Source organism: Salvelinus fontinalis, chromosome 21 (genome assembly GCF_029448725.1).
Source record: "Salvelinus fontinalis isolate EN_2023a chromosome 21, ASM2944872v1, whole genome shotgun sequence".
NCBI lineage: Eukaryota > Metazoa > Chordata > Actinopteri > Salmoniformes > Salmonidae > Salvelinus > Salvelinus fontinalis.
Genome location: NC_074685.1, coordinates 41,646,364 through 41,922,697, shown reverse-complemented (window position 1 = coordinate 41,922,697; position 276,334 = coordinate 41,646,364). Strand labels below are relative to the sequence as shown.

Sequence of the window (276,334 nt, the reverse complement as noted above, 5' to 3'; positions counted from 1 at the left end):
ATAATTGGTTAATATTCAGAGAGAACATTCAACCTTTATTCACTATGAACATTCAAACGGCATTAAATAAATATTTCACACATAAATAGCTATATAATAACCAACAAATGTTTAGACAGAAAATTAACCATAGGGTTGTCTGTCAAATAACACACTGTGGTACTCCATAACATACTCTCAGCATGTTTAATGAAATTGGCCTGAGCACTGAGCTGCTCCAAATCGACAAGGAGCAAAGTGTTGTAACTGTGGTAGAGAACATGAGGTGACATCCCTGGAATGCCCGAGTAGGGTGAAAGAGACTGGGTTTGCCAAAATCAGGGCAGTTGAGAGAGTTTCCCTATGAGGAGGCTATCAAAAGGGTAGAAAGATTATCTCTGAAGGTCCCTTGTAGTGAATCACCAGCAGGACCCAGAAATTCTTAATGTAAAGAAAGTGGACTTTGTGTCTTCTATAGCGATCGTGTGAAACGGCACTGCACAAGTTGAAAAGAAGTCAAGAAAGATCTACATCATTGTTTCTGTACCTGAAATATTTAAATATCTCACATCTGAGGAGCTACCTTGATTACTTACATTTCAAGTTATTTAGCGAGTCAATTATCTTGTGTGATTTACAGTAGTGAGTCCATACATTTCTTTCATACTGAGGCCCCGTGGCAATCGAACCCACAACCCTGGCGTTGCAAGCGCCATGCTCTACCAACTGAGTCACACTGATTACAGGTGTGTTTAAGTTTTCAAATTACTGAAGGAGTGGGAATATATAATTTGAAAACTTAAATACCCTGCTTAGGCTCTGAATCCTCAGAGAGTGGGATGACACGAGACAGTGTGGCTCAGTTGGTAGAGCATGGCGCTTGCAATGCCAGGGTTGTGGGTTTGATTGCCATGGGGGTTCAGTATGAAAGAAATGTATGAAAATGTATGGGCTCACTACTGTAAATCACTCTGGATAAGAGCGTCTGCTAAATGACTTGAAATGTAAGTAATCCAGGTAGCTCCTCAGAGAGTGGGATCACATACATGTATATATATGCAATACCAGTCAAAAGTTTGGACACACCTACTCATTCAAGGGTTTTTCTTTATTTTTACTATTTTCTACAATGCAGAATAATAGTGAAGACATCAAAACTATGAAATAACACATGGAATCATGTAGTAACCAAAAAAGTGTAAAACAAATCAAAATACATTTTAGATTCTTCAAAGTAGCCACCCTTTGCCTTGATGATAGCTTTGCACACTCTTGGCATTCTCTCAACCAGCTTCATGAGGTAGTCACCTGGAATGTATTTCAATTAATAGGTGTGCCTTGTTAAAAGTTCATTTGTGGAATTTCTTTCCTTCTTAATGTGTTTGAGCCAATCAGTTGTGTTGTGACAAGGTAGGGGTGCTATACAGAAGATAGCCCTATTTGGTAAAAGACCAAGTCCATATTATGGCAAGAACAGCTCAAATAAGCAAAGAGAAATGACAGTCCATCATTACTTTAAGACATGAAGGTCAGTCAATCCAGAAAATTTTAAGAACGTTTAGTTTCTTCAAGTGCAATCACAAAAACCATCAAGCGCTATGATGAAACTGGCTCTCATGAGGAACGCCACAGGAAAGGAAGACCTAGAGTTACCTCTGCTGCAGAGGATAAGTTTATTAGAGTTGCCAGCCTCAGAGATTGCAGCCCAAATAAATGCTTCACAGAGTTCAAGTAACAGACACATCTCAACATCAACTGTTCAGAGGAGACTGCGTGAATCAGGCCTTCATGGTCGAATTGCTGCAAAGAAACCACTACTAAAGGATACCAATAAGAAGAAGAGACTTGCTTGGGCCAAGAAACACGAGCAATGGACATTAGACCGGTGGAAATCCAAATTTGAGACGTGAGATGTCTTTGTGAGACGTAGAGTAGGTGAACGGATGATCGCTGCATGTGTGGTTCCCACCGCGAAGCATGGAGGAGGTGCTTTACTGGTGACACTGTCTGTGATATATTAAGAATTGAAGGCACACTTAACCAGCATGGCTACCACAGCATTCTGCAGCGATATGCCATCCCATCTGGTTTGCACTTAGTGGGACTATCATTTGTTTTTCAACAGGACAATGACCCCAAACACACCTCCAGGCTGTGTAAGGGCTATTTGAAGGAGAGTGATGGAGTGCTGCATCAGATGACCTGGCTTCCACAATCACCAGACCTCAACCCAATTGAGATGGTTTGGGATGAGTTGGACTACAGATTGAAGGGAAAGCAGCCACAACAAGTGCTCAGCATATGTGGGAACTCCTTCAAGACAGTTGGAAAAGTATTCCTCATGAAGCTCATTGAGAGAATGCCAAGAACATGCAAAGCTGTCATCAAGGCAAAGGGTGGCTACTTTGAAGATTCTAAAATATAAAATAGATTTTGAATTGTTTTACACTTTTTTGGTTACTACATGATTCCATATGTGTTATTTCATAGTTTTGATGTCTTCACTTTTAGAAAATAGTAAAAATAAAGAAAAACCCTTGAATGAGTAGGTGTGTCCAAACTTTGACTGGTACTGTATATATATATATATATATATATATTTTTTTTTTTAAATCATTTTTTGTAGTTTATGTGGATTGATGTTATTTCTCCCTTCCCTCTAATGAAATTACTTTTCTTTGACAAATGTTTCACCCCTGTCCAGTTGGTGGCGGCAATACACCATTAAATGATGAAGTCTGTCGCAAAACCCCACCGAATGAGAAAAAGCTGCGCCAAATCTCTGATATATTTATGCAATTAGGGGGGGGTATATGGCCAATATACTATGGCTAAGGGCTGTTCTTATGCAGGACGCGACACGGATACAGCCTTTAGCCGTGGTGTATCGGCCGTATACCACAAACCCCCGAAGTGCCTTATTATATTATAAACTGGTTACTAATGTAATTAGAACAGTAAATAGTACTTTTTGTCAAAGTAAACTGTCTGATATACCATGGCTTTCAGCCAATCAGCATTCAGTGCTCGAATCCCCCAGTTTATAAAAAATGATTTTAGCACCTCAACTCCTTATGTGAACATTAGTGAATCTACACAGCACCTTGCTCAGATGTATCCCCTCAAACATGAGGTTACATGTGGCTCCTCTAATATTGGTTCTTGGAGAATTTAACTAAACATTTTCAGTCCTGTCTTACCCTAGTAATAACAAAAATGATAGGCTATGGTTATTTTACTCCACTTTGGTTGTCACCTTTCTTTTGACTGTTGGTCTGGGTCCTTGCATCCATAGACCTATATTTATGTCTATCCGTGCATTTAAGAGAATCTGTTTGGATTGCAAGATGATCTGTAAATCATTGATTCTGCACAGTCAGACTAATGTAGTTGATCTCAAAATTCAATATATGAATTTGAGAGTGGTAATTTATGCTACATTTTCCCAACAGCCCCATCCCTCAACTTCACAGCCAACCAGAGCAAAAGCATCCATTGAACTACAGGAATCATAGAGATAAATAGAGGACTCATCTTTGTATCTGTGCTACTATACTGTAGCGTCTGTGACAGGATAGGCAGCGCCGTTGAGACAATCTCTATTTTGAAGTGGTACATTTTCTTCTTCACGATTGGCTGATCCCTCCTGATGGACATGACTCTAACATGGTCACCAGGAGGGATCAGCCAATAAAGTTGTAAAGGTGTCAGCATGCTTCAGATAAACTGGCGCCTAGCCAAACTCGGCTAGCCGAACCGAACGAGTGTGCTCGCATACTGCCTTAAAAGAGTGTATCTTGAAAAACAAGAAAAAGCGGCAATAGTACTGTTTGTCCATTTTGAGACGCCATAGTCAGTATACACTTCCTCAAAATAGTCTCACCGAAGTCCTAAACTAACAAAAACGTCACAAAATGTCATCATAGTATATGCACAAACTCTCCCAAATTGTTTCGGCTGGGAAGCCTTCGGACGCCTTTAGTCCCACCCAGCTGACTACATTAAAATGGTGGAAGCCCTCAATGGTGCTGCCCATGCAAACACAGCCTTTTGGACACTAGAGGCATCTATCATTCTCTATGAGAGGAATATAAGCGGCAGAAAGGCCAATGGACTGAAACAAAACAAAAAATCGCATCGTTTTTTTCCAAATGTATTGAGTTTGATAACTACAGTACTGCTTTTTTGGCATTTATATTTTATTTCCAATAATTGTCTAGGTTGTTGTAAAATTGTTAGATTACTTGTTAGATATTACTGCACGGTCGGAACTAGAAGCACAAGCATTTCGCTACACTCGCATTAACATCTGCTAACCGTGTGTATGTGACCAATCAAATTTGATTTGGTTTCAGGGCAGCACACTTATTGTGAAGGATTTTTCAAATATTTGACCCGGAAGGGACAGTTTATGCTGCTGGCTTCACGTAGGTGAAAATGATTCCGACAACAACACTATCGCGTGTCAAACTAGTTAGCTAGATATTTGGTTGAAAAGTAATGATTGTGTAACACTGGCAGATAAATTTCAATCAAAACATCGTTAGATTGTCACATCTGCATAGACTGTGGTTGCTAGCAAAAGCACCGACAGGGCAAGTACACTGTACTACGCTCGCATCAACTCAACAACAGCGCCGTGGAGGACTAGCTCGCTGGCTTGCTAGCTACTGTTTCCTCCAGCGAAGTGGCTCCGATGGCGAAAAACACTCTTTCGTCGCGATTCAGGAAACTCGACATAGATGAATTTGATGAGAACAAATTCGTGGATGATCACGATGAGGCTGTCGACAATCAAGGACCCGACGGCTCGGAGATAGACAACCTCATCAGGCAATATCCTTTACGTTCATGCGCATGCCCCCCGTGTTAACTAGCAAGCTAGCACATTTAGCTATCAGCCTCGGCGATTTTGTTTTTCATTCAAAAATCCAAATGTTCAACATAGCTGATTTTGTGTTCGTACTGACAAATGTATCTTGCAAGTTAGCTTAGTTGATGTTGTGTAAATATGTCGTTTTAGGTTGTTGGCTAACTAGCCAATGGAGGATATCCCTGGCTGAACGGTCTTTAACTCTTGTCCAGACCAGGGCGCCCTCCAGAGCTATCTAAACCCGAGACTCTTGGATGTCCTAACTTTTTGTTAACTAGGTAGTTACGTCTAAACATAGTTGGCTATAACTAGCATGCAAAGTACAAGCAGTTGCTCCAGTATCGATGGGGGAATCACTGAGCCATTTGATTTGGGTGAGGCAGGAGTATCAGTGTCAGTAGGGTCAACATGGCCCCCTTAATAAGGGCCTTATTTCGAGTGAGACACATTCAGGTCCGGATTTGCTTAAATATATATACCCTCCCCCCACCACCTTGTCTGGTGGTATAGCTATCCATCTCTCTGCGTCCTCCTGCTCCATTTGAGGGGAATATGGTTGGTCTGGTCAGGTGAGATGGAACTGGCTGTGTGTGATGGACACCTCTATGCCTGCCTTTTACAAAGGCAGCCCAACTCTGATCTTTTGAGCAATCAGATCAGCTCTGAAAAAGATCTTACGAAAAACGAATTCCAGGAAAAATATAACAATTGAGCTGGCTGTGTAAATGCAGCCTAAGGAATTTGTATTTTATTATGCCAAGACAGCAGCTATTCTTCCAGGGGTACAGCAAAATTAAGGCAGTTTATACAATTTTAAAAACAGTGCAATACATTCAGATTTCACCACACACTGTGTGCCCTCAGGAAAGAGATCTCACATTGGATGCTGCCATCAAAACCCTCCCTGATATCGGTCTGTCTGTTGGTGGAAAAACATTTGCTTGTGGAGATGCATTGTGTTCCTGCCCCATAAACCTATTTAGGATATGGCAATAGGAAGTATTAAATTCCTTAACCGACTGAAGTGCACAGGCGACATGATGACAGCTTTTCACATTGCTCTCCGGAACCCTCCTCTCAACACTAAGAATCCAGCAATAAAGGTAATGGGCCAAGATGTGCATCAAATCTGAAATTGTACTCTTGCATCATGTAACTTTGCGGGAAGCTCCTTTTGTCAATATTGGCATTGGTCTAGAATACTAGTATTACAGAGTTAAGAACATACCGTAAGCTCACTCCACAGCTAGCTTGAAATGTTGTGGATGGAGCCATCCAATTGATACTTTTCCTTGTGGCTCAAACCATTGGAATGTTGTCAAGTAGGGCGGTCCCGAGTTCAAGCCAGGCATGAGGCGAATCAGGTGGAAGTGGTACTCACTAAGCAAGCAATGTGGCGTCCATAACATGGCAGGAGAGGCTTAGCAAGCATCCCAAAAATGTTGCCTCTCTCTCGTGGGAATCTGCAGTTGTAAATAACTTCCTTTAACATGCTCTCTCTCCCTTTCTCTCGCTGTCTTGCTCTGTCTTTCAGGAAAGGGCTCTGGCAATAGTGCTGAGAGTGTTGACGTCATTCAAGTCCAGCGATATCGAGCCAGCTGTCAAGTCGCTAGACAGAAGCGGGGTGGACCTGCTTATGAAGTACATATATAGAGGCTTCGAGAAGCCCTCTGACAATAGCAGTGCCATTCTCCTACAGTGGCACGAAAAGGTGTGAAAGCTCTCTGAACTTGTGATCTTTAAACTCTAAGCCACCTAATACAGGGATGGGCAACTGGTAGCACCCTCTTTGAAGGCACTCTGAACTTGAATTTTTATATAACTTTTTTTTTTAGGAAGGGGGGCAACTGTTGGAATAGTATAATACTCCAGGTGCAATTTTGGAGTTTAGTTGAATGACTGGCCCGGGGAGCCCCCATTGATTTTGTTAGTCAGTCTCACTCAGATATATTAAAAACAGTAAACATATCTCTCCACTGTATAGCAAAATGTGTAGAATTGCACGAAACTTGTTATGAAGTTTCTATAATTGTCTCTCCGCCCCATGGCAAACTGCTTTAAAACTGCAACACTTTCTCTCAGCTGTCAAGGGGGGGGGCTACTAAAACATTTCTCACTATGTGTGGGGGGGGGGGGGGTATGCACGTGGTTATGCAGACCCACAAGCAACTGTGGCCCCTCATGAATTCAGATGTGGCATCCACCCCCATAAAAGTTGCCCATCCCTGACCTAATTTAGCATGTGTGTATGATATTTGTTCATTTGTCTCTTCCCCTCGTTTTCTTCACTCAGGCTTTCGCAGTTGGGGGCTTAGGGTCAATCGTAAGAGTTCTGACCGCCCGAAAGACAGTTTGAGGGGACGTGCTTTATCACATGGAGCATCTCCTGCATGACCACTGACAAGAGGAGTGACTGCCTTCTGTATAAGGGAAAGTAGCTTATAATTACAATACATTTCTTCCTGAGAATAAAAACCCTTACACTACATAATTTAAAGACAAAAAAACAAACAAAGGGAACATTATTTTCTGTTAGAAAATATTTAGCTGCAACTAAGGAAATTGATACATGTTCATGTATAGGATTATCATTTTTACCTAATCACGAGGTTGTCGTTCTTTCACCATTGCATTTCTGTTCTAATATTCATAAGTATCCGCATGTTTCTTTGAGGGTGGGGGAAGGAAGAGTTTCCCTAATGACATGAACATGGCAGGTAAAAGGCTGTGCATCAACTGTTACTTGGTACCAACGGTACCTTTATACCAGTGTGTGTGTGTGTGTTGTGTGAGCTTGCGAGTATGTCCTTTGGCTCACATCAGTGTTGAATATTTAGATTTGTTTTTCTCATTGTCAGTTTTGTACAGACAAAAGTACATTTAATATAAAGAGATTGAGATTCAATTAATTGGTGGGTGGGGGATTTCATTGTAAAGTGCCTGCTGCAATAAAACTCATGGATCATCTTAACTGGGAACAAGTGTCCTTGTCATTTGCCCTCTAGTCTGTAGGTTGGTGGTGAATTTGGCTGTGGAACCTGTATTCCTGTTCAGATTGAACACAACGGTACGTGTGAATCTACAAACTAGTTCGAGAAACACCTCATCCAAATAGTATATTATTTTTTCGGGCTAGGGTATAAGTGAACTATCAATTTAAAAAGGCTGGACCTATCAGGAGGCAAGGTTGAATTTATATAAAAAAATAGGTAAAGCAGTGTTGGCGGCAGTAAAGGTCATTTTCAATTGAGCCGACATGCAGCGTTTACCGTGAATGTAGTCTCCGCTGACGCGGGAACATTGCCTTTAAATCACACTGAACTTCCGCAATATGGATTGAATAGAACCCCAAATCAAAAAAAAACTTTCATAGCTGCTTAACCAGAAATGTTAAGCTCCAAGTGACATCTCTTCATACAGGGTTTTAAACAAGTACACCTTACAGCCACCCAGAGAATGAACCAATGCCCCCACAAGCTAGGTATCTAATTGTAATAGACATAACAGGTAAATTATCTTTATACAACCATCACTGACGTCTACAACATATGTCCATAAACCCCGTCGATAATTATGCTTTCAGCAACAACTGAAGACCATCAAAAAAGGGACCATTGTAACACAGTAAAGACTTATTTTTTCCCTTTTTCCTTTTGATAGCAAGAAGAAATGGGCACAATTCATAGCATGCTAAGTGAGGGACATTGGTTTTGGTTAGAAAAATATCCCTGGAACACATTGGGGAAAAAATCTGTTAAAATTGGAGTGGTGTGTCAATTCATTCAGGGGCATTTTCTGCAAAATTGTTAATGTCTTCAGTCCAAAGGCATCTCTTGCCTACTGTATTGTTGATTGTGTGTGAAATAAATGTTTGAGTGATGCTTTTGTAACAGATCTTTTCTTTTGAGGAGTCAAAGCAATCACCTATATAAGATACATTTGAAACAATAAAGACAATATATCTCACAAATTAAAACAAAACAGTCAAACTTTTAATTTTCTTAAAGCATTCAAAAAAGCTTGCATGTTTTGGTATTTTAGTCAACTTATTTTTCCTTCATACTTAATAACATCAAATATAATTGGCAACAAATGGGACAGAACCGTTTAAAGGATATAAACAAAGAATGCCAAATAATGTTTAACTAGCATCTCTAGAAACCCTTAACTTATAAAGAAAGAGTATTCCGACCAATATATCACTTTGAAATCGTTCCCTCCCACAACAGTAGGAACCGGTAGAAAGAACACCCTTACTCTCAAAGTAACATTTTAGATTTAGGCCCAAGAAATTAATGTTCATACTTAAATATACTTTTGTTCCATATCATTGTGTTACTCATCTAGGGCTTATCCAAATGGTGCGAAACGTTCAAAGCATTGCAGATAGAAATGTATTGCACAGAATTGACATGACTTTCAAATAATAGATACGTAATTTATAGAATGGACATTCCTTTGTTTCTCAACATTTCACCCTATTTGGGGGTTCAACTACATGCCAACAGGGGAAAGAGGTCAGTCACATCCTGTCACAATTTACAAGTTTACCGGTATTATAACATAAATAAATGGTGTCTAGGGCTTTGTCATTATGCATAAATATCATATGTACTTTACATATACTGTACTATCCTCACTAGTAAGACCTATTTTGGGATGGGGATACACGGTAAAGGGGCAGCTTCACTTCAGTTTGCACAGGAAGCTTTGACACTTTTCTATAAGAATATGAGTGCTTTTTGTTCCCCTCTTGCTCCTAACTACAATGCACAATAACACACTACATGGAGGAGAGTAAAGTCACCACGAGATTACAACGGGCTGTAAACAAAGGCCCAAAGACAAAGCAGGAAAACATGTCCCAAAATGGTTTTACTGCATACAATTCACAGTGTATGATATGACACGGTCACAATGCGTCAACTTGCAACCTTTTTGAATCAGGTTTAGTTAAGTATGGGTGCTCCGTCTTTTCCTCTTCCCTTGAGGACTTCATCATGTTTGTAAATTCATTAATCAAGGATAGTCCAAGAAAACATGGGTGATATGCTCAACTGGACAGTAATTCTTCATGGCCTTCCCCTGAAAGCTCATCCGTCAACTTGTTTTGGCAGTGATAACTCTTATGGAAATTGGAGTGGTCCATAAAAATGGTGGCAATTAAAAATTGGACTGATGCCGCGGTCCATGATGTGCTTGAATAAAAAAAAAAATGGATAAAACCAAAAGGCAGTTTGAATGAAACAGTCCACAGAGGCTTTGTAGATGTACATTTCTATGAAAGTGGGTCCCCTAAGTGAAGAGAAGATGAGCTACGGTAGTGTAGCTCGTTGCACTAACTTGTGCTTCCCAGTGAGCTAGGATGCTAGTCTTGTGTGATCTGGATGATCATGCCCTGTGCTGCCATCCCAAACATGGACAGACATACATGCTCTAATGAATTAACACAGATAACATCATATATCACAACAATTAAGGTTTTTACAAAAAATATGGACAGTGTTCTTGTCCATTGTAATTGACAAAAACATCAAATATCTAAATGTGTATTACAATGATCGTAGGGTGGCATAGGGAATAATGGATTGGACGGTCTCTGACATGCCTTTTTACCGACAGCACGACAAATAAGATTAGGTCATAATTCAATACAGTAAAGTGCAAGGCTACTATTGTTTTTATCATCATTATTAACAAATAAACAAAATATTATTATAATTGCCATGGGGAGAAGTATTTCCCATGTTGAAATGGTCCACTTTTGTTTGTTTCTATGGGGAGAACCGTGTCAGTTTCCCCGACTCTCTCCATGTCCTTGGAATGTATGCTGGCTGAATTTGACCAAAACAACTGATGGGGGGAACAATGTGCAGTTCATTCATTAAAATTGCTGTGCCAACTGCATATATTTTTCACAGCTTCTACAATTAACAATTCGACATACGTACTAAAGACCAAACATCTCTCTGTATCACATACTGTTATTTTCAATTAAACATAAATATACATTTAAAATGGTGATTTCTTACTTTTGAAATTCATTTTTTCCTCTCAGTAAATACAAAAAACAAAATAATTTGGCTATTTTTGTTCATCACCACACACACGTACTTAAAACTGGTTGCCAGGAGTCAGTTTCAGCACTACCCGGTTCCATTGCTTCAAGCCCCCATCTATATAAGGAAATTAGATGACGCTTGCTGCCATGCAGGGCACTTGCTAGACGGCTAACGCTGGAACTGACCTGCAAACAGACTAACATGAACTCGACAGAGTAAACTCTGGACAAGAATACTGATCAGACATGCAAAGAAAGAGAAACAGCAGCATGAACTCTCTCCAGTAAACCATCATGCCTAAAACAGAGGAATGGGGGCTTAGTTATAATGAATGACACAGGGCCTCTCAAAGTCCTACATTTTCCAGAAACCATAGGTTTTTGAATCAGGAGGGGTGAATCTCAGAATCTACCCCCTTTACCTAATTTCCTTAATCCCCACTGGTCTGAAAGAACTGGTCAGGAGAAAGCCGGTTAAGGAGAGAATACGTAAGACTATAATTGCCATGGGATGCAACCCCCAAAACATATAGGCTACAGCATAGAGAGGCCTTTTCCATCCCTACAATGTCTCAAAAGATATGCAGCCAATGATATGCTGCCAATCAAGGTCAAAGCTAAATCTTTTAAAAGATCCACCCCAGAAGGAGTGTTACCCTGGTTCCTCAAGTGATATCTTTGAAAAGCAGAAGATTGGGAGAGATGTGTCTATTTATCTATTTTGATTGGCCTGTGAGGAGCTGGGCAGCTGTGTACCTGCGGGGTGCTTAAACATATACCCGCAGTAAACCCAGTCCGAAAACTTGCTCTGATACAAGGAGTAATAGACAGTGAAAATAGATTAGCGACCTCCTGCTTGCTCAGTCACTGCACTAAATGAGCGGATATGTTTGCAGATCATTCAGAGCCGCTGACATCGCCACCGTATGTTAGTACCTAGATGTTAGGAGCTGGTACCTAAACAGGTCAGAGCTGGTGCCTAGAGGGTAGGGGCAAGTGGTTGTTTCTGAACAGGGCTAAACTGTTCATGAGGGTCTGCATAGGCACTCTGTTACTTTACCCATCCAGGCCTCAGTTTTACAGAACAGACTACTGAAACGAAACAAAAAAAGCAACTTCCAGGCAATTACATTAGAATTAGATGTGTTAAAACCAGCAGATCTAGTTGGGTAAACAAATATGGAGGTTAGTCTCACTCTAAACCCTACATCCAGTAAACTTGGCCAACACATCTACCCATGCACAGAAGAGGAGACTTCCCTACAGCTTGCATTGAAGTTCATTTGTAGTTCAGATAGCTGGAAGCATCCATCTAGAACCCACTGCAGGCAGTGCTGTCGTAAAACTATGTTAATTTATTTTCTGTCTTTTTAAGTGTTATAAAGCCCTCGATAGCTTCATGTGTCCTCCTGTCACCCTCAGACTAAAATAGCTGCACCATGTGTTCATTTGAGTGCTTTTTTTTGAGTAACAACACGGTAGTACATGCTCATCTCATGTGGATATAAGTAGCTAGGTAACTTGTTCATGTTTGCATTGTACATAGTTGACTTCCACAAGTAGCTGTATGAATGTACTCAAAATAAGTATAGCCGATAGGGTAAAGTAGATAAGGTAGGGGAAATAAGGGGATCTTGGGTTAAAAAGAAACGGACACTATTGCAGTGTGTTCAACCAGTAACTTAATTACCTCTGAAAGATGAGGACTCTTGTGCGAATGTGTATAGCGGTGATCTGCGTGTCTGTGGTTGGTCTGTGTTTGTATAGTTGTGGTGACTAGCTGGGCAGCTGAAGGTTAGTAGTTCACGTCCAGCGTTCCGTCCCAAAAGAGGCTCCGCACATCCAACATGGCGGCCAGCTCCAGAACGTGCTTCTGCAGGAGGCTGCTCTCCACCGTGTCCTGTTTGGGTAGCTGAGGGTACGATTCCGGGAAGCTCCTGGACTCCTGCAAACGACAGAGAGAGAGAGAAGCGACATTACATTTAACCCCCTAATTACCATGAATAACTATGGGAGATGTAACTAAGTACCAAGGGCACAATAAAACTGATTTACCCGGAAGAGCTTGTGCAGTCTCAGTGTAGCCGAGCAAAACACAAAGCGGATCAGTAACAATCGGAGGAACTCATCACCGTAGAACTGTAGAAAGGCTTGGTCTGTGAAGGAGACAACCAACATTATGGTTGTGATATTTGCACTTAAAATCTTTAAAAAATTGCCAAAAAACACACCTATAGCTTGTGAGCGTGTGATCATCTGGCCGATGTCACGGTACACCTTGTGTAGAAACTCCTCAGCCTTCTCCCACAATCCTTGGCGCAGGCTGCTCAGGCCACACACTGACAGGAAGGCCAGAAGGGGGCAGTACAGGAAGAGTGTGAAGAGGCTGCCGCGCTGAGACTGGTCTGAGAGAAGGAGACCAGGTTGAGAGACATTCATAGAACAGTTTCTCAGAACACCCACAAAAACAATTTCTCATCTCACGTGGCTTATTCTGCACACATATTTCTAAACCAATCAATAAAATGAATTAAAATAATTGCAGAATCCAATGGAAAATAATCTGCCACATAAATAGGCCTAAATGAGTACAATGGCTGGTATCAAAAGGTCAACGCATTTGAGAATTAACTGACAAGCTCTAAGAGCTATTTTCTAGAATAGTTAAGAGTATGGCATAGTGTAATTGCCGACTTCAACATTGAAAGTAATTGACGGTTGCCTGTAACACGCTAATTAAGATGAGTACAGAGGTGTAAAAAAGCTATAATAAGTGACAAACTAACCTTGCATGCTCTTTGGATAGACTGTGGGAGATAGCAGGCACACCAGCGGCTGACCAAAGAGATTGGTGAAATTCTACATGGAGATACAAGGCATAGCGTTAGTAAGGATCACGCCAGACTGAATTCCCAAAAGGAATAGTCCACTTTTCCTTAAATGCATCTTAAAATTAGGGTGGGGGGGTGGTAGTGAGGAGTATTTCTGTCTGCAATAAAGCACTTTTGTGGGGATTGGCTGGGCCTGTGCTCCAAGGCCCACCCATGGCTGCACCCCTGCCCAGTCACGTGAAATCCATAGATTAGGGCCTAGTGATATTATTTCAATTGATTTATTTCCTTATATTTTTATTTCATTATTAATTAAGTCAGTTAAGAACAAATTCTTATTTACAATGATGGCCTACCCCGACCAAGCCCTAACCCGGACGACGCTGGGCCAATTGTGCGCCACCCTATGGGACTCCGAATCATGGCCGGTTGTGATACAGCCTGGAATCAAACCAGGTCTGTAGTGACGCCTCTAGCAGTGCCTTAGACCGCTGCGCCACTTGGGATCATGAACTGTAACTCAGTAAAAACGTTGAAATTGTTGCATGTTGCATTTATATTGTTGTTCAGTGAAATAATGATGAAAATCCAGGGAACTAACATCAATCAATAAGTTGAGTGTTTTAGCAATGTATGAAAAGCACCTCAGTTATCATTATCCTTCTCTTAACCCAAAAAAGGTGTAATTGTGATTCATATAATTCTCACCAACCTTATAGGCTGTGCTGTTGGAAGAGTCCACAATGACAAAAAGAGGCTTCCGGGTGAAAGGGAACAAGTCCCCAGGGTGAAGGCTAAGGCATACAGGAGTCAACAGTAATTGCATGTACACACACACACACGTTACAAACAATTTGGGCAAATATTGTAGAGTGTGTTAATAAATAAAGTGGGCTGTGCAAGAAGTTCTATGTAACTTTTTAAAGGCCAATACTGTACATGCATCTCATGTCTGCCAAAAAACATACTGAGGACAGTGGATTGCCAGAGCCTGTTCCTTACCAGTGCATCTCTTTTTGGGCTTGGTTCCTTTTCTGTACAGTCTCCCCATTCACCACATCACGGTTTGTGTTGGTGAGAACTCCTCCAAAGTCATATGGTCCTGATAAAAAAATCAATCACATGTTGGGAATTAATTATCAGATGAATTTCAGCTCCTGCTGCAAGAACGTGACCAGTGTGTGAACTAGTGAGTGTGTGTGTGTTTACAGAATTTAAGGGGGGGCTGGTGTACCCTCATAATCCAAGCGTCCGGTAGGGAAGACTCCAGTAGCTGAAAGATAGACGAGCAGCACACTGTTCGCTGGCAACTCCTACAAAACAACACCTAAAATCAGCCAATACCATCCAAAAATCATTAATGTTTTAAAATATACATTTTATTGATATTTTATACAATTCTGATGGGATTCCATTAGGATGTACTCTAGAACAGGATGTAGATTTCTTTCTGTTCAGCGTTTTCATTTCCATTGGGTAGGACTAGGGCTGTGGCGGTCATGAAATTTTGTTAACCGTCACGCGATCGGGTCTTTCTCACAGGTTACAAGTGAAGACCGACACATCGGGGAGACAGTTGGAGACTGACCTTAAAGGAGGCAGACAAGAAGGTGTAGAGCTGGCTGAACGTTGGCTTGTACAGCAGGTACTTGTGAGGGTTCTCTCTCTTGGCTGGCTTCTCGCTGGGTTCCTGTGAAGGAAGACATGGGGTAAGGGCCTGTGAAGGAAGAAACGGAGTAAGCAGCTGTTTACAGGACAGGTTTCATGTAGGGTTTCCGGCGCTGCCTTTCTCCCATATTACATTCGAGACTTTTACATTTGCAATATTCTGTCTATGTTGTTGTCCCCAACACAGTGTAAGATGCGTTTCCAGTATTCCCCCTCACCAATGTTCCAGGTTTAGAAGTTGTAGTAGCCAGGTTGACTGGTTCCCGCTCCAAAGCTTGGAGTATGCGGAACATATCGATGGTTAGCTCACTGAATTTTACCTGACAAACACAAATGATTATAGTTTAGAATGTGGATCCCCAGACTGGTCAAGAGGTTGTTTTAGAGCTGCGCTTTAGACTAGAATCTGTGTTCACACACCTGGTTGTTGCAGTTTCCAATGATTAGTGCATCTGCCAGGGTGAGCTGGCCAACTACCATTCCCTGTTCCAACTGAGGCACGCCCCCCTCCTGTAGCCGATTGGATGTGAAGACCACAGTATTTTCATCGTTCAGCACCACCACTGGGTCTGCCTGCTCACAGAAACAAAACATTCATAGCTTCACTTCAACTCCATTGTGCACACCATTCTAGTAATACTTCTGTGGTATGTAAAATCTTTCACACAAAATAATCACAGATTGACATAAATATACAATGATAATTTCAACCCCATAATCCTGAATTAATTAAAATTACAGTACTTCAGTAATGCTTGGTGGGAACCCATCTGATTTTTGCTGACTTGTGGAAGCCTCCTTTAAGTGTTGGTATATCCTTCATTCATAAGTTATGATGACATTTCCCCCTTACGTAGTAGGAAATTGGCAGTAGGCACAGAAAGGTAAAAGTCATCAAGAGATCGTGACGGGATACAGTAAGTTCATACCAATATCGTTAAAAATCTAAACCTTTGCTTATAACGACATAAGCCAAACCCATCCTCAAAGCTGATCATTTCTCTCATGACTGCAAAAGGTTACTCTGAGAATCTTTATGAAATGTCCATTAAAAGGGTCATTTTGGCAATGAAGCTCTTACTCTACTTCCCCAGAGTCAGATGAACTCGTGGATACCATTTTTATGTCTCTGCATGCAGTTTAAAGGAAGTTGCTAACTAGTGTTAGCGCAATGATTGGAAGTCTAGGGAAACTGCTAACATACACGCTAGTTAGCATTGGCTAACTGCCTTCATACTGGATGTAGACATAAAAATGTTATCCATGAGTTTTTCATCTGACTCCGGGGAAGTAGATGAAGGGCTTCATTGCCAAAATTCTGAAGTATCCCTTTCAAATCTTTAAGAGTCTAAGTACGTGGGGGTTCTACTAAGCGAACATATGGTCATACCAAGGATCATTTAGCTGTTTGATTTTAAATTTTAGAACTCCATAAGGTTATTATTATTATTTTTTTTTAAAGCTTACTGCTATTAGCCCATAGCAACGCATAACAGCTTCATGGAATAACAGATAGTCCCCCAAAAAATCTAAAGGAAGTTTGTTCTGAAGTGTCTGTTCTGTATCTGAGATATACACAAAAGATCAGGACTCTTACTTTTTTGACAAGGATTTAACCCCTTATTTTAAGCACTGAACTAGTTTCTCCATATACACTACCATTCAAAAAAGTTTGGGGTCACTTATACATTTTGTTGTCAATTAAAATAACATCAAATTGATCAGAAATACACTGTAGACATTGTTAATGTGGTGAATGACTACTGTAGCTGGAAACGGCAGATTTTTTAATGGAATATCTACATGGGTGTACAGAGGCCCATTATCAGCAACCATCACTCCTGTGCTCCAATGGCATGTTGTGTTAGCTAATCCAAGTTTATCCTTTTAAAAGGCTAATTAATCATTACAAAACCCTTTTGCGATTATGTTAGCACAGCAGAAAAGTGTTGTGCTCATTTTAGAAGCAATAAAACTGTCCTTCTTTAGACTAGTTGATTCTGGCCAATAAAAATAAAAGATTAAGATGGGCAAAAGAACACAGACACTGGACAGAGGAACTCTGCCTAGGCCAGCATCCCAGCGTCGCCTCTTCACTGTTGACGTTGAGACTGGTGTTTTTAAGGTACTATTTAATGAAACTGCCAGTTGAGGACTTGTGAGGTGTCTGTTTCTCAAACTAGACACTCTAATGTACTTGTCCTCTTGTTCAGTTGTGTACCGGGGCCTCCCACTCCTCTTTCTATTCTGGTTCTGTGAAGGGAGTAGTACACAGCGGTGTACGAGATCTTCAATTTCTCGCATGGAATAGCCTTAATTTCTCAGAATAAAAATAGACTGACGAGTTTCAGAAGAAAGTTCTTTGTTTCTGGCCATGTTGAGCCTGTAATCGAACCCACAAATGCTGATGCTCCAGATACTCAACTAGTCTAAAGAAGGACAGTTTTATTGCTTCTTTTATCAGAACAACACTTTCAACTGTGCTAACATAATTGCAAAAGGGTTTTCTAATGATCAATTAGTCTTTTAAAATTATTAACTTGGATTAGCTAACACAACGTGCCATTGGAACACAGGAGTGATGGCTGCTGATAATGGGCCTCGAGTGGTGTATATTTTCATTAATTTTTTAAACTGGTACCCGGCTCTCTTCAGACTATTCTTGTAAGCGTCCTAGAGCAAAACAACTGACATATACATGTCCGTGAGAGACTCGCCTTTCCACAGAGGGGTCATAGAGTGTAGCCCAAACTGTTTGGACGCTACAGACCGAAGTTGGCAGATCAGCTGTAGCGACTTCAGACGAGTCACGTGAGACTTGTGGAGGTCATGGCGCAAAATGGAGAACTATCGTGTTCGTTAGTCTCATCTTTCCATGAAGTTTGTAGATCAAACTGTTCGGACGCTATCAACGTTTTTGTGAGTAGACTGATTTTCGGGATGTCTCATGGTCTGACAAACCACTCCAGCTCTGCCACCTTTCACCGCATATGCGGAAGGGCGACATCAACAGATAAGGTGGATTGAGATGCAGCCAATGCAAATTTACTCTAGGGGGTTAACTGCCAATCATTAGTGAGTAAAACACTCCTGCAGTGTTTCTTTATATACAGTCAAGTTATTCTTTAGTATTTTATTAGGATCCCCATTAGCTGTTGCGAAAGCAGCAGCTACTCTTCCTGGGGTCCACACAAAACATGAAAGAACATTAATAGACAAGAACAGCTCAAGGACAGAACTAAATCAATTTTAAAAAGGCACACGTAGCCTAAATATCAATAATCACACAACCTATTCGGAATCTGACCTCCACAAAAGCTGCCACCTCTTGTAAGACCAGATTCCATTCTAACTGATCTTCTGTGTTGAATCGCTGGGTATAGTCCTCGATTTCCTCTGACAGCTCCTGCAGGAGGGGAGACCACTGTTATACACACTATACACAGCACACTAATGCATGCTAGTTAAATATGTGTATTTTTGTTAGAGTAAAAAATACAGGCTGAAACTTCTGCACTCCACTTTATATTAAACTCCAATAATAAAATACAACAAAAAGGCCTAAATAAATACAAATGAGATTGAGAACTTCCTCTGGTAATCGTTTGTTTATCCTCAGAATTTTTACCTTGACCAGCACCTTCACTAGGTCCATCTTGTTCAGAAGTAAACAGACGACTATGTAGCGGGCATAATACCGAAGCTTCTTCACTACCAACTCAGGCCTAACAGGAGGGGGAAGACAATGGAAGAAAGCAAAGTTGTGTTACAATCTTTCCCTGGCAAGCACAAACACACACAGACTAAAATGTTAATGTGTTTTGTTCCAGCAGCACTAAATAAATGTAGCTGTTGGAACATTCACAACAATTTTGTTAAAATGTGATTATGTAATTTGTCTCAGTCTACCATAAACACCTTCAACAAATATCATAACATTACATAAAAATGTACTTCTATCATTATCCCCATGTGGATTGTTGCTCCTTGTTGCTAGCTAAATCACTCACCCACCTTTCCCAGGTTTAGCTGGGATTTGAAAAATGTCATTAAAATATAAATAAAATGTTAGCAAGCCAGCTAACCCATTACTACGTTCACCAGCAAACAGATAATTATTAAGTGGCTAAAAATGTGCATTCAAGTGCTGTCGGAAATACAACTGTCCAACTCTAATATAGCCGAATGACGGTCCAAGTCGGAGTAACAAGTGGGAAACTCAGAATTTGAGTCTACAAGTTAACACGTTTCATCACTGACTTCTCACCTTTTCAACCTGAAGGTAATGAAACAAAGCCATTTACAGCCTTTATCATGTAGCTAGTTTGACAATGTAGCTAGTTTGACCACATTGCCAACATTAGCAAGCTAGCTAAGTTATTAACAACATTAGTTTGCTAGCTAAAATCTCATTGGTTGAAGAGTTGTTCAGACTTCAAAAGCACTTGAACATGTCGAAAAAAGTTGTGCGCTGAGGGTTAAATATATATATTTTTTATCACAGAAATTGAAAGTATATAAACTACCCGTTACTCATATGTATTTTTGCATTATTGTTAAGTTGTCTGACAGTCAGGGATACTTCACTCCAAATACAAAGGTATATGGTTTTATCCATACCATGTCTGTATTCAATTGACCCAGGTCGCTTTTAAAGTGCATAGTTCAGTTGTTTTGCTATGTAACAACAGCCTCTGGCTAGCATTAACCTCCTGGGACAAAACTTGAATAGAAGCCAGACGGGCATGTTCAGAGTGCTCGAACAAATGTCTTAAAAATCAATAAAATGCCATGCGTTGGCACTCACCTATCCTCTTTGTTGACCTGATAGTAGTAGGACCGCTGACGGATGGCCGAGTAGAATGAGAAGGCCTCATTCAGGTAACTTGTTTCTGAGGTACGAAGACTACAACACAAAAAGAGAAAATGGTGTGCCAAGAACTCTCTGTATTGAGTGTGACACTGGTACCCCGGGAGTTCCTAAATAAGTGTATTAAGAAACAAATTTGATCAACTTAAAACTCAATACACTTAAAGAACACTTTAGGAAACACAAATTCTGCATGTCAGCTTGGTTTTATATCGTTTAAAAAAATCCATGCACCTCACACCACCACATTGGATTACATGATACTTAGGTATTTATTTTGCCACCCGTTTTTTTATTTTGTTTTAGTCAGTCTTTCCAAAATGCAGTTATGCCAAACATATTAGTTTTAATCCCAAAAAAGTAAGTAATTTTAGTTGACAAGATTTTCCTCTTGTTTTTAGTCATTGTACCTTTTATATTGCTTAATTCACAGGTGCACACAAACAGTGCTAAATGTAGCAACTAAATAGCTACAAATGGCAGCAAATACTAAATGTTTCAGAATTATTTTCCCAAATTCACTTTTTGTGCACATCCGAATAATGGATTTAGAGTCGGGCCCACTCCTTGGTCCTAGATACTGGACCAACCTCTCCATGAAGTACAATCAATTGCTTGAACCAGGAATTGTTTTCACACAAGTTACTGGAGTTAAAGCACAGATCAGACCAGCAAAATGTTCCAGGACATGAATGATAAGGATATGTGACAGTCTGTGTGTGTGAGCGCGTGCAGTTGGAGGAACCTTACTAGTAGTGGTAGTACAGCTGGCCTATTTTGGACGCCACCTCCCCTATCTGCCATCTCTTCAGGCCATACCGATTGTCCAGGACCTGCCTGCTCCCAAGCAAGAACAGAAAAAAAGAAGCAATGCTGCGTTTAAAATGAACGTTTAAGCCAACAGATTTCTCCATCTCATCCACTAGGCTCAAACGTTGTTGATCTTTCTGGGGAAATGTGTGTCAGAGAGAACGGAGCCGTCAGTGATCAGCTGACCTGTGCTGCTGCTGAAACTTCCACAGCTTGGTGTAGACGTCAAAGGTGCGGCCGAAGTAGGACTGCCACTGCTTGTGTCCGTACTGAGGAAGATCTCTGCAAGAGACAAAAGGGTGAGGAGGATTGAGAAGAAGGAAAAGTAGAACAGTCTCACACCTTCTCTCCTGATTGGAGAAAGGGAAACCTTCCAGCCTTCAACCACATAGCAAATGATGACATTGTAATGTGATTACACCTCTTTATTAGAGCTTAGTGCCTTGGGGGCGGCCTTTACTACTACAAGTATGACAGTTAACGCTTTTTGCAGGTGTGCACATATCACCTTTATTATGTTTTTATTATTTGGGGGAATTCTATGCGACAGCTTTGTAATGACACATGGTTTTATCATTTCTAAGTGTACATCTGTCTGCCTCAGAGGCACTACCCACTGAGTGTCCCAGAGCTACACCTGAGTATATTATGATGCAACTGAATAACAATTCATAAAAATTACAACAAAATAGGGGAAGCAAAGAGGGATTTGGTCGAACTAAAATTTGAGCTGGGTAATCAACAGAGGAAACAGTAGTGCTGTCTTTGGAAGATAGTTTTAGTAACCATATTTTTTAATAGCGAAGTATACATATGCAAAACTTACATCCAGGTCACCCCTGAGCTGTCAAATCAACGCATTCACACAACAGCAAAGCAGAAAGGCTATGTTGAGACCCTCTGAAGGTCTACCTCAGAGACATTCTCTGGACATTGAGCTATTTTTTGCTTTCCTAATAGCCAACGTTGTGCCTGAGGAGTGGTGTGTGTGTGTGTGTGTGTGTGTGTGTGTGTGTGTGTGTGTGTGTGTGTGTGGGCTATGCTGCGTGCAGTAGTGAGTCAGAGGGGTGGGGATGTGATGGAATCGGATGAGGTCTGCCTGTCAGCTGGGGTGCAAGTCGGCCACTTTGCCTCTAATTTCCCGCTGAAGCTCCGGGCCTCGTTCTTATCATTGAAGCATTGCCATGACAACGTGTCTGGAGACTGAGGAGAGGAACGGGCAATGGTGGCTATGGCGGCAAAAGTGCAGCAGCAAATGCACGCATAGCCTGAAAACACCCAATACGATACTGGTCAACACTACACAGCCAAAATCCTTCCCTGCAACATCATTTTTGCCACAATTATCCATCTGACAAATTTCTCACCCAGACTGGCATACAGAATATGGAATGCAGATGCACTAAACACAACAGACAGACCAACGATACATTTCAAACTCTAGTCTTTGTACTCAAAAGGGGAGATGTATGGTGTGCACTTATTTTTGAAAACACACTGTGTTAAACGATACAGACTGCCTTCCTAAGATATTCAAAGGAGAATGGATAGAAGATTCATTCGTAAACATGACACAAAGAAAACGTGTGCTCCTATATACTGGTACGTAACACTGAGGCCTACTGATTGCTCAGTTTTCCCGCGTGTGATTATCTCTTACCCTACCGCCCTTCCTGGCTGTGGGAAACAATGTCATGACTGTTAAGTCAGGAATATGGGTCAAATAATCAAGCAGAATTCAACTTAGCCTAATTCCATCCACCATTAATTTCGTATCGCTATGAACAAGATTAATACCCAAAATACTTATTCCCAAGCAGAGTGAAGGGATGGAGAAGGAAATCCGCAAGATCGCTAAACCTGCTCTGTTGTTTCCGGTCAAACTAATAAGATACTGGATAACCAATACAAATGTGGGTGTCGTTGTGTAAAAAGGGGTGGGTCTTAAGTAAATTAAATGCTATTTATTTAATCATCCACTTAAAATGTTCTTACTCACTTTACATAAAGCTATTCCAATACCATGGAGCAGGGGCATTTTTAAACATCAGCACCAAGTGATTTATTTTGTGAAAATCTGTTCCAAAGTATTCCCATGCATAATATAGAGAATGTGATCGTATACTAATGTAAGCAAGGTTCGAAATTATTATGTTTTAGCAGGGTTTCTGAAAATTTGCCGCTTGACAACGTGACCCACAAGATTTTCATTTACCGGACTTCCATATGCATAGGGTGCTTAACGCATTAGGGCGTCCACCAAGGTGCTCAAAATCACATTTGGATTGTAATTCATTTTAACAGAATAGAAATGAAAATGTATTGAAAAGCAAAACATTGACTGTTGTGTCTTCATCCCTGCTATAAATCATAACTGAATATAATTTTACATTTAAAACATTTAGCCTAGAAGAACAAGTTGCCTACATATTAAACTAATGAAACAAACTCCAAAATATAACATTTGCGTAATACAATTAGCAAACGACCTGCCCTATGGGCTATTTGTATGAACATTTTAATAAATAAATAAAGCAGATGTTTTCAAATAGAATCTAGGCCCCTCTAGTTTAATTTAGCCTAGGCATGAACATTTAGATTAGGCCTAATAAAAAACTAAACGTGTATTTCTATGAACACCAGGGCCGGCTGGTCATGGCTAGAAGGGCCCCAGCTTTTGTCAAATTAACGTCAAATTTGACTTTTCGTAGCAGGTTAGGATAATTATATTAAAAAGGTTAAGAAAGGGGTTAGGTAAAAATGCAAAAAAAATAAAATCTACTTTTGACGTTCATTTGACAAAAGCTTGATCCCTCTAGCCATGACCGGGCCAGCCCGTCTCACTCCCGCTGCGATTCAGCACCACAGCAGTGGAATGAGGACACTAGACGGCCACAAAATGAAGAAATTGTATAACTGACATTGGACAACAAAATTCGATATGTAAATAAACAAAATTGGTTAAGGCTGGTTCATTGAAAGAAAACGTACTTTACAATGCTCCTGTGAAATGAGGCATTAGCCATGCATTCACGAAAGCATTTGTTTCCAAAGCTCAAATGATCTCACTCTTTGTACAGTTCTACTGATGTTAATAAATGTTATGTTTATTGTAATTTGAACTATAGTGGGGTTATGATTTGTGTGATATATATATATATATATATATACACATGTATAGCGTTGCAGTTCTTGACACAAACCGGTGCGCCTGGCACCTACTACCATACCCCGTTCAAAGGCACTTAAATATTTTGTCTTGCCCATTCACCCTCTGAATGGTACACATACACAATCCATGTCTCACTTGTCCCAAGGCTTTAAAAAAATCCTTCTTCAACCTGTCTCCTCCCCTTCATCTACACTGATTGAAGTAGATTTAACAAGTGACAACAAATAAGGGATCATAGCTTTCACCTGGATTCACCTGGTCAGTCTATGTCATGGAAAGAGAGTTCCTAATGTTTTGTACACTCCATGAACGTGGTTTATTGATAACAAGTATGTTTTCTAATATAGGCAGTTAGCTGCCTAGTGATTGCAACATTGTAACTCTCCAATGTGAATAGTTGGCAACGATCTTTCATTTCGAAGTGCTACTGAATAAGCTCAACTGAATAAGCTCCCAGTGGCGCATGATACAAGTCTAGCAATCCATTCCAAATCTTTATACTATACATGATACAGGCGGCATATGTTGATCTTGCCTAGGGGGCCAGCAGAACTGCTAGGACCGGGTCTGACGAACACATTCATTTGCTTCCAATTTACTTGCGTTTGCAGTTACTTGCGTTTGCTGTTGGGAAATTTAAACTGTCCAACTACTTGGAGCAGCTTGATGAACACTAGCTAGCCTTGTTACTTTGTCCTTAAAACCTGTTGGGGATGGGGGCGCTGTTTAGACTACTTATGCTAATTTGGCTAATTTTTTAAACGGCTTCTCACAAAATCCTTGATCGTACAATATGCATATTATTATTATTATTGGATAGAAAACAGTCTATAGTTTCTATAGGAGTTGAAATTTTGTCTCTAAGTGGAACAGAGCCCATTCTACAGCAATTTCCCTGACATGGAGTCAGATTTGAGAAATGTTGGCCACTCTTCTGAAGTCATTTAAAAGGGCACTGTCGTTGCTATGACTATACGGACACTTCTTACGTCTTCCCCTGGATGCCTTTACGTGATGACGATTCCAACGGGGTCGATTGCTCGTTCACAGGCCCTACAAATGAAAAAACCCTGAAGCTAGTCATTCTTTGGGAGCTGCGTCATGAGCCTAGAGGACACCGGCGCGCACCTGTTCCAAGCGTTAGTTTAGCCTGTTATATTTCTCCGGTCATCTTTTCACTCGTTTTAGGAGTTAAAAACATCATAAGGTAGTTAATTTAAGGCGTTTTATAGCAATTTATATCCGTTTAGTGCGATTTTGGGACATTTATTTTTGCAACGATGTGAAAAGTTGGGCACGCTTTTCAGTTCATCCCGAACGCAGTTGACATTTCCACATGGCAAGAGGACAGCTTTCCACCAAAAGACGATTTCTCCCAAGAAAGGATCCTTTGCCCAAGATACTGATGGAAGAACAGCTCAAGGTAGGACATTTTTATTATGATAAATCGTGTTTCTGTCGAAACATTTTAGTGGCTTAGGACGCCATGTTTTTTGACGTAGCTTCGCTTGGCGCAAACTGTATTGAAAAGTAAGGATAAATTAAAAAATGTAATAACGCAATTGTATTAAGAATTAAATTGTCTATCAATCCCTGTCCACCCTATATTTTTTAGTCACGTTTATGAGTATTTATGTATAAGAGTAGATCACTGTCTAAGTGGCGCAAGGACATTTTCTGACCAGCTGAGCTACATTTCACATTGTCTAACCATGATTTTGGTGGCTAAATATAAACATTTTCGATCAAACTCTATATGGATTGTGTAATATGATGTTACAGGAGTGTCATCTGAAGAATTCTGAGAAGGTTAGTGAAAAAATTAATATATTTTTGGCGATGTTGACGTTATCGCCCACTTTGGCTAGAATCAATGCTGGGCTGCTATGTGCTATGTGCTATGCTAATATAACGATTTATTGTGTTTTCGCTGTAAGACACTTAGAAAATCTGAAATATTGTCTGTATTCACAGGATCTGTGTCTTTCGATTCGTGTATGCTGTGTATTTTTACGAAATGTTTGATGATTAGTAGTTAGGTAAACACGTTGCTCATTGTAATTATTCTAGTCCATTTGTGATGGTGGGTGCAATTGTAAACTATGCCATCTACCTGAAATATGCACTTTTTTCTAACAAAACCTATCCCATACCATAAATATGTTATCAGACTGTCATCTAATGAGTTTTTTTGTTGGTTAGGGGCTATAAATATCTTAGTTTAGCCGAATTGGTGATGGCTACTGGTGTTGGTGGACAAATAAAAGATGGTGGATTATGCTAATGTGTTTTTAGGTAATAGATGTACATCTTTACATATTGTGTCTTCCCTGTAAAACATTTTAAAAATCGGAAATGTTGACTGGATTCACAAGATCTGTGTCTTTCATTAGCTGTATTGGACTTTAATGTGTGAAAGTTAAATATTTTAAAAAAATATTTTTTTTGAATTTCGCGGCACTGGTTTTTCAGTGGGGGGGGGGGGGTGCCGCTAGCGCCACGCTGATCCTAGACAGGTTAAGAAGGTGCGATTTTGAAGCCGTTCTTACTCTTATTTTGGAGAAAGAATCCACTCTAGGCAGGCACACTGGGAACAGGGATAACAAAACACAATCTTTGCCAATTTTGCCCAGTCAGGGTACATTTAGCTGAAGTCCCTTATGAGGACCTCAAGTCTTTTGCGTGAGTAAAAATATAAACACACACACCCCTAACACTAATTTCCAAGCAACTTGAGGATTTATTAGCTTATGAAGTATATTTGATTTTGAAATTGGAGCACATCGACTGGTATTTTGATCAATGAATAAAAAGCATTATTTTGCAATGGATACATTTATTTTTTTATCTAGGTCGATTTTGCCAGCAACAATTTTATTTATCGGTTTTTCATTTATTTTAGTTGGCCAAAAGCCGGTATTTACCGGCTAACGGAAACCCTGTGTTTTAAGCAAATAAATCTGTCTGGTCTTAGATTCAATATGCAGTCTACAAATGATTTGTAATTATGTTCCAGCCCTTTTTTTTTTCACTGTATTATTGACTATATGTTTGTTTTTACTCCATGTGTAACTATGTGTTGTTGTATGTGTCGAACTGCTTTGCTTTATCTTGGCCAGGTCGCAATTGTAAATGAGAACGTGTTCTCAATTTGCCTACCTGGTTAAATAAAGGTTAAATAAAATAAATAAAATAAATAAAAAAATGTTCCAGCCCCCTGACCATCTGCTCAAAATAATAACACACACAACGTGCGCACGCACACACAGCATTCGAACAGTATTCAGACCACTTGGCTTTTTCCACAGTTACATTACAGCCTTATTCTAAAATTGCTTAAATATTTCCCCCCCTACATCTACACACAACACCCCATAATGACAAAGCCAAAACATGATTTTAGAAATGTAAGCAAATTTATAAAAAATAAAGTGAAATATTAAATTTACATCAGTATTTCAGACTCTTTACTCAGTACTTTGTTGAAGCACCTTTGGCAGCGATTACAGCCTTGAGTCTTCTTGGATATGACACTACAAGCTTGGCACACCTGTCTTTGGGGAGTTTCTCCTATCCTCTGCAGATCCTCAAGCTCTGTCAGGTTGGATGGGGAGCGTCGCTGCACAGCTATTTTCATGTCTCTCTAGAGATGGACATTCAGAGACTTGTCCTGAAGCCACTCCTGCGTTGTCTTGGTTGTGTGCTTAGGGTCATTGTCCTGTTGGAAGGTGAACCATCACCCCAGTCCACAGTCCTGAGCGCTCTGGAGCAGGTTTTCATCAAGGATCTCTCCGTGCTTCTACACCTGCATTGCTTGCTGTTTGGGGTTTTAGGCTGGGTTTCTGTACAGCACTTTGAGATATCAGCTGATGTAAGAAGGGCTATATAAATAAATTTGATTTGTACTTTGCTCCGTTCATCTTTCCCTCCCAGTACCTGCAGGCTGAAAATGATCCCCACAGCATGATGCTGCCACCACCATGCTTCACTGTAGGGATGGTACCAGGTTTCCTCCAGACGTGATGCTTGGCATTCAGGCCAAAGAGTCCAATCTTGGTTTCATCAGACCAGAGAATTTTGTTTCTCATGATCTGAGAGTTCCTAAAGTACCTTTTGGCAATCTCCCAGCAGGCTGTCATGTGCCTTTTACTGGCTTCTGTCTGACCACTCTACCATAAAGGTCTGATTGGTGGAGTGTTGCAGAGATTGTTGTCCTTCTGGAAGGTTCTCCCATCTCCACAGAGGAACTCTAGAGCTTGGTCAGAGTGACCATCGGGTTCTTGGTCACTTCCCTAACCAAGGCCCTTCTCCCCCGATTGCTCAGTTTGGCCGGCGGCCAGCTCTAGGAAGAGTCTTGGTGGTTCCAAACTTCTTCCATTTAAGAATGATGGAGGCCACTGTGTTCTTGGGGACCTTCAATGCTGCAGAACATTTTTGGTACCCTTCCCCAGATCTGTGCCTTGACACAATCCTGTCTCGGAGCTCTAGGGACAATTCCTTCGACCTCATGGCTTGGTTTTTGCTCTGACATGCATTGTCAACTGTGGGACCTTATATAGACAGGTGTGTGCCTTTCCAAATCATGTCCAATAAATTGAATTGAGCACCAGTGGATTCCAATCAAGTTGAAAAAAAAAAATCAAGAATTATCAATGGAAACAGGATGCACCTGAGCTGAATTGAGTTAGCAAAGGGTCTGAATACTTATATATATAATGTATGTTTTCTTTTATTTTTAATACATTTTAGGAAAAAATTTCTAAAAACCTGTTTCACTTTGTCATTATGGGGTATTGTGTGTAGACTGAGGATAAAAATGAATGTAATCAATTTTAGAATAAGGCTGTAACGTAACAAAATGTGGAAAAGGGGAAGGGGTCTGAATACTTTCTTAATGCACTGTATTTACAAAGTATTTTCTATTGTGAATGGAAGGGTCCTTATTTACAATGTGTAAAAAGGCAAGCTTTGTTGCATTTGACATGTCTGCAGTTACCATATATAAAATGATACATCCCCTAGTTTATTCATAACAATTCCAATTATTTAATTGAAATCAGACACAGGGCACCAAACAAGCAAAGTCCCAAAGAAGAACTAGGACACTGATCCCAATCTTTGGTCTGATTCTAATAACCAAACCTCTGTAATTAGCGTGGAGGAACAGAGCACTGCAGCAGGGCTGGCTTTGGTTAATTCCAGGATGGGACCAAGCCTCCAGAGACAGGGTCACTGTGCCCCAGATTTCACACGCAGGCCTCGTCCAAAAAGCTACGCTGCCTGGACCCATCAGGATGATAAGAATCCTACCACAGGAGACTCATGAGGGGAGGACGGCTCATAATAATGGCTGGAATGGAATGAAACACATGGAAACCATGGGTTGGATGTGTTTGATACCGTTTCATTTATTCCATCCCAGCCATTACTACTCCCCAATGAATTAAGGTTCCACCAGCCACCTGTGAATCCTACCAATTACAAAAGGTTTCCAGGTACAGGGCTACAGGCATCACACTCCATGTGGAACCAAGTCTGGAGCGATAAAAGACAACAGCTGTCTTTGAGCCTGAGCTCGTCAGGGAGTTAATGTGATCAAAATAAAGAGACACCAAAGCTGGAGGGAAATTGCCACGCTCTACAGCAACACGAGTTCGTTTCTTTCTAAATCATTTGCAATCCTATACTGTAAACATACATACTGATCACATGGAGTGCAACATAAAATAATGTGATTTCTTTATTTTTTAAACATCCATGTCAACATTTAGGCCAATCAATTCCATTAGTTATCGTTCCATCCTCATCTCTTCGCATGAGTCATAGATTCTACTACACACACACACAAACCCTTGGAGCTGTTTCCCTGGTAACTCCCAAATTGTAAGGTGGAGGATGTTTGTCGTGTGTTAACAAATCGCCCAGTGTGACGGCTACTACAGGACCAGTGTGCAGAGTAGGGATGGGCATTTGACATTATTTCACTATTCAAATAATATCATTATATATTTTTTCGGATATCCGGATAGTCAAAATACACTGAGTGTACAAAACATTAGGAACACATTCCTAATATTGAGTTACACCCCATTTTGCCGCCAAAACAGCCTCAATTTGTCAGTGCATGGACTACAAGATGTCAAGTGTTCCACAGGGATGCTGGCCCATGTTGACTGCAATACCTCCCACAGTTGTGTCAAGTTGGCTGGATGTCTTTTTGGTGGTGGACCATTCTTGATACACACGGTTAAATGTTGAGTGTGAAAAACCGCCCAGCCAAACTGAGCAATCTGGGGAGAAGGGTCTTGGTCAGGGAGGTGACCAAGAACCCGATGGTCACTCTGAAAGAGCTCCAGAGTTCCTCTGAGGCGATGGGAGAACCTTCCAGAAGGACAACCAATCAGGCCTTTATGGTAGAGGGGCCAGACGGAAGCCACTCCTCAGTAAAAGGCACATGACAGCCTGCTTGGAGTTTGCCAAAAGGCACTTAAGGACTCTCAGACAATGAGAAACAACATTCTCTGGTCTGATGAAACCAAGATTGAACTCTTTGGCCTGAATGCCAAGCGTCACATCTGGAGGAAACCTGGCACCATCTCTACAGTAAAGCATGGTGGTGGTAGCATCTCGCTGTGGGGATGTTTTTCAGTGCCAGGGACTGGGAGACTAGTCAGGATCGAGGGAAAGATGAACGGAGCAAAGTAGAGAGAGATCATTGATGAAAACCTGCTCCAGAGCACTCAGGACCTCAGACTGGGGCGAAGGTTCACCACCCAACAGGACAACGACCCTAAACACACAGCCAAGACAACACAGGAAGTGGCTTCGGGACAAGTCTCAATGTCGTCGAGTGGACATTATTTTTCCAAAATGAATACTCTCCCAAGTAATCTAATACTAACGTCCGTTCAGATATTTTGAATAACAGTGCCCATCCCTAGTGCAGAGAGCTGATTGCACAGTGCAAGATGCTCCAGTCCTTTGGGGTCATTTGGGATTGGTGAAACCATGTTTTGTTGAGTGTTAAATCTTGTTTGTGTTGGCTTGAGCGGACAAGCACAGGCAATTATCATAAACACACCCCCGTAAAGCCCTCCCATGTCAACACAAAGGGCTTCTACGCAGGACAACGCTGATGCAGTGAGACCGATTTCACCAATGAGTCAGCCAAAACAGTCATGTTTGACAACATCATTGCGATGCATGTTTCTCAATTACTACCAGCCACAACACTTTTGTCTGACAACACCGTTGCAGTGAGTCGAGCTGCAATTAGAGTAGGCAGTGTTTCCCATCTCTTCTAGGGAAGCGTTTGTTTCAGAGTGGGATGCCAGTCACGCCACTTCAGTTTCTAGCCATACATCCCAGGGACGAGCAGAATGGAGAAGTAATGAAGCGACCAATTCCAAGCTCTCAGACAATCATTCAGGCACGCGCTGTTACTACTGTACACACTTGTTAGGGACAGAGGGATAAAGCGGGGGAGGGAGACAGAGAGAGAGCGAAGGGAGGCCTGCAGCTACTGACATACCCAGACTAAAAATAGACGAGAAATGACTGATTAACTCAAACACAACCCGTTGGCCACATGGGATACGCCGAACACATGGTCTGACATGAATATTTTTCCATTTTAATGTATGTGTGATTGCATGCGTGTATTCTGTGTATGTGATGTATTGAAAAGAAAACATCTTAACCCAACAGTAAGGTTTGGCAAAAGAGACAGAGCCACATTAGAAATGACATGGTTCCACTCTTTAAATTGGGCTTGATACAAAGAAATTGTGTAATACAGCTTAATATTTTTATTCACCTTAATTCTAAGAGTGTGGACCTTATTTTCAACACTGATCATTTCAGGTCTACGAGCCATTTACTTAATTTAACGTGTGCAGGTGAGGGATTGGCATTTGACTATTCAAATAATATCATGGCATGTTTTCGGATTGAATTGAATTGAAAAAAATGTTTTTAAATAAATATTGCCGACAAATCAAAACGAAGCAAATGCACATGGCAGAAGTAAATGGGACAGACTGCTTTAATCCGGGAGTTTTGGCTAACAGCAATTTGTGACAGATTTTAATGCGAATATTCTAAAATCTGCATTTCAAAAATATGTGCATTTTCTTACCAGAGGTGTGTTTCAATTAAACTGACCTGGTGCACATAAAAAGCACTCAGTCGTATAACGTTTACTTTATCGGGGAAAAAAAGAGTTGTGTTTCCATTTTATTTTTATCACTGTCAATGATTTTGGCACAAAAAGTCTGCCATAAACAGCAAATGTGCCCATGCTGATCTTGGTACGTGAGCTCCAGCCAACAACTTGCAGATACAATGCAGACGGTACATGACGAGATTATGGATAAGAGCAGGATAATTTTTACTTCTCAATTGGCAGCCAAGCACCGATCATCATTTCACCACCACCTCTATGGTTTGGAAAGGAGCACCAAGCTCATCACTGTGCACTTTCACCACCCTGTGAAGTTCATCATAACTTATTTTGTCTGTAGCCTAATAAACTGTCCAAGCTTTTCCAAGTCGCAGTGGGAGGACCACACAACATAACTTGCAGTAACACGATGCTTACTTCGCCGTGATGGTTATGTCAATCTTTGCACACAAAAGCATTTCCACCTCAATTGTAGCATAATCTATTTCCCCAACAAAAACATGATCCCACGTTGTCTACAGTTTTGGTTTGTCGACATTTGGAAAGTTTACCCACAAAATATCTGTTTCCATCAGGCCTGTCGTGACATTTTTTATCTGACGTACTTTACTCGCATAAAAGGTTGGATGGAAACCCTGTTATTGACAAGAGAAATATGATGTGTGTCATGATAGAACTAACTTTGAAACAAAAGGGTTTTCTGGTGAGTGTTTTGCATTGATCGGTGTCAGGTCTTGTGGAAACTCCATTAGGTACATGTCTGTAATTGCTACGTGGGAAATAACATACCGGTCTCGAGACAAGACTGTATGGCTAAATGAACAGAAGAAGCTCAAAGCACTGTTATAAAAACTACATTCAAAAGTTTATTGTTTTATTAAATTAAGAATTTTAAATATCATGGTATATCCTTGAAGGTAAAAATGTCACAAGGATAATTTACATTTAGAGCTTTTTCAATGTTATAGGCCTACCATTTAGAGCCTTTTCAATGTTAATATAGGCCTACCATTTAGAGCCTTTTCAATGTTAATATAGGCCTACCATTTAGAGCCTTTTCAATGTTAATATTGGCCTACCATTTAGAGTCTTTTCAATGTTAATATAGGCCTACCATTTAGAGCCTTTTCAATGTTAATATAGGCCTACCATTTAGAGCCTTTTCAATGTTAATATAGGCCTACCATTTAGAGCTTTTTCAATGTTAAAACACTCACTCAAGTAACCTAATACTAACGTCCGTTCGGTTATTGGATTGATCGATTAACAGTGCACAAACCTAGCGTATTTGTTATATATTTTATACCTTACTGCATTGAATGTCACATAACTGAAGAGTATTCCATTGAGAAGTAAACATTTAGAAACGACTCAACAGCCATAAATCAAAACACAAATACAGAAACCTCAAGAGACAGAGACTGACCTTAGACCATTGAAGAGTTGTTTGGACTTGTCCAGCAGGTAGCAGAAGTCTGTGACCGTCTTCCTTTCACCCAATGGGATGTCATCCTCAGCCCCAGCTCCAGTCATGTCACCTGCTTCTCTCCCCTGAAAAACCAAAGAGCATCTATGACTTGATAGAGGCCATAATACGCATGTTAAAACTAAAGAGCATTTTGTCATGTATCATTCTTTGTTGTAGATAATATTCATCTGACAAAATGGCTGTAAGCTAAAACTAAAATCAATTGGAATAATAGTTTTTCAATTGAAGCCTGCAAATGCCATGTCTGTGGAATACATATTGTTTGGAAGACTACAAAAAAATGTGGGAACTTGTGTCTTTTAGACAACTGTTGAAAAAGGTAAAACTAAACCATACCATTACGGTGAGTAACCTATTATGAGAGGTTTGGTCCTGGTTAAAATGAAGGTTGTGTGTGGGATGCCAGTGGGGCCAGAGGCTAAATAGGCACTGTTCATCTGCCAAGTCATGCAACTGAAGAGGGACAAATCAACATGCACACTGTCCCCCACACAGACACTGAAATATCCTCTGTCTGTCTGTGTGTGTGTGTGTGTGTGTGTGTGTGTGTGTGTGTGTGTGTGTGTGTGTGTGTGTGTGTGTGTGTGTGTGTGTGTGTGTGTGTGTGTGTGTGTGTGTGTGTGTGTGTGTGTGTGTGTGTGTGTGTGTGTGTGTGTGTGTGTGTGTGTGTGTGTGTGTGTGTGTGTGTGAGTGAGTGAGTGAGTGAGTGAGTGAGTGAGTGAGTGAGTGAGTGAGAGAGAGAGAGAGCCTTTTCTGCATCACCAGAAAACCCAAGGGCTCTACACTGTCCAACAATTCACTGTCAAGCTCTGGTGATCACACTCTGGCAACCAGCATGTAACCTGCTAACCAGCGCATGCATTCAAGGTGTATGTGTGTGTGTGTGTAAGATTGGGTAATACACGCACACTGAAATGTAGCGTGCAAGCATCTTTTCTGCATCACCCTATGACCAAAGGGCTCTACACTGTCCAACACTTAGGCTAACTGCTGTCAAAGCCAACCAGCTCAAGCATATTACTTCCCCTTTTGCCGAATAGGAGCAACCAATTATAAACAGTTTTACAGAAAAATATATAGATTTTTCGAAGAAAATATATAAAGCCACTAATTCATGAATTTGTGCGAGAATAAAAGACTTGCCAAACTCTAGACCACCTTTACTCCACACACAGACACACGCGTACAAAGCTCTCCCTCGCCCTTCATTTGGAAAATCTGAACATAATTCTATCCTACTGATTCCTGCTTACAAACAAAAACTAAAGCAGGAAGCACCAGTGACTCGGTCAATAAAACAGTGGTCAGATGAAGCAGATGTTAAGTTACAGGACTGTTTTGCTTGCACATACTGGAATATGTTCCGGGATTCTTCCGATGGCATTGAGGAGTACACCACATCTGTCATTGGCTTCATCAATAATGCATCGAAGACGTCGTCCCCACAGTGACCACACATACATACCCCAACCAGAAGCCATGGATTACAGGCAACATCTGCACTGAGCTAAATGGTAGAGCAGCCACTTTCAAGGAGCGGGACTCTAAAGCTTATAAGAAAGCTTATAAGAAATCCCGCTATGCCCTCCAACAAACCATCAAACAGGCAAAGCATCAATACAGGACTAAGATTGAATCATACTACACCGGCGCCGATCCTCGTCGGATGTCGCAGGGCTTGCAAACTATTACAGATTACAAAGGGAAGCACAGCCGCGAGCTGCCTAGTGACACGAGCCTATCAGACGAGCTAAATTACTTCTATGCTCGCGTCGAGGCAAGTAACACTGAAGCATGCATGAAAGCATCAGCTGTTCCGGATGACTGTATGATCACGCTCTCCGCAGCCGATGTGAGTAAGAACTTTAAACAGGTCAATATTCGCAAGGCCAGACGGATTACCAGAATGTGTACTCCAAACATGTGCTGACCAACTGGCAAGTGTCTTCACTGACATTTTCAACCTGTCCCTGACTGAGTCTGTAATACCAACATGTTTCAAACAGACCACCATAGTCCATGTGCCCAAGAACACGAAGGTAACCTGCCTAAATGACTACCGACCCATAGCACTCACATCTGTTGCCATGAAGTGCTTTGAAAGGCTGGTCAAGGAAATTTGCAACAGATCCACAGATGATGCAATCTCTATTGCACTCAACACCCTTTCCCACCTGGACAAAATGAACACCTATGTGAGAATGCTGTTCATTGACTACAGCTCAGCATTCAACACCATAGTGCCCTCAAAGCTCATCACTAAGATAAAAACCCTATGACTAAACACCTCCCTCTGCAACTGGATCCTGGACTTCCTGACAGACCGCCCCCAGGTGGTAAGGGTAGGTAACAACACATCCACCACGCTTATCCTCAACCGGGGGGCCCCTCCTGTACTCCCTGTTCACTCATGACTGCATGGCCAGGCACGACTCCATCATCATCTCCATCATCAAGTTTGCCAATGACAACAGTGGTAGGCCTGACCACCGACATCGACGAGACAGCCTATAGGGAGGAGGTCAGAGACCTGGCCGTGTGATGCCAGGACAACAACCTCTCCCTCAACGTGATCAAGACAAAGGAGATGATTGTGGACTACAGGAAAAGGAGGACCGAGCACACCCCCATTCTCATCGATGGGGCTGCAGTGGCGCAGATTGAGAGATTCAAGTTCCAAACTATCATGGTCCAAACACACTAAGACAGTCGTGAAGAGGGCACAACAAAACCTATTCCCCCTCACGAGCCTGAAAAGATTTGGCATGGGTCCTCAGATCCTCAAAAGGTTCTACAGCTGCACCATCGAGGGGATCCCGACTGGTTGCATCAGCCTGTTATGGCAACTGCTTGGCCTCCTCCACTACAGAGGGTAGTGCGTACGGCCCAGTACATCACTGGGGCCAAGCTTCCCGCCAGCTTCCCGCCATCCATACCAGGCGGTATACCAGGCGGTATACCAGGCGGTATACCAGGCGGTATACCAGGCGGTATACCAGGCGGTATACCAGGCGGTATACCAGGCGGTATACCAGGCGGTATACCAGGCGGTATACCAGGCGGTATACCAGGCGGTATACCAGGCGGTATACCAGGCGGTATACCAGGCGGTATACCAGGCGGTGTCAGGGGAAGGCCCTAAAAATTGTCAAAGATGCCAGCCACCCTAGTCATAGACTGTTCTCTCTGCTACTGCACAGCAAGCAGTACCGGAGCACCAAGTCTAGGTCCTGAAAGGCTTCTTAACAGCTTCTACACCCAAGCCATAAGACTCCTGAACAGCTGAAAGGGCTACCAAGACCCCTCTTTTATGCTGCTGCTACTCTGTTTATTATCTATGCAGTCACTTTAACTCTACCTACATGTACATATTACCTCAACTAACCGGTGCCCCCGCACATCGACTCTGTACTGGTACCCCCTGTATATAGCCTCACTACTATTATTTTACTGCTGTTGTTTAATTACTTGTTACTTTCATTTTCTACTTATCTATTTTTTTTATTTGACACATTTTCTTCTTAACTTCTTAAAGCATTGTTGGTTAAGGGCTTGTAAGTAAGCATTTCACTGTAAGGTCTACCTACACCTGTTGTATTCGGCCCAAGTGACAAATTCAATTTTATTTGACATCTAGCTACACCTCCTTGTTAAGGGAAGCGGTATCGATGGTATCACTAATGTAGCCTAGTACATTGTGGCAGCATTGAGAACTTAGCCCGTGTCTGGGGCAATCAAACATAATTTGTTTATCCACATATTAAAGCATGCGATGGTAGCATCATGTTATGGGTATGATTATCATTGCCAATAACTGGGTACAGGATCAAGAGGAGAGTTGATTGTCTTTATGGACCAGAATGAATTGACAACAAAAAGGGGCTGTATGCTTTCTAGGGGCACTGTATAGTCCAAAAAGTAGGTTCTATTTAAATTAATGACTCCCTCCCCAGACTGGAGCTGGAAGTAGTGGGAAAATCGTCACAATTTGCTTCATTGCCATCATTTCCTTTCAGTGGACATTTTGGACGCAATTGCATTTCAAATCCCCAGTGTATAACGTGGATCATATCATCATCCGGGTACAGAAATCATATGAAATGTACTCACCTCTCAGAACAGGACAGGCTTGTGTCAAGTCCGAATCCACTTGAAACAGTAGAGGTCGACCCTATAGGTGCCTATACGTCTTAAAATGAGACATTGTTTTGACATCAGTGAAGAGGTATTGATTAAAACGACAATCTGTGCACAAATTAAACGGCCACAGTGACAACGCACTGCCAGTTACTAGCTTGCTAAGCTATCGTAAATACACGATTTTATGTGGGTGATTTAATGTTGTGCAAAAAACTACATAGCTAGCTAAATAGCTAGCGGCTGGCAGCCTAGTGGTTGGAGCGTTGTAACCGAAAGGTTGCAAGATCGAATCCCCGAGCTGACAAGGTACAAATCTGTCGTTCTGTTCTTGAACAAGGCAGTTAACCCACTGTTCCTAGGCCGTCATTGAAAATAAGAATTTGTTCTTAACTGACTTGCCTAGTTAAATAAAGGTAAAAATGAAATTAATCAAATCAATAATGTAAAATAATGTACCTGTAAACTAGCTAACGTTAGATAGCTAGTTGGTAACGTTAAGGTTACTAACGTTAACTAGGTAGATTTGGAAGCGTGCATGAAAAAATGTGCCTTTCCACTACTTGGCAATGCAAACCCGTTATTGTATCTCGATTCTTTTGTCTATGCAATCATAGTTAGCTAGCTAATAGCGATGCATCAATCTAAGCAGCTTGCTAATGATGTGCAACCAATTTCACCCAGCTACTAGTTAGCTGCGTAAACAGCTGGGCAGTTGGATACGTAGCTACTGTAGCTAGCCAGCTAAAGAAAATATAGCTAGCTAGCCATTTCTCGACTACTCCAAATATACTAGCTATCGTTAGCTAGTTAGCTAAACTGGCTAACTACCTGACTCAGTCCTGATGTCTCCACCCTGTCGTCCTGAGAGCAACCGTATCCAGGTGTAAATGTATGAACCCTTTTAAGTCAGAGCCTCCAATGCAGTGCCGCACTGTCATTTACAGCTGTTTTACACTAGGAAAAAGAAACGGAACCGTGGTGCACCAAGCCGATGGCAGTCAAACTAACTGCGGGTGGTTGTATATGTGTGTGCTCAGACTGTGGAAGGAGGAGGGTGAATGGAGAAAAAGCGTCAACGTTCTGCACGAGGGGCACGTTCAGTCAGTCGTCTTTGCTACCTGGTTAAACGCCTGTCTGTAAGAGTTCCAGTCATTTCAATAAATGCCTTGATTTTGAAGTATGAACGTATACTTTCATGAGATACTTGAATTATTCAAACTGCCGAAGGTTATCATAATCAGAAACACAAGGATATAATATATTCCTTTAATTATGATAGCTTCAAATCATGTATGAAAGTAAATTATGACCAAAGTGCAACCACTGCAGGGCTAAAACCCCGACTTCAAGTCAACTGAAGTATGCTAACCACAATCCAAAGAGAGTTCGCACTGTTGCAGGTAGTTACGCCATCCCACTTCTGACATCCAATCGAATTGTATTTGTCACATGCTTCATAAACAACAGGTGTAGGCTAATAGTGAAATGTTGAATTACAGCCCCATCCCTACAAAGCAGAGAAAAATTGAAAAAATAATAGAAAAAGGACAACATGAGGAATAAATAACACTCAGAGTAACGATAACTTTGATTTAATATATATAGACACAAACATACATACACAAACAAGGAACCTGTACCGAGTCGATGTGCAGGTTTACGGGGTAATTGAGGTAGATACAGTATGTACAGACTGTTGAAGTCGGAAGTATACTTACACTTAGGTTGGAGTCATTAAAACTAGTTTTTCAACCACTCCACAAATTTCTTGTTTAACAAACTATAGTTTTGGCAAGTCGGTTAGGACATCTACTTTGTGCATGACAAGTCATGTTTCCAACAATTGTTTACAGACAGATTATTTCACTGTATCACAATTCCAGTGGGTCAGAAGTTTATGTACACTAAGTTGACTGTGCCTTTAAACAGCTTGGAAAATTCCAGAAAATGGTGTCATGGCTATAGAAGCTTCTGATAGGCTAATTGACATCATTTGAGTCAATTGGAGGTGTACCTGTGGATGTATTTCAAGGCCTACTTTCAAACTCAGTGTCTCTTTGCTTGACATCATGGGAAAATCAAAAGAAATCAGCCAAGACCTCAGAAAAAGAATTGTAGACCTCCACAGGTCTGGTTCATCCTTGGGAGCAATTTCCAAACACCTGAAGGTACTACGGTCATCTGTACAAACAATAGTACGCAAGTAGAAACACCATGGGACCATGCAGCCGTCATACCGCTCAGGAAGGAGACGCGTTCTGTCTCCTAGAGATGAACGTACTTTGGTGTAAAAAGTGCAAATCATCCCGGAACAGCAGCAAAAGACCTTGTGAAGATGCTGGAAGAAGCCGGTACAAAAGTATCTATATCCACATAATCTGAAAGGCCACTCAGCAAGGAAGAAGCCACTGCTCCAAAACCACCATAAAAAAAAAAGCCAGACTACGGTTTGCAACTGCACATGGGGACAAAGATCATACTTTTTGGAGAAATGTCCTCTAGTTTGATGAAACAAAAATTTAACTGTTTGGCCATAATGACCATTGTTATGTTTGGAGGAAAAGGGGGGAGACTTGCAAGGCGAAGAACACCATCCCAACCGTGAAGCACGGGGGTGGCAGCATCATGTTGTGGGGTTGCTTTGCTGCAGGAGGGACTGGTGCACTTCACAATATAGATGGCATCATGAGGCAGGAAAATTATGTGGATATATTGAAGCAACATCTCATCAGTCAGGAAGTTAAAGCTTGGTCGCTAATGGGTCTTCCAAATGGACAATGACCCCAAGCATACTTCCAAAGTTGTGGCAAAATGGCTTAAGGACAACAAAGTCAAGATATTGGAGTGGCCATCACAAAGCCCTGACCTCAATCCTCTAGAAAATGCATGGGTAGAACTGAAAAAGCATGTGGGAGCAAGGAGGCCTACAAACCTGACTCAGTTACACCAGCTCTGTCAGGAGGAATGGGCCAAAATGTACCCAACTTATTGTGGGAAGCTTATGGAAGGCTACCCAAAATGTTTGACCCAAGATACACTCAATTTGTATTTGGTAGCATTGCCTATGTAAACCTCTGACCCACTGAGAATGTGATGAAAGAAATAAAAGCTGAAATAAATCACTATTATGTTGACATTTCATATTCTTAAAATATAGTGGTGATCCTAACTGACCTAAAACAGGGACATTTTACTAGGATTAAATGTCAGGAATTGTGAAAAACTGAGTTTAAATGTATTTGACTTTGGTGCATGTAAAACTTCCGACTTCAACTGTATATGCATGGGTAAAGTGACTAGGAACCAGAATATTTAAATAATCAACAGTAGCAGCAGCATATGTGATGAGTTAAAAGAGCAAAAAAGGTCAATGTGTAGCTACAGTGCCATCAGAAAATATTCACACCCCTTGACTTTTTCCACAATTGGTTGTGTTACAGCCTGAATTTAAAATGGATTAGATTCAGATGTTTTTGTCACTTGCCTACACACAACTCATGTCAAAGTGGTATTATGTTGATCAAAATTGACAAACTAATAAAAAATGAAAAGCTTAAATGTCTTGAGTCAATTAGTGTATTCAGCCCATTTGTTATGGCAAGTCTAAAAAAGTTCAGGAGTAAAAATGTGCTTAACAAGTCACATAATAAGTTGCATGAACTCACTCTGTGTGCAATTATAGTGTTTAGCATGATTGTTGAATAACTACCTAATCTCTGTACCCCACACATACAATTATCTGTCAGGTCCCTCAGTTGAGCAGTGCATTTCAAGCACAGATTCAACCACAAAGACCAGGAAGGTTTTCCAATGCCTCAAAATGAAGGGCACCTATTGTGAGGTGGGTAAAAATCTAAATAAACAGACATTGAATATCCCTTTGAGCATGGTGAAGTTAATAATTACACTTTGGATGGTGTATCAATACACCCAGTCACTACAAAGAAACAGGTGTTTTTCTTAACTCAGTTGCCGGAGAGGAAGGAAACCTATCAGGGATTTCACCATGAGGCCAATGGTGCCTTTTAAACAGTTAGAGTTGAATGGCTGTGATGGGAGAAAAGTGAGGATGGATCAACAATGTAGTTACTCAACAATACTAACCTAAATGACAGAGTGAAAAGAATGAAGGCTGTACAGAATACACATATTCTAAAGCATGCATCCTGTTTGCCACAAGGCACTAAAGTAATACTGCAAAGAAATTGGCAAAGCAATTCACTTTTTGTCCTAAATACAAAGTGTTATGTTTGGGGCATATCCAAAACAACACAGTACCCCTCTCCATATTTTCAAGCATAGTGGTGGCTGCATCATGTTATGTGTATGCAGTGGCGACACGTCATTCAGGGCAGGTGGGGCAGAGCCCCACACCTTTAGGTAAAAACATATATTTTTTGCCTGTTTTTCTTGTTATTATGGCATTAATACGTGTCACATATAATTTTGCAAACAATGTAAAAAAATAATAAAATAAAATAAAAAAATCGGAGTTATTAAAGCTGCGTACAAACATGGTCTCATTTTTGCTTTCTTGAGTAAGGCAGCTCCAAAATGCAGGTGTTTCAGCCTAGCTCAGTGCTTTCTGTGGTGGTGGGGCTGGCCAGCAGAAAATATGGTGTGGCTTTGCTGGCATGCATCCCACCTTTTTTTTTGTGCCACATCAAGATTTACATGCTAAAATCACCATTGTGTGTATGCTTTTAATCGTTAAGGACTGGGGAGTTTTTCAGGATATATATATATATATTGTTTTTACAATAAGCACATACGAAAACCTAGAGGAAAACCTGGTTCAGTCTGTTTTCCACCAGACACGGGTAGATTAATGAATCTTTCAACAGGACAATAACCTAAAAAACAGGGCCAAATCTACAGTGCATTCGGAAAGTATTCAGACCCCTTGACTTTTTCCACATTTTATAGCGTTAAAGCCTTATTCTAAAATTGATGAAATAATTTTCTCTCTCATCAACCTACACACAATACCCCATAGTGACAAAGCGAAAACAGGTTTTTAGTAATGTTAGCAAATGTAGAATTTTTTAAAATCAGAAATACCTTATTTACACAAGTATTCAGGCCCTTTGCATGAGCCTCATTATTGAGCTCAGCTGCATCCTGTTTCCATTGATCATCCTTGAGATGTTTATACAATTTGATTGGAGTCCACCTGTGGTAAATTCAATTGATTGATTTGGAAAGGCACACACCTGTCTCTATAAGGTCCCACAGTTGGGTCCCACGTGCTTCTACACCTGCATTGCTTGCTGTTTGGGGTTTTAGGCTGGGTTTCTGTACAGCACTTTGAGATATCAGCTGATGTAAGAAGGGCTATATAAATACATTTGATAGTGCATGTCAGAGCAAAGCCTTGAGATTGAAGGAATTGTCCGTAGAGCGCGGAGACAGGATTGTATCGAGGCACAGATCTGGGGAAGGGTATCAAAACATTTCTGCACCATTGAAGGTCCCCAAGAATAGTGGCCTCCATTTTTAAATGGAAGAAGTTTGGAACCACTAAGACTCTTCCTAGAACTGGATGCCCAACCAAAGTGAGCAATCGGGGGAAAAGGGCCTTGGTCAGGGAGGTGACCAAGAACTCACTGTGGAGATGGGATAATCTTCCAGAAGGACAACAATCTCTGCAGCACTCCACCAATCAGGACTTTATGGTAGAGTGGCCAGACGGAAGCCACTCCTCAGTAAAAGGCATATGACAGCCCACTTGGAGTTAGCCAAAAGGCACCTAAAGGACTCTCAGACCATGAAAAACAAGGTTTCTTTGGCCTGAATGCCAAGTGTCACATCTGGAGAAAACCTGGCACCACTACAGTGAAGCTTCGGGGTGGCAGCATCATGCTGTGGGGAGGTTTTTTAGCGGCAGGGAATGGGAGACTAGTCAGGATCAAGGGAAAGTACGGAGCAAAGTATAGAGAGATCCTTGATGAAAACAGGCTCCATAGTGCTCAGGACCTCAGTCTGGGGTGAAAGTTCACCTTCCAACAGGACAACAACTCTAAGCACACAGCCAAGACAACGCAGGAGTGGCTTCGGGACAAGTCTCTGAATGTCCTTGAGTGGCTCAGCCAGAGCCCGGATTTGAACCCGATCAAACATCCGAGAAGAGACCTGAAAATAGCGGTGCAGCCACGCTCCCCATCCAACCTGACAGAGCTTGAGGATCTGCAGAGAAGAATGGGAGAAACTCCCCAAATACAGGTGTGCCAAGCTTGTAGCGTCATACACAAGAAGACTCAAGGCTGTAATCGCTGCCAAAAGGTGCTTCAACAAAGTACTGAGTAATACTTAAATGGGATATATATCTTTATTTTTTATACATTTGCCAACATTTCTAAAAAACAGTTATTGCTTTGTCATTATGGGGTATTGTGTGTATATCGATGAGAAAAAAAACGATTTAATCCATTTTAGAATAAGGCTGTAATGTAACAAAATGTGGAAAAGGTCAAGGGGTTTGAATACTTTCTGAATGCACTGTATTTGGTTAACTATTTAGCAGTGTTATTGCTTGGGGATAGAAGCTGTTCAGGGCAACTGTTTGTTCCAGACTTGGTGCATCGACACAGCTTGCCATACGGAAGCAGAAAGCAATGACAATTTCAGCATGTAAATCTGGGTGGGGCAAACTCAAAAGAAAATTGATGCATGCCAGCAAAGCCACTACACAACACTAAACAATACATTCATTGCACTATAGCGGTGACAAATGCTGCCCACACTGTTAGGACCTACATAAAGCTGTCCCAACAGCAGAGCTTTCTTTTCAGCACCACAGAGTGAATCCTTGTCTGGCAGCGAAACAGTTCATTCAGCCTCATTTACTGTCTTAAAAAAAAAAACATGGCTGACTTGCTTAAACAAATGTGGTTTCTACTAACAATTCAGATGTACAAACTATGGCATAAGGGGACGACGAGCGGATAAGAGACAATACGTATTTTCGATTGACAATGAGCGAGCTAGGACGGACATAGTCAATATAACTATTAGTTCAGCTCTTTTGAAATATACAGCGACACAATTCAGAACATGGGCCGTTCTTACAGTATTCTCCCTGTACACCAAGTCAGAACCGTAGGATAAATAAAGGGGGCATATAAGCAATGAATGCACTTACAATATTTTATGATTACATTTCTCTAAAACAGGCTATAGGCTACATGTGCACCACCAACCAAGTCAGAACAGTAGGCTAAGTTATGAGGGGGAAAGGGACCAAATTATTAGGGTGAGGCACATGGGTTACTAACAGCTTACTACACAACATACACTTAGTATTACTTTCTTAGCTACAGAATACATATCTCCCTGGCATATTACATCATTTATGCAGCAGCAAGACATTTTTGGACTCACTTCACTGGAACAGGAATGTGGCGCAGCGGTCATTCTGGTCAAATTTTGTCAAACTGTCATCAGTCTGGCATTCTCTGGACTTATGGTGCTTTCAAGACAACTGGGAACTTGATGGCAGGGATCTAGTGAGCTCCCTGCCCCAGTGATGTACTTGGCCATACGCACTACCCTCTAGTCCCTTGCAGTCAGATGCCAAGTAGTTGACATACCAAGCGGTGATGCAGCCAGTCAAGATGCTCTCAGTGGTGCAGCTGCAGAATTTGAGGATCTGAGGGCCCATGGCAAATATTTTCAGCCTCCAGAGATGGAAGGGGCGTTGTCGTGCCCTCTCCATGACCGTGTTGATGTGTCTGGACCATGATAGATCCTTAGTGATGTGGACACGGATTTCAGTTTCACTGCTTTAAAATCACCGGCCACAAAAAGCACCGCCTCTGGGTGTGCATTTTCTTGTTTGCTTATGGCAGGGGTGTCAAACTCATTCCACGGAGGGCCTAGTGTCTGCAGGTTTTTGGTTTTTCCTTTCAATAAAGCCCTAGACAACCAGGTGTGGGGAGTTCCTAACTAATTAGTGATGTTAATTCATCAATCAAGTACAAGGGAGGAGCGAAAACCCGCAGACACTCGGCCCTCCGTGGAATGAGTTTGACACCTGTGGCTTATGGCCTTATATAGCTTGTTGAGTGCGGTCTTAGTGACAGCATCGGTTTGGTGGTGGTAAATGGACAGCTACAAAAAAATAGATGAAAACTCTCATGGTAAATAATATGGTCTATCATGAGGTTTGGTAACACAAGCAAGCAAAAACAGAGACTTACTTAACATTAGAGATCATACACCACTTGGTTAACAAAGAGACAGACCCCCCATCTTACCTAAGGATGCTGACCAGTCTTGACAATGCATGGAAAAGCCAGCAGTATATTATCCATGTTCTTGTTCAGCCAAAACTCCATGAAACATAGAATATTAAAGTTCTTCAGGTCCCGTCGATAGAATAGTCTCAAACGGAGCTCATCCAGTTTGTTCTCTAGTGACTGGCGGTTTATTTGCACACCAACGTAGTCTAGTCAGGATGCCAGCTGGTCTGCCACAAATGCAGCAACCACCGTTGGATATTTGGATATTTGAACAAAATAAACAGGTACTTAAGTTAAAGGCTTTTTATTTTCAATTGGTAGGTTGATTGCGGTCTACAACAATAAAATACAACAAATCAGAAAAAAAATAGGAAAAATAATCAATACAATTATTTGAATGTACAAAAGCCTAATCGCCCACTCAGTCCCCAAGACTTATCCCCTCCCCAATCACCCTGATCTGGTTTAAAAAACAACAGCAGCATACTTAAGTTGCTGTCTTTGGTGGAAATTATATCTGTGAAGATAGTACGGCATGAGGATAAAACTGCTTTCTTCTATAGATTACAGCTGAGAGTCCATAGTATCAGATCTGACATGCCTTTAGCGTAATTGCAATATCGACCCAGTTGGAACGATAAAACACACACATCACTGAATTCCATTCAATAGTTAACATAGAATTCTGAGACAGTGCAATTCAAGGAATTCAATCCGTGACAGCATTTGATAATATCCCTATAAAGAAGCAGATTAGATGAATGACCGTTGAATGTGCACAAAGCTGCAAAACATATTCATACAAATACACTGTTGGCTACAATTACATTTAATAGGAACAGCGTGTCCCATTTACTCACATCAAATAGAATTTGAGGGAGTAGAAATTAAAATCAGGAGTATTGTGGTGAAGTATAAAGGTAGGGCTTCAATTGAAATGAAGGGCCAACAGTACTATTGAGTCAATTTATCCAATGCAACAATGTTAATCTACAAAAACAAATATGCATTTGGCAACATCAAATACCATCAAGGGAATGAGGCAGGACTGAGATGGGATATTTCAAGAAAGAAAATGTTCAATAAAACAAATAGAGAAATGCAAGTCCCGTTGGGAGAAGCTGGGGGGGGGGGGGGGGGGTAGTTGACAGTGGGGACAATAGCCCAGTCCCAAAACCACTAACCCTTTGCAGATGACAACAAACCAGATAGGTTTAAGAAATATAGATAGATCCCCTAAACATATTACAAGATTCAGTCCAGAAGCATCTATCACTTAGGTTTTTGCAGATCAAAAGTGATGAGACAGATGTAAAGTAAACAAATTAGTGACAGCTCAACCTTTCAATGAGGCTTAGGGGAGCTTACATCATGTTGCTTATACACATCTCATTCCTTCAGATCTGTAAACACTGAAGGGGTAAGAGCTATGGTTAGTTCTGGACCAGACCAAGGTGAAGCCATTCTATTGTCATTTCTTAGTTACACCTATCCACTTCCTTAAGACTGCAAACGGGAAATGGGAGAGGGAAAGAGGCAACGGGCTATTTTTGGGGTGAACAAAATGGCTCTTGTGATTAGAGGAAGTAAGGTGTTGTTGTTCTGGGAGGGATGACCCGCTCCGAGTCGGGCACGGCGCGGAACAGCTTGGGCTCCCGGGTGTTCACGTCTTTGAAGACCATGATGGAGGCAATGTTTCCACAGCGGTAACAGTAGTTGGGCGCAGACCACACTGTAACCAGCTTCTCGTCAAACATGAACTTGTAGCCCTCGTGGACCAGCTGGTGTGCACGGCAAATCAGCTTCAGATTATTGATGTGAACAAACTGAAATGGGTCAAACAGAACCACAGATGAGCTCAGTATTCAACATAGGAGGTCTCTCTTTCAAATTGAAAAAAAAAAAAAACACAAAAATGCACAAAAGGTGGGCAGCAGGGATCTTGATCCAGGGGCTTGTTTGTCTCTGCTGTAACCAAGAAGCTTGATCTTACAAGCTAGCCACTTAGCTAGCAAGTTAGAGAACCAAATGCATAACTGGAGCCCTGAACTGGATATAATTTATTTGGCACATCTTAGATAGTTAACTTATATTTATAAGCAGTGGCATAGCATGCAAACCCCTGGCATTTTTACTGTATTGAAAATCATACCTTTGGTATTTCAAAATATCCCGGTATACTGTATATACCACCCAAGCCTACCGTCTAGGTCTATGCATATCATCATTATAAGCTGTAGTAGTTAGCCCTCTACTCAGGACAACAATTTGATGCGTTTACCTCATTAGTGACCTTGGCGCCAAACAGCCAGCCAGCACCTCGCGGACTGATGGCCCAGGTGTCCACATCCTCTGGGTCCGACCACACCAGGTCACAGAAGGCCCCCTTGTGGGGAATCTCTTGGTTGCGCTCGATTGTGCGGATCTGGTCCAGGGTCTTGATGTCAGGTGAAAGACCCCCATGCACACAAAGGACCTGCTCGTCTATCAACTGTGGTAAGAAACTCTGTAAGTGATTGATTCATATGTGTGGGAAAATGTAAGATAGATGAAGCACATGCATTCAAAGAAGTGTGAACGGTCATGGTGATTGGACTTACAGCCGCTACTGTTAGCATGTCAAACACTTTAGTGCAGTATCGCCACGCATTTGCATTCCCATATTTAGTTTGGCACTCATCTGCAAAAAATAACAAGTTAAAATTCTAGAACACTTTACAAAATCTGGCAGCACTTATTATTTTTATTTTTACACTGAACGAAACTATAAACGCAACATGCAACAATTTCAAAACTAAGTTAAGTTACAGTTAAGTTACAGTTCCCATGTATGGGTTCCCTAGTGGCACAGAGGTCTAAGGCACTGCATATCAGCGCTAGAGGCATCACTGCAGACCCTGGTTCGATTCCAGGCTGTGTCACAACTGGCCGTGATTGGGAGTCCCATAGGGCGGCACACAATTTAACCAGCATTGTCCGGGTTAGGGTTTGGTTGGGGTAGGCCGTCATTGTAAATAAGAATTTGTTCTTAACTGACTTGCCTAGTTAAATAAAGAAATAAGAAAATTGAAATAAATGAATTAGACCCTAATCTATGGATTTCACATGACTGGGAATACTGATATGCATCTATTGGTCACAAATACCTTTAAAAAAAAGTTTGGGCTGGGATCAGAAAACCAGTCAGTATCTGGTGTGACCACCATTTGCCTCATACAGTGCAAAACATCTCCTTCGCATCGAGTTGATCAGGCTGTTGATTGTGGCCTGTGGAATGTTGTCCCACTCTTTTTCAATGGCTATGTGAAGTTGCTGGATATTGGCGGAAACTGACACACGCTGTGGTACAGATTGATCCAGATCATCCCAAACATGCTCAATGGGTGACATGTCGGGTGAGTACGCAGGCCATGGAAGAAATCCAAGAATTGCAGGGTTCGTACAGACAGTGGCAAATCAAATTCAAGTACTTTTTCAAGCACTAATATTTTCAAGGACAATCATTTTGTAATACTTAATGTTATAGAATTGTTTCTAGCCACCACCAGATGGCAGTATATCGCCAAAACCACATTAAAAAAAAACAACTACCGTAGTATTCATCACTACACCTCATAAGTTCTACTCAATAATACGCTGTTTCACTACTTATTTACTCAATACGTGAGTGGTAAGTCAGTACTGATTATTCTGTTATCTGAGTAGTGACGAATCTACATTTGCCCAGCATTTTAGCCATCGATGTGAGGTTTGGCGGCGCCCAATCAAATCAAATTTTAATAGTCAAATGCACCAAATACAACAGGTGTAGACCTTAGTGAAATGCTTACTTAAAAGCTCAATAATGCAGTTTAAAAAAACACAGATAAGAATAATACAAATTAAAAAAGGAACAAGTACTTAAAGAGCAGCAGTAAAATAACAATAGCGAGACTATATACAGGGTGGTGCCGGTACAGAGTCAATGTGCGGGGGCACTGGTTAGTTGAGGTAATATGTACATATAGGAAGAGTTAATAAAGTGACTATGCCTAGATGATAACAACAGAGATTAGCAGCGGTGTAAAAGAGGGGGAGAGGTGGGGCAATGCAAATAGTCTGGGTAGCCATTTGATTAGGTGTTCAGGAGTCTTATGGCTTAAGGGTAGAACCTGTTTAGAAGCCTCTTGGACCTAGACTTGGCGCTTCGGTACCGCTTACCGTGCGGTTGCAAAGAGAATAGCCTATGACTAGGGTGGCTGGAGTCTGACAATTTTTAGATCCTTCCTCGGACATTGCCTGGTATAGAGGTCCTGGATGGCAGAAAGCTTGGCCCCAGTTATGTACTGGGCCGTTCGCGCTACCCTCTGTAGTGCCTTGCGGTCGGAGGCCGGGCAGTTGCCATACCAGGCAGTGATGCAACCAGTCAGGATGCGCTTGATGGTGCAGCTGTAGAACCCTTTGAGGATCTCAGGACCCATGCCAAGTCATTTCAGTCTCCTGAGGGGGAATAGGTTTTGTTGTGCCCTCTTTCACAACTGTCTTGGTGTGCTTGGACCATGTTAGTTTTTTGGTGATGTGGACACCAAGGAACTTGAAGCTCTCAACCTGCTCCACTGCAGCCTCGTTGATGAGATGCTTGGTCCTCGTTTTTCCTGTCGTCCACAATCATCTCCTTTGTCTTGATCATGTTGAGGGAGAGGTTGTTGTCCTGGCACCACACGGCCAGGTCTCTGACCTCCTCCCTATAGGATGTCTCGTCGATGTCAGTGGTCAGGCCTACCACTGTTGTGTCATAGGCAAACTTAATGATGGTGTTGGAGTCGTGCCTGGCCATGCAGTCATGAGTGAACAGGGAGTACAGGAAGGGACTGAGCACACACCCCTGAGGGGCCCCCGTGTTGAGGATCAGTGTGGCGGATGTGTTGTTACCTACCCTTACCACCTGGGAGCAGCCCGTCAGGAAGTCCAGGATCCAGTTGCAGAGGGAAATGTTTAGTCCCAGGGTCCTTATTGATGAGCTTTGAGGGCACTATGGTGTTGAACGCTGAGCTGTAGTCAATGAATAGCATTCTCACATAGGTGTTCCTTTTGTCCAGGTGGGAAAGGGCAGTGTGGAGTGCATTAGAGATTGCATCATCTGTGGATCTGTTAGGGCGTAATGCAAATTGGAGTGGGTCTAGGGTTTCTGGGATGATGGTGTTGATGTGAGGCATGATCAGCCTTTCAAAGCACTTCATGGCTACAGACGTGAGTGCTACGGGTCGGTAGTCATTTAGGCAGGTTACCTTAGTGTTATTGGGCACAGGCACTACATGCTTAAAACATGTTGGTATTATGGACTCGGACAGGGAGAGATTAAAAATGTCAGTGAAGACACTTGCCAGTTGGTCAGCGCATGCTTGCAGTACACGTCCTGGCAATCCATCTGGACCTGCGGCCTTGTGAATGTTGACCTGTCTAAAGGTCTTACTCACACCGGCTGCAGAGTGCGTGATTACACAGTCTTCCGGAACAGCTGGTGCTCTCATGCATGTTTCAGTGTTATTTGCCTCGAAGCGAGCATAGCTCGTCTGGTAGGCTCGTGTCACTGGGCAGCTCTCGGCTGTGCTTCCCTTTGTAGTCTGTAATGGTTTGCAAGCCCTGCCACATTCGACGAGCGTCAGAGCTGGTGTAGTACGATTCGATCTTAGTCCTGTATTGACGCTTTGCCTGTTTGATGGTTTGTCAGAGGGCATAGCGGCATTTCTTATAAGCATCCCGCTTGAGTCCCGCTCCTTGAAAGCTCAGTGTGGATGTTGCCTGTAATCCATGGCTTCTGGTTGGGGTATGTACGTACGGTCACTGTGGGGACGACGTCATAGATGCACTTATTGATTAAGCCAATGACTGATGCGGTGTACTCCTCAATGCCATCAGAGGAATCCCAGAACATATTCCACTCTGTGCTAGCTCAACAGTCCTGTAGCTTAGCATCTGCTTCACCTGACCACTTTTTTTATTGATCTAGACTGGTGCTTCCCGCTTTAATTTTTGCTTGTGAGCAGGAATCAGGAGGATAGAATTATGGTCAGATTTGCCAAATGGAGGGCATGGGAGAGCTTTGAATGTGTGTCTGTGTGTGGAGTAAAGGTGGTCCAGAGTTTTTGTTCCCTCTGGTTGCACATTTAACATGCCGATAGAAATTTGGTAAAACGGATTTAAGTTTCCCTGCATTAAAGTCCCCGGCTACTAGGAGTGCCGCCTCTGGGTGCGCATTTTCTTGTTTGCTTATGGTGGAATACAGCTCATTCAATGTTGTCTTAGTGCCAGCCTCTGACTGTGGTGGTATGTAAACAGCTATGAAAAATAGATGAAAACGCTCTAGGTAGATCATGTGGTCTACAGCTGATCATGAGATACTCTACCTCAGGAGAGCAATAGCTCGAGACTTCCTTAAATATCGTGCATCAGCTGTTATTTACAAAAATACATAGCCTTCCGCCCCTTGTCTTACCAGACGCCGCTGTTCTATCCTGCCGTCACGGCGTATGTTGATGTCATTGTCATTCAGGCACGACTCTGTGAAGCTTAAGATATTGCTGTTTTGAATGTCCCGTTGGTAGCTTAATCTTGCGCGTAGGTCATCCGTTTTATTCTCCAAAGATTGCACATTTGCTAGCAGAATGGAAGGAAGTGGGGGTTTATTTGATTGCCTACGAATTCTCAGAAGATAGCCCGCCCCTTTTTCTCCACCTCCTCTTCATGCAAATCACGGGTATCTGGGCCTGTCCCCGAGAAAGGAGTATATAATTTGCGTCTGGAGCGTCAGACTCGAGACGATACCGGCAACATTATGTACAAAATAAGTATATATATATTTTTTTTAACAAAGCCTTTTGCCCGAATTAGAATTAGCAAAACCAATACATCTTTCTAATATTTTTCATAAATGTATTTGATCATTATCTGTTCTCATCATTTTAATACCAATTTTAATACCAACTCAAGTACCAACTTGAGAAAATATCTGAGTACTTGAATTTCAGAATGCCAAATTCACATACTTTAAGCACCTCAAGCTCCTTTTGCGAACCCTGGAATTGTGTACAGATCCTTGCGACATGGGACCGTGCATTATCATGATAAAACATGTGATGGCGGCGGTAGAATGGCATGACAATGGCCTCAGGATCTCGTAACCGTATGTCTGGGCATTCAAATTGGCATTGATCAAATGCAATTGTGTTTGTTGTCCGTTGCTTATGCCTGCCGCTGCCATAACCACAACGCCACCATGGGGCACTCTGTTCACAATGTTGACATCCGCAAACAGCTCGTCCACACGACACCATCTTCTGCCTGGTACAATTGAAACCGGGATTCATCCTGAAGAGCACACTTCTCCAGCGTGCCAGTGGCCATCGAAGGTGAGCATTTGCCCACTGAAGTCGATTACAACACCGAACCACAGTCAGGTCAAGACCCTGGTCTTAGAAGAGCACGCAGATGAGCTTCCCTGAGATGGTTTCTGACAGTTTGTGTAGAAATTCTTCCATTGTGCAAACCCACAGTTTTATCAGCTGTCTGGGTGGCTGGTCTCAGACGACCCCGCAAGTGAAGAAGCCAGATGTGGAGGTCCTGGGCTTGCGTGGTTACACGTGCTCTGCGGTCGTGAGGCCGCTTGAAAGTACTGCCAAATTCTCTAAAATTACATTGGAGGCGCTTTATATTAAAGAAAGTAACATTCAATTCTCTGGCAAAAGCTCTGGTGGACATTCCTGCAGTCAACATACCAATTGCACACTCCCTCAAAACATCTGTGGCATTGTGTTGTGAGACAAAACTGCACATTTTAAAGTGGCCTTTCATTGTCCACAACCCAAGCTGCACCCGTATAATGATCATCGTGTAATGATCATGCTGTTTAATCAGCTTCCTGAGATGCAATACCTGTCTGGTAGATTGTCTTGGCAAAGGAGAAATGCTCACTTTGATAGAAATAAGCTTTTTGGACATATGAAGAATTTCTGGAATCGTTTATTTTAGCTCATGAAATCAACACTTGACATGTTGCGTGTATATTTTTGTTCAGTATACTTTAATCTCAAGGTTAAATGGTAATTACACCATAATAACCTAGAAATTCAGCTACTTGTTTGCTTCTTGGTACCAGGTTAGTTACTAATTGTCCCAATAACTATGGCACGAGAACCTACATATGGTCTGTATACATATGGTCTTATGTGTTGTTAGAGTTGATGTGCCCCCAGCAATTAGGCATGTTGCTCACCGTAAAAGCCGTACACCTGTGTTATCTGCCTGCTTTCGTGATTTCCTCGTAGAAGCGTGATGCGGTCCGGCCACTTGGCTTTTAAGGCTAGCAGGTACGTGAATGTCTCCAAGCTGTAGTATCCCCTGTCCACAAAGTCTCCCTGGACAAAACAGACAGGCATTGACCAGGGTTCAGATCAATCGCAAGTCAGATCCAGCTTATGTTCTAAATTCCATTTTTGTTACAGCAGAGCATAACAATATAATACAACTTCACACTTACCATAAAAATGTAGTTTGTGTCTGGAACTTGTCCGCCAGTTCTGAAGAGTTCACATAGGTCATAAAACTGCAGACAGTGTTCAGAAAGATAATTTCACATTTACTATAAAAATGGGGATATTCAGAATGCACATACTAGATAGATTTGTTTGATCATTTAAAACAATACAACCACACATTGGGATAATGCATTTAAAATCATGGACGATGATTTTTAATGTAGAATCAAAACAAAAAAAGTAAGAGAACCAATTAATTTGGGGATGGTATCAAAAAGAACATTGGATAATACCTGGCCATGAATGTCTCCACAAACAGTGACTGGAGTAGATACTGGTTGAACATTTGATTCCTCGAGTAGCAAATCACATACATAGTCACATAATCTCTGAGAGGGATGAGACATGACAAAATTATTAGGCTGCATAATAAGGTTTGCACACGGGACCTGCTGCTATTTCTAAACGACCAATTTTCGAATATTTGGCCATATCAGCAGAAACCCTCTCTAAATGGGAGGCATCTTCACAGGTATCCAGGTTTCTCAACTCCACGATCACATCAATGGACCAGATGTACATATCGTGGAGTTGATCAACCCAGCTTATTCACATGTTATTTGTTCAACCTAGATTTGTAATGGTAGTTAGCTACAACTTCCCGGGCCCTGATTGATACGTCTAACATTAGCTAACCAATTTTGAAATAACGTTGTGGTTTCAGGTCACAACGTTACGTTTTCGAAAGACACCAATATTTGCTCTGTACTATACTAAGCTGGCTAGCTCACTATAAATGTATGTGCTGAAAGCTAATATCCTTCCTATATAGTCATCTGCTACAGAGTTAACGCGTTAGCCTGTTAGTTCACAAACCATGGCTAGCCCACGAACGTTAGCTACCGTTAACGTTAGTCATATGCATACCTAGTTCACAGGTCTAAATAGTTAGCAAGATATCTAATAGCAAGAATATACATATATTCTATCGTGATTATCCCAAGGTTTGACGTGTTCGGCTAACAGGCAAGCTACTGTACTGGCTAACGTTAGCTGCCTTCATTTAGCTGAAGAAGGAAATCATGCTAGCTTAGCCAGCCATATTGATGTCGCAATGTGATTGATATAGCCAGAGCGAATGTACTAACATATGGGTATTTGTTAAGTACACGAATAAAAAATAATATTCATGCTCACCTTTAAGTCGTTTTCTGGTAAATATTTGCACTGTCTTGCAATCTCAACATACTTATCCAAGTCTAACGGCGCCATTTTAAAAACAAGAACTTCAGACAAATAGGAAGTATATGCGCATCTCAAGCAATGGGCCAGGGTTCCGGTCTAAAGAACGGTTTCGACTGCTCCTACAGTTTTGCTTCGGCACTGCAGTTTAATTGACGCCCGGCCCAGAAATACAATTTCCAAAGACGGTCACATAGAGATGTCAGATTAGAAAATTCGTAATAAGACACTTTAGTCATCACCTGTGTGCACAAATCATCCATTGAATTATTCAAATAATTGTCGCTGAGGCCGACTTGTTTCCATCACTCACAACCGAAGATATTGTAATGAAACAGCAGGGAGCAGGTCTCGAACCCTCGACCTCCTAAACCCGAGGTCCGGCGCGCTATCGACTGTGCCGCAAAAGCATGCTCAAGCGGCAGAGTCGATTTCCGCGCTTATAAACCCAGGGTCGTTACACTACTCCCTCCTTTCAAAGAGCGCGTCCTCGCGCTAGCTTGCGACTTTACGTCTTACAGGAACGCGCTCACCGGCCAAGCACACGCACTGTCGTGGATGCGAGGTCCGATCACTTCCGACACCAATGTAATGAAACAGCAGGGAGCAGGTCTCGAACCCTCGACCTCCTAAGCCCGAGGTCCGGCGCGCTATCGACTGTGCCGCAAAAGCATGCTCAAGCGGCAGAGTCGATTTCCGCGCTTATAAACCCAGGGTCGTTACACTATTAACATTTTATTTTTATCCAATGTCTGCAATGTTTTTGGATGACATGACAACCTAGACGCTGCTCACGATGCTCCCTGTGCACTGAGTGCTAGTGCGCATGTGATGTTTGTCTATTTAAACAGAGAGGAAAAGAGAGCGAACTCTGCGAAAAATCGGTCTCCCACCAGCAAGTGGCGCTTTTGTTGTTTCGTCCACCAAGTAAGGAGTCAACGAGAGTGTTGAATTTGGTCAACACATTTTTTTAAATATCTTATATGCTACTTGAGGTTTATTTGATCGAATATACGTGCTTAACTTGTTACGATTGTACTGATATAAGTAGGACATTTTAAGAAAAAGCACTTTATATCGGAGTTCTCTCGAGATGGCTATGCATATTTATGAACTGGGGCTAGTAGCATATCATCTCTCTCCACTGAATAAAGGCGTTTGACGTCAACAACCCTTATCGCATATTCAAAATAAGATTACAATAATGAGATGTATCCACCAATCAAAATAAAAGAAAGGCAGGAGCTAGACAGCCGGCCTAGGGGCCAAGGGACAGTCTGTCATATCTGGTGTAATTCTCCTATCTTATCTGGTGTCCTGTGCGATCTGAAATTAAGTATGCTCCCTCTCTACCCCGTTGCACCCTCTACAACAGTGATCACCAACCCACTATTCAATCTCCAAGGATTTCCTAGTCGATCACCAAACATTTCTGTAAAAAAAAAAAACGCCTTGCGTTCTTATTTTTCGCGCTATTGGCAGTAGGTGCACTTGATTCAGCAGTCCTAGTGCCGGGAAGGCAAAGTGTTCCCAATTTTAACCATTTCATGTGTCTGAAGGTAGAACTCTGCCTACCTGGCAGACCCAGAGAGCAAATCAAGTGCACTTATACGCCTACGGCTACAACCAGCACTGCAGCTGCAAAGAGCTCCGAAAAGCTTGCTTTGATATTATTAGCGGCTTGTGTCTTTTTTAATATCGATGAATTGGTGCATGAAGCAGAAATAATGCAGTGCTACTCAGTGGTGTGTATTCATGGATGCCAAAGGAAGCCAGGCTTTCCCCAAAGATTCACCAACAAAATACATTTTCTTTCGTTTCTCTGTTTTCATGATTTTCCTTCCAATTCGCAAGAGGCTGAATGTATCTCACAAGAGAAAGCATCCTTGAATTGTTGCATGTCATTGTGTTGTTGTCCTCCGGTGTCTAGCTAGCTAAAATTGTCCCTTTCCTAAATTAGCCATGGATGGAGATAGGGATTTGGACTTGTGGTTTTACTTCATTCTCTGTACTGGCCGGTGATTCTAATCCAACCATAAATCCATACATTGTGCCCTTGGATTTAGAGGATGGAAGTTCAACATGTAGCTAGATTTAGAAGGCTACATATTCATTGATGCCAAGGGAAGCCAGACTTTCCCCAAAAAATGACCAAGAAAAAAGAAAAAACATGTAAAATATTTTCTTTCGTCTCTCTGTGTTTTCATAATTTTCCTTAAATTCGCAAGAGGCCGAATGTATTTTACCAGAGAAAGCATCAGAGCGAGCGAAACAGCGCCCGTCTGTCTCTGTACGTGTAGCCCATCTATCTGATGCACTCTGGTCATAAAGAGTATGGCATTGTTGCCACCCATAGCAGAGGGAGGGAGAGTGGAAGCCTCACCACTGTTCCCTCCCCTCACCCATGCTCCCTCCCCTCAGACTGACCATCAGATGCAGGCCATACTGCCCTTTCCCACTTGGACAAAAGGAACACCTATGTGAGAATGCTGTTCATTGACTACAGCTCAGCATTCAATACCATAGTGCCCACAAAGCTCATCAATAGGCTAAGGACCCTGGGACTAAACAACCCTGGGACTCCCTCTGCAACTGGATCCTGGACTTCCTGACGGGCTGCCCCCAGGTTGTAAGGGTAGGCAACAACACATTTGCCACGCTGATCCTCAACACTGGGGCCCCTCAGGGGTGCGTGCTTAGTCCCCTCCTGTACTCCCTGTTCACCCACGACTGCGTGGCCAAGCACGATTCCAACACCATCATTTAGTTTGCTGACGACACAACAGTGGTAGGCCTGATCACCGACAATGATGAGACAGCCTATAGGGAGGAGGTCAGAGACCTGGCCGTGTGGTGCCAGGACAACAACCTCTCTCTCAATGTGTGCATGACAAAGGAGCTGATTGTGGACTACAGGCAAAGGAGGGCCGAACAAGCCCCCATTAACATCGATGGGACTGAAGTGAAGCGGGTCGAGAGTTTCAAGTTCCTTGGTGTCCACATCACCAACAAACTATCATCGTCCAAACACACCAAGACAGTTGTGAAGAGGGCACGACAACACCTTTCCTCCTCAGGAGACTGAAAAGATTGGCTATGACTTGGGTGACTGGAGTCATAGCCCTTTGTTTTTACACTGCTGCTACTCGCTGTTTATTATCTATGCATAGTCACTTTACAAATGACCTCGACTAACCTGTACCCCCGTACATTGCCTCGGTACCAGTACCCCCTGTATATAGCCTTGTTATTTTTATGTACATTTATTGTGCTACTTTTTGATTGATTAGATTTGTTTTAAACTTTATTTTAATGACTCAAGATATTTCAGCTTTACATTTTTTATTCATTTGTAAACATTTCAAAAACCATAATTCCACTTTGACATTATGGGGTATTGTGTGAATGCCAGTGACCACATAAAAACAATTATATATTAAGTATATATATATTTATATATTGATTCAGGATGTAACACAACAAAATGTGGAAAAAGTCAGGGGGTGTGTAACGGCTGTCCTCCTCTTCAGACGAAGAGGAGGAGTAGGGATTGGACCAAAGTGCAGCGTGATATTTGGACATAATGACGTTTAAAGTACAGACGAAAACAGAAAACACTTCAACAAACTACAAAATAAGAAAACGAACGATGTAGACAGACCTGAACATGTAACTTACATAAAGACACGAAGAACTCACGAACAGGAACAGACTACATCAAACGAACGAACAAACCGAAACAGTCCCGCGTGGTGCAACATACACAGACACAGAAGACAACCACCCACAAACAAACAGTGTGAACAGCCTACCTTTATATGGTTCTCAATCAGAGGAAAAGTCAAACACCTGTCTCTGATTGAGAACCATATGAGGCTAATTACAAACCACCTAAACATAGAAACACAAAACATAGAATGCCCACCCCAACTCACGCCCTGACCAACTAAACACATACAAAAATAACAGAAAACAGGTCAGGAACGTGACAGAACCCCCCCCCCCTCAAGGTGCGAACTCCGGACGCACCACCAAAAGTCTAGGGGAGGGTCTGGGTGGGCATCTGTCCACGGTGGTGGCTCTGGGCGTGGTCCCCATCCCACCATAATAACTCCCTGCTTCTTTAGCCTCCTCCCAATGACCACCCTCCAAATTAACCCTACTGGATTAAGGGGCAGCACCGGAATGAGGGGCAGCACCGGAATGAGGGGCAACACCAGAATGAGAGGCAACACCAGAATGAGGGGCAACACCAGAATGACTGGCGGATCCTGGCTGGCTGGCTCTGGCGGATCCTGGCTGGATGACGGCTCTGGCTGGTCATGGCTGGATGACGGCTCTGGCTGGTCATGGCTGGATGACGGTTCTGGCTGGTCATGGCTGGATGACGGTTCTGGCTGGTCATGGCTGGATGACGGCTCTGGCTGGTCATGGCTGGATGACGGCTCTGGCTGGTCATGGCTGGATGACTGCTCTGGCTGGTCATGGCTGGATGACGGCTCTGGCTGGTCATGGCTGGATGACGGTTCTGGCTGGTCATGGCTGGATGACGGCTCTGGCTGGTCATGGCTGGATGACGGCTCTGGCTGGTCATGGCTGGATGACGGCTCTGGCTGGTCATGGCTGGATGACGGCTCTGGCTGGTCATGGCTGGATGACTGCTCTGGCTGGTCATGGCTGGATGACGGCTCTGGCTGGTCATGGCTGGATGACGGCTCTGGCTGGTCATGGCTGGATGACGGTTCTGGCTGGTCATGGCTGGATGACGGCTCTGGCTGGTCATGGCTGGATGACGGCTCTGGCTGGTCATGGCTGGATGACGGCTCTGGCTGGTCATGGCTGGATGACGGTTCTGGCTGGTCATGGCTCGCTGACGGCTCTGGCTGGTCATGGCTCGCTGACAGCTCTGGCTGGTCATGGCTCGCTGACGGCTCTGGCTGGTCATGGCTCGCTGACGGCTCTGGCTGATCCTGTCTGGCGGAAGGCTCTGGCTGATCCTGTCTGGCGGAAGGCTCTGGATGATCCTGTCTGGCGGAAGGCTCTGGCTGATCCTGTCTGGCGGAAGGCTCTGGATGATCCTGTCTGGCGGAAGGCTCTAGCGGCTCCTGTCTGGCGGACGGCTCTGAAGGCTCATGGCAGACGGGCGGCTTTGAAGGCTCAGTACAGGCGGGCAGTTCATGCGGCGCTTGGCAGATGGACAGTTCAGACGACGTTGGGCAGACAGACAGTTCAGACGGCGTTGGGCAGACGGGCAGTTCAGACGGCGTTGGGCAGACGGGCAGTTCAGGCGCCGTTGGGCAGACGGCAGACTCTGGCCGGCTGAGACGCACTGTAGGGCTGGTGCGTGGTGCCGGAACTGGAGGTACCGGGCTAAAGCTACGCACCTTCAGGCTAGTGCGGGGAACAACAACAGGGCACACTGGACTCTCAAAGCGTACTATAGGCCTGGTGCGTGGTACCGGCACTGGTGGTACCGGGCTGAGGGCACGCACATCAGGGCGAGTACGGGGAGAAGGAACAGTGCGTACAGGGCTCTGGAGACGCACAGGAGGCTTGATGCGTGGTGCCGGAACTGGAGGCACTGGGCTGGATACACGCACCACAGGGCTACTGCGTGGAGGAGGAACAGGGCTCTGGAGACGCACTGGAAGCCTGGTGCGTGGTGTAGGCACTGGTGGTATTGGGCTGGAGCGGGGAGGTGGCGCCGGAAATACCGGACCGTGCAGGCGTACTGGCTCCCTTGAGCACTGAGCCTGCCCAACCTTACCTGGTTGTATGCTCCCCGTCGCCCGACCAGTGCGGGGAGGTGGAATAACCCGCATCGGGCTATGTAGGCGAACCGGGGACACCATGCGTAAGGCTGGTGCCATGTAAGCCGGCCCGAGGAGACGTACTGGTGGCCAGATATGTAGGGCCGGCTTCATGACATCCGGCTCAATACTCAATCTAGCCCTGCCAGTGCGGGGAGGTGGAATAACCCGCACCGGGCTATGCACACGTACAGGAGACACCATGCGCTCTACTGCGTAACACGGTGTCTGCCCGTACTCTCGCTCTCCACGGTAAGTACAGGGAGTGGGCGCAGGTCTCCTACCTGACTTCGCCACTCTCCCTCTAAGCCCCCCCCCAAGACATTTTTGGGGTTTACTCACAGGCTTCCTACCGCGTCGTCGTGCTGCCTCCATTCGCCGGTATCCCTCCTCGCACTGTGCCAGAGAATCCCAGGCGGGCTCCGGCATTCGCCCTGGGTTGATCGCCCACCTGTCGATCTCCTCCCACGTAGTGTAGCCCAGATCCTTCTCCTGCTTCCGAGCTAGCTCCTCGAAATGCCGCCTCTCTGTTTTCGCTGCCTCCAGCTCAGCTTTGGGGCGGCGATATTCTCCTGGTTTAGCCCAGGGTCCTTCTCCATTCAATACTTCTTCCCAAGTCCACGAGTCCTGGTTCTTTGGCCGCTGCTGCTGGTTCCTCTCACGCTGCTTGCTCCATGGTTGGTGGGTGGTTCTGTAACGTTTTGCTGTTCGTGTATGTAGTCTGTTCCTGTTCGTGAGTTCTTCGTGTATTTATGTAAGTTCCATGTTCAGGTCTGTCTACGTCGTTTTGTTATTTTGATAATCCTTTCAAGTGTTTATCGTGTTTCGTCTTTTCTTTAATAAATTCGTTATGTCAAACTTTCATGCTGCGCTTTGGTCCAATCCCTACTCCTCCTCTTCGGACGAAGAGGAGGAGGACAACCGTTATAGGGTGTGAATACTTTCTGAAGGCACTGTAAATGTACGTCTTTGTACTTCAGGACATCAGCAAGCAATCATCCATATCATTACCACTGGGTTGTTCAGTTATGGTATGACCTTTCAGTCTGAAGTTATTCTTATGCTGCGTTCAGAACCAAGTGGGAAGTTGGAAATCACTAGTTGTGCAGTCCTAAATACCAGTTGGATGCATTCACGTGCTTTGAACTCGTTGAGAAAAGGCTGATTGGCTAATGGCCCACAAGCTGCATCAACCATAACATATAAGTACAGCTATCATGCTTGTAAACAAATTATAGTATTAAAAAAAACATTTTAATAGTTTATTTTTTATTTTTTAAATGTTGTTGGATTTAACTGCCCGAAAATGTAATTTCCTTAGTAGAGGACATCAGAGGTTAGCATGTGGGAGAAGTCAATGCTCAGCAATGATAGACAAGTTTCCCACTAGTAATTACCATTTGGAGGGGCGTTCAAGTGGACATTTCTCAGTCGTATGTTGTAAATACCACCTTCCCAGTAGATGAGCATGTATGAAGATTTTTTCCTTCCATCAGAGATTAGAATCTTAAAAAAACACAAACCCTGTGAATTTAGGAGCTGTCAACACATCACTGCTGGCTTGTTTATATGGCTTTGATGTGAGACAGAGAAACTATGTATGTAGGCTTAATGGGGATATAAACTCAGCAAAAAAAGAAACGTCCTCTCACTGTCAACTGCTTTTATTTTTAGCAAACTTAACATGTGTAAATATTTGTATGAACATAACAAGATTCAACAACTGAGAACTAAACTGAACAAGTTCCACAGACATGTGACTAACAGAAATTGAATAATGTTTCCCTGAACAAAGGGGGTATCAAAATCAAAAGTAACAGTCAGTATCTGGTGTGGCCACCAGCTGCATTAAGTACTGCAGTGCATCTCCTCCTCATGACTGCACCAGATTTGCCCATTCTTCCTGTGAGATGTTACCCCACTCTTCCACCAAGGCACCTGCGAGTTCCTGGACATTTCTGGGGGGAATGGCCATAGCCCTCACCCTCCGATCCAACAGGTCCCAGACATGCTCAATGGGATTGAGATCCGGGCTCTTCGCTGGCCATGGCAAAACACTGACATTCCTGTCTTGCAGGAAATCACGCACAGAATGAGCAGTGGTGGCATTGTCATGCTGGAGGGTCATGTCAGGATGAGCCTGCAGGAAGGGTACCACATGAGGGAGGATGTCTTCCTTTTAACGCACAGCGTTGAGATTGCCTGCAATGACAACAAGCTCAGTCCGATGATGCTATGACACACTGCCCCAGACCATGACAGACCTTCCACCTCCAAATCGATCCCGCTCCAGAGTATAGGCCTCGGTGTAACGCTCATTCCTTCGACGATAAACGCGAATCCGACCATCACCCCTGGTGAGACAAAACCGCGACTCGTCAGTGAAGAGCACTTTTTGCAAGTCCTGTCTGGTCCAGCGATGGTGAGTTTGTGCCCATCGGCGACGTTGTTGCCGGTGATGTCTGGTGAGGACCTGCCTTACAACAGGCCTACAAGCCCTCAGTCCAGCCTCTCTCAGCTTATTGTGGACAGTCTGAGCACTGATGGAGGGATTGTGCGTTCCTGGTGTAACTCGGGCAGTTGTTGTTGCCATCCTGTACCTGTACCTCAGGTGTGATGTTCGATGTACCGATCCTGTGCAGGTGTTGTTACACATGGTCTGCTACTGCGAGGACGATCAGCTGTCCGTCCTGTCTCCCTGTAGCGCTGTCTTAGGCGTCTCACAGTACAGACATTGCAATTTATTTCCCTGGCCATCTTTCTTTTGGTGTTTTTCAGAGTCAGTAGAAAGGCCTCTTTAGTGTCCTAAGTTTTCATAACTGTGACCTAAATTGCAAACCATCTGTAAGCTGTTAGTGTCTTAACGACCGTTCCACAGGTGCATGTTCATTAATTGTTTATGGTTCAATGAACAAGCATGGGAAACAGTGTTTAAACCCTTTACAATGAAGATCTGTGAAGTTATTTGGATTTTTACGAATTATCTTTGAAAGACAGGGTCCTGAAAAAGGGACGTTTATTTTTTTGCTGAGTTTACATGGACATGGCTACTGGCAAGAGGAGGGGGCAAACACAATGAGGGTAAAGGATGTCCACCATCCAATTACCTAATTTCTGTCTCTTAATTTCTCTGACTAATTTGTCTTCACAACAACTACATGTCTGCATTGAAGACAAAAGAGTTATGCTGTTTTAAAGATTCTAGCACTGTGCATCTCAATAGCAGGACTACAGTTTAAAAAAATATATATTTTATTTGGGCTGAAAAATCTAACCATGCATTTTATATTTAATATCAGGTAATGTTTTCATATACTTAACAAATTAATATGTTGCAGAAAAATAAAGTGCCTGACCACACATCAGTTTTTTTTATACAATAATAAATATATATATATATATATTATATTAATACATGAATAGGACATTTAGCCAGGACACCCTTCCAAGTGTCATGGATCTGACCATAGAACCTCATCATAGCATCTTTGCAGGTTATGCTGCTTTTTGACTGTAACACTAGTGCTTGACTTGGGCAGGATCTCACCAGAGCCGAGTACTTGCACCTCAAATGTTCTTCTGCTTGAGCTCCTGCTCCTCTTATTGAATATTAGCTCAAAAGTATTGTGGAGCTCCTACACCTAATTATAAACAGTATCTGCACCCAAAATGAGTATAGGCACCTATTTCAATCCAAGTCAAGCACTGTGTATACACCCTTGTGTTATACATGGGAAATTGTGTTTCCATAGTTATGGCTGACAGTGAGGACTTGTGAAGAGCAGAATCAACAACATCTGCATAATCAAAACAGTTGCTTTGTGAGGTGTTCAAATCAAATTTTATTGGTCACATACACTTAATTAGCAGTTGTTATTGCAGGTGTAGCGAAATGCTTGTGCTTCTAGCTCCGACAGTGCAGTAATATCTAACAAATTACACACCATATACGCAATACACACATCTAAGTAGGAATAAAATAAGACTATATACATATGGATGAGCGATGTCAGAGTGGAACGGACTAAGATACAGCAGAATAGTATAGAAAACAGTGTACACATGAGATGAGTGATGCAAGATAAGTAGACATTATTAAGTGAATGAGATACCGTAGAATAGTATAGAATACAGTATATACATATGAGTAATGCCAGATATGTAAACATTAATGTGACTAGTGTTCCATTCCTTAAAATGGCCAGTGATTTCTAGTCTATGCCTATAGGCAGCAGCCTCTAATGTGCTAGTGATGGCCGTTTAACAGTCTGATGGCCTTAAGATAGAAGCTGTTTTTCATTCTCTCGGTCCCAGTTTTGATGAACCTGTACTGACCTCACCTTCTGGATGATAGCGGGGTGAACAGGCAGTGGCTCGGGTGGTTGATGTCCTTGATGATCCTTTTGGCCTTCCTGTGACATCGGGTGCTGAAAAAGTCAATACTTTGTAGAGCCATCTTTTGCAGCAATTACGACTGCAAGTCTCTTGGGGTATCTCTCTATAAGCCTGGCACATCTAGCCACTGGGATTTTTTTCCCATTCTTCAAGGCAAAACTGCTCCAGCTCCTTCAAGTTGGATGGGTTCCACTGGTGTACTGCAATATTTAAATCATACCACAGATTCTCAATTGGATTCAGGTCTGGGCTTTGGCTAGGCCATTCCAAGACATTTAAATGTTTCCCCTTAAACCACTCGAGTGTTGCTTTAGCAGTATGCTTAGGGTCATTGTCCTGCTGGAAGTCTCAAATCTCTGGAAGACTGAAACAGGTTTCCCTCAAGAATTTCCCTGTATTTAGCGGCATCCATCATTCCTTCAATTTTGACCAGTTTCCCAGTCCATGCCGATGGAAAACATCCCCACAGCATGATGCTGCCACCACCATGCTTCACTGTGGGGATGGTGTTCTCGGAGTGATGAGAGGTGTTGGGTTTGCGCCAGACATAACGTTTTCCATGATGGCCAAAAAGCTCAATTTTAGTCTCATCTGACCAGAGTACCTTATTCCATATGTTTGGGGAGTCTCCCACATGCCTTTTGGCAAACACCAAACGTATTTGCTTATTTCTTTCTTTAAGCAATGGCTTTTTTCTGGCCTTTCTTCCGTAAAGCCCAGTTCTGTGGAATGTACGGCTTAAAGTGGTCCAATGGACAGATACTCCAATCTCCGCTGTGGCGCTTTGCAGCTCCTTCAGGGTTATCTTTGGTCTCTTTGTTGCCTCTCTGATTAATGCCCACCTTGACTGGTCTGTGTGTTTTGGTGGGCGGCCCTCTCTTGGCAGGTTTGTTGTGGTGCCATATTCTTTCAATTTTTTAAATAATGGATTTAATGGTGTTCCATGGGATGTTCAAAGTTTTGGATATTTTTTTTATAACCCAACCCTGATCTGTACTTCTCCACAACTTTGTCCCTGACCTGTTTGGAGAGCTCTTTGGTCTTCATGGTGCCGCTTGCTTGGTGGTGCCCCTTGTTTAGTGGTGTTGCAGACTCTGGGGCCTTTCAGAACAGGTGTATATATACTGAGATCATGTGACACTTAGATTGCACACAGGTGGACTTTATTTAACTAATTATGTGAATTCTGAAGGTAATTGGTTGCACCAGATCTTATTTAGGGGCTTCATAGCAACGGGGGTGAATACATATGCACACACCACTTTTCCGTTTAAATTATTATTATTATTTTTTAACATGTTTTTTTTTCTTCGTTTCACTTCACCAATTTAGACTATTTTGTGTATGTCCATTACATGAAATCTAAACAAATCCATTTAAATTACAGGTTGTAATGCAACAAAATAGGTAAAAAGCCAAGGGGGATGAATACTTTTGCAAGGCACTGCAGTCAATAAACCGCATTCTTACATATGTATTCCTCTTGTCCAGATGGGATAGGGCAGTGTGCAGAGTGATGGCAATTGCATCGTCTGTGGATCTATTGGGGCGGTAAGCAAATTGAAGTGGGTCTAGGGTGGCAGGTAAGGTAGAAGTGATATAATCCTTGACTAGTCTCTCAAAGCTCTTCATGATGACAGAGGTGAGTGCTACGGGGCAATAGTCATTAAGTTCAGTTATCTTTGCCTTCTTGGGTACCTCCTTCTTGGGTACAGGAACAATGGTGGCCATCTTGAAGCATTTGGGGACAGCAGACTGGAATAGGGAGAGATTGAATATGCCCATAAACACACCAGCCAGCTGCTCTGCGCATGCTCTGAGTACTCGACTAGGGGTGCCGTCTGGTCCGGCAGCCTTGCGAGGGTTAACACGTTTAAATGTTTTAGTCACGTCAGCCACAGAGAAGGAGAGCCCACAGTCCTTGGTAGCGGGCCGTGTCGGTGGCACTGTGTTAACCTCAAAGTGTGCGAAGAATGTGTTTAGCCTGTCCGGAAACAAGACGTCGGTCTCGGCAACGTTTTCCTTTTGTAGTCCGTGATTGTCTGTAGTCCCTGCCACATACGTCTCGTGTCTGAGTCGTTGAATTGCGACTCCACTTTATCTCTATACTGACGTTTAGCTTGTTTGATTGCCTTGCGGAGTGAATAACTACACTGTTTATATTCTGCCATATTACCAGTCACCTTGCCATGGTTAAATGCGGTGGTTCACGCTTTCAGTTTTGCGCGAATGCTACCATCTATCCACGGTTTCTGGTTAGGGTAGGTTTTAATAGTCACATTGGGAACTACATCTCATATACACTTCCTTAAAACCTCAGTCACCGTATCCGTGTATGCGTCTAGATTATTTTCGCAAGCTACCCGGAACATATCCCAGTCCACTTGATCAAAACAATCCTGAAGCATGGATTCCGATTGGTCAGACCAGCGTTGAATAGTACGAAGCACGGGCACTTCCTGTTTGAGTTTCTGCCTATAGGACGGAAGGAGCCAGATGGAGTCGAGTAGGACAGTCGATATGTTGATAGAACTTCGGCAGGCTAGTCTTCAGATTTGCTACGTTAAAATCCCCATCTACAATAAATGCAGCCTCAGCATATGTGGTTTCCAGTTTGCATAGAGTCCAGTGAAGTTCTTTGAGGGCCGTCGAGTTTTCGGCTTGAGGTGGGATGTAAACGGCATTGGCAATGACGGATGAGAATTCTCTTGGGAGATAATATGGTCGGCATTTAAATTGTGAGGTATTCTAGGTCGGGTGAACAAAATGACTTGAGTTCCTGTATGTTCCTAGAATTACACCAGGAGTCGATAATCATGAAACACACCCCTCTGCCCTTCTGCTTCCCGGAGAGATATTTATTCCTGTCTGCGTGATGTACTGAGAATCCTGCTGGCTCTACCGACTCCAACAGAGAATCCCGAGAAAGCCATGTTTCTGTGAAACAAAGTATATTACAGGCCCCGATGTCTCTCTGGAAAGAAATCATTGCTCTAAGCTCATCAACTTTGTTATACAAGGACTGAACATTAGCAAGTAATATACCCGGAAGTGGTGGGTGGTGTGCGCGCCTCCTAAGTCGAACCAGCAGGCCGCATCGAGTGCCTCTCCACCGACAATGTTTTGGGTCGGCCTCTGGAATTAGTTCAATTCCTCTGGGGAGAGTGAACAAAGGATCTGCTCCAAGGAAGTCGTAATCCTGGTCGTAATGTTGGTAGTTCTGGTGAGTTTCCACCGCTCTAATATCCAATAATTATTCCCGACTGTATGTAATGACACAAAACATTTCCTGAGTTAATAATGTAAAAATAATACTGCAAAGTTTCCTAAGAGCTAGATGCGATGCTGCCATCTGTCGCGCCATCTTTATCTTCAAGTTCACAGTTAGCCATTTAAGTAAATGCCAGCTGAAAAGTACCAGTGGCCTGGCTTTGGCCCCAAGTGAGAGCAGATCTGCCGGAGTCATGGCCTAGTGAGACACGGGGGCCAGCCCGCGTAGATGGAAACAGAAAAGTCTGAGCCTTTTGGGTAAAATACTCCCAATATGGAATTTTGTGTCTCCCAGACCAGAGAGAATTCCCAAGGGTTGAGCTCTATGGTGGAGAGCAGGGAGCATTCTCTGCTTCGCTTCAGAAGCAAGCCAGTAGACAGCAGTGTACAAGTATACATGGTGATATTGTTGTGTGGGGAGACACTTCAAACAATAAAATGTTCTCAATAACATACAATGGATTGCATATTTTTTTTCTCTCACCCATCTACACACAATACCCCATTATGACAAAGTGAAAAAATGTTTTTTACACATCTATTGAAAATGAAATACAGAAATATCAAATTTACATAAGTATTCACACTACTGAGTCAATTGACAGGTTTTGGCTTTCCATTTATATTTCGAGGTTGGACATTAGCATGTGAGGCACACCGATTGGTGTCACCTCGTTAGTCAGTATGTGTTACACCTGTGCTGGTTTGTCATCTCGTTAGTGGGAAGGTGTTTCAACCTGTGCTGGCCCAGGGGATATTTAAGAGTGGCTGGCCCACTGCTCTTGAGAGAGAGAGAGCCCTATTTGAGTTCTAGAAAAACAATCTTTTAGCTGCTCATCCCTGTTTCGTTTAGCTCCACTCTTTGGTTTGCTTCCTGTCCAAGTTTATTGTGGGTTTTTCTTTTGTTTTCCTCTATTTGGGCAAATTTAGTGGGCACTCATGGTGGGTGTCTATTAGGTCCCAGTTGTGGTTACTAGTCAACTTTCAGTGGGCACCCCCATGAGTTTCTTTCAGAACCCCTCCTAAAACCCCACCTGTTTTGTTTTGGCTGTTGTCAGTGACTCTTTGTTAGTTCCCCCTTCTGTTTTGAGAGTCAATTTTCTTATTTTTTTTGTTGGGGAATGTTAGATTCACCTATGGCAGCAATTGCAGCTGTGAGTCTTTCTGGGTAAATCTCTGAGCTTTGCACACATGGATTGTACAATATTGGCCTTTAATGTTTTTATATATATATATATATATATATTCTTAAAGCTCTGTCAAGTTGGATGTTGATCATTGCTAGACAGCTATTTTCAAGTATTGGCATAGATTTTCAAGACGATTTAAGTCAAAACTGTAACTAGGCCATTCACGCTTCGAACACACCGACAGTGTCATTGCGCAAAATAGTACGCAGCATCATCTGGATATGTATGCAACAAAAGTTTAACATTCACCATCTGCTACCATTTCTGTCAAGCCGTCTGCGCATACATTTTGACGCAAATGTTCAATAAATCTGACATGCACCACACCAAACGCACTGCAACTGCCTCTGCAATGCAATGCTGCAAGGCAAACACAGCATTTCATTGGAAATTAATGTAATTCTGATGTAGCAAAATGCAATGGCGCTGTCGGTGTGATCGAAGCGTCAGGGTCTCTAGGACGCAGGTGGTTGATGACGTGGCAGCGTGGTAGGCACAGCTTGTCCCATGAATTAATCATAAAAATTGAGGATTAGCTGATAACTGTGAAACATTCTGGATAAAATAGAGAATCTTGAACTATTTATTTATCAACATTTTGATATGCTCGAAAAAGAATCAGATACACTGAAGTGAACAAGAGAAGATCTTTCCTCGAGCTCTGCGAGCGAAACTGAAAGGAAGCAGGCATCTAAAATCGCAAATGTAACATTGGAGGGAGACGTTTTTAAAACTGTCTCCAGAAGATAGAGCATTTCTTACAAGCATGAGCGACCAGCAAAAACATTGATCTATCGACTGGGCTACTGGGGGAGGTTGAGACCTTAAAAACAGGAATCGATTATAGTAATAAAATTATGGAAGAAATATGAGCGGAAAATAAGATATTGGAAACTACCGTGGACTCCCTAAAATACATTACAGAGAGGCTACGGTATGATAATAAAACAATGAAAGCCAAATTACTTGATCTAAAGTGCAGAAGAATAATATTGTTATAATGGGAATAAAGGTGATGATGATGAAAACAGAGGAAAAAGTCAAGTATGTCTACTTCACCATCTGACCATTTTATTGGTAAACTACAAGGTAGTGTAAACACTGTTTTTTAACGATCCAATATGCAATATGGTACAGTTGTCATAATTAGGTTTTAGTCCAGAAAGGCTAGAAAAGTGATCAAGATCTTCAATGAGACTGTGCAGGGATCCAGATTGCGGACTTAAGAAAAAACGCAAGTCATCGGCATACATTGACACTGATTTTTTCTAACCCCTTGATATTCTTATTGGATCTAATTTTAATAGCTAGCATTTCAATTGCCATAAAATGATATGGAGACAACAGACAGCCTTGTTTTACCTCTCGTAAACGCTCAATACTTTCTGAGAAGTAACCATTATTTACCACTATTTTACATCTGGGGTTGCTGTACATAACTTTAACCCATTGTATAAGATATTCACTGAAATTAAAGTAATCCAGGCATTTATATATAAATTCTCGTCGTACTTTATCAAACGCCTTTTCAAAATCTGCAATGAAGACCAGGCCTGGTGTCTTTGATGTTTCATAATGTCCAATTGTTTCAAGTAATTGTCATATGTTATCTCCAGTATATCGTCCATGTAAAATACCTGTCTGATCAGGATGAACAATATCTAGTAAAACCTTTTTTATTCTATGTGCAATGCATTTCACCAGGATTTTCGCATCACAACATTGAATTGTAAGAGGCCTCCAGTTTTTTAAATGGATGGATCTTTATACTTACCACCTGGGTCCTGTTTTAGTAGTAATGAAATCAGACCTGGTTGAGTACCTGAAAGTCTACCATTTTTATATTGTAAAGTGGCTGTTCCACTGGATGTCATAAGGTGAACGCACCAATTTGTAAGTCGCTCTGGATAAGAGCGTCTGCTAAATGACTTAAATGTAAATGTTTATAGGAGTAATTAAAACATGCTAATAATGGATCTTTGAGTACATCAAAAAAATTCTGATATACCTCTACTGGTATACTATCAAGCCCTGGTGTTTTTCGAGACTGAAAAGATTTTATTGCCTCAAAAAGATCCTCTTCTGTAAGGTGGCCTTCACACAGGTATTTCTGTAAATGTGTTAATTTTACATTATTATTAAGGAAGAAATCCTTACAGTTAACATCATTAAGTGTAAATGGAGGAGACTGAAACAAAAACATATGCTTAAAATATTTTGCTTCCTCTTTCAAAATATAATTTTGTGAATCATGGATGACTCCATCATTTCTAACGAGTTTCTGTAAATCATTTTTGGTAGCATTTCTATGTTGAAGATCCAAGAGAAATTATGCATTTTTCCCAATTTTCCATCCAATTCGCTTTATTTTTGTAATACATTACACTTGATCGTTCTTGAATAAGTACCTTCATTTCTTTTTGTTTTTCCTCTAACCTATTTTGTGCCTCTATAGTATAGTTTCCTTTACCATCTACATGTGCTGTTACTTCCTCTATTTCCTTTATTTGTCTGATCTCTTTTGACCTAAACTGCTTTTATTTTAATGATGAGTATTGTATTGAATGGCCTCTAAAAGTACATTTAAAAGTGTTGCATACAATCTGCTGTACCTATGTTGGGCAAAAGAAAGTGAATTATGATTTATTTTGTCTTAGTTAAGAACAAATTGTCATCCAATAGGCTTTGATTAAATTTCTAATATCCCGTCCACGTGGAAATTCTGTTATATGGAGGCCAATTAGATGGTGGTCCGATCGCATTCACACTTTTATTTACTTTTGATGCCAGCAAGAATAAGACTAGGAAGTAATCAAGACGGCTAGCTCGATTAAACCTCCTCCATGTATATCTCACTAGGTCAGGGTTTTTCAGCCTCCATATATCCACTAATTCTAATGTATCCATGATCTCCTTAAGTGCTTGAGGGTGATAGTTTGTAGTGTGATTTCCTTTAAGATCCATTGAGGTACTTAAAACCGTACTATAATCTCGCACCATAATAACAGATTAATTCGTTACTGTCACGCCCTGACCTTAGAGATCATTTTTATGTCTCTATTTTGGTTTGGTCAGGGCGTGAGTTGGGGTGGGCATTCTATGTTCTGTGTTTCTATGATTTTCTATTTCTATGTTTTGGCCGGGTATGGTTCTCAATCAGGGACAGCTGTCTATCATTGTCTCTGATTGGGAACCATACTTAGGTAGCCTTTGTGGGCCTACCTAAGTATGTCTTTGTGGGAAGTTGACTTTGTTTAGGGCACTTTGCCTTTGAGCTTCACGGTTTGTTTTTGGAGTGTTATTTGTTTTGTTCTGCGTCATTTTTTCAATAAAAGAAAATGTACGCTGACCACGCTGCACCTTGGTCCTCCTCCTTCAACAGGCTTGACAGTAACGAATTAGGTACCAAGATGAGATCCTCAGAGCCCTTGTGAGACCATATGCTGACACGGCCTCCTCCACGTCTCCTGATGTACTGGCCTGTCTCCTGGTAGCGCCTCCATGCTCTGGACACTACGCTGACAGACACAGCAAACCTTTTTGCCACAGCTCGCATTGATGTGCCATCCTGGATGAACTGCACTACCTGAGCCACTTGTGTGGGTTGTAGACTCCGTCTCATGCTACCACTAGAGTGAGAGCACCGCCAGCATTCAAAAGTGACCAAAACATCAGCCAGGAAGCATAGGAACTGAGAAGTGGTCTGTGGTCACCACCTGCAGAATCACTCCTTTTTTGGGGGTGTCTTGCTAATTGCCTATAATTTCCACCTCCGGTTTGAACTCCTCTCCAAGGCAAACAATCAGCAGGCATGGACATATCGTACTGGAGCTCATGCAATCTTACATTTATTTTTATTTTTCTTGGACAGACAATTGCACACACCACAGTTTTGGTTGACTTATGGCTTCTCTCACACTATTCATTCAATCAGCAAGAAACAGCCTGTTATATTATTCTTGTTTGGATCGTATAGTATTTTTTCTTTCATAATGCATACTAGCTCCATATAAAATTAGCAAATACAAATGTACAATAACAATTAAATAGAACAAATACAAATTATCCATAGAAAACACATTCATTCACATACATGGGACAGACAATAACACACACCGCTGTATTAGTTGACTTATGGCTTCTTTCACACAACTACAACATAAAAGGATTTTTAAAAACCTACAAAAATGTTGAACCTTTTAGGTTTGGATGGTGCGTACATTTTGATAATAAACTAGCTAGCAGTGTACATAACAGGAAGAGAGCTAGCATAGCTAACAAGTTAGCATAAACCCAGTTAAAATAACCAAAATATACTTCACATTATGACAAACTACATGTCATTACATTGTACATTGTTCAGACAACAGCTTTGTGACAGTTTGTATGTAATTATATGAAAAGAAAGTGCCTTTAACTGGGAAAGGAGTGGAGAAGCAACAACCATAAATTCCATCAGCATTAAAATGTAAGAGGAAAAGATGGCGCCAGAGCAGAAGGCAGACGTGCCCCTAAACGATTGTGTTATTTCTCAGTTTATCTGCGTTGTTTGTAACTTATTTTTTTACTATTTTTGTACACAATGTTGCCGCTACCGTCTCTTATGAACGAAAATAACTTCCTAGACATCAGGACTGTGATTACTCACCACGGACTAGCAGAATCCTTTTTCTTCTTTCACGACTCTAACGAGCCCGAGGTGGAGGATATACAGCTCCCTCGGAAACAGGCCCGACCCCAGTGATCTGCGTGAAGAGGAGGCGGAGAAAGAGAGGCCGGAGGGCGGGCTGCCTTCTGAGGAGTCGGAGGCGATCAAATAAACCCCCACTTTCCTCAATTCTGCTCGCAAACATGCAATCTTTGGACAATAAAATGGACCAGTTACTGGGAAGATTAAACTACCAACGGGACATTAAAAACTGTAACACATTATGCTTCACGGAGTCGTGGCTGAATGACGACAATATCAACATACAGCTGGCTGGTTATACGATGTACCGGCAGGATAGAATAGCGATGTTTGGTAAGACACGGGGCGGCGGTCTATGTATTTTTGTAAACAACTGCTGGTGCACGATATCTAAGGAAGTCTCGAGCTATTGCTTGCATGAGGTAGAGTTTCTCATGATAAGCTGCAGACCACACTACCTACCTAGAGAGTTTTCATCTATATTCCTTACAGCTGTTTACATACCACCACAGTCAGAGGCTGGCACTAAGATAGCATTGAATGACCTGTATTCCACCATAAGAAACAAACAAAAAAAACACTCACCAGACTTCCTAGTAGCCATTGACTTTAATGCAGGGAAACTTAAATCAGTTTTACCAAATTTCTATCAGCATGTTAAATGTGCAACCAGAGAGAAAATAACTCTGGACCACCTATACTCCACACACAGAGATGCATACAAAGCTCTCCCTAGCCCTCCATTTGGCAAATCTGACCATAATTCCATCCTCCTGATTCCTGCTTACAAAAATTAAAGCAGGAAGCACCAGTGACTAGATCAATAAAAAAGTGGTCAGATGAAGCAGATGCTAAGCTACAGGACTGTTTTGCTAGCACAGACTGGAATATGTTCCGGGATTCCTCCAATAGTATTGAGGAGTACGCCACATCTGTCATTGGCTTCATCAATAAGTGCATCGATGATGTAATCCCCACAGTGACCGTACGTACATGCCCCAACCAGAAGCCATGGATTACAGGCAGTATCCGCACTGAACTAAAGGCTAGAGCCACCGCTTTCAAGGAGCAGGACTTTAACCCAGAAGCTTATAAGAAATCCTGCTATGCCCTACGACGGAACAATCAAACAGGCAAAGCGTCAATACAGGACTAATATTGAATCATACTACACCAAGGCCAATGCTCGTCGGATGTGGCAGGGCTTGCAAACCATTACAGACTATAAAGGGAAGCACAGCCGAGAGCTGCCCAGTGACGCGAGGCTACCAGACGATCTAAACTACTTCTATGCTCGCTTCGAGGCAAATAACACTGAAACATGCATGAGCGCACCAGCTACACCGGAAGACTGTGTGATCACGCTCTCCGCAGACGATGTGAGTAAGACCTTCAGACAGGTCAACATTCACAAGGCCGCAGGTCCAGATGGATTACCAGGACGTGTACTGCAAGCAAGCGCTGACCAACTAGCAAGTGTCTTCACTGACATTTTCAACCTCTCCCTGTCTGAGTCTGTAATACCAACATGTTTTAAGCAGACCATCATAGTGCCTGTGCCAAAGAACACTAAGGTAACCTGCCTAAATGACTACCGACCCGTAGCACTCACGTCTGTAGCAATGAAGTGCTTTGAAAGGCTGGTCATGGCTCACTTTAACACCATCATCCCAGAAACTCGAGACCCACTCCAATTTGCATACCACCCCAACAGATCCACAGATGATGAAGTCTCTATTGTACTCCACACTGCCCTTCCCCACCTGGACAAAAGGAACACCTATGTGAGAATGCTATTCATTGACTACAGCTCAGCGTTCAACACCATAGTGCCCCCAAAGCCCATCAATAAGCTAAGGACCCTGGGACTAAACACCAACAGTGGTAAATCTGATCACCGACAACAACGAGACAGCCAATAGGGAAGAGGTCAGAGACCTGGCCGTGTGGTGCCAGTCCAACAACCTCTCCCTCAACGTGATCAAGACAAAGGAGATGATTGTGGACTACAGGAAAAAGAGGACCGAGCACGCCCGCATTCTCCTCGACGGGGCTGCAGTGGAGCAGGTTGAGAGCTTCAAGTTCCTTGGTGTTCACATCACTAACAAACTAACATGGTCCAAGCCCACAATGACAGTTGTGAAGCGGGCACAACAAAACCTATTCCCCCTCAGGAGACTGAAAAGATTTGGCATGGGTCCTCAGATCCTCAAAAGGTTCTACAGCTGCACCATCGAGAGCATCCTGACTGGTTGCATCACTGCCTGGTATGGCAACTGCTCGGCCTCTGACCACAAGGCACTACAGAGGATAGTGCAAACGGCCCAGTACATCACTGGGGCCAAGCTTCCTGCCATCCAGAACCTTTATACCAGGCGGTGTCAGAGGAAGGCCCTAAAAATTGTCAAAGACTCCAGCCAACCTAGTCATAGACTGTTCCCTCTGCTACCACACAGCAAGCGGTACCAGAGCGCCAAGTCTAGGTCCAAGAGGCCACTAAACAGCGTGTACACCCAAGCAATAAGACTCCTGAACATCTAGTCAAATGGCTACCCAGACTATTTGCACTGACCACCCCTCCCCTCTCCACACCACTGCCACTCTCTGTTGTCATCTATGCATAGTCACTTTAATTAACTCTACCCACATGTACAAACTACCTCAACTAACCGGTGCCCCCACACATTGACTCTGTACCGGCACCCCCCTGTATATATTGTTATTTTTTACTGCTGCTTTTTAATTACGTGTTACTTCTATCTCTTATTCTTATTTTTTGAAACTGCACTGTTGGTTAGGGGCTCATAAGTAAGCATTTCACTGTATTCGGGGCATGTGACTAATAAAATTTGATTTGATAATGGTGTGCAAAAATAAAACAGCTAAAACAACATAGCATCAACCAACCACACGATGTCAGTCAAGTACCATAAATGAAACCTGTCAAAGACATTGAAACCTGAACTCAATAACATGAATTCAATACTGATGAAACAAATTTTGGCAAAATTCACAAATAAAACAGGATATATTTTCTTACTCTATTACATATACACTATTATAACCTGGGTGGTTTGAGCCGTGAATGCTGATTGGGGCCTTATTGCTTAAGTGTCTCCCGGGTGGCGCAGTGGTCTAGAGCACTGCATCGTAGTGCTAGCTCCGCCACCAGAGTCTCTGGGTTCACGCCCAGGCTCTGCCGCAGCCGGCCGCGACCGGGAGGTCCGTGGGGCGACGCACAATTGGCTTAGCGTCGTCCGGGTTAGGGAGGGTTTGGCCGGTAGGGATATGTGGATATTGTAAAGTGTATATTGTAAAGTGGTTGTTCCACTGGATATCATAAGGTGAATGCACCAATTTGTAAGTCGCTCTGGATAAGAGCGTCTGCTAAATGACTTAAATGTAAATGTAAATAGTCATTTACAACATTAACAATGACTACACTGGGAAATTGTGGCTATATTTAAAGTGTAAAACTGGTGTTACAGTCAAAAAGCAGCATAACCTATGATGGTGCTATGATGACGTTCTGTGGTCAGATCCATGGCACTTGTTGCAAGAAGGGTGTCCTGGCAACATTTCCAACTCAACCCATCATATAGGGTGTATGATACGTTTTAATTCATGCAAATATATATACACTACACTAAGTTTGGGGTCACTTAGAAATGTCCTTGTTTTTGAAAAAAAAGCAAAAGAAATTGCCCATTAAAATAACATCAAATTGATCAGAAATACAGTGTACAGACATTGTTAATGTTGTAAATTACTATTGTAGCTGGAAACGGCTGATTTTTAATGGAATATCTACATAGGCGTACAGAGGCACATTATCAGCAACCATCACTCCTGTGTTCCAATGGCACGTTGTGTTAGCTAATCCAAGTTTATCATTTTAAAATGCTAATTGATCATTAGAAAACCCTTCTGCAATTATGTTAGCACAGCTGAAAACTGTGGTTCTGATTAAAGAAGCAATAAAACTGGCCTTCTTTAGACTAGTTGAGTATCTGGAGCATCAGCATTTGTGGGTTCGATTACAGGCTCATGTAGATATTCAATAAAAAAATCAGCCGTTTCCAGCTACAATAGTCATTTACAACATTAACAATGACTACACTGTATTTCTCATCAAATTGATGTTATTTTAATGGACATAAATTGTGCTTTTCTTTCAAAAACAATGACATTTCTAAGTGACCCCAAACTTTTGAACGGTAGTGTATATACACACTGAACAAAGAAGTTTGGAACCACCAAGACCCTTCTTAGAGCTGGCCGCCCGGCCAAACTGAGCAATCGGAGAAGAAAGGCCTTGGTCAGGGAGGTGACCAAGAACCTGATGGAGAACCTTCCAGAAGGAAAACCATCTCTACACCACTCCATCAATCAGGCCTTTATGGTACAGTAAGTGGCCAGACGGAAGCCACTCCTCAGTAAAAGGCACGACAACCCGTATGGAGTTTGCCAAAAGGCAACTAAAGGACTCTCAGACCATGAGAAACAAGATTCTCTGGTTTGATGAAACCAAGATTGAACTCTTTGGCCTGAATGCCAAGTGTCACATCTGAAGGAAACCTGGCACCATCCCTACGGTGAAGCATGGTGGTGGCAGCATCATGCTGTGGGGAGGTTAATCAGCGGCAGGGACTGGGAGACTAGTCAGGATCGAGGGAAAGATGAACGAAGCAAAGTACAGAGTACAGACCTCAGACTGGGGCGAAGGTTCACCTTCCAACAGGACACCGACCATAAGCACACAGCCAAGACAACGCAGGAGTGGCCCAGCCAGAGCCCATAGCACTCTCTCTCTCACATTTATTATATGTCAATCACTACTACACAACATTATAAAAATTGGTAAAAGATGGGTGTCAACAGAAGTTGTGTAGTGTGGTCAGGCACATTTTTTCTGCAACATTAATTTGTTGAGTATATAAAAACGTTACCTGATATAATATATAAAAGGCGTAGTCAGATTTTTTAGGCCAAATAAAATGCCTTTTAAAAAAAAAACTGTAGTCCTGCTATTGAGATCCACCATGCTAGAACAGTATAACTTAACAGTATAACTCTTTTGTCTTCAATCCAGACATTCAGATATTGTGAAGACAAATTAGTCAGCCAAATTAAGAAAATGAAATTAGGTAATTGGCTGGTGGACATCCTGCTTGCCCTCTTCTCTTGTCAGTAACCATGTCCATGACTGTCACCACTGAGCCTACCTACAGTTTCTCCGTCTCCTACAAAGGCATATAAACAAGCCAGAAGTGATGTGCAGACAGCTCATAAAATCACAGGGTTTGTTGTTTTAAGATTCTCTAATCTCTTATGGAAGGATACACGTCACGTCCTCTCTCCTCGTCTCTTTCTCAAAACCCATTGGAGGTCAGAGGGTAGGGACCTATGTTTTCTCATCCAATTAGTTTTGAGCAGGGGACCTGAGGAGTATACAATGGAGACCTTCCCTAGGTCTCTGGTTTCATACAGGTAATTGCCAAAAATAAAGGAAACACTTGAGTAAATGAGGGATACAAAGCATTTTGAAAGCAGGTGCTTCCACACAGGTGTGGTTCCAGAGTTAAATAAGCAATTAACATCGCATCATGTTTAGGGTCATGTATAAAAATGCTGGGCAGGACATAATTTGTCCATTATTTTGGCTACTATGTCTAAGCCCCAATAGGATGACAATGCCCCCCATCCACAGGGCACAAATGGTCACTAAATGGTTTGATGACCATGAAAACGATGTAAACCATATGCAATGGCCATCTCATGTACCAAATCTCAACCCAATTTAACACTTGAGAGATTCTGGAGTGTTGCGTGAGATAGCGTTTTCCACCACCATCAACAAAAAAACAAATTATGGAATTTCATATGGCATCTCTCCAATAGGTCCAGACACGTGTAGAATATATGCCAACGTGCATTGAAACTGTTCTGGCCGAACACCCCAAATAAGACACTTTATGTTGGCGTTTCCTTTATTTTGGCATTTACCTGTACATACCACCTTAATGGATACGTGTGGCATACAGACACTAACTCAAAAGGTATTAGACATTGGCCCTCTCCTCAGGCTCCAGTTTGGCTAGTCAGAGCATCTAATGATAGTAATGAAGGTAGAGACTGGTTTTCTCTCATAATCAACCCGCTGCCTGTGGCTTGCCATCACAGACAGTCTATTCTCCGGCTCCATCCGCACGAGGACAGAGAAACTCAATGGGGCGTCTTGCTCCTCTTCCAGCAACTGCCGGGTGTCGAAGGCACTGGCAAACTGGTCCGTACGCTCCTGGTAGGTGAAATCCAGCTGTAGCCTTAGGTCCCTGGTGTCATTCCCTGCTGGCAGCTTAAAGGTGGCTTGGACAAAGACCACATACCAGCCTGCCACAGTCACCTGGATGTGGGTCTTGTTCTTGGTCAGGAACATGCTGCCCATCTCCTTCCCCTCCTCCTCCCACTCCAGCTCACCAAAGATCTGTTTGGTCTGTTTGGTGGGGTGAGAGGCTGTTGGGAACCAAACAATAGAGACAGCAAGGTCAACAAACGGAAGTTAAAAAAACACTAAAACAATCAAACGGTCTGGGTCAAACAACAACATCCAAGGTAAGTAGAAAAAGGTAAGTAAAGAAAATCTCTATTTATATTTTCCTTTTTTAGTTACTTATGAACTGACGCAGTAGGCCTATCAACAATGCAAAGTAATGGCTGGGTCACCTTTAAGGAACAAACTGGAATTGGAGGAGGGACTTCTGAGAAATTTCCCCAAGTCTGTGGGACATGGAAGATGGTTTTTGTTTACGTTTTTCACAACAACAAAAGACACAAACATGCTCACTCAAAATATATTGTTCTTCTAATGCCAATGAGGCTTCATCAAGCTTCCAAAGTATGGGTCATTCCCTAAACTTGAATACTGCAAACAGGTGCATTCACAAAATTTCACACATTCATCAATTGTCACACCCCCACAGTATGATGTAAATATACGCAAGCACGCACACACAAGCACTTCCTGCCTTAGTGTGGGGGTGCAGTTTCCTGTAACTCCAGGCTCAGTAATAAATGTTAAGTGTCAAGAGAGGAATGCTGTAGCATTATTTTAACAAGAAAATATCTGTGCCTTCAAACAAAATGATGGTTGTCTTTTTAAATGGATGGATATATGTCTAACTTTCATTTCCATCCACAGAATGAAGCTTACCATGAATTAGACCTCCACCAGCTCCTGACGGTGATTCAACCTGCTAAAATTAAAATCAGGAGAACCAATTTAACATCCTTTCATGTACTGTTACACCTCAAATAATATAACAATTATAACCGAAATAGGAAAACATGTTGATGGAATATATTGCACCAACAATTCTCAATGTTTTCCATTATTTATTTTAAGTGTAAAGTTTGAATCAAACTAATCTTTTGATTTTGCTGTGTTTTGGCAAATAGGCTGTATAGAACCCTAATTGTTTTAACAGATCTGTGCTCAAATACAGCTTTGTATGTCTTGAGTCTGACTCTGGGCTTTGAGATGTTAAAAATGGTTCTTATCTCAAAGCCCAGTCAGGCTTAAGACATGCAGTAACAAAGCTATTTTCTTTTCAGACTGAGCAAAAACAGTAAACTATCCATCACTAGAGAAGTAACTACATAGAGTAGATACTGTAAGATTTATAACCCACTGTCCTCTAATTGAAAATGAATTCAAATAAATATCCGTTCCATGCTGGAAGTATATGGTCTGTACAGCATTACTCAGCATATCATTTACCTTAGCAGAATAAATCCAGATCAAACACGCTGCATTGACAATCAATGCTGCAAGGACAACCCCGGCAAGTCGAAAGCCTGTGAGACAAGTGTCATGTGCCATCCCCTCCAGCCAGGCTCTTGCAGAACTGTTGATGTGACTGGAAATGAACCAGTTGTGATCAGGTCTCTGACTTTAAGCTGCTATAGGATTTCCTATTCTGTGTTGGGGATTCCAGTAAGAGAGAGAACTGACGCATGAGGGGGGCGTGTTGCAAGTGTGATCATGTCAAATGCATGGGGGGGGGGGGGGGTAACTAGTATTTTTTTAATAATAATGTATTATTTTTTGGACTTGCTCAATCTGATTGGGTGGGCCTGGCAGGGTCTGTGTCCACCCAGGCCTATGCCCCTGGTTGACTCCAATGCTTCCCACATCTAAGTTGGCTTGATGTCTTTTGGGTGGTGGACCATTGTTGATACACACAGGAAACTGTTCAGCGTGAAAAACCCAGCAGTGTTGCTGTTCTTCACACAAACCAGTGCACCTGGCACCTACTACCATCCCCCGTTCAAAGACACTTAAATATTTTATCTTGCCCAATCACCCCCTGAATGGTATACATACACAATCCATGTCTCAATTGTCTCAAGGCTTAAAAATCCTTCTTTAACCTGTCTCCTCCCCTTCATCTACACTGATTGAAGTGGATTCAACAAGTGAAATCAATAAGGGATCATAGCTTTCACCTGGTCAGTCTATGTCATGGAAAGAGCAGGTGTTCACAATGTTTTGTACACTCAGTGTAGACCATGCCTTCAGGGTTGTAAGTGGAAAAATATTCTGGTGAACAATATTTGTTAAAGTTGCCAATGTGGTTAACCCTCATCCCATCAACAGAATAAGGTCATGACATATCAGTGTCTAAATCTATGTATGACCTGATAGGTGTGGGCGTAAGCAAACACTTGTATTGTACATGTTATGGTTGGAAGACCGTCACAATGAAGTGACTCATATTGATCACAACAACCATGTCAACTTTCCCCTCTGGAGGGAATCTATAAAAAGTAACCCACCAACTAAGCCCTTTAAGTAACCCATCGTGGTTTTCCACTTGCTTTTTCCTTAAGTACTCTATAACAGTAGTGACGTCAATAAGCGCGTTCCTGTGATTATTATATTTTTTTAAACATGAATTTATAACATGCAGGAAGTTACTTAGTGGTTATGAGGCTCTAACCACACAAAACAGTAGATGGGTGGGCTTTGCCAGGAAATAAGATATTGGGGTGAAATGCATTTACACATACAGTGCCTTCGGAAAGTATTCAGACCCCTTGACTTTTTCCACATTTTGTTACGTTACAGCCTTATTCTAAAATGGATTAAGTTGTTTTTTCCCCTCATCAATCTACACAATAGCCCATAATGACAAGCAAAAACTGGTTTTGAGAAATGTTTGCTAATTTATTAAAAATTAAAAACTGAAATATGACATTTACATAAGTATTCAGACCCTTTATCCAGTACTATGTTGAAGCACCTTTGGCAGTGATTACAGCATTGAGTCTTCTTGAGTATGACACTACAAGCTTGGTACACCTGTATTTGGGGAGTTTCTCCCATTCTTATCTGCAGATCCTCTCAAGCTCTGTCAGGTTGGATGGGGAGCGTCGCTGCACAGCTATTTTCAGGTCTCTCCAGAGATGTTCGGTCAGGTTTCTATTCCAGGCTCTGGCTGGGCCACTTAAGGACATTCAGAGACCTGTCCTGAAGCCACTCCTGCGTTGTCTTGGCTGTGTGCTTAGGGTCGTTGTCCTATTGAAAGGTGAACCTTCGCCCTAGTCTGAGGTCCTGAGCGCTCTGGATAAGGTTTTCATCAAGGATCTCTGTACATCTTTGCCTTGATCCTGACTAGTTTCCCAGTCGCTGCCACTCTAAAACATCCCACAGCATGATGATGCTGCCACCACCATGCTTCAACGTAGGGATGGACGCTTGGCATTCAGGCCAAAGAGTTCAATCTTGGTTTCATCAGACAAGAGAATCTTGTTTCTCATTGTCTGAGAGGCTTTAGGTGCCTTTTGGTAAACTCCAAGCGGGCTGTCATGTGCCTTTTACTGAGGGGTGGCTTTCCCCAGATTTTCCCCAGATCTGTGCCTCGACACAATCCTGTCTCGGAGCTCTACGGACAATTCCTTCGACCTCATGGCTTGGTTTTTGCACTGTCAATTGTGGGACCTTGTATATACAGGTGTGTGCCTTTCCAAATCATGTCCAATCAATTGAATTTACCACAGGTGGACTCCAATGAAGTTGTAGAAACATCTCAAGGATGATCAATGAAAACAGGATAGACTTTAGTTCAATTTCCATTCTCATAGCAAAAGGTCTGAATAGTTATGTAAATAAGGTATATGTTTTTGTTAAATAAATGTGCAAACATTTCTAAAAACCTGTTTTCGCCTCGTCATTATACGGTATTGTGTGTAGATTCTGTAGACACACAAGGCTGTAACGTAACAAAATGTGTGAAAAGTCAAGGGGTCTGAATACTTTCCAAAGGCACTGTATAACACATAACCACTCAATGACTGAAAGAATACTATAGGCTACACCAAGACAGAAACAAGAGTTATAGAAAAATTTACAATGTTTATTAAAGTACAACACAGGTGAACCTGAATGTCCTCTAATAAAGAGGATTGTTATTAGCACTGGGCCTTCACAGCAAGCAGTGAAACATTTCTCATTAGCTAGGTTTCCATCCAATTGGCGACAGATTTTCATGCGAAAATTCTAAAATCCACAAAAACAATATGCGCATTTTCCCACCAGAGGTGTTTTCATCAAATTGACTTGTTGCAGATAAAAGGCTGTGTGTGATGACGGAGTACACATAATACCTTTTGTGGATATATTTCCATGTACCGAATAAAAAAAAAAGTTAAATGGGTTTCCATCACATTTTCAACTCTACTGATGGTTTTCTCACAAACATTTTGGCCTTATATAGAGAGTGTGTCCACCATATGCACGCTGTTGGCTAGAGCTCACATTTAGCCTACATGATGACATTATTATGGACAAAAGAGCAAAAAACATATATTTTTCAAATGGCAGCCAAGCATCGATGATCATGTCACCAGAAAAAGACCCTTGATATTTATTGGAAAGAAACATCAAGCTCATCACCTTGCACTTTCACCACCTTGTAAGGTTCATCATAACTTATTTCATCTGTAGCCTAATAAACTGCATGCTTTCCCAATGAGTCGTAGTGGGAGGGCCACACAACATGTAATCGTGTGACTCCAAGTTTACTTTTATATGATGGTTATTATATAAATATTTGAGCATTAAGGCGTTTTCACAGATGTTTCTCGCATAATTCATTTTACAGACACAAAAAGATCCCACTTTGTCTAGCGTATTTTGTTTTGGCGACATTTGTAACGTTTACAAAAACATTTTCCGTTTCCATCAGGCCTGTCATTATGTTTTTTTTCAAACATGTAATTTATGCTTAAAAAGGTTGGATGGAGACCTAGTTAATGAGTGAATGTGAATGATTCTCGGCTCTAATCCGAGTTGATTTAATAAAATAGAATGACACACCAAATGTTCCGTCCCTACAGCTCTGAATGGTTAGCCGAAACAAGACATTTTCAGGATCGTTAGCGAGCTGCAAGCCTGTGGAAGATTGTAGTATGTGGATCATGAAAAGAGTGCTGGGATTCAATCCAGAAAAATGCAGTTTCACATTTCCATCTTGATATGCTGTATACACAGTTGTTTCTGCTCGACATGATTTGTTGTGGCTTTATGGTGTTTCATTTGAAAGCTTTAAAACAGAAAATGTCTATTATAAGGGGATTGAAAAAACAGGACTATAATCAAGTACGATCACTTTTGGCCAAAAGGGCTTAATAGGTACAATTCTTTGCATTATCAGTATTGAACAGGTCATTCTTAAATTAGAAAAACTATTACTCACCAATTGAAAGTCATCAACATAAGAATATTTCTGTTCGTTATAGATGTTTTTTTTCGTCATGCATGTCAGCACAATCCAATCACAAACAACAGTCACCTTCAAAGAGTAGAAACTTGCAATTAATTAAATAAACAATCGTATGCAACGGACCATGTTCTAGTGATACCATCTATAAACCCTTTATAAAGGATAAGATTTTACCCATTTAACATATGTATACAGTTTCCATAACGACAACACATACAGCATGTGATAGAAGTACTATATTTACCAAGCCAAGGAGGGCAAGACCAGCACCAACATTCAGCAGTGTTGGCACTATGTTAAATTTTCCAGCCTGAAGCAAAGACATTTAACCAGTTTAACTAGAACACCAGGATTTTGTAACTACAACGCCATTTCATTCATTATTTTATGACATTAAAATAATCGTATCAAAGTTAAAATGGCTTAGATTGTTTCTGTGAAAGCTCACCTGACCAAAAACCATGACATCGAAACGTATTCCGAATCCTTTGATTAATGTCCTTGTCTCTTCATTGTTACCATTTTTGTAATATTTGGCAAATCTGTGGGAAAAGAAAAGCACAAAGAGTGTTGCCAAAAATCGTCTTAAAAAAACAAAAGGACATCAATATTTTATATTTACACTACCTATGGTTGTCATAATTTGGGGTCAGAGATAAATCTGATAAATCTATCTATTGATGTGGTTGTAATCTAAAAACAAAAGTTCAACATAACTTATTTCATCTGTAGCCTAATAAACTGCATGCTTTCCCAATGAGTCATAGTGGGAGGGCCACACAACATGTAATCGTGTGACTCCAAGTTCACTTTTATATGATGGTTATTATATAAATATTTGAGCATTAAGGCGTTTTCACAGATGTTTCTCGCATAATTCATTTTACAGACACAAAAAGATCCCACTTTGTCTAGCGTATTTTGTTTTGGCGACATTTGTAACGTTTACAAAAACATTTTCCGTTTCCATCAGGCCTGTCATCAGGCCTATACCTGAAGTTGTATCCAGGCGCCACATTGTTGACTGGGTCCTTGTTGTCCAGGCGACGGAAGGTGTACCTAGGCACACACCAGCTGCTTGGCATGTCCAGATCACATTCCCAGCGGATCTGGACACCCATAACCCCACCCTAGACAAAGACAATCAACGTAGATAAGGATGCAGTTTACATGGATTTTACAAATGAAAACCAGCCGAGACATAAAAGATGCTATGCTGCATGTTAGATTACTCGACATGAATCAAAATGCCATAAGATATATCATGACATTTTGACTAATATACACGGAGTATACCAAACATTAGGTACACCTTCCTAATACTGATTTGCAACCCCCCTTTTTTCCCTCAACATAGCCTCAATTCGTCGGGGCATGGACTCTACAAAAAGCATGTCGAAAGCATTCCGCAGGGATGTTGGCCCGTGTTGACTCCAATGCTTCCCACAGTTGTGCCAAGTTGGCTTGATGTCCTTTGGGTGGTGGACCATTCTTGATACACACGGGAAACTGTTGAGTGTGAAATACCCAGCACGGTTGCAGTTTTTTTTATACAAGCCAGTGCGCCAGGCACCTACTACCATACCCCATTCAAAGGCACTTCAATATTTTGTCTTGTCCATTCATCCTATGAATGGCACACATACACAATCCTCCTTCAATTGTCTCAAGGCTTAAAAACCTTTCTTTAACCTGTCTCCTCCTCTTCATCTACACCGATTGAAGCGGATATAACAAGTGACATCCATAAGGGATCATTGCTTTCACCTGGATTCACCTGGTCAGTCTATGTCATGGAAAGAGCAGGTGTTCACAATGTTTTGTACACTCAGTGTAGACCATGCCTTCAGGGTTGTAAGTGGAAAAATATTCTGGTGAACAATATTTGTCAAAGTTGCCAATGTGGTTAACCCTCATCCCATCAACAGAATAAGGTCATGACATATCAGTGTCTAAATCTATGTATGACCTGATAGGTGTGGGCGTAAGCAAACACTTGTATTGTACATGTTATGGGAAGCCGTTTTTTAGGCTGAAAGACAGTAAGTAACAATGTTCTTAAAGTTTTGTATACTCAGTGTATATCCCCATCTTACCAAATGTTAAATAACTTGGGAGTTTTTAAAAAGAAGCAGGCACTTACATGGACAGCCATGGTCTGAAAGTCCTCATTGGCCTCTGTGACCATGTCTTTGAGTCTGAAGATCGGGCAGTCTGGATCAGTGATGCGATTGAATACACATTGTTCCAAGTAGGTCTTGTTGACATAGGGCAAGATATTCCTTCTGCAGAACAGACAAAAATATCATAGTTATAGTGTTGCATGCAGTTGCCCTGACTGCAATTCCACATTGGACACAGTGATAAACAATGCAACAAATCTTGGTATCGCTTTATTTGGATAGTCCATCTGTAGATCCTCTACAGACTATCAGTAACATTTCAACTACACTATATATACAAAATTATGTGCACACCCCTTCAAATTAGTGGATTCGGCTATTTCAGCCACACTCTTTGATGACAGGTGTATAAAATCGAGTGCACAGCCATACAATCTCCGTTGGCAATAGAATTGCCTTACTGAAGAGCTAAGTGACTTTCAATGTGGCACAGTCATAGGATGCCACCTTTCCAACAAGTCAGTTCAGCAAATTTCTGCCCTGCTAGAGCTGTAAGTGCTGTTACTGTGAAGTGGAAATGTCTAGGAGCAACAAGGACTCAGCCTTGATGTGGTAGGCTACACAAGCTCACAGAACGGGACCGCCGAGTGCACGCAGCGCGTTCAAATCGTCTGTCCTCGATTGCAACACTCTCTACCAAACTGCGCCAGGAAGAACTGTCCGTAGGGAGCTTCATGAAGTGGGCTTCCATGGCCGAACAGCCGCACACAAGCGCAATGCCAAGCATCAGCTGGAGTGACGTAAAGCTCGCCACCATTGGACTCTGGCGCAGTGCAAACCATCTGGCAGTCCGACAGACAAATCTGGGTGTGGCGGATACCAGGAGAACGCTACCTGCCCCAATGCATAGTGGCAACTGTACAGTTGGGTGGAGGAGAAATTATGGTCTGTTTTTTTTTTTTTCATGGTTCAGGCTAGGCCCCTTAGTTCCAGTGAAGGGAATTCTTAACGCTACAGCATACAATGACATTCTTGACGATTCTGTGTTCCTACTTTGTGGCAACAGTTCGGGGAAGGCCCTTTCCCGTTTCAGCGTGCACATAGCGAGGTCCATACAGAAGTGGTTTGTCAAGATTGGTGTGGAAGAACTTGACTGGCCTGCACAGAGCCCTGGCCTCAACCCCATTGAAAACCTTTGGGATGAATTGGAACGTGTGGGGGACCAACTCCATATTCATGCCCAGGATTTTGGAATGAGATGTTTGACAAGCAGGTGTCCACATACTTTTGGTCATGTAGTGCATCTACTTATCCTAACCCTAAACTTAACCCTTATCCTAACTTTAACCCTCACACGTATTCTAAACCGAACCATAACCTTAGCAAGCAGTTGCTTATCCAGACTGTGCAAATAAAGTGTGACCCAAATCTTAAATTGAATTTAGCTCGTAACATATTTATCAAGTCACAAAAATTTTAAAACTTGACTTACTTATTGAAGTTGAATTTGGGGTACCGGATGCTGTTCTTTATAAGCACTGTGAAGTTCTCTGCATCTGCCAACATTGGAGGACTAAAGACAATTATATTGTGAAATTATTAAAACATTCTAGATGGATTATGTAAAATAAAAGCAAATACAACCTTTTCCACCTTGTTACTCAATAGTTCTTACTTGGGAGGTTCCTTATCTAACTCCAGCGGGCACCAAGCCAGAACCTCACATGTCTTATCCACAGCTGAGTACTTCACACATTTCCCAGTCTGAACACCTGAGGGGAGATAGTCACTTTAAAGGAGAACGTCAGTGAAAAACAATAATGTGACTCTCATTCTACAAGTAAGTGGTAGACTGTATTTAAATCTACACATTGAGAGCTTGGGACTATAAGGTTCTATCTGCAAAAATATGACTCTGAGATAATTGGCTTTACATTTCCAATGTTGTCAGCAATTTGTATAATGTATTCTTTTGAACTTAACATGAATTGGAGTATTTAGAGTACTATATACAGTTGAAGTCGGAAGTTTACATACACCTTAGCCAAATACTTTTAAATGCAGTTTTTCACAATTCCTGACATTTAATCCTAGTAAAAAAATCCCTGTCTTAGTCAGTTAGGATCACCACTTTATTTTAAGAATGTGAAATGTCAGAATAATAGTATAGAGAATGATTTATTTCAGCTTTTATTTCTTTCATCACATTCCCAGTGGGTCAGAAGTTTACATACACTCAATTAGTATTTGGTAGCATTGTCTTTAAATTGTTTAACTTGGGTCAAACGTTTCGGGTAGCCTTCCACAAGCTTCCCACAGTAAGTTGGGTGAATTTTGGCCCATTCCTCCTGACAGGTGGGTGGGATGACCTGAAATATTCTGCTTTTACAAAATGTGATGCTGTTTTCAAATGAAACACAATACCTTGCTCTTGTTAAAGCTTTTAGAATTGATTTGTTTTAAAACAAATCTTAAAACAAATCAATTCCAAAAGCTTTAACAAGAGCATGGTATTGTGTTTCATTTGAGTCAGGTTTGTAGGCCTCCTTGCTTGCACACGTTTTTCAGTTCTACCCACAAATTTTCTATGGGATTGAGGTCAGGGCTTTGTGAAGGTCACTCCAATGCCTTGACTTTGTTTTCCTTAGGCCATTTTGCCTTTGGAAGTATGCTTGGGGTCATTGTCCATTTGGAAGACCCATTTGCGACCAAGCTTTACCTTCCTGACTGAGGTCTTGAGATGTTGCTTCAATATATCCACATATGTTTGAAGGTAGGCCTTGAAATACATCCACAGGTACACCTCTAATTGACTCAAAATAATGTCAATTAGCCTATCAGAAGCTTCTAAAGCAATGACATCATTTTCTGTAATTTTCCAAGCTGTTTAAAGGCACAGTCAACTTAGTGTATGTACATTTCTGACCCACTGGAATTGTGATACAGTAAATTATAAGTTAAATATTCTGTCTGGCAACAACTTTTGGAAAAATTACTTGTGTCATGCACAAAGTAGATGTCCTAACCAGCTTGCCAACTATAGTTTGTTAACAAGAAATTTGTGGAGTGGTTGAAAAACGAGTTTTAATTACTCCAACCTAAGTGTATGTAAACTTTCGACTTTAACTGTAGGTAGAGAACATTGAACAGAACAAGGCTAGGTCCCCCCAAAATTGTTTTTATTAAAATGCAGATAGAACCTTATACAGTGCCTTCAGAAGGTATTCACACCCCTTTACTTTTTCCACATTTTGTTGTGTTACAGACTGAATTTAAAATTGATTAAATTGAGATTTGGCGTCACTGGCCTACACACAATACCCCATACTGGCAAAGTGGAATTATGTTTTTAGAAATGTAATTCAAAATGAAAAGCTGAAATATATTGAGTCAAAAAGTATTCAACCCCTTTGTTATGGCAAGTCTAAATAAGTCCAAGAGAAAATTTTGCATGGACTCTGTTTGCAATAATAGTGTTTAATAATGATTTTTGAATGACTATCTCATCTCGGTACCCCCACACATACAATTATCTGTAAGGTCCCTCAGTCGAGCAGTGAATTTCAAACACAGATTCAACCACAAAGACCAGGGAGGTTTTCCAATGCCTCGCAAAGAAGGGCACCTATTGGCGGGTAAAAAAAAAAGAGCATACATTGAATATCCCTTTGAGCATGGTGAAGGTATTAATTACCCTTTGTAAGGTGTATCAATACATCCAATCACTACAAAGATACAGGCGTCCTTCCTAACAGTTACAGAGTTTTATGGCTGTGATAGAAGAAAACTGGCACTAAAGTAAAACTGCAAAAAAATGTGGCAAAGAAATTCACTTTATGTTCTGAAAAGAAAGCATTATGTTTGGGGCAAATCTAACAACACATCAATGAGTACCACTCTTCATATTTTCAAGTATGGTGGTGGCTGCATCATGTTATGGGTATGCTTGTCATGGGCAAGGACGAGGAAGTTTTACTAAGCACAGGCTAAATCCTAGAAGAAAACCTGGTTCTGTCTGCTTTCTAACAGACACTGGGAGACAAATTCATTTCAGCAGGACAATAACTTAAAACAGTGTTTCCCCAACCCTGGTCCTCGAGTACCCCCATCAGTACACAGTTTTGTTGTAGCCCTAAAACACAAGGCCAACTGTACACTGGAGTTGCTTACCAAGACTACATTGAATGTGTGGCCTAGTTACAGTGTTGACTTAAATCAGCTTGAAAATGTATGACAATACTTGAAACTGGCTGTCGAAAAATGATCAACAGCCAACTTGACAGAGCTTAAAGAATGTGTGCAAAGCTCTTAGAGAGACTTACCCAGGAAGACTTACAGTTGTAATCACTGCCAAAGGTGATTCTAACATTTATTGACTCAGGGGTGTGAATACTTATGTAAATGAGATATTTCTGTATTTAATTTTCTATAAATTTGCAAAAACGACTAAAATATGTTCTCACTTTGTCATTATGGGGTATTGTGTGTAGATGGGTGATTTTTAAAGTTATTTAATCCATTTTGAATTCAAGCTGTAAAACAACAAAATGTGGAATAAGTCAAGGGGTATGAATACTTTCTGAAGGCACTGTAGTGCCAAGCTCTCAACATATGACATGGTCCTGTAATGATTATTGAATGCTAATGCTCAGTTGGTAGATCATGGCACTTGCAATGCCAGGGTTGTGGGTTCGATTCCCACGGGACCAGTATGAAAAAAGTATGAAAATGTATGCAGTCACTACTGTAAGTCGCTCTGGATAAGAGCGTCTGCTAAATGACTAAAATGTAAAATGTAATGCTACCATCTAGTAACAATACAAGGCCTTTTTCTTTTACAGAAAGCCTTATAATCTACATCTCAAACATAGAACAAGGATTAGATCATAATATATGATAACTCGGATATAGAAATGGATCAATGACGATTTCCCCAATGTCAAAATCTTAATATCCTTACCATTGCCTCGGGTATCATGTGAGCCAGCCTTGCAGTCCCTGTCTGAGGTGCAGTCAAAACCAGTTTTTGGGACCTGAACGCATGACAGCATGAGTGTAATTTTTTAAAGCTTAAAAATATATCTTAGACTTAGACGCTATACAGAACTTGAACCTCTATGAGTACCAAAAACGGGTCCCCTAAAAATGTTGTCCAGAAATGACCTCAATGGACAGAAAGGGGTACACGTCCCTACACCCAAGAACAGAAGCATGTTTTCCTAAAACAGGATGTGTGATTTAATGAGAGACAATATAAAGCTAATAATACATTGCTTATGTATATAAATCAAACAGTCAATTTTCGAATAAAAATTTGACGTAAAACATTTGCAAATACATTCTAATAGTGCATCTTCAACTTATCTATCATGCACATGACTCGAGGGCTGGACTTCATCCAATAGAAAGCATTAGTAATGGTGTCTTTTTGTAGGCACTAATGGAGGCTTACTCGTTGGCCAAAACCTATAGATTCTGACCGGTCAGATAGCGAACAACAATGACAAGAAGCTGGGGAATCGTAGGTGGCTCGTTTCAGCTCGTGGGTATCTTGTTATTAATACCATGTGTTGTTTTGAGGTGTTTTGATTTATGTCTAGACCCGGTGTCAGAACAAAATCAGTTGGACAGGCATTTGATTTCCAAAGGCGGGCCCGTTTCCATTTCACGGGACCTCCTATGTGTGCACACACTTTTTACATGAGTGTTATAGTAAAGCCCGTAGGCAGCTCATGAGTGTTATAGTAAAGCCTGTAGGCAGCTCATGAGTGTTATAGTAAAGCCTGTAGGCAGCTCATGAGTGTTATAGTAAAGCCCGTAGGCAGCTCATGAGTGTTATAGTAAAGCCTGTAGGCAGCTCATGAGTGTTATAGTAAAGCCTGTAGGCAGCTCATGAGTGTTATAGTAAAGCCTGTAGGCAGCTCATGAGTGTTATAGTAAAGCCTGTAGGCAGCTCATGAGTGTTATAGTAAAGCCTGTAGGCAGCTCATGAGTGTTATAGTAAAGCCTGTAGGCAGCTCATGAGTGTTATAGTAAAGCCTGTAGGCAGCTCATGAGTGTTATAGTAAAGCCCGTAGGCAGCGCATGAGTGTTATAGTAAAGCCTGTAGGCAGCTCATGAGTGTTATAGTAAAGCCCGTAGGCAGCTCATGAGTTTTGGGTAGATGGTAGAAGTGGTTGATGAGTTCGAATTAAGCAGCGTGTTGAGTAAATTTGGTGAAGACGAATGTTCTGAATGGACAACAGTAGTGTCGGAAACTGGAACAAAAAGTTAATTGTCTAAAATTGCAGTGGAGGATACGTGTTGTGGCGTACAGCAGGTCAGCCACCAGGGAGATACTTGTCGAGGCCTGGTGACAGACGGAGTCTACATCGAGGCGATGGCTCCCTCTGCTGGACGTGCCAGGTCTCGATGGGCTCTCCACCCAGGACTAATTGGGGCTGATTGTGGGTTGTGAGTAATCAAGGGCTGATTGCTCACCAGCTGGATGAGCCCCATAAAGCTGCCAGAAGGGCAGCACACGGGAGAAGGGACTGGGGGAAGAAAGGTTACTCCCGTATAGTTGGGGACGGTACGAGAGATAAAAGTAGGGAGCTCAGTTTTTGTTCCCCACAGGATACAGCAAGACCCGGAGCCCAGAAGACGGTATCCCGGAGAGGGTCTTATAGGGGAGACCTATTATTTTCTTTTGGTTTGTTATTCAAATAAACACCCTTGAAACCGAGCTAATCCTACTCTGTCCGTGTCTGATCTGTGTAAACGTCTTGACCAAACCCCCTGGTCTGCCACAAGTGGTGGAGAATGCGGGCATTCTGATAACGTGGTCAGATCAGGGTTGACGTTTACGCAGCATCAGCATGGACGAGTTGATAGCTCAGTTCGTCCGGGCCCAACAGGCGGAACAGCGGCTACAAAATGTCTGCCTCGTTGAGGAAATCAGGAAGCTACAAGGAGTGTCTACTGAATCACATCCAAACCAGTTTTTAATCAAGCTAACGGAAGACGACGACATCGAAACATACCTCTGTACATTTGAACGGACAGCACTATGGGAAGGATGGCCCCGTTCCTCTCTGGGAATGCCCAAAAGGCGTATTGGGACCTGAACGACGAACAGGCGGCTAACTACGACGGACTCAAATGGGAGATACTCAGCCTCTACGGGTACAGCCTGGCCCATCGGGCTCAACTGTTCCACAACTGGAGGTTCGTAGCCGACGCATCCTCCCGAGCCCAGATGAGTGACCTACTGCGCGTCACCAGGGCATGGCTCTTAACCGAGGTATCCACCCTCTCCATCCTAGACAAAGTGGTCCTGGATCGCTTCTTACAGGCGCTACCCCACGACATGAAGAGGGCAACGAGTCTATGCGCGCCCCAGACCTTGGAGGGCATCCTGGAAGCAGTAGAGATGCATCAGAACACTCAGGCCCTGCTGAGTGGGAGCTGGGCCGAGTCGGGTATGGAAGGACAGCCCCCCCGCTGTGTCCCCCGAACCGACAGTCGGCAGGGCCAAATGACCTTAAACCCGTGGAGGGTTTGCAGGGCCGACACGCCACCGACGACCCCAGGTAGATGGAGACCAAAGAAGGTGTTTTGAGTGTGGCGCCTGGGGGCACATTGCCTGGAATTGCCCGGCTTGAGAGAAGTCGATGCCATCAGCAAGCCCCGGACGCGAGGTGGGTCACGCAGTGAACTACGTCACCTCCTGTTGGGCGCACCACGAATCAACTGCACCCATGGTACCGGTGAAGGCATACCACTGCTGGCTTGCTTCTGAAGCTAAGCAGGGTTGGTCCTGGTCAGTCCCTGGATGGGAGACCAGATGCTGCTGGAAGTGGTGTTGGAGGGCCAGTAGGAGGCACTCTTTCCTCTGGTCTAAAAAATATCCCAATGCCCCAGTGTAGGGTGCCGTCTTTCGGATGGGACGTTAAACGGGTGTCCTGACTCTCTGAGGTCATTAAAGATCCCATGGCACTTATCGTAAGAGTAGGGGTGTTAACCCCGGTGTCCTGGCTAAATTCCCAATCTGGCCCTCAAACCATCATGGTCACCTAATAATCCCCAGTTTACAGTTTACAATTGGCTCATTCATCCCCCTCCTCTCCCCTGTAACTATTCCCCAGGTCGTTGCTGCAAATGAGAACGTGTTCTCAGTCAACTTACCTGGTAAAATAACGGTAAAATAAAAAAATTAAATTAAAAAAAGGTTGACGGACACAACACAGAAGCTCTATTAGACTCCAGAAGTATGGTTACGCTCGTAACCATGAGCCTGCTGAACCAGGGGACCGAACGTGGTATGGAGATGTCTATTTCCTGTGTTCACGGTGACACAAAGCGGTATTCAACCGTATGGACCAATATCATGACGCCACAAGGGAACTGCCAGATGATAGTGGGTGCCGTACCAGAGTTGCCAGTACCTCTCCTCCTAGTGGGACGAGATTGTCCGCTGTTCGCGGCCCTGTGGAGGCACGAGCTGAGGAAAAAGGTCAGAGCCGTCCGAAGACGAGAGCGAGGACGACCCATCATCGCCTGTCCGGCCCGAAAGCAAATGTTTCACCAACCTGTATCTACGGGTCCAGAGTCGGCGGGACGCCGGAACCCGAACCCCCTGGGGAACCACTGGAGAAGGAGCCCAGCCTCCTCTTCCTTGATTTCGAGGAGCCAGTCGAGACAGCCGCTGGGGGCCAACTGAGGGGACAATTCGGAGGTTCAGAGGATCCGAACTTGAAAGCCGCCGCAGCCCAAGTGATAGCGGTCGATGGACAGCTACTTCTGGGGGTGAGTGACTGGCGATACCCCCATTTCCAAATCAAGAATAACCTTTTGTATCAGGTGTCGCACCAACAGGGGGAACTTCGAGAGGTATTGTTGCTGCCCTGACGCTACGTGGGAACCGTTCTTCAGCTGGCCCTCACCCAACTGTTGGGGGCGCACCTGGGAATGGAGAAGACCCGGGAACGGACCGTCGCCCGGTTCCACTGGCCCGGGATGAGGAAGGCCATGGGAGACTATTGTTGCACCGGAGTGTCAAATCACTGCCCCAAAAGCACACTTCCGAAACCCGCTGGTCCCCCTACCGATCATCGGGGTGCCCTTTGTAACACCTCACCATGGACATAGTGGGACCCCTGGTAAAAAGAGCACGAGGTCACCGCTACATCCTGGTAATACTAGATTATGCCACCCGGTATCCCGAGGCCATTCCCCTACGGGTGGAGGTATCCAAGGGAATCGCCCGGGAACTGTTCTACCTCTTTAGCCGGGTGGACATCAGGAACGAGATCCTGACAGACCAAGGTACTGAGTTTATATCCTGCCTAATGAAAGATGTATGTACTCTCCTGCAGATCAGGCAGATCCAGACCTCCGTCTTTCACCCACAGACGGATGGGCTCGTCGAGCGGTTCAATAAAACGCTCAAACAAATGCTGTGGAAGGTCATTGAGCAGGACGGGAAGAACTGGGACCAGCTACTACCCTACCTAATGTTCTCAATCCGAGAAGTACCTCAGTCCTCCACTGGTTTTCCCCCTATCGAACTCCTCTACGGGAGGAGGCCACGCGGCCTACTGGACCTCGCCAAGGTGGTGTGGGAAGCCCAACCGACTCCCTTACGCAGCGTGGTAGAGCACGAGGAGATGATGAGGGAGCGGATGACAGCCACATGGCCAGTGGTAAGGGAACATATGGAGAAGGCCCAACGTGCCCAAGCCCAGGTCTACAATCGGGGAACCCAGCCCCGAGAATTCCAGGTGGGAGACAGGGTGTTGGCCTTAATCCCCACGGCCGAAAGTAAGTTCCTGGCAACATGGCACGGGCCATACAAGGTGATAGAGAAGCTGGGACCCGTCAATTACCACGTACGGCAGCCGGGGAGACAGAAACCCCAACAGCTTTACCACGTGAACCTGTTGAAGAAGTGGTACGAGAGGACAGCCTTGGCCGTGTTATGGTAGGGACCTAGGACGCCATTGGTACCAGTGGTGGTCCCGAGCAATAAGGACCCCGGCCCAGAAGCAGGCGCTCAGGGAGCTCGTTGATCGGAACACGGTGGTGTTCTCTGAGAAGCCAGGCCGCACGACCCTCAATGAACACCACATCGGTACCCGGCCCGGCGAAACGGCACGGAAGAGGCCATATCGGATTCGAGGCCCGAAGGAAGGCCGTGAAGCAGGAAGTGGAGGCTATGCTGAGGATGGGGGTCGTTGAAGAGTCTCACAGTGCATGGTACAGCCCCATGGTGTTGTTGCCCAAACTGGACGGTAGCCTGCGCTTCTGGCATGATTTCCGGGGTGTGAACGAAATCAGCTTGTTCGACGCCTACCCCATGCCTAGGTTGGACGAGCTCATCGAACGATTGGGAAAGGCCTGGTACATCAGCACCCTTGACCTGACCAAAGGATATTGTCAGGTACCATTGGCAGCCTCCTCCCGGGAGAAGACGGCGTTTTCGACACCAGACGGATTATATCAGTACTGGGTGCTCCCGTTCGGTCTCCACGGAGCCCCGCCCACATTCCAGCGCCTGATGGACCTGATTGGGGATCATATATCAGTTGTCATTTTCCTTGTGGGTTTTGTGGGATCTTGTTTTCTGTTTAGTGTCTGTGCCTGACAGAACTGTTTGCGTTCGTTTTTTTGTCTTTGTTATTTTGTTTTGGTGTCATCAATAAAAAGACTATGTACGCCTACCACGCTGCGCCCTTGGTCCACTCTTCCTTCTACAAATGAGAGCCGTAACTGTAACGGCTGTCGTTGGAATGAGACCAAAGCGCAGCGTGGAAAGTGTTCATGATTTAATGTATAAAAAATAAAAAAATAAACTCAAACGAAATGACAAAAGGTAAAAACGAAAGCGCACAGTTCTGTCAGGAAAAAAACTATACAGAAAACAACATCCCACAAACCCCAAACGGAAAATGACAACTTATATATGCTCCCCAATCAGAGACAACGATAGACAGCTGCCTCTGATTGGGAACCACACTAACATAGAAATAAGGAAACTAGAATGCCCACCCTAGTCACACCCTGACCAAACCAAAATAGAGAATAAAAACCTCTCTATGGCCAGGGCGTGACAGTAACACATACAAATTTGGGCTTCAGCCATTGTCCTTGAAAATATCCATTCTGGCTGCACACAGGCACAAGCACTCAGACATTCTCACTTCCCCAAAGTCATTGTACAACTTATCCTAGATCCCCAAAGTCAATTAGAAACTACATTCTAATAGCACATCTTTAACTTCTCTATCATGCACATGACTTGAGGGTTGGACTCCATCCAATAGAGAGCAATAGTAATGGCGTCTTTTTGTAGTCACTAACGAAGGCTTACTCAGCTATGGCTCATTGACCAAAGTATATAGACGAGTTGGCTGACAACATCATGATAATGATGGCACGCATCGATGTGGCCAGAAGGCGTGCATTGTAATGATTCTGAACGGTCACATAGCTAGCAGCAATAACAAGAAGCTGCCATGTGGGGAATCGTAGGTGGCTCGTTTCAGCTCATTGTATCTTGTTATTGATACCATGTCTTGTTTTGAGGCGTTTTGACTGACGTCATGTCTATGCTAATATGGCTAAAATTGGCTAGCTAGCTAACCAACAACTGTAATTAAGTATTTGAGAGACAACAAGTGCTCATTGTACAAATGTATTTAGGTTTTCAATAAACATTTGGACATGAAATATAGTTTACATGTTGTCGAAGATCTAAGCCAACCCTGTCTGCTTTGCCCCATAGTTGTGCACGTGTCGGTTTAGTTGCTAAACAACCAACCAGTCTATTGGGAAATGAATGGGTTTTTGTAGGATTTGGGGATAGACACCGAAAATAAGGTCTATGGTAAACACATGCTAGGAGATCTTATATGTTTTGTTCTATGAAATTATCTTAATCAGCTAACATCGCTTTTTGTGCTTATTTCGAAGCATTTAATCAAAATAAGCACAAAGCACATAAAGGCTTCACAATTCATAAAGGTCATGTTAACTGACTGATATTATCTCATAGAACAAAACATATAAGATCTACTAAGCCTGTGTTTACCATAGACCTTATTTTCTCTGTTTATCCCAAAACCCATTCTTTCCACATTAATTTCCTCCATAGGAACGACCAACAAACCTGAGGTAGAAAATGCAACAAAAAATAAATAAATTAGGACTACAAGCTGTCGAGCTCTATTACAAGACAATAAAACAATAGTGAGCAATGACTAGTTGCAATAAAATCCTTTAGGAATGCATACTGTTAGCCAAATAGAGTCCTTCGGTTATCCAAGTCACACACAAACATTTAGGCTTCAGCCATTGTCTTTGAAAATATCCATTCTGGCTGCACACAGGCACAAGCACTCAGACATTCTCACTTCCCCAAAGTCATTGTACAACTTATCTTCTTATGGCTGCAATCCCGTTAACGGGATCGATATGACAACAGCCAGTGAAAGTGCAGGGCGCCAAATTCAAACAGAAATCTCATAATTAAAATTCCTCAAACATACATGTATCTCATACCATTTTAAAGGTAATCTTGTTGTTAATCCCACCAAAGTGTCCGATTTCAAATAGGCTTTTCAGAGAAAGCACCACAAACGATTATATTAGGTCACCACCAACTCAAAGAAAAATTCTGCCATTTTTCCAGCCTGAGAGAAGTCACAAAAAGCACAAATAGAGATAAAATGAATCACTAACCTTTGATGATCTTCATCAGATGACACTCATAGGACTTCATATTACACAATGCATATATGTCTTGTTCGATTAAGTTAATATTTATATCCAAAAACCTCCGTTTACATTGGCGCCATTGTAACAGTATAACTTTAGTACGTCCCCTCGCCCCGACCCGGGCGCGAACCAGGGACCCTCTGCACACATCAACAACGGTTGCCCACGAAGCATCGTTACCCATCGCTCCACAAAGGCCGCGGCCCAGAGCAAGTGACGTAACTGATTGAAACGCTACTAGCGCGTACCCGCTAACTAGCTAGCCATTTCACATCCGTTACAACATGTTCAGAAATGCCTCCAAAATATCCTGAGAAATTGCAGAGAGCAACGTCAAATAACAAAAATACTCATTATAAACTTTGATGAAAGATACATGTTTTACATAGAATTAAAGATACACTTGTTCTTAATGCAACCGCTGTGTCAGATTTCAAAAAGTTTAACGGCAAAACACAATATTCAATAATCTGAAAACAGCATTCAGCCACAAAAGCAAGCCATACTGTTACCCGCCCAAATTGTGCAGTCAACAAAACTCATAAAAAGCATTATAAATCTTCACTTACCTTTGCTGATCTTCGTCAGAATGCACTCCCAGGACTCCCACTTCCAGAAAAAATGTTCATTTTTTCAGTAATGTCCATCATTTATGTCCAAATAGCTATTTTTGTCGCGTGTTTGGTATACAAATCCAACGTCAGGGAAGCGAGTTCACTAAAACCTGACGAAATGTCCAAAAGTTCCATAACAGTCCGCAGAAACATGTCAAACGATGTATTGAGTATTTAGAATGTTTTTAACATAAATCTTGAATAACGTTCCAACTGGAGAATTACATTGACTTCAGATGAGCGATGGAACGGAGCTCCATCTCATGTGAACACACATGGTCAAAGAATGGTCACCTCATGGCAGACCTGACTAATTCTCCTCTCATCCGGCCCCCCTTCACAGTAGAGTCATCAGACAAAGTTCTACAGACTGTTGACATCTAGTGGAAGCCGTTATAAGTGAAAATTCATCCATATCTCGCTGTGATTTCAATGGGAGCTTGGTTGAAAATCTACCAGCCTCAGAATTTCCACTTCCTGTTTGGATTTTTTCTCAGGTTTTTGCCTGCCATATGAGTTCTGTTATACTCACAGACATAATTCAAACAGTTTTAGAAACATCCAAGCTACTCAATACTGCCTCTGCAGCCATAAGAAGTTATCCTAGATGTTGTAATAAAATTGAAGTTTTAGATCAAAATGTAGAAAGTAGAGCCTTTCCCATTAACATATCTTCAGGTGGATGGGATATTCAGTATGTTAGATAGGCCGTCATTGTAAATAAGAATTTGTTCTTAACTGACTTGCCTAGTTAAATAAAGGTTACATTTTAAAAAATGTCTTACCTCTGGACAGTGCGACTGAGTTTGGTTCAGAGTGATGAGCATGTTCGTCAGCACAAAGAAAGAGCTCTCCTCCTGCCACAAATCAAAAAACTCAAATTACTTCTCTCAAACATACAATCATCAATGGGTTTGACCTATTCACATGGCTTTTGCGTGAAATAAAGTTAGTAGGACACAGTTGTTTCATCTCTGACACACATTCCATGTTTTAGTCTGAGCATATACCACTCCCGATGGATTTTCTATTTTAGTACAAGGTCACCCCAACTGACCCAAAAGCCAAAATGTGCACGAAGCTAAAGTGAAACAAGCAGGAACCATAAAACTCCACTGTGCCAGTGAAGTTGAGGTCACACCCACCATGGTGGGTGTCAGTCAGCCTGGCGTCAGGTGACTGGGGGAAGTAAAGGGTACCTTATTTGGTAGTGGTGATTACAATAGACCAGGCCTATACTTCATCTTCTATACATCTGGGTGATACCTGTGGTGGGATGACATAGTCTGCCACATCCCAGATTCGCAGGCCCAGGTCGGAAGTGTTGGTCAGGGCGATGCCCTTCACCTTGGTCGTGACAGAGCTGAGGACTGCATCCGTGTCCTGGTAGCCTTTGTTCAGCACACAGACATACCTGCATAGGTGTGCAAGGGGGGATGCAAAGAGGTGGTCAATGCATTATGGGCTTACCTTTATTCCCAGGTCCATGTGGCTTAAAAGTATAACATAGGGTGAATCACAGAGATATCGTTGTATATTTTTTATATAAAATATATGAAAATAAGTTAAATATTGCCCAAAAAATCTTGTGACAGCTGTGGCTATGATGGCAGTATAGGAAGGGGTACTGACGAAACCACTTTGTTTGATTAGTAAACATAAGTCAATATGAAATTGTTAGAATGTCATGTGGTCTTTATGCGACACTTACCCGATCACATATGCAATCACTAAAGCCTGCGTGATTCTGTTGAGGGTTCCAACCTTGAAGCTCCTAATTACAAGAATTTTCGGTGTTGAATATTCGAAAAAACATTGACATATGGACGCACAACATCCCATCGTTTTCATCATGTTTTCTGCCTCCGAAAAAAGGGATTAAAAACGCTATTTTGTATCCTCATAAATAAACGAGATAGCCCGACCGTTTTAAGGATATCTTCCCTGTATGTCACGGGTTTTCGAAAAAAAACAACAGGCAGTTTAACTTTCACGGTCCGTGCTACCCGGGATCCTTGCGACGTCCCGACCCCCAGTGAAGTTGAAATGTAAAATGATTGAGGGTTATGGTTAGGTAGCCTAAGGGTTAGGTAAGGGTTGTGGTTAGGGTAAGGGCTTAGTGTCGGGAAGTCCCAAGGATCGCGGATAGCACTAACCGAACTTTAACCCCACTCTAATTTCCCTGTCTTCCGCAAACGTTTAGATTGAAGCGGTTCCCTTTTTATTTCCCAATAATGAAACAAGCTACTTTGAGCTGACGCATCATTTTTCATATTTAGACCTACCATCTAGTATGGCAAATGTCAAATAAGTTCACAGAGCGGTAAAAGCAAAGATATTTCATTTGTTTCTTTTAATCCTCTCTGGGAAAAGTCCGACCTTCGGTACCCTTTGCCAAACTGTTGGTGGCGGTAGGCAGGGGCGCCCCTTTGGTTTCAGAAGTGGGGGGCACATAACCTGGCGGGGGGTCCTCCTACCGAATTTTTGGGGCCATCTAAAGCTAGTTTCCAGCCTTTTTACACAGGCTAATATGCCATCTCCATTTAGAACAAAAAGTAAGCAAAAATGCCCACAGTCATCAAGCTAGGTAGGAGATTATTATTAAATATGTTTTAGTGGTTAATAAGACTGAACTAGATCAAAGGTAATTCAATAATATGTGTTGCTGTGTTGTGTTGCACCTTTAACCAATAGCCTAACAAATTAACAACTCTTGAAAAAAATATAAATACTTTTGCATGTCTTTATTAAGATCAAATTTCAGCCAGACCGACCAGCCAGCCCGAGCTGCCTGCCGACCCAACCCCCACCAGTCTAGTCAATAACTCAACTCTCTCCCAACACAATTTCCTTCCCAGTTTACACCTTAAATATTGTTAATTCCCAAGGGAAAGGTTTGGAAACAAAAAAATAAGCAAAAACCCCCATACACCCAAAATATACATTATCACAAAGAAACATCAAATTCTCCATATAATTCATCTCATAATAGTACTGTAGAGACATTTTTAATTGCACACAATATTGCTGGGTCGCCCCATCCTGTCCCTAGGGGTCCACCACCCTGTAGCACCTCAACCCAACACACCTTACTCAGCTTTAGGATCTTAGTGAAACATTCAATATTGGTTTCGGGTGTGTTAGGCCAAGGCCAGAGTGTCAACCCACAGGACAGCAGACCCCCAAGGCCAAGAATGAGCAGCCAAGCCACTAGGTATTGCCTACATAGGTATCTCCCCCGATGAGGGCATGTTTTCAAGACTGACTTTTTATTCCATTTAAGGCAACCAGACCCTATGAAAGTTGAATGGTATAAATGTAATCTTGTAATAAATCAAATCTAGTAATAAATAACTTGACATTGTGGGAGGAAAACCAACCTTCCAACTAATGGCAATGCATTTCTTAGCGGCTATAAATAATTGGTTACACAGTTTCTTCAGATAATAGTCTCCAGTATCAACATTTCCAAGCAAACAGAAACAGGGAGAAGGGAGAATATGTAGACATGCTGAGATTAAATAACATACTCTTTGCCAGAATTCAGCCAGCCTTCACAAGAACATTAATATATGCAAATATGTTAAATGTTGTGTTTTACACCTCCAGTAGAGGAAGGACATTTCTGAGTGCATGTAATTCAGTTTTACTGACATATAGTATGTTCTATGGATGGCCTTAAACTACAGTGATTTATTTCTGAGATGATATGAACCTGACTGGTGTCGTGGCTTTACTTTAAGATTCATTTGAAGACTGTTATTTATCTAGTTACCTAACTATGTTTAGTTGTTACCCGATTAAATTAATCATGTAACAATTAACTCATTAGGATCTGGGGCACCATGAAAGCGGTTCTAGAGTTACCATCTCCCGAATTAAATCCTAAAAGGTCTTCACCTATCACATCCATAAACAGTCAACTTATTAATCATAACTGTCACGCCCTGGCCTTAGTATTCTTTGTTTTCTTTATTTTTTTAGTTAGGTCAGGGTGTGACATGGGTAATTTATGTGGGTTTTGTAGTGTCTAGGGTGGTTGTAAGGTTTAGGGGGTTTATTTAGAGTAGTTGGGTTTATGTTTAGTATAGTTGTCTAGCTGTGTCTATGGTTGAGTGTAGGTGTTTAGGAAAGTCTATGGTTGCCTGAATTGGGTCTCAATTAGAGACAGCTGGTTATTGTTGTCTCTGATTGGGAGCCATATTTAAGGTAACCATAGGCTTTAGCTGTTTGTGGGGAATTGTCTATGTCTAAACGTTAGTAGCTTGTGTGTGCACGTTCGTTTTGTAGCTTCACGGTCGTTTGTTGTTTTGTCAGTTTGTAAGTGTTTTGTTTTGTTTTTCCTTCTTCAAAATAAAAAGAAGATGTATTTTCCACGCGCTGCATGTTGGTCCTCACTCTCTCCAAAAGACTATCTTGACAGAATTCCCCACCAATGCGGGATCAAGCAGCGCGAAAAGCGGCAACAGGAGCAGCGCAAGGATTCATGGACATGAGAGGAAATTCTGGACCGGGAAGAACCAGGAGAATATAACCGCCCCAAAGCTGAGCTGGAGGCAGCGAAAGCAGAGAGGCAGCGATATGAGGAGCTAGCTCGGAGGCAGGAAAAGGATCTGGGCTACACTATGTGGGAGGAGATTGACAGGTGGGCGATCAACCCAGGGAGAGTGCCGGAGCCCGCCTGGGATTCTCTGGCGCAGTGCAAGGAGGGATACCGGCGTATGGAGGCAGCACGACGAAGCAGTAGGAAGCCTGTGAGAAAACCCCCAAAATTTCTTGGGGGGGGGGGGGGGGGCTTAAAGGGAGAGTGGCGAAGTCAGGTAGGAAACCTGCGCCTACTCCCTGTACTTACCGTGGAGAGCGAGAGTACGGGCAGACAACGTGTTACGCAGTAGAGCGCACGGTGTCTCCTGTACATGTGCATAGCCCGGTGCGGGTTATTCCACCTCCCCGCACTGGCAGGGCTAGATTGAGTATTGAGCCGGATGTCATGAAGCCAGCCCTACATATCTGGCCACCAGTGCGTCTCCTCGGGCCGGTTTACATGGCACCAGCCTTACGCATGGTGTCCCCGGTTCGCCTACATAGCCCGGTGCGGGTTATTCCACCTCCCCGCACTGGTCGGGCGATGGGGAGCATTCAACCAGGTAAGGTTGGGCAAGCTCAATGCTCAAGGGAGCCAATACGCCTGCACGGTCCGGTATTTCCGGCGCCACCTTCCCGCCCCAGTCCAGTTCCACCAGTGCCTACACCACGCACCAGGCTTCCAGTGTGTCTCCAGAGCCCTGTTCCTCCTCCACGCACTCGTCCTATGGTGCGTGTCTCCAGCCCGGTACCACCAATTCCGGCACCACGCACCAAGCCCCCTGTGCGTCTCCAGAGTCCTGTGCATCCTGTTGCTGCTCCCCACATTAGCCCTTAGATGCGTGTCCCCAGCCCGGTACCACCAGTTCCGGCACCACGCACTAGGCCTAATGTGCGTTCCCAGGGTCCAGTATGCCCTGTTCCTTCTCCCCGCACTAGCCTGAAGTTGCGTGTCCTTAGCCCGGTGCCTCCAGTTCCGGCACCACGCACTAGGCTTACAGTGCGCCTATTCCGGCCAGAGCCATCCGTCTCCCCAGCGCCGTCCGAGCCATCCGTCTCCCCAGCGCCGTCCGAGCCATCCGTCTCCCCAGCGCCGTCCGAGCCATCCGTCTCCCCAGCGCCGTCCGAGCCATCCGTCTCCCCAGCGCCGTCCGAGCCATCCGTCTCCCCAGCGCCGTCCGAGCCATCCGTCTCCCCAGCGCCGTCCGAGCCATCCGTCTCCCCAGCGCCGTCCGAGCCATCCGTCTCCCCAGCGCCGTCCGAGCCATCCGTCTCCCCAGCGCCGTCCGAGCCATCCGTCTCCCCAGCGCCGTCCGAGCCATCCGTCTGCCCAGCGCCGTCCGAGCCATCCGTCTGTCCCGAGCCGTCAGAGCCGTTAATCAGTCAGGAGCCGCTAGAGCCATTCGTCAGTCAGGATCTGCCAGAGCCGCCAACCAGACAGGATCTGCCAGAGCCGCCAACCAGACAGGATCTGCCAGAGCCGCCAACCAGACAGGATCTGCCAGAGCCGCCAACCAGACAGGATCTGCCAGAGCCGCCAACCAGACAGGATCTGCCAGAGCCGTCAGCCAGCCATGAGCCGTCCAGCCAAGATCCGCCAGAGCAGTCATCCAGCCAGGATCCGTCCCTCAGTCCGGAGCTGCCGTCCCTCAGTCCGGAGCTGCCCCTTATCCTGGTGCTGCCCCTTATCCTGGTGCTGCCCCTTAGTCCGGTGCTGCCCCTTAGTCCGGTGGGGTTGAGGGGGAGGGTGGCCATTTGGAGGAGGCTACGTAAGCGGGTAGTGACTATGGTGGGGTGGGGACCACGACCAGTACCGGAGCCGCCGCCGTGGAAGGACGCCCACCCAGACCCTCCCCTAGACTATGTGCTGGTGCGCCCGGAGTTCGCACCTTAAGGGGGGGGTTATGTCACGCCCTGGCCTTAGTATTCTTTGTTTTCTTTATTTTTTTTGTTAGGTCAGGGTGTGACATGGGTAATTTATGTGGGTTTTGTAGTGTCTAGGGTGGTTGTAAGGTTTAGGGGGTTTATTTAGAGTAGTTGGGTTTATGTCTAGTATAGTTGTCTAGCTGTTGAGTGTAGGTGTTTAGGAAAGTCTATGGTTGCCTGAATTGGGTCTCAGTTAGAGACAGTTGGTTATTGTTGTCTCTGATTGGGAGCCATATTTAAGGTAACCATAGGCTTTAGCTGTTTGTGGGGAATTGTCTATGTCTAAACGTTAGTAGCTTGTGTGTGCACTTTCGTTTTGTAGCTTCACGGTCGTTTGTTGTTTTGTTAGTTTGTAAGTGTTTCGTTTTTCCTTCTTCAAAATAAAAAGAAGATGTATTTTCCACGCGCTGCATGTTGGTCCTCACTCTCTCCAAAAGACGATCGTGACAATAACCTCGTATCATATCATCATTCTGAACAGTAGTAACCTCCTTGCTTCTGCAAAAACCAGAGCCTTATGATTCAGTACTGCACAAATTGGTTTAATTATTTATTTAAAAACTAAATAAAAATACACACTTTGCATCGGTTATTGACTAGAGACTTAATACGCTAAAACAGGTCCCTAGTGGAATGACAACAACATGGCTGCTTGTTAAAGAGATGGAGAGGGAGAGAGAGAGGGATAGAGACACTTAATTAACATTGTTACATTCAGAAACTACTCTCACTTACAGTAACCATATACTTTGCACACAAACCGCCGCCCACGCTTTTGAGTAAGAAATTATGAATGTATTTACGTGAAATGCCTGGGTTAGCCAGAGTTTCTCGATGAACAGGGCAGCCTTGGAAAGGGAGTTGGACCTTTTTTCGCAGCATGCTTGTAAGGCTCTGATTGTCCGAAATGGTTCAGACGAATCTTATATTGTTGTCCTTCTCTGTAGTTGTCCGTTATTAGGTGACTTGTCGTGTAGTCCTGAACAGAACTACAGAGTTAACTTTCCTTCCATTCGCTCTTGAAGATGCTTCTTTGAAGATAGGCTAGCCAGCCGTATAGATGGTTTCCCAGTGGGGTGATGAGAGTAGTGTAATGTGATGGTTTGAGAAGAGTAACAGAATGGTCCAACTTAAATTGGCTTTCGAAAATACTTTACTTAGGACAGCTAATCAGCCGTACTAGTAATTGTCCGGGAGGTGAGTTTATTGTCTCTACCCCGTGTTGAGATTCAAACCACAAGTTCAAACCACTTTAAACGTGCAGCTGCAGCTTCATGTCTTTCTGGTTTGGCATGTTAATTTCTTAACCCGTCATTTATACAGTTTGCAGGAAAGGGGTGGTTCCGGCAGGATGACATGCTCTCTGACCTCAGTCAGGTGTGGTCCCTACTTACTACTTACTGTGCCACAAACTCTCTCTTATGGCTTCTCAAATCACATCTGTCAATAAACAAAAACACCTTCATAATTGTTCATGTTACATGCACAATGCATTGTATTGAAATGTCATACCTGTAGTGGGTATACTTTCCAAGTTACAGTATTTCCTTTATAACATTTTTATCACAAAATAACAAACATGACATTAGTGTTCTATAGATCGCCTATGACCACTCCCCAACATTCTATGTTAGAAATATTGTTCCAGTATTCGCTTTTGAACGTGTTAGAGTTTCAGCGGGAAAAATGTAGTGAAACAAAGGACATTCTTTTGGTGAATATTGGAGAGGGAGACCTGAATCTTCTCTCCCTGATTTACAACAGGGCGTGAGCTGTTAACCCCATAGTCCCCCCCCCCCCACCCCCCCCCCCCCACTCTAGGGTGAGAGGGAGTCTGATTGAAGTTATACATTGCAAATCTGATCTGACCTATTTGGATTCTCGTGGACAGTCATGACACTGGACATTCAAACATATCAGTGTCCATTTATCATCAATAGCTTCTACTAGGTCTTCCTCACATCATTTTTGTTTTACATGTTTTGTGTCATCAGGAAAAGCCTCTCTCAACCATAGATACAGTTTAGAAATCAACTTTGGAGGCCTTAAAATAGCATCTGGCTTGTCCAGTGTTTGCTGCAGAGAGAATACAGTGTATTTGCAAAAATTCACCTCACCTTCATCACAGACTGCTCTTCCCTGACTGCCTGGCCCTGCTGAGACCCCTGTGATCCTCCTAAAATGAGGCATGAAAAATAATTATCAATGGTTCAATAATTGAAATGACCATTATTCCCAGATCCCAGACTGTATCTTTAAACTGCTGTACTGTAGCTACTGTAGGTATACCCATCAATTCAAGATGGAACTTTGTATCATTTACTGATATTATTAATATAGGCCTACTGCAAAATTCACATGAGCTCTGTAGACTGGTCTTCCCTGTCCCCATCTGACCCTGCTAAGACATTATGAGCATAGTATTGTGTACTGACTGCACTAGAGGGCTGCATTTCGCATCATTCACACACTCAGAATTTGCTGCTTCAACTTCAGTAGCTTTCTTCTCCTAGTTGAGAGTGAGCTCAGGTGTGCCTAGTACAGTATGTGTGGTCTCATTGAAATAGAGTAGGCTGCCTATATGGGCGGAGAATCAAGTGGCAGTTAACTTGAATATGAAATTAACTTAAATACCAATAGACTATTATTTATTTACAGATACTGTAGTAAACAACAAAGAAACGGAAGGTGTGCAATCAAGTGCAATCAAAAAATGTAATCATCATTGAAAAGGAAAAGATTCAGTGGTATAACGGCCACTGATTCAGAAGGGTTGTGTTAAATTCAGAAGACACATTTCAGTTGAATGCATTCAGTTGTACAACTGACTAGGTATCCCCCTTTCCCTTAGTATGGTGAGTGAGCGTAGTGCCTTTTCATTTTCAATAAATATTGATTGCCCATTTATTTCTCTGCATGCAAATCAACCCCTAAAAGGTAGGCTATATCCTATAGGACTATGCAAAATGTAGCAAATGTCGCTGTCATCATTTTTGCTGCATCCAGTTCAGTAGCCAGACTTGTAGATCAGGTGCGCATGTGGTCTCAATTAAATAGAGTAGGCCATAGCCTATGCATGAGCGGAGAAGCACGGGGCAGTTATCTTTCCAAGGAAATGTACTTCCTAAATAGGCCTATGATTAGGCTATAGTTCAATACATTGCCCAGAAATAGGCCTAAATATTGATCACCCATATTTCTCCGTCTGAAAATCTTCCCACTCCTAAAAGGTTGGCTATAAAAATAGCTCAAGAGAAAGTGCAAGTCTCTCCAACTCTGCTCTCTTCAAACTACATCTAGTATAGTGGCTGATATATTGTATTACTGGACTACAAGGGCCATGTGAGAATCTCTGGTAATTGAACCTATTACTTATTATTTTGCGCATATTACCTATAGGGTGCAAAATTGCTGGAACCATGGCTGGCAAGTGAGCTGCATCACATTGCAAATAACATTGCGGTACTGCGGTTGGGTTTGGAACCAGGGGTGGGAGTCAGACAGAAAGTCAACGGGTGAAGGCTGGAGCAGGATGAAGAAATCGTGTAAAGTTAGAACTGTTTATTACTGTGTCAGTGTGAAAAGTAGGGAATTAGCTAGGGAAACTGACAGATCAATAACGTAACATTGCCATACCGACTAATAAAACGCACATTGCACTGAAAAAACGTCAGACTATCAATGGTTTCATCGTTTGATTCAGGTCTAGTGTGATTGAGGCAAAAAGAATAGCTAACATTAGCCAACTTTTGACCAGCTCTCCAACGTTACATCAACTCGTGAAAGCTAGCGAAGTTCATTTACTTCTGAAACGGGACAAAACCAAGGCTACAAAACATTTCCATACAAATAACAGCTGTTAGTTAGTGATATGATGTGGCTATTATTACTATCTGACAGATAACTAGAGGCTAGAGCTGATCTGGCTGTGGTAGCTACTAGCTAGCGTAGCTTATTCATTCACCTCAGTTGAAATGGGATGAAACATTAGAGGGGATGAAACATTAGCTAACGTTACATGTCAGTTATAATACTAACTCAGCTCTGTGAATAAACACTAGTTTAGATTTTTTCTGTTAAGTTAAACAGCAGTTACCTTGCCAGCTTCATCAGTCAACTAAAGAGTAGCCAGTTTCTGCTCTGCTTGCTTTTACAACTTGGTGAAAAGTGCAACAGATACACTTTGAACTATGCTGAACTCTCCCGTGCTGCGAGAGTTGCAAATGCAATTTCTGAATGTGTGGGGACATGAAATGGTTTGTTGAGATCGGTGTGGAAGAACTTGACTGGCCTGCACAAGTATGACTTCATGAGGTTGGGAGAAGAAAAATACCAACTGTTGATTCCTTTCCTCTCTCCCATGACATACGAAATAATCCCTGCCAACTTTTCAGGATCGCCCACACACCATAACTTACAGGAAACCACATGAACTTTGATTGCATTCCACACAGGGAGAGAAAAGTAGTGTTACGCAATAGCTAACGAAGCACTATATTGCGTGCTAGCTAGGAAAGGACTGATGCGTTCCAGACTTCTCTAGTCATGGTATATTATTGTGGGAGAAGAGCCAGTGTGAGGAAGTTGCAGACAGATCCATATGAATGTAGAAAGCAAAGAATGGACACATCCTATAAGGGCACAAGGTGAGACCCAGATGCAGACACGGGAGGCAGATGGTTTGAATCTTGATATTTATTAAACAATCCAAAAGGTGTAGGCAAGAGAATGGTCGTGGACAGGCAAAAGGTCAAAACCAGTTCAGAGTCCAGGAGGTACAGAGTGGCAGGCAGGCTCGAGGTCAGGGCAGGCAGAATGGTCAGACAGGCGTGTACGGAGTCCAGAAAACAGGCAAGGGTCAAAAACCGGGAGGACTAGCAAATGAGAATAGAAGCAGGAGTACGGGAAAACCGCTGGTTGACTTGAAAAGCATACAAGACGAACTGGCACAGAGAGACAGGAACCACAGAGATATATATACATCACGGATAATAAACGAAACCTGGAGGGGGTGGAGACAATCACAAGACAGGTGAAACAGATCAGGGTGTGACACACCCAGTCAACTTTGAAACAGATGCTATATTGTTTGCTATTATTTTTTATTATTATTCATTCAATCAAAAACAGTAAAAGGTTCAAACTTTTGGTAAAAACAGCTTTTTGTCACGTCCTGACCATAGAAAGCCTTTATTTTCTATGGTAGAGTAGGTCAGGGCGTGACTAGGGGGGTTAGTCTAGTTTATATTTTCTATGTGGGGTTCTAGGTTTTTTTTCTATGTTGGGGTTTTTGGTATGATTCCCAATTAGAGGCAGCTGGCTATCGTTGTCTCTAATTGGGAATCATACTTAAGTAGCATTTTTTTCCACCTGTGGGTTATGGGATATTGTTTATGTTTAGTTGCCTGTTCACACTGCATTGTCGTCACGGTTCGTTTATTCTTTATTTGTTTTGTATTTGCTTAAGTTTCACTTTATTCATTAAAAGTATGCGGAACTCGAAGTACGCTGTGCCTTGGTGCGACCATCATTATTACGAACAACGTGACACTTTTAGAACATTAGAATAATAAAGAATGGATATAAATGCGTGGTACTAACAGGGAGTGTCTGAATTTCCATAGAGAATGTTTTATTTTGTTATTATGTTTCACTTTTATAATGTTACATGGTGCATAGTGGCTGAATAACAGATCAAGCTTGATTATTTCACAGAGGACCAGCTTCATTTGAATTCCACTGGACTGTCACTGGAGAATTCAGAAGAACAATCTCAAGATCATGGGCTTGAAGACCTGCGTCTTGCTGCCGTCCATTTTCTCGACCAGCCCTCCAGGTCCTCCAGGTCCTCCAGGGCTCTATCCATCTTGTCCTTGGGGACTTCCACACCCATGATCTTAGGTATCAACAGCTGAAACACAAAGACAGCCTTTTGTCATGTACAACCCAAATGTGTTGGATTCAGAAACATGATATTATGCCATGAAAAACCAGAAGGCATGAGATCAGACAACCTCCTCTCTCAAAATCTAAGATAACAAGATACTTGGACACTGAGATACAAAACAGCTCTGTATCAAATGCTTATAACATTGCTTGTTGCAATGCAGAAGAAGAGTGTGATGTCAATTTTCTAACCTGTGAAAATCGAAGAGCCACATTCAATCACACCTGCTTTGGCAATGTGTACGCTGCAATCTAACTACTGCCTGCGCACACACATCTAACATCGAAAACTGGAAGCATTTACCTGTTTAAAATAATACCATTATAATTTAACCTTTATTTAACTAGGCAAGTCAGTTAAGAACAAATTCTTATTTACAATGAGCCCAGACAAATCCGGACAACGCTGGGCCAATTGTGCGCCGCCCTATGGGACTCCCAATCACAGCCAGATGTGATGCAGCCTGGATTTGAACTAGGGACTGCAGTGACACCTCTTGCACTGAGATGCAGTGCCTTAGACCTCTGTGCCACTCAGGAGCAAGTTATTACCTGAATCAACTTGGTGCTTGACTATTTGACCACAGGAAAAAAGGTATGCTGAAGCTACTGAGTCAATATTGCTATCCTGGTTTACTGAATGAAGTCCAAAGTTCTTCATCAAAGTACAATGTGAAAACAACTCTACATTCGATCTTGTAGTAGCATCACCTACCCTGAGCCAATACATCTTGGAGCCATGCATACGTATTCCCATGTGCTGCCAGGACAGTTATTCATTGACACAGGCGTGCTTCTGCAGGTCAGCTGGATACCTCGTAGCGGGCCCCGGACTGGGGACCCTCGTAGCAGGCTCCGGACTGGAGGGCGCCTCTGGAAGCTCCAGACTGAAGGGCGCCTCTGGAAGCTCCGGACTGAAGGGCGCCTCTGGAAGCTCCGGACTGAAGGGCGCCTCTGGAAGCTCCGGACTGAAGGGCGCCTCTGGAAGCTCCGGACTGAAGGGCGCCTCTGGAAGCTCCGGACTGAAGGGCGCCTCTGGAAGATCCGGACTGAAGGTCGTCTCTGGAGGCTTCAGGCTGGAGGCCGACGCTGGAGGCTCCGGACTGGAGGGCGACACTGGAGGCTCCGGACTGGAGGGCGACGCTAGACTCACCAGGCTGGGGAAACACACAGGAGACCTGGTTCTGGGAACAGGCACATGACTCACCAGGCTCGGGAGACATACAGGAGGCCTCTTCCTTGGCCGAGGCACCGGATACAATGGGCTGTGGGGGAGCACTGGAGATCTGGTGCGTAGCCTTGGCACCACTCCTCCAGGCTGAAAGCCCACTCTAGCCCGGCACCTCCAGAGCGCAGGCACAGGTTGAATCGGGCTGTGGGGGAGCACTGGAGCTTAGCACTTGCACCGCTCCTCTTGGCTGCATGCCCCCCTTAGCCCGGCACGTGCAGGGAGCTGGAACAGGCCGCACTGGGTTCTCCTGGCGAACTGGGGAAACCGTGCCTAGAGCCGGCGCAGGACTCACCTGGCTGTGGAAGCGCACTGGAGGTCTGGAGCGCCAAGCTGGCACAAGACGTGCAGGGCTGGGGAGGCGCACAGGAGGCCTGGTGCGTGGGGCCGGCACAGTCTTCACCAGACGGCTAACACGCACCTCAGGACGAGTATGGAGAGCTGACTCAGGTGACATCAACTCAAGGACACGCTCTGTAGGGCGAATGTCGTGCCTCGTGCACCAACACAGTAGCTCTCTCATAGCTCTCTCCTCCAATCTCCCCATCAACTCCTTCACTGTCTCTGCTTTGCTTCCCTCGCTCACCTCCAATTTCACCCTGACTGGCTCTGGTTCCATCCTCGGCTCCGCCGACCGTCCCGTGTGCCCCCCCCAAACAATTATTGGGGCTGCCTCTCCTGGCCACGCTGCTTGGTCCTTTGGTGGTGGGTAGTTCTGTCTCGTTCGTCGTAAGGAGGAGACCAAGGCGCAGCGTGATATGAATACATCTTCTTTAATTAAAGGAAGAACACTGAACAAACTAACAAAGTAACAAAAACGAACGTGAAGCTAAATAGAACGAGTGCTGATACTCCACATAGACAACTACCCACCAAACCTAAATGGTAAATGGCTACCTAAATAGGATCCCCATAGATAAATAAAAACCCTAGACAAGACAAAAACACACATACCCACCCTCGTCACACCCTGACCTGACCAAAATGATACAGAAAATATAGAAAACTAAGGTCAGGGCGTGACATCATCATTAGAGTCCCATCATGCAGCCTTAGAATGTATTACAAATCTAAACATATAGCCCAACGTTTGTATCACAACTAAAGTTGCATGAATAACTCTATATGATGCATATAGGACCAGTTTCTTTGTTAACCGCTTAACATAGAATAGCCGCTTGTGCACACTAACTTTGAAATAGTTTGGAGAAAATATCCTTTCTATTTTATTAAGTTATGTTCAATTGTATTCTTCATACTATAAAATTATTTTAAAAGAAAGACACAGAATTCTAAGCAACTCTTGTCTGCTAAATGAACTAGTGTAGCCCACAGCCATATGGCATAGCCATATCAGGGCCTAACATTAGGAAAACTCAGAGTATGCTAGTCTGTTCTTCTGAAATAGACTACATTTTCTTCATATCATGTTTCTTTAGACCTGTCTAAAATAAATAATGCATTTATTGTGACGTTGTAGGCTACATTAAATGGATTTATTAGACGTTTTAAAATGTAGACATTCTGAAGGTCTGCATCAGGGGCTTGAAGGCTATGCGTGGAAGCCAGGAGATGCTAAAAGTATTTATGCTAATTACAGGTCAATTAAGGTGAGACCAGCAGTTATTTGCTTGACAACCACCTCCCACAAAATTTCCTGACCGCCACAGCCCTAAGTCCACCTGTAGTAAATTCAAAAAGATTGGACATGATTTGGAAAGGCACACACCTGTCTATATAAGGTACCACAGTTGACTGTGCATGTCAGAGCAAAAACCAAGCCATGAGGTCGAAGGAATTGTCCGTAGAGCTCCGAGACAGGATTGTGTCGAGGAACCGGGGAAGGGTACCAAAAAATGTCTGAAGTATTGAAGGTCTCTAAGAACAAAGTGGCCTCCATCATTCTTAAATGGAAGAAGTTTGGAACCACCAAGACTCTTCCTAGAGTTGGCCACCTGGCCAAGAAAGGCCTTGGTCAAGGAGGTGACCAAGAACCCGATGGTCACTCTGACAGAGCTCCAGAGTTCCTCTGTGGAGACAGGAGAACCTTCCAGAAGGACAACCATCTCTGCAGCACTCCACCAATCAGGCCTTTATGGTAGAGTGGCCAGATGGAAGCCACTCCTCAGTAAAAGGTACATGACAGCCCGCTTGGAGTTTGCCAAAAGGCACCTAAAGGACTCTCAGGCCATGAGAAAGAAGATTCTCTGGTCTGATGAAACCAAGATTCTCTGACCTGAATGCCAATCGTCACGTCTGGAGGAAACCTGGCACCATCCCTACGTTGAAGCATGGTGGTGGTAGCATCATGCTGTGGGGATGTTTTTCAGCCGCAGGGACTGGGAGACTAGTTTGGATCGAGGGAAAGATGAATGGAGCAAAGTCTAGATCCTTGATGAAAACCTGATCGAGAGCGCTCAGGACCTCAGATTGGGGCGAAGGTTCACCTTCCAACAGGACAACGACCCTAAGCACACAGCCAAGACAACGCAGGAGTGGCTTCAGGACAAGTTATGAATGTCCTTGATTGGCCCAGCTGGAGCCCGAACTTGAACCCAAACAAACATCCTTGGAGAGACCTGAAAATAGCTGTGCAGCGACACTCCCCATCCAACCTGACAGAGCTTGAGAGGATCTGCAGAGAAGAATAGGAGAAACTCCCCAAATACAGGTGTGCCAAGCTTGTTGCATCATACGCAAGAAGACTCGGGGCTGTAATCGCTGCCAAGAGTGCTTAAACAAAGTACTGAGTAAAGGGTCTGAATACTTATATAAATGTCATATTTCAGTTTTAAATGTTTATACATTTGCCAAAAATTCTAAACTTTATCTTTTTGTTTTGTCATTATGTGGTATTGTGTGTAAATTTATGAGGGGGGAAGAAAAGGAATACATTTTAGAATAAGGCTGTAACAACAAAATGTGGAAAAAGTGAAGGGGTCTGAATACTTTCTGAATGCACTGTAGTTACAACAATGGTTAAAATAAATTATAACGATTCGGTTACCCATTTACTTGTGCTTGCCAATGTCATACAGTCTGGCTGCTTGTTGGCTACATCTGCTGGTCAAATAGGGGAGCAACAGCCTGACAGTCCACACACCTGAAGCATATTATCGTCAGGCAGGCTAGTGATGTGACGATTGATACTTGAGCTCCGATTCAGATTTCAAAGCACTACTGATCTAACACAATGTACCGATTTGAAGCTTTGTTTGATCACGTGGTTTTAACCAATCAGTTTGCAGGATTAGACCAACCCATTGTATAAATGGCCATTATAAACTGGGTGGTTTGAGCCCTGAATGCTGATTGGCTGACAGCCGTGGTATATCAGACTGTATACCACGGGTATGACAAATCATGTATTTTTACTGCTCTAATTACGTTGGTAACTAGTTTATAATAGCAGTAAGGCACATTGCGTCGTGCTTGAGAACAGCCCTTAGCTGTGGTAAATTGGCCATATACCACACCCCCTCAGGCCTTATTGCTAAATATACCACGGCTAAAGGCTGTGGCACTCCGCATTGTGTCGTACTAAGAACAAACCTTAGCTGTGGTATATTGGCCATATACTGTCGTGTATTAATGTGACATACTGATATAGGACGTCACCACGTCATTAAAGGAATGGAGTTTGTTACACCGACAGTGATGGAGTAAAGACATCTTGAAGTTTACCTCTGAGTCTGGTTGATTCAATTCACTATCACATCCAAATTTAGCACAATTTGTAAGTATAGAATTGAACATATACCATGATTCAAATAATCAAAGCGTGATGATGAGTTGATTATTTGAATCAGTTGTGTAGTGCTAGGGCAAAAACCAAAATGTGCACCCAGCCTCAGGACTGAGTTTAGGAAACACTGTTCTACAGTGCGGATTATTTAACTGATAATGCCCTCGAAGCCGGTGTTTGGAGGAAATATTGGCACAGGTGTTGTTAGGCCCGAGATGAAGTCGGGGTCAGGCAAACCGTGCCGATATATCCTCCAAACACCGGCTTCGAGGGCATTATCAGTTTTATACAACGGGTTATCAACATATTCAAATAATGATTTACATATTTTCATTAAAAACATTTATTTAATGAATTCATTCATACTATTTCATCCTTCCACAAGATAAAGTCCCAGCACAAATCTAGGGTTGCTACCCAAACTGGCTGGTCGTTCGTTATATCGGTTCAGTTGCTAGACGTGACATACTGGCTGGCAATGTTCGTATCCCTTGCTTGCTAGCTAGCCAACTACGGATAAATTACAGTCACGTCAAGCAGTGCAGCCAGAATAACAGCAAAATAGCTGCATTTGCGTTTGTTTAAGCTGTTTTCTAGTGACATTTATTTTGACACATCCATAACAATGAGCTAATGATGCGCAATTTCGCCTGGTGTAGAAAATGTGCTCTCTTGTCAGGACACTGTTGTTCAGAGGAGCTAGCCAACAACACAGCTAACGCGATGACTTCAAGCTGAAGCTGGAAAGACAGCAAACTAGTGTTGATAATTCGTTTTACTTGAGACAGGAGACCAAGTGGAGACATAGGACGAGGTGGATAATTTTATAATAAGGCAGGTTTATTCAAGTGTAAAAATATTATGCAAAGCGTGCAGCACGGCTCCTTCTTTCTGATCCGTATGGGGTCATCAGGAAAAGAGGGAGTTTCCACAGTCGTACAGTTTTATATATAGACAACAAGCAAAGTAGGTTGATCTGCGAGTCTGGCCTTCCGATTGGTCGGTCTGGGTCTTGGGTAGTCCTGTACAGGCCTGGTGTCCACGTTCCATTGGTTCCTGAGGTAGTTCTTTGTCTGGAGCTCCAACCCTGAGTTGTGTGTGTCTGAGTGATTGTCATGGGGGAGGGGAGTTGTGGGAGTCGTGCATGTGTCCAATGAGTCCCGCATATATCCAATATAAAAGGGAGTGTGTATATTGTGTCAACCATAGCTAATGTTGAGAAGTTGTTAAAACAAGTTACCAATATCTAATACAATTCCTTACACTAGTTGCACTTTTTTTCTTTGACCTGTTTTCTATTGATAGTTCTTTGTATATATCCATTAAAATGATTCTGATTCAAGATTTCGACTGGCTGAGAAAAGCTGCCTGCCTGTTTGCTCATCCCGACTCTCGACATGTGCATTACTATGGGACAGCTGGAGATTAAATTTTAATATTGAAACAATGTTGCAAAAGTCGGAGAGACAGACAGCTAGGTTTATACAAATCTCCGCTGTTGAAAACGTAATGATAGTCTAAAAGAAATGTGAGATCATGTCTAGATGCTTTTTATCATGGAGATCAAGTTAATCAATTGCCTGGCTGAGCTGATGAGACAGTGGATTGCACAGTCAGATAGAACAGAGTAAATAGGCATTTAATTATTTAGTTAAAATTTTACCCCCTTTTCTCCCGAATTTTCGTGGTATCCAATTGCTAGTAATTACTATCTTGTCTCATCGCTACAACTCCCGTACGGGCTCGGGAGAGACGAAGGTCAAAAGCCATGCGTCCTCCGAAACACAACCCAACCAAGTGTAACGGATGTGAAATGGCTAGCTAGTTAGCGGTGGTGCGCGCTAATAGCGTTTCAATTGGTTACATCACTCGCTTTGAGACCTTGAAGTAGTGGTTCCCCATGCTTTTGTGGAGCGATGGGTAACGATGCTTCGTGGGTGACTGTTGTTGATGTGTGCAGAGGGTCCCTGGTTCGCACCCAGGTCGGGGCAAGGGGACGGTCTAAAGTTATACTGTTACACAAGCCGCACTGCTTCTTAACGTCCTAGATTTAGCCAGTGATAATTTATGGAATAGACACCGGGTGGAATGCATTTCTATCAGTGGATTCGTTTAGCTGCGACAGTGGATTCGTTTCTATCATTTATTTAATATCTCAATGTTCAAAGTTTAGCCGACTTCAACAACATGCACTCAATTAGTATTTTGTAGCATTGCCTTTAAATTGTTTAACTTGGGTCCAACGTTTCGGGTAGCCTTCCACAAGCTTCCCACAATAAGTTGGGTGAATTTTGGGCCATTCCTCCTGACAGAGCTGGTGTAACAGTCAGGTTTGTAGGCCTCCTTGCTCGCACATGCTTTTTCAGTTCTGCCCTCAAATTTCCTATAGGATTGAAGTCAGGGCTTTGTTATGGCCACTCCAATACCTTGACTTTGTTGTCCGTAAGCCATTTTGCCACAACTTTGGAAGTGTGCTTGGGGTCATTGTCCATTTGGAAGACCCATTTGCGACCAAGCTTTAACTTCCTGATTAACGTCTTGACATGTTGCTTCAATATATCCATATAATTTTCCAGCCTCATGATGCCATCTATTTTGTGAAGTGCACCAGTCCCTCCTGCAGCAAAGCACCCCCACAACATGATGCTGCCACCCCCGTGCTTCACGTCGGGATGGTGGTTTTTGGCTTGCAAGCCTCCCTCTTTTTCCTCCAAACATAATGATGGTCATTATGGCCAAACAGTTCTATTTTTGTTTCATCAGACCAGAGGACACTGGGATTCTCTGCCTCTAAACCTATTACAGGAGCTGAGTCACTGGCTTACTGGTGCTTTTTCATGCCGTCCCTAGGAGGGGTGCGTCACTTGAGTGGGTTGAGTCACTGACGTGATCTTCCTGTCTGGGTTGTGCCGTGGCGGAGCTCTTTGTGGGCTATACTCGGCCTTGTCTCAGGATGGTAAGTTGGTGGTTTAAGATTTCCCTCTAGTGGTGTGGGGGCTGTGCTTTGGCAAAGTGGTTGGGGTTATATCCTTCCTGTTTGGCCCTGTACGGGGGTATCATTGGATGGGGTCACAGTGTCTCCTGACCCCTCCTGTCTCAGCCTCCAGTATTTTTGCTGCAGTAGTTTATGTGTCGGGGGGCTAGGGTCAGTTTGTTATATCTGGAGTACTTCTCCTGTCTTATCTGGTGTCCTGTGTGAATTTAAGTATGCTCTCTCTAATTCTCTCTTTCTCTCGGAGGACCTGAGCCCTAGGACCATGCCTCAGGACTACCTGGCATGATGACTCCTTGCTGTCCCCAGTCCACCTGGCCGTGATGCTGCTCCAGTTTCAACTGTTCTGCCTGCGGCTATGGAACCCTGACCTGTTCACCGGACGTGCTACCTGTCCCAGACCTGCTGTTTTCAAATCTCTAGAGACCGCAGGAGTGGTAGAGATACTCTTAATGATCGGCTATGAAAAGTAAACTGACATTTACTCCTGAGGTGCTGACTTGCTGCACCCTCGACAACTACTGTGATTATTATTATTTGACCATGCTGGTCATTTATGAGCATTTGAACATCTTGGCCATGTTCTGTTATAATCTCCACCCGGCACAGCCAGAAGAGGACTGGCCACCCCTCATAGCCTGGTTCCTCTCTCTAGGTTTCTTCCTAGGTTTTGGCCTTTCTAGGGAGTTTTTCCTAGCCACCGTGCTTCTACACCTGCATTGCTTGCTGTTTGGGGTTTTAGGCTGGGTTTCTGTACAGCACTTTGAGATATCAGCTGATGTACGAAGGGCTATATAAATAAATTTGATTTGGACATTTCTCCAAAAAGTATGATCTTTGTCCCCATGTGCAGTTGCAAACCGTAGTGTTATTTTATGGCGGTTTTGGAGCAGTGGCTTCTTCCTTGCTGACCGGCCTTTCAGGTTAAGTCGATATAGGACTCGTTTTACTGTGAATATAGATACTTTTGTACCTGTTTTGTATCAGCATCTTCACAAGGTCCTTTGCTGATGTTCTGGGAATGATTTGCACTTTTCGCATCAAAGTACGTTCATTTCTAGGAGACAAAACACGTCTCCTTCCTAAGCGGTATGATGGCTGCGTGGTTACATGGTGTTTATACTTGCGTACTATTGTTTGTACAGGTGAACGTGGTACCTTCAGGCGTTTGAAATTGCTCCAAAGGATGAACCAGACTTGTGAAGGTCTACAATAATTTTTCTGAGGTCTTGGCTGATTTCTTTTGATTTTCCTATGATGCCAATCAAAGAGGCACTGAGTTTGAAGGTAGGCCTTGAAATACATCCACAGGTACATCTCCAATTGACTCAAATTATGTCAATTAGCCCATCAGAAGGTTCTAAAGCCATGACATAATTTTCTGGAATTTTCCAAGCTGTTTAAAGGCACAGTCAACTTAGTGTATGTAAACTTCTGACCCAGTGGAATTGTGATACAGTGAATTATAAGTGAAATAATCTGTCTGTAAACAATTGTTGGAAAAATGATTTGTGCTATGCACCAAGTAGATGTCCTAACCGACTTGTCAAAACTATAGTTTGTCAACAAGAAATTTGTGGAGTGGTTGAAAAACAAGTTTTAATGACTCCAACCTAAGTGTATGTAAACTTCCGACTTCAACTGTACATATTGAACTTCCATCCTCTCAGGCCAGGGCACAACATGGAATGAATTAATGATTGGATCAGAATCACAGCTATAATCATTGGCTAGTACAGAGAATTAAGTCAATCCACAAGTCCAAATCCCTATCAATGGCTAATTTAGGAAAGGGACAATTTCAGCTAGCTAGCCACTGGTGGACAACAACACAACAAGATGCAACAATTGAAGTTGTTTCTGTCAATTATGTATGCTCTCAATGCAATTTGAGAGGAGTGACACCAAATCCAAACTGGCTTCCCTTGACACTTTTTTTTTCGGTGTGCCAGGACCATTCACAGTTGAGCTTGCTCAGTTTAGCTCAACACTAATTGGCTATTACTTCATACTTTTTTTTATCAAGGAAGGACAAACGCTTGCTGGCTTCCCTTGCATTCAATGCTACGGGCGGCAACTATGTCATACTTTTTATGACCAGACAGCATCAGATAGATTGCCTACACATACAGAGACAGAGCGGTGCTGTTTTGCTCGCTTGGATGCATTCTCTGGTGAGATACATTCAGCCTCTGGTGAATTGAATGAAAATTATGAAACAGAGTGTGACGTTCCTGACCTTGTTTTCCTTTTGTATAGTTGTTGTTTAGTGGGTCAGGACGTGAGCTGGGTGGGCAGTCTGTGTTTGTTCTATGTTAAGTGTCAGGTTTAATTGACCTTGTATGGCTCTCAATCAGAGGCAGGTGTTTTCTATGTTTTCCTTTGATTGAGAACCATATATAGGGATGTTGTTTCAGTGTTTGTTGTGGGTGGTTGTCGCTGTGTCTGTGTTTATTGCACCACACGGTACTGTCTCGTCTCGTTCGTTCTTTCCTGTTCATGCATGCTTCGTTATATGTAGTTTGCATGTTCAGGTCAGTCTACGTTGTTTGTTTGTTATTTTGTAAATATTCAAGTATAGTTCGTGTCAGTGTTCGTCGTGTCTAATAAATTCATTATGTCTACATACCTCGCTGCACATTGGTCATCTGATCCCTCTCTCCTCTCCTCGTCCGAGGAGGAGGAGGAGGAAGAGCTAGAGATTCATTACACAGAGAGATGAAAGACATTTTTTACATGTTTTTTTCTTGGTACATTTATTGGGGAAAACATTTATTGGGCATCCATGAATACAAGCCTTGGTATAAAAGGAATGATCAACTCGGGGCTCTATGAATTCTCTGTAAAATATTGCAACTCTGTGGAAGGTTAGTTCCACTCCGCTAGCGCTTGGAAAACACCTTCCACGTAATTCATTATTTTCCATAGAACGCATAGCCCGTCGTTGATTATCCCTTACATAATTTGTTTTGCTGATACTCATACTGGACCATATAGCCTACTGGTTTGGGATACTTTCACCCCTAATTTAGAATGTTTCTGCTTATAATTTCCGCCATTTGGTAGGCTATATTATAATTTCCGAAATTTGGTTGTCCATTTCTTTGTCAACTATATTTAGATACATGCAGCTTCTCTTCTGTCATTACTTGTTGCCCTAGAAGACTAAATAAAGTAGTGCTCACCAGAATAATGTCTTACAACGATAGAATGAACCCATTAGCTAGTAATCTAGTTAACACCGGTAAAGTTGTCTGTTTCATTTAGGGACTGGGGAGAAAACGCAATTACTCCCAAACTGGAAAACAATTCCTGTGCAAAACATTTTTATGTAATGTTTGGCCGGTTTTAAGGAAATGAAGAGCTGAGAAAATGATTAAACACGTTTCATGACTTCAGTTCATCTTGGGTGCATATTTTATGTGGTTGAAATAATGTCTGCTTCAGTGGAGGATCCTCAGAGGAGGAAGGGGAGGACCATCTTCCTCAGTGAATTTCATTCCTCAATGAAGTTATCCTTTTTCGATGAAACTATACTAAATATAATCACGTCACCAAATAATTTGTTGAAACACACTATTTTGCAATGAAGGTCTACAGTAGCCTCAACAGCACTCTGCAGGGTAGCACCATGGTGTAGCCGGAGGACAGCTACTGTAGCTTCTGTCCTCCTCTGGGTACATTGCCTTCAATAAAAAACCTAGGAGGCTCATGGTTCTCACACCTTTCCATAGACTTAAACAGTAATTATGACAACTTCTGGAGGATGTCGTCCAACCTATCAGAGCTCTTGCAGCATGATCTGACATGTTGTCCACCCCAAAAAAAGATCAGAGAGTGAATCTAGTACTGAAATCCTAAGCTGCCGCAGTGCATAAAATGTGGTGAGTAGTTGACTCAAAGAGAGTGAAAGACGAGTTGAACAGTTTTGAACAAATTAATTTCTTCGAAAATGAAGGAAAAGCAAGAGCGAGAGATATTTGGAATTTTTTTTTCAGTTTCACTTACTTAGCCTACTCAAACACCCTGCTCAAACATAGGGAATCTATGTTAGCTAGCTGGCTACGACTATCCAACACAACACTTGAACTCTTCCAAGTCAAGGTAAGCTTTTGGTTTTACGAATTTATTGCCACCGGGGCCTGCCGGTGTAAGTGCTAAACTGCTTACTGACTGTACACTGTAATGTTGCTGCATGATTGTAGCGGGTTTACTAACTAACACGTTAGTTCTATTAGCTATGATTACTATGACGTTACTTTAGCTAATATTGTGACAACGATGTAGGCTGTGTGTAGCGGTTATGATATGGTTTGGATTTTTTTTTTTTTGCCTGGTCACGTACAACTGATGTGATGTGAATTGAAGTCCACAAGCGAAGGGACAATGTGAGAGGAGAGTGCATAGATGCGAGAAGGAATACAACGTGGCTGCTATGAAAGCGAACTGTGTTTATGTATCTACTTCCGGCGTCGACAGAGATGGCCGCCTCGCTTCGCGTTCCTAGGAAACTATGCAGTATTTTGTTTTTTTACGTGTTATTTCTTACATTGGTACCCCAGGTAATCTTAGGTTTCATTACATACAGTCGGGAGGAACTACTGAATATAAGAGCAACGTCAACTCACTATCATTACGACCAGGAATATGACTATCCCGAAGCGGATCCTGTGTTTTGCCTTCCACCCAGTACAATGGATCGGATCCCAGCCGGCGACCCTAAACAACGACGCCGTAAAAAGGGGCAAACGAAGCGGTCTTCTGGTCAGGCTTCGGAGACGAGCACATCGCGCTCCACTCCCTAGCATACTACTCGCCAATGTCCAGTCTCTTGACAACAAGGTTGATGAAATCCGAGCAAGGGTAGCATTCCAGAGAGACATCAGAGACTGTAACGTTCTTTGCTTCACGGAAACATGGCACGACCAATCTGATTCCATGCTTCAAGACTGCTTCAATCACGTGGATTGGGATATGTTCTGCATTGCGTCCAACAACAACATTGACGAATACGCTGATTCGGTGAGCGAGTTCATTAGAAAGTGCATCGGCGACGTAATACCCACAGCAACGATTAAAACATTCCCAAACCAGAAACCGTGGATTGATGGCAGCATTCGCATGAAACTGAAAGCGCGAACCACTGCTTTTAACCAGGGCAAGGTGACCGGAAACATGACCGAATACAAACAGTGTAGCTATTCCCTCTGCAAGGCAATCAAACAAGCTAAGTGCCAGTATAGAGACAAAGTAGAGTCGCAATTCAACAGCTCAGACACAAGAGGTATGTGGTAGGGTCTACAGTCAATCACTGATTACAAAAAGAAAACCAGCCCCATCGCGGACCAGGATGTCTTGCTCCCAGACAGACTAAATAACTTTTTTGCTCGCTTTGAGGACAATACAGTGCCACTGACACGGCCCGCTACCAAAACCTGCGAGCTCTCCTTCACTGCAGCCGAGGTGAGTAAAACATTTAAACGTGTTAACCCTCGCAAGGCTGCAGGCACAGACGGCATTCCCAGCCGCGTCCTCAGAGCATGCGCAGACCAGCTGGCTGGTGTGTTTACTGACATATTCAATCAATCCTTATCCCAGTCTGCTGTTCCCACATGCTTCAAGAGGGCCACCATTGTTCCTGTTCCCAAGAAAGCTAAGGTAACTGAGCTAAACGACTACCGCCCCGTAGCACTCACTTCCGTCATCATTAAGTGCTTTGAGAGACTAGTCAAGGACCATATCACCTCCACCCTACCTGACACCCTAGACCCACTCCAATTTGCTTACCGACCCAATAGGTCCACAGACGACGGAATCGCAACAACACTGCACACTGCCCTAACCCATCTGGACAAGAGGAATACCTATGTGAGAATGCTGTTCATCGACTACAGCTCAGCATTTAACACCATAGTACCCTCCAAACTCGTCATCAAGCTCGAGACCCTGGGTCTCGACCCCGCCCTCTGCAACTGGGTACTGGAATTCCTGACGGGCCGCCCCGAGTTGGTGAGGGTAGGTAACAACATCACCCCGCTGATCCTCAACACTGGGGCCCCACAAGGGTGTGTTCTGAGCCCTCTCCTGTACTCCCTGTTCACCCACGACTGCGTGGCCATGCACGCCTCCAACTCAATCATCAAGTTTGCGGACGACACTACAATGGTAGGCTTGATTACCAACAACGACGAGACGGCCTACAGGGAGGAGATGAGGGCCCTCGGAGTGTGGTGTCAGGAAAATAACCTCACGCTCAACATCATCAAAACAAAGGAGATGATTGTGGACTTCAGGAAACAGCAGAGGGAGCACACCCCTATCCACATCGACGGGACAGTAGTGGAGAGGGTAGTAAGTTTTAAGTTCCTCGGTGTACACATCACGGACAAACTGAATTGGTCCACCCACACAGACAGTGTTGTGAAGAAGGCACAGCAGCGCCTCTTCAACCTCAGGAGGCTGAAGAAATTTGGTTTGTCACCAAAAGCACTCACAAACTTCTACAGATGCACAATCGAGAGCATCCTGTCGGGCTGTATCACCGCCTGGTACGGCAACTGCTCCGCCCACAATCGTAAGGCTCTCCAGATGGTACAGCCACTTTAATAATGGGAATTGATGGAAATGTATGGAAAAATGTATCACTAGCCACTTTAAACAATGCCACTTAATATAATGTTTACATACCCTACATTACTCATCTCATATGTATATGTATATACTGTACTCTATATCATCTACTGCATCTTGCCTTATGTAATACATGTATCACTAGCCACTTTAAACTATGCCACTTTATGTTTATATACCCTACATTACTCATCTTATATGTATATACTGTACTCTATACCATCTACTGCATCTTGCCTATGCCGTTCTGTACCATCACTCATTCATATATCTTTATGTACATATTCTTTATCCCTTTACACTTGTGTGTATAAGGTAGTAGTTGTGGAATTGTTAGGTTAGATTACTCGTTGGTTATTACTGCATTGTCGGAACTAGAAGCACAAGCATTTTGCTACACTCGCATTAACATCTGCTAACCATGTGTGTGACAAATAAAATTTGATTCGATTTAATGTGTGATCAGGGGTGTATTCATTCCGACGATTCTGTTAAAAAACGTTTCTTAAAACGGAAGCAAACAGAACAAAACGGGGATAAACATACCTGAATTTGTCCAATAGAAACCCTACATCTATTGGACTTATGATTACACCCTATATCAATCAGCTAGATGCAGGGAAGAGTGTGCAAGGCACTATTGAATGTGTCCCTGTCTGTCCATGTGTCACCTCAAAATTCTCTCTCGAACTGTGTGCACCTACCTTGTAAACTTTTATTCATAGGCTAGGTTGTAGCAACCTCATGATGGGTATAGGGAAGATTTGAGTATCATGTAGTAGCTTAAACCTATTGATGTTACATTGAACAGGAAGAATGGAATATGAATGCCAGTCATCCAACATGCTGTAATTGAAATAAGGCCATGCTCATTAGGGGGAAAAAATGGTCCTCAGTCTTAAACAGCACTGTCTGCTACTGGTCTGCTTGCATAACAGTGTCAAAGATAGCACCTTTAAAAAAATCGGAATTGGGCTGCCCATAGTAATGACCATCAAGAAGAGGTATATCATTGGTAAGGATATTTTTGTAGCTGTTAAGTTGTATGTTTTTTTCTCTCCAGTGGAAACTAACTTCTAAGGCTTGTTTAGACAAGCAGCCCAATTCTGATATTGTTTTCATTAATTGTTCTTTTGACCAATCAGGTCAGCTCTGAAAAAGATCAAAAAAATCATTTCACATCAGGTCAAAAGACCAATTAGTGGGCAAAAATATCAGAATTGGGCTGCCGGTGTAAATGCAGCCTAACATCCCCTCCCACCATGCCAGTGATAAAGCAAGGGGAAGGGGACTCTTGTGTGGTCTACTAAATAAAAAAACTTGTCAGTTGGGGAAATATTTTGAGGTCCTCAAAATAAAAGTTGTGGTCTATTACATATGGAAAAACAAAGCAAACTGTTAAAAACAAAAAGATGAAGGTAATCAACATAAAATACCTTGGGTTTACAATTACCGTAATGTATTTCTTTTTTTAAATTATTTTACATTCTGCTTATTCTCCAATCTTCATGTCATTAATTACAATTTAAATGCTTTATTAGCACCCTTTTAAGAGTATTTATTTGACATGGGATGGTCCCAATTCTAAGGCCACGTTGGTTGCTTCAGATAAATACCTTGTTATAAAGGGCCTTGATCTAGCCAATTCCTCAATCATAATCTCAGTAGTTAAGCAGATAATTACGCTACAGTTTGTGTACATCTGAGATGCAACATTTTGTATCAAATGTGAATTAAATCCAGTATTGGAAGAAGACATGATCAACATGGAGGTAGATGTTAGCCATTGCAGCACAGGTGACTGTGTCGTTTTATATCCTCACCCTGTAGGCACAGGTTATATTACTACAATTTAGTCATCTAATTCCCTCCGCACTTAAGCTACAGTAGCCTACCTTCAATAGCTTTTTTCTTAATTTGGCCAGTTTTACCCATAAGAGAATAGATCCACCAACTATTACCCCCCACTGTTGGCCATAATAAAAAAATTGCAGGAATAATAGCGCTTGGTTAAAGATCACAGAAGGTAGGTGGCACTATAATTGAGGAGGACGTGCTTGTGGTAATGGTTGGAGCGGAATTAATGGAATGGTATCAAATACATCAAACACATGGTTTCCATGTGTTTGACGCCATTACATTTGCTCCGTTCCAGACATTATTATGAGCCGTCCTCCCCTCAGCAGCCTCCTGTGCAACAGATCTAGGTTCAGATTGCTCTATCCACAATTCTAGAGGGAGTCGGCCCCTTTAACAGTGGTGAGGCGCAACTTCTACCAAGCCTTGTCACACACTATGTGCTGTAATCAACTCTTCTATCGTTGTAATGGCACACTTTAATCAGAGAATTGACTTATACATGAGCAACTACAGTCGTGGCCATAAGTTTTGAGAATGACACAAATATACATTTTCACAATTTGCATATACTCCAGAATGTTATGAAGAGTGATCAGTTGAATTGCAATTAATTGCAAAGTCCCTCTTTGCCATGCAAACGAACTGAATCCCCAGAAAACATTTCCACTGCATTTCAGCCCTGCCACAAAAGGACCAGCTGACACGTCAGTGATTCTCTCGTTAACACAGGTGTGAGTGTTGACAAGGACAAGGCTGGAGATCACTCTCTCATGCTGATTGAGTTTGAATAACAGACTGGAAGCTTCAAAAGGAGGGTGGTGCTTGGAATCATTGATCTTCCTCTGTCAACCATGGTTACCTGCAAGGACACATATGCTGTCATCATTGCTTTGTACAAAAAGGGCTTCACAGACAAGGATATTGCTGCCAGTAAGATTGTACCTAAATCAACCATTTATCGGATCATCAAGAACTTCAAGGAGAGCGTTTCAATTGTTGTGAAGAAGGCTTCAGGGTGCCCAAGAAAGTCCAGCAAGAACCAGGACCATCTCCTAAAGTTAATTCAGCTGCGGGATCGGGGCACCACCAGTACCACCATCTGCATGCACAGTGAGGTGAAGACTTTTGGATGATGGCCTGTAGTCAAGAAGGGCAGCAATGAAGCCACTTCTCTCCAGGAAAAACATCAGGGACAGACTGATATTCTGCAAAAGGTACAGGGATTGGACTGCTGAGGACTGGGGTAAAGTCATTTTCTCTGATGAATCCCCTTTCCGATTGTTTAGGGTACCCAGAAAAAAGCTTGTCCCGAGAAGACAAGGTGAGCGCTACCATCAGTCCTGTGTCATGCCAACAGTAAAGCATCCTGAGACCATTCATGTGTGGGGTTGCTTCTCAGCCAAGGGAGTGGGCTCACTCACAATTTTGCCTAAGAACACAGCCATGAATAAAGAATGGTACCAACACATCCTCCGAGAGCAACTTCTCCCAACCATCCAGGAACAGTTTGGTGACGAACAATGCCTTTTCCAGCATGATGGAGCACCTTTTCATAAGGCAAAAGTGATAACTAAGTGGCTCGGTGAACAAAACAACAATATTTTAGGTCCATGGCCAGGAAACCCCCCAGATCTTAATCCCATTGAGATCTTGTGGTCAATCCTCAAGAGGCGGGTAGACAAACAAAAACCCACAAATTCTGACAAACTCCAAGCATTGATTATGCAAGAATGGGCTGCCATCAGTCAGGATGTGGCCCAGAAGTTAATTGACAGCATGCCAGGGCGGATTGCAGAGGTCTTGAAAAAGAGGGGTCAACAATGCAAATATTGACTCTTTGCATCAACTTCATGTAATTGTCAATAAAAGCCTTTGACTTATGAAATGCTTGTAACTATACTTCAGTATTCCATAGTAACATCTGACAAAAATATCTAAAGACACTGAGGCAGCAAACTTTGTGGAAATTAATATTTGTGTCATTCTCAAAAGTTTTGGCCACATGTATGTGTCTAAAATATCTGGCCTATGACACAGCTTGACCAACAAAGTGCCAGGGTAATACAACACCAGCAAATAAAACGAGTGTAATTTCAGGTATGCATACGGATAAAATAATTAAACAAATGCTTAGTGGTTTACTTAGCACATTCACAAAGAGTGAGTAACAGTCTATTACTGCAATACATGAACTGTTAAATAGTCATATACACACATTTATTTGAATACATACATAAAATGACTATTGAGCTACATTTCCTCTAGGAAACTAAGACTGTATCCATAAAGATATTTGAAAGAGGCGTTGATTGTACAGAGAACATGAAACACATGGTAGACTGTCTGTCCGTTCACAAATAAAACTGTCACTTGTAACATGTTATGAAAGTGTGCTGACTGGTAGAGAACCTTTGCATCCAGATTTTGTGTGTGCAGTGGTAGCCTGAATCAGCAACCTAGAACTCAGTTATGCCATGATAGTTCTGCAGTGGTTTTCTACATAGGTTCCGACCACCGTGCTCCCTCACTTGTTTCTCTGTGGCCAGATACCACTTCTTCACCTTGGTGTTCTCCATCACGTCGTAAAAGGCCTCCAGGTTCTCCATGGATCGGAGGACTCCATACACCGCCTTCAGGAAGAAAGAGGTTATCAGTAGTGTAAATAATGAAGTCAAGAGTTGGGTGTCTTGAAAAAAGCTTAAAATAAAATGTATTATTATTCAATTGAGGTCCCTTGTCAACATGTGTAATCAATTTAACACGTCAATATAAATTGTACCCAACTGAAATGGAATTTCCTTTCAAACTGTCACAACAACCTACATATCTTACCAGATCAGCGAGGTTGGGTTTGTCACCACCCATGAATTTCCTCTTCCTCCCAATAGCTGTTATCCACTCATTCACAGCCATGTACAAATCTTCCCTGACATCATCCTGTAACTTGTACCTATGTGGGGGCAGGAACAGTGGGGAAGACCAGGCACAAACTCACATTGACAAGCATATAGAAGAGAATGAAATTGAAAACATTCCATTTAAAATCTAGTAATTTGCAATGATTGACAGCGATCTGAAACTCACCAGATTTTCAGGACCTTGGAGGCCCAGAACATATAGAAGGCCCCTCCATACTTGGCAAAAGGAACAGAACCAAAGTTGCCCTCACGCACTATGTGGTCATAGGTGGCTAAGGCCTCAGCGGGAGTCCTGTACACATTAGGCTTTATTCGATTCACGAGCCAGTCATCGGCCCACTGACGCCATCGTACCTCCTCCCTGGAAAAAAGAACAGACAGATTTTCCCAGTCCAAAAACGACCTCTAGCTAGCCCATACCCCCTATGAAGTTATGTAGATCTGAAAGAACTGGAATCAATTTGGAGGGTAGCTCCACCCTACCCTGTGAAAGGTGACATTTTTCAGCCGTATTGCTTATACCTGTCAGTTTACAGATGTACTCTAGTGCATGTAGAAAATATTGAACAAATCACAACAATCAAATTCTTAGATCAAAACAACATAGAGCTAACTTACTTTCTGGCATTTTTAGATGTGTATACCTCAGTGATCTTAATCTCATTCAACATCACCCAGTATTTGTTAGTGTACTCCAGAACTTCATTCCCCCAGGCATTGGTAGACGGGAGTCTCGGAAAGTACTTTACAACCTCTGACATCGTTCTTTCTCTGCAAAGTCAAAGAGAACAGAGGTATCGAAATAAGTGATATTGTAGGGTTAAAATGCAATAGGTCATTCTGCTTTTTATGAAATTACATTATTTACTTACTTGTCAATCATGCACGTCTTCATTGCACTGATAATGACAGATGAGTTGTTCAGTTGCTGTTTGACAAGCAATTAGAGATGGTTTTATTAAACTAAATTTAAAAAAAAATAGAGTACTTGCTTGAAACACTTTTTCTTCAAGTTTGAGATCTACTCGGCTTACCACAATTTCTTTCCCCTCCACCATAAGAATGGGCACCTTTTGGTACTCCGACGACCATTTGATCTCCGTGTGCATGACAGGGTTGACTTCCACAACCTTATATGGAAGACCATAGTAGTCGAGGAATGCCCGCACTTTGCTGCAGTATGGACAGGTCTTGTACTGGTATAAGGTAAACGTTAAGTCGGTGGCAAACGTCAGGTCGGAGCCCTGGTTTGTGGGGATGCGATATTGGCGATTGGGGAGCTGTGGGTAAATATATGATTGCATACAGTGTTTGTCCTCATATCATTATTTCTGATCCGTTGCAGCAAAACATGAGACATACTTTCAAAAGCCCAGTGCAACTACATCTAGTTTTGTGGACATCCGTGGAAAAGCTGAAGACCGTTAGAGAGAGCGACAGATACATCGTTATAAAGAATGCATGAGCCACAATGAATGCGGTTAAACAATGAATGACGTGACATTGAAGAGATAAAAGTATTAAGCATAAATGGTTGAAATCCTTACATTGGGCAATTCATCCTCTGCAAAATGCTGTTGAAATGAGAATTTTATGGTTTGATACAAGCCGACTCCCCCTCCGAACAAAAAAGCGAACCCAAAGACGCGCCTGTTGGTTGCGCGCAGGGGGAGAGTGGAGATGAGTTTGGGTCCAAACGTGGTGCCGCCTGTGCCATATGCCCTGGCACTGCACCTCGACGGGAAATGAGATAGTGCAACTGCTAGGCTGATTTTGGCTACCGGAACCCGCAAAACATACCAGCCGGTCCGACAAAAAATGTTGCAACGCGAGGCTGACATTTTTGGTTTACACAACCTTCTCCCACAATGCATCTGGTCTGGCCAAAAACAGCTAAAACGTTCGTGATCGTACACACGTGGTTATGACGTTATATCACCGGCCACGTTCCATACCGCCTGCAATGTAGTCGTGCTGCGCAACTTATTATGTGTTTCCTGTCATGTTAAACTCTACTTGCCTTTGAAGAAATCTGATACTGATCTGATCTGATTGGTCCCAGACCTCCACAAATGTGAGTCTAGTGTTTGACAGAGACGGCTAAATAAGATTTTACGTTCTGCGCAAGGGGAGTAGCCTACAATATAGGCTGTTTGGAACGCAACCACCATTTTTGCGCTACAAATGTCAGAAGAACGTTGTTTCAGATAATGCAAAAACGTATATTTGTCATCTACAAGTAATTAAAATGTTCGAGTCTGGAGTATGACAGCTATTTTTGACATCAGATGAATAACCTTATCAAAAGATATTGGGGTGGCAGGTAGCCTAGTGGTTAGAGCGTTGTACCAGTAACTGAAAGGTTGCGAGATCGAATCCCTACACATATGTCGTTCTGCCCCTGAACAAGGCAGTTAACCCACTGTAAATAAGATATTTTTTCTTAACTGACTTGCCTAGTTAAACAAAGGTAAAATAAAACGTTTAAACAAGGTTAATACATCCACACACAGGGCCAGCACAAACATGTGCATCTACCAAGGGGTACTTTTATATCATTGACATCTCAAACAGCCTGGTTTACCTCAATTGAATTGCACCCTAGGGCCGGGATTCAATCCGATCAGCAGTAAACCTGCGTTAAATCACGCTTGTCATGTAAAGGTAATTTCAGGTTGAGCAAACATATGCAACGTTTACCTTGAATGCAGTCTCCCTGAATGCGGTAACATTACCTTTAAAAGTTTCATAGCCAACAATGCCCGATCTGATCTACTATAGACAAAGACAAAGGAGAAACACAATATAACCACTCCAACTTTATTTTTTATTCATCTGAGATGAAAGGAATAAAATCTAGAACTGATGGTGCTATTGAAATAAAATCAAACTGTGTGAGCCATATGCACATTTTGACCATAGGTTTCACTTGACACCTCTGTAATATGATATATTGTTAAGGGCATGATATAACAGATATGAAGTCAAAAAATCTGACTGTAGCTTATGAAAAATAAGTTGACAGTCATGATTAGCTGGGAATTGACTACCTTACCTATAGAGGAGTTTGTGTCAGATGACATGACTGCTTATGAGATATTTAGGCCTATATTTTATAGGTCTAATATTAATATCACTATTATTATGAAGAGGCATATCTCTTCTGGAGACTTAGAACAGAGATGTCAAGTAAGTGTTACCTACATTTTCTTCAGATGCTCTACAATTTACAACTGAATAGTGAAAACATTTTTAACTTTTGTAATATGTTCATTTAGTGCTAAAGAGCTGATGCTGCAGCCTAAAAGACCTACATAAATCAACCCATCCTCCCTTTGGTGCTATGTAACTCTGCCCATTGATTGAATATTAGAGATTCCAACATCAATAAACTTACTACGAAGTGAGATTTCTAACAGTATAATATATTTTCAGTTTCTATAGGCCTTGCCCATTCTGGCCTCCCATTTGAAAATAAGCTCCCACCATAATTGTGAAAGAACAGTATAAATATAGTTGAACCAGGCATACAAATACAGAATCACATGAAAAAGGCTTTTAAGACAATGTACATGAAAAAGTGAATTCATTAATTTGATATCTAATGGTTCAGAAGAAAAATTCCATGTCTGAACATGTTGGGCCTTCATGTGAAATGTAAAAATTATAATACCGCTAGTCAGGGGCGCAACTTTGGTTTTAGAAGTAGGGGGGACACAATTTTTCAAATAAATGTTTTAAAAGTTATCCAGTCGGATAAACACTCCAAACAGCCTACCCGACCGTTTGGAGGCGTCTGCATGGTCCTAAAGCACACAGTTGCATCGTTTTGTATCACATTCCAATGACAAAACTGGGGGCATGAAAGTTGCGTCCCTGCCACTAGTGATTAATCAATGAACAGTCAGTCTGGTTTGGAACGTTGTATTTTTTCTAATGACATTTAGATCAACTGACATCAAGTTTTGGACGGGGAAATGAGTGTAAACAAAGCAATGGATATTATCCGTTTTAAGATATATTCAAAAGAGAGGATTGTCAAAGTTGGACGTGTGAGGACAGATACTTGGTGCATGCTGTATGTTTCCATATCATGGCATTGGTTTCTTGAATTAATGTTGCGTGAACATGCTAGTGTTTGGAGACCAAGTGTACCACTACATCACTTGACTACCTTTGTATCCAAAACATGTGCAAATGTTAGGCCAAATATGTTTTACATGGCAACTAACTGTATTGAAATGAGTTACAGTTTTTCCTAAATGTGTTAAATCAAAATATATGAAATTAGACTTTGTAGTTGAGGACATTGTATCCATATACTCCATACTGTTCAGAAATCAAATTCCAATGCAAATATGACCCATGATGAGATTAATTACAATTTATACATGACAGACAGAAAAATAAAATCATGTTTTTTCAAATCCACCGTCAAACTTTCCTTAAAATGTAAGAACATAGGGTTTTGGGAATCTATCAAAATATGCCCAACAGTAGTCCTCCCTGGTTTGTTTCTCATTTGGCGTCTTCACGGGTTATATACAGGTAACTGACAAAATAAAGGAAACACCAACATTTGTCTTAAAGGCCCAGTGCACTCTAAAACATGATTGACCTGTATTATACACATATATTTCCATACTATGAGGTTGGAATAATACTGTGAAATTGTGAAAATAATGCCCATTCAGTGTAAGAGCTTTTTGAAAAAAACGCCAGAAATGTCAGCTTGTTTTGGTGGGATGAAGTTTTGGCCTTCCATGGTAACATCACCATGCAGTAAATGAGTTACCGAAATTAGAAATAGTTCCTGAAATGATTTTATATTGAGATAAAAACAGCTGCACTGGAGAAATCCCAAAATGTGGTGTTTTGTTGATTGTGGTGGAAAACGCTGTCTCAGGTACCGCTCCAGAATCTCCCATAAGTGTTCAATTGGGTTGAGATCTGGTGACCGAGACAGCCATGGCATATGACTTAGATTGTTTTCATGCCCATCAAACCATTGTGACCACTCGTGTGTGTGTGTGGCTGGGGGCATTGTCGTCCTGGAAGAGTCCACTCCAATCAGTATAGAAATTATTCACCATAGGTTGAAGGTGATCACTCAGAATGGCTGTGTATATCTTTTTGCCGTTTACTTTTCCCTCTAAGGGGTTGAGAGGACCTAAGCCATGTCAGGAAAATGCACCCCACACCATAAGAGCAATCAGAACTCTAATTTACTCAAGTGCTTTCTTTATTTTGGCAGTTACCTGTATGTAAAGAATTGGGAACCAAGCCTAGATGTACAGATTAAATCATAGGAGTGTTTATAATCATATAGCATAAAAACAGACAGACCGAAACAAAGATGGGACAGACAACTCCAAATATCTACAACGAAAAACTAAATAAAGTCCTTCACCATGCCACAGGATCTAGGAAGACTTCTGCCGGGGTCATCGTCATGGTTACAGTCCACGGTTACGCTCTCAATCAGTATGAGATGTAGAGGCCTCCACAGACATAGCAAACTTCACTGCGCAATAACAACTGTCCACAGATCAGTGCTGCATGGGATAAAACTAACCACCTTCCACATCTCATGGCATCATCCATTTTGAATTTCTGTGTCAGAAATCGCTGAGAGGACCAAGGAATCTGAGAAGGATCATGATGGTCATAATGGAGTTCTCTGATGACGCTGTGTTAGAAACTCAGCTTATATAATGGAAGGCCTCTCACTAGACCCAATAGAACAGACTAAGGGGAGAGAAAGACAATAATAACCTAGGTTTTGTTTACAAAGAGGCAAACATCTCCCCAGTGTTATGAACCTTATTATAAACACATTCACGCACAAACGTCCTTTCATATACACTCACGCACTCTAGCATGCTCACACTCAGACAAGGACAAGCACGCACACCAAAGAGCAAAACAAACCAATAAGAGAACACAAATCCATTATACAAATGATGCTTATCATGTGCAACACAAATAAAACACACACCAACTCCGTGCACCATATCTCAACTTCCTAATAGTGTCGCATAACAAGGTTCTGTCCAGAAAGGCTGGCCGAGAGGCAAAAAATTGTTGCTCTGCTCTACAGTAAATCGATGCACACAATTGACCCTTGTGGTGAGAAGATAGTAAACAATGGTTCCTATGAAGTTGCCTTTTTGTTTGTATAGCGGTGTTGCTCCCCTGACGTCGACCTCGGCTGATCGTTGTCTACCTCGCCGTTTCCATTGGGTCTTCTTTGAAATTCTCACACTGCTCCATCACTTTCCTGAAACAGAGGAAGGGAGGCGTCAGCATTTATTTAATTCACCCGGTTTGGGCTCCATTCTAATTCAAGTCAATAGATAAATTCTTCAATTTATTAACTACATTTCAATTCATTGGACTTTGGGACTGTGAAGAGACTTCTGGTGGCATGTCTTGTGGTGTTATCCATGGGTGTCTGAGCTGTGTGCTAGTAGTTTAAACAGACAGCTCAGTGCATTCAACATGTCAATACCTCTCACAAATACAAATAGTGATGAAGTCAATCTCTCCTCTACTTTGAGCCAAGAGAGATTATCATGCATATTATTCATGTTTGCTCTCTGTGTACATCCAAGGGCCAGCCGTGCTGTCCTGTTCTGAGCCAATTGCAATTTTTTTAAGTCCCTCTGTGGCACCTGACCACACGACTGAACAGTAGTCCAGGTGCAACAAAACTAGGGCCCGTAGGACCTGCCTTGTTGATAGTGCTGTTAAGAAGGCAGAGCAGCGCTTCATTATGGACAGATTTCTCCCCATTTTAGCTACTGTTGTATCAATAGGTTTTGACCATGGCACCTCAACTTCCTCAATTTCCACATTATTTATTACAAGATTTAGTTGATGTTCACGGTTTAGTAAATGATTTGTCCCAAATACAATGCTTTTAGTTTTTGAAATATTTATGACTAAATTATTCCTTGCCACGCATTCTGAAATGAACTACAGCTCTTTGTTAAGTGTTGCAGTCATTTCAGTTGCTGTAGTAGCTGACGTGTATAGTGCTGAGTCATCCGCACACATAGACGCATGTGGTTAGTAAAGATTGAAAAAAGGGGCCTGCCTAGACAGCTGCCCTGGGGAATTCCTGATTCTATCTGGATTATGTTAGAGAGGCTTCCATTAAAGAACACCCTCTGTATTCTGTTAGACAGGTAACTCTTTATCCACAATATAGCAGGGAGTGTAAAGCACTAACACATACGTTTTTCCAGCAGCAGACTATGATCGATAATGTCAAAAGCCGCACTTAAGTCTAACAAAACAGCCCCCACAATCTTTTTATCATACATGTCTCTCAGCCAATCATCAGTCATTTGTGTAAGCGCTGTCCTTGTTGAATGTCCTTCCCTATAAGCGTGCCAAAAGTCTGTCAATTTGTTTACTGTAAAATAGCATTGTATCTGGTCAAACACAATTTCCCCCAAAACTTTACTAAGGGTTGGTAACAGGCTGATTGGTCATCTAGTTGAGCCAATAAAGGGGGCTTTACTATTCTTATGTAGCGGAGTGACTTTTGCTTCCCTCCAGGCCTAATAGCACACACTTTCCAGTAGGCTTAAATTGAAGACATGGCAAATAGTGTCAATATCATCAGCTATTATCCTCAGAAATGTTCGATCCAAGTTATCAGACCCTCTTTTCACCTCTTCCACACTTACTTTATGGAATTTAAAATGACAATTCTTGTCTTTCATAATTTGGTTATATATACTTGGATGTGTAATGTCAGCGTTTGTTGCTGGCATGTCATGCCTAAATTTGCTAATCTTGCCAATGAAAAAAATCATTAAAGTAGTTAGCAATATCAGTGGGTTTTGTAATGAATGAAGCATCTGATTCAATGAATGACGGAGCCGAGTTCGCCTTTTTCCCCAAAATTGAATTGAAGGTGCTCCAAAGCTTTTTACTATCATTCTCTGTCATGTATCTTTGTTTCATAGAGTAGTTTCTTCTTTTTATTCAGTTTAATGACATGATTTCTCAATTTGCAGAATGTTTGTCAATCGGTTGTGCAGCCAGACTTATTTGCCATTCCCTTTGCCTCATCCCTCTCAACCATACAATTTTATAAATTCTACACCAATCCAAGGGAATTTAAGTTTTAACAGTCATTTTCTTAATGGGTACGTGCTTATTAGTAACTGGGATAAGCAATTTCATAAATGTGTCAAGTGTAATGTCTGTTTGCTCCTCATTACACACCACGGACCAACAAATATTCTTTCCATCAACAACATAGGAATCACTACAAAAAAATGTATGGCCTCTTATACTATATTAGGCCCAGCCTTTGGAACTTTGGTGTTCCTAGATATGGCCACTATATTGTGATCACTACATTCGATGGATCTGGATACTGCTTTCAAGCACATTTCTGCAGCGTTAGTAAAGAAGTGATCAATACGTGATGATTTCATTCCTATGCTGTTTGTAACTATCCTGGTAGGTTGATTGATAACCTTAACCAGGTTGCAGGCACTGGTTACACTTTGAAGCTTTTTCTTGAGTGGGCAGCCTGATGAAAGCCAGTCAATATCTAAATCACATACCGCTCTGTTGACATCACATACGTTATCCAGATACTGACTGTTAGCACTTGGTGGTCTATAGCAGCTTCCCACCAGAATGGGCTTTAGGTGAGGCAGATGAACCTGTAGCATATTACTTCAACAGTATTTGACTTGAGATCCTCTCTAATCTTTACAGGAATGTGGTTCTGAATATAAACAGCAACACCTCCACCACTGGCATTTCTGTCTTTTCTATAAATGTTATAACCTTGTAGTGCTACCACTGTATTAAAGGTATTGTCTAAGTGAGTTTCAGAGATAGTCAGAATATGAATGTCATCTGTTACTAGCAAGTTATTAATTTCATGAACCTTGTTCCTTAAGCTGCATATATTAACGTGGGCTATTTTGAGCACTTTTCTGGGATGATTGCTTATTTTCATTGCTTTACTGATCAATTCAAAGGTTGGGTGGGTTAATAGGTGAGGTCATACCGCGCCATGTCCTTGGTCTCTTCGTGTGATGTCTGGAGCTCCAGCACCTTCTCCAAGAGCACAATCCCTCCTTCCTTGACCAGCAGAGGGCAGTACTTACTCGCTGAGGGATGAGAGGAAGAAAATAAGTGAGAATAATTTTTTACTAGAAAGCTGAGATCTTTCCCTGATGAGCGACAAAGTGTGGGTAGTGGGCAGTATTCCCTTCAAAAACAATTACTCCAAAAGTGAATCCACAATTATGCTATTAATAATGCATCAATAAACATTAAAGAAATAACTGACCTCGGAGGTCTCAAATTGATACAATGTGGCAAAGACTGAGCCCAACGCTGACACCAATAAGCGAGTTTACCTGGCAACTTGCTGGTGTCAAAAGCGGGATTCGTCTTTGTATTGATACTCACGGTAGACTGACACCAGGTTGAAGAGTGCCCACGTGGCCCAATGCTGACTGACTGGGGCGATGCTCTGGGGCAGCAGGCGCAGGATAGGCTCAAAGGATCTGAAAAGAAAAGGGGAGGGAGTGTTAATTCAGAAAATATGAGTTAATTCAAGTGTTCATTCGGAAAACGTATACATGAAAAGTGAAATGCATTTGCATGTCTAAAAGGTTGCTTTGCAAGTTCAGCTATAGTTAAATCTTTCCCTGACAATCTACTTCTATAATTTTATGAGGATATATCCAATTGTAGTTGGGATCATTTGTAACTGTCTCCAGAGACTCATCTCCATTGAGTTCTTTGTTTACCTGTAGTTGATATTCCGGCGGGAGGTGACATCCCAGCTCTGGATAGCAGCCATCATCTTGTCCATGACCGTGTCCCTCAGCGGCTCCTCCATTCCCCATGCCTCTGGCCCATCAAACACGATGTGGGACAGCACCCCACACGCGTTATAGGACACCTCGATCCCATCCGCCTTGCTGTCCAGCAGGTCACTGTCACCACAGAACAGTCAGGAAAGCAGAATCCAGCTTTATTTATCCAGGTTAGTCTCAATGAGATAAAATCTCTATTGCAAGACAGATCTGGGACCGTATGTATCAAGCGTCTCAGAGTAGAATTGCTGATCTAGGATCAGGTCCCCCCTGTCCATGTAATCTTATTCACTGTGATCCAAAAGGCAAAACCGATCCTAAATCAGCACTCCAGCTCTGAGAAGCTTGATACAATAGGCCCCTGGTCCAAGATTGCAGCAGGATCAGTCAATACTGCATTTAACCATTCAATACAGACAATGGACATTCTCTTACCTGAAGACAGAGATGAACTGTGGGGTGAGGAGTTGTGGCCGCAGAGCCCTCACTTCTGCCACATTACCCAGCAGCCCCAGCATGTTACGGTGGAGTTCCTGCTTGTCTGGAAACTCCTGAGAGGCAGTGGAGGACAAAAAGGTGATACACAAGCAAGGTACTGCATGATGGGAGAAGGAATTGTATTTATTTAATTTCAGATGGAGTACATTGATTGTATATTTTAACAAATCACTTGGTGGTTATGAAAAGGTGAGATGCCCTAGCTAACCTTCAGGCAGTCCAGGAAGAGGCTCATGCCCCTACAGTTGAGGAACATCTGACAGTTGTCTGGAGTCTCGTCAGTGATGTTCCACAGTGCGCTCCAGGAGAACTCCATAACCTGGTCACACTGTAGAAAGAGAAACAAAATGAAGTTGGCATATGTTTTTATCCAAAGTGATCTCTAGGTAGACTCATCAGTCAGCCAGGCAATGCCATTCCAGACAGTACACTTGAATTGGCTTAACACATGCAATGTTTTCTTAAGGGTTGCATGTCAAAATACCATTAGGTCTGGAATGAGCTAAGAGCTATGACTCATGACAATATGATTGTGATGTGGCTCAATCCAGTTTGCAGGTTCTGCGAGGTCATTTCAGATGAGATGTAGGAAGGAGTCTGCACTTGTGGAATGGTAGGGGTGTTAAAGAAACAAAACATTACTCACCATCCTGTCCTGTAGCTTTTTCTGTATTAGATTCAACATTGTCTGAAGAAAAAAAAGAAATAACCCAAGAGATGACTTCACAAAACACATCAATGACCTGTGTGTGTGTGTGTGTGTGTGTGTGTGTGTGTGTGTGTGTGTGTGTGTGTGTGTGAATGTACGAATGCGTCAGGGTTTCCGTTAGCCGGTAATAGCCAGCTTTTGGCAGATACATTTTTGTTTTAATAAATAAAATTGCCGCTGGCCAATTGTCCGGGAGAAGAAAAAATCCCATTGCGAAATGCTGCTTTTTGACCTCTTCAATGATGGAAATACCAGTCGATGTAGTGGAATTAGATTGCCGTATGTGTGCAGTATACTCATTATGTATCTTATTTATCACACGCATACAGATACAGAGCCTTTGAGCAGAAAATCTGTCAGGCAGCACGAGAGCTGCTGCTACACCATCTCAAACAGCAAACATAGGCAAAGGAAAACAGGCTTCATCTGTGTGTCACATACCACTTTGCAATGAGCCAAAGGCACAAGCCTAGTCATATTAGCAACCCATGCTAGTTGTTGCATATTAGATCTCTCCTCTTTTTAAATTTCAAACTGACATTTTCATCGTTGTCACATGAACCCGTGTTTCACCGCTAATTGCATCATGGAACAAACATTCGCGTGTAGCCTACTGCCTTATGCACATTGCTGCGCTTAGAATGTGAAGAATTAATAGTTAATCAACATTTTAAGCTAAACATTCTGATCTGTTGCATCAGACTTTTATGTGGCCTAGGCCTACTGGTTGTATGAATTTGGGATATATCTTCTCACAACGGTCCCAGACTTTGTTTGGAATAGGCTATTTCTTTCTCGGTAAACTAGCCAATAGAATAGGTTAACTTTTCTGCTATGGGGGATGGTAGATTGACATAGGCTAGTGATTTTGCTGTTCGTTACTCATCTTGTTGGCCGAGGATAAGTAAATGTGGATAGTTAATCTAACATCTTCAAAGTGCACATCACAATTCGGTAAGGACCGCACAACGTTGCTCACTCGACTTGCATGTTCTGTTAATATGAATTACCATGATATAAATGTGATTTCTGTCATTCTGAGCACTGTGGGTGGACGCCCTAATCAGGTTACTCATCCAGTGCATATGGGTCCGGTAAATTAAAATGCTGCCGGTCAATGTCCGGCGCCACATTTTCCTTACAGAAACCCTGGAATGTGTGTAAGTGACAAGTGTACCAATTTGTGTATAAGGTTATGGCTATCAATGTGAGTCTTCCCCATCTTGACAAAGCCCATCTTGTGTGCAATGTACAAGTGTGTGTTTGTTCGATTGTTTACCTATATTAAACAAAATAGCAGTCTCTCCTACCTTGACGAAGCCCATCTTGCCCACAGCTTCCTTGTGATGGTTGTCCACTTGGCAGACCAGGGCATTGCAGAGGTGCACGGCGATGCGCTGGATGGACTCGTCCTGCCGGGCCGGCTCCAGGATCTTCAGCAGCAGCAGGTTGACCCGGCCGTACTGGAACTCCAGCTCCTCGGGGATGCTGAAGTTACACAGTGTCAGGCAGCAGTTCCTCTGAACCTGGGGGGAGAAAAGGGGGAGGTGAGAGACGAGGGGGGGAGAGGAAATGTGAGTGAGGAATATGGTATAAACAAGGGAAGAGGAAAACGGGAATGTGAGTGAGGAATATGGTTTAATCTAGGGGTGTGCCGATCTGGCCATAATCGTAGTCGTAAAGTGACAGTTGATAGATCAGATGATACTCGTGATCTGAAAAAGTTTTTAAAACACCTAAATAGAGATGAGTAAAGTTTTAAATGCCAAAATAGAAGTTACAACTGTAGATTATAGTCTCCCTTCACTTATATAGATCAAGAAAGCTGCAGATCAGGATCCGCAGATGTGTGTGTGTGTGTTCTCAACTTGCAGCGGGGAGACAAGTGCTGTCACCAAGAACGAGCATCATGTTTTTTTTCCTACAGTCACTCTACTTGTAAGACATTATACACATTGATAGCTTGCTAGCAAAGGTCCTCGCCATTTTGTTTAGTAGCAGACTAGCAGCAGGCAATACTCACCTAAATGTTGCGGACCAATAGATGAAGGAGAAGTGACAGGTGAAATTATGAAGCGAGTGAACGGCGATACAGCTTCGCTCTATCCAATCGTAGCAGCAGAATCAAGCTACAGCCCACCCATTTCTTTACGGACAGCAGAACTATCCAGTTGAATTACTGAGAGCATGTAGCCCCTTCCAAGTGCTTGCACTTGTTTGAGTTTCATAAGAAAGATGCGTGCTGGCAGCTTTTTTTTCTCCCCAATTTTGTGGTATCCAATTGTTAGTTACAGTCTTGTCCCATTGCTGCAAATACCGTACGGACTCGGGAGAGGCGAAGGTCGAGAGCCGTGCGTCCTCCGAAACACATCCCAGCCAAGCCGCACTGCTTCTTGACACCATGCCCGCTTAACCCGGAAGCCAGCCACACTAATGTGTCAGAGGAAACACTGTACACCTGGCGATCGTGTTAGCGTGCATTGCGCCCGGCCCGATAGAGATGGCAGCTTGGCTTCAAGTCCCTAGGAAACTGCAGTATTTAGTTTTTATGTATTATTTCTTACAATATTAGCCCAGAAAACCTTAAATGTTATTACATACAGCCGGGAAGAACTATTGGATATCAGAGGGACGTCAACTTACCAGCACAGCCAGCACTACGACCAGAATACGACTTTCCCAAAGCGGATCCTTTGTCTGCACCTCCCAGGGCATTTGAACTGATTCCAGAAGCAGACCCAAAACAACGTTTTGGAGGGGCCGGAGAAGGGGAAGGGGCCGGAGCGGTCTTCTAGTGAGGCTTCGGATGCACGCACACCACCCACTGCTTCCGAGTATATTACTCACTAATGCCCAGTCCCTAGTTAACAAAGTTTATGAAATTAAGGCAAGAGTTGCTTTCCAAAGAGTAACATACTTAGTTTCACGGAACATGGCTAGCTGGGGACATGCTGTCAGCAAAACAAAAGAGATGATCGTGGACTTCAGGAAACAGCAGAGGGAGCACCCCCCCCCATCCACACCAAAGGGACAGCAGTGGAGAAAGTGGAAAGTTTTAAGTTCCTCGGTGTACATATCCCAGACAAACTGAAATGGTCCACGCACACAGACAGTGTGGTGAAGAAGGCTGAAACCTCAGGAGGCTGAAAAAATGTAGCTTGTCACCGAAAACCCTCCCTAACATTCACAGCATCCTGTCGGGCTGTATCACCGCCTGGTACGGCAACTGCACCGCCCACAACCGCAGGGATCTCCAGAGGGTGGTGCGGTCTGCACGACGCATCACCGGGGGCAAACTACCTGCCCTCCAGGACACCTACAACACCCGATGTCACAGGAAGGCCAAAAAGATCATCAAGGACAACAACCACCCGAGCCACTGCCTGTTCACCCCTCTTCCATCCAGGTGCATCAGAGCTAGGACAGAGAGATTGAAAAACAGCTTCCATCTCAAGGCCCATCAGATTGTTAACCAGCCACCACTAGCACAGAGAGTTGGCTGCCTACTTAGACTTGATATCATTGGCCACTTTAATAAATGGAATGTTTACATATCTTGCATACTCATCTCATGTATATACTGTCTTAGCCGCTCTGTCACTGCTCATACACATATTTTATACTTATATTTTATACTTATATATTCTCCTCCCATTTCTTTACTAGATTGTGTGTATTAGGTTTTGTTGTGGAATTTGTTAGATATTACCTGTTAGATACTGCTGCACTGTCGCTACACTCGCAACATCTAACAACCATGTGTATGTGACCAATAAAATTTGATTTGATAGAGCGCGATGGGACAAGCCATCCCTGCATGCCAAACCCTGCCCTAACCCCGACGACGCTGGGCCAATTGTGCGCCGCCCCATGGGTCTCCCGCTTGCGGCCGGCTGCGACAGAGCATGGACTCGAACCAGGATCTCTAGATGGCACCCGGAGAAGAAGGCTAACGTTTAACGTGTTCCTAACCAATTGTGTTTTTTTGGTTTGTTTCTTTGCTTTGTTTGTAACAATTGTTTTACTTATTTTGTACATAATGTTGCTGCTACCGTCTCTTACCACCGAAAATAACTTATGGACATCAGAACTACGATTACTCACCACGAACTGGCAGAATCCTTTTTATCCTTTAACGAGTCTGACGTAAATGACATACAGCTTTCCCGGGAACAGGCCCAGAACCTCATCATTTGCATGAAGAAAAGGCGGAGAAAAAGGGGCCAGAGGGCAGGCTGCCTTCTGAAAAATTGTAGGAGATCGAATAAACCCCCACTGCCTTCCATTTGAGTAGCAAACATGCAATCTTTGGAAACAAAAATCGATGACCTACGCAGGAGATTAAACTACCAACGGGACATTCAAAACTGTAATATCTTATGTTTCACGGAATCGTGGCATAACGATGACATTTTCAACATAGAGTTGGCTGGTTATACGCTGTATCGGCAGGATAGAACAGCAGCGTCTTGTAAGACAATGGGCGGCGGACTATGTACAGTTGAAGTCGGAAGTCATTAAAACTCGTTTTTCAACCACTCCACAAATGTCTTGTTAACCAAATATAGGTTTGGCAAGTCGGTTAGGACATCTACTTTGTACCTGACAAGTAATTTTTCCAAAAATTGTTTAAAGACAGATTTTTTTCACATATAATTCATTGACATCATGGGAAATTCAAAAGAAATCAGCCAAGACCTCATAAAAAAAATATTGTAGACCTCCACAAGTCTGGTTCATCCTTGGGAGCAAACAATAGTTTGTACAGAGTATAAACACCATGGGACCACGCAGCCGTCATACCGCTCAGGAAGGAGACGCATTCTGTCTCCTCGAGATGAACGTACTTTGGTGCGAAAAGTACAAATCAATCTCAGAACAGCAGCAAAGGACCTTGTGAAGATGCTGGAGGAAACAGATACAAAAGTATCTATATCCACAGTAAAACGAGTCCTACATTGACATAACCTGAAAGGCCACTCAGCAAGGAAGAAGCCACTGCTCCAAAACCGCCATAAAAAAAGCCCGACTACGGTTTGCAACTGCATACGGGGACAAAGATCATACTTTTTAAAGAAATGTCTTCTGCTCTGATGAAACAAAAATACAACTGTTTGGCCATAATGACCATCGTTATGTTTGGAGGAAAAAAGGGGAGGCTTGCAAGCCGAAGAACACCATCCCAACCGTGAAGCACGGGGGTGGCGATATCATGAGGAAGGAAAATTATGTGGATATATTGACGCAACATCTCACGACATCAGTCAGGAAATGAAAGCTTGGTCGCTAATGGGTCTTCCAAATGGACAATGACCCCAAGCAAAGTTGTGGCAAAATGGCTTAAGGACAACAAAGTCAAGGTATTGGAGTGGCCATTACAAAGCCCTGACCTCAATCCTAAGGAACATTTGTGGGCAGAACTGAAAAAGCGTGCGCGAGCAAGGAGGCCTACAAACCTGACTCAGTTACACCAGCTCTGTCAGGAAGAATGGGCCAAAATTCACCCAACTTATTGTGGGAAGCTTGGGGAAGGCTACCCGAAACGTTGGACCCAAGTTAAACAATCTAAAGGCAATGCTACCAAATACAAATTGAGTGTATGTAAACCTCTGACCCACTGGGAATGTGATGAAAGAAATAAAAGCTGAAATAAATCACTCTACTATTATTCTGACATTTCACATTCTTAAAATAAAGTGGTGATCATAACTGACCTAAGACAGGGAGTTTTTACTAGGATTGAATGTCAGGAATTGTAAAAAAACGAGTTTAAATGTATTTGGATAAGGTATATGTAAACTTCCGACTTAAACTGTATATTTGTAAATAACAACTAGTGCACGATATCTAAGGAAGTCTCAAGGTTTTGCTCGCCTAAGGTAGAGTATCTCATGATTTATTTCACCTTTATTTAACCAGGTAGGCACATTGAGAACACTTTCTCATTTACAATTGCGACCTGGCCAAGATAAAGCAAAGCAGTTCGACACATACAACAACACATAGTTACACATGGAGTAAAACAAACATACAGTCAATAATACAGTGAAAAATAAGTCTATATACAATATGAGCAAGTGAGGTGAGATAAGGGAGGTGAAGGCAAACAAAATATATATATAAATAAATAAAAATATAAAAAGGCCATGGTGGCGAAGTAAATACAATATAGTAAAAAAAAAAAAAAAAGTAGAGATAATGGGGTGCAAAGGAGCAAAATAAATAAATAAATAAATACAGTAGGTAAAGAGGTAGTTGTTTGGGCTAAATTATAGATGGGCTATGTACAGGTGCAGTAATCTATGAGCTGCTCTGACAGCTGGTGCTTAAAGCTAGTGAGGGAGATAAGTGTTTCCAGTTTCAGAGATTTTTGTAGTTCGTTCCAGTCATTGGCAGCAGAGAACTGGAAGGAGAGGCGGCCAAAGGAAGAATTGGTTTTGGGGGTTACCAGAGAGATATACCTGCTGGAGCGCGTGCTACAGGTAGGTGCTGCTATGGTGACCAGCGAGCTGAGATAAGGGGGGACTTTACCTAGCAGGGTCTTGTAGATGACCTGGAGCCAGTGGATTTGGCGACGAGTATGAAGCGAGGGCCAGCCACGAGAGTGTACAGGTCGCAGTGGTGGGTAGTATATGGGGCTTTGGTGACAAAACGGATGGCACTGTGATAGACTGCATCCAATTTATTGAGTAGGGTTTTGGAGGCTATTTTGTAAATGACATCACCGAAGTCGAGGATTGGTAGGATGGTCAGTTTTACAAGGGTATGTTTGGCAGCATGAGTGAAGGATGCTTTGTTGCGGAATAGGAAGCCAATTCTAGATTTAACTTTGGATTGGAGATGTTTGATGTGAGTCTGGAAGGAGAGTTTACAGTCTAACCAGACACCTAGGTATTTGTAGTTGTCCACATATTCTAAGTCAGAGCCGTCCAGAGTAGTGATGTTGGACAGGCGGGCAGGTGCAGGCAGCGATCGGTTGAAGAGCATGCATTTAGTTTTACTTGTATTTAAGAGCAAATGGAGGCCACGGAAGGAGAGTTGTATGGCATTGAAGCTCGCCTGGAGGGTTGTTAACACAGTGTCAAAAGAAGGGCCAGAAGTATACAGAATAGTGTCGTCTGCGTAGAGATGGATCAGAGAATCACCAGCAGCAAGAGCAACATCATTGATGTATACAGAGAAGAGAGTCGGTCCAAGAATTGAACCCTGTGGCACCCCCATAGAGACTGCCAGAGGCCCGGACAACAGACCCTCCGATTTGACACACTGAACTCGATCAGAGAAGTAGTTGGTGAACCAGGCGAGGCAATCAGAGAAACCAAGGCTGTCGAGTCTGCCGATGAGGATGTGGTGATTGACAGAGTCAAAAGCCTTGGCCAGGTCAATGAATACGGCTGCACAGTATTGTTTCCTATCGATGGCGGTTAAGATATCGTTTATGACCTTGAACGTGGCTGAGGTGCACCCATGACCAGCTCTGAAACCAGATTGCATAGCGGAGAAGGTATGGTGGGATTCGAAATGGTCGGTAATCTGTTTGTTGACTTGGCTTTCGAAGACCATAGAAGGGCAGGGTAGGATAGATATAGGTCTGTAGCTGTTAGGGTCAAGAGTGTCCCCCCCCTTTGAAGAGGGGGATAACCGCAGCTGCTTTCCAATCTTTGGGAATCTCAGACGACACGAAAGAGAGGTTGAAAAGGCTAGTAATAGGGGTGGCAACAATTTCAGCAGATAGTTTTAGAAAGAAAGGGTCCAGATTATCTAGCCCGGCTGATTTGTAAAGGTCCAGATTTTGCAGCTCTTTCAGAACATCAGCTGACTGTATTTGGGAGAAAGAGAAATGGGGAAGGCTTGGGCGAGTAGCAGAGGGGAGGGCAGTGCTGTTGACCGGGGTAGGGGTAGCCAGGTGGAAAGCATTGCCAGCCGTAAAAAAATGCTTATTGAAATTCTCAATTATAGTGGATTTGTCGGTGGTGACAGTGTTTCCTATCTTCAGTGCAGTTGGAAGCTGGGAGGAGGTGTTCTTATTCTCCATGGACTTTACAGTGTCCCAGAACTTTTTTGAATTTGTGTTGCAGGAAGCAAATTTCTACTTGAAAAAGCTAGCCTTGGCTTTTCTAACTGCCTGTGTATATTGGTTTCTAGCTTCCCTGAAAAGTTGCATATCACGGGGGCTGTTCGATGCTAATGCAGAACGCCATAGGATGTTTTTCTGTTGGTTAAGGGCAGTCAGGTCAGGAGAGAACCAAGGGCTATATCTGTTCCTGGTTCTAAATTTCTTGAATGGGGCATGCTTATTCAAGATGGTGAGGAAGGCATTTAAAAAAAATATCCAGGCATCCTCTACTGACGGGATGAGATCAATATCCTTCCAGGATACCTCGGCCAGGTCGATCAGAAAGGCCTGCTCGCTGAAGTGTTTCAGGGAGCGTTTGACAGTGATGAGTGGAGGTCGTTTGACCGCTGACCCATTACGGATGCAGGCAATGAGGCAGTGATCGCTGAGATCTTGGTTGAAAACAGCAGAGGTGTATTTGGAGGGCAAGTTGGTTAGGATGATATCTATGAGGGTGCCCGTGTTTACGGAATTGGGGTGGTACCTGGTAGGTTCATTGATAATTTGTGTGAGATTGAGGGCATCAAGCTTAGATTGTAGGATGGCTGGGGTGTTAAGCATGTTCCAATTTAGGTCGCCTAGCAGCACGAGCTCTGAAGATAGATGGGGGGCAATCAGTTCACATATGGTGTCCAGAGCACAGCTGGGGGCAGAGGGTGGTCTATAGCAGGCGGCAACGGTGAGAGACTTGTTTTTAGAGAGGTGGATTTTTAAAAGTAGAAGTTCAAATTGTTTGGGAACAGACCTGGATAGTAAAACAGAACTCTGCAGGCAATCTTTGCAGTAGATTGCAACACCGCCCCCTTTGGCCGTTCTATCTTGTCTGAAAATCTTGTAGTTGGGGATGAAAATGTCAGAATTTTTGGTGGTCTTTCTAAGCCAGGATTCAGACACGGCTAAAACATCCGGGTTGGCAGAGTGTGCTAAAGCAGTGAACAAAACAAACTTAGGGAGGAGGCTTCTAATGTTAACATGCATGAAACTAAGGCTATTACGGTTACAGAAGTCATCAAAAGAGAGCGCCTGGGGAGAGACTTATTTTCTAGGTACAAGAGACTTCTAAACAGCTTCTACCCCCAAGCCATAAGACTCCTGAACATCAAATCAAGTGGCTACCCAGACTATTTGCACTGCCCCCCCCTTTTACACCGCTGCTACTCTCTGTTGTTATCATCTATGCATAGTCGCTTTAATAACTATACCTACATGTACATATTACCTCGACTAACCGGTGCCCCCGCACATCCACTCTGTACCGGTACTGCTGCTCTTTAATTACTTGTTACTTTTATTTATTTATATTTTTTAAATTTTAAACTGCATTGTTGGTTAGGGGCTCGTAAGTAAGCATTTCACTGAAAGGTCTTCCTTCACCTGTTGTATTTGGCGCATGTGACTAATAAAATTTGATTTGATTTAGTGGCACAGCTAGCACTGCGACGATGCAGTGGCTTAGACCACTGCGCCACCCGGGAGGCGCCTGGCAGCTGAAAATAACTTATTTTCCAATCACAGATAATAACAAAAAAATACTCTGATCATAATCGTATCCAGAAAATTCCCCAAATCCTTTTTACAATAGTCCTTTTGCCCGAGTACTCTGTACACCCCTATGATTAAACTCCTTCAGCCCTAATTCATACCAATCCAGTTCTTTTAAATTTGTGAAGGGAATTAACTTTGCAGTTTCACTGAGGGGAGAGACTTGACTTTACCGTGACCTCCTGGTACTGCTCCATGCCGTTGAGCACCACCTGGATGACCTGCCGGCGTAGCCTCATGCTCTGGTCGCTGCGGTACTCAGTGTTGGTCAGGTAGAAGAGGGCCGCGCTGCCCGTCACCTGGACGCTCTTTTCGTACTTATGACACTTCAGTGCAGCAATCACCAGCTGGGGGGGATCACAACAAAACAGCCAGGGGATAAACTAATAATGAACCCTTGAAAGGTAACTCAGTCAAATAAATGAAAGTACAGCTAGCTGTTTTTCAAACTTTATTGGTGTCAGAGGTGGGATCTTACAGTATCAAAATGAAAGAGACTTAACTAAAGTAACTTTCCACTTTGATGTCAATCACCCTTTCTAAAGCATTCAAGGTTAAATTTTCAGACACTTTCATTTAAATCAAAAAGGTCCCAAACCTGCAGTGCCCGCAGTAGCTGGCTGCAGTGCTGTATCCTGGCGATGTCAAACAGCTGGTTGATTGCACGGTGGGCCAACTCCGGGCGGAACTCTGTGTAGGCCTCGATGGCATTCAGGACCTGGTCTTCATTCTTGGAGCCTGTGACCTAAACAGGGACACAATAGACGTGAAGCATTAAGCACCACGACAACAACACATACACACACGAGAGACATGAAAGCTACTGGGCGTGCAGGTTTTTGGTCTAACCCTATAATAACACAAGCCCAAGACCTTAATTAGTTGATTCATTTGATGTTAGTGATGGGCTGGGGCAAAAGCCTGCATGGCCAGTAGCTCTCCAGGTCTAACTTCACCTTGTACGCAGGGATGTGCGTCACATTACAAAGAGTGGTGTTATAGAGCCCCAGAAACTGCAGAGGTCTCTTCAGCTCCTGGAAAGGGTAGATGCTGCTCTTGCAGGGCTCAATGCTGAAAGAGACAGAAAGACAGAGAGAGAAAGAGAACACGAGTCTGTCATATTTACATAACATGGGAAAAGTACACATATTTTTAGAAAGAGAGATTACATCAACCAGCCCTACTATTTACATGACATAGTTTTAGCAAGCAAGTCAGAACGTATATCATACACAAAGTCTTCATAAGGACTTTATAGATGCTTCACAAATTATGTCACACAAGTGGCTCACCTTGGACGTCCCATGGCCTCCTCGAGGTGTGGGACTGTGCAGTTGTCCAGCATGATGTGGCCTGAGATGTCCAACGACACCAGGTTGACCAGGCCCTGCACAATGGCCGTCAGGATCTTACGGGTCATTTTGAACTTGGAGGTGCGCTCTCGGGAGATATCCAGGTGCCTGGGGAACACAAAGAGTGAAGGGTACAGACCATTTTATAAGACTACTGCACAAAGAGTGATGTTGACTTAATTTAGAGAATTCAAGTTGACAAGTTGAGTTATTAACTGAGTTATTAACAGATCAACAGTTCTTGATCAATTATTACTCAAAACGGTACATCTGTAATTATCACCTAGGCATGGTCTACTGGACTGAAAACAATTACACACACAGTATCGGGCAGCATATCTTTAACTCTCAAGTTCCTAAATCAAGCAAATTCTGATGGTTATTCCAGAAACAAGGGCCCCGAAATAGAAACCAGTTTATTTTACCCAGTTACTGTACCAAGATTAAACCCTGCCCCTCACAGCTCACCTGAGGTGTCCCAGCTCCACCACTGTGTTGACCAGCTCTTCTGACAGGTCCACATTGTAGAGCACCAGCGAGGCCAGCCTCTCCTTCCACTGGGCCAGGAAGGTAGCCCTGGGCAGCTGCACCCCGGACAGGTCCAGAGAGGTGAGGGCCGGCAGGGGCTTGAGCAGGGCCTCGGGGTCCACCTCCTCAGGCAGACCCCCCAGGTTGAGCAGCCGCAGCCGGTTGAAGCCCTGGAAGCTGAAGTCTGTGTCCAGCGCCTGTCTGGAGGCAGGCCGCTGCTGCTCCTCCTCTTCCTCGTCATCCTCGTTGCACGCCAGCGGTGCGCCACCCTTGCGGTAGAAGATGTGGCTGCAGCCAAACAGGCTGAGGGAGACTAGGGTCTGGCGGAAGCTAGCCAGAGTCTTTAGGCTGCGTGCTGATAGGCTGTTGCAGTAGGTGAGGTGAAGCTCTATCAAGTCCTGGGGGAATCGTCAGTTCAGATCAAACAGGTTGAATGTCAGTTTCATTGTTTAGCCTATGTGGTACTGACCTTGTATTTAGCGGATATTCTTGTGTGTTTTCTTAATCTGACCTAGTATTGAGTCTGTAGTCTTTTTAAGTGATGCTATTCTGGACTTACTATTTCTTAACCTTTGATACTGAACGTCGCTGAGGAAGAGCTTGCTAATCAGCATTTCACTGCACTGTTTACATCTGCTGTATGCTGTGCACGTGACAAATAAACTCTGATTTGTTTCCCCGAATTGGTCATGCAGAAAGGCAAGTGATCCGTTTGATAACACTTTACCTAAAGCCTGCAGGTATAATACTTTAACAGATAATAACTTAATAATAATTTACGTGCCTTTATAATGCCATATAATTAAGCAATAAGGCCCAAGGGGGTGTGGTATATGGCCAATATACCACAGCCAAGGGCTGTTCTTACGTACGACACAACGAGAAGTGCTAGGACACAGCCATATATTACAAACATCGGAGGTGCCTTATTGCTATTATAAACTGGTTACCAATGTAATTAGACCAGTAAAAATAAATGTTTTCTAATACCGATGGTATATGGTCTGATATACCATGGCTTTCAGCCAATCAGCATTCAGGGCTCGAACCACCCAGTTTATAACATTATCTGACTCAAAATGGCTGTTTCGTCAGGATCCTTCTTATGAGATGATAAGGCAGGTTTATACATGCTCTTGACAAGTCTTATAATACATTATAACTACATCATAATTCCTTATACCATTGGACTTGTGTGTATTCAGAAAAATACATTTGTATGGATTGTGCCTTCAATTGTTGAAGGCTCCAGTCATTTGACAGAAAAGTGTTCCAGACATTAAAAGGATACAGGCTGGTTTCCGGGAGCTATAGACATAGTCGTAGACACAGCCGTAAAATGAAAGCCTGTTTATGGGAGAGTATTAAAGGAGGAATGTAAGAGCCCTCTATCTCCTCCCCCCAGGGCCAGTGTGCATGACTAGATGGAACACATCCACATAGACACACCGAACAGCTTCAATACCGGTGAAGGGCCAATTGACCTTTTATAAGTACCTGTGAGTATGTGTGTGTGTGCAAGTGAGACACACACACACACACACACACACAGCATTTAGCCTAGGCAGTGTGTGTGTGCCTTCTAAAAGGGTAAGTGAATAGCCCATATATGGCTTGAATACATGGCCATAACCTCTACCACTATATCCCCCTCCAAGATCTGAAAGCCGCGGTTTGGTTTCATAATAATAATTCTTATTGGCGGTATATACTAATATGCCTATACAGAATAACGGGGGCAATTGGAAAATGTACTAACTTACGGTGCCTTCTGAAAGTATTCAGACGCCTTGACCTTTTCCAGTTTGTTACGTTACAGCCTTATTCTAAAATGTATTAAAAAAAGAAAATTCTCTCAGCAACCTACACACAATACCCCATAATGACAAAGCAAAAACAGGTTCAGACATTTTTGCTAATTTATAAAAATATTATTAAAAACAGAAGTACCTTATTTACATAAGTATTCCGACCCTTTGCTATGAGACTCAAAATAGAGCTCAGGTGCCTCCTGTTTCTATTGATCATCCTTAAGATGTTTCTACAACTTGGAGTCCACCTGTGGTAAATTCAATTGATTGTACATGATTTGGAAAGGCACACACCTGTCTATAAAAGGTCCCACAGTTGATAGTGCATGTTAAAGCTAAAACCAAGCCACGAGGTCGAAGGAATTATCCGTAGTGCTCCGAGACAGGATTGTGTCGAGGCACAGATCTGGGAAAGGGTACCAAAACATTTCTGCAGCATTGAAGGTCCCCAAGAATATAGTGGCCTCCATCATTCTTAAATGGAATAAGTTTGGAACCACCAAAACTCTTCCTAAAATTGTCCGTCCGGCCAAACTGAGCAATCGGGGAGAAGAGCCTTGGTCAGGAATGTGACCAAGAACGCGATTGTCACTCTGACATAGCTCTAGAGTTCCTCTGTGGAGATGGGAGAACCTTCCAGAAGGACAATCCATCTTTGCAGCACTCCACCAATCAGGCCTTTATGGTAGAGTGGCCAGACGGAAGCCACTCCTCAGTAAAAAGGCACACGACAGCTCGCTTGGAGTTTGCCAAAAGGCCCCTAAAGAACCTCAGACCATGAGAAACAAGATTCTCTGGTCTGATGAAATCAAGAATAAACTCATTGGACTGAATGCCAAGCGTCACGTCTGGAGGAAACTTGGCACCATCCCTACGGTGAAGCATGGCAGCGTCATGCTGTGGGGATGTTTTTCAGCAGCAGGGACTGGGAAACTAGTCAGGATTGAGAGAAAGTTGAACAGAGCAAAGTACAGAGAGATCCTTGATGAAAACCTGATCCAGAGCGCTCAGGACTTCAGACTGGGGCAAAGGTCCACCTTCCAACAGGACAATGACCCTAAGCACACAACCAAGACACTGCAAGAGTGGCTTCGGGACAAGTCTCTGAATGTCCTTGAGTGGCCCAGCCAGAGCCCGGACTTGAACCCGACCGAAAATCTCTGGAGAGATCTGAAAAGAGCTGTGCAGCGACACTCCCCATCCAACCTGACAGAGCTTGAGAGGATCTGCAGAGAAGAATGGGCCAAACTAACCAAATACAGGTGTGCCAAGCTTGTAGCATCATACCCACCTGCCAAAGGTGCTTCAAGTACTGAGTAAAGGGGTCTGAATACTTATGTAAAATGTGATATTTCCATTTTTATATTTAATGAATTAGCAAAAATGTCTAAAAAACAGTTTTTGCTTTGTCATTATGGGGTATTGTGTGTAGATTGATGAGGAAAAAACGATTTAATACATTTTAGAATAAGGCTTTAACGTAACAAAATGTGGAAAAACGGTCTGAATACTTTCCTAAGGCACTGATTGGAGCTAAGTTATGTGATGCATTCCTCTGGTATGGTATATGAGGCAGACACCTGTGGTATCAATGATTAATTCTGGCCATACAGTAGCATGTTAAGTGACACGAACAAGCATGAGGCGGTTTGTGACCCAAGATCTGTCCCTTGCCCATCCCCTCATAGTTATGTTACTATCAACTTATGCAGTGTTAACTCACTAGTCCATTAGTCTATGTTAACACCTGTAGCTGAACTACCCAATAAAGTCCACGGTGATGCCTGCATGTCAAGGAATTAGCCTACAGAGTTGGGAGGGTGTGATGACACCTGAACAAGGTGACAGTTGTTGGTGTCCTTCACCAAGGTCTTCCTGGCCATTACAGAGGATGGATAGGCCTTCACATAAAATGTTATTACTATGTATACTGGAGTAAAAAAATTAACTCAACATGGAAAGTGTTGGGCCCATGTTTCATGAGCTGAAATAAAAGATCGCAAAGACATTTGTTCCATACGCACAAAAAGCTTATTTCTCTCAAATTGTGCACAAATTTGTTAACATCCCTGTTAATGAGGATTTCTCCTTTGCCAAGATAATCCATCCACCTGACAGGTGTGGCATATCAAGAAGCTGATTAAACCACATGGTCATTACACAGGCGCACCTTGTGCTGGGGGCAATAAAAGCCCACTCTAAAATGTGCAGTTTTGTCAAACAACACAATGACACATATGTCTCATGTTGATGGAGAGTGCAATTCACATACTGACTGCAGGAATGTCCACCAGAGCTGTTGCCAGATAATTTAATGTTCATTTCTCTACCATAAGCTGCCTTAACGTAGTTGCAAAATGCATCATACAGGTATGATTTCTGTATTTTGAAAGTTACATACCTTGAACTTGATTTCTGACAAGTACAACATTTTGGGACTATGTCAACAATGGACTAATGAAACAAATACTAAAAAATAGTTTTCCTTTATTTATACTTTGTGTCAGTGCATCGATGTGGTTTTGGTCCTGATTTGAAAGGAGGTATTGTCCTGAATAGAGAGGAGGTATCATCATGGCTTATATCTATAGAGGTTAGCTTGGGCCTAAGGTGCTTAGAGAAACGATTCCAACACCTTCCATGTTGTTTGTGGGACTTTATGTCCTCCAGAAGAAAAAACTGCCGCCCACCTATTTCTTGCAGGATAAAACACAAGCAAGGCAGCAGGGGCACTCATGAGACTTCAAGTGATGGTGAAAATATTAATAAATACCATCAGTGCCCCTGCTGCCTTCTTGCTTGTGTTTTTCCTGCAAGAAATAGGTGGGCCGGCAGTTTTATTATTGTATTATTATTGATATTGTATTAAATTACTAGAGGGGCATAAACCCTCAAAGTTCCAGAAGGTTCAAGTCCATTTTAGTATTCTAATTCCTAATTCTAGGGGCTATACAGCACAAAGAGATCTGGGATCAGACCATCTCCACTATGTCCCACCTGTTTCCCAATGGCCTCCAGGTCCCTGTCCCGCACAAGGTCCTCCCTCAGCTGCACCCTGGTGAGCCTGGTGCTGCGCGGGTCCGAGAACAGCTGGAAGAAGCCGTCCTGCGGCTCAAAGTTACTGTCCGAATGTACCAGCTCCATGTATCTGTGAAGATGGATACATAAAACAGCAGAGAAATCATTATTTAAGACATAAGATCAAATTGATAATTTGTCAGAACATAAACTATGGTTGGCATTTTCATTACAAGTAGATTTTTTTGCAAGATCCAAATCCAAGCTCACCGCTAATAAAGTGATTGATCACAAAATCATCCTTTACACCTCATAAAACAATAGCAGCATAACATGAGGTAAACCAACAAGAAAACCATTGTGCGAAAAATTGTGTTTAAACTACCCTGCTTACTTATTTACAAGCCACATGCTTAATTGGCCATTAGGATTAGGACCTGTCCCAAATCCCAATTATACGTACGTGTTGACCAGCTTGTCACAGATCTCGCTGGGCAGGAAGACATCTGAGCGCAGGCAGAGCTTGTTCCCGTCTCCCAGGTAGCACATGGTCCTCCTCAGGTTCCTCAGGCAAAAGGCCGTGGACAGCGCCATGAGGCTGTCGGGGTTGTCCCCTGCTTTGGCCGCCATGTCGGATGGTGCTTCTCCCTTCCCCTCTGTTTGACAACAGGGCAAATCGGGTGGCCTCAGGAAGTGGGTGCTGGGAAGCTCTCAAAGGGTAGGCATCGGGATACACAAGGTGGTCACAGAAGAGGCAGAGTGCTCAAAACCTCCCTAGTTTAGGGTTTAGGCATACAAGAAGCTGCTGGAGACAAAGTTATTATCATGAGTCATTAGGCTACTTGACATTGCTTTGATACACATCTACAATTATACTTCATATTTAGGGAAATGGCAATAGTATAATATGTCATTGCAGTTTGTCAGCTACGTGGCCAAACTAACTGTATTTAGGACTATAAATCAAAATGGTAAAACATGTAATGACAGGCTTCACCTCCATGACAGGAATTTGATGTCAATCAATTAGCAAAGAATGTTTGCGGAAGCAAGCTTAAATATTTATCTAACTAGTTTAGCGGCTTCTGAAACATTAGTTAGCTATTTGATTTAATTTAATTAGTTAGCTAACTTGCTACTAACGTTAAACACAACGACAAATTGATAAAGTACAAATGATTGTGAACTAGCCGCTAACTAACTGTTGTTTTTGAGATAACTAATTAGCTAGCCACGTTAGGTAGCTAGCTGAGTTATTACGAATTCCAGATACGCTTTTTGGTGGTTAACTAGAGGTAGCTAGATCAAAAGTGTAAAGTAGTAATGTATATTTACAGGGGAACTGTATGTATTATACATGTAAAGTGTAACCTGCAATCATGACAAATAGTTATTGTGCTAACTAACTACTGTAGCTACATCAAATCCATTGCTAGCTAGCTAAGCTAACGCTAGCACGTAGTTACTGTAGCTAGCCTGCTGGCGAATATATGTTTGGTGATCTAGCTAGCTATATACACGATTTGTCAACACTGCTCATTTGCACGGTTTATCGGACACTATCATACCTTAGCTTTGCACACGGATAGTTCATTGGTTGATTGAATTAATTTATATTTTTTGAATCATTTATGTTCTCTTCTGTTTTTCGTGTTGGCCCGTGTCAACAAAACAACCTCCCTTTCCGGTTCATGTGTTGCAATTAATTGCTTCATGGGAACGGGAAGGTAATGAGAAACACAATTCTCCTTGCATTTTATGAAAGTAGCTAGCTATATGTTGTTGCATGGTCATTGTTCGTTAAATCCTCTCAACATTTGGGATAGGGAGGGTATTTATCTAACTGGTGAGTTATAATGAACTTGTAACCAGATCTGGCATTGAACACAAAATATGTGATAGCTAGTGCAAAAAGCATAGCACATAGCTAGTGCAAAGATTAGTTATAATTATTATTTACATAAAATAATGCAAAGTAGTAAAATGACATAAATTATTATGCATACATTTGGTGACGGGGCATAACAAAAAAATATAGCAGAGATCATCCAACACTGGAAAGGTGATATGCTTGTGAAGTTTACAGTGTGAGTACAATCAGAAATAGCATTTCAGTCCAACTATGATAACTGTGACTTCAAGAAAATAAACTTCGAGTATTTTTTTACATATGTAATTGGAGCAAATGAATAAGCCATGTAACAGCACATACTCATTTGAGTAGTTTTTACTAAATGTTGTATGTTTCCCCATCGGACTATTTTTCTTGTGGCACACAGGTCTAGCTTTTGGATTCTTCCAACATGTCGAGCTCGTACCGAAGCAGGTGAGGTGTAGATTTGATTTATGAATGGACAGTGGGCCATAATAACACATTCGAGGAAATGTCATGTACGTTTGTGGTTTTTGGCAATCTCTTGTGGTGCGTTCTCTGTAGCTAAGTGTTCGTGTATTATGTGGTAGACTCCAAAAGCTCTGTAGGCTCACTTTAGCCAACTAGTTAGCTAACGTTAGCCCGATGTCTCGACGAAATGGGAAGACATCTGGTATCAATATCGATGAAGTGCTCGCTTCTCTGTACTGTACTACACTGCAGACAATATCATCCCCCCCATACCCTGCTTGAATGAAATAATTGTTTCGTATCTAGCTAACTATCTACTGTATGTGGATAAGAAACATTTTTGCTCAAGCGTAGACACAACTATCATGTTTGTCTATTTCGACTAACTATTAATAGTTAGAATAAAAACTCGATACATTTAAACTTAAGGAACACTAAAGGGCCATTTATTTCGAGGTTTTCAATGAACTAGGTAGTGGCTAACGTTAAACTGTTGAGGAAGGACTGGGCTAAGAGAATGCAGAACTTGTACTACCTAATTCCTCAAATGCAATTATGCAACTTAGGTTACTAACATACCCACATTCTTCACTGATCAAGTTATGAGACCACTTTAGACTAGAGACAGTCAAACCTGTGTGTTGTATTCAACTTAATGTCAGCTATTGATAATCCACAAGACAAGGAGAAATACAGACTAGCCTAATCAAGGTACAATGTTGGTATGTTGCATTACATTTGACCTATACAATGCAAATGCTGACAGGACATCCCTTTCAATTCTTGTAAGACAGGGGCAGTTCAAGCAGGACACACTCATTTACTTGATTTGAATCTATTTAGTGGCCTGCTATTTGTGGCTAAATAAAACTTCATATGCCTACTATGGTAACCTATTTTCTGTGATGGCTGAAATGTTGTCAAACTCAGGCTAGTAATTATAAAGCTTCCCTTGCTTTTAGGCTACTATTCACTTTTTTGCTTTTGAACTTTCTTGTTCCAGGAAAATAATGGATCCAATGTTATGATAATAGATCCAATGTTATGAAGGGCAACCCACTTTAGGGTTTAATTGTGACAGCAAAGCACTTTTGCCAAGTATTGAAGTTAGTGATCTGAGGTCAGGACTGGTGTCTCGTGAGGGCTGTTGCTTGATAATAAACAAATTAACTGTATTCCTCTTTGAATAGCGCCGAGCAACTTTGCTGATTGTCTGCAGTTTTAGAGGGAGCCATGACAAACAGGATGTAGCCGTCCAGGAAAAAGATAAATAGCTATTACAGGAGAAAGGCATACTAGATTGAAATCATAGCTTTTGCTTTGGTTCTCTTCAGTAGGTTAGAACAAAATCAGAACATCACATATATAGCTAGGCTAAGTAGGATGGACACAACTCTCTGATGTTGTATAGCCAACCCTGTCAGTTCTACATGCACCTCTTTCTATAAGCTAACACTGAGCGTTCAGCTTTAGCCAACGCCCTGCTGTATAGCCTAAGCACTGCTGTATAGCCTAAGCCTTTAATACTTTTGGGCTAAATCACAACAATCAATAAACCCCAATCTATTTTGATTTCTTCTGGGAGAATCAATGCTTATTTTCCTGTTAGTGGTAGTGTGGCCAAGGCTTTCGACTCTGTCAATCACCACATTCTTATTGGCAGACTCGACAGCCTTGGTTTCTCAAATGATTGCCTCGCCTGGTTCACCAACTACTTCTCTGATAGAGTTCAGTGTGTCAAATCGGAGGGCCTGTTTTCCGGACCTCTGGTAGTCTCTATGGGGGTGCCACAGGGTTCAATCCTCGGGCCGACTCTTTTCTCTGTATACATCAATGATGTTGCTCTTGCTGCTGGTGATTCTTTGATACACTTCTACGTAGACGACACCATTCTGTATACTTCTGGCCCCTCTTTGGACACTGTGTTAACTAACCTCCAGACAAGCTTCAATGCCATACAACTCTCCTTCCATGGCCTCCAACTGCTCTTAAATGCAAGTAAAACTAAATGCATGCTATTCAACCGATCACTGCCCGCACCTACTCGCGCGTCCAACATCACTACTCTGGACGGCTCCGACTTAGAATACGTGGACAACTACAAATACCTAGGTGTCTGGTTAGACTGTAAACTCTCCTTCCAGACTCACATTAAGCATCTCCAATCCAAAATTAAATCTAGAATCGGCTTCCTATATCGCAACAAAGCATCCTTCACTCATGCTGCCAAACATACCCTCGTAAAACTGACCATCCTACCGATCCTCGACTTCGGTGATGTAATCTATAAAATAGCCTCCAACACTCTACTCAACAAACTGGATGCAGTCTATCACAGTGCCATCCGTTTTGTCACCAAAGCCCCATACACTACCCACCATTGCGACCTGTACGCTCTCGTTGGTTGGCCCTCGCTTCACACTCATAGCCAAACCCACTCACTGGCTACAGGTTATCTACAAGTCTCTGCTAGGTAAAGCCCCGCCTTATCTCAGCTCACTGGTCACCATAGCAGCACCCACTCGTAGCACGCGCTCCAGCAGGTATATCTCGCTGGTCACCCCCAAAGCCAATTCCTCCTTTGGTCGTCTTTCCTTCCAGTCCTCTGCTGCCAATGACTGGAACGAACTGCAAAAATCTCTGAAGCTGGAAACACATCTCCCTCACTAGCTTTAAGCACCAGCTGTCAGAGCAGCTCACAGATCATCTATAATTTAGCCCAAACAACTACCTCTTCCCCTACTGTATTTATTTATTTTGCTTCTTTGCACCCCATTATTTATATTTCTACTTTGCACATTCTTCCACTGCAAATCTACAATTCCAGTGTTTTACTTGCTATATTGTATTTACCTCGCCACCATGGCCTTTTTTTTTGCCTTTACCTCCCTTATCTCACCTCATTTGCTCACATTGTATATAGACTTATTTTTGTACTGTATTATTGACTGTATGTTTTGTTTATTCCATGTGTAACTCTGTGTTGTTGTATGTGTCGAATTGCTATGCTATATCTTGGCCAGGTCGCAGTTGCAAATGTGAACTTGTTCTCAACTAGCCTACCTGGTTAAATAAAGGTAAAATAAAAAATATATTTTAAATTTTTTAGCCCAACCACCACACCAATGGGTCCTGTGATTTGGCTTGATTGTCAGCTGATCATGACAGGAGGACAGACAGTCCGCATTGATCATGAGTTCACATAGGTATCACTGTACCCATGCAGTCCAGCTGTCAGGAGGATGTTTGCACGTATAAGCTAGTGGCGGTACTGTATATTTAATGAGTAATTCAAGTGTTACAAACCATTAAAGGGGCATTCTGCCAAAGTCCCTCCATTTAATATGCTTTTTTGTACCATAAGAACAGTTGGAGCAGGTTGTATTGGTAAATTTGCATTTCAAAGACTGTTACCTTAGCAGCTGTTTGAGGTGGAAGTTGGACAAATCAATTATGTTGTACTGGGGGTCTATGGCTATTGGTACCAAGTTACTGGGGAGTGGCAATTGGTCAGAACCCCCTCCTTTTCTAGCCACATTAATGGCCACATGAATGACGCCCCAGGGAATGTATAAGGTAAACACATGGAACTGTGCAGCCCTGTGTAGATTGCATCTTTCCTTCTTCTCATAGATAAATAATCATATGAGTCTACCCACCTACAACACCCTCTCCTGTTTGTCGGTCTGCTGCATGTGCATAATCTGAATGAGGCATTATGGGAATGTGTCCCTCCTTATTCTTCATGGGAGACATTAAGCCATGTCTGTATATTTTAAGATTTACATGAATGCAGCACACAGTATGCTTCTTACACCACAGCCTATATTGATGTTATTTTTCCCTTTCTTGTACAATTAAAGGATCCAGGAATTCAAGGTGGCCTTGAGTGAAGAGAAGCTAGACTTGAATGCACTCCGGGAACTTTGCTTCAGCGGTGAGAAAAAACTTTGCTTTAATCTCTAGAATGTCATTTTTTTCATGTGTTTTTACTAAGTTTTTGTTATTATGTCTCCTTATTTCACTTTATCTTGTCCTGTATTCATCTTTTTTTTGTCATTCCTCCTTCTCTCCTCCACCCTCCTATCTCTCTCTCAGGTATCCCATTTGAAGGAGGCATCCGTGCACTTTGCTGGAAAGTGAGTTGCTCCACCCCTTTTAATAGACATCTACAGTATGTAGCATTAGTATTAGTTTCAGCCTGTTTTTCTAATCTTATCTGTGAGTGATTGGGATTCTTATTTCGGATGACTTGCTTCCATGTTTCCAGGTCCTTCTTAACTACCTGCCTCTGGACCAGACGATGTGGGACTCCTTTCTCAAAAAGCAGAGGTAAAAACGTCTCCAGTACTGGTGGACATCAATTATTTATCAACAGGATGAAATTAATTGAAATGTTCAGAGTAAGAAATATGTGCACTTGCAAGACCGGTTTGAAATAGTGCTGTGCGATATGGCCCAAAACTCATATTTGTACTTTTTTCAAACTTATGGAAGATTCACGATATACAGTGATTTCGGACAGTGTTCAGACCCCTTCCCTTTTCCCACATTTTGTTACGTTACAGCCTTATTCTTAAATGGATTAAATAAATACAAATCCTCACCAATCTACACAAAATACCCCATAATGACAAAGCGAAAACCTTAATAAAAAATAAAAAACATTTTTCCAATTTATAAAAAATTCAACAGAAATAGCTTATTTACATAAGTGTTCAGACTCTTTGCTATGAGACTTGAAATTGAGCTCAGGTGCATCCTGTTTCCATTGATCATCCTTGAGATGTTTTTACAACTTGATTGGATTCCACCTGTGGTAAATTCAATTGATTGGACATGATTTGGAAAGGCACACACCTGTTTATATAAGGTCCCACAGTTGACAGTGCATGTCAGAGCAAAAACCAAGCCACGAGGTCGAAGGAAATGCCCGGAGATCTCTGAGACAGGATTGTATCCAGGCACAGATCTGGGTAAGGGTACCAAGAAGGTCCCTAAGAACACAGCATTAAAAGCGAACTGAGCAATCGGGGGAGAAGGGCCTTGGTCAGGGAGGTGACCAAGAACCCGATGGTCACTTTGACAGAGCATCAGAGTTCCTCTGTGAAGATGGGAGAACCTTCCAGAAAGACAGCACTCTGCAGCACTCCACCAATTAGGCCTTTATGGTAGAGTGGCCAGATTGGCCACTCCTCAGTAAAAGGCAAACCAAGTTTGAACTCTTTGGCCTGAATGCAAAGTGTCACGTCTGGAGGAAACTTGGCACCATCCCTACGGTGAAGCATGGGGGTGGCAGCATCATGCTTTGGGGATGTTTTTCAGCGGCAGGGACTGGGAGATTAGTCGGGATCAAGGGAAAGATGAATGGAGCTAAGTACAGAGAGATCCTTGATGAAAATCTGCTCCAGAGCACTCAGGACCTCAAACTGGGGTCAAAGGTTCACCTTCCAACAGGACAACAACACTAAGCACACTGCCAAGACAATGTTGGAGTGGCTTCGGGACAAGTCTCTAAATGTCCTTGAGTGGCCCAGCCAGAGCCCGGACTTGAACCCGATCGAACATATCTGGAGAGACCGGAAAATACTTGTGCAGCAACACTCCCCATCCAACCTGACAGAGCTTGAGAGGATCTGCAGAGAAGAATGGGACAAACTCCCCAAATACAGGTGTGTTAAGCTTTTGGCGTCGTACAAATCAAATTGTATTGGTCACATATACATGGTTAGTAGATGTTAATGTGAGTGTAGCGAAATGCTTGTGCTTCTAGTTCCGACCGTGCAGTAATATCTAACAAGTAATCTAACAATTTCATAACAACTACCTCATACACACAAGTGTAAAGGAATTAATAAGAATATGTACATATAAATATATGGATGAGAGATGGCCGTGCGGCATTGGCAAGGTGCAGTAGATGGTATAGAGTACAGTATATACATATGAGATGAGTAATGTAGGGTATGTAAACATTATATAAAGTGGCATTGTTTAAAGTGACTAGTGATACATTTATTACATCCAATTTTTAAATATTAAAGTGGCTAGAGATTTGAGTAAGTTTGTTGGCAGCAGCCACTCAATGTTAGTGATGGCTGTTTAACAGTCTGATGGCCTTGAGATAGAAGCTGTTTTTCAGTCTCTCGGTCCCTGCTTTGATGCACCTGTACTGACCTCGCCTTCTGGATGATAGCGGGGTGAACAGGCAGTGGCTCGGGTGGTTGTTGTCCTTGATGATCCTTTTGGCCTTCCTGTGACATTGGGTGCTGTAGGTGTCCTGGAGGGCAGGTAGTTGGCCCCCAGTGATGCGTTGTGCAGACCTCACTACCCTCTGGAGAGCCTTACGGTTGTGGGCGGTGCAGTTGCCGTACCAGGTGGTGATACAGCCCGACAGGATGCTCTCGATTGTGCATCTGTAAAATTTTGTGAGTGTTTTTGGTGACAAGCCGAATTTCTTCAGTCTCCTGAGGTTGAAGAGGCGCTGCTGCGCCTTCTTCACCACGCTGTCTGTGTGGGTGGACCATTTCAGTTTGTCCGTGATGTGTACGCAGAGGAACTTAAAACTTTCCACCTTCCCCACTACTGTCCCGTCGATGTGGATAGGAGGTTGCTCCTCTGCTGTTTCCTGAAGTCCACGATCATCTCCTTTGTTTTGTTAACTTTGAGTGTGGGGTTATTTTCCTGACACCACACTCCGGGGGCCCTCACCTCCTCCCTATAGGCCTTCTCGTCGTTGTTGGTAATCAAGCCTACCACTGTTGTGTTGTGTGCAAACTTGATGATTTGAGTTGGAGGCGTGCATGGCCACACAGTCATGGGTGAACAGGGAGTACAGGAGAGGGCTGAGAACGCACGCTTGTGGGGCCCCAGCGTTCAGGATCAGCGGGGTGGAGATGTTGTGGGGGTGGCCCGTCAAAGTCCAGGACCCAGTTGCACAGGGCGGGGTCGAGACCCAGGGTCTTGAGCTTAATGATGAGTTTGGAGGGTACCCAAGAAGATTTGAGGCTGTAATCGCAGGCATAGGTGCTTCAACAAAATACTGAGTAAATGGGTCTGAATACTTATGTGAATGTCATATTTCAGTTTATTTGTTATAAATTTGCAACAATTCTAAAAAACTGTGTTTGCTTTGTCCTCATGGTATTGTGTGTAGATTTATGAGGGGGAAAAACAATTTAGTCCATTTTAGAGTAAGGCTGTAACGTAACAAAATGTGGAAAAAGTCAAGGGGTCTGAATATTTTCTGAATGTATCTCAATTTACTTTTTTTCTCCTAATAAGCTTTGTTGTACAATTTAAGGTCAAATACACTGCATTTAAAACAGTCAGCAATAATCTAATGAATTCAGAGCTTGGTAAATTATACCTAGGCTGAATATATTATATATATATTGCTAGCCTGTTCACTTTGTTCAGATGTTGAAATCCAGTGGCCTTCCTTAATTCTCAGAATGAGAACAAGTTGCAAATTCCTTATAATTGTTTTATGCTTATTGCACATGTATAAAACACAGACTAAACAGCTAGCATAACAATCTTTATTCGACTAAAATGCTGCTAGCGATACATGGTACCGTAATGCGCACGCTCATCAAACTGAGCATACATTTTCCAGAATGAATGTTCATTGGTACATCAATTTTAGTAGTTTCTGGTCTAAATTTGAGTCGTTGAAACATAAACAGGTGTGGTTCGAAAGGTTAAATTCTCCTCTATTATAGTAAAATAATGTCTCCAAATGTTTTGGTGTCCATATGACTGATTTCTGTTGAACCAAACCTAAAATGCAAATAGCGTGTTGAAACGCTTTGTCAGAGAGGTGATCTCTCACCTTTGTTGAGTGTAAGGGGAGGGGATGGATGAAAGAGGCAAAACGAGAGGTTTCACTCTCGCAAAAATCTATCGCCTGCCTTCCCACCTTTGGAACAACGATTACCATTGTTAGGGCGGAGACATGAGCATCCCGTCATTATATAAAGATCTCTGGTGTAAATGGGTAGGTGCACAGAAGGAGTGAACGAGACAAGACCAAAAAGACAAAATAAGAACAAGCGGTCATAAACGCTCATAAAACGAAAAATATGAAACTTGATTCAGGCATTTGGAAAATCTAATTAATTCGATATATCTCCCAGCCCTAGTCTGAATGGTTAAAGAGAAAATGAAACCATCTCTAGATGTAGTGACTTTTGACTCAGTCCTTTGAGGCCTTTTTATATAGAGCATGAAAACCTGAACTGATCAAGACTGAGCCACTTTGTATATCCTTCCATCTCATCCTTTTAATCAATGACAGAATTATACCTTGGTAACTAACCAATTATTGGTCAAGTATATCCCCCCTGTCTCGCTGGAGTTTACTTTGGGAATCTTTTTTTAGATTTTACCAAGCATTCCTAGACACCAGCTGATTCATAATGGAACCTGGCCTATTAAAATATCATACTAGAACACAACACACCCGGCTCAGGACAGCTATATCGGGTCAGCTCTGGACAGGGGATACGGTGGTGGAGATTCTGCTTCTTCTATTGGCTCCCTCCTCACTGAATTATTGAAATCCTTTGACTGTTTGATTGAGCCTGCCTGGAATGCTTTGAATGGCCCCGTCCCGAAACGGCCCCAAGTCAATTCAGAATTCTGTTGGTATAAGAAATATGGCAGCATGTCCATGGTGATGTCATTTTGGTGAGTCTAGTAAATTTCACTAAGTCTAATTGTCGGTCAAATTGAACTCCTGAAATGAAACGATTAGGATTAGCTGACCTCCGATAGTCCCTGACTCTTGCGTTAATCCACAGGCGTCGAGATACAAAATTTTTAGAACCGTATTTAATTCTGTGCCCACAGGGAGGGTTATTCCCAGTTCCTGAAGGAGATGATTATCCAGCCCGGCATCGCTAAGGCCAACCTGGGCCTCTCCAGAGAGGACGTGACCATGGAGGACCACGTGAGTCCCTCCTCTCCCTCCTTCTTTACCCCCCCAAAATAGACCAATTTCCTACTCTGATACGCACCGCTTGGTTGTCTCGGCTAATACGCAGGAACTTTCACCGAATTTTCCCATACATTATTTTACATTTTTTCTTTCTGACTTTCTTTCAATCTCTCAGCCTCTCAACCCCAGCCCAGAGAGCAAGTGGAACAACTACTTCAGAGACAACGAGGTGCTGCTGCAGATTGATAAAGATGTCAGGTAGGTAGCTTGGCAACAAGCTAGGCACTTCTTTAGCTGACTGTGAAGTGAATATTTCCTTGTATTATAAGTAACTCGTCCTCCAGAGCAGGGGCGAGCATTAATGAATAGTCTATTAATGTATTCCAGTAGCCTGTCATGGAATACCATCTCTAAATAGGCAGAAGGTCAGCAGCAGTGGCTCTCTTTCATGGAAGGAAGTCTTCTATTCCACAAAGGAACAAAGAGGATTATAACTATTAAGTGCTAACTAACTAATGTATTTCTGTAATGGCAGGCGTCTGTACCCAGACATGGCCTTCTTCCAGTGGCCCACAGACTACCCCTGCCAGCTGATCCTGGACCCCCAGAATGACTATGAGACCCTCAGGTGCCGTGTGGAACAGACCACCCTCAAGGCCCAGACCGTGGACCGCAACCGCAGCGGGGTCACCAACGTGAGTCTGACCATCAGAGAGAGTGTGTGTATGTGTCTGTTTCATTTGGCAGGTAGCCTAGCAGTTGAGCGTTGGTGCACTAACCGAAAGGTTACTGGTTCGAATCACCGAGCCGACTAGTTTAAATATCTGTCGACGTGCCCTTGAGCAAGGCACTTTACCCTAATAGCTCCGGTAAATCGCTCTGGAAAAGAGCGTCAGCTAAATGACTAAAATGCAAAATGTGACGAGGAATACCTGTGTAAGAATGCTGTTTATCGACTACAGCTCAGCCTTCAACACCATAGTGCCCTCCGAGCGCATCACTAAACTCAGGGCCCTGTGTCTGAAACCCGCCCTGTGCAGCGGTGTCCTAGATTTCCTGACGGGCCGACCCCTGGTGGTGAAGGTAAGCAACAACACCTCTGCTACGCTGATCCTCAAAACACTGATCCCCTCCTGTACTCCCTGTTCACCCACGACTGCGTGACCACGCACGCCTCCAACTGAATCATCAAGTTTGCTGACGACACAACGGTGTTAGACCTGATTACCAACAACGACGAGACAGCCTACAGGGAAGAGGGGATTGCCCTGGCAGAGTGTTGCCAGGAAAATAACCTCCCTCAACGTCAACAAAACGAAGAAGCTGATCCTGGACTACAAGAGACAACAGAGAGAGCACATCCACATCGACACGCCCCCATCCACATCGATGGTGCCCCAGTGGAGAGGGTCAAAAGCTTCAAGTTCCTCGGTGTGCACATCACTGAGGACCTGAAATGGTCAGATCACACCGACAGTGAAGAAATTCGGCTTTGCTCCTTAGACCCTCGGGAATTTTTACAGATGCACAATTGAGAGCATCCTGTCAGGCTGTATCACCGCCTGGTAGAGCAATTGCACCGTCCGCAACCGCAGGGCTCTCCAGAGGCTGGTGCAGTCAGCCCAACGCGTAACCTGGTGCACACTGCCTGCCCTCCAGGACATCTTCAGCACCCGGTGTCACAGGAAGGCCAAGAAGATCATCTAAGGACCTCAGCCACCCGCGCCACAGCCTGTCCACCCCGCTGACATCTAGAAGGTGGAGACAGTACTGGTGCATCAAAGCTGGGACCGAAAGACCGATAAACAGCTTTTATCTCAAAGCCATCAGACTGTTAAACAGTCACCGCTAGACTGCCTCCGTCCAGTACCTTGCCCTCTGCCGGTAGCATACCACCGGGTACTCTACCCTGCATCTTAGGGACTGCTGCCCTTTGTACATATAGTCATTGAACACTGGTCACTTTAATAATGTTTACATACTATTTATACAGTATATCTACTGCTATTCAAAATATTTGATCATTAAAAAAAATGTATTATTGTGCTTGTTTGCATTGATTAATAGGAACTAGGAACATATGCATTACACTGCAACTGACATAACACCTGCTAAACTGTATATGCATCCAAGAATATTTGATTTGTCAATGCTTCCACTCCCATAGGCGGCAGGGTGACCTTGTTTAGGTAACAATAGGGAAAACACTATTCAGTTGGCAGTAGTGCTGATTCTACTACCCTGTGTTATGTTCATTCCCCCACCCTACTTGTCTGCTTTAAGCAATGCGGTCACGATGTACAAGCAGTGGTGAGTATGCAAGGTCTCGGCAAGTTTGGCAAGGGGGATACTACAAAGCAGGATCAATGAGTTGGCCAGCTAACTTGCCTAAATATTCTGAAATTATTTTATTTATTTTTTAAATTTGAGTTTGAAATGGGCATGGTGTAATTAACTCGAACAACACAAAACACATCTAAGTTTAGCTTTCTTAATGAACTAGAAAATCAATAGTTATTTCTGGTTGTTTATTGAAGTTAGCTGGCTAGCTCATTGATTCTGCTTTGTAGTATACCCCTCTGATATTGGCTTGATAACCCTATTTGACTTATGGGTGTATTCGGCGTGTGTCCATTTACATTCTATAACAATTAACTAGAATTTGAATTACAATCTTTATGGATTCCCCTCGCCAATGCGTTTCTTCCAAGGCGAGAGCTGTCATGCTGCTTTGATAACTGTTGCTTGTGGATAAGCAATATGGTAGAAATGTTGTCCATATACCCATCTAATCGGTTCAGATCTACACAAGCGCCTGCCTCGGGTGGTAGTGGTTGTTTTTGGACTGGGCCTAACCCCCCCCCCCCCCCCTCTCTCCTACCCATTCTCCCCTCTCCTCTCTACACACCCTTTCCCCTCTTTACCTCCCCCCTCTTCAGGTGAGCTCCCCGGGCAAGGCCCTCAACCTGTACCCTTCCAACGAGTACGAGGTGCTGCCCAATGGCTGCGAGGCCCACTGGGAGGTGGTGGAGCGCATCCTGTTCATCTACGCTAAGCTCAATCCGGGCATCGCCTACGTGCAGGGCATGAACGAGGTGGTGGGACCCCTCTACTATACCTTCGCTACTGACCCCAACGACAAGTGGAGAGGTGGGTGGAGGTGTCTTGGGAGCAGAGTAGAAGATGCCTCTGTAGTGTAGATGGACTAATAAAGTACTATTCTGTTGTATTAATGGCAAATATCAGCTCTATTTGCTGCAACTTCTCTCTGATAGTCCCATTGCACTAGTCTCTGCATCAGAGTGCTAATCTTATGTGATGGAATGGGTGTTCTGTGATGGAATGGGTGTTCTGTGATGGAATGGGTGTTCTGTGATGGATTGGGTGTTCTGTGATGGAATGGATCAAGCTGATTCAGCACTGCCAGCTAGAGGACAAATGAGGGACCCCCCCCTTCTTCCCGATCACTTCTAATTGTCAGATATTTATTGCTTGACCTCCATTTAGAAGTATTTTATTGTCTGTCATATATAGACAGACAGACACAATTGACACTAGTTAGGGCACGATTGACTGATTGATTGACTGGTTTACTAATTGACCGTCCAACCAATCAGAGCACGCTGAGGCAGACACCTTCTTTTGTTTCACCAACCTGATGTCGGAGAACCGGGACATGTTCATCAAGAGTCTGGACGACTCACAGTGCGGCATCACCTACAAGATGGAGAGCGTCTACTCCATGCTCAAGGAGAAGGACATGGAGCTCTACATTAAACTGGTGAGCGAGGGACTCCTGGGCCCAGTCCCAAAGCCATCCCTATGCACTTTCCCTGGGCCCCTGTTGAGTCGTCTTCACGGCTCTGAAAGGATACAAGTTCATTGGGATATGGGGGGGAGTGGTATAGGGGGGTTAACACATTTGATCTGTTTACCTATTAATTTTCCCCATTCAACTCCTAATCAAAACCAACACTTCATTTGATGAATTCATTTAGGGGTATAATCTTATGATGTTTGTAGTTATTATGGAGGCTAGTTCAATCTTTCAACCCCCTAACTCCCTTCTTTTTAACAGCAGGAGCAGAACATCAAGCCTCAGTACTTCACCTTCCGCTGGCTGACCCTGCTGCTGTCTCAGGAGTTCCTCCTGCCCGACGTCATCCGCATCTGGGACACGCTCTTTTCCGACCAGGACCGCTTCAACTTCCTCATCCTGGTCTGCTGCGCCATGCTCGTGTGAGTTCCCGTATGTCCTCCCTAGCCACGAACCACAGCCCTCTGGGCTGGAACACCCCTAACCCCAGATTGACCCCAGCCCCAATTCCCCAAGTCTGTTGAATTGAACATGGACAAGAATGCAAGAATGCAATTCACTTGAATTTGGGTGGAATTGGATAGGATTAGGGTGGAATTGGATACTAGTAAGATACGTGTCTGCATCTTACCATATGATATGCATTGTTTGTTATTTCTGTTCTGATTAGCATGCCTGTCCTGTGTGGTTTCAGACTGATTCGAGATCAGTTGCTGGCGGGAGACTTCACGATCAACATGAGACTGCTGCAGGTAAGACCATCTGAAAGTATCTATTCAAATACAGTGGGGCCAAATTAGGTAATGTTTTAGGCGACTAAGGTGGTTTTACTTGACGTTTTAGCTGATTGTCTCTGGTCTTCTTCAGGACTACCCCATCTCAGATGTTCACACCATCCTGGCCAAGGCCAAGGAGCTTCAGGACGGGTCATAGCCACCCCTACCTCCCTTCTCCCTCCCTTGGTTGGGGAGGGGAGGATGCACCATTAAACTGATAACCCTGGGCACAACAAAGGAGGGAGAGGAAGACACCTGGCGCCGGGTTGGTGCAAGGTTGGTAGGAGAAACCAAACTCAGTACTTAGGCTTGTCGTTTCACTCTCACAGCCTGACAGTTTTTCCACTGGGAGTGTGTGTGGCCTCAAGCTATTTATTTTTGCACTGAACACTTGAAAAAAAGTGTACAAATCTACATATATGAAGCAGAGAAATACAGTAACGATTACAACAGAAGCATCATTATAAAGTCTGCCAGGGCTAATATAACACTCCTTGGGGTTTTTTCAGGGTGTTTCTTTTTAGTGGGTTGGGAATAACTTTTTTTTTTACTGTCTTAAGTGAAGTTTTTTTTTTTATCATTAAGATGAAATATAATACTACCTTGTAAAGACTAACCACAACAACAACAAAAAATGTTGCCACAGGGTTTGCTTTAAAGTATAGATTGTTATGACATTGGGCCTCAACGCAAGCATCCTCTCTCCGTTTTCATGACCGTGCTCAGATATTTACTCTACACACATGAGCTACACGTCTGGACAGTTTATAGCTGGTTGTAACCTGATTTTGTGTCTATGGAATCGCTAATATTAATGTATGTTTGCTGTCAAACCAATGGGATGTGAAACTTGTTTTATAATTTTTTGGGTGTGTCATGAAGCAGAAGCTCTTATCCAGAGCGACTTACAGGTGCAATTAGGGTTAAGTGCCTTGCTCAAGGGCACATCGGCAGAGTTATCACATTCTGAATTCGAACCAGCGACCTTTTGGTTACTGTCCTAACGCTCTTAACCACTAGGCTACTTGCCGTCCAACCCACTAACCTAACTGAAATTGATACATTGATGACGATGATAAGGTTGCTTTTGACGTGAGGGCATCACTAAGCAAACAAATCAATTCAATTGGGCATTCATTTTTTAATAATATATTTTGACCTATCTCTGTTCGCATTGAGTGGCCAGAATAAACCAGGATACATTAAACATGAATGACATCTGGTAAATGAAGCATAACACATTTTGCTCTGCATATTGTAAGATTATTACAGAGAACAAATGATTGACAATAGTAGCTGAGTATTTATCATGGATAAATGACTGACATTGAAAGGCTATGATGATAACATTTATGTATTCACATAATGGAGTTGACAGATAAGATTTTTTTTATTTTTTTTAACGCTAACACTTACCACAAAGCTAAGACACCCTTGAAATGTATTTACCTTTTCAAACAGTAGGACCTGCATAATAATGTGATACTTTAAAGTACACAGATAATGACTTGCTTTGTTTTCATCAATATTGTGAGAATGATACAACAGTTACCTTTTTACTGTTTGCGTTTCAGTTTTATTAGCATTCCCTAGAAATTCCAAGTATCACCATCCCTTTCAGTGGCAAGATGGTATCAGTCTACATTCTAACACTATTTCAGTGCCAAGATGGTATCAGTCTATATTCTTTTCTTCTTTTTTTTTTTTACATATTTTTCTCCACAATTTCATGGTCTCCAATTGTCTCATAGCTGCAACTCCCGTACAGTCTCGGGAGAGGCGAAGGTCGAGAGCCGTGCGTCCCCCGAAACACAACCCAACCAACTGCTTCTTGACACAATGCTCACTTAACCCAGAAGCCATCAGCACCAATGTGTCGGAGAAAATACTGTACACCTGGCGACCGTGCACTGCGCCCGGCCCGCCAAAGGAGTCGCTAGTGCGCGATGGGACAAGGACATCCCTGCAGGCCAAACCCTCCCCTAACCCGGACGACGCTGGGCCAATTGTGAGCCACCCCATGGGTCTCCCAGGACGCTGCCGGCTGCGACAGAGCCTGGACTCAAACCCAGAATCTCTAGTGGCAAAGCTACTGTTGCACTGCGATGCAGTGTCTTAGACCACTGCTCCACTCGCGAGGCTTCAGTCTACATTCTAACACTATTTCAGTAGCAAGATTGTATTAGTCTACATTCTAACACTATTTCAGTAGCAAGATGGTATTAGTCTACATTCTAACACTATTTCAGTAACAAGATGGTATTAGTCTACATTCTAACACTATTTCAGTAACAAGATGGTATTAGTCTACATTCTAACACTATTTCAGTAACAAGATGGTATTAGTCTACATTCTAACACTATTTCAGTAGCAAGATGGTATAAGTCTACATTCTAACACTATTTCAGTAACAAGATGGTATTAGTCTACATTCTAACACTATTTCAGTAACAAGATGGTATTAGTCTACATTCTAACACTATTTCAGTAGCAAGATGGTATAAGTCTACATTCTAACACTATTTCAGTAACAAGATGGTATTAGTCTACATTCTAACACTATTTCAGTAACAAGATGGTATTAGTCTACATTCTAACACTATTTCAGTAACAAGATGGTATTAGTCTACATTCTAACACTATTTCAGTAACAAGATGGTATCTTCCTACTGAAAAATTGCTTAGACAGGAATTGGTACAAATTGACAGTCTGTGACTAGCAATGGTTCAATGTGGCTTTATTGTACTAAAGTGAGGTAGTAAGAGATACTGTGCTGAGTATTTTGACACACTCTGAATGAAACGGGAACACTCCTACTTCAAACGACTTGGCTTGGTCGATCAGTGTGTCTATAATCATGTCTTGATTTTAAAGGCCCAGTGCAGTCAAAAACTTGATATGCCTGTGTTTTATATATATTTCCACACCGAGGTTGGATTCATACTGACATTGTGAAAATTATGATAATGCCCTTTTAGTGTAAGCTGTTTGAAAATACTTCCTGAAATTTCAGCTTGTTTAGGTGGGAGGGAGTTTTGGCCTTCCATGGTGACATCACCATGTGGTGAATTGATTAATAGACCAATAAGAAAGATTTCCAAACCTCTCTGCCAATAACAACTCGTTTTCAGTTCCCCCTCCCTATTCAGAACACTCCCTGACAGTCTTAGCCAAATTCTTGCTTGAGAAATTGCCCTTTGCTAAGAAGCAATTTTTTTCTTTTTGACCATTTTAATTGAAAACAATCACAGTAAGGTACTTAATTGTTACCTAGAAATTATTTGATAGTGATGTGGGGGGGGAAACAAAAAAAACAGCTGCATTGAACCTTTAATAAATGTATATAAACAGTGAAAATCCCCCCTTGAAGGTTCAGTAATGACAAAGAAGGAAAATCTTGTCTTCCTGTGATACACAAACGTTTGTTGTCAATGATGAATGGTTTATGGTTCTCTAACATTTTCTCATTCTTGTCTTGCTCTATCACAATTTTTTTCCTTTCCTTTTTTTCATTTTCCATTTTTACGTGGCTCTTGCCTTTCTCCCACCTCTTCCTCCCCTCCTTGCCCTGTGATTTTGAGGGCTTGTCCAGGATAGGGCTAGCAGCAAGACAGTAGGCCCCGTGCCACAGTCAGCCTGCCAACCGCCATACACTGCCATTCTCCCTCTTATCATATCGCTCTGTTTCTCATCCAGCAGACATTCAATTTTTGGACCACAAACTATCTGTTTTACAGCTATATTGAGACTGTTTTAGAAAGCAGCTCACTGCCTCTGGTCTCTCATCTCTGCCAACCATTTGACGGTAGACAGCAAATCCTATGTGGCAAAAAGCTACTATAATTGTGGACTTGAGAATAACAGGGCTAGATAGGGAGAATGCATAGTCATCATGAAATATAAGAATATATTTTGTAATCCTGCATGTCGATGGCTTTTTCTGTAACATTTTTCCTCCGTTGAATTTAACATGGCTGAACAGTCTTTTGTTGTCTGTTTGTTACTCGCACCACATTGTCCTTGGTGTCAGATGAATCTTTGTCATGCCACTTCTACACAGGGCAACAATGTAAATTGTCCAGCGTGTTGTGCTCTGATTTGACATATCCTTCATTGTCTTAAAATGTGGAAGGACAACAATGCATTGTTGCCAGTGGCGATTATATAAATCTGTAAAGTGATTACATCAGGAATTTGACAATGCTACGTGTAGCCATATTCTCTAAGGGTTCTTCTTTGTGTATTTTCAGGCCCTTTTATAATAAATGCCAAGTGCGCAACAAGTACAGTTTTTACTTTACACCCTTTCCCCGTGTTGCTTTCCCTCATTTCTCCCATTCTTCTCTCTTCCTCTTTCTGTCCATCTCTCTCCCTTCCTCCCTTCTGTCCAACTCTCTCTTTCCACTCTCACGTTCTCCACCCCCTCAGTGCTGTGGTTTAATGTAGCCCCAGCAGTGTGGGGTTATTAGTAACACATGGGGGTGTTTCCTCCATCCATATTGGTTTTGTAAGGTGAGGTCACCAATGGCTCTGCATCTGATGAAAAGGGAGCGGAGCACGCTGGCAGAAGAAACATGTGGGGGCGTGAAGCAGTGTAAGAGGGGAGAGAATGGGACGCAGGCTCTTCGCTGCAGAGCTCTGAAGTCTGTAGGCTAGGCCAGGAAGAAAAACAATATTTTGAAAAGTATTAAAAGATTTATGAGGTTTATATTGGCTACACCCACCACAAAGATGGTGTCATTGTTTAGCAGACAAGTGGGTTAAGTAAAGCAGAACAATAGTAGTCCCACCATTTTCAAAGTTGATTTTGATTTGCTTTCGCAAAATAAAATAAAGGCATGTGAACTTGGTTCATCTGGTTCTTGGTAATGGGCATCATAGTGAATTTGTAGACAACTGACAGGTCAGAAAGTTCAGCTTCTCTCGTGGTAACTCTCTAAAATCCTTTACATGAGAGACGTGCTACCAGTCAAACGGTTTCCGGTGGAAAACTGTAGAAACAGTATTTTTGTTTACAGTCATGATGATTCTGATTGGTTGACTGACTGGGAACAAAATGGTCGCTCCTCTCATCCAACAACCATATTTATCAGAGTGCATTGTGGGTAGTTGGTGACCGTGGTGAGTAGCAGCATGGGGTTGTAGCATGTGTCCACTTGCCTGGCACAGCAAGGTTTCTGATACAAACTGCTTCCTCTCACCCCTTCTGTTTAATATCTTGTGAAATAGGAGGGAAAAGAGAGGTGTCATGTTTAGATCGATTGTCTGTGCTTTAAGGGCTCTTAGCCAAGGGAGACTTAATCCCAACTGCATCTTCCCTGGTGAATTTGAGGGACTGGCTGAGTTCCAAAGCTTCTAAATCACTTCCTTTCCATGTGATGTCTCCTCCCTCTCCTTAAAGGAAAATTCCACCACGAAACTATATTTTGGTATTTGTTTCATTAGTCCATTTTTGATATAGTCCTAAAAATGTTTTGCATGTCAGCAATCAAGTTTTCAAGATGTATAACTTTCAATATACAGAAATACAGCTGGTATGATAAAAAAAAGGCATCACACCGGCTGTATTTTAAAAGTTATATATATTGACAACTTGATTGCTGACATGCAAAACATGCTAGCGCCTTGCCCTAGCTCCGACCTCGTGTTCACAGAGCTGAAAGGACAAAACCATGAATTCCAATTTAATTCACTCAATTCAGGTCATAAATTGACCTCAAACCCCTAGTAAGGAGTGCTCTACAAATCTGTAAAGGTGTAGCAGTACTTTTTGTTGTTGCTTTTTTCACTCATCTCATGTGCCTGAACAACAAATGCAAGAAAGCATGATTTGTCTTTTTTGTTTACATTTTGCTGTATTTTTTTTGGGGGGGGGGGATTTTGGATCCCCATTAGCTTTTGCAGAGGCAGCAGCTATTCATCCTGGGTCCACAAAAAACATGACAAGTAACAAAACACTGATAGACAAGGACAGTCACACAAGGGTGGGATGGTGAGAAAGCGAGTCAGAATTAATGTGTAGCAGATAAATAACTTTTCTCCTAACTTATTATATATTTGTGTGGCGGGAAACACCAGTCTCTGGTTATTTACATCAATCTTTACTCTGTCTCTTTCTAATGATTATCTTATTGCTACAATGTAACATTTGTATTGCTACCATGTTAAAAAATATTAACCATGGCCAGCATTGGTCTAAGGGATGTTGTAAACTGAAGTAGCTTTTTCGAGCTGGGATAGGAAGCGTCCACATCTGATAAGTTATTTTTCATGTGTACTCTGCTCTATGTATTTCATGTGTACTCTGCTCTATGTTTTTCATGTGTACTCTGCTCTATGTTTTTTCATCTGAAACAGTTGAACTCTTTATGAACCGTGTGTGTTTGTTCGTATGCATAAGTGTATGCTGTGTGTGTATGCGTGTCTGTCTGTATGACACTCTTCTCTTGTTTTTTTGCATGACTACGTTTTTGTATTGGTATATACAGTATCTTAGTATTGGAGTTCTATACTGTTTTTTACAGTGTTTGCAACTGCACAATAAATATTTCAATGGTGGTTTAAATCAAATAATTGTGAGATTCTGTCAATTGTATTGGACGTTTTCACTATTTATGTTCTGCTTTTGACCTGTCTTGAAAAAGTATTACTTTGAATTAAATTAATCACGGTTACATTTGTAATGATGATTCAAATACTTAGGCTATTTCGTATAAATATCTGAACCTTGATGATGGGACTATGGTTGAATGATTGGTAAAAATATGGTTCATTCAACATATGGTTGAATGATTGTTAAAAATATACAATGAGTTCCAGAATTTAGAAATCTTGCCCCATAGTGGTACAGCATCACTGGATATTATACTTGGCTTGGGTACGGAGCTTTCAGCAGCTTGTTTCCATGGAAACCCCTCCCTTAATTGCACAATAGGACCACTTGGTGCCCATGATTATTTTTCCTCTGTAAGCGATGATAGGTTGTTGTCAACGTTTTATAGTAGGCCCATGTTGAATTTGTCAATATTACAAAATATCAGTCTTATGTTTGATTTGGGAAAGCCGAAATCGTAGCGGATTACGAGGAGTCTTGTCGCATCTGCCAGACCAGGCATCACGGGAATATTCTGTATATTCTACCTGTCTCTCACACGAGCTAAACACCAAGGGCTTTAAAGAGAGGAATATAACTATTTATAATTTCCGTAAAATAAATGTTAGTTATTTGACAAACATAGGGCCAGTGTGTGGCTCAGTATTGTATTTGACTAAATAGCCTACATTTTTATCTACGATACATTTGCACACCAGTCTAGGCTATCATATGTTGTCACGAAGGCCTCATACTAGGCTATGTGATCACATTTGTTTTTAATGCCGGCTTTGAGCTTTTGGTGACAGCTACAGTAGACTACAGCAGGCACCCAATATAGATTATATTCATGTCTGTAATGTAGCTATTTCAGATTGAGGTCAAATCTGCCCTGGCTGGCTGCGCACGCAGAATTCAGCGCGAGTGGGTCGTGAGGTTTGTCCGTATTCCCTCTGTTCTTCATCTCATCGACAACCGGCTGGCGGGGAGAGATCGACTGATTATTCTGCCCGACGGGACTACACCAAGGAACAACACTTGGACAATTTTGAGAATGAATGGTTTTATGCCTGCTTCGGGGCTCAGAAATGACAATCCACTCCGGCGCAGGGTATGCTGCGAAATTGAGGAAAATCCCAAGACACAGGCATCCCAGCCTCGTCAATAACAGCTCGTGGGTACCGAAGCATTCCAATTTCGTTTGCTAACGTGCGTTGTGGATGCCAGTGATTTTTGTCGTTTATTTGTACATGTCCACCTTTCTCGTTCTGTATTTTAATGCGTCTGCTTGGCTGAGACAGGACTCGCTTCTCACCATGCTATTTATGGGGTTAGTATTTTTTTCACAACGGAACAGCCAACACCTCAGAGGCATATGAAGGAGGGATATGACACGGATTCCACACACCCCGAAGGAGCCTGCTCAGAGAAGAATATGAAAAAGCAAGACATTGGAGAGACCATCCATTTTGTGTCAGGAGAATATTTTGATGAAGGAGACACTGGGATAATTATAGAAACGGGAGCCTCTGGATATACATATATCGACATGGGGAGCACCCAGCTCTGAAAATACATGTTGGGCTTATTAATTGTATTATTATAATGACTATAGGCTAATGGTTGGATCATATCCAATACAAAATCATAAAATGTGATGGCATCTTGTCGAGAAAAATGCAATAGGAAAACATGACCCAGAAATCGGGATCGCCCTGTCATCCATCTGTGCCTTCAGCATCATGTTATGAGGTGGAGTGGCTGCGAGAGAATATCAATTGAATTGTACATGGATATCGCTGATTTATAGCCCTATGCCGTTTTTTTATTCATATTTCAGAATGTAACTGACTTTTACATATTTCTTTCAAGGCAAACATTGAATTATTGTGTCTATCGGGATCGTATCCATTCCACCTGGTCTTCAAGTGTCAAATGAAATTAATATCTAAATGAGAATTTAAAGGGAGCAACCTCGATATAATCGAGATTTATTTTTCGAACCAAGCAAACATCCCGTTGCACACAGATAGGGGGGCAGGTACCAGAAAAGTCGCTGGTTCGAATCCCCGAGGCGACTAGGTGAAACATCTGTCGGTGTGCCCTTGAGCAAGGCACGTAACCTTAATTCGTCCTGTAAGTGGCTCTAAGTAATAGCGTCAGATACATTACTAAAATGTAACTATAGATACAGCATATAACTGTCATATGAATATATGGCCTATCCATGCATGAAGTGATGATGGCCGTTTGTTTTTTATTCTAAATTGTCCCACTGTGATCTATTTTTCTATTTTCTCAATGTTATTTGTCCAAGCTCCGCCACAAATTCCTGGACAAAAAATCGGACCGCGGGTTTATCACCCTGAATAGAAACCATATGTGGCCCACTTGATTTGAAACAAGTGTCTTTTCCATTACTGAGGATATTTTTCTTAACTTTCAAGTGCGAGAAGCTTTTTTAATGCTTAAAGTCTGATTTTTAGTGAGTGCCATCAACAGAGGTGGAATTGATAACACACCTGGACACCGCTGTTGTACTCCGAGGATATTGCACTGTACAAGCCACGAGCATTAGGCTACTACAGTCACGGGGAATTCGACACGTTTCAAGTGCGCCGTCAGTGGGTTTTTGGCTGTTTCGCTCGAAATGGGGAGAGTTTTATTGTAGGAGTGCCTCACGACGCGTCGAGATTTGCCAGGAAAAAGAAAAGGAAGGGGATATGAATCCAAGAAGAAGATGATGATGATGATGCTGGATACACAGGTAACAAAATACTTATAGTTTGCTTTAAATTATTTTTGGCAAAGGTGAAGTAATTCGTTTTTTTTCATCTGTTGCTCTAGTTGAAATTCTAGGCTACCCGGACAGACATTTAAAGAGACAAAGCCTGATCGCTATATATAAGCCCTATTTATTTACTTTCTCACGGTAAATGCAAAAACAGCATTCAGAATAAAAACTAAGATAAACAACCTGCTAGGACGCAGTTGCTAGAATGGTTTGGAATGAATTACCATAATAATGCACTATTCAAATAACTTCCCCATGCAGGGGATCATCATTGTATGGTCTTTACAAAAGAGATTAGGGCCTGGCACACGGCCATGTCTTTTGTACATCTGTCATGGCATGCAGAACGAGGGCAGTGCGGGGGACATGGGATGGTGTAGTGCACAGCACTGCCCACCCGCCTTCGTCAACATGATGGGTCAGAAAAGCTTGTTATAAAATAGCCTAGAGTACTGTGTGTGTGTGTGTGTGTGTGTGTGTGTGTGTGTGTGTGTGTGTGTGTGTGAGAGAGAGAGAATGTGTTTGTGTTAGAGAGAGTGTTTGTGTGTTCCACATACTGAATCCTGAAAAACATTTAATCCTGAGATGCTCTAAAATGTTGATGTGGCGTTTTTCTGTGCTTTAGCAGAATTCATCCTGTAAATGGCAGTCACAGCATGTTAACAAAGCCAATGAGGGAGGTTGTGAGGGTATTAAGGAAGTTATCCTCCACCACTTTTTCTCTACACTAAAAAATACAAATAAAATAAAATGTTTTGTCACATACACCGGATATATGCAGTTTTACAGCCATAGTAGTATGGCGCCCCTGGAACAAATTAGGGTTAAGTGCCTTTCTCAAGGACACCGACAGACTTTTCACCTTGTCGGCTCGGGTATTTGAACAAGCAACCTTTCGGTTACTGGCTCAATCTGCCACCAAAGAGTCACTAGAAAGGACCACCAAGCCAAGACCCTCTGCTATTGAAATGACTCCCTGGTATTTAACCTTAATTTAACTAGGCAAGTCAGTTAAGAACAAAGTCTTATTTACAATGACGGCCTACCCCGGCCAAACCCGGACAATACTGGGCCAATTGTGTCCCGCCCTATGGGACTCCCAATCACGTCCGGTTGTGATACAGCCTGGAATCGAACCAGGGTGTAACAGTCCTGACCTATTTATGTTAGTTTTTATGTGTTTATGGTCAGGGCATGTGTTTTGGGTGGGCAGTCTATGTTATCTGTTTCTATGTTGGTTTCGGTTTGCCTGGTATGGCTCTTGATTAGAGGCAGGTGGTTTGCATTTTCCTCTAATCAAGAGTCATATTTAGGTAGGGCATTCTCACTGTTTGTTTGTGGGTGATTGTCCCCTGTGATGTCTTCGTTGTGTTCTATGTTATTCACTATCGGGGCTGTTTGGCTGTTCGTATGTTTCGATGTCCGTTCCTGTTCGTGAGTTTACGTTTGTCATGTGAGTTTATGTTCAGGTTCCGTTCTACGTCGTTTTGTTATTTTGTAAGTTTTGAAAGTGTTTTGTTTTGTTTCGTGTTACCATCTTCATCGTTGTAAATAAATAAAGATGGCATATTTCCCTGACTCCGCATTTTGGTCCGAAGATCCTTCTCTCCTCACCTCATCTGAGGATGAGGAGAGCGACAGCTATAACAGAATCACCCACCAACAAAATGTGACCAAGCGGTATGGGAGAAATCGACGGAGCAATAAGGACTTTTGGACTTGGGAGGAGATTTTGGACGGTAGAGGACCTTGGGCTCAACCAGGGGAATATCGCCGTCCAAAGGAGGAATTGGAAGCAGCGAAGGCGGAGCGGCGCTGGTATGAGGAGGCAGCTAGGAGACGTGGATGGAAGCCGGAGATTCAAGCTCGTAACCGGAATTATGAGGGGACACGTCTTGCACGGAAGCCCGAAAAGCCCGTGAGTAACTCCCAAAAATTTCTTGGGGGGGGGCTAAAGGGTAGTGGGCCAAGGGCAGGTAGGAGACCTGCGCCCACTTCCCAGGCTAACCGTGGAGAGCGGGAGTACGGGCAGACACCGTGTTACGCAGTAGAGCGCACGGTGTCTCCTGTACGTGTGCATAGGCCGGTGCGGGTTATTCCACCTCCCCGCACTGGTAGGGCTAGATTGGGCATTGAGCCAGGTGTCATGAGGCCGGCTCAACGCGTCTGGTCTCCAGTGCGTCTCCTCGGGCCGGCATACATGGCACCTGCCTTACGCATGGTTTCCCCGGTTCGCCTGCATAGCCCAGTGCGGGCTATTCCACCTCGCCGCACTGGCAGGGCGACCGGGAGCATTCAACCAGGTAAGGTTGGGCAGGCTCAATGCTCAAGAGAGCCAGTACGCCTGCACGGTCCGGTATTTCCGGCGCCACCTCCCCGCCCCAGCCTAGTACCTACAGTGCCTAAACTACGCACTAGGCTACCAGTGCATTTCCAGAGCCCTGTTCCTCCTCCACGCACTCTCCCTATAGTGCGTGTATCCAGTTCGGTGCCTCCAGTTCCGGCCCCACGCACTAAGCCACCTGTGCGTCTCCTAAGTCCTGTACACACTGTCACTTCTCCCCGTACTAGTCCTGAGGTGCGTGCCCTCAGCCAGGTGCCACCAGTGCCGGTACCACGCACCAGGTATAGAGTACGCTTTGAGAGTTCAGTGTGCCCTGTCCCTGCTCCACGCACTAGTAGGAGGGTGCTTATCATTAGCCCGGTGCCTCCAGTTCCGGAACCACGCACCAGGTCTACAGTGTGCCATATCCGGCCTGAGCCATCCGTCTCCCCAGCGCCATCTGAGCCATCCGTCTCCCCAGCGCCATCTGAGCCATCCGTCTCCCCAGCGCCATCTGAGCCATCCGTCTCCCCAGCGCCATCTGAGCCATCCGTCTGCCAGGAGCCTGCAAAGCCGCCCGTCTGCCATGAGCCTGCAAAGCCGCCCGTCTGCCATGAGCCTACAGAGCCATCCGCCAGACAGGAGCCGCTAGAGCCGTCAGCCAGACAGGAGCCGCTAGAGCCGCCCGCCAGACAGGATCTGCCAGAGCCGCCAACCAGACAGGATCTGCCAGAGCCGCCAACCAGACAGGATCTGCCAGAGCCGCCAATCAGACAGGATCTGCCAGAGCCGCCAATCAGACAGGATCTGCCAGAGCCGTCAGCGAGCCATGAGCAGCCAGAGCCGTCAGAGAGCCATGAGCAGCCAGAGCCGTCAGAGAGCCATGAGCAGCCAGAGCCGTCAGTGAGCCATGAGCAGCCAGAGCCGTCAGAGAGCCATGAGCAGCCAGAGCCGTCAGAGCGCCATGAGCGTCGAGAGCCGTCAGCCTGCCATGAGCGTCGAGAGCCGTCAGCCTGCCATGAGCGTAGAGAGCCGTCAGTCTGCCATGAGCGTCGAGAGCCGTCAGCCTGCATGGACCTGCCAGAGCCGTCCAAACAGGACCTGCCAGAGTCCTTCAGCCGGGATCTGCCCCTTGTCCCGGTGCTGCCCCTTGTCCCGGTGCTGCCCCTTGTCCCGGTGCTGCCCCTTGTCCCGGTGCTGCCCCTTGTCCCGGTGCTGCCCCTTGTCCCGGTGCTGCCCCTTGTTCCGGTGCTGCCCCTTGTCCCGGTGCTGCCCCTTGTCCCGGTGCTGCCCCTTGTCCCGGTGCTGCCCCTTGTCCCGGTGCTGCCCCTTGTCCCGGTGCTGCCCCTTGTCCCGGTGCTGCCCCTTGTCCCGGTGCTGCCCCTTATTCCAGTGATGGTCCTTATCCTGGTGCTGCCCCTTGTTCTGGTGCTGCCCCTTGTCCCGGTGCTACCCCTTGTCCCGGTGCTGCCCCTTGTCCCGGTGTTAGCTGTTTATTTAGGGGAAGGTAGTGTTAGGGTGGTCAGTAGAAGGGGTAGAATGAAGAGGGGAGTGACTATGGTGGTGCGGGGACAGCGTCCTGAACCGGAACCACCACCGTGGTCAACTGCCCACCCGGACCCTCCCCTGGACTTTGTGCTGGTGCGCCCGGCGTTCGCACCTTGGGGGGGGGGGTACTGTAACAGTCCTGACCTATTTATGTTAGTTTTTATGTGTTTATGGTCAGGGCATGTGTTTTGGGTGGGCAGTCTATGTTATCTGTTTCTATGTTGGTTTCGGTTTGCCTGGTATGGCTCTTGATTAGAGGCAGGTGGTTTGCATTTTCCTCTAATCAAGAGTCATATTTAGGTAGGGCATTCTCACTGTTTGTTTGTGGGTGATTGTCCCCTGTGATGTCTTCGTTGTGTTCTATGTTATTCACTATCGGGGCTGTTTGGCTGTTCGTATGTTTCGATGTCCGTTCCTGTTCGTGAGTTTACGTTTGTCATGTGAGTTTATGTTCAGGTTCCGTTCTACGTCGTTTTGTTATTTTGTAAGTTTTGAAAGTGTTTTGTTTTGTTTCGTGTTACCATCTTCATCGTTGTAAATAAATAAAGATGGCATATTTCCCTGACTCCGCATTTTGGTCCGAAGATCCTTCTCTCCTCACCTCATCTGAGGATGAGGAGAGCGACAGCTATAACACAGGGTCTGTAGTGACACCTCTAGCACTGAGATGCAGTGCCTTAGACCGGTGCACCACTCGGGAGCCCCTAATATGATGGAATGCCACAAAACATTTACAAGAAGGAATCAATCCAAAGGCAACACGTGTAGGAGAGGAAGTCGCGTAAGCGCATTGGACCCAACCTCATCATCCTCTCACTCTCCATCCGTGTCATATGACCTGTTGGCCACAAAGTAATACTGTTACATTTCTCCTCCTAAGGCATTCGAAATCCATTGATATTCTGGCCCTGGAGGCCCCGTTTGTTGCACGTGTTTGGGGAAGGTCCGAAGGGGTGAGCACTGGGGGGCCGTGGGGGGCCGTCGTTGGTTTGTTTGTTGGTCTGACTCTGGGGGTCGCAGAAGGAGTGGGTGGTTGTGCTGTTCCCTTGGGCCTTGCCTCTACTGCAAAGTTCTCCAACTCCAGGCCTGGAGCGGCACTACCACACCAGTTCCACGAGTTTGGTGATATTAAACTGTGTACAACATATACCTACAATGTAGTTGCACTACCAACCTATGTAATTACTGTATTATCAAGTAAATACAAGGTTTTGGTCCATAATATAAAGTAGAAAACACATCTTTTCATAAAATATTTTGTTACTGTGATTTTTGTCAGCGTATCTGTTTTTGGTTTGTTACTGCTTACTGTTTGAACTCTTCCGGGTGTTTGTCTCTCTCTCTGTTTCACCTAGTTACAGTGTATCCCTTTATGACTTATTTATTCATCTTAATGCATTATACATTGGTCCGATTACCTTGGAGCTCCTCAAATGTATTTTACCCAGATCTTCCTTTCACTATTACCTGGAGGACTTGTATTTCATGGCCACAAGACATTAGCGGGTGCAGCACTGCAACATTGGATAACCAGCCTGGTCTCATAGACTAGATGTAAATCCTGTATGTTACGTTTGGTATGGTTACTAAGACAGGTGGTTAATTAAGTAGGGTGGTTGGATGGGTGGGCGTATAACGCAAATTTCTAGCGATCATGAGGTTGCAAGTTTGAATGTCATCACGGACAACTTTAGCATTTTAGAAACTTTTCAACTACTTAGTGCTTTTTAGCTACTTTGAAACTACCTAGCAAGTTAGCTAACCCTTCCCCTAACCCTTTAATCTAACTCCTAAACTTAACACTAAGCTTAACCCTGACCCCTAAACCTTAGCTTAGCTAACGCTAGAATTCATACCATATCGTACGTTTTGCATCAGAATAATACGTAATGCTCTGAGACCAGGCTGGATATTCCCACATCGTGATGCCTCAGTATGGTAAAGTACACGTCTCCATAGCTATACCCTTACCTTTAACTTGTGCTGCTAATGTTAGGCTAACTTAGTGTGGGAACTGGGAAGCAGTTTCCGTTTAGGTCTCATTCTCTGGCAGTCTGAATGGGAACGAAAGGGCTGAAGAGAGTTGTAGGTGTGAGATTGTGAAGTCTCGCTGGACTTGAGCCAGAGCTAGGTCAATAAATAACAGATAAGAGGGTAGAGTGACAGATGCTGCGTTGGAATGTATCCGGAAGGGATCGATAGATAGACACTTTGTACATTTTCAGAAACTTTATGTCCTCGATTAGCTACACTTCCAATCTCTGTTTCTCTCTGTTCCTTTAGTCTTTAAAGCTACACTCTGCAAGCCTCCTATGACAACAAAAACATGAATGCAGTAGTAGGTCTTCGTTTTTAAACATGACTCAATAAGACAGCTGTACTAATCTGATTATGAAGCTATTTAGAAGTCATATTTTTCCAAATCAAGGGGTGTAGGCTATTTCATTAGTTAAAATTAGTGGAAATCTTACAGACCGTGGCTCTTTCTGCTTTCCTTCTCTTTCATACGATTTGTCTGATTGGAGATCAGTCTTATTGTGCGGCCAAGCACACCCATTCACCCCAGCCAGATCAGTCTCTCTCTGTGCAACCAAAGTATTGCTGTGTGTGTGCGTGCATGTGTGGATGCATGCGTGTGTGTGCGCGTGCGTGTGTGTTACAGGAAGCACTGTAGGACCCCCCACTTATAATGTGTTTGTAATTTGACACAGGAACTGGAGATTGACACTGCTGTCTGTGACCCTTAGTAAACTTTTGGTTATGAGAATGAGTGTTCTCGAAAACAGATATATGTGTTTGTATTTGTGAGTGTGTGTGCACGCATGTTGCCTAGTACTAGTACGTCTGACTTCAGGAATGGCAGCCTATGTACAGTATAGTGTGACCATAAACTTCAGAGTAGCCCCTATAAAACAGATCACACACTCTGTGTCCTCTGCTGCCCCCTTTGCGAGAGCGTTGCTATGCTAACAGGTTAGACAGCCAAGCCTGTGGACCTAAGCCCCCGTTGGCAGACAGCCCAGCTCGGACCACTGGGGGAAAATGGGGAGTCCTCCAATTCACTTAGCCAGGACTGTACTCACTGCCTTCAAAAATGAGTGCATTGTAGGAGAAGACTTGAAAAGGATGGCTGTATGAAATTCTTATGCATTCGTAGGGTTTCACAAATGTGGTTTTTAGTTTGTATGCTATGTGACCATCAACTTAAATAGCTCCTAAGCATAATTTACATAAGTTAACTATCTACATATCTTCTATTGCTTGGGTTAACATGAGGAAGTAGGTGCTTCAGGTTTTGGTGTGAGTTGGACGATACATTGGAACCAGCTGAGATAGAGTTGTGTGACCTGGTATGTCCAGTAGATGTCTCTGTCACTCCGGTGAATTGTTGCCCGACCCAACTGTTTACAGCTGTGGTTCTCAAACCTCTCCTCTGTAACCCCCAGACGTTTCATATCTTTGTTGTAGCCTTGAACTAGCTCACCCATTCACATTCAGGGTTGATGATTAGTTGGTAAGTTGACTCAGGTGTGCTAACTCTGGAATAGATCAAATACATGGAACGACTGGGGGTCCCTGAGGAGAGGTTTGAGAACCACTGGTTTACACTGTGAGCTGTTTTTTTCCAGATGTTTCTGCTCGCTGTGCTGGTACTTGTATGCAGGGAGTTCTTTTGAAAGCTCAGGAGAAGAATGTTATATAAAGGCTGAAAAAAGTTGCATGTGTTCACAGGACATGAAACCTCTGCTTTGTGAAATGAAAGCAGAGGTACATGAGCAATGGGAAAATAATCATCATGAATACGGTTAATGAACTTCACGGCTTTTCACAGTATCATGCTGATTTGGTGAATGTGATATTGCGAATTGTCAGTGAGTTCATTCTATTTGTACATTGTGTACATTTATGCATTCCTTGCAATGGCCACAGAGAACACATTTCCAAACAAATTTCCGAATAAGGATGGGATAACTATCAATTAACCAAACAGTCCAAATAGTACACCCAATATGGCCACCAAACCACACATCACGGAACATGGATTTGAATTGCAATGTATTTTATACCCATTGTAATTCTATGGCGTCAGCTCCTCTAGGAATAGGGCCTGACAGTCATCCGTGCTTTATGGGAAGTCACATGACACACTGCCCTCATCAATCATCATCAACAACTCCCCCAACCAACCAATACAGGGGATGATGTCACAAAGGGCCAGCCAGCCACCTTCCCATAATCCCCCTCCCCTCTCCCTCATTATAATGAACTCAAGGTCAACAATATGAATATGATCTAATTACCAGCAGTGCAGCTGATGAGCAACCACGAACCATGAGCAACACTTGCGGTTCATTGCAGTGCAATGGCCGCACAAAAATGTTACAATCAACCGTTAACATGGTTTCTCGTAGCTGCGCGTGGTCTACTTGTCGAGACCTTTGTTCATGTTTTTTTTTTTTTTCCTCCATTACGCTCATCGGCAGACAAAGGAGTGCAATCATGAAGAACGTGAGGGCGGATAAACGCCACTTCCTTTGGCAAGGAGACAATACGAGGAGTTGAATGGAGTCTCTCTCTCTGTTTGGCTCTGGCCTCTGGTCACCAGCCTAAGGTCACGCTGTCACAATGTGAGGGGACACTAGTTGTTGTTTCTGCCTGGGTGTTAGTGTGTATGACCGCGAGGGGCCGAAGGTGTTGTGCCATCATCATGTAGGCTAGTAGTGAGAGCTGCCTGAAGCTTAAATGTGTTGTCGTTTTGTAGCAGTCCGTGGAGTTATCGTAGAGAAGCCTGAAACTGCGGAAAGGAAATAATATGTTAAAAGTCTAGTTTTAGCCTAGTCAATGTGTTTGATTGGTTTGGTGTGTTTTGATTGGGTGCGTTTGATTGGTTTGGCTTGAACGTGTTGTACAGAGTAGTTATGTCACTGGTGACGTCTATACACTCACAAATATATATTATTATGCACACCCCCCTCACTCTCACTGATTAACCTTCAATATCAATTACAGAACAAGCAAACATACACTCTCTCTGTCTCTCTCTCTCTCTCTCTCTCTCTCTCTCACTCTCTCCCTTTCTCTGTCTCTCTATTTCTTTCTCTCTCTCTGTCTCACTTGCTTTCTCTCACTCACTCACAAACGTTTGCCTGCAGACAGTACTTAGTATAATCTCTTTTGTGTTCACACAGTAAAGAACTTGAAGTCGTCAGCCACTCAGCCTTGTTAAAATACTCCAAACCAGAAGGTGGCAGTAGCGTTGTTTGGCAATGCATGTCCTTCTGTGTTGCTTAGTTAATGGTCTAGAACCCAATGTTAGCTTGCTAGCTGCGCTAATGTTGCTTTTTTGTGGACAGCCCTTGTTGATACTAGCCAGATGGCCACAGCTAACTACCTAGCAAGATTACGAAGAAACAATTTAATTCACTCTCCATAATCCCATACTGCCAGTGCAAGTCCATAGCCAAATGTTTAGCTAGCTAGCTAACTTGAGCATATTCGCTAGCTAGCACAGCAAACTAATTCATTGTGATTGAATTATAATGTCAATACTAGCTACGGTGGTTAGCTAGCTTGGAGGAAGTATTTAGTATTGTGTCTGTGCACTTAGCTAGCTACAATCTCATAGCCTACATTTCATATGAAATATGACTGGCTCATGATATTTAACCATGTATTTACAGAGAAAATGCCCCATTTATTTTTGTTGTCACTCCTGTTGGCCTCCCCACGTGGGAGTTTCTGCTCTCTGATTGTCTCAAAGTCAAGTTATTGGCCACTGACGAGCATTGCGATTCTACAATTGCAAATGCCAGGTTCGTCGCTACCGGGTCAGCACACAGCGGGTACCGCTTTTGTTCTAGCTAGAGAAGAACCATTTTTGGTTGCAGGTAGAACCCTTTTAGTTCAAGGTAGAACCATTTCTACAGAAGGGCTCTACCTGGAACCCAAAAGGGTTCTCCTATGGGAACAGCTGAAGAACCCTTTTTTTCTAAGTGTAGTCAGTACTTCATTTGTTGTGACTATACCTGCAGTGTTAGATCCCACTGCTGACACCAACTGTTGTGTTATTAGCTGTATGGATGAGGCAAAGAGATGTGAGTTAAGAGCATGTTTACTGACAAGATAATGTAGCAACTACTATTTGCATTACTATCCATGATAGTCTATTTTATAGTATTGGAATGCATCTCTCTGCACCTCATTCCATTTTCTCACTTTGTTCCTTCCTTCTGAAAAGGCCTTATGTAGTGCTGGGTGAGGCTTCTCCCCCAGCGTTTTCAGCTCATTTGTGCCTCTGTCCCTTGGTTGCTAATTGAATGATAGGCTGCACCTGGTTTACACCCCCCTCACAGACGGTAGGCAATGCCCAAAAGAACACAGGTCATTTGCCACCAACAATAGTGTCACGACCGAGGCTCTGTTTGTGTGCGTGTCTGCAGTGCTGTAGTCTTGATTGGCTGTGCATGGTGTTCCTGGACGCACCAGATGTACCTTGTCTTTATTAGAAAAAAACACATTTCATTCTCTGCTACATCAAAAGCATCAGCTGTTGATGCTTTATTCTGGTCTGGTAGAAAGCAGATACTATTAATGCCTTGGACTATTTATATCTGTGCCTTCAGTAACTTATAGCGGTGACATCATTCTTTTCTTCCCTCGTTGCTATAGAAGCGGTGGGGCATGCTTTGCTTCAGTGTGATAATGGTGGTAGATCAGACTCTGGGCCCCTCTGGCCATGGGGTCGATTGGTTATGCCTGGCTGCACCAATCAAACTGTACAATGCTATAATTGTATATAAAGTTTGTGTGTTTTTGTGTATGTGTTCAACATTGATACACATTTTATGTGCAAATTATAGCATTGTACATATGCTTGGATTTAAGGTTGGAGTAATGAGTGAGTGAAACTGGACCAATAAAGACGTGTGGAAAGTTTACATGCATTGTTCCCCTCAATTGTATCTGGCAGGGTAAACACTGGTTTAAAACTTGCTCCTGTTTTCTGTGCTAACCCCATAAATGACATCAACCACTCTCGCCATGTTTCCCCTCTACCATGCTTCCCTTGCTGAGGGCTCAAGGAAGCACATCCTTTATGACTGTGTACAGCATGGACAGTGTGTGCTGTACAGTACAGGGATAGGGTGTGGAAGCATCCGTCCTGAATTAAGGGTGATGAGAGCCAAATGGAGGAACATTCATGGAGGGGTTGACCAGGTGGGAAGACTTGCAGACTATGAAAGGCCAAGGGAGGATGATCATGATATCATACGTCATAAAGGACATAAAGCACCAACCTCCAACCTCCCACTCAACCTTTTATCAGAGCTAACATTTCAGCTTCTGGCGCCAGACCCTGTGACTTCTCCTCAATGCGCTTGTAATGAAACCCGACAATGGATCTGTCAGCGGTTAGCTGAGAAAAGGTAAACAGATGGGAGTAAAGGTTGGTGGAACAGGGAGGATATATGCTGTTGATGTCCAAAGCCCACCCTGTTTCACTATGGTACACGAAGTCTCAGAGACAAAGAGCATGTACATTGAGTTATGAAACAGTAATAGCCACAATTCATCGAAACACGTGTCGCTATAAAGAGAGAGATTGGTCCTGATAGATGCATCATCTTGCACTGCAAATCAGTGAGACTGTGCCAGACCTGCCCAGAAGTCACTTAGGGCAAGTTCGAGTCAAGTCTTTGAGCACGAACCAGAGTCACGAACCAGAGTCAACCAGAGTTGAACCAAGTGGCACAGTGCTCTAAGGCACTGCATCTCAGTGGTAGAGGCATCACTACAGACCCTGGTTTGATTCCAGGCTGTATTTCAACTGGCAGGGATTGGGAGTCCAATAGAGCGGCATCACAATTGGCCCAACGTCCTCCGGGTTAGTGTTTGGCTGGGGTAGGCCATCATTGTAAATAAGAATTTGTTCTTAACTGACTTGCCTAGTTAAATAAAGGTGAAATAAATGAAGGTTCATGTCTTTGAGCACGATTCAGAGTAAAGTCTCAAGCATTTGAGGATGAGTCAGACTCAAGTCTCTCAAGTCATCCTATGTCTCTCAAGTCATTGACCATGACTCTGGGACAAGTCTCAAGTCATTGAGCACGACTCTGAGTTGAGTCTCAAGTCATTGAGCCAGAAGTCAAGTCTAAAGTCTTTGAATAAGTCAGTCAAGTCTTGAATCTTAAAGGACGATCATAGTCTCATAATCTGTTGTTGCTGCAAGACACGTCTGTGGGTTGTCGCAGTTCTGTGTGTGTCTGTTCTGCCTCTATAACAACCCCTGACCTGACTCCTGACCTTTGGCCTCCCCTGTGCTGGGGTGGCTTGTTAGACTGTTCTGGAGACAGTGGGGATCAGGACATCAGATGGCTGAGAAGCTTCTTGGCTGTGAGCCCATCTCCATCCCTCTGACAGACAGTTGTTTTCCACTCTGCCAGTCAGATGCGCCGCTCGTTAATTGTTGAAAGCCTCTCAACGGGGATAAGCTTTTGTGCTCAGGCGGCTGGGAGGACCCCCGAGGGGTCTTCCCTGAGACAAAACACATGAATGCGTGTCATATAGGCCTAGTCAGACGCGGTAGTATTTATTACATGATGAAGAGTTGACATGAGACATGAAAATGCCTGTAGCTAGAAAGTCAAAGTCAACGTTCTAACAAAACAATTATGTGAATAGGAAAGCTGTAATTACGGGGGCTGCCAATGAGGCCTCAATAAATATCTCTCTGCCTATTGTGTCTTAAGGAGGGGGGGCAGGGAATGGTCACTGTGTTGCCATGGCAGCTGGTCAGTCGCTGCACCTGGCCAGTCAGGGACAGTATGTGAACAAAGGAGGTGGTGTGTGTAGCCTAGCGCTTGTTTTGCCACATCGTCGAATCCCGGTTTAGCTGCTCTTTGACACAGCAACCATTTTCTCCTTCCAGTTGAGTAGACGCAGGTCAAACACACACACCTCTCTGTCTCCTGTCGTCTGTCAGAGAGAGGAAGGAGGCTGCTCCATCCCTACATCTGGGCTTCCCTGGAGGAAGCTGCTATCTCACTGTGATGATATACTTTTGGATTAAGTTGTGAAGCATATAGCATATCCTCATGCACTTAAATGTGATCCTCTGTGGAGTGTTGACATGATACATGTCTGTATGGATGGGGGAAGATGTGGCCAGCACACTCAGGAAGTGAAATGCAGATAGAAACATATGATGATGGAGATGTGCCTGACCACCATCATCACACCTCCGTAGGTGTAGGTGGAGCCATGTTCTTATTTTCTACCGAAGGGGTATCAGGCAAAGAGCTGGAGATAAATATGGAACCGAGCATATGACCCACAGGAAGTGGAGTTGACTTATCATCCAGTGACCAGACCCCAGATCCTCCACACTTCCTGTCACATGACATGGGATCCCAAACACTTTGGTCTTCCTAGCCCGTGGTACTTATTTTTACTGTAGATTCATGTAATATGCCAGAATCTTACTTGGACTATAGGTTATAGAGGTTTAAAGAACATTCCCTAACATTTGTTCCGGGTTCTCCTTGATGCTCCGGGAACATTTGCTTTTTGTCCAGTGAGCACTCCCTCCTTGTCAGGCTCAACATGTTCAAGACATGAGAGGTGGCTACCTGCCTGAAAGGTTTTGGAGAATTACCAACATTTTGTAAAGCAGGATGAGACATTTACCGTTTTGGACGTGTCCATCTTGGAGGAGTGCCTTGGTGTCTTGGCCGGCAGTCAGAACTCACACGGGCAGCGTTGGTAGTGCGCATGAGTGCTCGGCTGTCTCCATAACGACGAAAGCTCTGCGGCGTCGGCTGAGTTTTGCTTCTGCATCTTAATATGGGTTCTGCTGCTGCTTCCTAACATACCTGGTGCACAGATTCAGTCTTACCCCCAAGCTCTTGGTTTGTAATTAGTTTGTCTGCGTTCTCATCCATCCTTTGTTTGAGTGCACTTTATTTACTGTCAGTTTATGCATTTCCCCTCCATCTTCTCTCTTTTGTCCACCCATTTCTGTTTCTGTCCATAAACTCTCTATATATCCACTTCATTCTTTGACCTTTTCACCTCAGCTATCCATTTAGGTTGCTCTAATCATCATAATTTATTTTTTATTTATTTATTTTATTTTACCGTTATTTTACCAGGTAAGTTGACTGAGAACACGTTCTCATTTGCAGCAACGACCTGGGGAATAGTTACAGGGGAGAGGAGGGGGATGAATGAGCCAATTGTAAACTGGGGATTATTAGGTGACCATGATGGTTTGAGGGCCAGATTGGGAATTTAGCCAGGACACCGGGGTTAACACCCCTACTCTTACGATAAGTGCCATGGGATCTTTAATGACCTCAGAGAGTCAGGACACCCGTTTAACGTCCCATCCGAAAGACGGCACCCTACACAGGGCAGTGTCCCCAATCACTGCCCTGGGGCATTGGGATATTTTTTAGACCAGAGGAAAGAGTGCCTCCTACTGGCCCTCCAACACCACTTCCAGCAGCATCTGGTCTCCCATCCAGGGCCTGACCAGGACCAACCCTGCTTAGCTTCAGAAGCAAGCCAGTAGTGGTATGCAGGGTGGTATGCTGCTGGCATACCACCCTGCATAATTGCTATCTATCCCTTGATCCCCATGCTCCTTGGCACTGGCTCTCTGAAGTCAAGCCTTGTTTGCCTTCGTACTGCCACCTCACGCTCTGATGAAAGGTGAAATAACACAATCCTGACAACCGGCTTTGCGTCAAATTTGATAGCTATCACCCAGCGAGGGAATTTGACATTTGTTATGTGATAAGAAAGCGCGTCTGGTCTCTGTGTGATTCCACATTTCCCCCGAGGCGGGATATCACACTGATAATCATTAGAAGTGTCTGGCAGAGGCACATTTTCAAACGAGCAAAGCGTTTAGATGGAGTAAGCCTCCTATATTACAGTCATGTATCATGTTCCGGTCAATCTGTGAGTCATAGCTAGAATAGCACTGTAGAGCGAGTTCCCATCCCGTACGTATTCCGCACTGGACGTCCTGGATGCACATCCCAGATCAACCCCCATATTTCGTTCTACCCCGGATGATCCCCCCATATTTCGTTCTACCCCGGATGATCCCCCCATATTTCGTTCTACCCCGGATGATCCCCCCATATTTCGTTCTACACCAGACTGTTGTTGTGTCCCAGTTATGCTTTTGTGTAGAATTAACATTCATCACAAACTTACAGAACATTTTTAAGAGCAGGTGAAATGTGTCTCCATGTACTTAGGGGTGAATTTCCGAGGCACCTTGTCCTGTGTAATTATACTTTAACAGTGACTTCCGAATTCAGTGGCTGATGTGGTGTTTTATGGTTCCGGCATGCCATCAGGTAACCTTACACATGAGAGAGACGCATAGAACAGGAAAAACAGCCGTGTTAGAGTGCTCTTTTTGTGCTATGTGCAGTGGAAAGAGACTGCTGACTGTATATTCCACGCTCATGCATACATTTCCCAATGCAGTGCTCTTAAACTGGTCAGCCATGGCCCTCAGCACTGTAGGCACACACACACACACCTACACACATACATGATTTGTCCGTTGTGTTGTAGATGTTTATGTTAGATGATCACACACACAAAGCATCACTACTGACCTTGGCAACAGAGGTCCCTTGGAAAAGAAAGCACGTAGAAGCTTGTTTTCTTCCCTCTCTGGTACTCAATCATTAATAGTCCTCTCTCTCTCTCTCGCCCCTGGCTCATACACACACACACACACACGCACGCACGCACGCTCTCTCTCGCTCTCTCGCTCTCTCGCTCTCTCTCTCTCTCCAGTAACACTCCATAGCCTTCTATCAGCAGCTGTTCAGAGAGGAGAGCGAGGGAGTGGTGAGTACCTGCTCGCTGATTCGCCTCCTACACCCCAGCACTCCTTTAAGGTTTACAATGCGTGAGTGTCTCAAAGTAGTGGACAGGTGTGCTCTAACGTGTAGCAGCATGTCATAAGGATCTTACAGCGACTTTAAGACCAAGGAAAAGAGAAGGAGAGAGTGACGGAGGAGGTGGAGACAAGGAGAGAGAGAGAAGGAGACCAGGAGAGAGAGAGACGGGATAGAGAAAGAGACAAGGAGAGAGAGACAGAGGAGACAAGGAGAGAGAGACGGGAAGGAGAAAGAGACAAGGAGAGAGAAGGAGAACGAGAAAAAGACAAGAAGAGAGAGACGGAGAAGGAGACAAGGAGAGAGAGAGAAGGGAAGGAGAAAGGGACAAGGAGAGATAGACAGGAAAGAGAAAGTCTGAGTAGAAAGAAGAGGCGTCTACTTATGACACTTTTTCCCCTTCGTTCATTTTGGAAAACAACAAGTGAGAAAAATAGATAAAGGAAAGTGCAGCAGAAGACTCATAAGGAGAGATACCTTTGGTTCAGCTTCAGCCCTCTAGTAGGGTCTGAGAGCTGGAGGACCACAGCCCCAGCCAGGGGCGCCCTGCCACCCAAGCCCAAGCCAAGACTGTCCCTGGGGCAGCATGGGGTCCAAGTCCCCCTTCAGCCTCCACCGAGCCCTGGTCCAGCCCATGATGATGTGTATGCTGGATGTTCCTCTCATACTGGACCACCTGGTAGGTGTCTGGTGTGGAGACTGAGAGGGGATCACTGACTGCAGGTGTCTGGTGTGGAGACTGAGGGGATCACTGACTGCAGGTGTCTGGTGTGGAGACTGAGGGGATCACTGACTGCAGGTGTCTGGTGTGGAGACTGAGAGGGGATCACTGACTGCAGGTGTCTGGTGTGGAGACTGAGGGGATCACTGACTGCAGGTGTCTGGTGTGGAGACTGAGAGGGGATCACTGACTGCAGGTGTCTGGTGTGGAGACTGAGGGGATCACTGACTGCAGGTGTCTGGTGTGGAGACTGAGAGGGGATCACTGACTGCAGGTGTCTGGTGTGGAGACTGAGAGGGGATCACTGACTGCAGGTGTCTGGTGTGGAGACTGAGAGGGGATCACTGACTGCAGGTGTCTGGTGTGGAGACTGAGGGGATCACTGACTGCAGGTGTCTGGTGTGGAGACTGAGGGGATCACTGACTGCAGGTGTCTGGTGTGGAGACTGAGGGGATCACTGACTGCAGGTGTCTGGTGTGGAGACTGAGGGGATCACTGACTGCAGGTGTCTGGTGTGGAGACTGAGGGGATCACTGACTGCAGGTGTCTGGTGTGGAAACTGAGAGGGGATCACTGACTGCAGGTGTCTGGTGTGGAGACTGAGAGGGGATCACTGACTGCAGGTGTCTGGTGTGGAGACTGAGGGGATCACTGACTGCAGGTGTCTGGTGTGGAGACTGAGGGGATCACTGACTGCAGGTGTCTGGTGTGGAAACTGAGAGGGGATCACTGACTGCAGGTGTCTGGTGTGGAGACTGAGAGGGGATCACTGACTGCAGGTGTCTGGTGTGGAGACTGAGAGGGGATCACTGACTGCAGGTGTCTGGTATGGAGACTGAGAGGGGATCACTGACTGCAGGTGTCTGGTGTGGAGACTGAGAGGGGATCACTGACTGCAGGTGTCTGGTGTGGAGACTGAGAGCTAGGACAGTGGTAGTGTGGGAATCTGTTGTGACTGCTTACAATATGCTTGTGTAATATGCTACAGTTCACCTTTGAATTGAACGCATATGCAAACTGATATGCACTCTATAGTGTGCACGTTATCTGGACAGTGGCGTGAGGATTTTTTACTAATGTACTATTTCTCTGATCCTAGGTCAGTTTCCTGTTATGTGGTAGGATCTGTAAGTTAACACCGGTTGGTGGGTAGGATGTGGGGAGGAGACAGCCTATCAGGTCAGGTCACTCTTTTAGGCTTTGGTCAGCATGGTTTTGCCATGGGAACAGATCAGGGTGCACACTCAGGCAGGTCCTAAGTTAAGTACTTTATTCTTATTGGCCAGGAGAAAGAATGTAGCTGTACAGTTGAAGTCGGAAGTTTACATACACTTAGGTTGGAGTCATTAAAACTCCTTTTTCAACCACTCTACAAATTTCTTGTTAACAAACTAGTTTTGGAAAGTCGGTTAGGACATCTACTTTGTGCATGACACAAGTAATTGTTCCAACAATTGTTTACAGACAGATTATTTCACTTGTAATTCACTGTATCACAATTCCAGTAGGTCAGAAGTTTACATAGACTAAGTTGACTGTGCTTTTAAACAGCTTAGAAAATTCCAGAAAATGATGTCATGGCTTTAGAAGCTTCTGATAGGCTAATTGACATAATTTGAGTCAATTGGAGGTGTACCTGTGGATGTATTTCAAGGCCTATCTTCAAACTCAGTGCCTCTTTGCTTGACATCATGGGAAAATCAAAAGAAATCAGCCAAGATATCAGGGAAAAAATTGGAGACCTCCACAAGTCTGGTTCATATTTGGGAGCAATTTCCAAATGCCTGAAGGTACCACGTTCATCTGTACAAACAATAGTACGCAAGTATAAACAGCATGGGACCATGCAGCCGTCATACCGCTCAGGAAGGAGACGTGTTCTGTCACCTAGAAATGAACGTACTTTGGTGCGAAAAGTGAAAATCAATCCCAGAACAACAGCAAAGGACCTTGTGAAGATGCTGGAGGAAACATGTACAAAATGATCATACTAAAACGAGTCCTATATCGACATGAAAGGCCGCTCAGCAAGGAAGAAGCCACTGCTCCAAAACCGCCATAAAAAAGCCAGACTACGGTTTGCAACTGCACATTGGGACATAGATCGTACTTTTTGGAGAAATGTCCTCTGGTCTGATGAAATAGAACTGTTTGGCCATAATGACCTTCATTATGTTTGGAGGAAAAAGGGGGAGGCTTGTAAGCCGAAGAACACTATCCCAACCGTGAAGCACGGGGGTTGCAACATCATGTTGTGGGGTTACTTTGCTGCAGGAGGGACTGGTGCACTTCACAAAATAGATGGCATCATGAGGTAGGAAAATTATGTGGATATATTGAAGCAACATATCAAGACATCAGTCAGGAAGATAAAGCTTGGTCGCAAATGGGTCTTCCAAATGGACAATGACCCCAAGCATACTTCCATAGTTGTAGCAAAATGGCTTAAGGACAACAAAGTCAGGGTATTGGAGTGGCCATCACAAAGCCCTGACCTCAACCCATAGAAAATTTGTGGGCAGAACTGAAAAAGCTTGTGTGAGCAAGGAGGCCGACAAACCTGACTCAGTTACACCAGCTCTGTCAGGAGGAATGGGCCAAAATTCACCCAACTTATTGTAGGAAGCTTGTGGAAGGCTACCTGAAACGTTTGACCCAGGTCAAACAATTTAAAGGCAATGCTACCAAATACGAATTGAGTGTATGTAAAGTTCTGACCCACAGGGAATGTGATGAAAGAAATAAAACCTGAAATAAATCATTCTCTCTACTATTATTCTGACATTTCACATTCATAAAATATAGTGGTGATCACAACTGACCTAAAACAGGGAATTTTTACTAGGATTAAATGTCAGGAATTATGAAATACTGAGTTTAAATGTATTTGGCTGAGGTGTATGTAAACTTCCGACTTCAACTGTATTTATGTGTGCACTGATGCTATTATTAACATGGCACAGGGCAACAGCCTTTCATGGATGCTCATAGAATCAGGATTGAGTAGCATTGTAGCAAGCAAGCAAGCAACACAATACAAAACATGATCTAGTGTCACTTTGATATAATGATCTGCAAACGAAAGTGTCCATTTTACTGTGTAAAACGTGTCACCATGCCAAGTTATTTTCGGAACGTTTGAAGTAGGTTCAGAGGTGTCTGCGTGTTTGGTAACTTCTGTGCATGTGAATCCTTTGCGGTCAACTTTAGACATGTTCTGTGTGTGCTGGTTTGTGTGATGTGTGTTTGTTTTTATGGCACACATCAGGGGTCATGTATGATTGATGTAAGGTAGTTCTGGAAAGAGAAGGCGCTATTAGTGAGTGACAACACTAAGTAGCAAAATTAGGATAATTTCCCATCTTTCCACGGACACCAGCCAACCAGCTTTGACTGAATTTGTTTCTCCTTGCCCTGTAAGTGGACAGATCACATTAGAAGTATATGAATCGTGCCATGTCATGACGTGCTTTGACCACCTATTGAGATGTGCCTTTTGTTAAGTAAATCAGTTGTTAAATGAGGTGAAAAGGAGACTGGAGTGCCACTTTAATGGTTTCATGACATTGTTATTTCTGTATTTTGAAAGTTACATATCTTGAAAACTTGAGCGCTGACAAAGTAAGCATTTTGGGACTGGTATTTCTATTTTGACATAAGTTTGGTAAATCACCAGATCATTTCCCATCTTACTAGGCAAATTTTCCAGTGGTTACTTTTATTTCCTCAGACAACCAGGCTTTTGCCAAAACTCCTCTTCATTTCCCAATCCACAAGCCCACCCGGCCCGGCTATAGTACCAGCCAGGCTCTGTTCCTGGATGTGGTGTACCAGAGATAAGAGGTGGAAATTGGGAGTCTGTATCGTTGTCAGCCCCCTTGGAGTTCTTATCAGCTCCAGTGTCATTACTCTGTAGTCTCTGTAATCTCCAGTATCTTCTCTGCTCCACCTTTCTAATGACAACTTATTTACACTTCTCAACCAGGAGGGGGAGAAGGAGAGGGGGTGAAGGAGAAGGAGAGGGGGAAAAGGGAGGGGGAGGAGGAGGGGATGTCGACCATATCTGTAATGATGACCTCTGCTCTGCTGTACAGTAGGTTGGGGGAGAGAGAATAAGAGAGAGAGAAAAAGAGAGTTACATGTTTTATCCCCAAGCATTACTTTGTGAGCGTCTTTCAAAGTGTTGAACTTGTCATACTATTTTTATGACACTGAATATCCACAGTATCTCATTTTTAAGATGTGAAAGATATTGATGACCTCTGCTGTGTGAGTGAGTTGAGAGCGTGAGAGAGTGAGAGAGAGAGGGAGAGAGCGTGAGAGAGAGAGGGAGAGAGTGTGAGAGAGAGTGAGAGAGAGTGAGAGAGAACATGGATGGTTCGGTCACCTACAATAGTGGGTATGGGAATGGTTTATTCTAGTGTATCCTGGATGCTTTGCATTTCAGAGCTGGTGAACTATGCCTGGTTTCAAATATATTTACCAGTGTAGTAATTATAAAGATGAGGTGAGGTGACACTGGGAGAAATGCTCTTCCATTTCCATCTCCTCCATTACACTCTTAGAAAGAAAAGGTGCTATCTAGAACCTAAACGGGTTCTTTGGCTGTCCTCATAGGAGAACCCTTTGAATAACCCTTTATGGTTGCAGGTAGAACCGTTTTGTCTTCCAAGTAGAACCCTTTTGGGTTCCATGTAGAACTCTTTCCACAGATGGCTCTACGTGGAACCCCAACGGGTCCTACCTAGAACCAAAAAGGGTTATATGTATACAAATGTGCCTGTACTCTTTGGGACGATTTCCCGGATGAAAATGAAGAATATTTTTTAGTCCAGGAATTGGCTTATTCTGTGTAAGCATGCTATTTTCAAATTAATTTCTCTCATCTAGACAGAAAAACATGTTTGATGAGCAAAAAATAAGAGGAAATCTCTGCAGTGCTTCACCCATTGGTGATGACAGAGGTTGATAGCTCCCACACCATTATATAAAGTGCTTGAGAATCATAAAAACTACAGAACAAATGCACTGCAGTAGCACACAAGCTATTTCCGCTACAATAAAAATGTAATATTCTGGGATCACAAAAAAGCCAGGCCAACTAATAAAATGGCATCCTATAATTATTTTCTGAACCTCACCTGCAGGTTACCGTGGATACTGACAAAGCATCTAATTATAGCCCATAGTAAGCCTCCACAAAGCAACAGGGAAGAGCCTCTATGCCCTGTCATTGGAGTTACATAACGACAGGAGCCAGGCCTGAGTACCACACCAGTGTTACACCATAATCATGACTACTATATCACCCCCCGTTGTTGTGCTACAGGGACTGTTTGCTAACAGTGTGTGAACGACCTTGGGGTCCCATCTCTTTCCCACCCAGTAAATGACAACCATGTCTTCTTTGGTTAGTAGTCGACTCTGTGGCCTGCATCTGGGTTTATCTTCCCTTTGCATGTTTTCCCTTGTTTTTGCATGTTTTCCCTTTTTATTTTATTTTTGCCCAGGAATTCCTGTTGTGTTTGAGTGGAACTCTGCATATGTGGTAAAAGGGCTAGCCAATCGGAGTGCATGTTGTTTTAATTTGACCAGTCTTGTTTGACACAAGGCCCACTAAGGGATGGATGGGAAGAGTCTAGTTAGTGAACAAATCACATTTTATTTGTCACATGCTTCGTAAAAAATAGGTGTCGACCAACAGTGAATTACAGAGAAAAATAAAATAGAGAAATAATAGAAAACTAATAACACATAATAATACAAGTAATAATAAATACACATTGAGTAACAATAACTTGGCTATATACACAATGTACCAGTACAGTATCGATGTGCAGGGGTATGAGGTAATGGAGGTAGATATGTACATGTAGTGGCAAGAAAAAGTATGTGAACCGTTTGGAATTACCTGTACATCTGCATAAATTGGACATCAAATTTATAGACAACAATAGACACAGTCTGCTTAAACTAATAACACACAAACAATTCTACGTTTTCATGTCTTTTATTGAACACAGTCTGTAAACATTCACCGTGCACGGTGGAAAAAGTATGTGAACCCTTGGTTTTAATAACTGGTTGACCCTACTTTTGCAGCAATAACCTCAACCAAATGATTTCTGTAGTTGAGGATCAGACCTGCACAACAGTCAGGATGAATTTTGGACCATTTCTCTTTACAAAACAGTTTCAGTTCAGCAATATTCTTGGGATGTCTGGTGTGAACCGCTCGAGGTCATGCCACAGCATCTCAATCGGGTTGAGGTCAGGACTTTGACTGGGCCACTCCAGAAGGCGTATTTTCTTCTGTTCTTCTGTTCTGTTTTGGGTCGTTGTCCTGTTGCATCACCCAACTTCTGTTGAGCTTCAATTGGCAGACTGATAGCCTTACATTCTCCTGCAAAATGTCTTGATAAACTTGGAAATACATTTTTCCTTCGATGATAGCAAACTTTCCATAACCTGAGGCAGCAAAGCAGCTCCAACCCATGATAATCCATTCACCATACTTTACAGTTGGGATGAGGTTTTGATGTTGGTGTGCTGTGACTTTTTTTCTCCACACATAGTGTTGTGTGTTCCTTCCAAACAAATCAACTTTAGTTTCATCTGTCCACAGAATATTTTGCAAGTAGCGCTGTGGAACATCCAGATGCTCTTTGCGAACTTCAGACATGCAGCAATGTTTTTTTTGGACAGCAGTGGCTTCTTCCGTGGTGTCCACCCATGAACACCATTCTTGTTTAGTGTTTTACGCATCATAGACTCGTCAACAGAGATGTTTGCATGTTCCAGAGATTTCTGTAAGTCTTTAGCTGACACTCTAAGATTCTTCTTAACCTCATTGAGCATTCTGCGCTGTGCTCTTGTAGTCATCTTTGCAGGATGGCCACTCCTAGGGAGAGTACCAACAGTGCTGAACTTTCTCCATTTATAGACAATTTGTCTTACCGTGGCCTGGTGAACATCAAGGCTTTAAGAGATACTTTTGTAACATTTTCTAGCTTTATGCAAGTCAACAATTCTTAATTTAGGGTCTTCTGAGATCTCTTTTGATCAAGGCATTGCACATCCGGCAATGCTTCTTGTGAAAAGCAAACTCAAATTTTGTGAGTGTTTTTTATAGGGCAGGGCAGCTCTAACCAACATCTCCAATCTCGTCTCAAGGATTATACTCCAGGTTAGCTGACTCCTGACTCCAATTAGATTTTGGAGGTCATTAGCCTAGGGGTTCACATACTTTTTCCAACCTACACTGTGAATGTTTAAATGATGTATTCAATATAGACAAGAAAAATACAATAATTTGTGTTTTATTAGTTTGAGCACAGTATGTTTGTCTATTGTTGTTAGTTAGATGAAGATCAGATCAAATTTTATGACCAATTTATGAAGAAATCCAGATAATTCTAAAGGGTTCATATACTTTTTCTTGCCATTGTATAACTAGGAATAGAGTGACTAGGCAACAGGATAGATAATAAACAGTAGCAGCAGCGTATGTGATGAGTCAAAAAACAGTTTGTTTTGGTTAACTATTTAACTAACTACATATTTAGCATCCTTATGGCTCGGGGGTAGAAGCTGTTCAGGGTCCTGTTGGTTCCAGACTTAGTGCATTGGTACTGCTTACCGTGTGGTTGCAGAGAGAACAGTTTATGACTTGGGTAGCTGGAGTCTTTGACAATTTGTAGGGCCTTCCTTTGACATGCCTGGTATAGAGGTCCTGGATGGCAAGGAGCTCGGCCCCAGCAAAGTACTGGCCATACGCACTACCCTCTGTAACGCCTTGCGGTCTGATGCCAAGCAGTTGCCATACCAAGCGGTGATGCAGCCAGTCAAGATACTCTCAATGGTGCAGCTGTAGAAATATTTGAGGATTTGAGGGCCCATGACAAATCTTTTCAGCTTCCTGAGGGGGAAGAGGTGTTGTCATGCCCTCTTCACGACTGTGTTGGTGGACCATGATAGATCCTTAGTGATGTGGACACCGAGGAACTTGAAGCTCTCGACCCGCTCCACTACAGCCCCGTCGATATGAATGTGGGCGTGGTGACCCGTCCGTTTCCTGTAGTCGACAATCCGCTCCTTTGTCTGGCTGACGTTGAAGGAGAGGTTGTCCTTACACCACACTGCCAGGTCTCTGACCTCCTCCCTATAGGCTGTCTGACCATTGTCGGTGATCAGGCCTACCACGTCATGTCGTAAATAAACTTAATGATGGTGTTGGAATTGTGCGAGGCCATGCAGTCGTGAGTGAACAGGGAGTACAGGAGGGGACCCCAACCTGGGGACAGCCCGTCAGGAAGTCCAGGAAGTGTTCAGTCCCAGGGTCCTTAGCTTAGTGATGAGTTTGGATGGCACAATGGTGTTAAATGCTGAGCTGTAGCCGATGAACAGCATTCTCACATATGTGTTCCTCTTGTCCTGGTGGGAGAGGGCAGTGTGGAGTGCAATAGCGATTGCATAATACTGTACATTTATTGGGGCAGTATGCGAATTGGAGTGGGTTTAGGGTGTCTGGGATGATAGTGTTGATGTGTGTAATAACCAGCCTTTCAAAGCATTTCATGGCTACAGACATGAGTGCTACGGGGCGATAGTAATTTAGACAGGTTACCTTTGCGTTCTTGGGCACAGGGACTATGGTGGTCTGCTTGAAACATGTAGGTATTACAGACTGGGTCAGAGAGAGGTTAAAAATGGCAGTGAAGACACTTGCCAGCTGGTTAGCGCATGCTCCGAGTATTTGTCCTGGTAATCCGTGGACGAATGTTTACCTGTTTAAAGGTCTTACCCACATCGGCTACAGAGCACGATCACATAGTCGTCAAGAACAGCTAGTGCTCTAATGCATGGTTCAGTGTTGCTCCCTCGAAGCAAGAGAAGGTATTTAGTGCATCTGGTAGGCTCGCGTCATTTACATTTGTCATTTAGCAGACACTCTTATCCTGAGGGACTTACAATCGTGAGTGCATACATGTTTTATATGGGCCCCCGTGGGAATTGAACCCACAACCCTAGCATTGCAAGCGCCATGCTCTACGAACTAAGCCACATGGGACGTTGTCACTGGGCAGCTCGCGGGTGGGTTTTCCTTTGTAATCCGTGATAGTTTGCAAGCATTTCCACATCCGACAAGCGTCAGAGTCGACATGCTAGGATTCGATCTTAGTCCTTCATTGACACGTTGGCTGTTTTAATGGCTCGTCAGAGGGTGTAGCCGGATTTATTCGTGTCCTGCTACTTGAAAGCGGTAGCTCTAGCCTTTAGCTCGGATGTTGCCAGTAATCCGTGGCTTCTGGTTGGGATATGTACGTGTGGGGACGACGTCGTTGATGCACTTATTAATGAAGCCAGTGACTGATGTGGTAAACACCTCGATGCCATTGGATGAATCCTGGAACATATTCCAGTCTGTGCTAGCGAAACAGTCCTGTAGCTTAGCATCCGCTTCATCAGACCACTTCTATATTGGGCACGTTACCGGTACTTCCTGTTTGACTTTTTGCCTGTAAGCAGGAATCAGGATGGTTTTATAAATACATTTGATATGGTCAGATTTGCAAAATGGAGGGTGATGGTTTGTATGCATTTGTAACAAAGACACTGAGAGTCGAGAAGCAGGTGGTGCGTTTAATAAACCAACGAACATGGAACGAGACAACATCGTAGTGGCGTCTTAACATAGATACAGAAACAATACTGACTGGGGGAAAAAACCTAAGGGAGTGCCAGATATAGGGTAATGGAGTCCAGGTGTGCCTCATGATGAAGTGCAGGTGTGCGTAATGATGGATGCCAGGACCGGTGGTTAGTATACCGGTGACGTTGAACGCCGGAGGGTAGGAGCGGGAGTAGACGTGACAGTACCACCCCCGACGCACGGCTCTAGCCACAGCGGCAAAGGTTAAAATCAACGATGATGTTGGGATCCAGAATGTCCTCCACTGGAACCCAACACCGCGTCTCTGGGCCATATCCCTCCCAGTCCACCAGGTATTGGAGCCGACCCCCACAACATTGGGAGTCCAGTAGGGATCTGACAGCATAGGCTGGACCCCCCTTGATGTCCAAGGGGGGTGGAGGGGTGTCGTGGTGGACAGCATCAGCTAGGGGACCAGGAACCACTGGCCCGAGAAGGGAGACATGAAAAGAAGGTGAGATACAGTAGTCACTTCCATATTGGGCGCTTCACCGGTACTTCCTGTTTGAGTTTTTGCTTGTAAGCAGGAATCAGGAGGATAGAGTTATGGTCAGATTTGCAAAATAGAGGGCAATGTAGAGCTTTGTATGCATTTGTAACGAAGACGCTGAGAGTCGAAGCAGGTGGTACGTTTAATAAACCAACAAACATGGAATGAGACAACATCGTAGTCTTAACATAGACACAGACGCAATATTGTCTGGGACAAGAACCTAAGGGAGTGCCAGATATAAGGGAGGTAATGGAGTGCTCCCTCTACTTGATGTTGTACCCCATGACACCCCTCCGGGATATCAAGGGGGGTCCGGCCTATGCGGTCAGACATGAAAAGAAGGTGAGATACGGTAGTCACTGGGAAGCTGTAACCTGTACGTCACCTCGTTGATCCTCCGGAGAACCTTGAAAGGCCCCACAAACTGGGGGATCAGCTTCTTGCAGGGCAGGCGGAGTGGGAGGTTCCTGGTAGAGAGCCAGACACGATCCCCAGAATGGAACACAGGGGTCGCACTGCGGTGGCGGTCTGCCTGCTCCTTTTGACGGTGGACGGCGCACTGAAGTCTCACCTTAGCATTGCTCAAAAAATTCTTCTGCGCGCCTGAACCACTCATCAACCACAGGAGCGTCGGTCTGGTCCGGGGTCCATGGAGCCAGGGCTGGCTGAAAACCCAGAACATACTGGAAGGGGTCAGACCAGTGGAGGAGTGACGTAGCGAATTCTGGGCGTACTCCGCCCATGGAAGGAATCGGGCCCACACTCCCTGCCGGTCCTGACAGTGACTCCTCAGGGACCTCCCCAGCCTCTGGTTCTTCCCCTGCCCGGAAGTGAGGCTGACTGTGACCCCGAGCTTCTCCATAAAGGTTCTCCATACCCGTGATGTGAATTGGGGGCCACGGTAGGAGACGATGTCCTCCGGAAGGCCATAATGCCAGAAGACCTGCTGGAATAGTACCTCAGTGACCTGGAGAGCAATAGGGAGACCAGAGAGAGGGATAAAACTACAGGATTTGGAAAATCTATCCACAACCACCAAAATGGCAGTGAAACCGACAGAGGGGAGCTCAGTAAGAGCGTACGAAGTGCCGGCTCATTCCATCCGCTGAATGCTGCTACTGTCCGGAAGGTGGGTGTGTACTCGGCAGCCTTCAGGTCCCCCTGCCCTCCGGGGGCTGATCGAAGATACATTTCAACAGAGCCATGAACCCCTCATATGAATCTAGGTCCTCCTCTCCTCTCTCCAAGACAGCAGTGGCACATTCCAATGTCCGCCCCGTCAGCAGAGAAATAACCGTGGCAACCTTGGACCTCTCGGTGGTGGGGGCTCCCACCTGGTGCGCAAAGTAAAGGGAGCACTGAAGTAGGAAGCCACGGCATTTAGATGGGGTGCCTTCATATTTATCCAGGAGGGATAAACGGGCATCACTGACCTGAGCTTGTTGCTGAATGGGCTGTTGTGCTGGGTCGACTGGTTGTAGAGTATCCTCTGCTAGTTGACGGCAACACCTCCCGGGTATGCTCAAGATGTTGCACACTGCGAAGAACCTCTTCCATAGCTGTCTCCAGTTGTGCCAGCTGGTCGGGGTGTTGACGAAGAAGGTATCCCTGCTCGTCGACTGTCTGGGAGATATTCTGTTTTCCTGCTGCTTCCATTGTTTGAGTAAGTATTCTGTAACAAAGACACTGAGAGTCGAGAAGCAGGTGGTATGTTTAATTAACCAACAAACACGGAACGAGACACCATCATAGTGGTGTCTTAACATAGACACAGAAACAATACTGACTGGGGAAAGAACCTAAGGGAGTGCCACATATAGGGTAATAAGTGAGGTAATGGAGTCCAGGTGTGCCTCATGATGAAGTGCAGGTGCATGTAATGATTGGTGCCAGGTGTGTGTAATAATGGATGCCAGTACCAGTGGTTAGTATACCGGTAGTATACCGGTCGAATGCCGGAGGGGATGAGCGGGAGTAGACGTCACAGCATTTCTGTGTGTGGAGGTGATCTAGAGTTGTTTTGCCTCTAGTTGCACAGGTGACATGCTGGAAGAAATTAGGTAAAACGGATTTAAGTTTCCCTGCATGATAAAATCACTGGCAACTAGGAGCGCCGCCTATGGATGAGCATCTTCTTGTTTGATTATGGCACTATACAGCTCGTTGAGGTCAGTCTTAGTGCCAGCATCGGTTTATGGGGATAAATAGACAACTAGGAAAAATATAGATGAAAACTCTCTTGGTAAAAAATATGGTCCACAGCTTATTCTAACTCAGGGAAGCACAACCTCGACACTTCCTTAATATTAGAGGTCACGGACCAGCTATTGTTAACAAAGCTTACCTGAAGTTGCCATTCTGTCCTGCCGATGTTTAGAAAAACCAGAGATGTACATTATATTATCCATGTCCTTGTTCAACCACAACTCAGAGGAACATAAGTTATTACAGTTCTTCAGTCTCAAATGGAGCTCGTCCAGTTTTTTTTCAACCAGCTGTTTGAGGAACTGGCTCTCACTACGTAACAGGTGATACCCGGTTCCTGGGGAGCTACCCTTTTGAATGTTTTCACTTCAACCTCAGATGTTACTAACCTGATTCAGTTTATCAACCAGCTAATTATTAGCCTCGCATCAAATATGCGTCTCAGATAGCTGCTGTTGTGTTTGGCTTTGAGTTTGAAATAAGATCCACGGAGACCATGGAATGTTTTAAAAATGTATTTTTGCATATCAGGTCCGGGTGGGAAATCCCCGGGTACATTTCGGGAACAGGACCTCTAACTTCCATCATCAATCATTTATTATCATCGTTCAGATTATTCCAATTTAATCATAAAGTGTTTGATTTGAAATACATTTGATTGAATGATTGATTGAGTACTAGGCCATTTGTGACTTGAGGGCTGTTAGCAAGTTTGGCTATTAACGCCTATCAGCGCCATTCATTTACAGAGCGCAGTTTTGTAGTGGTTACCGTGACTCAACAGTCACATGGAATTTGACCGATGACCGCTGGTGCAGCGTTAATAGGGTTAGCATTACATTCCTACACACACACGTGAGCACTCACTCACACACACGCTCAAACACAAAATATATACATACTATTACATGTTTCATTACAATAACACATTCACATTTCTGCAAAGATACCCTTACATTTATATTTTAGTTATCCAGTCAGCTTAAGATAGCTAGGTGAAACAACCACATCTCAGTTAAATCTTATACTCACTTCAAAACCCACTAATGACCTTAGTTTTTCACTGAAAACAGCAGCACCCCAACATTGTCCCTAGTCAGCCCCAAACCCTAAACCCCCACCCCTCTCTGCTCTCCATTCTCCCTCTTCACATTCCTCAGCCTCCCTGACTTTGTTTTCAGCCTGCGTTTACTGGCAGTGACTCGGGCGGCTCAGCCCACACATAACGCAAAACAGATGTAGAAAGTGGAGCAACCAAAAGGTTGTTGAGGATATGTGTGGGGGCAGCTCAGACTGCCATGTTCTGTACTCAACAAAACAAATGAGTTAGTTTCTGTCTCATTCAAGTATTTCACATTCACAGCTTAATCTTTAAACTGTGAAAGACATATGGTTTTTCAAACATTGCCTTTAATAATAATAACAATAACTTTATATGAATAGCGCTTTCCAATACAGGTGACAAAGTGCTTATCATCGTAAAATAATAGAATACAAGTACTAACTAACTAAGAAACAAAGACTGGAGGAAGGAGAATGAAAAAATATGAAATATGCATCAATGCTTTAATGTAATAGAATATATGTCAGTGTTTCTATCATGGATGACAGTAAGGAGGCAGGTTATAAGGTAGGTAGGCTTAATAGATTTAATACAAATGATAATGAACAGAAGGTTAGGCAACACATACATACAGGATAGCTACAGGATATCTATAGCTAGGCCTATATTAAAAACAGAAAAAGGGTAAAATAGCCTAATATTGCTCTCATGGTATGGATACAGATCATAGAAATACTTTGGACTCCCGAGTGGCGCAGCGGTCTAAGGTACTGCATTGCAGTGCTAGAGGCTTCACTACAGACCCTGGTTCGTTCCCAGGCTGTGTCACAACCGGCTGTGATCGGGAGTCCCATAGGGCGGTGCACAATTGTCCCAGCGTCGTCCGGGTTAGATAAAGGTTATATAGAAATACAAAAAAAGCAAGTGCTATTTGCGAGTTAAAATGTCATTTCTGTGTACATTTCCGTGTACATTTCAAACCTATATTTTTGAAGTGCAAGAATACAGCATAGGATGGATAACATAAGGGTGTGAATCGTTTTAAGAGCTGTACAGTTTTCGACCTATCTCCTACAGAACGACTTTCTGCCCACATCACGTTGCTGCGAAAATGACATCACCTTCTCACGAGGGGGCAGGCGTTCCTGCGTCGGGGGAGGAGCTATGGACCCGGCTGAATGGGCAGTTCGTTTGGCATGGCCCGGTGACCCGGTTAGCGGAGTTTGTGTTTTTTTTTAGATCATTCCATTGGTCCTTAAGTTAAATCTCCACTCACCCCGGGCACCGGGCCATGCAAAACGAGCTGGCCCATTCTTTCCAAGCTAACCCAGCCAACCTCTGTCCCCGCTTCCCGGAGCAGAGCAGACATATATACAACAAACACAGAGAGCAGTCAGTAGTAGCCAACATACTCCTGGGTGTTCGGTTTGTCAAAGGCTTTTCTGAGAGAAAGAACGGGACGCCGTTTTTACCCGCAAGACATGGGGGAAGACTACCACGGCGTTGGCTTCATATGACATTGTTGCTGTTGTAGCGATACCGACGGACGACACCAATGGTTTATCTAACGGGAGCTCAGTGCGAGGGACGCAGTATCAAGCTGGGTTCCCCTGATGTGATGTTCGATGCCAGCACCTGGAGGATACGCAACATCTGGGACGGGGTGAAACTAGAGGTCGCCGGGGATGCGAGCCCTGTTGTCTTGCATAGCTTCACCCAACTGGACCCTGACCTTCCGCAGTTGGAGGTAACGAAATAACTTATTTACTGCGCACTGTAGCCTTGTGTGCGGTTTTCAATGCGTTTGTTAACTTGTCTGTTAACCAAGCTACCACAGATGATTGATGAAGGATAATCGACTAGGGGTTTGAGAGGATACGATCTGTGTTCTGTTGTGTTTTGTTGTTTACTTCTGCCTTAGTGTCAATGACACAGTTATTGAAGTCCAATACGTTTAAGCGCGCATCAACATTAGTAGGCTATAGTTATAATCCTTTTGAAATGCATCAACATAGTTTGAGTAGCCCGTTTCTTTCCAGAAAAGTTAAACACATGTTGTGCAATATATATGTTTTATTGATGAAGAACAAACATGTAACTGTTCATAATTTCATAATATAGCCTGTTTTTATTTTATTTTGTATTTATCTTTTACTTATACAGGGATTGAACATTGAGACACATGTTTGTTTAGCAAGTGAGCCCTTCAAACAACATAGGTACCCTGATTTAGTTTTTAGTACAAGTAATTAGTTAACAATATATTGGTCCACAATGCATAGACACTGAACAAGAAAATCGTTATAGTCACTGTTATAATTTTACAAAAGAAATTGCTCAACAAGTTTATGCTGCTTATTAAATGAAATGAATAACAGTCATAAATAATCACCCATCAAACCCCTTTAGAGGACAAGGTGATATGAGTTGGAGCCATCATCAATTTGATTTGAATATTTTAAAAACACTATTGTTGTATGGAACAGACACAACACCAGTCACTAGTTGTTTTCCCTCCAAATGGTACAAGACAGCTTTTAAAACGAAGCCAGTGAACCAGCCACAATAATCGATTCAATTGTATTTCAATACGTCACAGTGTTGAATGCTGTCCAAGCAGTATGTGTTCTACTTTCCAAATAACACACTGCCTCGCTGGTGATGTCAGTAATAGGCTATGTCCCTCAAACTCAACTCTGGACTTCGAAGCCAGTTCCACTGCATTTTTTCATTTTTCCCCTCGAATCAGGGACTGATTTTAGAAATGGGACACAACCGGTTTGGCAGAGTCGTGTTGGCTCTCGACCTTCGCCTCTCCTGTGTCCGTACGGGAGTTTCAGCGATGGGACAAGACTAACTACCAATGGGATATCACGAAATTGGCGAGAGAAGGGGGTAAAAGTAAAAGTCCCAAATTTGGACACACCTACTCATTCCAGGGTTTTTCTTTATTTTTTACTATTTTCTGCATTGTAGAATAATAGTGAAGACATCAACACTATGAAATAAACACATGTGGAATCATGTAGTAACCAGAAAAGTGTTAAACAAATAAAACATATATTTTTTTATATTTGAGATTCCACCCTTTGCCTTGATGACATCTTTGCACACCATGGCATTCTCTCAACAAGCTTCATGAGGTAGTCTTGTTAGAAGGTAATTTGTGGAATTTCTTTCCTTAATGCGTTTGAGCCAATCAGTTGTGTTGTCACAAGGTAGGGGTGGTATAAGGAAGATAGCCCTATTTGGTAAAATACCAAGTCCATATTATGGCAAGAAAAGCTCAAATAAGTAAAGAGAAACGACATTCCATCATTACTTTAAGACATGAAGGTCAGTCCATCCGGGGAATTTCAAGAACTTTGAACGTTTCTTCAAGTGCAGTCGCAAAAACCATCAAGCGCTATGATGAAACTGGCTCTCATGAGGACCGCCACAGGAAATGAAGACCCAAAGTTCCCTCTGTGGTAGAGGATAAATTCATTCGAGTTACCAGACTCAGAAATAAATAAAAACCCAAATAAATGCTTCACAGAGTTCAAGTAACAGATATCAACCGTTCAGAGGAGACTGTGAATCAGGCCTTCATGGTCAAATTGCTGCAAAGAAACCACTACTAAAGGACACCAATAATAAGAAGAGACTTGCTTGGGCCAAGAAACACGGGCAATGAACATTAGACCGGTGGAAATCTGTCCTTTTGTCTGATGAGACCAAATTTGAGATTTTTGGTTCCAACCGCTGTGTCTTTGTGAGACGCAGAGTAGGTGAACAGATGATCTCCGCATGTGTAGTTCCCACCGTGAAGCATGGAGGAGGAGGTGTGATGGTGTGGGGGTGTTTTGCTGGTGAGACTGTCTGTGATTTATTTAGAATTCTAGGCACACTTAACCAGCATGGCTACCACAGCATTCTGCAGCGATTTGCCATCCCATCTGGTTTGCGCTATCATTTGTTTTTCAACAGGGCAATGACCCAACATACCTCCAGGCTGTGTAAGGGCTATTTGACCAATAAGGAGAGTGACAGAGTGCTGCATCAGATGACCTGGCCTCCACAATCACCTGACCGCAACACAACTGAGATGGTTTGGGATGAGTTGGACCGCAGATTGATGGAAAAGCAGGCAACAAGTACTCAGCATATGTGGGAACTCCTTCAAGACTGTTGTAAAAGCATTCCAGGTGAAGTTGGTTGAGAGAATGCCAAGAGTGTGCAAAGCTGTCATCAAGGCAAAGGGTGGCTACTTTGAAGAATCTTGAATATAAAATATATTTTGATTTGTTTAACATCATTCCATATGTGTTATTTCATAGTTTTGATGTCTTCACTATTATTTTACAATGTAATAAACAGTAGAAATAAAGAAAACCCTTGAATGAGGGTGTGTGTGGGCAGGGGGGTGTGGCTGTGTGTGCACTCTGCCGACAGCTGTGTGTGAGTCACTACAGCTTTCTAATTCTCTCTCCTGGCTCCAAGGCGGCAATAAGATCAGGGGTTTTCTGAAGCTCAGACAGGTCAGACTGCCTCCAACCCACTGGTGTCCAATCTGGTGTCCAATCCCAGTGTACGGGGTTAACATCCTTCAACTCCACACTCTTCCCCTATTATAACCAATTAACTAAAATAACCAGAGAACAAAATGGATGGGTTTGGGAGAAGCAACATGTATTGAAGTAGTCTCATACTGAAATATCTTTTAACTGTAAGTGTCTGTGGGGGAAATAATGCCTCTTAAATGACTGAAACGTTCCTGTACAGTAAGGACCTTTTGTGAGTAGTGTGTGACTGTGAAGCGTGTCGTCCATCCATGGATCTTCGAAATCTTTGTTAGAATAATTTTCTTTGTTCAAGTCTTCCCCCTCGTGTAGTTCTGGAGGGGGGTCGGGGAGAGTTGGCTAACTGAATAACTCCACTGCTGCTTGTCCTTTGGGAAAATAGTGGCCTCAGCTGAATTTCACATCTGCTGTTTCATTGAGCAACAACTATACTTCCTCCACCCATACTGTACTGTACAAAGTCAGAGGAAGCTTGAGCGAGAGCAACTGGCAAATTTCGTGCCAGGTTCTTAGTTATAGTGTGCTGGCAGAAGGAAACGGGTGTATCGTGTTCACTGACACACTCTGTAGCCATATCTTATGGCTCTAAATCACCAGCAAAACTTGGTCAAAGAGGAGACTAGAAAGCGACCACACTGATTACGCTCTGCTTGAAGTCGTCTGCGCATTAGGAATGGAGGTGTAGTAGTTTGGACTGAATATTACCTGAACGATAGGGAATTCAATTGAACCTTGAATACAGTATTTAGTCAGTAGTAGAGATATAGGATCTTACCTGGACCTTTATTGTTGCAGCAAAATAATTCTGCAGCATTCGGATTTGAACGTTTAGTCTATAATGTTGCTTGATCGGTGGTTAGGCTGTTAACAGGTCAAAATGAGGCTACATAAAAAGTGGAATACATAACCGTGTGTTAGTGCAGGTTTTCAGTGAATTTATGTAAATCATAAAGCTCATGTACGTTTCCTGTGGCCCTGGAAAATTCTCAGCAACAAAATATCAAATTAGGATCCTACATCTGTAGATATGCAGTAGTGTGCAGTAAAAATTAAATGACATTGTATTGGTCACATACACATGATTAGCAGATGTTAATGCGAGTATAGCGAAATGCTTGTGCTACCTAATACACCTAATACACACAAATCTAAAGGGATGGAATAAGAATATGTACATATAAATATATGGATGAGCGATGACCGAGCGGCATATGCAAGATGCAATAGATGGTATAAAATACAGTATATGAGTAATGTAAGATATGTAAACATTATTAAAGTGACTAGTGATCCATTTATTAAAGTGGCCAATGATTTTGAGTCTGTATGTAGGCATCAGCCTCTGTGTTAGTGATGGCTGTTTAACAGTCTGATAGCCTTGAGATAGAAGCTGTCTCTCGGTCCCAGCTTTGATGCACCTGTACTGACCTCGCCTTCTGGATGATAGCGGGGTGAACTCGGGTGGTTGTTGTCCTTAATGATCTTTTTGGCCTTCCTGTGACATCGGGTGTTGTAGGTGTCCTGGAGGCCAGGTAGTTTGCCCCCGGTGATGCGTTGTGCAGACCGCACCACCCTCTGGAGAGCCTTGCGGTTGTGGGCGGTGCAGTTGCTGTACCAGGCGGTGATACAGCCCGACAGGATGCTCTCAGTTGTGCATCTGTAAAAGTTTGGGAGGGTTTTGGGTGACAAGCTAAATTTCTTCAGCCTCCTGAGGTTGAAGAGGCACTGTTGTTGTTGCGCCTTCTTCACCACACTGTCTGTGTGGGTGGACCATTTCAGTTTGTTTGTGATGTGTATGCCGAGGAACAAACAGTTGTTTTCCAATAAACTAACAGAATGGTTTTGAATAGGCTACTCTAGATTCCATATGGACTCCTCTCACACGCATTTCAGAACTCTTCAAGAATAAGACAGGTGTGTGTGCCCTGCGGGTAGTTCTAAACAAAGATACTGAATACACATTGCTTAAGCAGATTAGATTTGATTGTAGTTTCCATTATACTATAATGATAATATTACAGACCATAGAGATCTTCACGGTAAAAAAAAAAATTCATCCAGCATTTTCCCCCGTAGACACAGTGGGACGTAGGCCGCGGTCTCAGCCGGCTGACACATTCTTTCGATGGCCAACTTTCCCTCCAATAAACATAAATAGACCAAATCGAGAAGGAAAAAGAAGTGACCAGCCAGTCACTCTATTTGAGCAATTTATGCGTTCAACTTACTTTTCAGTACTTCTCAGTCTGCAAGAGATATAGTCCTAGACCATAGTGTATGGAAATGGTTTGCCTTGGCCTGTCAAGTACATTTTAGTAGTTCATGGAAAGGGAAATATTAACACACATCCAGCACTATACATAGAACAACATCCATGTCTCTCAGGTGCTTACTGTATACCATTATTTCGTAAACAGAAAAAAACACTCAACTGTGTCACACATAGCAGAGGTCTGTTAAGGTGTCTGCATGTTTCCCATCTGGAACAGGTAATGCATATATTATGACGACATTTTGTGATGTTTTGGTCTTTGGCAAGGGTTTTTCCGACTGTGACCTCTGCTACAAACATTTCTGGAGGCAAGCCCAAGTCGGTCATTGGTCAACACTAGGGATTCTTCAGTGAAGGGTTTGTTGTTATTCAGTGATAGACCACTCGTTTTCATTCACATTTTTTCACTTGAGAAATACTGCACCAAACATCTTAGTTAGATGTCAAATTACACAACTAAGATCTCTTCTGCAAATTGTTTTAAATTATTGACAGATTTCTTGAGTTATCTTAGATTAATTCTGACTATTTTGAGGAAGTGTATACTGGCTACGGCGTTTCAAGATGGACAAACAGCACTTTTGCAGCTTTTTCTTGTTTATCAGGCAAAGGTCTTTTAAGGGAGTATGCGAGTACACTGAATCATGCAAAAGCCTTTAGCCCTCTGTCTCGATAACCATCAGTAGTCAATAGGTCTACATTATGTTTTGAAGAAATTAAATGATTTTAGCCTTGGCTGAGTCCCTGTTTCTGAAATACTAAACTGACAATATATACATCTACTCTATATCTTCCTCTAAATGCAGAGTATGACACGAGGCTATTGAACAAGCATGGTGTTTGTCTCATGATTCCTGTTGATCAAGGCGGGGATCAATCCCCGAGCTGACAAGGTATACATCTGTTGTTCTGCCCGTGAACAGGGCAGTTAACCCACTGTTCCTAGGCCGTTATTGTAAATAAGAATTTGTTCTTAACTGACTTGCCAAGTTAAACAAAGGTAAAAATATATATTTTTTAAAGGCACGGAGTGGCACATTTTCAGCTTGGCATTTTGGGAATCTGCATGCGTGTATCGCCAATGCTGGTCACGAGCCTGGAGAGTGGCGGTACTGTGCCTTCATCTAATCCCTCCAAGTCTTAATCCTGTTAGTTGATTAAGGCTAATCAGTCTTCTCACTCCAGGGCACTCGCCTCATACACACACCACTTTAAACCAAACACACAAGCTCCTCTTTGGCCATCAAGAACCATCGAGAGAGCCAGCTTCTTCTGGGTGGCTTTTTCATGTTAGTATTATATTTTGTTTTCTTCTGCAAATTGACTGAGTTTGAGGCAAGAATTTCAGGCCGTTTATCTCATTTCTCTAAAATAGAGCAGACATTTTCAAAGAATGGTTTGTTTGACGCATGCCTGTTTTAGGTTTTCTTTGGTCCTCTAAAAAGCGGAGAATGTTACATTATGGCATTTCTGTCAAATTGAATGTCTCCCAACACTCACTTTATAGACCCTATTCTGCCCTTTCACTAGACATATAAATCCTCTCTGTGACCTGCAGTGGAAGTGAAGGCCCTCCATTCCTACCACAGTCCTAATACTCTCGTTGTGATTAGCTAACTTCTATGTCAGGTCCCCTCTTCGATTTTAAAAGACAGTCCTCTCATACCCAATTCGTCATTGGGTTTAGCTCAAGACATTCTGAAGAAACATTTTAGCATTTTATCAGATGCTCTTAACTGCTCCCGTTAGTCGCTCTGTATAAGTGCCTTGCTCAAGGACACATTGACAGATTTTTCACCTAGTTGGCTCGAGGATTTGAACCAACAACCTTTTGGTTACTGGCCCATTGCTCTTAACCACTAAGCTACCTACACACTCACTCTCCACACCTGTCTTGAGGCCATAAAAGCAAATGGTGTTCAACTTCAGGCCCAGTTGTAGCTTTGATACCTCTGGAGATGTATTGATCCTCGACTGTCTGTATTCAGTGTTTTCCTGGAAACCCAATACCTGCCTTCTCCCATCTGATAGTGTGTGAGTGGTTGTGTAATCGTAGGATATTGAGCCAGTCTGGGTTTGAGAGAGGCTTCCCCAGCATCCTGTAAACACGTGTCAGTTTCTTTCTACCTACATTCTTCATCAATCCCTCTCTTAATCTCTCCTCCCACTCTTTTCATCCATTTTCCTCCCTCATTCTCCATGTCCCTCCCTCTTTCTGCCCTTCCTTTTAACCTTCCACTAGGAAATTCAATTAAGATGCTCCCAGCGAAGGCTATCAGATCGATTCCACTCATCTACAGTTGATGATGTCATGCATCCAGCACTACTTCTTAATTCCTTGTTATCCTCTGGCCATAAACAATAACGTGATGTTCTTCTAGGTCAAAGCACTAAAGCGAAACGTATTTACGTTATTAGACGCCAAAGAGTCCGGATCGTTAAACAGGCTCAGGGAATGCAGGGCGAGCCGAACTTAACTGTTCAAAACAAGACACTGGATGAGATTACTCTGCTGTCGGGTTAGAACGGTTGAAAAAGGTTTTGAATACCTCAAAGTAATTCAGGATAAGGCTTTAGTTTCAGAAAGATTCAAATATTTTTTGAATGGCTTTCAAGGTTCTGCTTTTATTATAGAATGACGTAGCATTTTCTTATGGTCAGGTCAGCTTTTTGTCATTTCTCTTGCTTTGATATTTTTAGTTTGAAACTCCTGTGTTAGGTCTTGCAGATTAGAAAAATAACACTGTTAAGCCTGTTCTAGTATGTTCTATAGGTCATGCCTATAGATAAGGACCCAAACAGCTGAATGTAGTTGTTACCTTATCCTTAGGTCATAGGATCAGGGTGTTAATGGATTGCATATCACAACACATTGACAGCATTACATATTTTTCTAGGTCATATAAAGAAAAGGCAACATCTCTGGTTTTGGCTGGTAGTTTTGGTTTTGTGCTGTGGTGGAAAAAGTACCCAATTGTCATACTTGAGTAAAAGTATAGATACCTTAATAGAAAGCTCCTCAAGTAAAAGTGAAAGTCAACTGGTAAAATACTACTTGAGTAAAAGTCTAAAAGTATTTGGTTTTAAATATACTTAAGTATCAAAAGTAAATGTAATTGCTAAAGTATACTTAAATATCAGAAATAAAGTATAAATAATTTAAAATTCCTTATATTAAGCAAAGCACAGTACTTTACACCACTGGTTTTGTGTGTATTCATTGTCAAATTCTCTCCAATCAGAAGCCTATAGTTCAGACATGACAAACCAAAGCAGAGTCTGCCTGGCACGGAGTCTGATAGAAACAGAGCTCCTTTTGTTGTCGTCACGTCATTGTTGTATTATCGATTGAGAGAACACTGAACAGCATAGAATGACAAAAAGGGGTGAACAATAGAAGGGACAGTGATTTAGAGTTGAAAGCGAGAGAGAGAGGGGCGGGATTGATTTAGGGCAGTGAAAAGGAGTGAACGGGAGTGCTGCTATAGAGGAAAGTAGAGCAGGGTTTCAAGAGGGCAGAATTGCAGAGGGATGTGAATGGAGGCCATATTGTGGTGACAGGGCTCTCTAAAGGGAGACTGAGGCTCGAGCAGTACAGTACTACAGCTGCACATCTGGACCCCATCAGGCCTAGTTCTTTATCTCCCTGTTTTCCCTTTAAACGTCCACCCCCGCAGAGCTCTGGCAGCCAGAGCTAGGTGTTGATTTACGGCCATTGAGAGAACATGATCATTTCAAAAACAAGTTTACGTTACTCTCAATCTTATTATCAGACGGAAAAAGATGACACTTAAGTCTGGGGGAATTTACGGAACAGGGACAAAATATTTGCTAGCAATATTGAAAATGTAAAATAAAGATTGGTCTCGAAATTCAACCCTGTGGTACCCCTTTTCCCCCTTAGTTTCTTCCATTACATTTACATTTAAGTCATTTAGCAGACGCTCTTATCCAGAGCGACTTACAAATTGGTGCATTCACCTTCTTCCAGTCCTCATTCCTCTCCTCCATGTTGTCATAGTAAAGTGCGACAGTGTTATTCTTACAGATTCCTGCCCAGAGGAATGTGTGTGTGACCCAAAACAGAAGACGCAGGCTAGCAGCACACAGTGCTGTCACCAATATTATCCTATTATCTTACACCTTCCCAGTCATAGCCACAGCAATGAAAGAACTTGACCTTCTTCACCAACACCAAACAAAGGAGGGTGAAACACAAAGACCCAACCTTGGGCTTGCTCCGGTTAGATATCCAATGGCCGCTGTTTTAAAGGGAGTTCACTTCTGGTGTTAGCATTACTCCTCCATGCTAACGCTGGTCTAATAAATTGTTTTTGCGTGGGTGTCTTGCAGACAGACTCACTCCTTTTGGTCAGCTACAGATTGACAGTATCAATCCTTTCAAACCTAACTCCCACTGCTAAGAAGACTGATGGTGCCTTTTGGGTGAAATAAATATAGAGAGGATTTTCAGAGAGCCCAACTTTTCAGGACTCTGTAAGTAAATGGGCACTAACACCCTCTTTCATTTATTCCACATTGTTGGAGTATTGATTTGGAATATTGCGGGCCAAATCATTTTAAGTAGCCCAAAATACATAAATGAGGTTAAACAAGAGTTGTCATAACAGACTGAATTCGATCAGTTTTTGCTTTGCTAAGTCCTCCCCCGGTTTGCGTAGGTGCCCGCCTGATGTTTCATGTGCTGACTCTCACTGCTCTGTTAAAACCAGCAGCAACGTGCCAGAACATACCAGGCCAGATATCCTGCTCCAACTTCGGACCAAAGCACACATTTATTTAATTGGAGGGTAATCATTTCCGTAGGAGATGAAGGGCTAGTGTGTGAGATGGAAAATAAAAAGAAAGTTCAACCCTGTGACCCTGTCACGATCGTGTGGCGGATTGACGGACCAAAATGCAGCAGTTGGAAAATAAGCCATCTTCTTTTATTTTTAAAAGATGACGAAAATAAACACGACACACTTTAACAAACTATACAAAACAACAAACGATCGTGAAGCTAATTAACGATGTGCACACACAGGCTACAAACGTACTGACATAGACAATTACTCACAACCAATGAGAGCCTATGGCTACCCTAAATAAGGCTCCCAATCAGAGACAACCGAAATCAGCTGTCTCTAATTGGGAACTCATTCAGGTAACCATAGACTCTCCTAGACAACTAAACATACATAGACAACGCTAGACATCTACACTCAACACAAACCCATATACTACACCCATAACCCCTTTACCACATAAACACCCAAAACTAACAAAACATAAACATTCCCCATGTCACACCCTGACCTAACTAAAATAATAAAGAAAACAAAGAATACTAAGGCCAGGGCGTGACATAACCCCCCCCCTTGAGGCGCGAACTCCGGGCGCACCATACACAGTCTAGGGGAGGGTCTGGGTGGGCTTCCCTCCACGGTGGCGGCTCCGGCTCTGGTCGTGGTCCCCACTTCACCACAGTCCCTAACCACCTCCTTAGCTTCTTCAAAATGACCCCTCTCCACATTAATCCCATTGCATTAAGGGACAGCTCCGGACTAAGGGCCAGTACCAGTGTAAGGGGCAGTACCAGGGTCAGGGGCAGTACCAGGGTAAGGGGCAGTACCAGGGTAAGGGGCAGCACCAGGGTAAGGGGCAGCACCAGGGTAAGGGGCAGCACCAGGGTAAGGGGCAGCTCCGGACTGAGGCATGGCAGCTCCGGACTGAGGAATGGCAGCTCCGGACTGAGGAATGGCAGCTCCGGACTGAGGGACTGCAGCTCCGGACTGAGGGACTGCAGCTCCGGACTGAGGGACGGCCCATGGCTGGCTGACAGATCTGGCTGCTCATGGCTGGCTAACGGATCTGGCTGCTCATGGCTGGCTGACTGATCTGGCTGCTCATGGCTGGCTGACTGATCTGGCTGCTCATGGCTGGCTGACGGATCTGGCTGCTCATGGCTGGCTGACGGATCTGGCTGCTCATGGCTGGCTGACGGATCTGGCTGCTCATGGCTGGCTGACGGATCTGGCTGCTCATGGCTAGCTGACGGATCTGGCTGCTCATGGCTAGCTGACGGATCTGGCTGCTCATGGCTAGCTGACGGATCTGGCTGCTCATGGCTAGCTGACGGATCTGGCTGCTCATGGCTAGCTGACGGATCTGGCTGCTCATGGCTAGCTGACGGATCTGGCTGCTCATGGCTAGCTGACGGATCTGGCTGCTCATGGCTAGCTGACGGATCTGGCTGCTCATGGCTAGCTGACGGATCTGGCTGCTCATGGCTAGCTGACGGATCTGGCTGCTCATGGCTGGCTGACGGATCTGGCTGCTCATGGCTGGCTGACGGATCTGGCTGCTCATGGCTGGCTGACGGATCTGGCTGCTCATGGCTGGCTGACTGATCTGGCTGCTCCTGTCTGATTGGCGGCTCTGGCAGATCCTGTCTGGTTGGCGGCTCTGGCAGATCCTGTCTGGTTGGCGGCTCTGGCAGATCCTGTCTGACGGACGGCTCTAGCGGCTCCTGTCTAGCTGGCAGCTCTAGCGGCTCCTGTCTGGCGGACGGCTCAGTGGGCTCATGGCAGACGGGCGGCTTTGCAGGCTCATGGCAGACGGGCAGCTTTGCAGGCTCATTGCAGACGGATGGCTCAGATGGCGCTGGGGAGACGGATGGCTCAGATGGCGCTGGGGAGACGGATGGCTCAGATGGCGCTTGGCAGACGGACAGTTCAGTCATTGCTGTGCAGACGGCAGACTCCTGCCGGCTGAGGCGCACTGTAGGCCTGGTGCGTGGTGCCGGGACTGGTGGCACCGGGCTGGGGACACGCATCTCAGGGCTAGTGCGGGGAGCAGCAACAGGACGCACAGGACTCTGGGGATACACAGGAGGCTTGGTGCGTGGTTTAGACACTGGTGGTAAAGGGCTGGAGACACGCACCATATAGCTAGTGCGTGGAGGAGGCACTGGTGGTACTGGATTGGGGCGGGGAGGTGGCGCCGGAAATACCGGACCGTGCAGGCGTACTGGCTCCCTTGAACGCCGAGCCTGCCCAACCTTACCTGGTTGTATGCTCCCCGTCGCCTGACCAGTGCGGGGAGGTGGAATAACCCGCACCGGCCTATGTAGGCGAACCGGGGACACCATGCGTAAGGCTGGTGCCATGTACACCGGCCCGAGGAGACGCACTGGTGACCAGATGCGTTGGGCCGGCTTCATGACATTCGGCTCAACGCTCAGTCTAGCCCGGCCGATACGTGGAGCTGATATGTACCGAACCGGGCTATGCACGCGTACAGGAGACACCGTGCGCTCTACTGCGTAACACGGTGTCTGCCCGTACTCTCGCTCTCCACGGTAAGTACAAGGAGTAGGCGCAGGTTTCCTACCTGACTTCGCCACACTCCCTTTAAGGCCCCCCCCAAGAAATTTTTGGGTTGTACTCACGGGTTTCCAGCCTTGTCTCCGTGCTGCCTCCTCATATCGCCTCCTCTCGGCTTTCGCTGCCTCCAGCTCTTCACGAGGGAGGCGATATTCTCCAGGTTGATCCCAAGGTCCATCTCCTTCCAATTCGTCCTCCCAACTCCAGAAATCCTGTGTAGGTAGGTCCTGTTGCCGCCTTCCATGCCGCTTGGTCCTATGGTGAGTAATTCTGTCACGATCGTGTGGCGGATTGACGGACCAAAATGCAGCAGTTGGAAAATAAGCCATCTTCTTTTATTTTTAAAAGATGACGAAAATAAACACGACACACTTTAACAAACTATACAAAACAACAAACGATCGTGAAGCTAATTAACGATGTGCACACACAGGCTACAAACGTACTGACATAGACAATTACTCACAACCAATGAGAGCCTATGGCTACCCTAAATAAGGCTCCCAATCAGAGACAACCGAAATCAGCTGTCTCTAATTGGGAACTCATTCAGGTAACCATAGACTCTCCTAGACAACTAAACATACATAGACAACGCTAGACATCTACACTCAACACAAACCCATATACTACACCCATAACCCCTTTACCACATAAACACCCAAAACTAACAAAACATAAACATTCCCCATGTCACACCCTGACCTAACTAAAATAATAAAGAAAACAAAGAATACTAAGGCCAGGGCGTGACAGACCCTTTGTTACCGTAGTACAGGATACAGGCGTTCAGTGTGTTCCCTCACAAAATAACAGTTTATACATATATATATATATATATATATATATATATATATATATATATATGCATCCAGCACTACTTCTTATATATATATTTAATCGGGTTAGGAGAAGTCATTCAGTACAGGATCGAAAGATTCATATTATTGAATGACCAAAGGATATGGGATTCAATATTCTTTAGTTTCAAAAGGATACACAAGGATGTGCATGTGTTTGGCTAATTTGGATGTGTGTGTGTGTGCGCGCATGCATTAGAAGGCTAAATCAACCCCTAACACTGCATGGTGAAAATGATCCAGCTGCTCAGCTGGTGCACCAGGCGGTCCTCCTCTCTCTCCCCTCGGCCCCAGATTGTTGTGCCTGTCCCTGGGGCAAGCCCAGAGAGGGCAGTGGGGCGTCTGTTGTTGTGACGTAGTGGGACCAGAGAGTATGCACACGGAGCGGGTAGCGGTGACGGACTGACTGGCTCCTGAGGGAGGACAGGAGGGGGGATGTTAAAGCTATGAGCCTAGGGTCCTCACGGGACTTCAGACCACTTTAGAGATTGTCACAGCAGACACCACCAGCATTAGCCCTTTGCCAAAGAACTTCCCCTCTCTATCGCTCTCCTTACTCTCTCTCTGGCCTTCTCCTCCACATATCCTCTGTAGCATACTCTAAAACCAAGAATTGATTCCATTAATGATACTTTGCCCACCCATACTGTACATGCTACACGTACCTGGATGGATAGTAGGAGTGTCCTTATTATAACCACATTAATAGCTTATAAACTGGGGGGGTTCGAGCCCTGAATGCTGATTGGCTGACAGCCGTGGTATATCAGACCGTATACGATGGGTATGACAAACATGTATTTTTACTGCTCTAATTATGTTGGTAACCAGTTTATAATAGCAATAAGGTGTTTGTGTTATATTGCCAATATACCACGACCTAGGGGCGTTGCGACGTACCTAAGAATAGCCCTTAGCCGTGGTATATTGGACATATACCACACCCCCTTGGACCTTAGCTTAATTATAGCAACCATAAAGTCATCCTGAGAGACGTGGCTGAAGTAGAATGAGAGGAGGGATTGAATGTGGCAGCCGTGGAGGGACTGAAGGCAAGATATAAACAATCGGCCCGGGCCGATCAGAGATCTCAGTGGCACATGATATCATCGCTTCACTTCAAGGGCCATCAGGGTTCGCGAGAAGGGGGGTAGAGAGTGACTGTTGGCCACTGAGACATCAGTCTCTCTGGCAGGGAGGGCTGTTCTGTACCCGACACACACACCCTTGTTTGGTTTTTGGTTCAATCCATTCGTAGGTTGGTGGAAAGTGTAGTAATTTTAGGGCGATGTTGGCAAGAGGCATCCCAAAATGTGTCCCAAAATGCACTCCCTAACCTTAAGTTAGGATGAAGTTAGCCAGCTAACTTAGATAAATGTTCAGATATAGCTCTTGATAGTTTTCTGGTTCATTGAAACATTCATATTGTTTTTTGTTGGGAGTGTTGAGTCAGTTATAGCATCTCAAAATATGAAGTTATTTCACAATAGGAAAGTTGGGGCCAATGAATTGATTCTGTGTGTGACATTGTCACGCCCTGACCATAGTACGCTGTTTTTCCTCTGTGTTGGTTGGGGCGTGATAGTGACACGGGTGGGTCATCTAGGTGTTTGTATGTCTATGTTGGCCTGATATGGTTCCCAATCAGAGACAGCTGTTTATCGTTGTCTCTGATTGGGGATCATATTTAGGTAGCCATTTTCCCCATTGTTAGTTGTGGGATCTTGTCGACAGTAAGTTGCCTTTGTGCACTCCAGTAGCTTCACATTTCGTTTGTGCTTTTTTTGCTTTGTTTAGTGAGTTTCTCCTTATTAAAATTATGTGGAACTCTATGCACGCTGCACCTTGGTCTCATCATTACAACGAGCGTGACAGAAGATCCCACCAACAAAGGACCAAGCAGCGTGCCCAGGAGGAGGAAGTATCCTGGACTTGGGAAGAGATCCTGGATGGGAAGGGATCCTGGACTTGGGAGGAAATCCTGGCAGGACAGGATTGCCTTCCTTGGCGGGAGTTGCCTAGGAGCATGAGAGGACAGCAACGACATCGGCGAGGTAGGCCACAGAAACCCCAATAAAAAAAATTAAGGGGGGCACATGGAGCAGTCGGCAAAATTGAGGAGTGAGTCAGAGACTGTCGAGGAGTTATTGGAGGAGAGTGAACGGAGGGGAGAGTTAGAGACCTTCGAGGAGTTGTTGATCAAATTGGAGGAGAGTGAAGAGAGAGAGCTATTGGTTTGGCGTAGTATGCACGGCATTCGCCCTGAGGAGCGTGTTAGCTGTCCGATGCCACCTGTGCCAGTTCCTCGTACTCGTCCTGAAACGTGTGTTAAAGTTCCGGAACAATTGATGCCGGCTATACCAGGTCTCCAGTGTACCTTCACAACCCAGTACGTCCTGTGCCAACTCTTCTCACTCTCCTTCAAGTGCTTGTCCCCAGTCAGGTCCGTCCTGTTCCTCTTCCCCGCACTCGCCCTGAGGTGCGTGTCATCAGCCCGGTGTCACCTGTACCGGCCCCACGCATCATGTCTCCAGTGCACTTCCACAGTCCAGTAAGTGCTGTGTCTCCTCTCTGCACCTGAGGTGCGTGTCATCAGCCCAGTGCCACCTGTACCGGTACCAAGCATCAGGTCTCCAGTGCGCTTCCACAGTCCAGTACGTCCTGTGCCTCCTCTCCGCACTCCCCCTGAGGTGCGTGTCATCAGCCCAGTGCCACCTATACCGGTCCCACGCATCAGATCTCCAGTGCGCCTCCACAGTCAGGAAGTCCTGTGCCTCCTCTCCGCACTCGCCCTGAGGTGCATGCCATCAGCCCGGTACCACCGGTACCGGTCCCACGCATCAGGCCTCCAGTGCGCCTCCAGAGTTCAGAGCTTCCGGCGACAGTTCCCAGTCCAGAGCTTCCGGCGACAGTTCCCAGTCCAGAGCTTCCGGCGACGTTTCCCAGTCCAGAGCTTCCGGCGACGTTTTACAGTCCGGAACCTCCGGCGACGGGCCGCGGTCCGGTTCCTCCGGCGACGACCCGCGGTCCGGAGCTTCCAGCGATGCGCCCCGTACCGGAGCCGCCACCGACGCCCTACGTCATCCATCATAGATGCCCACCCGGACCCTCCCCTATTGAGTCAGGTTTTGCGTCGGAGTCCGCACTTTTGGGGGGAGAGGGGGGTACTGTCACGCCCTGACCATAGTAAGCTGTTTTTCTCTGTGTTGGTTGGGGCGTGATAGTGACTAAGGTGGGTCATCTAGGTGTTTGTATGTCTATGTTGGCCTGATATGGTTCCCAGTCAGAGACAGCTGTTTATCGTTGTCTCTGATTGGGGATCATATTTAGGTAGCCATTTTCCCCATTGTTAGTTGTGGGATCTTGTCTACAGTAAGTTGCCTTTGTGCACTCCAGTAGCTTCACGTTTTGTTTGTGCTTTTGTTGTTTTGTTTAGTGTGTTTCTCCTTATTAAAATTATGTGGAACTCTATGCATGCTGCGCCTTGGTCTCATCATTACAACGAGCGTGACAGACATACCCCAAAGGACAGAGTATGTGGCTCTAAAATAAATACATACAGTGCCTTCAGAAAGTATTCAGACCTCTTGACTTTTTCAACATTTTGTTAGGTCACAGCCTTATTCTAAAATAATAATTATCAGCAATCTACACACAATACCCCATAAAGACAAAGCGAAACCAGGTTTTTATCAATTCTTGCACATTTATTAAATATAAAAAACAGAAATACCTTATTTACATAAGTATTCAGACCCTTTGCTATGAGACTTGAAATTGAGCTCCGGTGCATTCTGTTTCCATTGATCATCCTTGAGATGTTTCTACAACTTGTTTGGAGTCCACCTGTGGTCAATTCAATTGATTGGACATGATTTGGAAAGGCACACACCTGTCTATAAAAGACAGGATTGTGTCGAGGCACAGATCTGGGTAAGGGTACCAAAATATTTCTGCAACATTGAAGGTCCCCAAGAACACAGTGGCCTCCATCATTCTTAAAAGGTAGAAGTTTGGAACCGCCAAGACTCTTCCTAGAGCTGGCCGCCCGGCCAAACTGAGCAATTGGGGGAGAAGGGCCCTGGTCAGGGAGGTGACAAAGAACCCGATGGTTACTCTGACAGAGTTCCTCTGTGGAGATGGGAAAACCTTCCAGATAGACAACCATCTCTGCAGTACTCCACCAATCAGGCCTTTATGGTAGAGTGGCCAGATGGATGCCACTCCTCAGTAAAAGGCACATGACAGCTTGGCGTTTGCCAAAATGCACCTAAAGACTCTCAGATCATGAGAAACAAAATTCTCTGATGAAACCAAGATTGAACTCTTTGACCTGAATGCCAAGCATCATGACTGGAGGAAACATTAAAGTCAAATAAAATTGTATTGGTCACATACACATGGTTAGCAGATGTTATTGCGAGTGTAGCGAAATACTTGTAGACCTGGCACCATCCCTACGGTGAAGCATGGTGGTGGCAGCATCATGCTGTGGGAATGTTTTTCAGCGGCCGGGACTGGGAGACTAGCCAGGATCGAGGCAAAGATGAACAGAGCAATGTACAGAGCGCCTCGATTAAAAACCTGCTCCAGAGCGCTCAGGACCTCAGACTGGGGTGAAGGCGACGCTCCCCATCCAACCTGACAGAGCTTGAGAGGATCTGCAGAGAAGAATGGGAGGAACTCCCCAAATACAGGTGTGCCAAGCTTGTAGCACCATACCCAAGAAGACTCGAGACTGTAATCGCTGCCAAAAGTACTTCAACAAAGTACTGAGTAAAGGGTCTGAATCCTTATGTAAATGTGATATTTTTGTTTTTTATAATTTTGCAATCATTTCTTAATGTGTTTTTGCTTCATCGTTATGGGTTATTGTGTGTAGATTGATGAGGGAAAAAACATTTTAGATTAAGGCTGTAACGTAACAAAATGGGGAAAAAGTCAAGGGGTCTGAATACTTTCTGAAGGCACCGTATATAAACAAAATGTTTCTCAATAAACTAACACTTATAACAATGTTATGATAACATTCGTATGGTCCTTTCCACCACCAGTGCAGTCACATTTGTTGCAAAATGTTTTCTGTGTAGTTTGGGAAGGTTTTTGTCTGGTTTTCTTTCCAGTGATATTTGGTCTGCAAGTGCAGGAATTTGTGTCCCTGTGTGTAGGGAACTGGGTACTTGAGCTGATGAACACTCTTAAGAAACACACAAACATTTGCACACACACACACAAAAACAATTTTAGACTAATGGGGATTACACTCAGTGTGTGTGTGCATACTTGTGTGTTCTATGAGTGTTCATGTTACGTGCACGAGCCCTATTGTGGTTATGCTTCCAGATTACATTGAGGGAAAGGAACCAGGTGAAGCTTGGAGTGAATTGGAACTTTAGAGGGAAGAGAAAGAAAGAGAGAGGTGGACAGAGAAGAGAGACTATTTCCAGATGTGTCTTACAGAGGGATAGAGGAGATAATTAGGGAGGGGAAGAGAAGGAGAGGAGAAAAGAGGGAGAGAGAGAGGGAGTGAGTGGTCAAAACACAGCTGTCTGGCTTTCTAGACTTACAGGAACTTTGCAACAACAAGGGAAATCCGTATAGCGTCCTTATCGAAACACTTCCTTACAGGAAGTTAATACAGTTATACTCTAACAGCATTTTGTTGTTTACATTTGGTGGATTGCATCATGGGCTAAAACTCGACAAAACATACACTAGTGGTTTGTATTGGCACCTCAACAAAGTTTGCTCGGTGTCAACATGGATCCTTTCATGTGTCTATTACACCACCCTGTTGCATGTTGCTACCCATCCATTCGCCATCCATCTGTCCCTTCGTGTTTTTTCGTTTAAGTCCAGAGGAAGGATGTCATCCCTCTCTCTTGCCCTAGTACAGGACACACACACACCACTTGGCAGTGCTGATGAAGTAGACAAATGCAGACAGGCATAAGTGATTCTCATTACTAGAGCCATGAGTGTGTGTGCAGTGTGTGTGAGGTCCCGTCTTCCCATCTCACGCCCCTCTTTTAAGTCCCCGCAGAGCCTAAACTTAGAAGTGCCTAAACTTCAAGCCTCCACTTGTAACCCCCCTGGGAGGTATAAGTGTGTGTGTGTGTGTGTGTGTGTGTGTGTGTGAAACCTTCCTGGAATAGGCCACAATAACCCCCAGAATGGTCTCACAGCAGCACAACTTTGTCTTAGTACCACACACACACACACACACACTGATTATACAGTACACATGCACAACGGTCCTTATTCCCTTTAGTTAACGTCCTGTCCCCCTTACCTCTCCCTCTCACTTTCTCTCTCCCTTTGTCTGCCCTCTTTCCTTTTCATCCTCTATGTCTATTCCCCCCCACCATCTCGCTCCCTCTCTCGATGACGGCAGGCTGAGACGGCCTGTGGAGTGCCAGTGGAATGTCTGTCTGTAAATAATAATAATGAGAGGAACCACACAAAAGAGACAGAGAGATAATGTCCAAGTAATCCAAACGCTTTCAGGGTTGTCAGTTTGTTGTAGTTACTATAGTTACTAAGGAAAGTCAGTTGGTCATTGTGAATAATGTTCTGTGTGTTTCTGTGGTGCTGTGTGTGAGTAAGCCAATTCCAAGCTAACTGCGGGGTCCTAGCGATCTGGTGTCTCACCCACTGGAGCCTGTTGATTGACAACGGTTTCTTCATGTGCCTTTTCTTTGCCTACAGTGTGTGTGTGTGTGTGTGTGTGTGTGTGTGTGTGTGTGTGTGTGTGTGTGTGTGTGTGTGTGTGTGTGTGTGTGTGTGTGTGTGTGTGTGTGTGTGTGTGTGTGTGTGTGTGTGTGTGTGTGCAGGATCTCCCTTATGGTGTCATAGTGACGTCCTAAACAGACCGTATGTGTAGGTAAGTGTAACCAGCTGTAGGTGTATCCTCACTGCATACATCCTATTCTGAAAGCAGTTGAAGATCTTGACATACTCACACACAGTCAGGGGAAGATCTGACTGACTGTAGGCACGTAAGGTACTTCAGATACACACACACACACACACACACACACACACACACACACACACACACACACACACACCTGTCTTCGGAACTAGGAAAGTCCCCTGACGGTTACTGCTATGTATGTGTGTACTGTGTGTGTTAGACAGGAGGTTGGGCTTGAAGGGATAATAATACCATCCAATATGGAGCACTGGGCAATAACTTCTAACAGCTAACCGACATGGTTATGGAGACAAGGGGTGTTTTATGACCCTACTGTCACCCCAAGGGTAGACACACTGACATATGGAACGTAGGAACCCCCTTAAACATGCCAAAATGGAACGATCCATCTACTGTGGAGTGTGGACAGCCAGCAACAGATTAGAGGAAATGCATTTAATAGCAGGCAGATAGCTGCTTTTCAGAACAACATTCTCTCAGACACACACACACATTTTGTTCTTCTATCCTCGTGGGGACCTAAAATTGATTTCCATTCAACATGTTATTATCCCTAACATTAACTATAACCCTAAATCTAACCCGAAACCTAACCACCAACCCCAACCCTAAACCCAACCCTAATTCTAACCCTAACCTAATCACTAACCCCAACCCTAATTCTAACCTAATCACTAACCCCAACCCTAATTCCTAAGCTTAAAATAGCCCTTGTCCTCATGGGGACATGGGGAAATGTACCCACAAGGGGGGATTTTCCTTGTTTTACTATCCTTGTGGGGACTTTGGGGGATTTTAGGTCCCCACAGGGCTAGAAGAACAAGACCACACACACACACTGGAGTTGACAACTCTAACTCTCTGTGGAGTCAAAGTTATCTGGTGTGTGTTAGGTGACATGCCAGAACAGCCAGACAGGCCGGGGCCGGGACCAGACTACAGGGCAGACAGCCAGACAGGCCGGGACCAGACTACAGGGCTGATAGACAGACAGACAGACAGACAGACAGACCAGGGCCGGGACCAGACAACAGGGCTGATAGATAGACAGACAGGCAGACCACGGCCGTGACCAGACAACAGGGCTGATAGATAGACAGACAGACCAGGGCCGGGACCAGACAACAGGGCTGATAGATAGACAGACAGACCAGGGCCGGGACCAGACAACAGGGCTGATAGATAGATACACAGACAGGCCAGGGCCGGGACCAGACAACAGGGCTGATAGATAGATAGACAGACAGGCCAGGGCCGGGACCAGACAACAGGGCTGATAGATAGATAGACAGACAGGCCAGGGCCGGGACCAGACAACAGGGCTGATAGATAGATAGAAAGACAGGCCAGGGCCGGGACCAGACAACAGGGCTGATAGATAGATAGACAGACAGGCCAGGGCCGGGACCAGACAACAGGGCAGATAGATAGATAGACAGACAGGCCAGGGCCGGGACCAGACAACAGGGCTGATAGATAGATAGAAAGACAGGCCAGGGCCGGGACCAGACAACAGGGCTGATAGATAGATAGACAGACAGGCCAGGGCCGGGACCAGACAACAGGGCAGATAGATAGATAGACAGACAGGCCAGGGCCGGGACCAGACAACAGGGCTGATAGATAGATAGACAGACAGGTCAGGGCCGGGACCAGACAACAGGGCTGATAGATAGATAGACAGACAGGCCAGGGCCGGGACCAGACAACAGGGCTGATAGATAGATAGACAGACAGACCAGGGCCGGGACCAGACAACAGGGCTGATAGATAGATAGACAGACAGGCCAGGGCCGGGACCAGACAACAGGGCTGATAGATAGATAGACAGACAGACCAGGGCCGGGACCAGACAACAGGGCTGATAGATAGATAGACAGACAGGCCAGGGCCGGGACCAGACAACAGGGCTGATAGATAGATAGACAGACAGACCAGGGCCGGGACCAGACAACAGGGCTGATAGATAGATAGACAGACAGGCCAGGGAGGCAAGCAGGCAAAACAACAACAATGCAGCATCTGTGTCCGCTCTCCTTGAGCGATTACATTCCCTCACCCTGCCAAACACTTCTGTGTTTTCTTCTTATCCCCCTCATGTGGAAGAGGCGCTCTCTATTTCTCTCTCTCTCTTTGTTCTTGAAGTCATTTTACAATGGTACTGTGTATCATTATTTGAGTATAGTTTGTTTATCGACATGTCTGTAGACATTTGTCGTATCGACATCATGAAGATTCTATTGTCATCTGACATCAAACTTGACATTGTCGTTAGGAAGAAGTATAAACACAAAAGGCAGCCTCTGCATGACATCAGCAACCCGATGCTCCAAACAGCAGACGTTCTATATTTTAACACCAATAAACCCATCTGTTTAAAAATGAATTCGGTAATTGTCAACCTAGCAGCAAGCCAGGCAACGAAAAGCAATTTTCTAAACAATGTTTTGGTTCGTTGTTAGCTAGCTGGCTAACCAGTTTAAATAATGACCAGAGGATAGCTGACAGCGTCTTAACTTTAGCTACTTTTGATTTATTATCACAGGAAAATAAACACACAACAACATTATTGTTTGCAAGGTAATGGTGAGCTTACAGAAAATAACATTACTGCCACAGTGTGACCAAATAAAAGTAGGTCATTCTATCAGAGAATTGTAGAACTCCTGCATCATCTTGTCACAGGAGGATTTGGTCTGGTTGCTGTGGCAGTCCAGTAACCGCAGCAACGGATGTTGCGACAATCTCCTAGACTTCAACTTGTTTCATGTCTGTGACTGACAGTCGCAGCGACTTTCTACAGACATTCCTCCAGAGTATAAATGAAATGTCGTTGTCACATTCTCATTGTCTACGGACATGTCGTTAGACCAAGTATAAACTGGCCTTAACATATCAAATTCTCCCAATCTGTAACGATCTTCGTCTTCATCGGATGAGGAGTAGGAAGGATCGGACCAAAATGCAGCATTGTAAGTGTCCATGATAATTTATTATATCAGAAAATGAAAAATACAAAATAACAAAGAGAATGAAAGAAATGAAAATCGAAACAGTTCTGTATGGTGAAAAACACAGACACAGAAAATAACCACCCACAAACAAAAGTGGGAAAACAGGCTACCTAAGTATGGTTCTCAATCAGAGACAACGACTGACAGCTGCCTCTGATTGGGAACCATACCAGGCCTAAACATAGAAATACAACACCTAGACATACAACATAGAATACCCACCCACATCACACCCTGATCAAACAAAAAACAGAAACATACAAAGCAATCTACGGTCAGGGCGTGACACAATCAAAGTCTTGAATAAAGACTATGGTTAGTTTATTAGTAGAATCGTTACTGCTTGGCTAGAATAAAAGCCTGCTCCATACAGGATAAGATTGCCCATCTTTCGCTTTAGCATGTAGATAAGTATGTATATTCCGACCCATATAATAGCTCAAGGAGCGTATCAGTCATGAGACTGACTGATTATATAGTCAGACACCACAGCAGGATAACATCTGTTCTAAGATCAGCCCCTTGGCAGACACTGATACTGCATGTGCAACACAGCACAAGCTCACGTTTGAGTAAATATTTATACAACATGTTTTATGATATCTAATATTTTCCAGACGAGTTTCAGTCCGGCTCAAAACTTCCTCAACACGACCCAGAAAGGGAACGCAGGCTGTCTGCCTTCAACTTCAGACTGTTGACCCATCTGATTGCGTGGGTGTCCTCTATCCGTGGTTTAATGAAATTGGATAGTTGAATAGAGTGTCTTGGCAGTGGCTTTCGACATTGTGATCAAAACTTTCCATTGTGGAAAGGGACAAAGGCACAGTCAATCAGTGCAACCTCAGATAAATGCAATCATCAATTTATTTAAACAATTTTTGAAACAAGCGCAGTGAAACAAGTGCCGTGAAACAAGTGCAGTGCTGGAAAGCCTAAAGCAATAGCAGCTACTTTAACAACTACTATTTTTAAAATATCACCCAGTGTGTCAGCAGGCAGTCATAATGTCCATCCTCTACAGCACAGCTGTTCGGTCCTCACTCTGTTTACGTCTGTCCGCTTCTGCTATCAGGCCTTATCCACATCCTGTGTGCCATCCGATAAGAAGGCCATGCTCTGTGCTGTGCCCTGTGTTGTGTCGTGCTGGCGAGGCGAGCAGCTGCCCGAGGAACCAAAAACTACTGGGAACATGCCGTGGCATAACGTTGCGTGCCAGAATTGTTTTTGGCACTCAATTTCGAGTGTTATTGCGTTGGACTCTGATATAAAAATAACCCATATTGAAGAAGTGGGTCACAGGATGATGGAGGGAGTATTGTTTGGCCAGACTGGTATGGGTGTTAGTGCAACAAATCAACAGAAGGAAAGGCGTTGTGATGTGGTCTGTCACTGGAAAATGGAGTTATAGCCTAGAGCAGAGGCAAATAAAATCAATTCCTTCTAAAAGCAATAATACCAATAACATGTGGCGGGGAATACTCGAATACTGTATTGCACAGCAATAGTCTGTTAATCAAGGGTTATATGTACTGTAGTATACAGCAATAGTATATACATCAGTGGTTATGCATTTTATTACATAGCAATAGTCTATTAATCAAAGGTTATATGTACTGTACTATTAATCAATGGTTCTATGTATTGTATTACACAGCAATAGTCTATTAATCAATGGTTATATGTACTGTATTACATAGCAATAGTCTATTAATCAATGGTTATATGTACTGTATTACACAGCAATAGTCTATTAATCAATGGTTATGTACTGTATTACATAGCAATAGTCTATTAATCAATGGTTATGTACTGTATTACATAGCAATAGTTTATTAATCAATGGTTCTATGTACTGTATTACATAGCAATAGTCTATTAATCAATGGTTATATGTACTGTATTACACAGCAATAGTCTATTAATCAATGGTTATGTACTGTATTACATAGCAATAGTCTATTAATCAATGGTTATGTACTGTATTACATAGCAATAGTTTATTAATCAATGGTTCTATGTACTGTATTACATAGCAATAGTCTATTAATCAATGGTTATATGTACTGTATTACATAGCAATAGTGTATTAATCAATGGTTCTATGTATTGCATCGTTCAATGTGTAACTAAAGTAAAAGCCAGCTCCAATCTTTTAGAGAAATAGTTAAATTAGTATGGACCAGGCTTCATTTGGTTTTCACGTGTGTCATAGCCCCTGGAAGTAAACAAGATGATCTAACCCTCTCTCTCTCTCTTTCCCTCTGTCTTCCAGAATACGACCCAGGAGATCGGTGAGGAGGTGGAGGACGGGGCGGTGTACACCATCACCCTGCGGAAGGTTCAGATGCTCCACCACCACCACCACCATCCTGGCCATCACAGTGGCGGCAGCGGGGCTAGTAAGGGCCAGCGCTGGCTGGGTGTAGAGACGGACGCGGCCCTCAGCCTGTACGAGACGTGCAAGGTGCGCACCATCAAGGCAGGCACGCTGGAGAAGCTGGTGGAGTACATGGTCCGGGGCAACGATTCCACCTACGTCACCATCTTCCTCTGCACCTACCGCTCCTTCACCTCCACCAAGCAGGTCCTGGACCTATTGCTCAACAGGTGAGTAGAGGGAGGGCGGAGAGACAGAGGGCGGGATAGATGGATGAATTTACAGATGGATGGATAGATCCATCGGTTGATTGGTGGAAGAATTATAGATGGATGGAAAAGCTGGGTGGATGGAGATACACATAAATGACAGGATGAATGGAGGATGGATGGGTGGATGAGAGGATGGATAGATGGGTGGAGGAGAGGATGGATGGGTGGGTGGAGGAGAGGATTAATGGGTGGGTGGATGGGTGGAGGAGAGGATGGATGGGTGGATGGATGGGTGGAGGAGAGGATGGATGGGTGGATGGATGGGTGGAGGAGAGGATGGATGGGTGGGTGGAGGAGAGGATGGATGGGTGGATGGATGGGTGGAGGAGAGGATGGGTGGGTGGAGGAGAGGATGGATGGGTGGAGGAGAGGATGGGTGGATGGGTGGAGGAGAGGATGGGTGGATGGGTGGAGGAGAGGATGGATGGGTGGGTGGAGGAGAGGATGGATGGGTGGGTGGAGGAGAGGATGGATGGGTGGGTGGATGGGTGGAGGAGAGGATGGATGGGTGTGTGGAGGAGAGGATGGATGGGTGGGTGGAGGAGAGGATGGATGGGTGGGTGGATGAGAAGATGGATGGATGGATGGATGGATGGGTGGATGGAAAATCTGGGTGGATGGCGATACACAAATTACTGGATGAATGGATGGGTGGATGAGAGGATGGGTGGGGGGGGTGGATGAGAGGATGGATGGGTGGATGAGAGCATGGAAAATCTGGGTGGATGGAGACACACATAAATGACTGGATGAATGGATGGGTGGATGAGAGGATGGGTGGGTGGAGGATGGATGGATGGATGGATGGGTGGAGGATGGATGGGTGGGTGGAGGATGGATGGATGGGTGGGTGGAGGAGAGGATGGATGGGTGGGTGGATGAGAAGATGGGTGGATGGATGGATGGATGGGTGGATGAGAGGATGGAAAATCTGGGTGGATGGCGATACACAAATTACTGGATGAATGGATGGGTGGATGAGAGGATGGGTGTGTGGATGAGAGCATGGAAAATCTGGGTGGATGGAGATACACATAAATGACTGGATGAATGGATGGGTGGATGAGAGGATGGGCGGGGGGTGGATGAGAGGATGGATGGGTGGATGAGAGCATGGACAATCTGGGTGGATGGAGATACACATAAATGACTGGATGAATGGATGGGTGGATGAGATGATGGGTGGGTGGAGGAGAGGATGGATGGATGGGTGGGTGGAGGAGAGGATGGATGGGTGGGTGGATGAGAAGATGGGTGGATGGATGGATGGGTGGATGAGAGGATGGATGTGTGGATGGATGGATGGGTGGAGGAGAGAATGGGTGGATGAGAGAGTAGATGGATGGATGGATGAGAGGGTAGATGGGTTGGGTGGGTGGATGAGAGGATGGATGGGTGACTGAGAGGATTGAATATCTGGGTGGATGGAGGGGATGGGTGGACACATAAATTAATGGATGGGTGGATGAGAGGATGGATGAGTGGATTAATGGATGGGTGGGTGGGTGGGTGGGTGGTTGAGAGGGTGAGTGGATGGATGGGTGGGTGGGTGGGTGGGTGAAGGAGAGGATGGATGAGGGGATGGATGGATGGGTGGGTGGGTGGGTGGGTGGGTGGGTGAATGAGAGGATGGATGGGTGGGTAGATGAGAGGGTGGGTGGGTGGATGGGTGGAGGAGAGGATGGGTGGGTGAGAGAATGGGTGAATGAGAGGATGGATGGATGGATGAGTGGGTGGAGGAGAGGATGGATGAGTGGGTGGAGGAGAGGATGGATGAGTGGGTGGAGGAGAGGATGGGTGGATGAGTGGATGGATGGATGGATGGATGGATGGATGGATGGGTAGGTGAGAGGATGTATAGGTGGGTGGATGGATGGGTGGAGGAGAGGATGGGTGGAGGAGAGAAAGGGTGGATGGATGGGTGGAGGAGGAGAGGATGGATGGATGGATGACTAACAAACTGATTACTCTGGGTTCAGGTATGCCAAACTCCAGCTTGGATCAGAGGGCCACAGACTGACTCACGACGATCGTACAGAACTGAGGAAGTAAGTCTCTGTCTGACTAAGTCTCTATCTGACACATTGTGAACAATACATCTTACTCAAATAGCCTATTTTCAACACATACTGTACAGTAACAGAAGACCTTGTTAGACAATTTGCTTCATTTTCACACTTTGTTGCCTGGAATTTGTATTGCTTGCCTTATACCTCTGACATTCTTCTGAGACAGGAGGACACTTCATAAGTCGTGACATCCGCTCTACAAACGTGTACCTCTTTATTTCTCCATTGCATCAGTACTATCCTGCTGGCATAAGCAGTTCTGCCATTGGGAACATTGGATATGTTTCTATTGTGTTCATATGGGTGTTGTATCGCGTTACAAAGTTCGTCATTGTCCTATATTTTGTGACCCATATCCTCAGGGGAAACATGTTGTATTTATCTCTTTCCTATCCTTCTCTGGTTTCATGGTAGTTAGTCTCTTTATCTACTGTATCTTTCCTACCTCTTCACCCTCTTTTTTAACATTATTAAAGGTAATATGTCATCCAAACACCTGTGTTTAACTCTCTCTTCCTCAGCACAATATCCTCCATCTTGGGGGCGTGGCTGGACCAGTATTCTGAGGACTTCTGGAAGCCTCCGGAGTACAGCTGCCTGCGACGGCTAATCTCCTACCTGCACCTCAACTTCCCAGGATCGGACCTGGAACGCCGCGCCTGCAACCTCCTGGCACACTTCCACCGCCAACAGCTCCAGGAGCCCGAGCACGAGTGTAAGATGACCGGCCGACTCCCAGCTGAACTTTTGACCTTTGACCCTGACCCCAGCTCCTCAACATGAGCATGGAGAGTCCAAAGAATTAGTATTAGTGGAAGGCCACAGATGTTTCCGGTGGTACTCCAAATCAGAGAACACTGTTGTTAGTCAATCCCTTAGGGAAAGTGTTACAGACAACCAATACCTTGTTGGCTTGTGTGTGGGTGTGTGTGTGTGAGAGAGAGATGTGGTCGTGGGTGTCAGGAAGCAAAGTCGAACCAACACAGTCAGATGCTCTAGTCTAGTACAACACATACCTGTATAGTCTTACAATACTTTGATCCACATCTTCCACGAAAGGTATATCTGAGTCTGTGGGCCCTCACTTCCCTACATTAAGTAGTTTACTAAACCCAGCAGTGTGTTTCATGTTATTTTGCTAATGAGTGGTGATGTTATCCCTCAGTGCTGGACCATGGTAGCTATCCGTTCACCCTACTGGAGGAGAATGGCTACGAGGATGAGCAGCTGGACTTCCTGAACTTTGACCCGGCAGTGGTAGCCGAGCAGTTCACCCTCATGGACGCGGTAGGATGCCAAAACATCACGAAACTCAGAAAACTTTAGTCCCAAATGCACATATTTGTGTACTAACAACATATAACAACATATCCCAATTAATAATTAACTCTGTCTTTGTTTTAGTTTTCTATGAAATTGTTGTCTATTATTTTCCATAATTTTCCATCGTGGTACTTTATAGTTTGAGTTGCTCTCTCATTGTTTTCGCAAAGTTCATGTGTATTTTTCCATGCCAGCGAGGCTCCTTGGATTTGATCGAAAATGAAAAATTAAACTCTGTAACTGTGTCCTGTTGGAGCAAAGGGGCTTCCTTGGCCGATCTTCAGGGGCTGTTAGATAAGACAGGTAGTGAGGACAGAAGACAGAGGGCTTTAGGCCCACACTGCTGTTGAGATTCCGCTCATAAACAAATGTCACTCCAAAAGCTTTCCTACCGGCGTTTATTAGGAGACTTGTGTGCAGCAGTCAATTTTATCAACTGTCCTCAAAGCCTTCTGAAGTATCTGCCTTTTTCTGATTTCTCCCTCGCTTCTGCATAGGAGTGAAAACATGTTCATCTCATCCAAAATACATCACTGGTTGCAGCAAGAAACCAATCCTCCATTTTGTTTGTCTTCCTCCAAACCCCCTCTTCTTTACTCCCCTTTTTCCTCATAGGAGCTCTTTAAGAAGGTGGTCCCCTACCACTGTCTGGGGAGTATTTGGTCGCAGAGGGACAAGAAGGGCAAGGAACACCTGGCGCCCACCATCCGTGCCACCGTCACCCAGTTCAACTGCGTCACCAACTGTGTCATCGCCACATGCCTGAGCGAGCGCTCGCTCAAACCAACGCAGCGCGCCAAGCTGGTGGAGCGCTGGATCGAAGTGGCCAGGGTGAGACACTGTTGTTAGCAGGAGTTGGTGTGGGATTACATTTTCATTTGAGTCATTTAGCAGACGCTCTTAGCCAGAGCAATTTAGTAGTGAGCGCATACATTTTCATACTTTTTTTTCATACTGATCCCCCATGGGAATCAAACCCACAACCCTGGCGTTGCAAGTGCCATGCTTTACCAACTGAGCTACACGGGTAGAGCATGGTGTCCTTCCCCTTCAGTCCTGCAGAGGTGCAGTTTGTGTTGTGTAGCATGATGATTACAGTACCCATAATGCTCTGTTCCAAAGAGTTGGTCTTATTTCAGTAAAACAATTCTGAAGCTTATCTAGTGGTGTTCTGTCTCCTTACCAATACATTGGATTGATTTGCCCCTGGTGCTGAATTGAGTCCATTGATATTCATCTGAATATTTACTGTCTTTTTTCTCTTCAGGAGTGTCGAATCCTGAAGAACTTTTCTTCACTGCGGGCTATCCTGTCTGCTCTGCAGTGCAACCCGGTCCACCGGCTGAAGAGGACATGGGACGAGGTGTCCAGGGAGAACTTCCGCATCTTCCACGAGTTGTCAGAAATCTTCTCTGACGAGAATAACCATTCACTCAGCAGAGAGCTGCTCATTAAGGTAGGGTGTGTGTGTGTGTGTGTGTGTGTGTGTGTGTGTGTGTGTGTGTGTGTGTGTGTGTGTGTGTGTGTGTGTGTGTGTGTGTGTGTGTGTGTGTGTGTGTGTGTGTGTGTGTGTGTGTGTGTGTGTGTGTGTGTGTGTGTGTGTGTGTGTGTGTGTGTGTTAGTGAAGGAGTACCCTTAGAGTGGTGTGACCTCACACAAGGGAAACCCCATCACTCCACTGCCTGAAATCAGAGGACTACTGTAATCAGAGTAGTGTGTGTATATATTTGTTTTGCTAATGCTTTATTGATTCTGCCCCCCAAACACAAATGTGCTCTCTCACACACACATTCACACTCTGATTATAGTAGTGCTCTGATTTCGGGCAGTTAGAGTGATGGGGTTTCCCTTGTGTGAGGTCACACCACTCTATGGGTACTCCTGCGCTCACACTGACGGTGTCATCACCCAAGATCAGATGACAGTGTTACCCTGCAGTAGCATCATGGTGTAACAGGGTGTGGTCACACACTACCCTGCAGTAGCATCATGGGGTGACGGCATGTGCATGCGAATGTGACGCACTTGGAGACGGAAATAAAGGACATCCTGAAAGTCATTTCCAGCACATAAAAACACAAAGTGAAAAACAAAGTATGGGATTTTGTCGTCTGAAGTTTTCTATCTTAGTTCAATATCTTGGTGAGATATTTGGTCATCCTCCCAATGAGAAGAGTTCTTAGCTAACAATGTAATGCGCTTTGGACACTTGGCAACATGATTCATATAGCCAATCCATTATCAACTGTTATGGAACAGCATAGAACAGTACAGAACAGTATAGCATTATAGCAGTATAGAACAGAACAGTACAGAACAGTACAGTACAGAATAGTATAGCAGTATAGAACAGAATAGTATAGCAGTATAGAACAGAACAGTACAGAACAGTATAGCAGTATAGAACAGTATAGCAGTATAGAACAGTACAGTACAGAACAGTATAGCAGTATAGAACAGAATAGTATAGCAGTATAGAACAGAACAGTACAGAACAGTATAGCAGTATAGAACAGAACAGTATAGCAGTATAGAACAGAACAGTATAGCAGTATAGAACAGAACAGTATAGCAGTATAGAACAGAACAGTACAGCAGTATAGAACAGAACAGTACAGAACAGTATAGCAGTATAGAACAGAACAGTACAGAACAGTATAGCAGTATAGAACAGAACAGTACAGAACAGTATAGCAGTATAGAACAGAACAGTACAGAACAGTATAGCAGTATAGAACAGAACAGTACAGAACAGTATAGCAGTATAGAACAGAACAGTACAGAACAGTATAGCAGTATAGAACAGAACAGTACAGAACAGTATAGCAGTATAGAACAGTACAGTACAGAACAGTATAGCAGTATAGAACAGAACAGTATAGCAGTATAGAACAGAACAGTATAGCAGTATAGAACAGAACAGTACAGAACAGTATAGCAGTATAGAACAGAACAGTACAGAACAGTATAGCAGTATAGAACAGAACAGTATAGCAGTATAGAACAGAACAGTATAGCAGTATAGAACAGAACAGTATAGCAGTATAGAACAGAACAGTACAGCAGTATAGAACAGAATAGTATAGCAGTATAGAACAGAACAGTACAGAACAGTATAGCAGTATAGAACAGAACAGTATAGCAGTATAGAACAGAACAGTATAGCAGTATAGAACAGAACAGTATAGCAGTATAGAACAGAATAGTACAGAACAGTATAGCAGTATAGAACAGTATAGCAGTATAGTACAGAACAGTATAGCAGTATAGTACAGAACAGTATAGCAGTATAGAACAGTATAGCAGTATAGTACAGAACAGTATAGCAGTATAGAACAGAATAGTATAGCAGTATAGAACAGTATAGCAGTATAGTACAGAACAGTATAGCAGTATAGAACAGAATAGTATAGCAGTATAGAACAGAACAGAACAGTACAGAACAGTATAGCAGTATGGAACAGAATAGTATAGCAGTATAGAACAGAACAGTATAGCAGTATGGAACAGAATAGTATAGCAGTATAGAACAGAACAGTACAGAACAGTACAGTACAGAACAGTATAGCAGTATAGAACAGTATAGAACAGAACAGTACAGAACAGTATAGCAGTATAGAACAGAATAGTATAGCAGTATAGAACAGTACAGAACAGTATAGCAGTATAGAACAGAACAGTACAGAACAGTATAGCAGTATAGAACAGAATAGTATAGCAGTATAGAACAGTACAGAACAGTATAGCAGTATAGAACAGAATAGTATAGCAGTATAGAACAGAACAGTACAGAACAGTATAGAACAGAACAGTACAGAACAGAACAGTATAGAACAGAACAGTACAGAACAGAACAGTACAGAACAGAACAGTATAGAACAGAACAGAACAGTACAGAACAGAAAAGTATAGAACAGAACAGTACAGAACAGTATAGAACAGAACAGTACAGAACAGAACAGTATAGAACAGTATAGCAGTATGGAACAGAACAGTACAGAACAGTATAGCAGTACAGAACAGTATAGAACAGAACAGTACAGAACAGTATAGCACTATGGAACAGAATAGTATACAGTATAGAACAGTACAGAACAGTACAGAACAGTATAGCAGTATGGAACAGAATAGTATAGCAATATAGAACAGTACAGTACAGTACAGAACAGTATAGCAGTATGGAACAGAATAGTATAGCAGTATAGAACAGAACAGTACAGAACAGTATAGCAGTATAGTACAGAACAGTACAGAACAGAACAGTACAGAACAGTACAGAACAGTATAGCAGTATAGAACAGAACATTATAGCAGTATAGAACAGTACAGTACAGAACAGTATAGCAGTATAGAACAGAACAGTACAGAACAGTATAGCAGTATGGAACAGAATAGTATAGCAGTATAGAACAGAACAGTATAGCAGTATAGAACAGTATAGCAGTATAGAACAGAACAGTATAGCAGTATAGAACAGAATAGTATAGCAGTATAGAACAGTACAGCAGTATAGAACAGAACAGTACAGAACAGAACCGTATAAAGGTCATCTGGTTGTTCTGGTGGGTGGTCTTGACTTGGGCGTGGGGGTGTGAGACTGTGCAAGTGTTATGTAGGGGGGCAACTAAGCCTACTTACACACATATAGACCTCAAACCCTGACATTCCCCAAATTCCAGAACAAACACACACATACATACGTCAGGGTATCTAGAGGTTGGCCGCTATGTGTGTTTGGGGGGGGGGGGGGGGGTGGGCAACTTGGGAATATCCCCCCTCCCTGATACTCTGCTGTAGAATGTGGGAGAGTGTATGTTCACCATTTGATAGCTTGATAAATGATAAGCACGGTGCGCATTCCAGGAAAAGTGTGTATTCTTTCATTTAATTTAACAGAAACCAGTGTTATCTGATTGCTGAAGTAGGGGCTTAGGCTTTAGATCTCACTGTGAATGTTGTCCGTTATCTTTTCTGTTTAGGAAGGCACGTCCAAATTCGCTACCCTGGAAATAAACCCCAAACGAGCCCAGAAGAGACAGCAGCAACCCCGAGATCTGGTAAGGACATTAAGAGAGAGGCAATGTAAGAAAGGAGGGAGGGAGGGAGGCTAAGATGGAGTGGACTTAGAGAGACACAAAATACTAGAAAGATTGAAGAGGAAGAAAGAAGTGGCTTTTACGAAAATGGAGGATGACATGAAAAACATGGAGAAGCAGAGAGAGAGATGACATGAAAAACATGGAGAAAGCAGAGAGAGCGAGATGACATGAAAAACATGGAGAAAGCAGAGAGAGAGAGATGACATGAAAAACATGGAGAAAGCAGAGAGAGAGATGACATGAAAAACATGGAGAAAGCAGAGAGAGAGAGATGACATGAAAAACATGGAGAAAGCAGAGAGAGAGAGATGACATGAAAAGCAGGGAGAAAGCAGAGAGAGAGATGACATGAAAAGCAGGGAGAAAGCCGAGAGAGAGATGACATGAAAAGCAGGGAGAAAGCCGAGAGAGAGATGATGTGAAAAACATGGAGAAAGCAGAGAGAGAGAGATGACATGAAAAACATGGAGAAAGCAGAGAGAGAGAGATGACATGAAAAGCAGGGAGAAAGCAGAGAGAGAGATGACGTGAAAAGCAGGGAGAAAGCCGAGAGAGAGATGACATGAAAAGCAGGGAGAAAGCAGAGAGAGAGATGATGTGAAAAGCAGGGAGAAAGCAGAGAGAGAGATGACATGAAAAGCAGGGAGAAAGATGACGTGAAAAGCAGGGAGAAAGCAGAGAGAGAGATGACATGAAAAGCAGGGAGAAAGCAGAGAGAGAGATGACATGAAAAGCAGGGAGAAAGCAGAGAGAGAGATGACATGAAAAGCAGGGAGAAAGCAGAGAGAGAGATGACATGAAAAGCAGAGAGAAAGCAGAGAGAGAGATGACATGAAAAACATGGAGAAAGCAGAGAGAGAGAGATGACATGAAAAGCAGAGAGAAAGCAGAGAGAGAGATGACGTGAAAAGCAGGGAGAAAGCAGAGAGAGAGATGACATGAAAAGCAGGGAGAAAGCAGAGAGAGAGATGACATGAAAAGCAGAGAGAAAGCAGAGAGAGAGAGATGAAATGTTCTGACAGACAGAGGAGGAGAGAGTATAGGGGAGGTCAAAAAATGAAGACCGAGTGAGAGCCAGAGAGCCTTACAAGAGCGACTTACAGTTAGTGCATTCATCCTAAGATAGTTAGGTGAGGGATAGCTAGAGGGACAGAAAGAGGGACAGAGAGACAAAGAGGGAAAGATATAAATGAAACAAGAGGGAGAGAGAGGTGACAGATGTAGTCAAAGCACCCCCATCTTGGCCCTTTAGATTAGACAGGCTGGAGTAATTGTTTTTTTTAAGCTGTGTCAGGAAGTGTTCCAGCGGGCAAGACGCCACAGAATAGAAAACAAGCGGGCCCTCTGTCCTCACTGAACTCTGCTGACACGCTCACTCACACACAGTCACACATGCTCCTATTGCCATTTTTGCTGGTTCGAATCCCTGAGCCGACTAGGCGAAGAATCTGTCTGTGCCCTTCAGCAAGGCACTTAACCCAAATTGCTCCTGTAAGTCGCTCTGGATAAGAGTGTCTGCTAAATGACTCAAATGTAAATTTTATGGATCAATGCTCTCTCACCCTTTCACTCTCACTCATCTGCTCCACTTTAAAATCACTCCCTTTGAAATTTACCCACTTTGTAGTAAATGGCTGTCATGGATGCCTCTAATGAAAATAGCTTAGAGGTGCAGTATTTTTCTGTTCACAATAAGAGGATTCATGTCATTGTTCTCTCTGTGGTGTATAGAATTAGAAGGAATAAGAAGGGACACACCGCCCTCTAGTGGTTGTTTGGGGAATCAATCTGACTCTCAAAATGCTCACAGCTCACTCTAGTGGTGATATGCAACTTTACAGCTTAATTTGACTGTAATTACAATGTAATCATATGACAATTGCACATTTATTAAACTGGGAACAGTAGCCAGCTGTAGATAGCTCATTTATATAAGCAGTGTCCACAGAGGGAGATGCAGAGATTTAATTATTGATTTCCATATACTTTTTTCCCCCTGATGAAAAATGTATGTTACTCATATTTAATCACTAGCAAAGTCATGCATGCACGTGTACACACACACATACACACACACACACACACATAACATCGACCGGTTTCATTAGAAAATGCATCAGTGACGTTGTACCCACGGTGAGGGTTCGCTGCTTCCCCAATCAAAAGTCCTGGATTAACACCAAGGTTGGCACTAAACTAAAGGACAAGGCTACCCCACACAGAGCTATCGTAGACAACCCTGAGGCTATGGCCGAGGGCAGGATTAAGTACAAGAAGTCCCGCTATGACCTCCACAGAGTCCTCAAACTAGCAAAAAGACAATATAGGAATAAGGTGGAATCATACTACACAGGCTCCGACGCCACCCGCATGTGGCAGGGGCTATAGTCCACGAACTCAATGCATTTTATGAACGCTTTGACATCGAGCCGGGTGTGAGTGCTGTCACTGACCCAGAGGACTAATCTCGCTCTCCAAGGCCGACGTGAGAAGGGTCTTTAATCAGGTCAACACCTGCAAGGTCGCGGGCCCCGACGGTTTACCAGGGCACGTTCTCAGCATGCGCAGAACAGCTGGCAGGCATATTCACGGTCATTTTCAACCTCTCCTTGTCCCAGTATGTAATCCCCACGTTTTAAGATGACCACAATGATCCCTGTTACTGAGATCTCTTAAGGCTTCATGCCACAATGATTTACCGCCCTGTAGCACTCACTTCTGTGAAGTGCTAATGAAGTGCTTTGAGAGGCTGGTTATGGCACACATTAACTCCACCATTCCAGCCACTCCAATTTGCATACTGCCCCAACAGACCCCATAGACCCACTCCAATTGCTCCCCACACTGCCCCAACAGACCCACTCCAATTGCTCCCCACACTGCCCCAACAGACCCCATAGACCCACTCCAATTGCTCCCCACACTGCCCTCACCCACCTAGATAAGAGGAATAACTACAGTGCATTCGGAAAGTATTCAGACCCTTGATTTTTTCCCACGTTTCATCCTTATTCTAAAATTGATTAAATCGTTTTTTCCCCCTCATCAATCTACACACAATACCCCATAATGACAAAGCAAAAACATGTTTTTAGAAATCTTTGCAAATTTATTACAAACAAAAAACGGAAATATCACATTTCCATAAGTATTCAAACCCTTTACTCAGTACTTTGTTGAAGCACCTTTGGTATGACACTACAAGCTTGGCACACCTGTATTTGGGGAGTTTCTCCCATTCTTCTCTGCAGATCCTCTCAAGCTCTGTCAGGTTGGAGGGGGAGCGTTGTTTCACAGCTATTTTCAGGTCTCTCCAGAGATGATCGATCGGGTTCAAGTCCGGTCTCTGGCTGGAACACTCAATGATGTTCAGAGACTTGTCCCGAAGCCACTCCTGCGTTGTCTTGGCTGTGTGCTTAGGGTCGTTGTCCTGTTGGAAAGTGAACACTCGCCCCAGTCTGAGGTCCTGAGCGCTCTGGAGCAGGTTTTTGTACTTTGCTCCATTCATCTTTCCCTCGATTCTGACTAGTCTCCCAGTCCCTGCTGCTGAAAAATATCCCCACAACATGATGCTGCCACCACCATGATTCACCGTAGGGATGGTGCCAGGTTTCCTCCAGATGTGATGCTTGGCATTCAGGGCAAAGAGTTCAATCTTTCATCAGACCAGAGAATCTCGTTTCTCATGGTCTGAGAGTCCTTTAGGTGCCTTTTGGCAAACTCCAAGCGGGCTGTCATGTGTCTTTTACTCAGGAGAGGCTTCTGTCTGGCCACTCTACCATAAAGGCCTGATTGTTGGAGTGCTGCAGAGATGGCTGTCCTTCTGGAAGGTTCTCCCATCTCCACAGAGGAGCTCTGTCAGAGTGACCATCGGATTCTTTGTCACCTCCCTGACTAGGGCCCTTCTCCCCCAATTGCTCAGTTTGGCCGGGCGGCCAGCTCTAGGGAAGTCTTAGTGGTTCCAAACTTTTTCCATTTAAGAATGTTCTTGGGGACCTTCAATGCTGCAGACATTTTTTGGTACCCTTCCCCAGATTTGTGCCTCAACACAATCCTGTCTCGGAGATCTACAGACAATTCCTTCGACATCATGGCTTGATTTTTGCTCTGACATGCACTGTCAACTGTGGTCCTTATATAGATGCGTGTGTGCCTTTCCAAATCATGTCCAATAGATTGTATTTACCACAGGTGGACTCCATTCTAGTTGTAGAAACATCTCAAGGTTGATCAATGGAAACTGGATGCACCTGAACTCAATTTCGAGTCTCATAGCAAAGGGTCTGAATACTTATGTAAATAAGCTATTTCTAAAAACCTGTTTTCACTTTGTCATTATAGGGTATTGTGTGTAGATTGATGAGGGGAAACAATTATTTAATCAATTTTAGAATAAAGCTGTAACGTAACAAAATGTGGAAAAAGTCAAGGTGTCTGAATACTTTCCAAATGCACTGTATGTGAGAATGCTGTTCATTGACTACAGCTCAGTATTTAACACCATTATCCCCTCCAAGCTCCTAACCAAGCTTAGGACTCTGGGTCTGAACACATACATCTGCAACTGGATCCTGGACTTGATGTGCCGACTCCAGGTGGTAAGGGTAGGCAACATCACCTCCACCACGCTGACCCTTAACACAGCAGCCCCACAGGGGTGTGTGCTTAGTCCCCTCCTGGACTCCCTGTTCACCTACGACTGTGTACTACTTCAACGGACGACTTCAACACCATTATAAAGTTCACTGATGACATGACGGTGGTAGGCCTGAGCACCGGCGACAATGAGTCAGCCAACAGGGAGGAGGTTAGTGTGGTGCCAGAGCAACAACCTCTCCCTCAACGTCAGCAAGACTAAGGAGCTGACCGTGGACTATAGGAAACAGGGGGGGGGGTGAGCACACCCCAATCCACATTGACGGGGCGGCAGTAGAGCAGGTCGACAGCTTCAAGTTCCTCGGTGTCCAAATCACTAAAGACTTAAAATGTCCAAACACACACAGTCATGAAGGAGCTACTGCACCTCTTCCACTCAGTAGGATGAAAAGGTTTGGCACGGACCCTCAAATCCTGAAAAGGTTCTACAGTTGTACCATTGAGAGCATATTGACTGACTGCATCACTGCTTGGTATGGCATTAGCACCGCCCTCGATCGCATGGCGCTATGTACATCACTGAGGACGAGCTCCCTGCCATCCAGGCCCTCTATGTCAGGCGGTGTGAAAAGAAGGCCCGGAAAATAATCAAAGACCCCAACCACCCAAGCCGTAGACTATTTTCTCTGCTGCCGCACGGCAAGAGGTGCGTCAAGTCTGACCCCAACAGGCTCTTGAACAGCTTCTATCCCCAAGCAATACAACTGATAAATAATTAACAAAATAACTACACAGACTGAGTTTACCTCGTATCTTTATTGACCTTTTTATTTCAGTCTCTCTGGACACTCACAGGGCCCTACACACACACACACACACACACTGTCACTCCAACACAAAAATATTTCCGGTATATAGTAAGTTTACTTACTTACTTTATTGTGTATTTCTTATTCTTATTTCTCGTGTGATTTTATTTCTCGTAATATATTGTTCTTGATTATTGCATTGTTGGGTTTTGATTTCACAGTACATTTCACAGTACTTGTGCATGTGACATTAAAACTTGAAACACACGCTAACACCAGTCTCTGCCTGCCTGTTTGTTTATTTCAGAGTGTGATGCAGGGGACCATTCCCTACCTGGGCACTTTCCTTACAGACCTAGTCATGATGGATACAGCCATGAAGGACTACCTGGACGTGAGTGGCTCACACGCACACACACGCTCGCGCGCGCACACCTACACACTCACACATCCCCTCTTTCCTCAAAATTACACACAACCCAATTTCTGTTCTGAATAACATATTTTCTTGTTTACAGGGAGGGCTGATCAATTTTGAGAAGAGGAGGAAGGTGAGAAATGCAATATGAATATAAAGTGTGATGATGATTATGGTGATTACAATGATGATGAAGATGTGAGTGCATATTGATCATTTTCTTTCCTCTGGTTTTATAGGAGTTTGAGGTGATTGCCCAGATCAAGCTTCTGCAGCTGGCCTGCAACAACTATAACTTCACCCGAAACAAGCGTTTCCGAGAGTGGTTCTCCGGTGTGGACAAACTCACAGAGGCTGAGAGGTAAGAGAGAGAACAGGTAGTATTCTGTTACAAATACATGAAAGAGTATTTTCACACTGCACCAGAAATAGATTGTCGTGGGTGTGAGGAACAGTAGGGGGGGAAGAGAGGGAGACTTTGAAAAAAAAGGAGGAGGAGGGAGAGAGACTCTGAAAAAAAGGTGGAGGGAGAGAGACTCTTTGAAAAAAAGGAGGAGGAGAGAGAGAGAGAGACTCTTTGGGAAAAAGGAGGAGGGGAGAGAGAGACTCTTTGAAAAAAAGGAGGAGTAATAAAGACCGGAACACACAAACACATGCTCTTCTTTGTGTGTTTTTTTCCACAGCTACAGCCAGTCATGTGAGATCGAGCCACTGTCAGAGTCAGCCTCCAACACTCTCAAGAAGAAGAACACAGGAATCATCAAACGCTGGAGCGAGTAAGTCAATAAATATTATTGCAGAAAGTTATTTCTGTTCAATAGGTGCTATATATGATTTACAGTCTATTTGTGTCAATGTGTTTTAACTCATTCTTCACGCTCTTCTTTTGTCCCACTCTTGCTCTCAACCTGCATTTTCTCTTCCATCGCTCCCCTCTCCCTGTCTCTCTCTGTCCCTCTGTCTCTCTCTGTTTCTCTCTGTCTCTCTCTGTCCCTCTCTGTCTCTCTCTGTCTCTCTCTGTCTCTCTATGTCTCTCTCTGTCCCTCTCTGTCTCTCTCTGTCTCTCTCTGTCCCTCTCTGTCTCTCTCTGTCTCTCTCTGTCCCTCTCTGTCTCTCTCTGTTTCTCTCTGTCCCTCTCTGTCTCTCTCTGTCTCTCTCTGTCCCTCTCTGTCTCTCTCTGTCTCTCTCTGTCCCTCTCTGTCTCTCTCCCCTCTCTCTGTCTCTCTCTGTCCCTCTCTCCTTCCCATTTCTTCACTGCCTCTCTCAGTCGCCAGCCTGCCAGCTCAGAGCCAGGCTGCAGCAGTGCGGGCAGCTCCCACTCCAAGTCCTTTGACCAGCTGCGTTACGCCCCCTGCCTGGGGGGCTCGGGTGGAGGTGGAGGAGGTGATGGAGCGGACTCCCTGAGCGTCACCTCCGCTGGCTCCAGCAGCTCCGATGTGGAGGAGATCAATATCAGCTTCATCTCCGACTCACCCGATGTCCACGAGCGAAAGGTGTGAGAGAGGAGATCTATATATCTATTTATTTAATTTATACAGGAAAGTCAATTAAGAATATATTCTTATTTACAATGATGACCTGTCAGAGGACAGGGATGTATTACTACGAGTGTGTGTTGACATCTGTAAACGGGAAGTTGCCCCACCATGTATGATGGGGATGTCATATCTCTGAGTCTTGCTTTAAAGACCACAATACCAGTATGATCACTATAGCCATACTACTGTCTTAGCATTGTATAACTCTTCCATCCCACAAGAAAGAGCTCATGTGAGGCCCACTGGTGACTGTAGCTCTTAATTCCTTTTCTGTAGACCTCCACGCCTTCCGTAAAACATTCCAATTCCACGTTAGGGAAGTGCGGCCCCTTGCCTGACCTGGCACCCACGGTACTATTTAATACTTCCTGTACCATTTCTCTGTTTCACCTGTGCTAGCCTGTGGTGCAGCCATTTCACACTGCCATCAGAGGAGTGTGCTGTTTGCACTGTCTATCTGAGTGACGTCACCATCACATCACCCCTGTAGCCATTTTGTGTATGGGCAAGAACGGCGTGTGTGTGTGTGTGTGTGTGTGTGTGTGTGTGTGTGTGTGTGTGTGTGTGTGTGTGTGTGTGTGTGTGTGTGTGTGTGTGTGTGTGTGTGTGTGTGTGTGTGTGTGTGTGTGTGTGTGTGTGTGTGTGTGTGTGTGTGTGTGTGTGTGTGTGTGTTGAGTAGTTTCCGAATGTGTGCAGGTGTCGATTTATTCATGTGTCTGCTCCCTTTGATCACCGCTGCACCTTGACCTTTTTGTTTTGACTGGTTGTATTTGTTGTGCCTTTGGTGAAGAGTTCACCTTGTATCCATAGTAACAGTTCACCTGGTTGCACATTCTTCTGTCCACATATTTCATTGTGTTTTCTACATTTTATGTGCATGTCATGTTAGTAGCAAGCACTCTTGGGGATCCCATTAGAGAAAAAAACGCCAGCCTCAATTTCAGTGTTCCCAAGTATTTGTCTTAATTCACTGGAATTCATTCAATAGTTTCCAGTCATGTTAAATTATCCTGTTTAAGATGCATTGCTTTCCTTGATTGCGTCTCAATATTCTTAAGTGGTACTGTGATCTAACCTGTGCTGCCCCCCTTCTCTCTCTGTTTCTCTCCAGTTCTGGGAGTCCACATCTCTGTCCTCCTTGGATGCCTCTGGTCTGGGCTCTGGCTCGGGCTCCAGTAGCGCCTCCTCCTCCTCCATGTCCTCCACGCCTGTGGCAGGGGCGGGCTCCCGCTCACACAAGCGCTCCGTGTCGGGCGTGTCCAGCTACTCGTCGCTGTCACTGCCCCTCTACAACCAGCAGGTGGATGACTGCTGCATCATCCGGGTCAGCCTGGACGTAGACAACGGCAACATGTACAAGAGCATCCTGGTGAGCTGCTGCGTTGGTGTTGAATATGATAGATTAGAAAAGAGAATTTCCCTGCCAATGTGTTTAGTGGTTGTGAGGTCTGGTTGAGCCAAATGTCTTGTGATCATCACATGATCTCCAGGTGACCAGTCAGGACAAGACGCCGGCAGTGGTCAGGAAGGCCATGGTGAAACACAACCTGGACCGGGAGAGAGCGGAGGATTACGAACTGCTGCAGAAGATCTCTGAGGAGAAAGGTCAGTCAGCTGTTTGTCACGTTCACTCAGGACTTACAGTAGAACCTGAAAGATACAAACCTCAAAGTTCATGCATTTTGAACTACATTTCACACTTACAAACATTTCAGCTTTCCCCACACCCTCCATTCTGGACCTGTTTGTATCTCTGGTCACACTGTCATTTTTAGAAATACCTGCACACGCCTTGTCTAACAATTTCTCGTTCCATCTTCTCTAACAGATTTTGACATTCTCTCTTGCCTGTTGTTTCAATGTGCCTTTCAACCATGCCAGTGTTTCTTTTGCACCCCCCCCCCCCCCCCCCTCCTCCACAGAGCTGAAGATTCCAGACAATGCCAACGTTTTCTATGCCATGAACTCTTCGGCCAACTACGACTTTGTCCTGAAGAAACGCGGCTTCCCCAAGGTGGGCCGGACCAAGCACGTGGCCAGCTCCACCCTGCCGCGAATGAAGCAGAAAGGCCTGAAAATCGCAAAGGGCATCTTCTGAGGGGCAACGCCATGTCACCAGAAACCCTCACCCACCTACCTGCTTCCTGCTGGGCTTTCTGGGTGCCATCTTTGAGTGCCACCCCTGCTGTGCGATGGTAGAGGGGCCTGTTGCCAGCTTGGCCGTGTTCAGCATCTGAGCGTGAAAGCCTCAGAGGGCTAATAAAGCTGAATGGAATGGAAATCCCTATTGGCCAATGAACTTGCACTCAACTCCATTTTGCGAGGCAGGCGACTGCCCTTGTGGAAGTAGTGACTCTGTGTGGATGCTGTGTATGCTTACCCACATCTGACCCCTCCCAGGTGTTTCCTAACCAGGCTACAACCCATGTTCAGGTCACTTCCTGTTAGCTTCACAGCTCTCTGTGGACGTCCTAATCGAGAGGGGAAAACCTGAGTAAAAATATAACTATGTCGTCTAGGTGCGTAGGGAAATGAATTCCTCCCCTCTAAAGGAGTTACACTCCCTCTAGTTTCTACAGACCTCTCCCTCAGCAAAGGTTCAGGTACTATTTTTTTAACACTCCTTTCTAGACTACCATCAACTGCATCTGTTTCTTTGATGTTCCGCGACATGTGGACTGAGACAGATGGACAGATGCTCAGTACTGCCAGCTAGCAGAGGGAAATGCGTTCCAACGAACCACTAAAAGGATTTTGGGAGAGAAAGGCCCCTACTGGATAGATACATCTGGTTGTTAACCAATCATCAGAAACTTTACTGCTTTTAACTCCTCACTGCTAATGGGAACATGTCCAGTTTGTTAAACTAACACTATTCACACAAATAGGGCATTATTATTACTACAAACATTCAAAATAGCTCATTTTGTCACTGCTTTGATGCGGTGGCACTCTGCATTTGTGCATTGCGTCTTATTTCTCCAAGTGGTGCTAACAGACAATGAAATGCTACAGCCAGCCCGCTCCCTCCCTCCCCTTTTATTTCATGCCTGATGTCTTTCAGTTTCACACTAGAGTTTGAGAGAGAGGCTCTCTCTTGACAGCGAGGCCAACATGAAGGAGTAGGCAGCCTTGAGGACTCAATGATGATAGTTCATGGAAATAGTGCAACTGAGGCATCCAGCATCCATTTTGGTTCAGTATTTGTTTTAATGGGTGCATTTCTGGGAAGCCAAAAAAAGTGATGTGGCCAGTTAGAGTACATTATGGTGACCTGAAATGCACAATGTCGGGCGGCCATTGCGGCTCAAACGTGATGGCACTAAATGGCTTCTCCTCGATTGGCAATGCCTTAGAGAGTAGAACTGCCTACATGTGAGCCGAATGGCACAAAATGGCTGTTGTTGGCATGGTGACTACTCCCTCAGATCATCAAGAAAGTTAGAAGTTAGCTCCGAGCCATTTGGACCCCAATGTGTGCTAGACCCTCCTTTTTAACTAGAAGTGCGTGTGTGGGAAGTACTCAAGCACTTGGAAAGAGAGAGATGTATGTTGTATTGTGAAATGAAGAGTGGTTTTTAAATGTCCAGTCTTTTTGTTCCCTATAGTGTAAAGAAGAAGAAACGAGAATGAAAGGTCTGTCCCTTTTGTTTGCTCCCTTTCTTTTTCTCCTTCATCAAGGCCTTTTGTCCTTGTGTACCAGGGTTGGAGGTCAACTTCATTTCAATTCAGTTAATTCAGGAGATAAATGAAAAAGAGGAAGAGAAAGTACAACTCAACTAAAACTTAGTCAACTCCACGTGTGCCAAAGACCGGTGGACGATGATAAAGTATGAAGTGGTTTCAGGAGCACTGAGATTTGAAGTGGAGGGGGTGAGTTTGCCTGCTGTTGAGAGGCTCAGAAGTTGTGTGATTCTTTGTCTATGACTATGATTGAAGATTATGTGATGATGAGTCCTTGGTTTGTAGTACCCTATGTCTATCCATTTCCTACAGTATTGCAGCCATTGGATCAAACCTAATATCACTATTTAACAGCAGCCATGACAGTGGTGTTGTGGATTACAGTGTTAAAACTCAAGCCTTTGCTCAAAGAGTTTTCTGTGACTTTTTGACTGTGACCGTGTCACACTGAGTACGGTTACATGCACACAATAATACAAGTATTGTGAATAGTCAAATTAATATAATAGTTTGATTAAAACGTTTACATGCTTTGCAAGAATAAATTATTTCCCTCATAATTCTGTTTACATGGACACATCTGAAATCAGACTACCTGGTGGGACTTTGATGAATGCAGAATATCAGAAATCAAAATAAACGTTCTACCACAACGACCATGTTATTTTTGTAAAGCATAGTTGATTCTGAGTTCGGACATATAACGTTTATGTGAAAACGACTTCTAAGATGTGTACTTTTAGTTTTTCCTAACTCACTTCACTCGCGCAAAAGAAGGAAGCTCGCCCTGCTTGCGCTAACACACACACACACACACACACACACAGATCAAACACATCACTATAACTGATTAAAGCATTTACATGTCCTACATTTTTAAAAGATTGCTCAGAAAATCAGGTGTTTTAATTGGCGTATGCTTACTTCGAATATGACCGTATGCCGATTTAAGATGAGCAGTATAAGGTGTTTACATGACTAATGCCATACTCAGCCTTCTGCCATAATCAGTTTAACATCAAATTATTCATGTGCATGTAAACGTACTCAATGTGTCATGTGCAAGACAGTAAATGTTCTAATAGGGACATGGGATTGGAACTCTATCAGAAGGCACATCTAAACTGGCTATACTTCACTTTATAGCCTTTTTACACTATTGTGCTAACCTGAACCGTAGTGTGCTGGCTGGATCTGATATTTTCTTTTGACATGGTACATAACCAGGCCAACACAGTACAGCAAAAAGGTTATGTCAAATGCCACAAAAATCCTATAACACGCCACAGGAGTCGTCAGTCTACATTTTCCAACAAACGCTTGATGTGCCTAACAGTAAAGCCATGGAAATGGTTTCATGTGCTATGATGATCGTGTTTCACATGTCAGTTATCAGAAACATGGGTGGTCATATTTATCGCATGTTAGTACTGCATTATGAATGCATTACGGCAGTATAATATAAGTGAAGTGATTTTCATGCTTTCAAGTGTGCTGGTTGGTGGTGGTGTTGAAAAGGACGCTGTATGTTTGTGAATGTTGGGGTCCGGTAGTCTACTGTGATTACATGTGATTTGCTAGACTTCATATTAGTGGTGTGATGGAAGTTGCCCCTAAGCCCTGATTCAAGGTCAGCGTCTATTTCTACATCCTATTAACAAGATTAGGATTTGTGTTGGGGAAGCTGAACCTGGATCTGCAGTTAAATACTTTTTGTGGTTGATCAATGAGTGAGGGATGGATTCTTTAACTGGAGATCCTTAAACTTTTGTGCAAAATCATGCATTTGTGTCAATGGGAGATTTACACTTAAGTTTCCAGTTAATGCCAGTAAGCGTTCATCCCGGAATGTGTGCTTATTTTTTGCTAATGTCTTTGTGCCCTCCCCAGCTACCCAGCCTATCTACACTGAGTGTACACAACAGTAGGAACACTTTCCTAATACCGAGTTGCACCCCCTTTTGCCCTCAGAACAGCCTCAATTCGTTTGGGCATGGACTCTACAAGGTGTTGAAAGCATTCCACAGGGATGCTGGCCCATGTTGACTACAATGTTTGTCATAGTTTCAAGTTGGCTGGATGTCCTTTTGGTGGTGGACCATTCTTTATACACACAGGAGACTATTGAGCTTGAAAAACCCAACAGCGTTGCAGTTTTTGACACACTTAAACCTGGCACATACTACCATACTCTGTTCAAAGGCACTTAAATATTTTGTCCTGCCCATTCACCCTCTGACTGACACATAAACAATCCATGTCTCAATGCTTAAAAATGCTTCTTTAACCTGTCTCCTCCCCTTCATCTACACTGATTTGAAGTGGAGCTTTCAACTGGATTCACAAGGTCAGTCTGTCATGGAAAGAGCAGGTGTTCTTAATATTTTGTACACTCAGTGTATATATCAGAGGTTGGAGAGGGGGATCTGACAAAAAGATGTCAGCATTTCAAGTTTCACAAATGCTAGTCTGTGTGTGTATGTGAGACACACACTCTCTTCTATGTCTATGTATTGTAAATTTAGGGCCAAAGACTGCACCTCTCCACGAATCCCTCTAAGTTAGTCCCTCTCAGAAACCCAGACTGATCAGGAATATGTCATCTTGCCTCAACCTCTTACAATGATCATCCTTAAAACCTTCGTGCCATCGCTCTCCGTCACTGTCAAAGGCTCTGAACTTTCTAACGATTACCTGTTCAATGTTTTTTCTATGTTCTTTTTGTATTTTTTGTATATTAAAAGACTCAATGTCCTTTGTACTTTAGATTATTTTCTTCATTTTCCTGTTTTGTGTTTGCTGGCTTTATTTATTAACTTGTAAATACTTTTTTGTAGCATTGTACATTGTTTCTTTTCCCATGCAATTACAAATTAATATATATGTAAATATAAATATATATGCGAAGTTTATACCACAGTATTTGTGGATCAACTTGTCTCCATATCCCGTTGACTTTGGTTGCTTTACGTCAATCCTCTGTCGTTTTTGTATAATGCTCAGTTTTGATATTGCTTTCCCCCTTATTGTGTTGTTTGTAATGGAGAAAAAACACCTAATAAAAACTTACTGTGTGTCAAAACATTTGCATATGTCTTCGATGTACTATACTGTATAGTACTTATACTGCATTATTAGGATACCCCACAAAAAAAGAACTTTACTTGAATGGGTATGGATAGGCATTCACAACAGCTTTAGGTTTGACATGACACCATTGAGGGTTGCAGTATGGTTCATCAAAATCTTTATTTATTGAACATCTATGAAGTGACATTTTCAAATTAAAAGTCCCTTTCAACAAAATATACAGGTAACTGGCAAAATAAAGGAAACTTCAGTAAATGAGGGATACAAACTTTATTGAAAGCAGGTGCTTCCACGCAAGTGTGGTTCCGGAGTTAATTAAGCAATCAGGGGCACAACTTTAAATGTCTTCAAAAATGGAAGACAAGATCAGGTGGGACCATTCTAGCCAATGAGAGGGCAGATACGCCTTGTGAACAACAGGCACACCGGTTTCCACAGCCACAAAGTCAAAATTGGCTATAGCGTAAAAAACTAAAATGTGCTTTTTGGTCTTAATTTAAGATTAGGCATAAGGTTAGCAATAGGTTTAAAATTCCATTTTAAGAAATTATGAAATAGGCGGGTTTATGACTTTGTGGCTGTGGTAACGAGTGACGACCAGACAACTCCGGTATAAAGTGCAGGGATGTCACGTGTCCAACTTGTATCAGTACATTCCTAACAATCGAATCATTACGAAACTTCTATTTGAGCAAATAAGCCATTCAATCTTTTGTTAAACAAATTCGAAACACTCATTGACCTCCACAAAAAAACTCTTTGCTTGGTGTGAGAAAAAAACACCACCTGCTGGAGAAGACAGATTTTGGGCCCAGTTATCACTCTAGTCTTATTGCCTTTAAAATAGGAGTCTAAACGGAGCATAGGGGGGTTTAAAGGGTGTGCGTGTGTCTCAGTCACCAGATCTCAACCCAACTGAAAACTTTCTGGAGCGGCTAAATAGACCTCGTTTTGCACCACCATGATCAACAAAACACCAAATTATGGAATTTCTCATGGAAGAATGGTGTCGCATTCCTCCAGTACAGTTCCAGACATTTGTAGAATCTATGCAAAAGCACAATGAAGCTGTTCTGGCGGCTCGTGGTGGCCCAATGCCCTATTAAGACACTATGTTGGTGTTTCCTTTATTTTGGCAGTTACCCGTATCAATAAACAATACATTTGACATCAAATCAAAAGCAAGCTCTGTGTACAGATACAAGACATCAGTACAAATGTCCTGTGTGTCTAGTACAGCTAATGAGCAGTGACTCCTGTTGCCAGGAACCCAGTAACTCTTATCTGTTAGACATGTGGGCTTCTTGCTAGTTCAAAAACTAATTCAGTCAAATCATATTCAACAAAGAGCAGTGGGGTATCTCAGTTGTTGTTACTCTGTCTTCTGTCTGATGCCCATTCCCCACACAAGTCATTGACACTAAAGGCCGGGATTCAATCCGATCACGCATTTGGAAAACGCCTTTACAGTATGCATTGCTGACACAAAACATTGCCTTTAAAAATATGCATTGCTGATCTGATTGAATCCTGGCCTGACACGGAACCCAAACCGTCTGCGCGCGTGGGCCATCGTGCATAAATGTATTTTGTCCCCCCACACCAAACGCGATCACGACACGCGGGTTAAAATATCAAAACAAACTCTGAACCAATTATATTAATTTGGGGACAAGCAAAAAAAAGCATAAAACATTTATGGCAATTTAGCTTGCACTTGCTAGCTAATTTGTCCTATTTAGCTAGCTTGCTGTTGCTAGCAAACATTATATATATATTTTATTTTATCCCCTTTTCTCCACAATTTTCGTGGTGTCCAATCGCTAGTAATTACTATCTTGTCTCATCGCTACAACTCCCGTACTGGCTCGGGAGAGACGAAGGTCGAAAGCCACGCGTCCTCAGAAGCACAACCCAACCAAGCCGCACTGCATCTTTAACACAGCGCGCCTCCAACCCGGAAGCCAGCCAATGTGTCCGAGGAAACACCGTGCACTTGGCCCCCTTGGTTAGCGCGCACTGCGCCCGGCCCGCCACAGGAGTCGCTGGAGCGCGATGAGACAAGGATATCCCTACCGGCCAAACCCTTCCTAACCCGGAAGACGCTATGCCAATTGTGCGTCGCCCCACGGACCTCCCGGTTGCGGCCGGCTGCGAATGAGTGTTTCGAACCCAGAGACTCTGGTGGCGCAGCTAGCACTGCGATGCAGTGCCCTAGACCACTGCGCCACCCGGGAGGCCCTGTTGCTAACTAATTTGTCCTGGGATATAAACATTGAGTTGATATTTTACCCGAAATGCACAAGATCCTCTACTCCGCCAATTAATCCACACATAAAACGGTCAACCGAATCGTTTGTAGTCATCTCTCCTCCTTCCAGGCATTTTCTTCTCTTGACTTTATATTGCGATTGGCAACTTTCATAAATGGGTATAACCAATGAGGAGATGGCACGTGGGTATCTGCTTCTATAAACCAATGAGGAGATGGGAGAGGCAGGACTTGCAGCGCAATCTGCTTCAGAAATAGAACTGACTTATATTTTAGCCCTTGGCAACGCAGACGCTCGCTGGCGCGGGCGAGCAGTGTGGGTGCAATAATTGAATAACATGTATGTCTAAATGTATTTTGCAACGCTCGCGGTGTAGTCAGCCTGTTAGGCTATTCACCCTGATTTGCTCCTTATAAATATAGTAGCACCCGTCGACAATTGTCTCCATCTTCGCTATTCCTTGTTTCATTGGATGACCTTGGTTACGTGGTAATATGTCCTAAATTACAGTGTCTACACAATGTTACAATGTAATGAGTGCTTGAGTAGTTCTTAGACCAAATACTATTTTACACTCAAGTAGTTTTTAGAAAGGCTACTTTTACTTCTTCTTGGGTGACGGTGCCTTTGTAAGGACTCCTTCGTATTGAAGCATTTGCCCCAACCATGGCGCCTATAGAAATGTTCACTCGGTTTTCGGTGTGACTTTTTTTATGTGTACCTAATGCACTTGATGAAATATAGCATTTTCTACATACAGGACACACATAGGATTTCTCCTCTGTGTGTGTCCTCATGTGAACTGTCAGAGAAGCACAAGCTGCGAAATTTCTCTCACAAAAACTGCAATTAAGAGGTTTCTCCCCTGTGTGCCTTCTCATGTGCACTTTCATATCTGAACCACGGAGGAAACATTTACCACAAACATCACAACTATGTGGTTTCTCACCTGTGTGAATCTTCACATGCAACTCCATGTGTGCTTTCTGAATGAATCTTTTGCCACAGAAGCGACAGGGATAAGGTTTCTCCCCTGTGTGGCTCTTGATGTGAACTTTTAGATTAGAGCTACTGCTGAAACCTTTGCCACAATGAGGACATTGATACGGTTTCTCCCCTGTGTGGCTCCTGATGTGTTTGTTCATATTAGAGCGGTTGCTGAAACATTTACCACAATATGAGCATTTGAATGATTTGTCCCCTTCGTGAATCGCCATATGCATTATTAGTTCAGTATTCACAGTAAAACGTTTACTACAAACATGACAAGAAAACCTAGTATCAATATGAGTTTGGAGATGTTCTTGCATACTCTCTGTGGAATCAAAGTGTTTTCCACACACACCACAAAGATGGTCTTCATCCATTATATGTATTGTCATGTGAGTAACTAAAGAAATCATGGAGATAAAAGACTTCCCACAAACTTTACAATAACAAAGAGGCAAAGCAGGACTTTGAATTACACTACTAGGTGATTTCAGATGGGACAACTCCATGGATATCCTACCCTCATTAGTACTGAAGCAGGACCATTGTCCTTTTACAGTCTGTATTCCCATTAATCCAAGTGACTGAGGCCCTCCTCTCTCCCTCTGATAAGCATTATTTTCAATCTGAGCTGCAGAACACTGTGGGTTCGCAGCAGAGAGGGGCCGGGAGTCACTGGTTGGGTCTGACACACTGTTCTCTTCATCAGTCTCTGTGTTAATCTGTTCAGTTGAGGTGCAGGGAACAGGGTCTCTCTGTCTGTTTTCTACACTTTGGGTTTGGTGAAGATCTGAGGACTGACTTGGGTCCTGATCATTGTCACTTTTCACAAAGGCAGAAGAGAATATGAAGTCTTCCTCTAGCCCTTGAAGCTGCTCTTCCACTTGACTGGTCCTGAGTTCTTCCTGTTCCTCTTTAACCTCCTGCCCCAGATTGGGGCTCCATTCCTTCTCACAGTGTTGCTGCTCAGGGGGAACCTCCTCTTCAGAGACAGGGAGCTGCTGGAGGTCTGGAGAAGGAAATCAAAACGCTGACATGAGACAACTTGCTCCTGGTCACCAAAAGGCTATTATAAAGCCTTTGTGTTCCCGTCTGTTCTATTATAAAGCCTTTGTGTTCCCGTCTGTTCTATTATAAAGCCTTTGTGTTCCCGTCTGACCTATTATAAAGCCTTTGTGTTCCCGTCTGACCTATTATAAAGCCTTTGTGTTCCCGTCTGTTCTATTATAAAGCCTTTGTGTTCCCGTCTGTTCTATTATAAAGCCTTTGTGTTCCCGTCTGTTCTATTATAAAGCCTTTGTGTTCCCGTCTGTTCTATTATAAAGCCTTTGTGTTCCCGTCTGTTCTATTATAAAGCCTTTGTGTTCCCGTCTGTTCTATTATAAAGCCTTTGTGTTCCCGTCTGACCTATTATAAAGCCTTTGTGATCCCGTCTGACCTATTACGGCCAATGTGTCAGACTCAAAGCTCTCTGTGTTCATAATCCTTGCTGGTGAGACTGTGTTGGAAATCTTTGAAACGTTAACCTTCATATTATCGAGAAATAATTTGACAAATACAAAAGATACTTACTATAAGCGTTTTTAACACAGAGTCCCACAACACTTTTTGAGCTACGACACTTTTTGAGCTAATAGAAGCTGGGAAGGAAAAACAACTATCTTGGATCAAACCTGGGTTACACAAAATACCACATTGGGAATCTGTGTTAAAACAGTTTACAAGTGTACCTTTTGTAGGCTATTTGTACAATTCTCTCTTGATATTAAAATAGTTACAAAAGGTGTCTAAAACCGTATTCACAAACAAGGATTATTAATGTTTTTAGACAGAGTTTCGGGTTTGTTTACATATTGGCCGGCCCAGGCACACATAATTGTACCGACGGGAACCCAAAGGCTGTGGGTCGTTATCGGCTGCACGACCTGTTCAGGACACCTTTTCTCATGCACTAATGCTGCATTCATGACATGTCGGAAACTCTGAACCTCCTAGTTAAAATGGTAAATTATTTGCGTACCACTTCCTATTGGTTAATTCTGATACATTCCAAGTGGGAAACTTGAGTATCATCTTTCTACAATGAGTCATGTATAGCCATAACAGATTTTCATGACCTTTTGTATCTGCTTTTGAGACACGGTTCGAATCCCACCCTAGGACAATAGAAGTTGAGTAATTAATCACAATACAGTAACTATTGGTCACTTTATTATGTATTATTGTAATATGTATTCATTATAGAATTTTGTCAGTTATTAATGATACACCTATAGCTTTTTTAACTGCACTGTAGAGAGTTGCACTGGAACTCTGCACCAATACCACAAGTATTTTACTTATTAACACAAACCAAAGACGGTCATTTAATATGAATGCACTTTTATTGCAACTGAGGAAAAAATAATGAATAAAAAATAATCTCCCCAAGAACTGTACACATTAACAAGCAATACTGTATTACAATATAATCAATCACATTTTGATTCAATAGATATTGAGTAATTATTTAGATATGTATAATGGATATGTAGGCCCAGATATCTCCAATCTTCAAATAAAATGGAGCATACATAAAATAAACAAGGTATTACAATTTATATACATTGGGGCTAGTGTGTGTGTGTGTGTGAAAGAGAAAGAGAATGTTGTGTTTTATTTTTTCTTGTTAGCTACCCATCTCTGCTTTTCCGCTTCGTAAAAAGCTGAGGCCAAGAGCTTCCTCCAGGTCATCTTTCTTTCCATTCCTTGGCTTTGGTACATCGAAAATACTTTTGCAGGACAATAAACATATTTGCCTGTCACTCCTGGGAACCCTGTGTGTATGTGAGGGCTGTTGGGGCCCTGTTTCATCTGCAGATGACAAAACCTGCACATATTCCTAGATGGTTGCAGGTCTGCTGACTTCGTTTTGGGCTTCTTTTGTGCCACACGTTCTTTTGTGGCTTTAAGTTCACGCTGAAAGAATTCAGTGGAAGCAAAGTCATCAAAAGACATTTTGGGGTTTGTGAGGCCCTCTGCACCATAAATCTGGAAGACCTTGGTGGAACAGTAAAAATACGCGGGTACTATTTAATGAAGCTGCCAGTTGAGGACTTGTGAGGCGTCTGTTTCTCAAACAAGGTAGGGGGGTGGATCGGAAAACCAGTCAGTATCTGTTGTGATCACCATTTGCATCATGCAGTGTGACATCTCCTGTGCACATTGTTGATCAGGCTGTTAATTGTGGCCTGTGGAATGTTGTCCCACGGTACTCTGTGCACTCAAATTCCTTAAGCCTGCCTATACCATAACCCCACCGCCACCATGGGGCACACTGTTCACAACATTGACATCATCAAACCACTCGCCCACAAGACGCCATAAACACTGTCTGCCATCTGCCCAATCCAGTTGAAACCGGGAGTCATCTGTGAGGAGCACACTTCTCCAGCGTGCCAGTGGCCATCAAAGGTGAGCATTTGCCCACTGGAGTCAGTTACGATGCCGAACTGCAATTAGGTCCTTGGGGGAGGACAACCTTCAGGAGGACAACGAGCACACAGATGAGCTTCCCTGAGGCGGTTTCTTGTGCAAAACCAGTTCCATCAGCTGTACAGGTGGCTGGTCTCAGACAATCCCGCTGATAAAAAAAGCTGGATGTAGAAGTCCTGGCCTGGCGTGGTTACACATGTTCTGCGGTTGTAAGGCCAGTTGGACGTACTTCCAAATTCTCTAAAACGAGGTTGGATGCAGCTTATGGTAAAGAAATTAACATGAAATTCTCTGGCAACAGCTCTGGTGGACATTCCTGCATGCCAATTACACACTCCCTCGAAACATCTGTGGCATTGTGTGACAGAACTGCACATTTTATAGTGGCCTTTTATTTACCCCAACACAAGGTACACCTGTGTAATGATCATGCTGTTTAATCAGCTTCTAGACATGCCACATCTGTCAGGTGGTTGCATTATCTTGGCAAAGTAGAAATGCTCACTAACAGGGATGTAAACAAATTTGTGCACAAAATGAGAAAAATAACCTGTATGGAACATTTCTGGGATCTTTTATTTCAGCTCATGAAATATGGGACAAACACTTTACATGTTGCGTTCACATTTTTGTTCAGTGTAGATACATATTTTGTATCAAGTCTGCCAGGAGTTTGTCCAAATGTGCCGAATTGGTCAATTCATACATTTTCAAGTACATAACTATATTTTTGGCTAATACCGATATCCAATAATAAACATTTTAGCTGCCTTTTAAGAATTCTAGTACAGTTAAATAGTTAACACACATGGACGCAGCGGTCTAAGGCATGGCATCTCAGTGCAAGAGGTGTCACTACAGTCCCTGATTCGAATCCAGGCTGTATCCGACCGTGATTGGGAGTCCCATAGGGCGGCTCACAATTGGCCCAGCGTCGTCCGGGCCGTCATTGAAAATAAGAATGTGTTCTTAACTGACTTGCCTAGTTAAATAAAGATTAAATAAAGTTGTAAAAAAAAATATATATATAAAATCGACAAAATCGATGTCCAAAAATACAGATTTTCCGATTGTTATGAAAACTTGAAATCGGCCCTAATTAATCGGCCATTCTGATTAATCGGTTGACCTCTATTTGGAACACACACTCACTAAACCCCAACTAAATCTTGTAATAAATAATGTGGAAACTGAGCAACTTGAGATGACTAAACTGCTTAGAGTAACACTAGATTGGAAACTGTCATGGTCAAAACATATTGATGCAGTAGTAGCTAAAACGGGGAGAAGTCTGTCTATAATAAAGCGATGCTCTGCCTTAACAACACTATCAACAAGGCAGGTCCTACAGGCCCTACTTTTGTCGCACCTTGACTACTGTTCAGTCGTGTGGTCAGGTGCCACAAGAAAGGACTTAGGAAAATTGCAATTTGCTCAGAACAGGGCAGCACGGCTGGCCCTTGGATGTACACAGAAAGCTAATATTAATAATATGCATGTCAATCTCTCCTGGCTGAAAGTGGAGGAGAGATGACTTCATCACTACTTTTATTTGTGAGAGGTATTGATATGTTGAATGCACCGAGCTGTCTGTCTAAACTACTGGCACACAGCTCGGACACCCATGCATACCCCACAAGACATGCCACAAGAGGTCTCTTCACAGCCCCCAGAACAGACTATGGGAGGCACACAGTACTACAAAGAGCAATGACTACATGGAACTCTATTCCACATCAAGTAACTGACGCAAGCAGTAAAATTAGATTTAAAAAACAGATTAAAAAAACACTTTACGGAACAGCGGGGACTGTGACATTGGCACAGACATTGGCACAGACACATGCATACACACACGATAACATACACATGGATTTAGTGATGTAGATATGTGGTAGGTGTGGAGTAGGGGCCTGAGGGCACACAGTGTGTTGTGAAATCTGTGAATGTATTATAATGTTTTAAAATTGTATGAACTGCCTTCATTTTGCTGGACCCCTTCATGGATAGGCATTCATTCAAATGCAATGTAGGCCAGCAATAGCTGTGTTCGAATACTC

At 43.5% G+C, this 276,334-nt stretch overlaps 9 protein-coding genes across 16 annotated transcripts; 3 read left to right on the top strand and 6 right to left on the bottom strand.

Moving 5' to 3' along the window:
- Positions 1-4,372: 4,372 nt before the first annotated feature.
- On the top strand, positions 4,373-7,823 carry LOC129818929 (actin-related protein 2/3 complex subunit 5-like protein). The gene is made up of 4 exons (XM_055875292.1): positions 4,373-4,816; positions 5,884-5,955; positions 6,387-6,563; positions 7,146-7,823. Exons 1-4 carry the CDS (start codon positions 4,676-4,678, stop codon positions 7,206-7,208), a joined length of 453 nt encoding a protein of 150 aa, XP_055731267.1. The 5' UTR covers positions 4,373-4,675; the 3' UTR covers positions 7,209-7,823.
- A 999-nt stretch (positions 7,824-8,822) lies between these two features.
- Positions 8,823-39,141, bottom strand: scai (suppressor of cancer cell invasion). 5 transcript variants are annotated; one of them, XM_055875289.1, is made up of 18 exons: positions 38,904-39,141; positions 38,046-38,124; positions 33,873-33,997; positions 21,279-21,374; positions 21,033-21,119; positions 20,220-20,318; positions 19,041-19,137; positions 18,720-18,818; positions 15,833-15,985; positions 15,631-15,732; positions 15,333-15,461; positions 14,979-15,057; positions 14,747-14,846; positions 14,457-14,538; positions 13,700-13,772; positions 13,145-13,318; positions 12,969-13,069; positions 8,823-12,858 (listed from the first exon to the last, which is right to left on the bottom strand). In XM_055875289.1, the coding sequence occupies exons 3-18, from the start codon at positions 33,977-33,979 to the stop codon at positions 12,709-12,711; spliced, it is 1,728 nt and encodes a 575-aa protein (XP_055731264.1). In that variant the 5' UTR covers positions 33,980-33,997; positions 38,046-38,124; positions 38,904-39,141; the 3' UTR covers positions 8,823-12,708. The 5 variants fall into 5 exon arrangements, with proteins under 5 accessions (XP_055731264.1, XP_055731266.1, XP_055731265.1 ...); XM_055875291.1 differs by having other exon boundaries at positions 38,046-38,116; XM_055875290.1 differs by having other exon boundaries at positions 38,046-39,141.
- Positions 39,142-46,603: 7,462 nt separating this feature from the next.
- On the bottom strand, positions 46,604-56,679 carry LOC129818927 (serine/threonine-protein phosphatase 6 catalytic subunit). Its single transcript, XM_055875286.1, has 7 exons — positions 56,026-56,679; positions 55,122-55,217; positions 54,831-54,896; positions 54,567-54,708; positions 48,916-48,995; positions 48,597-48,806; positions 46,604-48,141 (listed from the first exon to the last, which is right to left on the bottom strand). The coding sequence occupies exons 1-7, from the start codon at positions 56,098-56,100 to the stop codon at positions 47,893-47,895; spliced, it is 918 nt and encodes a 305-aa protein (XP_055731261.1). The 5' UTR covers positions 56,101-56,679; the 3' UTR covers positions 46,604-47,892.
- A 29,140-nt stretch (positions 56,680-85,819) lies between these two features.
- p2rx4a (purinergic receptor P2X, ligand-gated ion channel, 4a) lies at positions 85,820-105,101 on the bottom strand. The gene is made up of 12 exons (XM_055875285.1): positions 104,413-105,101; positions 103,968-104,115; positions 103,487-103,558; positions 94,292-94,364; positions 91,007-91,103; positions 90,824-90,904; positions 89,352-89,493; positions 88,202-88,338; positions 87,657-87,750; positions 87,453-87,518; positions 87,182-87,277; positions 85,820-87,028 (listed from the first exon to the last, which is right to left on the bottom strand). Exons 1-12 carry the CDS (start codon positions 104,553-104,555, stop codon positions 87,008-87,010), a joined length of 1,170 nt encoding a protein of 389 aa, XP_055731260.1. The 5' UTR covers positions 104,556-105,101; the 3' UTR covers positions 85,820-87,007.
- Positions 105,102-133,730: 28,629 nt separating this feature from the next.
- On the bottom strand, positions 133,731-136,435 carry LOC129818925 (prostaglandin E synthase 2-like). The gene is made up of 7 exons (XM_055875283.1): positions 136,078-136,435; positions 135,565-135,810; positions 135,403-135,458; positions 135,149-135,301; positions 134,697-134,891; positions 134,445-134,562; positions 133,731-134,242 (listed from the first exon to the last, which is right to left on the bottom strand). Exons 1-7 carry the CDS (start codon positions 136,402-136,404, stop codon positions 134,069-134,071), a joined length of 1,269 nt encoding a protein of 422 aa, XP_055731258.1. The 5' UTR covers positions 136,405-136,435; the 3' UTR covers positions 133,731-134,068.
- A 901-nt stretch (positions 136,436-137,336) lies between these two features.
- Positions 137,337-163,676, bottom strand: LOC129818924 (protein zer-1 homolog). 2 transcript variants are annotated; one of them, XM_055875281.1, is made up of 16 exons: positions 163,536-163,676; positions 162,431-162,772; positions 161,947-162,097; positions 157,079-157,536; positions 156,551-156,718; positions 156,215-156,329; positions 155,857-156,003; positions 155,432-155,605; positions 146,911-147,126; positions 145,538-145,579; positions 145,100-145,219; positions 144,829-144,944; positions 144,325-144,513; positions 143,981-144,078; positions 143,574-143,676; positions 137,337-140,810 (listed from the first exon to the last, which is right to left on the bottom strand). In XM_055875281.1, exons 2-16 carry the CDS (start codon positions 162,595-162,597, stop codon positions 140,753-140,755), a joined length of 2,322 nt encoding a protein of 773 aa, XP_055731256.1. In that variant the 5' UTR covers positions 162,598-162,772; positions 163,536-163,676; the 3' UTR covers positions 137,337-140,752. The 2 variants fall into 2 exon arrangements, with proteins under 2 accessions (XP_055731256.1, XP_055731257.1); XM_055875282.1 differs by having other exon boundaries at positions 162,431-162,769.
- A 551-nt stretch (positions 163,677-164,227) lies between these two features.
- On the top strand, positions 164,228-184,420 carry LOC129818923 (TBC1 domain family member 13-like). 2 transcript variants are annotated; one of them, XM_055875280.1, is made up of 12 exons: positions 164,228-164,293; positions 168,175-168,248; positions 168,410-168,450; positions 168,582-168,643; positions 173,165-173,264; positions 173,428-173,510; positions 173,788-173,947; positions 176,192-176,402; positions 176,870-177,033; positions 177,334-177,491; positions 177,764-177,821; positions 177,937-184,420. In XM_055875280.1, the coding sequence occupies exons 1-12, from the start codon at positions 164,271-164,273 to the stop codon at positions 178,000-178,002; spliced, it is 1,200 nt and encodes a 399-aa protein (XP_055731255.1). In that variant the 5' UTR covers positions 164,228-164,270; the 3' UTR covers positions 178,003-184,420. The 2 variants fall into 2 exon arrangements, with proteins under 2 accessions (XP_055731255.1, XP_055731254.1); XM_055875279.1 differs by having other exon boundaries at positions 177,331-177,491.
- A 422-nt stretch (positions 184,421-184,842) lies between these two features.
- LOC129818920 (ral guanine nucleotide dissociation stimulator-like) lies at positions 184,843-267,529 on the top strand. 2 transcript variants are annotated; one of them, XM_055875274.1, is made up of 17 exons: positions 184,843-187,206; positions 244,535-244,869; positions 246,891-246,959; positions 247,502-247,695; positions 248,146-248,267; positions 248,919-249,134; positions 249,571-249,759; positions 253,283-253,360; positions 259,115-259,201; positions 259,326-259,358; positions 259,465-259,586; positions 259,909-260,001; positions 260,493-260,718; positions 261,040-261,114; positions 261,875-262,132; positions 262,254-262,368; positions 262,686-267,529. In XM_055875274.1, exons 1-17 carry the CDS (start codon positions 187,180-187,182, stop codon positions 262,859-262,861), a joined length of 2,415 nt encoding a protein of 804 aa, XP_055731249.1. In that variant the 5' UTR covers positions 184,843-187,179; the 3' UTR covers positions 262,862-267,529. The 2 variants fall into 2 exon arrangements, with proteins under 2 accessions (XP_055731249.1, XP_055731248.1); XM_055875273.1 differs by lacking the exon at positions 184,843-187,206 and adding an exon at positions 218,548-218,973.
- A 148-nt stretch (positions 267,530-267,677) lies between these two features.
- Positions 267,678-272,281, bottom strand: LOC129818283 (zinc finger protein 501-like). Its single transcript, XM_055874027.1, has 2 exons — positions 272,239-272,281; positions 267,678-271,809 (listed from the first exon to the last, which is right to left on the bottom strand). Exons 1-2 carry the CDS (start codon positions 272,279-272,281, stop codon positions 270,386-270,388), a joined length of 1,467 nt encoding a protein of 488 aa, XP_055730002.1. The 3' UTR covers positions 267,678-270,385.
- Between the last annotated feature and the right edge of the window lie 4,053 nt (positions 272,282-276,334).

Bases quoted from the DNA above. Each gene is read 5' to 3' on its own strand.
- LOC129818929 (XM_055875292.1), top strand. From the start codon at position 4,676: ATGGCGAAAAACACTCTTTCGTCGCGATTCAGGAAACTCGACATAGAT. The intron at 4,817-5,883 runs TATCCTTTACGT...CTGAAGTGCACA, and splicing joins TAGACAACCTCATCAGGCAA to GGCGACATGATGACAGCTTT. The intron at 6,564-7,145 runs GTGTGAAAGCTC...TTCTTCACTCAG, and splicing joins TCCTACAGTGGCACGAAAAG to GCTTTCGCAGTTGGGGGCTT.
- scai (XM_055875287.1), bottom strand. From the start codon at position 34,072: ATGACAAAATGCTCTTTAGTTTTAACATGCGTATTATGGCCTCTATCA. The intron at 21,375-33,872 runs GTCAGTCTCTGT...TGTCTCTTGCAG, and splicing joins CAACTCTTCAATGGTCTAAG to AGATCTTCCTCAGTACGGAC. The intron at 19,138-20,219 runs GTGAGTGCCAAC...CCCTCCTGTTAG, and splicing joins CAGGTCAACAAAGAGGATAG to GCCTGAGTTGGTAGTGAAGA.
- LOC129818927 (XM_055875286.1), bottom strand. From the start codon at position 56,100: ATGGCGCCGTTAGACTTGGATAAGTATGTTGAGATTGCAAGACAGTGC. The intron at 54,709-54,830 runs GTAAGTGTGAAG...TGTTTTGTCCAG, and splicing joins ACACAAACTACATTTTTATG to GGAGACTTTGTGGACAGGGG. The intron at 48,142-48,596 runs GTAAACGCATCA...GACCCATTTCAG, and splicing joins GCGCCAAGGTCACTAATGAG to TTTGTTCACATCAATAATCT.
- p2rx4a (XM_055875285.1), bottom strand. From the start codon at position 104,555: ATGATGAAAACGATGGGATGTTGTGCGTCCATATGTCAATGTTTTTTC. The intron at 103,559-103,967 runs GTATCACCCAGA...GATTTGTGGCAG, and splicing joins ACTATGTCATCCCACCACAG to GAGGAGAGCTCTTTCTTTGT. The intron at 87,751-88,201 runs GTATAGGCCTGA...CTTTTCCCACAG, and splicing joins GCGCCTGGATACAACTTCAG to ATTTGCCAAATATTACAAAA.
- LOC129818925 (XM_055875283.1), bottom strand. From the start codon at position 136,404: ATGCATTGTGGGAGAAGGTTGTGTAAACCAAAAATGTCAGCCTCGCGT. The intron at 134,563-134,696 runs GTGAGTTTCAGA...GCCCCCACATAG, and splicing joins TCCAAGGTCCTGAAAATCTG to GTACAAGTTACAGGATGATG. The intron at 134,243-134,444 runs GTAAGATATGTA...TTCTTCCTGAAG, and splicing joins AACCCAACCTCGCTGATCTG to GCGGTGTATGGAGTCCTCCG.
- LOC129818924 (XM_055875281.1), bottom strand. From the start codon at position 162,597: ATGGCGGCCAAAGCAGGGGACAACCCCGACAGCCTCATGGCGCTGTCC. The intron at 157,537-161,946 runs GTGGGACATAGT...CGATTCCCCCAG, and splicing joins TGGAGGCCATTGGGAAACAG to GACTTGATAGAGCTTCACCT. The intron at 156,330-156,550 runs GTGAGCCACTTG...TGTCTCTTTCAG, and splicing joins GAGGCCATGGGACGTCCAAG to CATTGAGCCCTGCAAGAGCA.
- LOC129818923 (XM_055875279.1), top strand. From the start codon at position 164,271: ATGTCGAGCTCGTACCGAAGCAG. The intron at 168,644-173,164 runs GTAAAAACGTCT...CTGTGCCCACAG, and splicing joins TCCTTTCTCAAAAAGCAGAG to GGAGGGTTATTCCCAGTTCC. The intron at 177,034-177,330 runs GTGAGCGAGGGA...TCTTTTTAACAG, and splicing joins TGGAGCTCTACATTAAACTG to CAGGAGCAGAACATCAAGCC.
- LOC129818920 (XM_055875273.1), top strand. From the start codon at position 218,782: ATGGTTTATCTAACGGGAGCTCAGTGCGAGGGACGCAGTATCAAGCTG. The intron at 248,268-248,918 runs GTAGGATGCCAA...TTTTCCTCATAG, and splicing joins AGTTCACCCTCATGGACGCG to GAGCTCTTTAAGAAGGTGGT. The intron at 253,361-259,114 runs GTAAGGACATTA...TGTTTATTTCAG, and splicing joins AGCAGCAACCCCGAGATCTG to AGTGTGATGCAGGGGACCAT.
- LOC129818283 (XM_055874027.1), bottom strand. From the start codon at position 272,281: ATGAACACAGAGAGCTTTGAGTCTGACACATTGGCCGTAATAG. The intron at 271,810-272,238 runs GTCAGACGGGAT...TTCCTTCTCCAG, and splicing joins TGACACATTGGCCGTAATAG to ACCTCCAGCAGCTCCCTGTC.